The sequence below is a fragment of the Cupressus sempervirens genome, chromosome 6 (genome assembly GCF_028749045.1).
Source record: "Cupressus sempervirens isolate cs-2001-9-10 chromosome 6, ASM2874904v1, whole genome shotgun sequence".
NCBI lineage: Eukaryota > Viridiplantae > Streptophyta > Pinopsida > Cupressales > Cupressaceae > Cupressus > Cupressus sempervirens.
The window spans coordinates 155987075-156275432 of NC_143123.1; the positions used below are offsets into that span (position 1 = coordinate 155987075).

A 288358-nucleotide genomic window follows, 5' to 3' on the forward strand; every position below is an offset into this window, starting at 1 on the left:
TCAGAGAATCAAGTGAATGAAAATGTTGTGTGTTCCATCTGTTTGTGTGAGTTTGAAGAGGGAGAAGAGGTGAGCCAGTTGCGTTGCCACAAAGAGCACATGTTTCACAAGGAGTGTATTGTGAGGTGGCTGATGAAGAAAAATCAATGTCCCATGTGCTGACGGGCGGTATATTGGAGGGAAGTAACAGTAAAAAATGGAGGTGTGGGAATGAATAGACATGCTATTTTCCTTTGAAAATGGAGGGGTTGGAATGAATGAATGGACATGTTCTTTTTGTTTATTAGGTTTGTGAGGATAATGCGGCTAAGTTCTAGACAAAATGTATTGTTGACTCAAATTTTAAAAATTGAAATTTTCAACATTTGTTCTTCTTGTTCTACATATTCTATAAAAAAATGAAAACAAATTACTGCATTGTCATGGTGTGTCATTTAAGTTAAGTTGGAAAAGGTAAGTCAATTATGAATATTTAGTACATTTAGCCTAGTTAAGTCTTAGAATGTGATGTTTAAGAGTAGTGGAGAATTTCTCTAGAAATTTGTTAAATATTTTTTTTGGGTAGGTAGAACTTAGTTAAATATTTATTCCAATAACAACACATTGTTTTTAAATTTGAAATTTGAGTATTAGTTGTTTTTATCATTTTTATTTGAACAAGTGTTGATATTGTCTTGATTGATAAATTATTTGATTTGATAAAAATATATTTCTAATTGTGCTTCTTTGTGGTGATGATGGATCAGAGACTCTAAACTGAAATATTGATTTAAAAACTTGACACAATTGAAACCAGGAACACTAGAAATATATTTATTATTTAAATAAAATACATGTACAATGTTAAATTCCTTAATGTGGTGTTTTTTTTAATAGCTCAATGTGCCAACAAAACTCTTGTACAAATCCATTCAAAATGCTTGGGAGCTAACATTATTAAAGAAATGTAGTCTAAATTTACATAATATCTGGTTGTAAGGAAAAAATAATAATTTGTAGCGAATGCGAGAAAAAAAGAGAGCAATTGAATAATAAAATCTCCTATTTAGTTTAAAAGGAAGTTAAGGTGAACATGCAAATTAAAATTGATGTTCTACATTAAATAGACTTATGCATGAGTGATGATCATCTTTCATAGGCAAAGTAATTGAAGGATTACAATGCATAATATAAAACCATCTATAATTTAGGCATCAAGTTCAACAAAAAACATTAAGTTATAATATGCAAGAGGAGAGAACGAGAAATATCGCGAACACCCCCTTCAAGTGTAACTAAATAGATAGAACTACTCCACCCTCCCTGGGCCAAAAAAAAAAGTTAGATAAGAAGAATATCGTTCTATAATATATGTCCACAACGTGTAGTTGGTGCTCCATAGTCATTGAACAACATTCAATGTTATACCCTACTTTTCTTATAGTTGGTTATTTTTATGTTCTCAACTATGAAGATTCAATCACATGATAATATATTTCATACCCTCAAATTTCTTAAATTAATCAAATAGCTAAGCCTTTGGATGTTACCCATTAAGCCTAGAGCAACTATAAGATATGAACACATGGCTACATTGATAGGAACCTAGTCATCGCAAAATTCTTATATCGAATAAGTCAACACACTATGAGATCGTAACATGTCTAACACAAGTTCATGTTTCTAAGCTAAGATTTAATAAAGAATACACATATAGAAAAATATTTTACACTCAAATTTAGCTTATTTTCACATTTGAATTATTTGCAAAAGAAAAATATCTTGATAAGAATTTTTTATATTTAATAACCTTGATGGTGTGAAACCTCAATATGAAGCATTCTTGATCATAAACTTTGAAAGTAGTTTAACTTGGATTCTATGGACTTTGACATACATAAACTTGATTAAGACTTTATGTCTAACATCTCCTCGTAAGAAAGAAAGTGCTTGACGAGAATTTTAGATCCTCTAGGAAACACAAACCCAAAGCTTATTTAAACTTTATACAACCTAACATTCAATCCAAAAATGTAATCTAAGTATGTGTAACACATTGAAATATGATTATACTTAGATTAACTTTTGTGAACCTTAAGTAAAATTGAGCAAAAATTGACTACGAGTTGGCTTTTAAATTGTTATCAAAACACCTTAGAATTCACTTGGGAAGCTCCCCCTCATTCCAAACGTTAATAGAACTAGATTTAACATTTCACCCCCAAAATGATAGTGAAGTTTCTAAGTAAACTAGAAATCATGTGATGACACCATTTGACCCATAAAGACTTAGCCACATGACCAAACTTTACAACATGCATTTATGGTTGTATGAAGCATATCAACTCATTGATGCACATATGATTTCTTGGAGCAAAAGAATATTAGCCAAAAATTAAATTAATGTGAAAGTACAACTATATAAAGATTAATGGTTTAATCATTGTGGAAATGGAGTGTAAACCCTTAAGACTTGGTGTTAAATGTATAACTTTTACCTAATCACTTACAATCAAATACTTTCTTTATGGTTGCTATCTAGAGTTAAATTATTTTCCTAGTGTTGGTTGTTTATTTCAAATTCATTAATCCAAACCATCCCTAGAACAAAAATAATTGATGAGAAAAATGATTATGCCAATAGATTAAGTAGGAGACTATATCATGGGAATAAGTGTTGACATAAGAGGTGTCAAATGTAACACAACTTGTGATGAAATGAATTGATCCTAATTGAAATGAAGATTATCTTGGAATAAGGATTTCATAATCATTAAGTCAACAAAAGCTATACTATTCTCTAGGAAAACTTCAATATTTAATTATTGTAATTATGTATATGAGACTTTTTCTATCTCTTTGAGTTTAATCTATATAATTCATTTTCTAATGTTGATAATTGTAGTTTGAGTTTTCTCTTCTTGGCAATAGGATTTGAGCTTCAAAGTTATGACATCATTAATATATTTAGTAACATGTTTGAATTGTGATTTACACATTGTTATGGTGCTTGTTTGTGTTCCCTTTGGAGGCATCCTAGTATTTAAGTTGTGCAATCTACTATCATCTACATAGTTTTATGATGCATTTATAGAGTTTCTTGGAAGCCAATGATAAAAAAAGAGTCCCTATTTCTTTCTCCCTACTATTAATATATTTTATTCTTTTAAAACATTGATTGTTTAAGATTAGATTCATTTTGGAGTAGGTTTTCCTTTCAACAACATTTAACTTTATTTAATAGATTTTAGTTTCTTTAGTTAACAAACTTTAAGCTTATTGGAATAATTGTCATTTTGTATACTTTTTATATCCAATAAAGCCTACGCAGAATTATTAAACTCTCGTGGAATCTTATGGAGCATGCATGAAAATGAGTGTCGAACACACACACATCCCTCTAAGTGAAACTAGATTGCCTAATTAAATCCCTTTCAAATTAGAGTTTCAAACTACATAGGTTGGTGTGAATTAAACTGAATCAATACTTCCCATTTATATATTCATCTATGCATGCCCTTTGTATCCAACATATAAAACTTGCCTTTTTTCCCTCATATATTCTACTTTGAGGAGGATTGCATTCAAAGGTGCATTTAGACAAATATTACTTATGAAAACTCACAATTATTGTACATTTGCAAATCTTTTATCCCAAAAAATTTATATGCAATTAATTAATTTGTCACTCCTATGTACATCAAACCAATTAGAAGATATATGACAATTATTGTTCATAAAAAACATTGATATGTGTAAATACAATTAGTTTATAATATTGAACCTTGCATTGCACCTTGTTGATATAATGAACAATGCATTGTCAAGTACAAACAATATTCATATTAAATACTATGTTAGTGAGAGGCCATAAATATGACTTTTGGGAAAATCATATTAATCTTAGATCAAATAAATGGATTTAGTGAGCATTATATCACAATATCAAAAGGAAATTTAAATATTTGATATTATATATAATATAATATTCAGAACATTGCATTATTGCATAAATTTAACAATTTTATACATGATATAACATAATCCATGTTAAAATAGCTAGTAAGATACCCTTATTAATGAGCTCAAAGCAGAAGAAGTTGATTGAGACAAAATGTAATGGACAAAAACACCTAAGAACCTAAAAGGTTCATAAAGCTCTATGCTTTGATAAAATTTCTAAGGGTTATCCAAGGTGGTTTTGTTAAAAGGAGGGTCATGTTCTATTTGGGTGTTCACTCCAACGAGAAGTAGAGGTCTACGATTATAGAAAGTCTCAAACCTTAAATGTGAAATTCAGTATACAAAATTGATTGTAGAATTAGGAGACTCCTATATAGTTATTAAAGGTTTGATGAAGAAGAGATTGCTCATAAATTGGTGGTGAAAACGAAATGGTACTTCGTGATGTTATTCACAACTTACGATGATATCTGCATTCAATACAAGAACAGCTTGAAGCTTGAAAACATGCACCGGTTATTTGAGGAAGATAGAATTTACTACATAGCTAGCTTCCTAGTCAGAATTATTAATAGGAGATCAATATAGAAAAGAGGTTGAAGGCAAATTAAGGGTGTTTTCTCTGTCTCATAGACTATCATGAACATTAAAATCAACCATTCATTAATTCCCGGTTAGAAAAGTGAAAATTGTTGATGTGTGTTCTTGTTGATCATGATGATTTCAAGGAAACGTTCTCTGCTTGTTTTAATAAGGAAAAAGGTAGCAACTCTAATGTTAGATCTGGATTCTTCTTAGAGTCGTGATGTACGGCATTGAAGCATATAAACATTTTTCTCTTCAACAGATAGTTCATGGTGTTCTTTTATATGTTGAACAAACGGTGGTGACCCAAGCATTTAACTATCCTCAACTAGCTGATTTCGGTTTATGGTGGCTAAGGTAAACAAATATGTGGATGGCCTCAATTCTTCAAGCGGATTCTTCTCTAAGTGTTGTGCCGGTAGGAATGGAGAGGGCGTGTCATACCGTTGTATCATTTTTTGGTTGTTAAGTCGGTTTTGTATGATCTAGTCTTCAGGCACAGTTGTTTTTGCTTCAGCCCCTACTACTGTTTTTGGGTGTTGGGCTAAGCTCCCTTTTAGATATGTTCATATAGGTTTGAATATTTTGTGCAAAGTAAGGGCCCCAATAAACTCCATTAGTAAACTTAGAATTATCCACACAAACAATAAATATCAACGTATTGAATAGTATAAGATACGTCAGAAAACATCAAAATCTCCTCCATCAATCATGTTTATGTTCCCTCACAAGATAACCCTACACAAACCCCAAAATCGTATAATGAAATGACAAGAAGAAGCAATATTTCATGGGAAATATTTACGTAAGATACGCAGCTGGAACCAAAATTCAAGAATATTCGGAGAACCAAACATTTACAAACACACATCCTCATATATTCATAATCCTATTTCTTAAATTTAAATATAATTGCAATATTGAGCAAGTCGGAAAACCCTGAAAATCCTAATAGCAATGCTAGATCTAAGTAGGCAGTTTTTTTCTCTCCATGCTACATATTGCAAAGAATTAAATGGTAAATATAACCAGATTAACGATCAGTCTATCATAAACTATTATACTAGATAGATAAAAGGTACCCAAGTTGAGTAGTTCGCCCATAACATACACTAAATTTCAGTTGACACAGATTATATTGCAGATAAGATTTAGAATTTCACTTCAAACTGTTTTATAAAGATCGAGAGGAATAGATTTCTCAAAGTAAATAACCACAAAAAAATGTTACAGGATATGATTGACTCAAACTAGATCAACTCAATGTTTTAATAACTCTCCCCTTGATTGTGTAAACTCCTACGGGCACATTTGCCAAGGAGCTTCTTTCCAATAGTACAGTTTACCATTCTCGATACAACCCTTCAATACCTTTGTGCCTATTTTTTCAAGGACTTTCTTTGATCTTTGTCAGTCGAGTCTCCAGAGGGAATTCGACTCAGCAACCATATTAAAGCAACTCCAACCAAAGCACCAGAAAAGTGTGCAATATGATTGATACTCCCACCCAGCAATAAACGACCATTGCCGCTACTTAATTGTACTGAAGCTTGGGCTGCTTCCATTACCTGATGTCTCATAGTAATTGCAAAACAAATCAGCATATAATTTTTTAAATCTAAAAACACTCCAAGCAAGTGTGATAGTTGTGCAAAAATAAGATCGAAGTACTATTGCTACTTAAAAAAAACAAATATGGAATTAATGGATTTTTCCAATACAATTGGAGCTTGTGCATGTTAAATTTGTCGATAATCAAGATAATAATTTTTCTTTTATTCATATCACTGGAAAGCCTGACTTGATGGCAGCATGGTAGAATTCTGCAGCATTGATAACCATGTGAAATGAACCAGAAAAGTAAAATGCCAATGTTATAATTCACAGTTTCGGTATAGCTTACAAAGAAAACATGCATGTCCTTTTCTAGACGATAGAAATAATTCTGACACAATGAGATTCAAAAGATGAACATGCACTGATCTGTTTATCCGTTTAGTGAAGACAATCTACTTTTCACACAACTGTAGCATCAACCAAGGAAATATTATGTTCTGATGCCATAGCAAACAAGGCCAGATCCTAGATCTGGTAATAGACACTAGGGTGCAGGTCTCCAATTCAGCTTGTTTTCATTCTCATCGCTACTCTTCCCGATTAAAAAGTCTCCTTATGATACACTAAATCAAGTGGATTCCTGTCTTTGTTTTTCTTGTAATCTATTTCATGCTATCTCCAGTTTAGTTAAACAGATATAATGCCATATATTCCATTTCATCAAAGATTACACTGAAGGCACCTTTATTTAAGGCAGTCATTAATGCCTTAACTTTGTAATAAATGTAACAAAATATATATAGTATGTACTATGTACTGATGCAGGCATAATCCTACATTATGTTTATGAGGGCTTGAAACATGTCATCGCATGGCATGTCCCTATACGGCGCATAATCATAGAAATCCATATAGTTTGCATTTGGTTCTTGATGCTAAAACTAGATCTTGCTTTTGTACATGGTCCCTCTACATCTTGCCTAAAGAAAATCTACTCGTTTATTCAATCTTTCTTCTCAACCACACAACCAAGCTTGGGTCTGCGGAATGATTTCATTTTTACCCGTAGTGCATTTCACTCAAAATAAAAGATAAGCACATTTCCAATGACCTTTTTAAATTTTCATGTAGCTGCATTTCCCCTGACCAATAGACTGTGTTATCTAGAAGATTGATAGGTCATTAGATCAAACACTTTAGCTAAATACCTACCTTGTAATATTATAGCATATGAAATTACATTTGCATAAAATAGATAGAAAATTTGAAAACTATTACAAGATAGCTAAATTATATTCCAATCTTACAGAAAGCTAAACCTTTCACGAAGTATCCTATAACAATATTTAAGCATGCCATTCCAACCAGAACATTTCTCAAAAGTTAAAAGTGCTCTAACTTGGAAACTGATCCTTAGGCAAATCCTAAATAAAGACTGAAGAAGTAAAATAATAGAGGTTATCATCTGCAATGTAATTCATTATGTAATGTCACCTATTGGGACTTTACTTGATTTACCTTCAAATTCCTAACTAGGGTTTGAAATGCACTTGGAAATGGCAATTTACTAAGTCTCTACAATGTTCCCTACTAGGAGTTTGCCAATTCCCAGTGATTAACACACATTTAAATTAGATTAAATTAAGAAACAACTAATGATTTCTAATACATTTTATAGTTAACATATACATAAGCCCAAAGTCCTTACTTATCTCTTAATCATCAACCCTAAGGAGGATGGGGAATTGCTTGTAATGGGTGCTAGGAAACCAATCTGCAAGTAGGCTCCCTCAAGGTTTCCAGAACACATATTCGTTACCCATGTTAGGACTTCTCCCTGAAGGCTTTAGAAGTACATGTCCTTACCTGCCTTGGGATTCACCTACCTTGTGAAAAATTACTCCGCTCTCCCAAACAAAACCAACCTATCCTCTTAAGGGGCAATAGCAAGCGATAAAGGAATAGGCTAGGACTGGAATGACTACAAATGGATTACGAATAATTATAAATATAATACAACACAACTTCTCTCTCTCTCTCTCTCTCTCTCTCTCTCTCTCTCTCTCTCCCTCCCTCTGCGCATACATGAATGTATGCATGTATATTTGTGATTCGCTATTTTGGCTAACAATTGGCCCTTTCATAGATTTTAAATGAGACCAATACTATTAGTCAACAGTTGAGAGAACTGAAAAACAACTCCTCTTTGATTTTTTTATTACAGTACAACAACCTCTGTTAGATATCTTTTTGGATTTTCAGATTATGTCAATATAAGGGGGCATGCTTTTGACCAGAAACCAGTAAAGGAACTAACAATTATTCACCATCATAAAATTATAGGAAAAAAAAATCTTTCTGATTCATACACCAATTATCGGCTTCAGACAATAACTAAACACCACTGGACAATAGCCTTTAATTCAGAGATAAATTCAGGCTTAAACAAAACTGAAGGATTCCAATCACAAAGAACAGTAAATACCCATATAAACACTGGCACCACAAAGAATGCTAGTCCAATGCCTGAAAACAAAGTTCGAACACAAACACAAGAATAAACTAGATACACAAAGATATCTTCATAAACCTTCAATTCGTATCTTTCATTCAATTCAAAAAAAGACCAGCAATATCAAAAAAAAGTCTCACTAATATGTCAAAGCATAAGGGGGATTCTAAAATTATTGATCCCTTGTTCAGTTTACGTTCCCCTATTTAAAGCCCTTGAAACAACTGTCCAATCAATTACATAAAACCTAATTGTTTTTAAAGAATCAATATAAAGAATAAATAAGTTTTTTTAGCCAACTTAAATAACAAGTCTCCAATGAATAATGACAAAAGTAGAAAAGACAATTTCATGAAGTCTTTTCAGCTTCTCCTGGTGGTTGCCAAGTAGCCTAATGGTGCTTGTAGACCTATAAAGCCTCTATAACGGCCAACATCTTGTCATGATCAGGGACACCCACATTGCTGTTTCAAATGGGCCAAGATAATTTTCTGTCTCTTGATTTCCTCAACCTTGGCAATGAAATTACTGTGATGATTGACACACCACAACAGGATGGCATCTATGTGGGCCAGTTCTGTGTGCTTCTCTTTACAGAATACTAAGGGATGAGCTTTATTCTGATATTTTGTTTTAAGCATATTAGCAGAGACTATCCCTCAGTTATCCTTTCTTTTCAATTCACAATTTATATCTTTGAAAACCTGGACCATCTCACAGTGATCATATCTTTGGCCTCCTCAATTAGCTTGTTTAAATTAACTACTCTTTTATATACAATCACATTTAAATCCAAGGCTATAGATCCTTGTATCACAAGGAATGTCTTTTGATAGTAATATACCTTTAGTGACTATTACTATGACACTGATCCTCATCTCAATGACTTCTTGTAGTAGCCTTGTGCTGACTTTACGCACTACACCCTCCATCTTTACAACTCTGATTTTGGATACACAACATTTCTAGCTATTACCAACTCATTGTAAGACTTGCTCAAGTTGTCAATGAATGGAAAACCCTTGAGTATCTAATCTGCAATCCACTCCCGAGTAATTTTGCCAAATTGACTGTCTATCTGCAACTGTGCAATCAATTCTTTGTGTCGATCAGATTTTGGGTCTATAATAGTGGGAGGGGCAACGGTGGATGATATTCACATTGGGCCTAGCAAAGACCTGAGGCATTTGTATAATGTTTCTAGTTCCACCATAGCTTTTAGACTATCATTGTCAAGCTTGGTCTTTTTCAACCCTTTCCACTAATCTATTAGTTCAAACCTGCCAATAATGCAAATCTGCATCTATGCTGGGGGGCGTAAGTCAATCCGAGTGATGTTGAAGTTAGCAGGGGTGGTTTGGCTTCAATTTTTTTGTTGTGTGTTTGAGTGACCAATTTCTACGAAAAAACAATCTGACTCTTGACTCTCAACCAAGCCAGAAGTAATCTTAAGCCTCTTTCTCTTGGGATGAGGTGGAGATTGCAAAATCTGAGTAATGGCATCTTTAGGTGACTATTTATAAGTTTCCCTTTGTCTTCTGCTGACAGGGTTGATTGGAGCCATGAAGTAGATGATGACACTTGAGATGCACTTTGCATTGCATCAGGGGAAAGAAACAAAGTTCTTCTAACTAGGGGTGTTTTACTAATATTTGCACAGAAGAGGAAAATGAAGACAGTCTCACCCCTTGTGTCCTACCACTCTCTGTCTTGAGCGATTCTTTTTCCTTTGTCATAATCCTTTGATTTTGGTGCTTCCAGATCTCCTTCTTGACGTCTCTCTTCTTGGTCTCCATTAAAAGTTAATGCCCGAGAATCAGGCTGCTATCTACCCCCATAGGTAGGTTTGAGGTTTGTGTTCTTCTCGGGAGGTTGCTCATCCCTATCCCCACCAAGATTGTTTGAGGAGGCCTGTGTAACAGTGACAGTGGGAGACTAGCTCGAAATAGTTGAACTATCCTATTTCGAGAATTGTTTATCCCCTGCAGATGAATATTTCTTGTGACTTTTCTTCTTATCAACCCACATTTGGGTCCTCTTGATCACTGCAAGCATCCTTCTGTCCAAATTATCTTACTCAGGAAGACTCCAATCAACAGTCCCAGGGATGAGCCTGCACCTATGAAATATATAAGGTATCCACTACATTAGACTCATCATCCATGATACCAATGACATCCATTGGGAGGTGATAATCTTTTATTTGATTTGATGTTAGCCTCAACCAATCCCTCTTCCTTACTTCAAATTCATCAATGCAATCTATCCAAAAATCTTCCACATGTGAAATATGATGATATGTGGACCCGAGAAACAAATTTTTCTTAATAAGGTCTTTAGAATCAAATTGCCCTCTCAGAACATCACGTGTCCATTGCACACTTTGTTGCTGCCTTCACAATATTAAGGGCATTAGACAATGATTGACAGCTGTATACTCCTAAACTAATAGGAAAGGGGATGCTTGCTTTGTGCCTTTCACTACATCTTTTGTTTACCTTAAAAACCTGCCTACAAAGGTCAATTATGATAATCTTGTCATGTGCATACCTGGGCAGTTTTTAGGGAAAACCATGAAAGCCACCAATTCTGATGTAAGTGAAAATAGGAAATTGCAAGAAATAGCTATCTTACGTCTGTATTAAGGCTGCATCTTCAAAGGAGATGTTTTGTTCAAGGTGCCCATGCAATTCTATCACCAACTTCATGGTAAATACATTATTGACTCTCCTGAAATCTGCATAATTGTTCTATGGTTGCGATCTGGGGTAAAAATCATATATCTAGATGTCATAATAAAAATCCTTGAAATGATCCAGTCCGGGCCAGTGTTGAGTGCAGGCCAAGGCATATAGTGAATAAGAAGACATAAAGAAGAATTTCTCCAATGGAAACATAGTGATTAACAAATGTAGTCTATCACTAATCATTCCGGTCCAATCTATGTATCCTGATCCTGAGCAGATGACACGGATAAAGAAAAACATCCATTCATCTAAGTTGAGGGCACCCTTATCACCTCTAAACCTTTGCAACAAAACAACCATGTCTATGATCTCCCTTTAATAAAGGTGATATAAATCATACTAGACAACTTGAATTGTTCCTTCTTCGGGGGTGAGAACCATTTTTGGCAATTTTATTCTGATAAAATCCCTTTCTAAGATTAAACTCACATTGTGATGAAGTAAAATCCCAGTGAGCATATGCATCTGTATTTGGCAAGCGGAAGAAATTCTGGAGTGTTGCCCTATCAAGAATTACCAAAATTTGACCATTGCGTGTCTTAATGGCTCTAGAGCTACGATCATATCTATATAGATTCAAGCATCAAATTGACACAATGTATGACCACTAGAAATCTTGTGGCTTGAATAAGCCCCCCTTCAACTAATCTTTGAGTGATGGGATGCATATTGGGGTTCACTATTCTCTCCAGGAATCATTTAAATCAACATATCCAAGCTCTGTATCCCCTATCTCTGAAACTGAGCATTCTAGAGCATTTAGGTGATCATACCCTAGATTCTTGAACTTCATGGCTTTGGTCTATATATTCAAGTTCAATTAAGTGCAGACTTTAACTAAGCTTGAAGTTAGCTTAGAATAATTAGAGAACTTACTAGTTTGCTAACGTTGCATGCACAAAGAATTTTGATGCCCTAACTTCTTCTCTTTTGTCGACTATCTCAATGAATTGTATAAATGATAAATTCAAGTTATTAAAGGTTTTCCATTACTGGCACTTCACTTGATGACATCTGCCCATCTTTTTCAAAATAGTCAACTTCCTTTTGACTTGTCAGATTCCACCTCTTGAATTAGAACTGCCTCTTAAGATGATGCCTTTATTCTTTCATTCATGACTATGCAAAACTTTTCCTTCAAAACATGTTGAAGAGTACAATTAGTTTTGGAATAACTCGGCAGACCCGAAATACTTTTTAGAAAGTTCCAACTCTCATCAAGTTCTGCTGACATTTTTGGAATACCAGCCCCTTCTTTGTCTTGTATCTTCAATTTTAATGTGGTTTCATTCCAAGGATCGAGTTCTGACAAGGGTTTTAGAACTGATTGTCGGGCCCAAAACACTCAAAAGAAACATTCAAAAAAGCTTTTTCGGGCTTTGACCACGTACATTGAATCTATCTTTCTTCCACTTTTCTTTTCCTTCACTTATATCAAAGTTCCACTTTTAATGTAAAGTTCTGATTTGAGTTCGAGAACCAATGTTAGGAACTTGGACTTAAAACACTTTTGAAAATTGACAAAGGGCAGAGTACATGACTTGGACCTTCAAATACACCTACAACATATTCGTAGGGCCAAGACTAACGCAGTGCAAGGCAGGAGTATCCCCAAAGGAGATGTCCTAGCCCCCAACAATATAACCACACAACGGAAACACAATAACAAGAAGCAACAATGCAAGATCTGATACCAAATTACAATAATTTGTTCATAAAATATAACTGATTACATGCAATATGCCTGGCTATAAGGTCTTCTTGGTTAGGGTCAAATACAAACAGCAATTACAAAATCAGTTCTGCAAGATCCAACAAGATTCAACTTACAAAACCAATCTCAGCTAGTCCAAATACACAATTGGATAAGAACATTAAGAAGAATCCACACTTGTACCCTTAGGTCCACCAAGAAATCCTCTAGTTCCTAAGCCCCAGCTCTAGCTCTTCAAATTCGTATCTATCCTTCCATCCATCCCAACTCAATGAATAAAAGACTCCACAAGAACCCCTACTTATACTAACTAAGCCACAAGTCGGCCTCCAACAGCAATTAAATGTCCAAAAATCAATACTCGAGCAAAATCGCGATATCTCCTAGCTCCGATTGAATTAGAACTCGTGCTTCGAACTGAAGGTAGCCCTTTAGGTCCTCTACGACCCTTGAAATGCACAAAGACTGATTCATCAAGGATATCTGCGCATCCATCCTAAAAATCATGCATAGAAACCTGTCACATAAACTGCCCAAAATCGATACTCCAGGAGAATTGCCATACCTCCCAACTCATGAGGAATTACGACTTGCGCCTTTAACAAAAGGAAGTACTCTAGGCCCTCTTCAATCCCTAAAATGTGCATCCTCTCATTCATTGCGCAAAATTAGTTACACAGCCTGCAACGGGCACCTAGAAACCAGAAAATGCAGCTCCAGCAGCAAGGTAAAAACAGTTCAAACTTCAACTCAATCCATCCAATCTCTATGCAATAATGAGAAAAGGTTCCCCAATGTGTCTCCAACACATCCCTAACCATGAAAGCATAACTCCACCAAAATCCAAGCTTGATGCTCCTCAATACTTAACCAAAATCCCTCCAAATATGTAGGATTGTAGGCAAGCCTAGGATGCTCCTGCATCAGATACCCCAAGTTCGAAAAGATGTTCTAGTAACTAGAAGAACATCTTCTAGGATTCAGCATATAAATCCCAAACTGGTTCTTCACATACATGTCCTCTAAGTCTTCAACTTGCACACTCTTTCCCTTGTTTTTCTTCTTCTTCTTCACATCCACCACAGGTATTCCAAAGATCTACTTTCCATGCTGATCTCCAACCTTCTCAGAATTTGTCAACTCAACTCGACTGCTAGTACTCAGGTTCCTCCTACCGAGCTCTCCATTCTGCAAAGGAATCAAGGAAAACTTCCTACCACCTTTCTCAATAGTAAACACATTCCTAACACAATCATGCACAACCCTGCAATCATACTGCCAAGGTCTGCCAAGTAACACATGACAACTGTTCATATCCACAATATCACACAACACTTGATCCTTATACTGCCCAATCTAGAAATCAACAAGACATTGCTCCCTCACTTCCAAAGCATGCTCACCTTGCAACCAGCCAATCCTATAAGGATAAGGATGTCTCATTCTCTTCAAACCAAATTTCTAAACCATCTCCTCAGCAACAAGGTTATCCGTACTACCACCATCTACAATCACCTTGTAGACTTTACCACCAGACTTACAACAAGTCCTGAACAAACTAGTTCTCTGATAGGAATCCAGCGTCCTCTCACCAATCAGTGTTCGCGGAGCCAGCAAACTCTCTCCTTCCTTAGACTGACTGTCCTGGACTACAACCTCATTCACAACAATAGTTGTCCTCCCAATCAGACATTCAAAAGATCTATGCCCTTCTTGACCACACTTGAAACAATTACCTTTGAACCCACCTCCACCTGTCTTTTTCTGTTCAACAGATTCTGGTTAAGCTTCTGCTTTTGGTTTAGCTTGTGCCGAACTATCCTACTTCTCCTTCCCTCGAGAACTACCTTGATTCTTCCTCTTTAGCTTCTCCTCTACTCTCAAAGCATACTGATAAGCATCCTCAACTGAAGAAATATTCAGCATACCAACCTCATCCTAAATATTGAATCTCAAATCATTAATATATCAAGCTACCTTCTCTTTTGACAATTCTCTATGTCCAAACCAAATAGTCAACTTGTAGAACTCCTCGATATAATCCTTCACAGTCATATCTTTCTATTTTAGATTCTGCAACTTCAAACAACTCAAGTTCATAATCAACAAGAATGAACTTAGCTTTCAACTTAGTCACCATTAACCTCCATCTAGTGATCTTCATTTCACCTTCCTCTTCTCTAGCTCTTTGTAGTTCTTTCCACCAAAGAGTAGCATGTCCCTTCAGCTTAGTTTGTGCCAACACCTAAAGCACTTACAATTTCAGCAATCATGTCACTCTTCATCAATGCCATTTGAGATCTGAAACTGGCTTTAACCTCCTCCATCTCATATCTGAAATCTACTTTAACCTTCTCTGAGATCTGTTCTTCTACAACATCACTAAGATCAATTGCCATAGATCCAATTTTCTTGGAGGCATCTTCCAAAATTTTAACAAACCCTATGCAACAAATCCACCAATCTAGATGATCAATCAGCCACAAGATCAACCTTCTTTGCAAATCCTAGTGTTAACTGCCTCAGCTTCGGCGATCTGTCAACACACTCAAGAACAACCTCGGCTCTGATACCATCTAAAGCAGTGCAAGATAGGAGTATCCCCAAAGGAGATGTCCTAGCCCCTAGCAATATAACCACACAACGGAACATGCAATATGCCCGGCTATAAGGCCTTTCGAGTCAAAGCCAAATACAAAAAACAATTTCAAAATCAATTCTACAAGATCCAACTTACAAAACCAAACTCAGCTAGTCCAGATACACAACTAGATAAGAATATCAAGAAGAATCCACACTAGTACTTTCAGGTCCACCAAGAGATCCTCTATCTAGTTCCTAAGCTGCAGCTCTAACTCTTCAAATTTGTATCTATCCTTCCATCCATCCCAACTCAATGAATAAAATACTCCACTAGACCCCCTACTTATAACAACTAAGCCACAAGTCGGCCTAGCAATTACAAATTAAATAAAACTAACATTAAATTCTTGAAAAGCCACAAGTCGGCCTCCAACAACAATTAAATGTCCAAAAATCAATACTTGAGTAAAATCACGATATCTCCTAGCTCCGATTGAATTAGAACTCGTGCTTCGAACTAAAGGTAGCACTTTAGGTCCTCTACAACCCCTAAAATGCGCAAAGGCTGATTCATCAAGGATCTCTACACATCCATCCCGAAAGTCATGCATAGAACCTGTCGTGTAAACTGTCATAAATCAATACTCCAAGAGAATTGCCATATCTCCCAACTTATGAGGAATTAGGACTTGCGCCTTTAAAAAAAGGAAGTACTCTAGGCCGTCTTCAATCCTTGAAATGCACATCCTCTCATTCATTGCACAAAATTAGTTACATGGCCTGCAACAGGCACCCAGAAAGCAGAAAACACAGCTCCAGCAGCAAGGTAAAAACGTTTCAAACTTCAACTCAATCCATCCAATCTCTATGCAATCATGAGGAAAGGTTCCCCAATGTGTCTCCAACACATCCCTAACCATGAAAGCATAACTCCACCAAAATCCAAGCTCGATGCTCCTCAATACTTAACCAAAATCCCTCCAAACATGCATGCTCCTGCATCAAAGACTTAAATTGTTCAAGAAACGATGTCGGACTCAAATGGATGTTTTTGAACTAAGACTTGGGCACTTGGAGAAAGACTCAACTAATCTAAGTACTAAATGGGACATCAAGCTCCAACGAAGGAAATGGAACATAGATGACACTCAAAGAAACAAAGAGATGGGTAAGAGTGAAAAACTCACACTTGTTGCAAACAAGTTATTGGATCCCAATGATTGTTATGGAATTTCTCTCAAATTCTGGCAACTTAACCAAGGACTTAAAAGACTTAGAAACTTAGGCAACAACTATTATAACTGATATTAATGTTATAGTTTATGTATTAGACCATATAATGGTCTCTTATTGCATTCTGATATAATCTTTTGTAATTAGTATTGGTGCATAGATAAGTCACAGCATACCACTTATTGTTACACAATACTTGCAAGCAATTAAATATGATTCAATTCCTTTTCTGAGCACTGATGATATGTATTCCTTTTGCGATCCTTCTTGACAATGAGTAACAAATATACTTTATAATCTCTAATCCCTTGATGATTGTTAAGATGTGTTTTAACTTCATCTTATACCTTGTACATGGGAATGGTTGTAATATAAAGGCATCTTTATGTCTCTAGATCCCTTCAATGGGTATTGTACCATTTCATAATTAATTCACTTGTTATAGGATTTGTCTCTACTTAAGATGACATGAATATGTCTTTGACTATTCCTAGCAATGTTTATATGTCACTATTATTATTAGACTTTGTGTGTTATCACTGCCCAGTCTTAAATCCATTTGTCAATCATGATGAATGCTATTAACTACTGAACTCAGTGAGGTTGGCCTATTAGCTACAATAAATTGTTGCCACCTAATTAGACTTGGTGACTTGTCCTTGACAGAGTATAATTGATAATATTAATCAGTATTTGACATTGGACTATTCACTGCCTCTACATACTCCCCCAATGAGGAATAGGGACAATTGTCATCAACGGCTTGAACACAATTGATATATCACTAACCTTGATTTGTAATAATAATACTAACCATTCATTATAATTTCTTAATGTTTGTTATCTCATAGCCAATCCCCTTTGTTATTAAGGAGTCAACATAATTGTTGTTCTTCAATTGTTACTGAAGTCAATGTTTGCAAGGACTCACATTCTTACACGTGTCGCATGATGCTTGTCTTAACCTTATGTTAATTGAAATTATCATTAGCTAAATAATAATAGTAGTTTACTTCCTTCCAAATATTCAATTTGATTAAAAGATGTCATTGTGGATATAATCACCGTTCTTTGACTTCAATACATCTAGCAATATACAAGTCAACATCTCCCATTAATCAATGTTTAATGGATGTTCCTTCCACGGTAAATGCCTTAATCGGTATTCTTTATTTGACTATCACTTTTACAATCCAGTCTCTCATGTAATACTTCGCTTGGATTTGGCAATCGGAGCACCATCTTTGGCAAATATTAATCGAAGGTTATGCATATTCAATCTCCATTCTTGTGTAGCTTTATCTAATGAATTTGATCTCTAAGTTTATGATTGCATGGTTAAACATTCTTCCTCCATCCGTACACCATCCACCTTCCACATTACAAAGTGCCTATTCCATACTGCATCCCTACCATTTCGAACGGCCCTATGCTCTAGCATACCGTACGGCCCTGTGATCAATCACACCGTACGACCTTGTGCTCCATCATACATACGGTACCATCAACTGTATGGCCATATCTGTCATCCACCATCTGCACGACTTGCCTTTCCTATTACACAGACTCCTACCTTGTGGCCACTGTACAACACCACCTCCCTTGATTTCACTCGTCCGTATGATCATCTTCACTCCCTTGTACAACCATCTCCACTACTCCATATGATCATCTTCTTAATTCACCGTATAGCCCGTCCTCACTACCCATCGTACAACCTCCTGTTTTACCATCGTATGGTCCTCTCTAAGCCTCCAGTTTGATCCCTCTCGTCCGTACACACCTACTGACCACCTGACACTAAAGGAATTGGAATACAGAGCAACACCTTTAATTACTGGAATTGGAGCATTACAGTGGTATCAGAGCTTCGATCTTGCCAGCTTGTGGACAGTGGATGAGAGTTTATAGCCAGAAGAGAAGAAGAACCCATTCCATTGATAGAACCATAGCCACCGAACTCGTGGCACTACTGAGGGAGCTTGCAAAGAATCAGACACAGATCAATGATACTCAACGACTCATGGAAGAAACTCTTAAGAAGTTGACAGACAATAAAATATCTGGTGAACAAAATGAACACCGCGTGGACTCGGTATCAGGTAAAGAAAACCCCCTTCCAGCATGCTCTCGACCTTCCATGCCATCTTTTCCACCACATGGAGGGAAACAACCAACCTTTGAAGAAACGCAAGAACAACTGAGGGAAGATTGGAAGAATGCGAAGTTTGAGGAAGATATATCCTACAAAGATTATGCAGATCTGAGAATGAGATATTCAGGGGGCGGAAACAAAGGATATTTAAATGATGATCTTAGAAGGAAGTTGAGTAAAGCAAATTTGTCTCCATTTGACGGATCTGGATTCATATCTGCACAAGCGTGGACAATGAAGGCCGATACTTACTTCCAACTTAATCCGATGCCAAAAGAAGAAGCAATTAAATTTGCGCCATTGCACTTAGAGGGAGTTGTGCATGAATGGTGGCATCATGACACCATCACACTAGGGCATGATCAAATAAATAATTATGTGGAATTCAGTGAGAGATTGATAGATTGATTTGATGGTAAAGATCCGAAACTCAATTTCAAAGATTTGGCACAACTGAGACAAAATAGATCGGTCGACTAGTACATTGCGAAATTTCAGAAACTCTCTATTTTGGTCATAGACATTTCTGAAAGAAGACGGGCAGTGCTCTTCATGGACGGACTGACAGAACCACTGAAAGGTTGGGTAAAGGGGTTCAATCCTACCACCCTGTTAGAGGCCATTAAGAGGGCATGGAGTATGGCATCATCATCGGCATTGTTAGGTGGATATTTTGCAACCGACAGTTTTGGCTAAAAATTCAGTCGCAAAATAAGATGACCAGCCACAGCGTGTGAAACAGAGTCTCTCCTACCTTAAAGGGAAGGCTCCCCCTTCTCACCGTTCCTTGGATCAACTCAAAGTAAGCAAGAAATTGAGAGATTTATAACAGAGTGTTACTATTATCCTTTCTTTTTAACTTTCAAGAAAGGATCCACTTATTCGAGAGGCGAATAATGGGCAAGGTGAATCTCTAACTTCTATCACGAGCTAGAAACAGTGATACCGATAAATTTTAACTAACTCCAAGGCTAGCCAAAACGTACTAGTTTGGCTCTAAGTCCTGTTGTACTTCTATATGGTAAAATCTTTACAATTAGGGCACAAAGACTCCTAAAAGTAAAAATAATTAACTATTTTGCGAATTAAGACGAACATACAAGCTAAAGACAAAGCTTCCAGCTATGGATTTTCACAATTGTTCCTAGTCAAAGCTCGGGTTTCAATTGTTTCTTAACTCTTTTCTATCAATTCACAAGATACAATATCAATAACAAAAGATAGTATGAATCAAAGATAACTTGAATGAATTATAGATAAAGCTTACAATTCATACAAGTGACAATTTCACTTAATCAAAGTTAAGTCTCAAATGCTCCTTTGTATTCACTTTCTCTCAAAATAATGCTCACACAAACAAAGTTTTGCTGACACAATTTCTCTAGAGCTCTCTTGCATAAAGATAATGATAAATTTACAATGAGGGGGCACTCCTTTATATAGGCATAGGAGTTGAGAAAAAGATGGAGGAAAAAGTGGGAGCAACTCAACCAACTTTGACCAAGTCTAACTACAGAAACTAAAGGGTTACATGCAACTCGCATTACATCTTTTGTATACACGCAATTCGCATTACATGCTATTACACTTTTTCATGTAATGCACTCTAAACAACTATGAAATAGAAATTACACAATAATCTTAAAGATTGCTTCTTAATGCCTTGAATTTCATAATGACGTCACGCACTGTGGGAAGATCAGCAATCTCCATAGTCTTTGATATGGCTTCGATTCTCACTACATTTTCATATGCTGATTGCACAACTTTGGAATTTTCTATTGTATTATCTAACAAGTGTTTTGTCAAGGATTTGTACAAAACGAACCTGTTCATTGTGTGCGAACCAAAATCTTCAAAATCTACATCAGCATTGATCCTGATTGTATATTTTGAATTCACTCTCTCTGTTGCCAAAAGATTACCAAGATTATTAGTAACACGGCATCCCAATTGCCCCAAATCACAAGAAGGCTTGTTTCAATTGCTTGACAATCTTCAAGAGCCACTTGCAATTTTGTGATCAACTTTCTTAAGGTCTCTTCCTTGTAACCAATGAGTCTTTGAAATCTGAAAAACATTTCACATGACGGAATAACGTCACATGAGACCATAGCATTCAGATCAAACTTAATCATTTCATCCCAATCCTCAAGGATTTCCTTCAGGTTATCTGCCTCTTGAGTCAGAAAAGAAATTAAGCTTAGTTCCACTCTGTTCATTTCTTTAACATGCCTTAGAATTGCAAGTGTTTCTGTGATAGCTTGAACTCCTCCAACAATGATTTCCTGTATCCAAGACTTAGCAGCTTCAATCAACCTTCTCTCTTTAGATGTTTGTGATGTAACAAAAACATTTTGAGAAGATTGCTTCTGGATGACTTCATTCAAACGAGCTATTTCCCGTTTCAACTGATTCTTCTTTTCCCAAAGCTCATGACTGCTTTTTGATACATTTGCCAATGCATCATGAGCATCTTGTAAAGAACTCAAAGGAGATTGCTTTCCAACTTCAATCTTAGTAAATTTATAATCAAAGCTAGTAAGTTCTTCAACAGGTTTATCTACTAAAGGGTCAGCAACCTCAACATACTTGGATTTGTTAGAATCAACCAAAATTCTAGAAACAATCTTGTCTTTTAGAGATTTGGATTTAGTCTTCTTTACAAAACGATTGTCAGGAGGAACAACCACCTTCCTTCTCTCTGTTGTTATTCTACTCAACCATGCAGGTAGGTTGAAACTTTCATCTATAGAAGCAGGCACAGTGGAGACCATTGGCATTGATCCAAATTGTATATCTGTAGTGACTGAACAGGATTCAGTTTGCACTGCTGTAGGCATAGGAACATGTCGTAAAGATTTTGTCATGAAAAGTTCAAATCCTGTCAAAGATGTATCACGTTGGGAAACTTGACCACTAGTAAGAGTCAGAAAATCTTCAAACACATTTGCTAAGTGTTCAAATTGATCATGTGCAGGAACACGAGGAGCAGCAGATGAAATCAGAAGAGCCATGGTGTTAACTTCCGAGACTGAAATGGAGTGAATGAAAACAGTACAGAATGAATCTACATTATCATCAACCTCATGCAAAAAAGGCTCTTCATGTGGAGAAGACGTGGAAGCTTGTGCAGGCTTGGGAGGAGATGTGATTCTAATTTCTCCTTCTTCATCTAAATTTTCTTTCTTGGATTCTGTTTCCAATTCTTCTTCTAATTCTGTCACTGATTCTTGAATTGGTTTAGGAACTTGAGATGATTTAGTTCCTTTTCTGCCCTTTAATTTGAATTTGAGAGTATTCTTGACATTTGAAGATGAAGCACCATCTTTTCCTGTAATTTCCCGTTGTGACTTCCTGCCAGGAGGACCAAAGCTTCCACAATCCAGACCCATTTTATGATTTACTCTTTTTAGGCCTTTACTTTTCAACCACTTGTTAGTGTTTGCTAAGATGGATTGAAACCTGTCCATAATAGATGTACCTTCTTTTTGTTGCCATTGAATAGGAAAAGGGCACATTTCATCAAAATCGGCTTGATGGAATTCTAGATCAAGGATGTCGCCATCATCTTCAACTTGGAAATCTGGAGGAATTTCCAACATATTAAGATTGATTATTTGTTGCAAGGTTAACCTGCAATAATCCATCTTTATAATATCAAGCTTTGTTCTCATGTTAATCCAAATATCTTCAATGCAATGAACATGAGTATAGGGCCTCTTTATCTGAGACTTCATCTCTCGATAATCAAAATCAAATCTAGCTTTGAATTTATTCAATGTAATCAATTGCAACTCTGCTTCCATATTCTTCGCTTTAGGCACAGAAACAATTGAATAATTGCCAATAGATAAAGGCCTAGCTAAGATGATGCCAAATCCGGGCCTATGTGACGCATGCTGATCATTTTGCACGTCCATGAGTTGTCTGGCTAACTCCATTAGAATGATTCGATCTGTAGCATACTTAGGTAAGGTATACGGCTCTCCTTTGAAATATCCAACTCTCAAGTATGTGAAAGTGAGAAATTGAAGAAAAATGCAGTCGTACTGGTTTACCTTTTCCCATGCTGCATCAGATACTCTTTTGATACACAACTGTTTGTCAAACAGACACCTGTAATGTCCAAAGAAGGCATCTTGGACTCTTCTATAATGGTATTTACTGTTAGTCAAAGTGATTTGGTCATAGTATTCCTAAACAAGTACTTGAAGACGATCACCTTTGGTGGAAAGACCTAAAAAAGACCCCATGGCAGCAGCAATGTAAACTAGATATGAATTCATGTAAAAAGGTACTGATGTTCCTACATTGCATATTTGTTGATAGATCGCAGTACTAATAAGCTCTCCCCAAAAGATGTGTTCTTTGTTCTCTATAATTTGAAACATAAATTTGTACATCCATGGCTCAAAATCGGAAGAATCTTTAAGACCACAGATTCTGCTGAGAAGGATGATGAGATCCTTGTATTCTTGTTTAAAATTTGACCAATGAAGAGTCTTTGGCCATCTGGAAAAATTGCTTCTTTTGTTGTCTAACCAGTAAAGGTTGACATACTTCTGATAGTCGCTTTTTTGTTCATTCCAGCAAGCTAATGACGATTCTTCGGTCAAATCAACACATTCTGATTTTTGAGGAACTTTGAAGATTTGTTCAATCACTTCAGGATCAAGGCTAATGATAACCTTGCCGTCAATGTCTTTAATATTCCTTGTGTTTGGAGTGAAGCGCCGAGCACATCCGTAGACAAAATCAAGTTCTATGGCCGCCATGGGAAATGTAGAAAACAAATGGATGTTGCTTCTTTTAATATGTTTCATCTCATGTGTAGCCGGAGCTTCAATTCTTTGTAGAAAATCAGCTACATCTACGTGACCAATCTTGGTGTCTAGCACGTTATCAAGAAGAAACGTAACTGCATGTGCCAATTCTTTGTCATATTGGTATTTCATCTTGCCCTTGAATTTGGACGGCGAGGACATTTCTTGTGCTTGTACTGGAACACAAAAATCCCAAAACACAAATACATCATCAGAAGGAATCTTCATGCAAGTGAATACCGAAGCAGCAGTGAAGATTCAAAAAGGAGTGACTTTTGAAGAGAAAGCATATGCATATGCAATGGAATGAATGGAATGAGGAATGAAATGAAATGAAAGTGTGGATATGGAAAATGAAATGAAATGGAATGGAATAAAAATGTGCGAAGGTGAAACACATAGGAATGTGTGCAAAGTGAAAGTTGCTGATTTCAAAAGTGACTTAAAGTTTTCAAGGCTTTATTGAATGAAACATGCGTATATGTAAATGCAATAAGTAACGGAAAGTGGAAAGTGAAATGAGATGTAAGTGCGAATGAAAGGTACACTTTACGTGTATATGCAGATGTGAATGAAGGGTAACATGTAAAATACGAGGTGAAAACATGTACTTATTCATGTAAATGCGAATGCGTATATGAAGATGGAAATGAAACAATGAAGGTGAGATAATGAATTATATAGTCACTTTTGGAGGAAGGAATAAGTCAAAGTACATGGAAAGCGAAAATGACATCTTTTTGTCTTTTCAAAATATGACTTTTAATCAAAATCAGACTTTTTGGATGCAATTACACGTAAAGCATTTCGGGTAATTGTGTTGTGCGAATGGAAGTGAAAAATGAGATGGATGAAAATGGAAATGGAAAACGGGATTACATGCATGTGCGGATGGCGAATGAAGTGAAAAACATGTAATCGCATTTGCCGGATGGAATGTGAGATGTAATGACATGGAAACGGAATGTGAAAAATGATAATGCTTTCGCATGTAATGAAGGAGAAGTAAGTTTTTGGGAAAAAACTTGCAACTTCTCCAAAAGGAGAAAAACCGAAAAACAAGCACACAAAACCAAAACAAAAGAAAAAACATACCTTTGAAAAAAACTCAAAAAATGCCAAGATGCAATGCATTCCAAAGATGAAATTTGAATTTGAAACTTGGGGAAGAACCAAAGACATCAAAATGAAGAAGTTCATATTTAAAGGAAAAATGCACATTCTAAGGCAAAGATTTTTTAAAATGGCATACATTCAACGATTCCATACATAAAATTAGCAAGGATAAGCATGAATTAAAATGCAAGAAAGAAGAGGTCCACTTACATGAAAAATATGTGCCAAAAATGAAAGAAAAGATGCTCTTTGTTTGAAATCTTCTTCTAAAATGGTGAGAATTTTTCAAATCTTCAAAATTTGAATTATGAAGGGCAGTAAACAAGGAGATTAGTTAGCAAGATGCCAAAACGTGCCCTAGATTGGCTCCAACTTCCAACGTTTTGAAGATTGCATGTTATTGAGATGTTTTTGCCAAAACAAGCAAAAAATGTGATCTTCCAAGCAAGTCGATTTGAAGTTTTAACACCAAAATAATGATCTTCAAGCAATGTAATCAACTAATGAGGTAAAAACGACTTGATTTCATACAAAAACGTGATCAAACTTTGCAGATTTATGGAGTTTTATGCAAACTCGTGCCCTAGATTGGGAGTTTTAAACACGCTTTTGGGTGCAATAAACTGATTTTTGATGAGGGCAAAATGATCACCACTCCAAAACATTTTGAATGCAAGTGATTTCATCCAGATCCATGGAGAAAATCAAGAGTTATGATCCAAATCGGAGGTTTTTGGAGCAAGAACATGTTTTCTTCACACAATAGGACATTTTTATGTTCATTACATATTTTAAAACATGTTGGAAGGTAAAATAGGACCTTTTAGAGTCCATTGCATGTTTTAAAATGTCTTGAGACATAATCTCACTTTTTGAGACTCATTGTATATTTTAAAATGTATAAGACTCTAAAATCTCACTTTTTGAAGTCACTTACATATTTTAAAATGTCTCCCCTTTTTGATGCAAGCATAAAAACTCAACTTTTCATGTCATTGCATCAAAAAGGTCCACTTTTACAAGCTTTTGATGTAATGGCATGAAAAATGTCCTCAAAGTGAGTTTTTATATGCAATATCATGAAAAGTTTTCACTTTTCATAGTTTTTTACATGAATATGCACATAAAAAGTCCACTTTAAGGCTATTTTGTTATGTATTTCACTTATTTTAATAAAAATGTCAACAATTTGGGTCAAAAATTACATTTATGCATGATATTAATTAATATAATTCATAAACATTAAATTAAAGTGACATTTATATAAGTATTTGATTTAAAAATAAAAAAATTTAAAAGTAACTATATAGTTCTATAGTCACTTAAAATTATAACATAAAGTGCACTATAGTCACTTTAAGTTATAAATTTAAATGAAAAGTAACTTCAAAACATAACAAAAAGTGAAGAAATGTTATTTTTTGAAAAAGAGAATGTCAAAATGAAAATATAACATCATTTTTTTTAAATTTGTGCTGTTGCACCTAAAATGTCCACTTTTGAGGCACTAAAATGACCATATCTCTTGACTGACAACTCCGATTGACCCCTAGGTTAGACCGAATCAAAAAGGAAATCGAAGGGCATGACATGAACAAATCCAAAGCACCAAAAACAAGCAAACAAAAACTCAAAATCAAAGAACGGACTGTGAAGGCTTCAAAAATCAAGCAAAGGCTCGACAGAAAGCAAAACAAAAATGGCTTGACGAAGGCCTTCAGTAAAACAATTTGATATTCAAATTGAAATGGATTGAATCGATTAACATTAAGCAATTGAATATCAAATTCAAGCTTAGAGAAACGCGAAACTAGCTTGGAAAAGTTTCGTGCTGTTATCTGCATTTTGTGGTGACAAAATGCAGTACAACAAGCATCATCCTTGTGAAGTTACTCACATTTAAAACCATTGGTGTTTTCGATGGACAAAGATAATAAACCTCTGCCCAAGATGCCATCATTGGACGAAGCCACCAGACAGGAGTTCTAAAGGAAGAAACTATGTTTCAATTGCAAGCGACCTTGGGAACCTGGCCACAAATGCCTTGGAAAAGAGAAGACCCATTACATTGAGGTCGTGTTCGATGATGAGGATGAACAGGAAGAAATACCCACCAAAGACAACCAACATCACGATGACACCAACATGGTTAGTTTGAACCGCACGAAAAGAATTGCAGCATTGGTACGGCGCGGAGGAACTATCACTCTAGCCAATAGCCCGAGGTGCACAATTTTTCGTGTACGGGGAACCCTTCAAGGACAAAGGATTATGGTGATGCTCGATAGCAGAGCCACTCTAAACTTTATAAACTCATCTTTGGTGAAGCGAAGAGGGGTCTACTTATGGAGACGCATGCAGAATTTCAGGTCAAGGTTGCCGGAGGGGCTCTTCTGCCTTGCACACACGTCGTTCCTCAGCTAAGTATCACAATGGCGAATCACACGGTGACCAAGGATTTCTTCATAGTGGACCTTGATGACATGGAGGTTATTTTGGGCATACAGTGGATGGAGATACTTGATGAATACACTCAGAGCTTCAAACGGATGGATTTCACTTTTGTTGTTGATGGAAAGAAGGTTGTTCTCTGTGAAATGGCAAATGAGGGTCCGAAGGAAGTTTCTACGCATCGAATGGAGGCAATTTTTCAGCGTGATAACATTGCTTGGGTTGCACATTGTTTTGTTTCAGCAAAACCTATAAAAAGGCAACAGACACCTCCCCAAGATGATGATCTCCAGAATATTTTAAGTAAACATGATAAAGTTTTTATAGACATTCCTCCTGGCATACCGCCTCATTGAGGATTTGAACACACTATTGAGTTGGAAGCAAAAGCCAAGCCAATCATCACCACACCTTACCGCCATCTTAAGAAATTCAATGATGAGATCGAAAAGACGATTCAAGAACTGCTAGAGAAAGGATGGATCAGTCCCAATTCCAGCCCCTTCGCGTCATCAGTGGTTTTGGTCAAAAAGGATGGGACGATGTGCATGTGTGTGGACTACCGTGCATTGAACAAAAAAATATAAAAAAATAGATGCCCCATTTCAAGGATAGATGAGTTGTTGGATAAATTACATGGCACAGTCTATTTTTCGAAAATAGATCTCGGTTCCGGATACCATCAGATCCCCATGAGGGAGGAAGATGTGTCAAAAACGGCCTTTCATTGTCACTATGGGCATTATGAGTTTTTGGTCATACCATTCAGATTGACAAATGTACCTACTACATTCCAATCATGCATGAATCACATCTTCAACAAACAATTGCGTAAGTACTTATTGGTATTTTTTGACGATCTTCTTATTTATAGTAGGACATGGGAGGAGCACTTGAAGCATTTGGATGAAGTCCTAAGGATCATGGAGAAACAGTCTTTGTTCGCCAAGCAATCCAAGTGTGAATTCGGTATGACAGAAATACTGTACCTGGGGCATGTTGTTAGTAAATATGGAGTTCAAGTTCATCAGGAGAAGATTCAGGCTATTCTTGATTGGCCTCCCCCAAAATCACTCACGGATCTGTGAGGGTTTTTCAGACTATGCAGTTATTACCAGAGGTTTGTTAAAGGATTCTCTTAGCTCAACACACCTTTAACAGATCTGACAAGGAAGGGGTCTTTCCGGTGGAATGAAAAGGCACAACTCACTTTTGATAAGCTGAAAGAGGCAATGAGCACTTGTCCCGTACTTACATTACCTGATTTCACTTTACCATTCATTCTGGAATGCGATGCATTTGGAGAAGGCATTGGTGCAGTATTGATGCAAGATAAACACCCCATAGCTTATGAGAGCAAGAAGCTTACACAAACGGAATGCTTATATCCCATCTATGACAAAGAAATGTTGGCCATTGTACATGCACTAACCAAGTTTCGATAGTACCTGGTGGATGCCAAGTTTGTCGTCCGTACGGATCACAATAGTTTGAGATATTTTCTGGAGCAATGGGATTTGAACCAAAGGCAACAAAAATGGGTAAGCAAGGTTTAGGCTTTTGATTTTGACATTGAATATGTGAAATGAAAGAACAACATGGTTACAGATGCCTTGTCCAGGACACCTGCCATTTGCTCACTAAACCAGATTTCAGCTTATTGGAAGGCACATTTGTTGGTAGAATATTTCAAAAACACATTTGCCTGTGAGCTAATGGATGGCAACACCCAGGATGATCAGTACAAAGTGGTGGATGACATCATCTACTATAAGAATCGGATATTTTTAGTGCCGGAATCCAAATTGAAACAAAAAATCTTGAAAGAAGTACACGACTCACCCTTGGTAGGATACACGGGCTTCCTCAAAACTTACAGAAGTCTCTGGGGGAGGTTTTCATCGAAAGGACTTAAAGGAGACCTATTGCAGTATGTAAGAGAGTGTGCGATCTGCCAACAGAACAAAGCCGAGTATACTCTACCTGTCGGGTTACTGCAACCTTTGTCAATTCCAGAACATAAGTGGGAAAGTATCTTGATCGATTTCATAACGGGGCTTCCCAAGGTGAACGGAAAGGATTTTTTTTTCGTGGTGGTTGATAGATTGACAAAGTACGCACATTTCTTCACCATCCCCTCAGATTTTTAGGCCAGACAAGTTGTCGATCTGTTTTTTAGAGAAGTCTTTCGTCTGCACGGGTTACTCCGAAACATCGTCAATGATCGGGATTGGCGATTCATCAATATCTTCTAGACAAAACTATTTGGATTGGCAAAGACATAATTGTCGCCAAGTACTAGTTTTCATCCTCAGACAGATGGACAAACGGAGATTGTGAACAAGTGGCTCAAAGGTTTCCTTCAAAACTATGTTTTGGCACAACAACGGGTGTGAGTCAAGTGGATACACCTAGGATAATATTGTTACAACATCACGTATCACATGTCCATCGAGATGGCACCATTCAAAGCTCTATATGGGTACGAACTCTTCTCCTTCATCGACACAGTGTTGGGAGACAGTCGCGCACCAAGGGCGAGGTATTGGCTTCAGGAGGGACAAGACATCCTACGATACCTGAAGGAAAACTTACAACGGGCACATAATCAACAAAAGATGTACTTCGACAGACACCAAATGGAAAGGAGTTTCGAAGTAGGGGACTTGGTTTATCTTAGGCTCCAGCCATATTGACAATCCTCATTGAAGGAAAAGGGAAAAGAAAAATTGAAGACACGATTTTATGGCCACTATCGCGTAGTTCATCGCATTGGTAAAGTCGCTTACGAGCTAGAACTTCTGGAGGGAAGTTGTATTCATAACATCTTTCATGTTTCATGCCTGAAGAAGGCCGTGAGGCAGAACATCATGGTAGCCACAGACCTTCCACCACTCAATGAAGAAGGGAAACTCATATTGGAACCAATCGAGATCATCGAAGTATGTGAGAAGACCCTGTGGAACTGCACGGTGAAGGAATATTTGGTGCGTTTGAAACACTTGCCTTTGGACGACGCGACGTGGGATGGCGAGCACATTATCTAGCACCCGACATTGCGTTTGCTCAAGGACAAGCAAAATTTGGGACGGGAGGACTATAATGTTGTTAATGGGCCAATTGATTTAATATATCTCGGACCCATTTTTTGTTTTGTTTCCGTAGTTTGTGTCGCCATCGGCTATCATGGTACACTCGAAAAGTTTTCCCGACAGGTATTTAAGCATGGCTTGTAGGTAGTCTTTAGGCATGCTTTTTGGATTATTTTCTATGTACTGCGAATTCCTGTTGGAATTTTGGATTATTCGCCATTTTGGAAGTGAAAAATCTTCCCTATTTGGCTCGTGCGGTTTTGGTGGGATTCAACCCTCACCCTATTCCGTTGTTGCATGTAATACTTCACTTGAATCTAGCAAATCGGAGCACCATCTTTAGCAAATATTAATCAAAGTTTATGCATACTCAATCTCTATTCTTGTGTAGCTTTATCTGATGAATTTTATCTCTAAGTTTATGATTTCATGATTAAACATTCTTCCTTCGTCCGTACACCATCCACCTTCGACATTATGAAGTGCCTATTCCATATTGCATCCCTACCATTCTGAACGGGTCCTATGCTCTAGCATACCATACGGCCCTATGATCAATCACACCGTATAGCTTTGTGCTCCATCATACCATATGACACCATCAACCGTACACCCATATCTGCCATCCACCATCCGTACGGCTTGCTTTTCCTATTGTACGAACTCCTACCTTGTGGCCACTTTACGGCACCATCTCCCTTGGTTTCCCTCGTCTGTACGGTCATCTTCACTCCCTCGTATGGCCATCTCCACTACTCCATACAGCCATCTTCTTAATTCACCATGCGGCCCATCCTCACTACCCATCGTATGACAACCTCGTTTACCATTGTACGGTCCCCTCTAGGCCTCCAATTTGATCCCTCTCGTCCGTACACACTTGCCAACCACTTGACACTAAGGGCCCGTTTGGTGAGCGGAATAGGAATACGTATTCTGGAATACGTATTCCAAAAATTGTGAATTCCTTGTTTGGATGCACCAAAACGGGATTGGAATACGAAGCAAAAATGGAATATGTATTCCATTTTTGGACCAAAAATGGAGTTTTGCAATTCCACCAAAATAGGTGGTATTGGAATACGTATTCCTATTCCATTTTTTTTTATTTTAGAAAACATAAATTTTCGGGTCCGCGAATTCCCATCAAATATTCGCTGAACCAAACGGAGAACAGGAATACGTTCTATTCCAGAATACGTATTCCAGAATACCTATTCCTATTCCGCTCACCAAACGGGCCCTAAAGGAATTGGAATACAGAGGAGCAACACCTTTAATTACGAGAATTGGAGCATTACAAATGTCCTCTTCTCAAACCTAGTCGGTTGAGCCTTTTCATTTGCCTATTCTTGGTTCCTATAGGCTAACTAGTAGTGGCTAGGGAACCTTTTTTTTGGAAAGCTTGGTTTCAATTTATCGGCTTTTGACAATTTTGTGGGGGTTTAGTTGGTCGTTGCGCTTTTTAGGCCATTTTTTCCCTTCTCAATTTCTCCACATTTCTTGGAGATCACTATTATCTGTGGTAGGTTCTCATTTTAGCACTTGGCATTCTTCAATATCAATTATGTCTAAGCACTATTGTTTTCAGTTATCAATACCCTAGCAAGGCTCCACAAAATGGTTGAAATTATTAAAATAATTGCGTAAAAGTTATAAAGTTATATTTTCATATTCACTTTTGTTTTTTACCAATTATAATATTCACTTTTGTTTTTTACTAATTATAAAACAGTGCTATGTTTCCCAAATTAGACACCTAGGGAAAAAGGAGCTTGGAATTTTCTTGGTTTTAAATTCTTAATAGGGTCTTCTCAAGGGAAAAGATTTTTTTTTAAATTTGAAGTTCCCTTTTTCGCCTTCAAGTCTATGTAAAGGAATTTTGACACTCATTCTCACTATTTGGAGATGAGCAAATACTGAGATGTTGAAATGAATATTATTTTCTTCTGGGGCTAAGATGAATCTTTCCCCATTCGAACTAGTGAGAATTGTCAAGGTGGAGTGGGCTCATATTTACCCTGATAGAAAACAACTAGACAATTCTTTTAAACAATTGGATTTGTTTCTGTCATGTCCCCTCTTTCGTCTGCATAGTAGAGTTATGTGAGTTAGCCTATGATGGGCGTTTCGTAGGCTAAGAATTGTGGATAGAGACTCATATAGGATATTCAGTGACCGAGCTTGACTTTACAGCCAGTTGGGAGCTAGTTGGGTGCAGTTCCTTGATTTTAGGGGGTATCCCTACATTTTAGGAGGATGTGGCAGTTTCAAGATGCGAGGTTCCATGGGACCATCCCTAGGTTTCAATTTCAAGATGACACGGTGTGTTCCCTAGTTTTTAGGAGCATCACTAGATTATAGGGAAGGGACTGCCAATTGACCTGTCTTGTCCGTTATCAATCACAAACAGACGACATGGTCAGTTTCACGTTTATTTGGTTGGTTTGGGCTTTCAAAGGAAAATGGGGAATACTTTAGTATATTTAAATATTTCCTATGTTAGCATTTAAATAATTTATAATAAGGCTATTTATATAGCCATTTCAGAGTAATAAGGCTATTTATAATAAAGCTATTTTCACTATCCGTAGACTTTTTGGCACTTTGAGTTATGACATTTTAATAAAGTAATGTTTTCCTATAGCTTGGACGCCTTTATTTGGGAAAATGCTATTTTATTATAAAGTGCAAAGCGTAATTCTCATTTAGGGTTCAAGTTGCACTTGGGAGGAGTTATAAGGAGATGAAGACCTAATTGTTGATTTTTTTTTTACATTTGAAACTTGTGAGATTGGAAATTGCTCTAGTGGAGCGATTCAAAGGCTTGGAACGAAAACCCTAAGTCTGAAGTGTTGGGGCACAAACCTCAACAAGGATTTGATGTATGTAATTTTGCTTCTGGTTTTGATTGTGTGTGTGTTTTTTAGCATCAACGTTTCGGATCACATTCTTACATTCTCTCATTTCCGAGCAACGAAGTGTTCTTTCCCATCAAACCTATCCTCGGGTCTGATTGTGCTTGTCATTGAAGATAGAAGGATGTTGCTAGATATTCAAAGTCTAATTGTCAATTTGTAGAGCCTAGGTTCGACTACCAAAGGTCTGATACCATGTAAAGTTTCTACAAATTCTGATAACCAATACTGAAATAATGATTTAGGTCTTGCTAAAAATCAATCTCCTACAAGTCTTGTCTAAATGTTATTGTTCAGGAAATCTGAAATGAATTCTGGAAATTATAATTTTATCTCTGATATAAATCCTTTAGAGCAGATTGTTGTAAGAACAAACTTTGGTAATTATTGTGTGTCTTCTATCCACAAACATGTTCCTATCTATATATAACCCAAGGGTCTTGTCTTTCCAAAAGACATATCCCTTTTAGGTCAGCCCTCCATGAATTAATCTCTTCCTCATAACAAATCGGCAGCTTTAAACAGTTGACTACTAGTTAACAAAAATCAACTACAATAGTTTGTTAAGAGGCAAACAAGTATATCTCATAAGTCGCCGATCATGATGCTTGGAGAAGTATTAATCATAAGGTAAATACAAAGAATCATTTATGCATATCGGATCAAACTGATCAAGAATATCAGAACATTGCTATTATCGAGTTATAAGGATTTAACACTCCCTCTTAACTTGATAATATAAATGAGAGAAACATATCTAGCAACATAAATTAAGCATAAAATTGTACTCTATATCTATCTGATTCTTGCATGCATGTAGTATCATGATACACATGATAATTATATTACCAAACTTGTAATATGGATTATCACTAACACTAGTGATAATAGTATTGCAAAGCATACAATATACAGGATAAAATCCGAAGAATAATTAAATTCTTCATTTATCCAAGTTGTGACTCATAGGTACTGGCATTCCTATATCACAACATGATCATGAGTTAAGATCTACCAGAACACAAGATAAACTCTCGAGAATAATTAAATTCTTCATTTATCCAAATTGTGACTCATAGACATAGAAATGTCTACATCACAATATGATCTTAAACTCATCTAGATCTAACAGTAGTTCTCTATTGTTCAGCACATTATCTAAGAGATCGTCATCTCTCATAATGTCTTTTATACAAGTGTTCATTATCTCAGAGATCGTCACCTCTTAGATAATGAATACAAATGGTGAAGCCCATAACAGTCAATAGCCTGACAAAAATTATTTTATTGATAATTTAAAGAATACAAATGTTTTATTCAACCATACTAAGTCTTTTCTTGAAGTGATCTATCTTCACTCGAGAGAGAGGTTTGGTAAGAATATTTGTTGTCTAATCTGCGATGCAAATGTACTCTAATTTTACAGTATTCCTGTCTACCATATCTCTTACATGATGGTAAGGAATTTCAATATGCTTGGACCTGTCATGGAAAACTGGATTCATAGAAAGCTTAAAGGAACTCGGATTATCACAATAAATAATAGTAGGATTAATGGGTTGACCAAATAATCCCACAAGTAACTTTCTAAGCCAAACTACTTCTGAGAAGCCATTGTTGTTGCAATGTATTTAGCGTCTATGGAACTCTGTGCTACTGATGACTACTTTTTGCATATCCATGATATCATTGCTGATCCTAAACTGAAACAACATTTTGAAGTGTTTTTTCTATCATTAACACTTCCACCCCAATCTGAGTTTGTGAATCCACGAAAGTCTACGTCTACTTTCTCATATTTGAGCCTAAGGGTAGGAATGCCTTGTAAGTATCTCATAATGTGTTAAACTGCAACTAGGTGAATCTCCTTTGGCTCACACATAAACTGACTTAAGGCATTAACAACATAACAAATATCAAGTATTGTATTTTCCAAGTACATAAGAGACCCAATCATCTATCAGTAAAGAGTAGAATCTATGGAAGGTGATTCTGTTGCTGCTTCCCTAAGTTTATATAGATATTGGAGAAGACATAGGCCTGCAATTCCACATTCCAAATCTCTTCAAGATGTCTAATGTATACTTTCCTTAATTAAGTATGATGCTGTTAGAATTCTGCCATACTTCCAGTCCTAGAAAGTAAAGGAGTAGTTCTAAATCTTTCATCTCAAATTCTCTGATTAGATCTTTCTTGCATTGATCTATAAGATGGTCATCACCTATTATTAGTAAATCATCAACATACAGTATCAAAATTACCATATCATCTTTATCCCTTTTATAATATAGATTAGAATCAGCTTCATTCTTGGAGAATCCTAAGCTAGTGAAATACTTATCAATTCTTTCATACTAAGCCCTTGGAGCCTGTTTAAGCCCATAGAGAGCTTTCTTGAGTCTGCAAACAAAAACTTTAGTTATGAGTTTCAAATCCCTCAAGTTGCTCCAAATATACCTCTTTTGTAATCTTTCCATTCAGAAACGTTGTTTTTACATCCATCTGATGTACTTTCCATCCCTTTGATGCTACAATAGCTAGGACTGCTCTTACAGAGGTGTATCTGGCAATAGGAGAAAAGGTTTCTTCATAATCAATTCCCTCTTTTTGAGAGAATCCCCTGGCTACAAATCTAGCTGTATGTTTCCACCATGGGATCCTTCCAAGCTGTATGTTTAATAGCATCTAAAACATTGGTTAGTTCTGATTTAGATAAATCACTCATGTTTGCTGCATAACTAGAAAATCTTTTGGGTCTTTTGCTTTCTCTGAAGGTTCTAGATGGTGTAGCGAAGTCTTGTGCTTTCCCTACTGTCTTAATGGTCCAAAGTGGCCTTTTCTTTGGATTTTGAGTTTCCTCAAGATTGAGATTTTGAATTTCATCTTCAATTTCTTCAATGTTCTCCCTCTGAAAGTCGGATTCAGTATTTTCTTCAAAACTAGGTGAGGGAGAGGGATATTCAGAACTTAGGGCTCTTTTGAATGCTAAATCTTCTTCAAATATTACATCCCTACTAAGTTCAATATTTTTCTGAACAGGTATGAAAATCCTATATGCTGTAGATGTTTCACTATATCCAACAAAAATACCTTTCTTCTCGGAGGGTTCTAACTTAGTTCTCTTTTCCTTTGGAACATGTATATATACTGGGCATTCAAATATCCTAAGATGGCTTATATCAGGTTTAACCTTAGTAAAGACTTCTTCAGGAGCTTTATCTTTAAGGTAGGAATGAGGACTCCTATTTTGAATATAGACAACAGTACAAGAGGCTTCTGCCCAAGATAATATTCTAAATTTTGATCAAATATCATCTGTGTTCCATGGGGATGCGTCCCCTATGCTTTTGGGGTCATACCCATACTGAGGACGAAATGGGGACGGATTTTGTCCGTCCCCTTTTTGGCAAACTCGAAAACATCCCCAAAACGACCATTTTTTTGACAGAAAACTTGGGGAAGGCCAGCAGTACCGAGCACAGTTTTGCCGTCCTCGAAACTACAGGCCGTCCCTTTTTTCCAGCCAATCTGGTAAAGGCAAAACGCCACCAAAAAAATATTTCTTTCTAATTTTTGTTGTCTGTGCGGCCCCTAGTCTTCTTAAAGACATAACAAAAATATGCAACCCATATATGGTCTATTAAAACACTAACTCTTCTAATCATTTTTAGATTTGACATACTTGCTAGTTGGAAGAAAAAAAACATAAGAGCAAAAGTAGCAGTAAGGAAAGATTGTTTTTAGTGAGGAAAGATTGCATTTAGTATTTACTAAGAAAGATTGTTTTTAGTGAGGAAAGATTGCGTTTAGTATTCACTAACTATTTTAGTTGGACTTCTCTTTATTTCATTCTGATTTCAGCACGGTACTTGGAGCCTTTAGGCATTTTGATTTTTGCTATATATGTATGTGATATTGACATATTGTTATAATGGAAGTATTCAGTATTTGCCATTTGATTAAATTCCATGTATTGATCTTCTAAAATGTATATGGTGAATGGTTTGTCAATGTTATGATACACATATTCAAATTCTCTCTATATAAAAAAAAAATCCCCTATGTTTTTAATCACCGTCCCCTGAGGTCTCATCCCCTAAATTTTGGCTTCAACCCGCACCTATATCGGAAACACGTCCCCGTCCCCTAAAACGTCCCCGTCCTGAAAACTTTGTGGAGCATAGAATATCATAGCTCTTGCTGCTTCTATAATTGTTCTATTTTTCCATTCTGCTACCCTGTTTTGTTGTGGATTATAAGGAACAATATACTCCCTCTTAATTCCTGCCTTTTTACAAAACTCTTTAAACAAATCTGAAGTATATTCCCCTCCATTATCAATCCTAAAGAGTTTTAATTTTGTGTCCTAATAGGTTTTTAGTTAAGGTTTTGAATTCTTTAAATCTTTTAAGGATTTCTTCTAATTCTTTACCTTTTAAGAATTAAATCCAAGTTATCCTAGAGAAGTCCTCTATAAAAAGTATATAGTACCAAAATCCTCCAAGAGAAGAAACAGACATAGGTCCACATAAATCTGAGTGGACTAATTCCAAAACATTGTTAGTTTTTCTAGTGCTATTATGAAATGGACTTTTGGTGTTCTTACCCAAAGTGCATCCTCTACATATACTTGAATGATCTTTATTCAACTTAGGTAAACCAGCAACCATCTTCTCCATAGTCAATAAGGTTTTGAAATTTAGATGTCCTAACCTTCTGTGCCATATCTCGTTTATATCAGCAACTTCATGAATTAAGGCTTGAATAGGTTGACGAGGTTTTGTATTTAATTCATACAAGTATCCCTTTCTTTGACCAATCAATTTTGATTTCTTAAATGAGGAGTTCTTGGACTAGGTCATTACTTTACCGTCCATGAATGCAACATTATGTCCATCATCTTCAAGTGCTGTAACAGAGATTGGATTCTTTTTTATTCCTGGTACATAGAGTACTCCTTTGAGCTGTAGAGCACTGCCCGACTTCAGTTTCAGGGTGCAATTCTCAATTCCTTTGACAGAATGAGCCGAATTATCACCGATGGTAACTTCATCATCAACTTCTTCTGATATAGAGTCTAGTGCTTCTTTGTATCCTATAATGTGTCAAGATGATCCACTATCAATCACCCATGCTTTGTTAGATACTTCATTTGATAGTGCAGAATACAATACATGATTCTCAGGATCATAGTTATCTTCTTTCCTAGAAATGTTTGTATAGTTTACTTATTGCTTTGTATTCTCAGGGCAATTAGATTTGTAGTGTCCAAATTTTTCACATTTGAAGTATTTTATTTTGGATAGATCTTTCTTAGGTTTGTCATTCTTTTGATTACCCTTCTTCTTTTCGAAGCGCTTCTTCCTACCTTTATAGGAATTTGTATTGAGAACATGAAGTTCTTCATCTTCAGTTTTCAACTTTCCCCGTTTCTTAAGTTTTCTAGATTCTTCTTGAAGGAAATCTCCCTTTAGTCTATTGAAGTCAAGAAGATTGTCTCTAGCACTTACTCCTTGTGTGAATGTTTCCCATGAATCTGGTAACTCATCTATAGCCATAAGTGTTAGTTCCTTGTCTTCAATTATGGTACCTATACTTGGAAAATCATCTCTTAGACTAGCAATCTTTGAGAAGTACGAATTCATAGATTCTCCCTTCTTTATCTGTATATGATTTAGTTGCCTTTTTAGTGCAAGGGTTCTAGTTGCATTGTTAACCTCATATGCATTTATTAATGCATTCATCATATTAAATGATGTTTGATGTTTTATTAGCATAGGTACTATTTCATTTTTCACTCCATCTAATATGATCTGCATGGCTTTCCTATTTCCTTTACTCTAAATAGTTCTATTAGGTTCAACAGCAAGATGCTTGGATGCCGAGTCAATGAACTGTTTCACATCATTGTCTTCAAGAATCATCATGATTCTCAATTTCCAAGCAACGAAGTGTTCTTTCCCATCAAATCTGTCCTCGGGTCTGATTGTGCTTGTCATTGAAGATAGAAGGATGTTGCTAGATATTCAAAGTCTGATTGTCAATTTGTAGAGCCTAGGTTTGACTACCAAAGGTTTGGTACCATGTAAAGTTTCTACAAATTTTGATAACGAATACTGAAATAATGATTTAGGTCTTGCTAAAAATCGATCTCCTGCAAGTCTTGTCTAAATGTTATTGTTTAGGAAATCTGAAATGAATTTTGGAAATTATAATTTTATCTCTAATATAAATCCTTTAGAGTAGATTGTTAGAAGAAAAAACTTTGGTAATTATTGTGTCTTCTATCCACAAACATGTTCCTATTTATATATAACCCAAGGGTCTTGTCTTTCCAAAAGACATATCCCTTTTAGGTCGACCCTCCATGAATTAATCTCTTCCTCATAACAAATTGGCGGCTTTAAACAGTTGACTAATAGTTAACAAAAATCAACTACAATAGTTTGTTAAGAGGCAAACAAGTATACCTCATAAGTCGCCGATCATGATGCTTGGAGAAGCATTAATCATAAGGCAAATACCAAGAACCATTTATGCATATCGGATCAAACTGATCAAGAATATCAAAAGATTGCTATTATCGAGTTATAAGGATTTAACAGTTGCATCTTGGGTTGTAATTTCTAAGCTACGAGCAACATAGACGGGTACGATGAATTATGATTGTTGTATGCACTTTGATCATTATAAAGTACATTTTGAATGGCATTTGTACTTTGAGCCGCATTTGATTTATTTGGGGACACTTTGGTTGTACCTTGAGTGGTGTTTGACCTAGCTTGAGTATTGCTTCCTTGTGTTGTGTCATTCTTCAAGCTATTGAGGAAGACCTCCCTTATCTTAGTTACCTTCATCAATTCAAACAATGGGAAACTTCTCTTCTGCTTTAACTCATATGCCATGCATTTCTTCAATCCATCATCATGTGAAGCATTGTTAGTGCTTTGAGCATTATTGACATTTTGAGCACTATTTGTACCTTACATACACTTTGGAAAGTCCTTTGGATAACTACACACATTGCTTGCATTAGGATGTCACAATGCGTGGAAATTGTTTGGAGGAATTGATGAAGTTAGTGGCTCAATAAATTTATGGTTCCTCTGATAGACTATAGGTCTTAAATATCCTTGTAATTGTTGAAAACCTTGTACCTCCCTTGTGCCTTGTACCAACACATTGTTGTCCAAAGTAGGGAATGTACAGTTTTGTCCTTGTAGAAGCTCACTTGTTTGTCCAAGCAAGAACTCAAAGCATGGTGTCTCCATTGGATCATTAGCTAAAGCTAGTGGGAATCTCTCACTGTATTGATTGTGTGCCTCAAACTCAAGTAGGAATAAAAAGTCCTCATAATTTAAAACTTGACCATATATTGTAGTGGGAACAATTTTATATCCGAACACATGAGAATTTTCTTGATTACTTGTGTTCTCTATCTCCTTTAGGAAAATGTTTACCGCCCTTCAAAACTCATGGCATTGTAAATTTGAATGTTGATTCATTTTGTGTATCCTGTGTCATCCTAAAAAGGTTGTATCCTGTGTCAACAATTCACTTATCAAAGGTCGATGGGTTGGTGGGTTATCTAGTGGCCACACCACATTCCCATTGTTTGGATTTGTGCTCCACACTTTCTTCTATTATCCTTAATTATTGTTGTTGAATCCTTGATTACTTACTCAAGCATTGCCTTGGTATTTACCTCCTTGGTTATTCCTTTAATAGTTACCTTTGTAATTACCTTAGCGACTACCCTATTGTCCTTTAAAATTTATTTACATGCTTTACAGTTGGTCTTCATGGCTTCTCAAGCATGTAGCTTCAATAGGCAACTTCTTTACTCGTTCAATTAACTCCATTTCATCTTTCTCTTCTTATAGTCTTGTGGATGCAATTGCAACTTGAAGATATACTGGTAGGGTCAAAGGTAGAGAGTGCAACTCCTGGATGCAACACTTGTTCGTTTTGCGGAGCTTGACACAAAGACCACATAATCCGGTTCATGATTCGAGTGTAATGTACAAAGACCTGATTCATGCCAAGGATTTGATTGCTTACTGTCAATGGTCGCAAATGCATTAATGGACCTAGTATGAGGTTTAATGTTTTAGCTAATATGCATAGATTGTATTGAGCAGACTTAAAAGTATTGACGTCTCTGCAGGATGACTTGAAATTAAATTATTCTTGGAGCCTATCAGACCATCAACTAGTTGTGCGCGAAGTAAATAATACACGGGACTAACTCTCCTTTTGGAACATAAATTATTGGCAACAAACATAAACATCCATGAGGAGGAATAGAAATCTTTTATAAGTTTGATAGTTGAGGCAAACATTTTTTAATTGGAGTGGCTATTATGCTTAGGTGTGAGATTTAACCTATTTCTGGTGGAATATAATTCTAAGGCATTGGTGTGTTAGGGAATGCTATAGTTTGATAGCATAGAAGTTTCTGATCTGTTTATTAATTATATCAAGACATTCATTGATATGGACCACCAATGCTATTTGGTGTTTATTATACCATTTGTAAGTTTAAAAGATTTAATATTGCATTCTACATAAACTCAAAAAACAATACTTGTCTTCGGCCAATCATGGGCGATTATTTCTGTGATTACATTGTGAAAATCGACCCAATAAGGGAAATTGCAGTCTCCTCACCTTCATTGGCAACATAAGATTGCAAGAATAATGGCTCATAATTTTATTCCTTAGCGTCATGGTCAATTTATTGAGCAAAGGTGGATCATTGCAGACTTCTTGCCAACTTTTATTGCATTCATTGAGTGCTTGGTGAACATTATACCTGCTGTAGATAAATTAGTTAGTTATTGTAACTAACTTAAAAATGTTATTTAAGATGGATGCAGCAGCATTGATGCTATAACAGCAGATATTACATAAAATCGATTTATTAAGAATGGTTTACAAATTTTTCAAGCAAAAGAAATTTGCAGGTGGAAGCTGAACTTTGCAACCTTTGTTACCGTTCTCCCTACGTGTGCAAAAGTGGAAGCTTTAAACATACACGTGGAATCATATCATTTGGTCAAACTCATATATCAACACAACTTTGTGGCTGTAAACTACAAGCATATTTGTTGAGAGATCGACGCTCTATATTATAGAGTTGTCTTATGTGATTAGTCAGCTTCCTCATTTTCTCTGATCAAGGTAAATATTAGAAATCACGTGGAGCTCGATGACAATTCTTCATTGAAAGTTTGAAGCTTCTCCATGAGAAACATAAGGAGATTTCTTAGAGTGGAAAATCCAAACAGAAATGGTTTCACTTTTCAAGCATGAGGTCATTTGACCTTGGGGTTGTAGAAGCCTCAATATTGCTGATGAGAAAATGAGAACAAGTGAGTGGAAGATAGCAGAATATAAAAGTATGTGAAGTAGAGTCTTGATGAGGAGGAACTCTCTTACACTAAAATCAGTCCCAAATCCTAAGGGAATTCATCATTCTGGCATCACCCTTTAACTATAAGAGATGAGTATTTTCTAATTATTATATCTTGAGAACTACCTTTATTTATATTTTTCTAGTTAATCTCTTATTGGCATTTTTATGTGTACTATAAGAGCTATTTTCCTTGATTTTATTTTTCTCTCCGGAGATGCTCTTACAGGAAGAAGAAGATTGTTATCAAATTCAAAGGGAGTTTGACTTCATGTAAATTTTTTATGTCGTGTATGTGACTGCATGATTTAATGGGCCTGCCCCCTGTGTACATCATGAGGAAGTGACAACTTCAAAATGGTTATCACTTGTATTTGTATAAGTTATTGAAAGGTGACGATCTCACAATAACTTAATCTTCTATTATAATGGATATCTTATGATATCTAAGTAGATTATGATAGATTATATCTTCTACAGTCCTTAAACAGACCATGAATGTTCCTATGGTAAGTATCATTGAGGATACATGTGCACATACCTTATGAACATTTTTGAGTACTTGGTGAATCTCATACAACTTGATGTTTAGGAGGCCATTACTCAAGAGTACTTGGTGAATATCATACGACTTGATGTTCAGGAGGCCATTCCTCAGAGTACTTGATGAACATCTTGCAACTCGACGTTCAGGAAGCCATTATTCAGATATTTTGTAATATACCCAACTGGATATTTACTAAACTTTCCTTTTCAACAACATTCAAAAATAAAACATTGCAGAGGTATCTCGGCACAACAGATAACTAGTAGAAATCTCAATAGATATTTACCCAACTTCTTCTTACATATAATATTCAAACTCAACATAGACAGATATAATACAATGTAACAATAAAACCAGCAGATTCTCTGTAAGAAAATAACTGTCTTTCCAAGATACTATTCAGGATTTGAACATATGAAAGTACGTCACAAATCAGTAATATAAAACCAGCAATGTAAACCATAGGAAATAATCCAACTAATAGATATTTGGTTGTTTCCTCAAACTAATATTACGAAACACAATAGAAAATCAGAAGATTTACCATAAGATATTAACCTTTGTAATGTTCCCTTTTTGGGACACAAGAAATATTGAAGTCTTATTTTATCTAATGTTAAAATTGACTCTAAGACATAGACTCAAAATATTAAAAGGTCAATTTAATGTTACACAGAGGACAAAAGGTCAAGGAGGAATAAGACGAATTATCAGAGAGAAGTCGAAGAGTCTTAGTTTGTGTATTAAAATAGGAAAGAGGCTCATTGTTGGGCATGCTTGATTTATTATATCAAATTTCAGTTTCTCTCTTGCGAGATTGTTTGGAAAGCTTCAGCTTTTAGCTAGTACGAGGACGTAGCCCCTCGTATCGGTAGACAGTGGACGCAAACCCATTGTCTAGGGATACATCAATTCAGGTGTTTCACATGTGCTTACCAAGTTCTTTTCTTAAGTTCTTCCAATCTGACTGTTAAGCTATATTTAGGATTGGATGTTGGAAGTCGGTTATTGTATTGCTGTTGTATAATGCAATAACGTGTTCTAAAGAGTTGTATAAGAGTTTGCTGGTCTTTTATATTACTGGTTTGTAACTCATTTTATATGCTTGAATCTTGAATACTATTATGAGAAGAACGAGTTAATATCTTATGGTAAATCTTTTGATTTTCTATTGTGTTTCATAATACGTCTACCTGTATTCGAGTGCTAAATATCAGTTTGAGGAAACAACCAGATATCTATCACTTGGATTATTTCCTATGGTTTACATTGCTGGTTTTATATTACTGATTTATGATGTACTTTCATATGTTCAAATCCTGAATAGTATCTTGGAAAGACGGTTATTTTCTTGTGGAGAATCTGCTGGTTTTATTGTTACATCGTATTATATCTATCTATGTTGAGTTTGAATATTATATGTAAGAAGTTGGGTAAATATCTATTGAGATTTCTACTAGTTCTCTATTGTGCCGGGATACCTCTGCAATGTTTTATTTCTGAATATATTGTCAAACAGAAAAGTTTAGTAAATATCCGGTTTGGGATATTACATATTTGATGAATATCATGTAACTTGATATTCAAGGGCCATTGCTCAGACTACTTAGTGAATATCATGCAACTTGATATTCTGGGGCCACTACTGATATCGTGAGATGATATCTAATGGTGAGAATCTTTTGATCAAAGATATTCTTAAACATGTCATCCTTGATATTACGCTGAGGTAATATCAAATTTATGTGTTTATCCTCCCTAGCTAAGAGGGAGTATTATTGTTTTTGGTAGCTTTAGTCAGATAAACCTGAGTCTAAACTAGTGAATATCTTTTATATATATATACTATGATATATAATAAATAATATATATATATTGAGAGAAATTAATAAAATAATGATTCATGGAAATTACTTATATATATATATATATATATATATATATATAATTATAATTGTCATTATATTAATTATATAATAATGAATAGACATGTCCCATGAAAGGACATGTCTCTTCTTGGCTCATTCTCAATATAAATACAAGAGATCACTGCCTTTGGAAAACACACAATTTAACAGGCAATGATATTACATTTGCAATTATTCTCCTAAAATCAACACTTAACATCAACAAATTGTCTAAAAAGTTCAAATGGCATGATTGAGATCCCAAACATTCCAGTGAATGTTGCCTTCAATTCTTCCCATGTGCTTATGAGGAGACTAACAAATGAACAGACCACTAGAAAGATTCTTCTCCCAAAAAGTGAGGAAAGAGTTCACATACTACATCATCATTTTCGATCATCTTATTGCGCTTGATGCATCTTCAAAGATCTTAACACGTTCTTCAATTGTCTGATTAAAATCATTCATGTTGAACTTTGAACAAAAATATTCTGGATTCTTTAGCATTTCATGATAATTGTTGAGAATAAATAGCGAGGGATTATTAAGCCACCAAGTTACACCATTGGGAGCCCCTTGAGTCATTGTTGGTTGACCTGGTTGTACTATTGTCGATTGGACTTGAACTGCTTGAAATGAAACTTCTTGAACTACGGTTGGAGCTGATTGAGCTGGAGTTGATTGGCTGACTTCTTGTTGAAGATCCAATAATTGGCTTGAAGAACTTGGCTCACTTGGATCAGTATTTCAATAACTCCTTTGCCTGTAGAACTATAGATCTATCAAGTCTTTTTCCTACTTTGGAGATGGCCTCAAGACTCTTTAATTTTTCTCCAACTCTAGCTTCTCAAACTTCTCTAGTGAAAAGGAGTTTATTCTCTTATCCAGCTTAAGCCTAGTTTTGATTTTGACTTGCACGAACTTATGATCTTTGGGCTAACCTTTTAGCTTCTCTTTCATGCTTGATTCTCCTTTGAATTTCTCTTTCTCATCTAAGTCTTCTTTGAAATCTATTTGAGTTATTTTTTCTTCTTTGTCCAATATAGCTTGATCTTGTACATATCCTTGGTCACTTCTTTTTTCTCTCCAAGCTACAAGACCTAAATTTGAAATAATATCTTGAGTTTTTGCAAGATTTAGATTTGGTTGTACTACTAGAATGGTATTACAAGAAAGCAACTCCATTTCACATCATCTTGACTTGTTAATAACTTCTTGAGTGAATTCAAACAAGGCCCTCCTTCTAGCACCGATTGTGTTGATAGTGTTTTATGACCACACCAAAGTAGAATAAAGTACCAAAGGACACTCAACCCTCTCTTGAACAAAGACACCATGTATAATAAGATTGTAGAGAAAATAATAAAGGCAGCTCCAAGGTTCCAATCGCATTTTGTGACTTTACTGTGCATACGAGCTCATTTGGCTTGATGTATGTTGATTATTAAAGGGTATTGACACTATTTATTCTAAATCAAACAACTTTGCAAGTGATTTCAAAATGTAATGCTTGATCCTACTTCTAACAAACTTTGGAAAAAATTGCAAAGGGTAAGTGTTTAGAACCTATTCTAGTCCTAAGATGCAAGAGACTATGAATGTATTTGTGAACTCTACTAGGCTTTGCTTAGTCATCAACTTCCACCAAGCCAGTACAATCTTCTAAGGTAAATGATAGATGTTCAAATCATTACTAACACCAACAACATCAAAGGATGCATATCAATGTGTAAGCAAGAATATTGTCTCCATATATGTTGTATGCCTCTACAAATCATTGATGGAAATCATTAGAGGGAAGACTATCCAATTGAATTTTCTTGATGGATTCAATCCCTTGAAAGTAAACTGATTTTAAGTCTTCGTTCAATTCTTCCAAGTTTAGCACACTGCGAACATCAATATCCCAACCCAATAACTCCTTGATTGAAATGAGGATATCTGAATGTATGTCAAGGATAGGTCCTTCAGTCCCAAGATAATCATCTTACATATGATTTAATGTGTATTTCCTCATGAACAAGGAACGATACTAATGATTGAGGGCATATGCACTTCTTCAATTATTCTCTCTCAGAATAGTGTTGATGTCGAGATTTTCCTTAATGCCTTGAGGTGATGGATCATCTTGTCTTAGATTGGTTGAAACTCTTTCCATAACTCCTCTAAACTTTGGACCTTGTTCATGAGCGACATAGTCCTTTCAAGAGCTTGAACCTTCTTGGTAAGGAAATCCCTACCTATCTTAAAATATTTTAAATTTATTTCTTCACATCTTGATGTGTGTTCTTCATTGCTTTATAAGTGTCAAAGGATTCTAGAGGAATAGTGATAGGTGGAGAAAATGTAGTACTTTCTTGCCCTATAGGACTCATACGTCTTTGTATGTACTCTTTCAATCTTTTGTTTTTCAACTCTAACAACTTTTCTTCAATCCTATCCATCCCTTCTTCAATTGCAACAAGAATATCTTTTAGTTATTGAAATTATTGCCTCTTTGTTGATGGGCTAAGATCAAAAGTTGCAATCTGATAATCCATAGGAGTGATCTTTCCTCTAGTTTTATTAACCATTGGGATAGCCACATGTAGAGTATGAGCTCCTAAACCATCTCTAATAATTTAAGTGAACTTTTGAGCGAGCTTTGGTTTTTTTTCCTTACCAATTCAACCTAGGAATGCATCAATGTCCTCAATTGGTTGTACATCTTCTACCTTCATCTGCATGCTCTCCTTCAACCAATTAGTGACTACAAACAACTCCATTTCATCCTTAAGCCGATTTTCCTCATCGAGTCCCCTCAAAGCTGAAATAATCTCCCCATCAATCTCTTGTTCATTGGGACTAGGGTTTCTCATTCTTCCCTCAAACCACCCTCTAACTCTTTGGTAGGAGACTCTAATTGATGTTCTTCAATCTCTTGTTGTGAGATTGTGAGGATGACTCATCTTGATCCACTCAAGGTAGTATATCCATGTTACCATCTTGTCTTGATTCCTCTTACTTATCATGCATATCAATCTTCGTAACAGATTGTTGTGAGGTTTTCACACCATCGCCCCAAATCTTGGAGACCCTCCTTTTTTTTAATCGCCTTGGCAAATTTTTGGATTGTCCAACAATTTTGATTTTTTTGAGAGTTTTGAGTCTTGGACACCATCAAGCCAAATGGGGAGAGGGCTAGGTTTATTTTCACCTAGTTTCAACTTGATTTTCCAAAACAACCAATTTCATCCTTAGGTCGGACAAAATTTCAAGAGGCAACGCTTGGCAGGATAAAATTGTAAACTTGTACTTAATCGATTTCTTTTGAAAATTTGGATATAACTGTGTGAACTTAGATAATTTCCAAAAAATGAAATTTTGTTAGATTTGAGTTTTGGAAAATCTTAAATTTTTCTTTAGTGAAAAAAATTAATTTTGTGGAGATGAAGTCAAATTGCAAAATTGTTTTAGACCCTAGAAATGATTTTGTTTTTGTCAAAAAAAATTAAATGGCATAGCAAAATCGATTTGGATAAAAATTGCAAAAATTGGCTTTAATGGATTAAAATTGCCTTGAAAAAATTTAAGCCTTTAATGAAATTGGTAATTTAATATTGAAAAATGGCTTTTGGTTAGCCAAAATCGGGTTTTAATGACATATTAATTACTAAATCCTCATTAAATGGGAGTATTTAACACCTCCAAGGCATTATTTAATTTCTTTTTGCAATTTGGAACTAATTGGCAATTTTAAAAAGTAAATTTCATCTTGGCAAAGTTAATTTTGGGCTAAGCATTTAATTGGGGGCCATGCCTTGTGTTCTAATTAATTTATTTTTGCTCCTAGGGCCCCAGTTCGCCAGCTTGGAGGAGTGGAGGGAAAATGGTATAAGAGGGCTCCTCCCTCTCCCATTTTCTTCATTCCTCACAGCCTTCTCTTGCTTGGCGATTTTTTTTTTGGAGCATGCTTTCTTCTCTTGCTTGGCAAATTTTCTAAGGAAGCAGATTTTCAGACCTTGGGCGATTCTTTTTTCTTGCAAGGGCAGTTTTTCTTCCTCCTTGGGCAATTTTTGAGAGGGCAGATTGGCATTATTTTTGGCGATTTTTCCATGCTTGGGCAGAATTTCCATATTTGGCGAATTTTCTAAGGGGCAGATCTGTAACTTCTTCTATGTTTGGCAATTTTTTCAAGTTTCAAGAGTTTGAAATTCTGATTTGCAAAAGGGTAAATATGAAATTCTCAAGTCTGATCCTAAATTCCAAAAGAAAGATCCGGCTATTGGTGGAGGTGACTTCAAATCATTTAGAGTTGAAAGGGGTCCTTAAGCTGACTTTCTTCTTTCGTTCTTGTCTATGGATTGTCTTCCTTGGTTCTTCTTGCATTCATTGTCCACCACTTTACCCTCCCATAATAGGGCGACGAGTTGGTAGATGTTAGTGCAAGCAAGAACTCTAAGGGAACAAACACTAAGAAAGACAAAGAGGATATGATGCCCAAAAAACCTTTCTTCTCGAAAATGAGGCGAATAACCGATACCAATGTCAGTACAGTAGACATGATGCAACTAAAGGTAACTTCAAATCATTTAGAGTTGAAAGGGGTCCTTAAGCCGACTTCCTTCTTTCATTCTAGTCTAAGGATTGCCTCCTTTGGTTTTGCTAGTCTAATTGTCCACCACTTTACCATCCCCTAATAGGGTGACGAGATGGAGGATGTTAGTACAAGCAAGAATACTAAGGGAACAAATACTAAGAAAGAAAAAGAGGATATGATGCCCAAAACAACTTTCTTCTCGAAAATGAGGCTAATAACCGATACCAATGTCGATACAGTAAACACAATACAGGTAAAGGATAGACTAAAGGAAGGACAATCCCCCTTGACAAAGGAGATATACAGAAAGCGATTGCACATCACAGCCCAGGCGTCGACACTTCCATTACAACCATGATGAGCGACATCAGAGCAGCACTTGATTTTGAAGACATCAGAGAAGAGGATATCAATGAGGCAAGACTTGGATCGAGATTGGATGAGCTAGGAAAGGTTGCTATCAAGAAGAAACAATTGAACACTCTTTCCTCCCTAAGCGCTTTCATTGGATTTGCAAAAGAGTATGAGGACCATGAGAAGACATTATAGGTAGCAAGCAGCATGATGAAATCGGCTGAGCTCAAGATAAAACATACACCTTGTCCTCCTATAGAGGAAGTCAATGAAAGGCTAGCTAAGTTCATTGCCTTAGATAAAAGAATGAAAGAAAAAGGGAGATTTGTATTAGAAAATCATTTAATGGAAGCCCAAGTGGCAATTTCTCTTTCTTCTAGGGTAGGACAAGTGTCATTTTCTGATTGGCCGCCATTTTGGTGCCTTCTCATTGGTTGCCCATTTTACACTTTTTTCATTGGTCCATTAACGAGGTGGCATCTTCTCATTGGCCGATGGGGTGGCAACCCTAATTAGGGTTTCTAGGATTTAATTTGGATTATCAATTTTGCTTTTGATCTCTACCATCGGTTGTAATTTTGGCCTCTATAAAAGGCCATTTGCTCTCATTTGTAAGGGTCGGAGAAAATTATTGCATAAGATAATACCAAAATTCACTATTTCTTTCTCATTGTTGTGACTTGCATAGTGATTAAGGGCCTTTGGTATTATTGCATGGTTTCTACTTCCAAAAGTTAGAGTAGATTTCTTTTCAAGTTGTTGAAGAAAATTTCATTTCAAGTTGCTAAGTAGGAGTAAAGTAGATGGATAGCTATATGGTAGCAGTAGTAGGTGTTTGATTGTTGGGAAGCCTTGTGTGGCAAACTAGTTTACTTTTCCTTTGAATCATTGCACTTGTGGAAGTGAGGCCGTTGGTTAACTTTCATTAGGTTCGATCCCAATCCATTTGCTAGTCTTCCATCCATAGGAGTAGAAGTAGGATAGTAAGTAATTTAGGACTTAGAATTTAGGAGAAGAAAGTTAGAAAACACCAGTCGTAAGAACCATTCACCCTCCACCATCACTTTCCATCAACATCATCTAGCATTCACACCGAACCACCATCTCCATCATACCACCAAAGTCCAAGTCATCCTCAACAATTTGCGTAAGGCCACCTACGTGATTACCAGCAAATCACATCGATAAAACTAAGCAAGTATCCACAAGAGTAAGGAACATTGGAGTTATTCTCATGTCTCATGAGCATTAACTTTTCAAGAGGGGAATTGTATGTTTGATACTCCGTATTGGATATTCAATTACTAATATGTTATGTAAGTGATACAAAACTCGCATCAACACAAATGAGGAACTTGTGGTGGATTAAACTATAGTAGGCTTGTGTTTCTATGCCTAGACTTAACTAGTAACTTTCTTATCCTTTATTGGTGAGATTTCATCTATCCCTTCCCTTTTCTTCAGTTTTGTCCTTCCTCATTGTTATTCAATCTTGAATTGCAAATCATCCTGGACGAGGACTCTTTTTTTGTGTTCTTGCATATTTCAAGGTAACTCCTTGTTTCCCCAATTTGTTGATTTGCTTTTAAATCCAATTCCTTGATCTATCCATCACGTCCATCATCAAAGTGTTCGAATTTGTTAGCTCCTTCACTTCTGACCAATCATGTGATTTGATTGAATTATCCTTCTCTTTCTCATGTTGAGGGTGCATATGATTGCCAATGTCTTTGACTTAATCAAGAATAGGCAAGGTGTTGCATTTTCTCATGAAATCCATAGACATCTTGGACCACATTTTTCTCTTGACTTCATACTCATATGTGAGATTCGACCAATAGTCTTCTATATCAATCTTGTGCTTGTACTTTTTTCCTTTAGATATAAGGATCTTCTAAAATAGATCAAAGTGCTCCCTTGCCTTTAAGTTCCAAGTTGGTAAAAATGGAACTCAATAGGAAAGGTCATACCTTCCCTATGCTTCTCCACTAAATATGGTCAAACTATAACTCTCACCACCTCAAGTAATAACAACTTGTTTGTAGGATACTTTGGAATCTTACAAGGCTAGGAGGTGAACCTTGGATCATTATGTAGGTGAATGTTGGGAATCGAATAAACTAGGATCTATATATCTCCACCAATGTCTTTGCCTCCTTGGACAATGTAATGTGCCCATTTTTGGCAAGTCTCTACAGTTGGCCAAGTCAGTTCATCATCGCGACCTTCATGAGTTGATAGTGAGATTTGAGTGTCTCAGTTGTGGACTTGCTATTTTTAGTAAGTCTATTTTGGACAGTTGCCATATTTGGCAGTGCAATTGGTGGCATTGGCAATTGGTCATCATCTGCATTGGATGGGTAGGAGGTATTTAATGGATGGGTCCATATTTATTAATTAATTATTGAGGATTCATTATTATTAATGCACTTTATTATTATTTAGTATTATAAAATGGAGTTGTGTAGATGAAACTTCTTAAGTGAAATGTGTGATGAAGAAGCTAAGGGCTAAATTGTGTTATAAAAATGAGCCCATTTGGTGAGAAAAGCATCCAATTGTCTATTTGATTTCATTTGTCTTTGTGAGGTTTTCCGAGTTGGTGATTTTAATTCCCTTGCCGAGGTAAAAGGGTTAGATCTGAAAGTCTGAAATTGGTGCTTCCTCTTTCTGCAACAACTGTGGCTGAGGAGCAATTATTGATTGGAGAATTTGGTGTTGATGTTCTAAAAATTAAGTTACTTCCCTATCGTTTGCTGTGGTTGGGAAGGCAAATTGGCATGGATTTTCATTCAGCACATTTGGGTTCATCCTGTGGCATTGAGGCGGTTTTACTGGAGGGAACTGGAAATCAAATATCTCTGTTGTTTCCCTTAATTGCAAGACAGGTGCCATTGGATGTTTGTATCTGTTATTTGGGTGTTTATATCCTAAGTTATTTCAAACGCGATTCTCTGCTGTGGCATTGTTATTAATGCTATTGAGTGTCTTCATAAAGCTACAACTACACAGCTAGTAATGCTTATTGGACACTCCAAATTCTAACTGTTTGGGCACCTGAATATTCCTGTCTTGGGCATGCAAACTCCTGCAATTTGAAGACTGTATGATGGCATGTGGCTTGGGAAGGAATTTTGGTGGTTGTTACTTCTGCTATAGATCGTCTGAGAACTCTGTTAGCTGGCGCGCTTCCTATTGGTCTAAAGACGTTCATACTCTAAGGGAAATACTGGTAAGTGAGATCACTGTTGTTGCTGCAAAATAAATCTGTACAAGGTCGTTAATTTACATGTACCCTAGACTCGCAAGGAATCTTGTTTGCCATCACATTGGCTACACTTTGGGCGTCATCTATTATCTCTGAGATTGGGCATTGAATGTTTGAATTGCTGGAGTGGTTTAGAGTGAGTAAAATTTTTCATTCAAGTGTATTTCTTCCCTGCTGCTGGGTATTGTTTATCTTCAGCATCATTGGGCAAATGAAGTCATTGCATATAAGCGTTTCCCATTGTGCTTGACATTCCGGGTTTCACACACACATTCATGATTTAATACGTATGATTGCAGCATTGTCCTGATTAAATGGTAAATTGCAATTGCTCTATATCTTCAGTACTTGGGAATCTCTAATTTAATTGTTTATTGTTATTTTGATATCATCTTCAATTGAGTTGTGAATGCAGAGTTTATAATTGTTATCAGTTGGAAAATTATCCGTATGCTGGCATTGCATTTACTTGTACATATTTATCCATTTAGAGACCACATACTCAGAAGATCCTTAAGATTTCAAGCTTAGTTCCTGAGCAAGATAGCAACATCCAGCACTGCAGTAGAATGAGCTGGTAGGGCTCGTCACAAATAACCTCTTCTGCAATATTTATCGTAGCACGAGTGATATACATAGCAGATGTATCATTTACCCTCATGCAATGTCTCTTTTCATGAAGTTGAAGTTGAGGATGATAATCTTATATCTTGATCTATCCCTTCCTGTTCCATACCTTGCCCTTGCATATCAAACCTATGTATTTGATATTTCTTGATAACAAATAGATCATATCTCTAAATTCCTCAACTGGATGTCCAAGTTGTCACTTATCACTTTTACCTAATTGATCATCACTATCTTAGCTGAGACCTGCTCTATGAAGTAGATTGAAAAGGATTCCCACAAATCTGTTAAGAATGAAGATTATGTCACTGTATTCATCCATGAAGTCCATATTTATGAATTTCTTTGACAACTTATAGTGATGCCTCCTAGGTTCATTGATCCATCCTTTGTTTATAATATACATACACACATCTGGTCTCTTTTCAAACATGGACTGAGCTTCCTCCTTTGTTCTCATTTGTATCGTTGGATGACAAGGAATTCCAAGTGTTTCCCTTTTGCTTCCTCTCTGGGAAATGCAAGCAATGCTTCTTTAGAAGTGTTGAATATCCTTGATTATGGATCATCATGCCTTGCACACTCCACCATGAGTTTACTGCATTGGATAGCTGGCGGGAGGTACATTGCATGGTATATTACACTTTACATGATGTTAATAGCCATTGGTGAAGGCATCTAATCTTGGGTTCCAAATATCCTTCGCTTTAACCATTTGGAAGAAATTTGAAACTCTGGATTATAGACTTCCATGATTGTATTCATTTGTGTCTTCCTGGCAACAACTCCTTTAGCCTCAACCATTATCATGTACGAAGCTCAAAGTTAGTATCCCTACAAGGAAATCAACTTGAGAAAACGATTTTCAGACATACTAATCCCTGCCTTTGTTAATGATTTCAAACCTTTGTGACTACAAAAATCAGAGCAATTAAGATGATAAACAATGAAGTCCCAAAAAAAGAAGGCTGAAAATATAAACATGAAGCTATAATTCTGAAGACACATCGATTGAGAAACAAAATCTGGTTTCCCCCTCAGAAAATAAGATTACAAACTTACAAAGGCATGGCACAGGGAGAATATTTGAAAAATCTGAAGATTAAAATCAGACTTTTCAATATAGTACAAGGGTCTAATTTCTGTGGACAATTGTCAAATCCTTATTTGGTTGTCCTCTTAAAGATTTCAGATATTCTTTGCAAGTAAACTGCCCTTGTCTTCTGGCCCTAGATCGAATTTGGATGAGGGCAGACCTTGGATTGTTTCTGTTTTTTGCTTTAAAATAGCCATCCTTTGGAGGAGGTTCTCAGACTTAAGTCTGAAGCTTATAGTTATAAGTTTCACAGCCTGTTTCCCATAACCATTGTTTACAGATTTGGACTCGGACTCAGAGAGTACTCGATAAGTCCAAATTTCCAATTTCGCAACTTAGAAAGAACTAAAAATTAAAATTTCTTAAAGAAACATATTTCTTTTATAAATTCAATTACAAAATATATTAAATTAAAAATTGACATTTTTACCAACCATGGAAAGATGAGGAAGTCCATCCTTAACTTCTATAGTGATATCTCCACCATCTGAAATAATAATACTGACAAATTCAAATGGAAATGAAAATATGTATTCTTTTTGATCTGTAACTTTAACCCATACAAAAAAGGTCCTGCATACAATCCTTGAGTGTTCACAGCTCTAAATAGTAGAGATTTCAAAGCAACAGCAATCAGAGATGATTTGTAGCAGCACAGAGGTTTGCAGAATAAGCTCAACAAGTACCTTGTTTTGAAAACTTTTGAGATCTTTGAGGAATATTAATAGAAGATTTGGAGTTTGGAGTTACCAATCATGAAGGAAATATATCCAAGTCTCGCGACTTTCAACTAATACCAACACATCACTCCAGAATGAAGAGCCATTGAAATTGAATAATGATGTGTTCACCCATTTCAAATATCAAGGAGGATGCTAAGTTGTCTTTATCTCCAGTGCAAAGTTTTTTCCACGAGATACAACAATACGCCCGATTTATGCGGGCATGAGTACAACCACTTGCATTTAGGTGAAAGTTTCTAACCCTTCTCACTGATCCATTCGGTGCATACATTTGCAGACATTACACCATGCTTTCATGGGCCTTTTTCAGTGGTTCTTGTGCTTGTTTGAGGACTCCATATTTTCAAACATATGTTACCAAAGTAGTTTGAACTACATAATCTGAAACAAAAATCTCCCTAAGTACTTCTTTGGGTATTTAAATCAATAACAAACTTTTACACTGAATCGCCAGGGAGAATACTGGCAAAGGCAAGGCAACAAGGGCGCTGAATTTGGTTAAACGCTTGCTAAGACATGTGCATTCATCTTTGGAATTTCTAAAACCTTTCCAGCATATCTGTTTGGTGCATTCCTGCAGTCAAGCCATACTCTGAGTTTGCTTTCAAATGATGGGACTTGATTGTTGTCTAATTCGACACTCACAAGCATGTAGAACAGATGCCAATGTGGTCTGTGATTACTAAATTCTTTCACGACACAAATGTCTAAATAGATGAAAGCCCCGGCCCAATTACATTAATAGTATTCAATAGCATCCACTGAAGTTTAGTTGTATATTACATTACATGGCCAATAAAAATATCTGCAACTGCCCAATAATGCCTCTTATATCTCAATTGATTTTCTCAAAAAAATCCACCTTTGTCAACAACAATCATGCCTTTATTCCTTCAAAAAAAAAATTCTTCATAGATACCATGCAACAACTGCAGATCATGGCTTTGCACCAGCCAATTGCATTTGCTTGGAAGCTTTCAAAATGGTTTCAGCAAATCTATTTCAAAAGCATCATACTATGGGAGAGGGCTTCTTTGTGGGGTAAGCTCATTCCCAACTTGAAAAAAAAGTATTCACATTGTATCCTCCAAGCAGAGTGATACGCAGAGAATTCATGTTTGATTCCTGTAGCTTATATTTTCCTAAATGTTTCCAATATTCTCGTATTGAAATCCAGGGGACCTTACATTACATTATCCCATATACTTCGCAGCTAGATTGTTCTGAATTTCCCTTCTCTGCTCACAAGCACATGTTCGATAATTTAATTAAACCTGCCCATATTTGATTGATGTCTTCAAAACCTTTTAGCGATGTATATTTTGTGCATATCCTGCAATGATTTTAAATCAGTCAGCTTTGTATAAAATTGTTCTTTTGCATGGTATATTCTCCCATGTTTGGATGTTTGTTTTATTCAGTATCACTAGTAATTTCCAGCAAAGAAACACTGTCTATTTCACTTAATAACAATAAGTTGACATTATTATTTATTCTGCTATTAGCGCATGTCGATCTGCAGCATCTTTATGGAATAGGCTTTGTCTACATTGATGTCCATAATGCAGGTTTGATGGTACACTGGTAGCCAAATACAATGATTATTATATCTGTGGCATTCCACCAGACTGATGACTGTATTATCATGGCCCATGGGTCTGCGGCTTACAGACATCAAATGCACACGCTAAATTATGCATTAGCATTAAATCAAACACGTATTAATCAACTGGTCTGTGAATTGGAGAAAAAGTCCACTGCATTACAACCATCAAGCTTCTAGATCATCATTCACTGCTACAATTGACATTTTTAAAGATACACTACATCATAGATTCTACGCACATTGGGTGTCAATATTTGTTATATACCACTCGGAATTTCTATTTAATATAGTGCATAGTGCTGCTCGATCTGCCAGTAATATTGATCTTTTTGACATATACATTACTCGTTCTATTTTGGGCATATATATACCATCAAACCATAATCCTTTCACTGAGAAACTATGGCCAACATATGGTATCATAAATGGTGTAACTTATTTTTATACTACCCTCACATAGACTTTCAGCCATCCATAGCTGTTTCAGAAATGGCATTTGGCCGAGCCGTGAAAGAAAACTTTCAGCCATCCATGGCTTATGCAATTTTATCAAAAATCAAACTATTGAAATTCCCAGAAGATTGAATCTGCTCTGATACCATGTTAAAAATTTAATGTGTAATTATTTTCTTCATCCTTAGAGGAAGACTCAATCTTCTATGTATATGATAGTGGTATCCCATAATCAAGGGACACCACCTTTCATTAGGTTATAAATTATAACCATATAACATAATATATTAATTTATATTATATTATTAATAAGAATTATTATTTTTTATTGATAAACGGCCGAGGCCTAGATTAATTATTATTATGTGTTGAAATTAATTATTATTAAGTGTTAAGCTCAAGTAGTCTCGAACCCAAGACCTCCAACATGAGAGGCTCACAAGTTACTATTGTGTTGTAGGCTCTTGCCTATTAATGATTATATTATCAGTTTAACATAATAGAGTAATTATTATATTATTATATAATATAATTGTTATTTATATAATAATTATATTTTCAATCTCATATTAAATATATGATATAATTATTGTTAATCTAATAATTATATTATCATGACCTTTATATTATCTATGTCGGCTTAAGGCATCTGACCATAGCTACAATAACATCAACATGAGTCTTTCGAACCAAGTCGACAGTCCTATCCATATACTCAATTTTTCCCATCCCTGATTCTGTCCCTACAAATCACCACCTCTGCTGGGCAGGATTTCCAGACTGTCGTTTGAAACTTATAAAGTTTGCAGCCCTGTGCCTCTGATTTTTTGTACTTCAAACTTTCTCTTTCAAGTTCACGGCATTACTTGATGGAAATTCAACCAGATTTGAGCCTCAAACACAATTCACATCTATAAAGAGTTTTTCAATTTTCCTTTTTCCGATATTCATTGTATTCAGAAATTCAATGCCTTCTTCTGAATTTGTCCTCGCCATATTCTCTTTTAATGGCATCCTTGGTCATCAAGCTTATGTTGCTTTCTTGCATGGTTCTTCACCTTTGCTGTTTGATGGCCTTTTTAAGTGCTTCTGCCTTTGTGAACACCTGCAAATGTGGAAAAAAAATTGCCTCTTGAAGGATGGGTCGTGCAACTTGATTTCTTTAAATTTCTTTTAAGTTTTTTTTGTTCCATGTTGTGGTGGAGGATTAACCTACATAAGGACTTGCTTCATTCTTCCTTTTCCTTTTTAAAATTTCATTAAGTCCCCTGAAGTAGGAAATTGCATTTCATGAGGACAAGATAGTTCTTTTTCCTTAAGTTTCCTTTACTACTGCTTTAGTGGAAAATCGTTACTGCCATGTCCCCAATTTTAGATTTAATTTTATAAATAATTAAATAAGATAATATTATTAAATAAGTAATGATAATAAAATCATATATTACAACTACTATTAATATATAAAGAATAAGAAATGGTAATAAAATATTATTGTAATATATTAAAATAAATAATAATATAATCTATTACTAATAAAATAAGATCTAAAAATAAAATAAATTAAACAATAATAAAATTAAAATGGATGAATAAATAAATAAAATTGACTACAAGAGATAATATTGTAGAAAGTAAATAATTAATATAATATAAAATAATACAAATCAACTAAATCTAATGAAAAGTCAAGAGATATGTAATAAATAGACACAGATCCTTCAAAATAAGATATAAAAGAGAGGAAAGTTCATCTCAAAAAGAAAAAAAAGGAGGAAAAGATAGGATTAAAAGAAGGAATAATGATAGAGGAAAGTAATGTGAAGAAAATAAGGAAGTGCCTTTCTCAAAAGGTATCAATGATATTGAAAGGACTCTTCAAAAGGGTTACAATTATGAATGATTGTGACTCTTCAAAAATATTGTAATTATAAATTATTGTGACTTTTTTAAAGGATTATGATTATGAAAGATTGTGACTTCTCGAAAGGATTGAAACTATGAAGGGTTTGACTTTTCACGTGAATTGTAATTATGAAGGGGTGTGACTTCTAAAATGGATTATGATTATAAAGAAAAATATAATTACAATAAGATTTCTTCAAAAGGAGGAGGAAATAAATAATCTTATATGATTCTATGATATATTATATCTAGATGATATACATATTTATATATATGCATATTGATCACATATCGATAAGTATAACTATTGTAGTATTAATATCATGCACAATAATGAGATTGTAATATCAACTATAATAGTAGAATCAGAAATACATATCTACATTTCAATCCTACTACTATATGAGTCATGGAGAAGGATGTATAGTGTTACCAAGGAAAGGCTTGTATAAGTCCAATCTAATGGATTTTATCTCAATAGAGGGTAGAGGTCAGCATTTTGTAAATCTTCATGAAATGGACTTGGACCTGTAAACTTTGAGGGAGTTCATAGATGGTGTCTAGGAAACTTGGATAACATCTATATCCTTCATCCAAAATTCACAAAATAATAATATCATTTGATTATTGAAATGACTATTGTGACCATTATGATAGATTAAGTAACAATGCTAGCTGATCCGAAAAGGGAACATTACAATTACTAATAGGGATGCTTTGAATTTCATCATGTTTGTTTTAAGACTTGGCTTTGAAACGTTCCTCAATCCTTTCAAGTGGAAATTCAATAGCAGTGTGAACAAATTATTATAATGTCTTTGTCTTTCTCATACCACACCCAGCCTTAGTGAAAACTGAATTGTATAGGAACTCCTTCTTGGCTTTGTGGTCTTTTGTTAGACATTAATAAATTTATATTATCTTATCTTATCTCACTTGCATTTGGACTTGTCTTGAATATTCATCAAGTCCCCAAAGGGGAAATTCTATGTCTATAGGAACAAATCCACACAATTTCCATTCGCCATTGCTCATGGAAATTTGACCGCTATAGAGACAAACTAGTCCCCATGTGATCCTCATTTTGCTTGATCATCTTGGGGGAAGTGGAAAATCAACCCTTACAGGGACACTCTCTTTGCTTGTACATTTACTCATTAGAGATAAATTCAACCCTAATAAGGACAAGTGGAAATTCTATGTGTCTGGGGACAATGGAAATTCTATGTGTCTGGGGACAATGGAAATTCCTTATTCATAGGGGAAAATTTGGTCCTTAACTCATCAAGTGAAAAGTTTGGCTCGACAAGGACAAAGTGGAGTTCTACAGTCATAGGGTATCTTCAATCATCAACGTGTATAATTTGTGTCTTCATGCATCAATGTGTATAATTCATGCATGCTTTGTATCTTCATGCATTAGCTTGTATACCTTGCGTATACTTTGTGTCTTCACATATTCATGCCTATGTTTTCGTGTATATTTTATTTGGTTGATCTAGAACAATAAGAATAACTATAGAGAGACAAAATTGAGGCATGTTATTATACAAACATGATTTTTGTAAAATCATTTGGCACTACTATAAGATAGTCTATAAGATCATTTCTCTAAAAGATGAAAGAAAACTTGTTGCCAAATTCGAGTATCAAATAACAAGAACAAAATGACAAGCAAATTTGGGAGGGGTGGACTATCATGACCGGGTCAAATTGGAATGTGATCACTTGTTGGGTGGTATGAGAATGTGTTCGAGACAGAACACTGCAGGCTACAATGGAGGTTGGATCATATGGCTCTGCTAGAAGGTATGATACCCATGTTGAATGTTGATCTTGTGAGCTCGTGTGCAATGCGGGAAAATTCACATTGGAATTCCAACTCCCACAATATCTGCAAGGGCGTTTGTAGTGACTGCAATGGTGGAAATCTTGTCTTGAGATCGACCCAAATAAGGGGCAAGCCCGATCAGTGATGTTTATGCCAGATTGAATGTGAGCTCGGATCATCATTGTCCGGCTCATGTCTGCAGACTGCGACTCCCGTGGTGTATATAGGGGTTGGTTTGGATGAGATGTCGAGCTAGAGGGGAAGTCCCGTGCGATTTGGATGCAAATCACAATGAACATCATGGATCAAGCTCGAGGGTATGCTCCAAGTCAATGAGAAAAAAATACCAAGGCTGAGTTGAATCCCGCGTAACGCTCGATGCTCGGATGAGAGAAGTGGATGGGAGTGAACACAACCCCTCTATGGTGCAGAAAAAATATGAACATATCTGAGTACTTCTCAAAATGCTGAGATCGCTTACCAAAACCACTGAATTTGCATTGTGCCTTAATAGGGGTGAGCTCTACTTACAGGCCCCCCACTCGGATGTCGTTGTCTCTCTATAGTGGAGCCCAACTTCTTAATGTGCTTTGTCAAGCTCAGGTACTGAGATATGGAGGTCAGCCATAACGGATGGGCAGTGTGAGGGCACAATGAAGAGAATAGCTTGGGGCTTTTGTACAAACAAGCTCAAGTTCCCTTGAAGAGCTTGTTGCACAATGAGCTTGTCATGTCCCCTTTCTAGAGTGGACATCAGAGACGATAGAGTTAGCCTATCAGGGAGTCTCATAGGCTAGCAGTGGTGTTTAGAGCATCAGTCAAGGTATATAGTGTTCGGATCTGGAGTTTCAAACAGTAGGAGGGCAGTTGAGAGCAATTCCTTAATTGTAGGAGTTTCCTACATTTTAGGAGGTGGAGATGGGTTATAGTCTTGAGTCTCTACAAGATCATTCTATGGTTTCAGTTTCAGGAGATTCAGAGACGTTCCTATTTTTTAGGAGTATCCCTAATTTTGAGGGATGAGACTGTCAGTTATTTCAAATTATCCAGCATCAGTCACAGGAGGTGACGAGTTCAGTTTCACCTTGTAGAGGTGTTTTGGCTATCAGTTTGCTATTTGGGAAATATTTTAATATATTTAAATATTCTCCTAAGTTAGCATTTTAATAATTTTAATAAGGCTAAGTTATAGCCATTTTGGAGTAATAAGGAGTTTTTTGGCCTCATCTGGGTGAATATGCCTTGGTGTAATAGCTTGTTGGAAAGGTCTTGAACTTTTCTAAATATTTCTCTTTTGACTCAGAGCATTTCGGTGAACAGATTTCTTTCTATTGGGAAAAAGGTCATTTTTTGGATACTTGACCACTTTAAAAATGAGAAATATATTATTTTATAACCCAACGCCACATGGGGACACTTTTAGGGTTCGAGCTAAGTTTGGTGGGTTATAAAGAGGTAAAGACAAAGTTCGAAGGCATTATTGACATATTACATCTTGGATTTGTGTTTTGGGCTTTGATTGAGCTTTCAACATTTGGGACGCCAAACCGACTTGCTTTGCCTGATTGGGACGTAGCGCCCAAAACATTGGTCTGGATTCTTGTAGTCAGAAGCATCTTGGAGATTGCGAATTGCTTCTTCTAGGGAATGCAATACTGAGTCAGAGTTTTAGCTGGGGTTCGGGTATTTTACCCACGTGTGGGCACTGTGCAGTTGTACGGCCGTGCCTAGCAGCCATCTACTTCTCCACGTACAACATTTGAGAGCTGGATTTTGGCCGTAGCTTCCTTCTAGGATCATATTTCACCTTCACACCTTCAGGTTGGCTTTATTCTTGGTTGTAATCATCTGGATATTATTGTAAATCTTCATCTGGTTATATCTTAGGCGTATATTCAAAAAAACTCTGCTTGAAGCGGCTTTGCTTTAAATGTATTTGGAATACATTCTCAAAACTAGTTCATGTTATTGTACTTCTGTTATTACTTATTAAAAAATCATCAAAAATATAAAACTATCAAACCCTTCTGCAACTTCTGTCTAGCTTTGCAAGAAAATTTTAATAAACAGGGAAAACAAATTTAAAAATATAAAATTACAGCAGATCAGCGGAAGAGATCCATCAGGGATCTTTCAGAGCTTACCTCCGCAATCTTGATGCACTTCGAACAATCAAATGTCGAATGTGTAGAATATGCCACCAAAGTCTCACACAATGGAAATCCCTAGGATCTGTGATTTGTAACCGATCGAGTACTATGCATTGGAGGTGGAGGTAGGTGGGCTAAAATCCCACATTGACCACACAAAGGATATTAGGCACTTTAAATACAATGTATTACGAATGGGGAATGAAAAGTGGGGGATTTGGCTCAATGTTGAGCCCTTGGCTAAGATTTGTAATTTTGTATACACTGCGTCAGAAGATTGACCTGATAAGATGGTGGGTGTGGCTACCCGGCCCTCTTAGAATACTTTGTTAAGAGGCTCTATTGCCTGCAATTGACAGACAACTCTAGAGGCCGAATTTGACCAAAAACACAATATTTTGCCCCAATTACCAATAAAAAAATGACGGAAAATATTGCAGCAGATCTGACAAAAATAATTGCAAATAATTTTTTTTAATAAAAATTCAGATCGTACTATCAAATTGCAGATTGGCCTATCCAAGCCTAATTTGCAAAAAAAATTGCCTCAAATTTGACTTTTGCCTAAGGTAGGCAAATTTATAGTCAATGTTCACCGAAACGGCCACCCGCATGCAATTGTGAGGTCCGATCTTGCTCTAAACACTCCCACAAAAATGCTGATCCCGGATCTAAATCGTAGCCCTCCAAAAGGTGAAGCAAAATGCTCCACAATGAAGACTCTTTTAGCTCTTATACCATGTATGAATTTGCCTCAAGCTCCAATACCATCTAAGAATTTGCCTAAGGCAAAAAATGAAAATGCCAAGATCTAGAAGCTCAATTGATAGCACAATAAGAGAGACAAATGATATGATCCTCAATTGACTTGATTCATGAGATGAATAATCAAAATAATAACGGGATAATGGGATGCCTAATATTCAAATGTGTACAATATAGATGTGCCTAGATATTAAGGCAATGCATGCTAGCTAGGAGTTATAACCTTTCAACTAGAAAAGGTGTGATCACATGTCCACTAAAGGTGGATCATCCTACATTGTGCAATAAAGTATGTGCAACATGCACAACAATGAGAGGATGATAATCTGATAAGAACACAAAGGTGGAGCTCACAAACAACAAAGTGGAAGGCAACAACTAAGTGCACATGGATTTCTCCTACACCATGTGCTAAAATAGAATGAAAACTCCTAGGTGTCTCAAATGACAATTAATAAGAAAATGCATTATCCTAAGTAAACTTAAATAGTGTAATTGGTAAATACTTAATTACACCAACAATATTATTTAAGTAAATACTAAATCTATCATTATTATATTATCAATAATGTTAATTATTGAGTATTACAATATTACTTATAATAACTATACCGTATCTATAGATTAATAAACATCCTTAGTATTTACAAACTAATATTGATTAAAGAAGTTGATTACTAATAATGTCCTATTTCTAAACAAACCATCCAAACTATCCAATAGTCACAACAATAAGCTAAAAGGTTGTATTAGTAGGGTGGACAAATACTCTATCACCACAGGAAAGGGAAGGAGAACATAGCTAAAAAATAACAAAGGATTGAAAGATGTAATACAATAGGCAGTTCGCTCAATCTTGCAAGGAGTAAGATAGCAAGCGAACACAAGCAGGGAAGATCATGGGTAGCAAAGAGGCATGGGAAGGGCAGACTAAATAAAAATGTTGGATAGATATCACTAGGAATGACTGTAACTGGCTGTGAAGTATTGTAGTGAGGGACAATAGAGATTAGTACAGCTCTGTCACTTGAGTAGCAATAAGATCTATGCCAGTAATTATGATATTAACAAAGAAAGTATAACTGGCTGCTCATTAAGAGGGCACCTGGTCATTAAGAGAGACAATGATTAATACAAGTTAATCAGTGCTCACCATTGGTTATGAGATGAAATGATTAGGGAGAATGTCATAGGAAAGAAACATAAGAAGAAATAAAGAATGACAAGTGGCTATATGCGATATACTTGGTTCAATGAGCAGGTTCCAGGGCCATTCATAGGATCCTAATACACTTCGTACAAATCAAAAGACAACCCAAGATGTAACATATATATATTTACTACTACGTGTATGTAAGTCTTAAATCTCTGACATGGATTAGACATAAGTAACACTGAACCATAATGGAGAGAAGAAATATAATGTATTCGAACAAATGAGTTTGGAATGTATAAAGGATTAAAACTTGGTTTAAGATGGATATACTATATATTATACACGCTCATTACTATGATACAATCTGAAATATATATAAATTATAATATATATATATATATATTAATGACTTTGAAATATGCATAGACATTATATGTATAAATGTGTGTGTAGATATATATACAGATATATATGTGTATACATATACACATCTATATATGTGTTTGTACACACACACACACACAAACACACACACATATATATATCCAAGTCCTATTACTATTTGACTTATAGAAGGGAAGTTGTAATGTCACCAAGGAGGGGCTTGTATAAGTGCAAGCAATGGATATCTGTCCCAAGGGGTCACCATTCCAAAAGAGCCTTGAGGGGAAAACCCAAGATGGGATTCGGACTTGGACCTATAAACTTTGAGGGAATCTATAGCAGTTGGTTTCTAGGCAACTTGGTTAGCACCTCCTTCCATCAATAATATAAATAGTAATGAGATTGGATATTAAGGTGTTGATGTTACATATAGATAAATTGACATGATAAAATGAGCTAATTATTATAATTTAATATGTATCCTAGCTTGAATTATTGTATTTAGGACATGCAATGTAGAGTTTTAATTAGATATGTAAAATCTATGTCTAACCTATTAGGAGACATTACAATCCAAACCCTAATTGAGAAATTTAGGATAAATTAAGGTCCCAATAGGAGAAATTACATAGGTATTCATGCAAAATCCATGTCCATAGGGACTTATAGCATTTTGACCCTGAGATACTTGTACTAGGGTGGAAAATCGACCTCTATAGGGACTTATGGCCTTTTTTACTTGATTTTTACTTGTTCTTGCTTCCCAGTAGTGGAAAACTGACCTCCATAGGGAATAATCATCAAGACTTGTGGAAAATCGATTTCCATAAGTACTTTTGGTCAACTTGATGGAAATTCAATCCTTTTAAGGTTTTATCATTTTACTCTAGATTCACAAGTAAAATATGGCATTAATACATTCTGAAGGCCAGTTAACTAACCAAAACACCCCAACACTGGATTCTCCTTTAGGGCTTGACGATTTTTTTGCATTTTTTCCCTAATACCTTTGATCTCTTAAAACCTGTCCATGCTTGTAGCCTTGGTGGCTTGAACATTTGACCACTTTGCAACCTTTTAAGCTCCAACTGACACTTCTACTGCCACAACCCTAAGACTAGGAAACAAACAAAAAAGAGTCCCCATTTGCAATGGCACGATGGTGTGAAAAGATCACCGCAATACCAACTTTTAAGCTACAACCTGACACTTCTACTGCCACAACCCTAAGACTAGCAAACAAACAAAAAAGAGTCCACATTTGCAATGGCGTGATGGTGTGAAAAGATCACCACAATACCAACTTTTAAGCTACAACCTGACACTTCTACTGCTACAACCTTAAGACTAACAAGCAAAAAGAGGGAGCTCCCATTTGCAATTGGGCAACGGTGTGAATAAATTTGCAGTAGTACCCACCATCTTAACTGTCAAAAATAAATCGTTGCAATTGCCATTACCTTTTCAATAACAAACTGTCCAAGGACAAGTACTTCTAGAATCTTTCGCCAATCCCAACTAATCTGCAGAGGAATAAAAATTTATCAAGCTCCATGACAGAAAACTAATCATTTTCACATTGAGAACTCAACTCCACAATATTAGCAAAGTGGAGACTTTTGGTTACAACATTTATCTGAAACAGCATACCTTCACAAGCACACTAATAGCAAATAGTCCAAAGACAGCACCAGATGCTCCAACAGAAACTACTGTTTTGGGAAGGATTAGCCATGAAACAATGTTTGCTCCAGCTCCTGTGACCAAGTAAGAAAGCCAAAGTGCAAAACCTCCTTCCTCCTCTTCAACAAGTTTGCCTGCAAAAATGGCTTAAAATTTACAGCTTAAACTTATAATAGCATATTATAACTGCTGACTTGGGAAAAATATGCGAAACTACAATCTCTCAGAATAGTGCAAATGACTCATTTTATCGCACAGCTAAGGTGAGAAAAAGAAAGGATTACCAAAAATATACAAGAAAAACAAGTTGCTTGAAAGATGGTTCCTGCAAAAAAGTTTGAAACACATCTCAGCATATATTATTGAAAGTAATATAACCCAAACAAGATTAAAAAGGTCCTAATAATCATGGCATTTTCGATGCTGGTAAGCAACTCAAAAAAAATCCCGAATATTGGCTGCATTTGAAAATTTCAAAGAAAGACCTAGAAGAATAGAAGCCAAAAGGCAACTCTAGTGGGTACAAAGTAATTCAAATCCTTACCAATTCATGTGACAAAATGTTGATGTAATGAACTGGTACCAGCGTGGCCAGTCATGATAAAGATAAAGCAATTTGATTGGCTCAAACTGTTCCAAAAAATAACCACTTGGCATTCAAGATCATGTGCTAAAAGAAGACCAATACTAAAAATCATAGCAAGTTTGAAAGACAAACTGACAAAACTTATTCCCAGCCCACAACCATTAGTTGATCTTACCTTAAGCCAATGATCTGCCACATATAGACCAATGTTCAGAAGCAGAATCCAAAATACTCCACTAACCGGTCTCCGACTGTTAAGAGAGACACTTGATTTTTCAAGTTCCAACTGTGACATCATGTCTGACAATGTTGTATTAGCTGGGCAAAACACAATACTGAACTCAAATATAAAAATAAACTACCTAGATGATGGCAAGAAAAATAACTTAATATGAATTTGAATGATTATGAAATCATAGATTTGATTCTTAGACATGTATTTTTTATGAATGCTTTGCACTGTATTCCCATTCGATGAAACCTTCTTTAAATTACGAAATTTGTGCCAAAGAAAAACTCTAATGTCTTATGAATCCAGTGTAACTCTGCTTCAGGCTTTTTAAATAAGCAACAATGTATATTTGCAAGAATTAGAAATAATTGATTTCTAGTATTATCTAGATATCAATGAATTTATGAAATTAATATAATAATTCCAATTGATTTGTAATAGACCATTACTTTAAGAGTTATTAGTATGTAACTGTAAAAGGGCTTATACAGATAACATAAAGGATATGCAGAGAGTGGAAACTAAGAGAGCCTGGAAATGTTGGTGCCCCTTGGGGGTCGTTATTATTCACAATAATGAACTTGAATATAAAAATAAGCTACCTAGATGATGACACGAAAACTGACATCATATGAATTTGAATGATTATGAAAATCATATATTTGGTTCTTACTCTTAGACATGTATTTGTTATAAATGCTTTGCATTGTATTCCCATTTGATGAAATAGTTTTTTACAAAATTTATGCCTAAGAAAACCTCTAATGTCTTATGAATCCAGTGTAACTATGCTTCAGGCTTTTAAAATAAGCAACAATGTAAATTTGCAAGAATTAGAAATAATTGATTTCTAGTATTATCTAAATATCAATGAGTTTATCAAAACAGTACAATTATTCCAATTGATTCTAATAGACCATTACTTTAAGAGTTAATAGTATGTAACTGTACATAGGTGTATATGGTTCAAATAAAGGAGATGCAGAGAATGGAAACCAAGGAAGCCTGGAAACATTGGTGCCCCTTGGGGGTTATTTTTTTCAAGGTTAAGTGCTATCAGTATGGCGATAGTGCCATTTATTGCATAATATAAAATGCTCGATAGCTACATAGGTTTAGTAAATACTCAAGATCTATCAACTTCCAAAATCATACTACTGCACATGTAATTATCTTGGATTCTCTACTTCAGAAAACAAAATGAAGAGAAGATGTCTAAACTAGCAATAGAAAATGAACTCTGAAATCCTGCTAAGATAAACAGATGAGAAACACCCAGCATCATTTGTATAGCAGGTAGTGAAGGACTTGGGAGTTAAGGTCTCCCATATTGAAGAGGATTTTCATAGATCATTCCGGAAGCCACTAATCATCCAAATGCTGCAAGTCCAGGGAATCGGAAAGATCACTCTCCAATAAACCTTTGAAAATTGCCTAGGATTTACGGATGAATTTGCGCTTTTGTTTCAGCTCTGCTTTTCTCTCCTCCGACCCGTTTTTGCCCTCTTCTTTGATTTCCCATGTAGTTGGTAGTTCCTTGAGCCCCAAATGAGGAGAAACATTGATCCCTGCCAGAATCAGCTTCTATGTCTTCATCATCATTAGTGCTATATTCTGATTCCCCCTCATCCAGTGGAGAAAAGCATGTGGGGTCAAAATACCATCTAAGCAAGTTGTTCTTCTGCTCTGAAGGCAATTTGAAGACCGCCCTAGCTATGACATTTTCATTGACTGTTTTGACAAAACCATTCATTAATTCCACACATCTCTCTCTCGATTCCAAGACGTCCACTATCAAAGGAAGAACTGCCTCATATGCCTGGCCATCACACCAATGCTCATCAAGGTTGAGCGAGATGTCAATCAGCCCCATTGTAGCCTCCTCATCTTCTGTAAAGAACATATCTATAATCTGCCGCTCTAAAGGCTCCTCACAGTGCATGCAGCTTAGACCTACAAACAGCACCATTTCTTCTGAGAACAAAACTTATATACAGAGCAGATTTTGGGGAGATGAATATATAGAAGAGCAAGAAGTTCTCAAAGCGTCAAAGCCAAGTAGTTCTAATCATTGCAAATGTTCATCAAATCTCCAATTTCAAAAGAGTATGATTTGAGTTGCTATTTTCCCCTGACCCAAGCTATTTGATTTAATGTGCATATGCCAACACATCCCAATCTATCACTTTGCAATCTTATCCTGACATGCATAGGATACCAGTGGCAGTGAAAAGACTGTCCTATTAACCAATGCCTTCATGAGGCTTGTGATAGGCATCAAATCAGATGATGTTTGTTATATCCTCTGAATTACGATTGTCTTGCCCAATGTGAAATGTGCCCTCTCCAGAATTGACCCCGAGGTTTGCTAAACCATCTGCCGCTCTATTGCCCTCTCTGTAAATATGATGCAGATTGTATGTATGCAATTGATTAAGTTGGAACTTGATTCTAGGAATCCATTTGTTTAATTTCCAATTTTGAAATCAGGAGAGAATGATTCCATTGATAATGATTTGTGAATCCCCTTCGATCGCTACTTTGTGTAGCTTTCTTTCAATGAAGAGAGTGATCCCTTCTTCCAATGCTCTTATTTCTACTTCATTATTTGTCGAATCCCCAAGCCCTCCATATGTGCAGAGATGAAACCTTCATTTTTATCTCTCACAATAGCTCCAAAGCCTGTTTTACCTGGATTGCCTTTGGTGGCCCCATCAAAGTTGGGTTTGACCCAGTCTTTAGGAGGAGCCATGCAATGGACATTTTTTCTTTCCTCTTTTTTGTTATGTGGCACTATGCTTCCCAAATTTTTAAAGGACCATTGTGTTTCCATGTTCTTATCCCAATCATTGTAGTATTTGATTAGTTTTTAAGTTTTTCCATTTGTCACTTCCTCATGGCTGTCTTGATTTTGGATATAAATGTGTCTGTAGTGAGGCTGGTTTCTTTGAAGATTCTTTTGTTTCTCTCTTTCCAAAGATGCCAAACAATCATTGATGGACCCACTTGCCATAAGTGTCCCCATTTACTGTATGTCTTTTTTGGCCAGGTTAAAATGAAGTTAGAGATTTTCATTCCTTGTTGTGATGAAGTTAACCATTTCACTGACCAGCTATTGAACAAGGGAGAAGCAAATGGTTTGTTGTCTCCTCATCCTGCCTACACATAACACACCAGTTAGGAACTGTGATACCTATAGTTTCCAATCTGTTACCTGTCAGAATTCCTTCGTGAAGAGCAGTCCAGCTTTCGGATGGATCATGTTATTCCAACATAAATTACAAGGCCATTTTGAGTTAAGAGTTTTGTGCCTTTGTACTTCATTTCCAAGTTTAGCATTGTATACCCTTGTTTTAGATGCACAGCAAAAGATACTATCAACCTTCTCTGAGCTAATCATTATTCTGCTTCTCAAAATATCCTCTAATTTATTACAATTTAACTCATCTCCTATCAACATTTTCTTCCATATTCTTTTTTTCTATTTCAAAGTTTCCCTCAAAGTGGTGTGCAACTTCATCTCCTATTGTAAATTCAATTGAATTTACCCATTCTTGGTCTTCAAAAGATTCTCTTATAGGTTTCTCTCCTTCCCAAGAATCGTCCCAAAACTTGGCTTTTAGTCCATTACCTATGTAACAGGACAGACATTCTGTTAGAAGGCTTCTACTTTCCCACAAGAAGTTCCAAGGGGCTGAACCCTTTGCTGCATTTGCAATGGTGAGAATTATGTCTAGATCTTCTGAGTCCAGATATTTGGCTCTAAAAATTTTGCATCAAAGTCTATCCAGCTGCATATATATCTTCCCTGCTAGTTTGACTCCAAGGGCAAGATTTTGTAGGTCCATCTTCCTAAGGCCAGCACCTCCTTTCTTTAACAAACATATTGCATCCCAGTTAATCAATGGGATTTTTCTGATGTTTTTAGTGCCTTCCCAAATAAAAAATTTAGGTCATCAAATTTTTATCCCCCTGAGTATGATTTTTGTAATGTCTCCAATTTTGTCAGCATCAGAGTTTCAGGGATCAGCCTATTATTGTGATCCTTGTAGGCTAATTAGTGTGGATAGAGGGTCTTCTGTGGCAGAGACTTGGCTTGGGAGGGTCTTTATCTTCACATTTCAATAAGCTATAGGATGGCCTTCGTTTAGCTCAGATCGGACTTCGTTTGGGCTTAGTTTTGTGTACTTACTATTTATGGTAAGTTGGTGTTGATCGAGATAGACCCTTTCTATTTTTGGAAAGTGCATTTGGTCACATGGAGAAATAATAGGTATGACTCCTATTTCAGACGGCATATTTAAATGATGAGTATTTTGGGAGTTATTATATTTTTAGTGGCCAAATTATTATTTATTATTTAATGGCTTATTATAAAGTTATAATTTAACTTTATAATTTCACTTAAGTTGGGAGTTGAGTTATCATTGGAAAGTGCCATTTATTAATTAGTTAAGCTAGGTCAAGTGAGAGAATTTAGATGAAGCTTCTAATTAATGTTGTATGGTGACGCTTCTTGAGTGAAGTTATATTTTGGCAACAAAAGGGAATTTGGAGGTTATAAATATAAGCCCATTTGTTGAGAAAAACATGCTTGGATAATTTATTTACTTTTGTTGCCTTTTGTGGTTTTTTCTGAATTCTAATTTTGGTGCCCTTGCTATAAAGTATAAGGGTCTGAATTCTGAGTTGTTCCATTGGATCTAGAGCTGAAGTACTGCAGATTCGAATCTGAATTTTGGTTTAAGGTTGGCTTGCAATTTGCTGCTGTTGTATAGCATTTTGCATATCTCCTACTGTTTTACTGTGGCTAAGGAGAGCTTTGTTGTTGAAGAATTGTGAATTGTGTGATTTGGATTATATTTCTCTCCTACTGTACTTGTTGTGTCTAAGGAGATTGTGTTTGCTGGAGGTAACCTGTGGATCTATGGAAGAGGGATTTTGTGCACTGATGTAGAAATTGATAGAGTTCAAAATTGGATCTGTGAGACTAGCATTGGAATTATTGCTGCAAGTTGACTACAGCTGGGAATTTCAGGTTTCATATTACTTGTTAAGACTCTTGTGTAAGGTTATTAAAATCGTATGAATAAGATTGCACTTGAAATTCATTTCAGAACTGGTTGCTATTTACTCTATATGCAGAATTGACATAATATAGTTGGCAAAAATTGATGATCATTTATGTATTGAGCACATTGGATCTAATTGCTAACATATTTTCAACGCTATCATTTCTTTCTTATATTTATGTATGCAAAATTCCAAAGTATAAACAAGCAAAAAGATGTATGAAATCTGAAATCTATCAACATATCCAATGGTAATAAGTTTGCTTGCCAAGTGTTTGACATAATGTCAAATGAGTAAATAACGAAGAAAATTAGAATTATTCTGGTCATAACTGGCTGGGGTTATTACAATGGTATCAGAGCGGTTTCTTGCTAGCCTACAGCAATTTGGCTCAGTTTGATTGGTACATTGTTTTGGAGATTCGATTTTCAGCATTATGGATGGTGATAGGAGGTTTGGTATCCATTATACCCGCAAAGGGCGTACTTCTCCACCTAGGGATGGAGAATCTGAGCTACGAGGTTAAACAGTTGGATGAGCTAGTGAATGAGCTGAATCAAAATCATAAAAGGATGACCCAACTGATTTTGAATCCGAGATTTGAGCAGAGCATCATATCGCTTTTTCGAAGGGCAAAATGTAATGATAGAATTGCAGCTACAAAGGACATTTCTAATGGGACACCGCATGAGTTGGGAACAATAGAGGAGGAATGTGATGAGAATTCATGTCAGGTTGAGTTAGATGATGCAGTTGTTGGCATGAGTTCCTAGGATCATGTATTTGATGGTGATGCAACGGTAGTGGGAGTACGAGCATGCAGGGATACTGTCATATCAAAAACCACTTCTATGTTAGTTGAGTCATCTAGCCAGGAGTTTAGTGGTATGCATGCAGTTGTAGATGTGTGCTCTGATGACAGTACACGTTATTGATGATGAGGTGAGTGATGTAGAGACAAAGTTTGGTTATACTACTTATCAACATAGTGTTGATACTCAGTTCGTGGACAATCCTATGTTCGACATGGATTCAGCATTGTCTTATGACAATCCCCTTTTTGAGATTGATGTTGATCATTCACTTAAGTGGAGTTGGACTCAGTTTTCACCATCCGTAAACACGATTCAATTTCCTATAGCCACAATTAGTGATATTTTTGTAGCCACAGATTTTGATGAGGATGTAGTTACCGGTACAATTGCCATGAGTGCATATGGTTCTCTTGTAGCTATGTCATTTTCTAGGATTATTGGTGATGATCACGATTCTAGTCCAATATATTATATGAATGGTTACGGGGAAGAAGAGTATGCTAAGATCTCCTATAGAGTTATCTTTTGGTGATGCCCCGACTTTCACATCATCAACACAGGTGTTGGGTGCTATATTGCAGGCGATGTTGATGGACTTGATGATATTGGCTTGCAGTTGGTTCTATGTTGAAAGGTATACGACATACTTCTTCATTTGGGATCCAAGTGGAGGTTGGAGTTCACTGTGTTGCCGGATTGCTTGAGGACAAGCAATCTTCGGGAGGGAGGACTATAATGTCCCCATTTTTGTCAGCATTAGAGTTTCAGGGATTAGCCTATTATTGTGATCCTTGTAGGCTAATTAGTGTGGACAGAAGGTCTTTTGTGCCAAAGACTTGGCTTAGGAGAGTCTTATCTTCTCCACATTTCAGTAAGCTCCAGGTTGGCCCTCGTTTGGCTCAAATCGAACTTCATTTGGGCTTAGTTTTGTGTACTTATTATTTGTGGTAAGTTGGTGTTGATCGAGATGAACCCTTTCTATTTTTGGAAAGTGCATTTGGTCACATGGAGAACTAATAGGTATGACTCCTATTTCAGACGGCATATTTAAATGATGAGTATTTTGGGAGTTATTATATTTTGTGGCCAAATTATTTTTAATTATTAAATGGCTTATTATAAAGTTTTAATTTAACTTTATAATTTCACTTAAGTTGGGAATTGAGTTATTATTGGAAAGTGTCATTTATTAATTAGTTAAACCAAGTCAAGTGAGAGAATTTAGACGAAGCCTCTAATTAATGTTGTATGGTGAAGCTTCTTGAGTGAAGTTATATTTTGGCAACAAAAGGGAATTTGGAGGTTATAAATACAAGCCCATTTGTTGAGAAAAGCATGCTTGGATAATTTATTTGTTTTTGTTGCCTTTGTGGTTTTTTCTGAGTTCTAATTTTGGTGCCCTTGCTGAAGTATAAGGGTCTGAATTCTAAGTTGTTCCATTGGATCTACAGCTGAAGTATTGTAGATTCGAATCTGAGAATTAGTTGAAGGTTGGCTTGCAATTTGTTGCTGTTGTATAGCATTTTGCATATCTCCTACTGTTTTACTGTAGCTAAGGAGAGCTTTGTTGTTGAAGAATTGTGAATTGTGTGATTTGGATTACATTTCTCTCCTACTGTACTTGTTGTGTCTAGGGAGATTGTGTTTGCTGGAGGTAACCTGTGGATCTATGGAAGAGGGATTTTGTGAACTGCTGTAGAAATTGATAGAGTTTGAAATTGGATTTGTGAGACTGGCATTGGAATTATTGCTGCAATTGACTAAAGTTGGGAATTTCAGGTTTCGTATTACTCGTTAAGACTCTTGTGTAAGGTTATTAAAATCATATGAATAAGATTGCACTTGAAATTCATTTCAGAACCTGCTGCTATTTACTCTATGTGCAGAATTGTCATAATATAGTTGGCAAAAATTGATGATCATTTATATATTGAACACATTGGATCTGATTGTTAACATATTTCCAGCACTATCATTTCTTTCTTATATTTATGTATGCGAAAATCCAAAGTATAAACAAGCAAAAAGATGTATGAAATCTGAAATCTATCAGCATTTCCAGTGGTAATAAGTTTGCTTGCCAAGTGTTTGACATAATGTCAAATGACTAAATAGCGAAGAAAATTAGAATTATTCCGATCGTAACCGGTCGGGGTTATTACAATTTTCTAGAACAAGACATACTTTAGATTGGGATAGGTGAGAGGATGTCTTTGATCATCATAATTCTGCCTGCCTAGGAAAGCAATTTGTTTTTCCATTGTTCTGCTTTGGAGTGGCATTTGTTTATATTATATAATATCATCCCAAATCTAGATTTTTTTGAAGTCTGTGTTGATTTGAACCCCGAGAAATTTGAGTAGGAGAGAACCAATGTTGAAGCCCAGCGGATTGGCAATTTTGATCTGTGTAGCTCTGTTGGTGCTGAAAAAGTAGATTTGAGACTTGTCCTTGTTCATGATTTGTCATGAGGCTAGGGAGTAATCTTCCAAAATCTTTTTTGTAATAGAAGCTTCTCTCAGAGTGGCCTCCCAAAAAACAAAAGTGTCATCAAAAAATTGAGATAGTGAGGCAAGTTTGACACTCAGGTGGATTGCAATTCCTTTCCAGAGACCAATCCTACATTATTGATTAATTGACTTGACCAGTACCTTTGCCATCTAGAAAAAAATAGAGGAAGAGAGAGGGTCTCCTTGTCACAGACCATTACATGCATCAGAAAAGCCACAAACAGAGCCATAGACAAGGATGGAAAAACTTACAAAGGAAAAACAATAAGACATACCTTCTATCCAATTGTTACTAAAGCCATATCTTTTGAGTACCTGAACAAGAAAACTCCAAATTACTCTATCAAATACTTTAGAGACATTGAGTTTGATTGTCGTACCTTTTATGTGTTCCTTTTTCATTGTGTGTATTATCTCTAAGATGAAAATAATACTATTTAAAAATTATCTTCCTAGAGTGAAGCCGTTTTGATGCTCAAAGATGAGTTTGGGAGAATCTTATTTAATCTGTTGGACAAGGCTTTGGAGATGATCTTGTAAATGGTGTTGCAGAGGCCAATGGGCTGAAAGTCATTCATAGATTCACATGCTTGTTTCTTAGCAATTAGAACAATCAAAGTATGGTTGATCTCTTCAACAAATTTCTTGTGTTTTCTGAAATCTTCCATGAGTTCCCAGATATCTGTATCCATGAAGTCCCATCAATTTTGGAATAATTCTACTGTCATCCCATCAAGACCAGGGGATTTGTGTGGTTGCAAAGAAAAAGAGGGGTCCATAGAGTAAGGCTCCATAAGCATCATTTTGTCTTCTAGGTAGACATGAGCATCTAGAAATTCCAATAGATTATCATTTGGAGAATGATGAGATTTGCATCCCAAGAGTTGGGTGAAATGCTATTGTCCTCGATTTTGACATCACAAAATTGAGGCAACCCTACGGAATTTTCTCATGGATTCGTAGGTGCATCCTCTTTGTTTTAACAAATTGACGAGCCATCATGAAAACAATTCATTATCTTTGAATTGTTCTTTGTGTAGTCTTATTTATGTGTTCTTTTGAAAGTTTTCAATTGAGATTATCCCCAATTGTTTGTAGGTAAGAGTTTTCCTTGCATTACAAATGCTCAATTTTTGGTAAAATTTAACATCTTTCCTTTGTTTTTCTTTGTATTGTAAATAGTCTTTGGTCTTGTTTTTGCCTTAGGATAATAGGCCCTGGAATTCCACTCGTTTTGAGCTAACTTAGGTCAAAATCGGAGCTGTCTAGCTCAAGTTATAAGGGAAAAAGTGGGGTTTTTCAGGTCAACAGCATATTTTTATTAAAATCCTCATCAAAGTGAATTTTTTATTGACAATAACATGATATAAAGTTATATTTGATATTTAAAGTGGATTTTGTGGTCCATTTTAAAATTTCAGCTCATTCTGAGTTGATTTGACCATAGTTTTTTATGTTTTATGAAAATAGCCTTTTTCAAGACTACTTTTCATGTTACTTTATTAAAAACTATAGTTAAATATTAAATATAATTACATGAGACAACTTAACTATATAATGTAATGTTCCCGTCATAAAATAAATAATTAATCAAACTTTTGTTAATGGGTCGATGGATTTAGTATATCTCGGACCCATTTTTATTTAATTATTTCCCTAGATAGGTCTAGTTGTCAGCTATCTTTGTACACCATCGGAAAGGTTTCCCTAACAAGTATTTAAGCACAACATGTAGGTAGTAGTTACTATACGATTTGAATTATTTCTTTGTACTGCAGATTCTTGTTGGAGTTCAGTATTATTTGTCATTTCAGAAGTGAAAGATCTTCCCTAATTGGCTTTCTCTAGTTTCGATGGGCTTCAACCCTCACCCTATTCTGTCTGTGTTTCTTTGATTGGATCTAGCAAATCTAATCAATATTCTTATTAGCAAATATTCATACTCTCCATTTGAAGTACAATTGCTTATGTTGGATTTTGTATTTAACTCCCATTAGCATTTGTTCTGTCACTCTTCCTCCCCGTAGCTATCACCCCCTTCGGATCTCTCAACTCCACACACCTTTTCCATCCTCGTCGTACGGCCTTCCTCCATCATCTACTCGGTGCCTTGATACCATACAATACTCTGTAAGCACCATACAGTTCCCTCCCCAAACACCATATGGCCCCCTCCTCCAATCCGTACGGCCTTGCTGCACTACTTTATAGCTTTGTTCTACTATCGTACTGCCCTGCTCCATACACTACCATACGGCCTCTCTTATGTGTTTAGCCTACTTCCACACTACCGTACGGCATTCCCATAGGGTATAGAGTACCCAAGTTTGCTAAGGACCCTTCATATGACGATGTTTATACACTATGGAACTTTCATGTGACAATTGTGCAGGCACACCATTTTACAATGTCAAGAGAAGTTACACCAGAAAAAAGGAAAGAGACTAGTGCTGGATTGAATGACATTCTCAAGTCAATCATCAACTCGAGTTGCTAAACGGAATCTTGGTGCTTGTAACAACATGACAGAGATTGATTTGGATGTCTTGTGTGAGTACAATTCATCACCTCTATTGAAATGTACCATGATAACGCACATGTGATGACAAACAAAGAGAAAGTTCTACAAGGACTTGTAAAAGATGCAAAGGCAGCAATAGCCAGGATAATTAACCAAGAAAGCATGATCAACGAGGCATTCAAAAGGCTATCATGCAAAATGATCATTGAATATAACAAACTCGAATCAAGAAGATGCTCTCATAGAGTTTGCAAAGGCCGTCCACTTACAGCTTGAAGTGGATGACTTCAACATCAACGTGCTGGATATATTTGCAAGCTGGAAGTATTCATTGAAGAATCTACAAAATCAAATGGAGATTTGTAACAAAGACATATTAGGAGCAGCAAACATACTCAGGTAGGTTACAATGATCTCGCAACACACCAGTGAACCAGATGGTGCAATTGTATGTTGCAATTGTATGTGAGTCCCCTGTGGAAGTTTGAAGAGCTAGTTGATACCAGTGAATACTTCAAATCAGATTTTCACATGCTTTAAGTAAATAGCAGTAGAAAGTTTACACGTAAAGAGCAATTATGTTGTAAGTACAGGATAACGTGTCCTTGTACAATCAACTCATGTAGTCAAGTTGCAACTGCATTAGGTGTGCAATTTTGAATAAAGGAAAAATAGTTAGTTAGAGATAAGCCAAGGTGGTTGAAGATTTCCTCTTTTTCCTCCACTTTTCTCTCTCCTATTTTCTTATATAAAGGAAGGAGCTCATTGTAAATAATCATCATTTGGCTGTTAAGTTTTAGAGATCATTGCAAATGTATTAACAATCCCGTTATATTCGGTATATGTTTTCCAAAGCCATCTTTTCTCAAATAAATAAGAATAAGACATGAGTAGACATGTCCCTTTAAGGGACATGTCTATTTGTTAATTAATAATTAATATTATAATAAATATAACCATTGTTATTTATTAGTATAATATTAATTTATAATTAATATATAACCATAGTTATATATATTATTATTATATTAATTTATTTCATATAATAATAAACACATATATAACTATAACTCATAGGTTTATCCAATCGAAGCTACCATACATTAACACTCCCTCTTAGCTAGGGAGGATAAACACAGGATCATATATCACCACAATATAAAAATATCTTTGATCAGAAGATATTCAATATTTAGATATCACGAGTCTTGATCTCCCAGAATATTGACATTCAATATCCACCAAGTACTAAAAAGTTTGATATCACAGATGATATCAAGAGTATTGGCCTCTCAAAATATCAACGATATTCACCAAATACTCAATAAGGTTCGATATCACATTTGATAGCAAGAGTATTGGCCTTCCAAAATATCAAAGATATTCACCAAATACTCAATAAGGTTTGATATCACATTTGATATCAAGAGTATTGGCCTCCCAAAATATCAAAGATATTCACCAAGTACTCTTAGAGTAACGGCCTCCCGGAATCTTGAGATGCAAGACATTCAACATATACTCAATTTGTTTGATCTCATAATACAAGCTATTGTAAGATCATCACCTTACAATAACTTCTGCAAATACAAGTGACATCATTTGGAAGTTGTCACCTGCTCGTGATGTACACAAGGGTTAGGCCTATTAAAAATCACAAGGTCATGAGGAATATTCATGAATCACATCCCTCTTGACTGTTACAATTTATTGATCATTGGAGAATCCATCTCAACATGGTTTACTCCATCTGAATCAATAAGATAGATATCACTAAAGGTTAACTAAACTATATCCTCTTTCTGCTCCCTCTCTTTCAAGGTTGCCTATAATAAAATTTCAGACTCCCTCTCAATCTCAATCTCCCTCTTCCTGTAATAACATACTCAAAGGAAAAGATCAAAGCACGTAACTCTTATATTATGTATTGAAATACAAAAAATAATTTCACATAATGATATAATCATTCCAATAAAATATAGATAATATCCAATTCAAATATATGCTATGGACATATATGCATATATTCAATCCTGAATATATATTAATCTATACTTAAGCATATTATCTAATATGTAATATTATTAATGTTATCATTAACCTAACTTCAACATCTATATATACTTACTATGTTCAAGTAATGTATCTCATACACAATAATGTGAAAAGTAAATTTAAATTAGTATAACTCTTATAGCTACGCATATCTCAAATGGCAAGCGTACTTACCTTTTCCTTAGGATGATGTGGGCCCCATCAATTCTCTTCTTAAGACTTAATAGTTATGTGCCCACATCACCCAAGATGCCAAGGTTACCTTTTATAGTTAGAAAGACGATGGGTCCTTCACAATGACTAATATCCCCACTTATATTTAGCAATCCACATCGCCTTTGCATGCACTTAGGAGAAAGGGGTCTGATGGATGTGGTGGGTTGTCATTTGCTTTGTTTTGAATTTGTCATTATTGCTCACTATCATAATAGTTAATTCAATGAAGAGCCCGCCTCCCTCCTTATTCATGTTTCATCTCTTTGCAATTCGTTCCCCATTTCTCTTTATTTTGTATGCATGTCGAACAACCAGAAAATCAAAAGTTTTTCTACTATTATCATCACAAGGATAATGTCGTCAGAGGTGATCACCTATACATTCATTTGTTGATTCTTTCAGACATATATTGTGACTAACCTGCGACTGTGTATATAGAGAGAGAGAGACCTCTAATCATAAATAGTCAACAATTCTTAGTACATCTACATTTTTCATAGTGTATGAATGTCCCTCCTTGCTTTTGATGTCGAATCCAATATGCCACAATGGTAAGTTGTTCAATCCTTCTTGCTCATGTTTCCCGATTTGAGTTCAATGTTGTATCTCTCTTGTTTTGTGTTATGCTTGTATACTCACTGACATAATAATATATAGGGGGTCTTTGATAGTCACATCCCCATCCAATATTTGTGCTCGGTTTGGTGAGTAAATAACTCAAGCTGATCTCATTATTCGTTGGTTTTCACTCACGATGATCTCTAGCCAAGGAAATAACTCACGACATCCCTCAATATGATTGTACATTTCAATGTGAGCCTCCTGTCACTCCTTCCAAATCCTGAATGTTGGTTAAGTCATGAATGCTCAGGACAAAACCCTGGTGTTGGATCTTTTATTTTTCCTATCAAATACTTTCCTGGAGTTCAATTTTCCATACAATCAAAGACTTCTAGAAGCATTAGAATTGATTCACTTGAGACTATAATCATATGTTGAGTAAGGAATTCTTTGTAGGTTATCTTCCCTTATTCGCTAACTGGCACAGATCAACCTAGTCGCTATTATACATTGATTGTTCTCCTATCTCTCGTAACGTCCACCTTCCTGTCATGATGAAGATCACGTCTCCACTCTAAATGTGAATCAGTCACATTTCAATGTTTAACATGATTACTATCTTTCAAACATGGTGAGAGACCAGATTCAACATGGTCGATATTCTATACACAGAATCAACATCACAGTATTCTGCAACTCAACACACAGATGTCATAAAGATCCCTAAGACTGAACGTGCTCTGATACCATGTTAAGTTTTAGAGATCATTGCAAATTTATTAACACTTCCGTTATATTCGGTATGTGTTTTCCAAAGGCATCTTTTCTCAAATAAATAAGATTAAGAAATGAATAGACATGTCCCTTAAAGGGACATGTCTATTTGTTAATTAATAATTAATATTATAATAAATATAACCATTGTTATTTATTATTATTATATTAATTTATAATTAATATATAACCATAGTTATATATATTATTATATTAACTTATCTCATATAATAATAAACACATATATAACTATAACTCGTAGGTTTATCCAATTGAAGCTACCATACATTAACATTGGCAAGGCAAGAAAATTCTATCAATTTGTATATCCACTCTAAGACTTTGTGCTTGGATGTAAATCTAAATTGCTATCAATAAACGAGGCAACTTGTTTTCAAACTTTGTGCTGATTCAAGGTGTTATGTGACGACATTTTCTGAATATTGATTGTGAGCTTTGGAGCTTTGATCAAGAGGGATTTTAACAATAGTAGATTTCCACAATCCATTTGTAAAATAGTGTTTTCTGGATTCGATTGTGTGTTTTTTTATCATCAACGTTTCGGATCACACTGCAATATCCATCAAGAGGGATTTGAATTTAATCGTGTAGACTTTGAGCTGCCTATTGCATTCAGAGTAAATTTGAACTTTTGAAGACTTTGTGTTGCAGGAGGACAAATTGTAATAAATAGTAGTGGTTGATTACATAGAGTTGAAGACTTTGGGCTTCAGTTACAAGTGTTTTTATTAAATTTGAGAGTATCCAGTAAGAAACTTTGTACCTTACTGTTTATTCTACTTGAATCCTTTATTTGAGACAAATGCAAGAGACTTTGGATTCCTGTTTTTGTTTCACAAAATATAAAAAATTAAACTATTGCCCTTGGTGTTACTCTTACATCATTTCCAAGGTCACCAGTATTATCATATCAATAAGGCACTTTTTTTTTAGTTGGAAAGTTAGAGTTGTATGCAAATCATTCCTCAAAAAAGAGGAATTGATCAAGAGAAGCATCCTTTTTGTAATTTTAGTTAAGTTCTTATATGTTGGTGTAAATAAGTATTCACTATTTACACTTTACTTAAGTTTACTTAGGTCAATGCATTATTTTATTATTTATTAGGTTAACACTTAGGAGTTTGTGTACTTTTATGAGTTGTCATATTGACAACACATAAGTAAGCAACTCTAATTAAACACACGGTGTTTACAACACTGGAGTTTGCATAATTAACTGAGTTGTCATGTAGACAACACAGTTATTTGCACTCTTAATTAAGCACATGGTGTCTACAACATTATTTTTCGTGCTACACCTTTGTAAGCTTATTCTCTCATCATCGCACTTACTCCTGTGCTTAATGGAGGATAACCCACTTCTGGTGAACATGTGCTTGGTTGTAAGACTTATCAGTATGCTGACTCATAGACATTCTAGAAGCATTCCAGAGGCCTTTATATACAGGCACTCCCAATGTACTTGTACATTGAATTGAATATGATATTGTTATTCTAATCATACACTAGTCTATTCTGTACTTGTGCTTGAGTTCCTTGATCTTGGGTGAATTTTTCCCTAAGGCAAATTCTTACATGGTATCAGAGCTGAGGGAGATTCTCTTCACATAGCCATTGGAGACCGTTTTGTTTCATCTCTTGAAGGGACCCAATTCAAATTTGAAGCATCTACAGTCATTGGAAGTGTCTAAAGTCAAAGTGGATCTTGCCATTGCATCTGGAGCATTGATTTGGTGAAATTTGACTATAAATTCGCTTGCCCTAGGCTATAGTCGAATTTGAGGCAAATTTCTTTTGCGAACTGGCACCCGAAGGCCTAATTTGCAAAATTGGTATGATCATTTTAGATCTCTGAATTTAATTTTCAGATCTACATATTTAATTTTCAGTCTCTGCAATTTCTCTGCATTATTTTTTGGATCTGTATTTTTTTCCAAAAAAATTTGGCCATCAGGCCAGTAGGAGAGACTTTTTGTAGGACAAGATTGGTGTTTGCTAGTGCAAATCAGATATTGTCATCATATTCAAAAGGTCAAAAAACCCCCATATCGATTTTTGTTTCACCAAAATCAGACATCTGAGGTGAAATCTAGAGTAATCTGATTTTTGGAGGCACAACGGCAGCAATTCAGGAAAAATAATTACAGATATGATTTTCAAACAGCGATATCTCTATAATGCCCCGCCAAGGGATCCAAAAGAATTAACCTAAAGTTTTACTAAGTTTGCCAAACATTTTTTTTTTAATAAGAAAGAATAACATACACATCAAACATAAAGTAGCGGAAGCAATAACATACAATCATCCATAAGCATACATAACAGGTTACATTCCTTAAGGATCCCATGACATTGAGTCACATTTATATTTAATTAATACTAAGTCTAACAAATACCACATCCACATGAAAGAATAATTAAAAGTCCAAAGTTCATTTAAATAATACAATGGGTTACCCTAGCAGCCACTTAGGACCCCAACCTCCATTGCAAGCCACTTCCCCACATTACATATAGATTACCTACCCTAAGCTTATAAAAGAACAAATCAATAATCATATAAAAATCACCTCAGTTCTATACAAGTCACTGGAAAGCATCAAAAGATAATTAACAATAATCACATCAGTTCTCTACGAGCAACTGGAAAGCATCCCAAAAATACTGATCGAAGACTCAAAATGGTTAAGTCAAATATCTCATAACAATCATCTCAGCTTCACACAAGAACACTGGGAAGCAATAACAAACAGTAAATACAAACATATCATAAAGCATACCATCACATTACCATGGTTGGGTTTTAAAAAAGATTGAGATCAAAACATCAGCATGACATCACAACCACATAACCCCTGAGCCTCTGGTAACAACCTAAGATTGGTCCACACTCTAGTCAACCCAAACCCAAAACATAGACAACATACAGATAACAAAGTGTAGGTTTCATAGTTTGATTTGATTTGAAAACACATTGTTGAGTTAATAGTAAGGTTTCAATTTTCATTTTCTCAAAGTATTATAATTACTAAGATTTTCGAATAATAAAATTTCCTTAGTATTACAAACCATTTTCATATATCTGAACCATATAAACACATCCAAGTTTATAAAAGAAAACATTAATTCTCCCAAATAAATTTCTTTGATTTTTAATTTACTTTAGAATTATATTTAAATAATAAAGTAATAAATAAAATTTTCAAATAATTAAATTTCAAATTTTAATAATACTTATTAAAATTATTAATAATAATAATTATCAATTATTACCATAATAATTTTAAATTGATTAAACTTTGGAAAAACTTTGGAAAAAAGGAAACCTACTAAAAATAGAAACTTCCAAAAATAGAAGCCCACTAAAAATAGAAACTTTCCAAAATTGAAACTTACTAAAAACATAAAATTTCCAAAAAAGAAACCTGCTAAAAAAGAGACTTTGTAAAAATAGAAACCTGTTAAAAATAGAGACTTTTTAAAAATAGAAACCTACTAAAAAATAGACTTTCTAAAAATAAAAACCTGCTAAAAATAGAAACTTTCTAAAAGATAGAAACCTGGTAAAAATAGAAACTTTCTAAAACTAGAAACTTGCGAAAAATAGAGACTTTCTAAAAATAGAAACCTACTAAAAATAGTGACTATCTAAAAATAAAAACCTACTAAAAATAGAAAGTTTCTATAAAAAAAAAATGTTTGGCAAACTTAGTAAAACTTTAGGTTAATTCTTTTGGATCCCTTGACGGGGTGTTACAATCTCCCTCATACAGACTCCTTTTTATGAGCAATTTTTTTTGTTTTGGGGTAGAATTTTGTGATCCCACATTGATGCAAGATGTTTGAGCTCTTTGTTCCTGAATTTTTCTACAAATCGCAAATCCCGATTTTTGCAACTTCAAATGCTTAGTACAAGCTCATCTGGACTCTAAATCAAGTTCCGTTTTTTTGTAAAGTGCATTTTTTTTGTCTACTTTTCAGATCTGCAATCAAATTATAGGCTTGTGTGGATAGAAATACCACTTTCAAAAATAGGTCCTTTGCATTGTATTGCTTCAAAATTGTTGTACATTGTAAAGGTCCAGATTTGTACTCTAAGAGGAGGTTGTAAACAGCAAAATCAAAAGCCCACTTTGTCCATTTTGACAAGTGGGCTATTGTAAACGCACTATATATAAAGTGCCAAAATCTTTCATTTGGGGGTTTTTTTTTTTTATTGAGTGAAAAGGGGGGGGGGGGGGGTGTATTGTGTTCTTGTGTCTCCTTGATATTGTGCTCTTGCATTATGGGTTCTTTTTCAAAGTTAACTCCACATAATTATGCTACTTGGAAAGAAAACATAAAGCAACTATTGGTTGAAAAAGGTTTGTTGCGCTATGTAACTGGTGCAGCAAAGAAACCTCTGGCTGATGCTGATGAAGCTCGAAAAGAAGATTGGGAATCCAAACAAGAAATGGCCCTAAAAACCTTGCTCAAGAATATCTCAAACCCTGTCAAATATCATGTTAGGAAACTTACCAATTCAATATAACTCTGGGCTAAACTTGAAGCATTGTATGGGACTGTAGATGAAGATATGGCCTAGACCATTGAGGACAAACTTCTCAAGTTGGATCCTCGGAATTTTGACACCATCAAAGATTATCTTACCCAAGTAGACATGTATAGGGCACAACTTAAGGATTGTGGTGAACCCATCAAGGATGGAAAGATGATCAAACATATAATGACTCATCTATAATGTTCCTGTTATAAAATAAATAATAAATTAAACTTTTGTAATAGGCCGATTGATTTAATATATCTCGAACCCATTTTTATTTTTGTTTCTGTAGTTTGTGTTGCCGTCGGCTATCTTTGTACACCCTTGGAAAGTTTTCCGACAGGTATTTAAGCACGGCTTGTAGGTTGTAGTTGGTATGTTTTTTGGATTAATTTTCATGTACTACGAATTCTTGTTGGAGTTCTCTGTTATTTTCCATTTCGGAAGTGAAATATCTTCCCTATTTGGCTCGTGCGGTTTCGATGGGATTCAACCCTCACCCTATTCCGTTGTTGCATATATTACTTCGCTCGAATTTGGCAAATCGGAGCATTATCTTCAGGCAATTATTATTCACATTCAAGTCTCTATTATTGTGTGGATTTCATCAACATTTTCTGTATTTGTGTATGAACAAGATTGTGTTTCGTATCGGTCTCAGATACCTAATTGTGTATTCTCCCATGCTGCTCATTCCTCAACCGTACAGCCATCATCAATCCAACTGTACGGCATCCTTAACCTTCCTTTGTTGCACATTTTAGCTGACCGTACAGCCAACTTGTGGCATGGTCTCTTGACCGTACGGCCTTCTAAGCGTAGACCCACATCCACCATACACTCCTCACACACTTCCCAGTTGGTGTCACATACCCGTACAACCATTCCGTACAGCCCTCCAATGGTTAGCCTGCCACACTGTACGGCCTAATCTGTCCTCACCATACAACTTAGTACATTTCCCCCACGGGCCATCTTCCCTCACCCATAGGGACTGTTTCTACCACTGTATGGCCATCCCAAGTATGGCCCCCCCTCTCTTGCTCACCGTACTATCACTCTTTCAACACCATACAGCCATAGCTTAGGGTTGGACATTGGTTTAAGGGTGCATCACAGGTACGGAATCTTACAATTGTATCAGAGTGCTTCAATCCTGCCAGCCTATGGACAATGAATGAGAGTATATAGCCGGAAAAGGACACATTCCATTGATCGAATGGTTGCCGAACCGGAACCAATAGCTGTCGAACTCATGGCACTACTAAGGGAACTTGCCAGAAATTAGGTACAGATCACTGATACGCAGCTGCTCATGGAAGAAACTCTCAAGAAGTTGGCAGACAACAAAATATCCGGAGAACAAAATAGTCACAGCGTGGACTCGGTGTCAGGTAAATCAAACCCTCAGCCAACAGGCTCTCGACCTTCCATGCCGACTTTTCCACCATGGACGGAGACACAACACGGAGGGAGACAACCAACCTTCGAAGAGATGCAAGAACAACTAAGAGAAGACTAGAAGAATGCAAACCTTGAAGAAGATATATCCTACAAAGATTATGTGGATCTGAGAATGAGATATTCGGGAGCCCGAAGATAACCAACCCCACAATGACACCGACATCAATTTAAACCGTACGAAAAGAATTACCGCTTTGGTACAACGCGGAGGAACCATTGCCTTGGCCGGTAGCCCAAGGTGCACAGTTTTTCGTGTACGAGGTACCCTTCAAGGACAAAGGGTTAAGGTGATGTTGGATAGCGGAGCTACTCTAAATTTCATAAACTCATCCTTGGTCAAACGAAGAAGTCTACCTATGGAGGCGCACGTAGGCTTTCAGGTCAAGGTCGCCGGAGGGACTTTCCTGCCCTGCACACACCTTGTTCCTTAGCTAAGTATCACAATGGCGAATCACACAGTGAATAAGGACTTCTTCATAGTAGACCTAGCTAACATGGAAGTTATTCTTGGCATCCAGTGGATGGAGACCCTTGTGAATACACTCAGAGTTTCAAACAGATGGACTTCACTTTTGTTGTTGACAGAAAGAAGGTTGTCCTCCAAGGAATGGCAAATGAAGGCCGAAGGAAGTGTCTACACATCGGATGAACGCAATTTTTCGGCACGATGACGTTGCGTGGGTTGCGCATTGTTTTATCTCGACAGAACCTATAAAGGGGCGTCAAACACCTCCACAGGATGATGAACTTCAGGATATTTTAAGTAGACATGATAAAGTTTTCATGGATATTCCTCCTGGCATACCACCTCATCGGGGGTTTGAACACACTATTGAGTTAGAATCAGGAGCAAAGCTAGTCATAACCACACCGTACTACCACCCCAAGAAATTCAAAGATGAGATCGAAAGGACGATTCAGGAATTGCTAGATAAAGGATGGATCCGTCTCAGTTCTAGCCCATTCGCATCATCTGTGGTATTGGTCAAAAAGAAGGACGGGATGATGTGCATGTGAGTGGACTACCACGTGTTGAACAAAAAAACAATAAAGAATAGATATCCCATTCCAAGGATAGATGAGCTGCTGGATGAATTGCATGGCGCAGTCTATTTTTCAAAAATAGATCTCCGTTCCAGATACCATCAGATCCACATGAGGGAAGAAGATGTGGAGAAGATAACTTTCCATTGTCACTACCGACATTATGAGTTTCTGGTCATGTCGTTCGGATTGACCAATGCACCTACTACATTTCAATCATGCATGAACCACATCTTCAACAAACAATTGCGTAAGTGTTTACTGGTGTTCTTTGATGATCTTCTTATTTATAGCAAGACATGGGAGGAGCACCTGAAGCATCTGAATGAAGTTCTAAGTATCATGGAGGAATAGTCCCTATTCGCCAAGCAGTCCAAATGTGAATTTGGTATGACAAAATATTGTACTTGGGGCATGTCAGTAAATAGGGAGTTCAAGTCCATCAGGAGAAGATTCAAGCTATCCTTGACTGGCCTCCTCCAAAATCACTCATGGATTTGCAAGGATTTTTCGGACTATGTAGTTACTACAGGAGGTTCGTTAAAGGACTCTCTCAACTCAGCGCACCCTTAACGGATCTCATAAAGAAGGGGTCTTTCCAGTGGAATGAAAAGGCACAACTCACCTTTGATAAGCTGAAGGAGGCCATGAGCACTTGTCCCGTACTTGCACTACCTGATTTCACTTGACTATTCATTTTGGAGTGTGATGCATCCGAGGAAGGCATTGGAGCGGTACTGATGCAAGATAGACACACCATCGCTTATGAGAGTAGGAAGCTTACGCCAACAAAACGCCTATATTCCATCTACGACAAAGAAATGTTGGCCATCGTTCATGCATTAACCAAGTTTCGAGAATATCTAGTGGGTGCCAAGTTTGTCGTCTGTACGGATCACAACAGTCTGAGATATTTTCTGGAGCAACAGGACTTAAACGAACGGCAACAAAAATGGGTAAGCAAGGTTCAAGCTTTTGATTTTGACATTGAATATGTGAAAGGGAAAAACAACATGGTTGCAGATGCCTTGTCCCGGAAACCACCATCTGCTCACTAGACCAGATTTCAGCAGACTAGAAGGCACATCTGTTAGTGGAATATTCCAAAAATACATTTTCCTGTGAAATAATGGATGGCCACACCCACGATGATCGGTACAGAGTGGTGCATGACATCATCTACTATAAACACCGGATATATTTGGTGCCATAATCCAAACTAAAAAAGAAAATCTTGAAGGAAGTACATGACTCACCCCTAGTTGGACACTCGGGTTTCCTCAAAACTTACAAAAGTCTTCGGGAGAGGTTTTCATGGAAAGGACTTAAAGGGGACGTGTCACGGTATGTAAGAGAGTATACAGTCTGCCAGCAGAACAAGTCCGAACATACTCTACCTGTCGGGCTGCTACAACCTTTGCCAATTCCTGAACGTAAGTGGGAAAGTATATCAATGGATTTCATAACAGGGCTTACCAAGGTGAACAGAAAGGATTGTATTTTTGTGGTGGTTGACAGATTGACAAAGTACGCACATTTCTTCACCATCCCCTCCGACCTTCAGGCCGCACAAGTTGCCGATCTATTCTTTAGAGAAGTCTTTTGTCTGCACGGGTTACCCCGAAACATCGTCAGTGATCGGGAGGGACGATTCATCAGTATCTTCTAGATAGAACTGTTTCGGATGGCAAGGATAGAACTATCACCAAGTACAAGTTACCACCCGCAAACAGACAGACAGATAGAGATTGTGAACAAATGGCTCGAAGGCTACCTTCAGAACTATGTTTCGACACAACAGCAAGCATGGGTAAAATGGATCCCTCTGGGAGAATATTGCTATAATGCCACGTACCACATGTCCATCGAAATGGCACCCTTCAAAGCTTTGTATAGATACGAACCCTTTTCCTTCATCGACACAGTGTTGGGTGACAGTCGCGCGCCAAGGGCAAGGGACTGGCTTCAAGAGGGACAAGACATTCTGAGATGCTTGAAGGAAAATCTACAGAGGGCACAAAATCAACAGAAGATATACACCGACAGACATAAAATAGAGATAAGTTTCAAAGTGGGAGATTTGGTCCATCTCCGGCTCCAGCCATATCGACAATCCTCATTGAAGGAAAAGGGAAACGAGAAACTGAAACCTCAATTCTATGGCCCCTATCGTGTAACTTGCTGCATTGGTGAAGTTGCCTATGAGCTAGAACTTCCAGAGGGTAGCCGTATTCATAATGTCTTCCATGTCTCTTGTCTGAAGAAAGTCGTAGGGCAAAACACCACAGTTGCTACCGACCTTCCGCCACTCAATGAAGAAGGAAAGCTCATTTTGGAACCTGATGAGATCCTCGAAGTACGTGAGAAGGCACTATGGAACCACACTATGTAGGAATACTTGGTACGCTGGCAACACTTGCCGTTGGACGACGCGATGTGGGAGGGCGAACACATTCTCCAACACCCGGCATTGCATTTGCTACGGACAAGAAAAATTTGGGACAGGAGGACTGTAATGTTCCCGTTATAAAATAAATAATAAATCAAACTTTTGTAATGGGCCAATTGATTTAATATATCTCGCACCCATTTTTATTTTTGTTTCCGTAGTTTGTGTCGCTGTTGGCTATCTCTGTACTCTCAAAAAGTCTCCTGACAAGTATCTAAGCACGGCTTGTAGGTTGTAGTCGGTATGTTTTTTGGATTATTTTTCATGTAATGCGAATTCCTATTGGAGTTCTCTGTTATTCGCCATTTCGGAAGTGAAAGATCTTCCCTATTTGGCTCGTGCAATTTCGGTGGGATTCAACCTTCACCCTATTCCGTTGTTGCATATATTAATTTGCTCGGATTTGGCAAATCGGAGCATTATCTTCTGGCAATTATTATTCGGATTCAAGTTTCTATTATTGTGTGGATTTTATCAACATTTTTTGTGTTTGTGTATGAACAAGATTGTGTTTCGTATCGGTCTCAGATACCTAACTGTGTGTTCTCCCGTGCTACTCATTCCTCAACCGTACGGACCTCATCAATCTAACTGTATGGCATCCTTAACCTTCATCTGTTGCACATTTTAGCTAACTGTATGGCCAACCTATGGCATGGTCTCTTGACCGTACGGCCTTCTAGGCGTAGACCCATACCCACCATACACTCCTCACACCCTTCCCAGTTGGTGTCACATACCCGTACAGCCATTCTATACAGCCCTCCAATGGTTACCCTACCACACCGTATGGCCTAATCTGTCCTCACCGTACGACTTAGTACATTTCCCTCATAGGCCATCTTCCCCCACCCGTACGGACTGCTTCAGCCACCGTATGGCCATCCCAAGTACGCCCCCCTCTCTTGCTCACCATACTATCACTCTTTCAGCACTGTACAGCCACAGCTTAGGGTTGTACATTGGTTTAAGAATGCATCACAGGTACAAAATCTTACATCATCTTCCACCTGAATATGCTACTTTTGTTTCCAGTTATAATACTCACAAATTAACAATAGGTACTACCTACACTAAACCTTCATTCGAGAAATTTTCAGAAATGTTGGTCTTAGAACATGACAATTTAGTGAGTATGGGAATTCTCTAGTCTTCCAAAACCAAAGCCTTGGTAGCTAATGAAGGTAATTCAAGTGGCAAAAACTCCAACAAGAAGTAGAAGCAGTGGAAGGCTAAGCCACAAGATGACACACAACAATCCTCCTCTAAACAACAATGTTCCTCCCATCAATCTTCTTCCACTCAACAATCTTCTTCACAACAAGGTAAGTTTTCTTCCAAAAATAATGAGAAAGGGAACAACTCCAACAAAAGGGAAAAGAAAATTTGTGCCTATTGTAAGAAGAATGGTCATGATGAACATGAGTGCAAGGATAAGCAGATTGATGAATTGGTAAACCTAATGAGGAAACACAAAATTGATGTACCAAATGCCTATAAGGATAAGGGATCTTCAACCACTTCAAAGGGTAAGGGACAAGCTTTGGTAGCAAGTACAAACAATGCTAAGGAATGGGTTCTTGATTCAAGAGCTACACATCATATGGGTGCTTCAAGGGAGCATTTTTCCTCTTTGAAACCATCAAATGTACCTTACATCTATGTGGGCAATGACACTCAAGTGGAAGTTGAAGGGAAAGGGAAAGTTGAGTTGGACAATGGCGTCTTCAAGGATGTTCTACATGTTCCTAACCTTAGCACCAACCTTCTTTCCATCTACCAAATAAATCATTATGGATGTGGCAACAAAGTGGAGTTCCTTCCTGATACAGTTGTGGTGAAAAATCTCAAGGATGATTCTATGGTGGCAGTTGGAAAGGCTAATCATGAGACAAGAATTTACTCTTTTTCTCATTTTTTGCCTAAGTCCACTTCCCTTGGCTTGTTGACTCATCCAAATTCACAAGGTAAACTATGGCATGAGAGATTTGGACATCTCAACTATCGCTACCTTCAACAACTTAGCAGCCAAGATATGGTCATTAGTCTAGCTCAAGTCAAGTATTCAGAGGGTGTATGTCCAGGTTGTGAAGTAGGCAAGCATCCCGAAGAGAAATATGACAAGGGGGAAGTCTTGGAAGGCTACTGTTGTTCTTGAATTGGTTCATAGTGATGTAGCTGGCCCATTTCCAATACCATCTTTTGGTGAGGCTCGCTATGTTCTCACCTTTATTGATGACTTTTCACGCTACACTTGGGTCTTTTTTCTTGCTCATAAGAGTGAAGTATTTGATAAGTTTATCACCTTCAAAGCTCAAATTGAGAAGCAATCAGGGAAAGCCATCAAGATTCTATGAACAAATAATGGTAGGGAATATGTCAACTCTAGGCTTATAGACTTTTGCACTCATGAGGGTATTGATCTTCAACATTTAGTTGCCTACACCCCACAGTAGAACGGTGTTGCTGAAAGGAAGAATAGAACCCTTAAGGAGATGACCACTTGTATGCTTCAACATAAGTCTCTAGATCAAGTGTTTTGGGCAGAAGCCATGTGTTGTGCCAATTACATCCAAAACAGAAGTCCCCATAAGGCCTTAGATGGAATTACACCACTTGAGGCTTGGTGTGGCAGAAAACCAAGTGTAAAGCACTTTAAAGTTTTTGGTTGTCTAGCATGGGCAAGGATACCTCCACAAAAGCGAAAGGCATTAGAACCTCAAAGCAAACCTTGTATATTTGTTGGATATCCTGACCATCTTAAGGCATACAAACTCATGGATCCAGAGATGCATGAAATCTTTTTTGAGAGGAGTGTTCACTTTGAAGAAACTTGTCCAAGTTTGGCTTCTTCAACTCCTCCTTCTTCCTCCTTCATGGAAAGTGATCATAGTGATGATAGTGACTCGGAAGATGAGATTCCTTCAACTTTGACTCGCAGGACAACACCTTCATAGGGTCCACAAACAATTGAGGATATTCCTTCTTCTTCCACTAAACCTCGTTGGGCACAGCAAACCCTTGATTCAGCAGGTTCATTGGCGGGGAATCCTCCAGACACTCAGAGGACAAGGTCACAACACAAATCATTTCTACATGCTTATATTGCCATTGCTTCAGATCTACAATCATTTAAGGAAGCATCAGGGATCCATAATGGGACAAGGCTATAGAGGAAGAATATAACTCTTTGATTAAAAACAACACTTGCGAATTAGTTCCCCTTCCTAAGGGAAGAAAGTTGGTTCGATGTAAGTGGATCTATCGAACCAAATTTGTAGCGGATGGAAGTGTGGATAAGCATAAGGCCAAACTAGTTGCCAAAGGTTTCTCATAGGTTCTAGGTATTGACTATACAGAAACTTTTGCAATAGTCGCCAAGATGAACTCCATTCGCTTAACACTAGCTATTGCTGTAGCTCATGGTTGGGTTGTACATCAGATGGATGTAAAGGGTGCCTTTTTGAATGGTGATCTTCACGAGGAGATTTATGTGAAGCAGCCACAGGGGTTCATACAGGATTCTACTATGGTTTGCAGATTGAAGAAGTCTATCTATGGTCTTAAGCAAGCTCCTCAAGCGTGGTATGCCAAGATGGATTCCTTCCTACTCTCAACAGGATTCACTAGGTGTCATTCTGATAGGAATGTCTACATTCTTCAGAAGAATGACTCACACTTGATACTCGTGCTTTATGTAGATGACTTGATCATTACAGGAAGTACTTCATCCATCATTGCCAGTGTCAAGACCTCTTTGCAAGACAGATTTGCTATGACAAACTTGGGTTTACTGCATTATTTCCTTGGTATTGAGATCACACAGTCTTCAGCAGGGATCACACTTTCTCAACCCAAGTATGCTCTTAACTTGCTTTGTCAATTTCACATGAGTGACTGCAAGCCTACTCCTACTCCCTTTCTTTCAAGTGTCAAGTTAGAGGCCAAGTGTATCACTCCACTTGTTAATGCTACATTATACACACAGTTGGTTGGGAGTCTCATCTACTTGACACATACACACCCTGATATAGCTTTTGCAGTTGGCATGGTTTCTCGCTTCATGCAAGAGTGACATGAGCTTCATTGGAAGGCCGCCAAGCGCATCTTGCACTACATACAGGGTACACATACACATGGGATACACTATGCAGCAAGTAGAGGACTTCAGCTGGTTGGATATACAGACTTCGACTATGCAGGGGACCTTGATTCTCGCAAGTCTACTTCAGGTTACATGTTTCACCTTGGTTCTGGCCCTATTTGTTGGCAGAGTAAGAAGCAAAATAACGTTGCTCTTTCTTCAACTAAGGCTGAGTATCGAGGAGTTGTCAATGCAGCTACAGAGGCTCTTTGGTTACAGCACATCTTGGAGGAGTTTGGATTTGATCTACCTAAACCTACAGTCATACATTGTGACAATCAAAGTGCTATTGAGATCTCTAAACATCCAGTTCAGCATTAGCGGACCAAACACATTGAGGTTCATATGTGCTACATCAGAGAGCTGATACATGAGTAGATCATTGCATTACAGTATTGTCCTACAACAGAGCAGGTCACAGATATCTTCACCAAACCCTTCACTAAGGTCAAGTATATTCATTTGCGAGATTTCTGCAAGATGTTGCAGAAAGGGGAGTCCCTCGACTTCTCTCTTCTTTCTTCTGGGAGGAATCTTTTCCACATCTGAGGTCTTCTTCTCTCTCATCTTCTTTATTGTACTTCTTTATCTTTTTGGAGGAGGGTTTTTCCCATGAGGTTTTCCCTCTTTCTCCGCTTTATGAGAGATTGCATTGCATCACATTGTATGTAGAGCATTGCTTTTGTACATGGGTAGCTAAAATGGCCTCATAGCCGAGACCCATCATGCATTTGTGAGCTTAAGTGCATTCCCCTAAGTTGCACTTAAGGGGGGGGTGTTGGTGTAAATAATTATTCACTATTTACACTTTACTTAAGTTTACTTAGGTCAATGCATTATTTTATTATTTATTAGGTTGACACTTAGGAGTTTGCATACTTTTATGAGTTGTCATGTTGACAACACAAAAGTAAGCAACTCTAATTCAGCACATAGTGTCTACAACACTAAAGTTTGCGTAATTAACTGAGATATCATGTAGACAACACAGTTATTTGCACTCTTAATTAAGTACATGGTGTCTATAACATTATTTTTCTTTATTCAATACTTCTCCTTTTTCAATGCCTTTTAAAATAGCATGTGTGTTTCTTTTATATATCTTCTCATTATGTTTTACCATGGAGTCCCCGTTTTCTATTTATACATGGCAAGGGGAAAGCAAAGGTCATGTCCCATCGGTCAAATAGCTGAATGACCGATATTATTAATTTAATAATTATAATTGATAATTGATTTATTAATTTATAATACTTGAGGGATTAGTTATTATCAGTTTGTAATTGATATTATTCAATTAGTGATTATAATTAATTTCTATGTTTAATTGGATGTTAATTAATTTAAAGTTGATGTTAAATATGTGATTGAATGAGTATTATGATAATGTTAGTAATTATTAATTCATGGATTGACTTATATATTATTTAATTATTCATAAGTAAGCCTAATTAAATAATTAGTCAATGTAACTATATAGAAGAATGAGATGATATATTTGTACATACATTAGTGAATAATATATTATTTTTATTATAGTAATATATAACATTAGACTAAGAATATATCATATTAGTTTTTACCCTATAGGTACTATCCATTATTTATCATTATTAGGGTTCATGACAAGTCTGCACTTCCCCATATTACTTTCCCTCAAGCAATTTTATATTTCTTACATGACATCTTCGAGTATATAAAATTTAGACATGAATGCGGAGAGGAAAACAACATACTCAAATATTTACTATTTATCTCTTTGATATGATCAATTATCTACATGGGCATGTTCCTATAGTGAGTGGCCGGATTACTGTGCTTGGGCATGGAAACAGTCTACTTGAAGCTCCCTCATGAACAAAGCCTATTTTGGGAATCTCTACCTCAACATAACCGAATTACTCCCCTCTCCCTTCACAAAATCCTTATTCACTATTAAGTCTTCAAGGTAGGCAGATACTTATGTTAATAGGACTTAGAAACAATAATGTATTTTCTATTCACCTACATTGTCCTGTTCCTATAGTGAATGGTAGAATTATTGTGCTCGGGCATGGAAACAATCTATGTGAGGTATCGTCATGAACAAAGACGGTTTTGGGATTTTTTCCTCAAATGACCAAATTACTTCCCTCTCCCTTCACAAACTCCCTATTCACTATAAATCTTAGAGTTAGGAAGATCTCCACACATGGTGGTTGAATGTTTAACCTTGGTCAACTTATATATGTTCAATCTTGGCTAACTATCAATTCCTCATAGTTTTTATTTCCTTTCTTTTATATGCACCTCCCATATAGGATGGTGAAATTATACTCTTATACCACTTGTAATGATCCCTTTTAGGACCTTTCTTGATTTGTTCTAGAATTCCCATTTTAGGGTTTCAATCATACTTGGTGATCATTATTCGTAATGTTTCAATAGATCTTGGTTATATATATTTCATGAAATTCCATCGCTTTCCCCATAGGCTAAGGTTATTCCAAAGATGGTAGAATTATTGTGTGAAGGTTGCGTGAAACAAACTACAAGAGGCGTCCCTCAAGGCCTAACCCTAGTGTTGGGATAATCCATCATGTGCCCGAAATAACTCCGCCTCTCCCTTCCACAAACTCTCTACCCTAGGAAGCTTTAGTGAGTGATAAGAGATAGATTCTTATGATCAACAATCAAGATATCTTATTTATATATTATTTATTTATTTATTTAATATATAACATTATTCCTCATATTCTTATATTAGTGTTTGATTATCTCTCAATACATTTATATTATTCCAATTTCATTTATTTATTAACATATAATATAAGAGTCGCTTATTTCTTATACATACATATTTGTTTTGTATACATCTGGTATAAACATATATAATTATTATTCTTATTATTATATATATTAGATATACATATATTTATTTCATAAAATAAGTTAGTAATCATCTCAATAATATACTCTTTATTAGATACTTACCTCAAATTTATTATATCTTTCTTATATATATATAATTTATTTCATAAACAATATATATTTTTTCAAACTAAATAATATTTATGCAAAATACATTCTATATGACAAAGGCTACTTAGATAATTGTTGCATGTTTCTTCTTTTATTATCAAATTTGATAAGTTGTTTCATATCCCAATTTAATATATTGTCCTTACTAATTCAAAAAGGAAAATGACTTTTAATAGAATTGATTCCTTACTCTTATTAATTTTTCCACGTATTATGCTTTTTTTTCCCTTATTACTTTTTGTCAACTATTTTTTATTGTACTTCCTTCCCTGTCATATTCATGAGTAATGTCCTTTTTCTTTATTCAATACTTTTTTTTCATTGCCTTTTAAGATATCGTGTTTTTTTTTGTTATCTTTTCTCATTATGTTTTACCGTGGACTCCCTATTTTTTATTTATACGTGGCAAGAGGAAAAGAAAGGTCATGTCTCATCGGTCAATTAGCTGAATGACTAATATTATTATTTAATAATTATAATTGATTATTGATTTATAATTTATAATGCTTTAGGGATTAGTGATTATCAATTGTAATTGATATTAAATTAGTGATTATAATTAATTAAATATCAGTAGTTTCTTTATTTAATTGAATATTAATTAATTTAAAGTTGATGTTAAATATGTGATTAAATGAGTATTATAATAATGTTAGTAATTAATATTTCATGGATTGACTTATATATTATTTAATTAATGATTATTAAATATTCATAAATAAGCCTAATTAAATAATTAGTCAATGCAACTATACATATGAGAATAAGATGATATATTTGTATATGCATTAGTAAATAATATATTATTGTTACATTAGCAATATATTATATCATTAGACTAGGAATATATCATATTAGTTTATATCCTAAAGTTATTATCTATTATTTAGCATTACGGTTCATGCCAATTTATTATTCACTACATGAAAGAATAAACTTTTTAACCAATGAAACATCTCAGTTTTGTCATGATGGGGACACAACCCAAGGACACAACAGGAAAGGAGAAAATTTAATTAACTATGTAAATATGCTAATACATTCAATACAAAGAAAATAGACTTCAAAACATGCCCTATGGGCTTACAATAGCATAAATCTGGAGATGATTTCTCCTTTCAGTACCTCCTCTCAAACTCCACTCCGAACTGCCTTTTACAATGCTAGAAATGTTCTTAAATAGACCTCGGAGGGTTAAGGATTAGGAATACATTCTAGAAAGTGCTAGTTGGCATCCACCGACCAAATAGAAGGCTCCAGAAGTCGGCACAAATTTAGAAGAATCCAGAAATGGTAACCGAACTTTCGGGAGGCATAACTTTTGAACTGTAGCTCCGATTGACGAACCGTTTACATTTCTGGAAAGCTCTCGAAGCACTCTATAGCCCTATGGATCAGCTTCACTCGTCCCCCATTTTTTGGCCCTGGTCGAGGTCACTAAATGCCCCTAACCTGACTTTGAAGCATTCTTAGGATGTCTCCAGAAACCAAAAAACTGCAATAACTTTCAAACCATGGGGCCTTTTGACCTGATTCTTTTTCTGGAATGCTTTAAATTACAATGACAATCATCGGACCAATTTACACCTTCTAGTTCACCAAAATGATGGCTCAATTACATACTTCTATTTTTCCGACATTTACACGTATCCCAAGGTGTTCAAATACTCTATCCTAGAACACTGATAGTGGAATTGTGAGAGTTGGAACCTTTATTTGGCCCAAATGGGTATCTAGAAATGAAAACACATGAAACAAAAACCAGGTCTAAGTACATTTTTTGGATGACACAGGATTGCCCTTATACCTCTGGATGCTCCTGCATCATGTCAATTAAGATCTTAGTTCCTGTTTTATGGATAATATTAATAATGTGGAGAAAGCTCTCCTTTCAGCATCTGGTCAAAAGAAAACAGAGAAATATATATGATGCAAGAGAGATTGGAAGCCCTAACCCCATTTTTTAATTCTACAAAATCGGACATTTGTGGAGACAAGAATGGCTCTTGTTCTTCCAATTGGCCAAGATAACATGATTAGACAGTGTGGGCAGCTACAGTTCTCATTTTTAATCTTGTAACACTCCTAGAGTTCCACCTTTTTAAGAAGATACTATGTGGTGGAGAGAATTGCATCATAAGGCCAACTTGGCATTTGCCAAATTTTGGCACGACAACAGCGTTTTGCTAAATATTGCTTCAATGGCCTTATTAGGAGCGATTGGTTGGGGATGAAGGCCCCAAGCACTCATAATTTGATGGGCCCATTATTGTAGGATGAGGTCCAAAACATATATAAGCTAGTAAAAGAACAAGCACAACTCATTAACTTTTTAGTAGCTTTAAGAGGATGTCTTTTTGAAATAGTAGTTGTCTTTGGTGAAAGAAAAAATGTCAAGACCTTGTCTAACTTGTTGGATGAGGTGGTGATGGAGATAAGAGTGGAAAATTGTTACATCCCAAATTTGTTATCTTTAAAAACAGTATTATAGCCATTGTAATGGACGGTTAGGTACTCTAGGATCTTGTATATCATTATCTTGTGAAATGGAAGTTATGATTAACCAAATTGATTCATGTGTAAATGACTTGTCAGTATTACGAAGTAATTGGTAAAATACTTTCTTGTTATTAACAGAGACCGAAAGGTCTATATATACAAAAGAATAAAATGATGTTTCCTTAGGAAACGATCGTAAAGAATAGAAACATTTTATTCTAACAAAGAAAGCTAAAAAAGCAAAAGCTAACTAAATCTAACTAGATATTTACAACAAATTTCCATTACCTAATAATAGACAATTATCTATTATCATAATACCCTCCCTTAATGGTTAATATATCTAGAACACCAAACTGTCCTCTAAATTTGACAAACTTATCAGGACCAAGAGGCTTGGTGAGAATTTCTGCAGTCTGATCTGTGGTAGGAACATACTGCAAATCTATAGTCTCATCTTCAACCAGCTGTCGTATGTAATGATAGTGAACATCCACATGCTTGGTTCATTCATGGAAGACTGGATTCCATGCTAACTTGATAATGCCTTCTTTATCAACAAACAGAGTAGTCAGTCCTACTGGTGAAATCTACATATCCCCAAGCACCCGACGAAGCCAAATAGCTTCACATCTTGCCTTAACACTCCCTTTGTAGAGGAGAGAGAAACTACCTACTACTTCTTACTGGTCCATGTAACTGCACCAAATCCCAAACTGAACACATATCTAGAAGTTGACTTTTTATAATCAACAAAGCCTGCCCAATCTAAATCTATGAACCCACTGAGTTTAGGATTAGAACTTTGAGATTACAGAAGTCCATAATCAGAAGTGCCCTTCACATAACGAAGCACACGCTTTGTTGCCATCCAATGATCAGCCTTAGGAGCTATCATAAAGCATGAGATATAGCTGACTGCAAAGCTGATGTCAGGCCTAATAGCAGAGAGGTAGATAAAGTTGCCTACTAGTTGCCTGTATGTAGTATCATCAACGGAAAGAGAATCAAACTTTGTGGATAACTTGAGACCTTTCTCCATACGTGTAGATGCAGGTTTGCAATCCTGCATCATTATAGTGTGGCGATATGTTTGATTCATTACGTAAGGGCTTGCGTTCTCCATAAGAGTAGTGTTGACTGTGCGTATGGTGAATTGTTATTAAGGACAAGCATTAAAGGTGCCAACTCACAAGCAATGGTATCCAATGCTTATTTTATAAGATATGCACTAGAATAAGCGCATAGAATATTCCAACACCTTATTTTCTAATCAAGTATCAAAATTTATTCTATATTGTTCTAATCATCCTAACGAATATTATAGACTATAGAAAAACACTTCCAATCCTTTTTCTCCTATATAAAATTGAATTGCTTGACATTATAGTGTGGCGATATGTTTGATTCATTACGTAAGGGGCTTGCGTTCTCCATATGAGTAGTGTTGACTGTGCGTATGTTGAATTGTTATTAAGGACCAGCATTAAAGGTGCCAACTCACAAGCAGTGGCATGCAATGCTTATTTTATAAGATATGCACTAGAATAAGCGCATAGAATATTCCAACACCTTATTTTCTTCGAAATTTGTCTAACAAGGCCCTAGCATATTTGGACTGAGAGATGAATATAACAGAAGACAGTTGCCAAACTTCAACACCTAGGCAATAATGTAGGAGCCCAAGGTCAGTCATATCAAAAGACTGGTATAAATTTTGTTTGATTCCTTGAATCAAAGATGTCGAACTACCAGTGATGATCAAATCATCAACATAAATAACCAAAAGGATGTTGTCACTGTCAGTAGTCTTGATGTACAGATTTGAGTCTAAAGAACTCTTGAAGCCTTGATCACTGAGGTATTTATCAATTTTTATGTACCATGCCCGAGGGGCCTACTTCAAGCCATAGAGAGCTTATACCAATCTGATAACTTGATGGTCTTTACCAGCAGCCTTGAAACCAGGACGCTGCGTCATGTAGACCCCTTCATGGAGATCGCCATTCAGGAAAGCACTCTTGACATCCACCTAGTGGACCTTCCAACCAAACTATGCTGCCATGGCTAGGACTAATCTGATGGTGCTCATCTTTGCAGTAGGAGCAAAGGTCTCATAATCAATGCCCTGACGTTGAGAAAAGCCCTTCGCCACTAAACGAGCTTCGTACTTATCCAAAGTACCATTTGATTTGTATTTGATTTTGTAAACCCATTTGCAGCCAATGGATTTCTTCCCTAGTGGAAGATCAGAAAGGACCCAGGTGTTGTTCTTCAGCAGGCTCTGGTGTTCAGATGTCATTGCCTATTCCCACTCTGGAATTCCTTTAGCCTCGGAATATGTTTGAGGTTCAAACACACTGTGAATGTTGGCCATGAGAGAAAAGTTAACAGACTCTATATGTTTGCTCTTTTTCCCAACAGTTCTCCCATCAATGAGCTCATCATCACGAAAATCAGCAAGTGTCTTAGCCCACCACTTAGACCGGAGAGGAGAATGACCAACAGTATCAGGAGATGCTTGGTGATGAGGTACCTCATCAAAAGAATCTAGATCAAACTCAGGCGAAGCATCTACAAGTCGAGGTGATCCTGCAGGAGAAGCCAGAGGTGTCTGTACAGGGATCACTGGTATGATTGGAGCTGCAGGAACTACTGGAGCCCTTCCATCAGGTGGACCTAATGGAAGCCGAACTCCCAAATCATGAGCCTTCATAGGCTGGTCTGCTGGATCAGGAATAGGAGAAACAGGCATGAATGGACTATATCATGACTGTAGATGAGACAAAATGTCTCAACAACGATCAGGCAATAGGCTTTATGAAGACTACTGCATCCAACAAGCATAAGTTTTTGACTCTTGGCATCCAACTTGGTGTGTGACGCATCAGCGATCCAAACAATAGCAAGGGAGCCAAAAACCTTCAAGTGACTGATTCTAGGCTTGCGACCTGACCAAGCCTCTTCTGGAGTTTTACCTTTGACTGCCACTGTATGTGACCGGTTCAACAAATAAACTACAATGTTGACTGCTTCTGCCCAAAACTTCTTCAAAACATGTCTATGTTCGAGCGTGGATCGAGCCATCTCGGTAATTGTCTGGTTCCGACATTCAACTATACTGTTCTATTGTGGCGTGTGGGGTGTGGTTAACTGGCATTTGATGTCATGTGTATCCAAGAAGATAGAGAAAACATTAGAACAAAATTCCCCCCATTGTCTGATCTAAGAGTATTAATAGATTTCCTAGACCCTTTTTCAACTAAAGGTTTAAACTTTTGAAATATAGGAAATGCATCTGGTTTCTTTTTAAGGAAACACACCTACATTTTTCTACTGAAATCATCAACAAACAACAGAAAATTCTTGGACCCAAGAACATAAGGAGTGGCCATAGGGCTGCAGATATTGACATGAACAAGCTAAAGTACCTGAGAAGCTCACCATGAATCGCCACTGGTGAAAGGTGTAAGATGTTGCTTCCTAGCCTAACATGCATCACAGACTCCAAGTTGTTGAGTCCAAATCTCTGGCAATCCAAGAACAAGCTCATCTCGAGCAAGCTATAAGAGATGATGCATATTTAAGTGTCCATATCGTTGATGCCAAAGTGTGCTGACAAAAGACCACCAAGCAGCCATAGTTAAGTTCCAATAATCACCAGAATCAGTAAGTCTGGAAAGACCATGATCCTCAAGACCCACTGCAACAGTAGACTGAGTCACCTAATCAGTGATGGTGCACTAATGTGAACTGAAGGTGACATCCAAGTGTGGGGAATGTCGTAGCAACTAACTGACTGAGAGTAGATTTAGTTCCATCCCTGGAATGTAGTACACATCAAGGAATATGAGATTCCTCCCAGCAAACTGAATCAGAATGTTGTCTTTGCCAACAACTGTGTACTCTTCTCTGCCACCAAAAATAACAGAGTATGAATAAGGTTGGTAGTCAATAAACCAATCTCTACGGTGAGTGAAATGACGAGAGGCACCTGAATCAATGTACCAGGCAGACGACTTCACATGATTAGCAGGTCGTTTAGCCATGAAGGCGTAAAAGGCAGACTCCATTTGCTCAGTGTGCTCTGTACTGTTCGCTTTGGGCTGCGAACCTAATTGCTTAGATTGTGCAGCTAAGCGTTTCTAACATTCAACCTTCATGTGTCCAAACTTGTGGCAATAGTTGCATTGAATTTTTTTTTTTTTGGGAACCATCTGATGCTGAGCAAAAGACTTCTACTGAGATGGTTGCTGAAACTTGCCTTTATCCTTCTGAAAGGATTTCAAAACAAAGGCTTGCTCTGTAGAGGTGGAACTGAAGCTTCTACCGAACTATTGTTTCCATCGATCTTGCTGAAGTAGTAGTGTTCAGAGATCAATGAACTTCAAATCAACACGAGAAGATGTGATGTTGAGGTTCTTGATTATATGCTCATAGGACTTTGGTAAACTCCGAAGACTGATAACCACAATATCCTCTTCCTCCATCTTGCATCCGATGGCAAATAACTGATCATGGATTTCCTGAATCCAATTCAGGTGTGCCTAGAGCAAAGTGCGCTCATCTATGACAATAGAAAAGAGAGTGTTCTTTAGAAAGAAAGCTTTGCTTTTGTCAAAAGTCTCATGAAGACCTTTGAGATGCGTCCAGATCTCAGCAATTGTCTTACTGGATGGAATATGAGAAAGCTGATCATCAGCCATGGATGATTTGAGAAGTATCATTGCCTCCCAATTATTCAGACCCCATGTATCATAATCAGGGCCAGAAGCAGTCGAACGCTTCATAACACGCAGTACAAGTTGATCGGTGTTGAGATATTCAAAAATTGCGATGACCCGCTGCTTCCAAGTGCCATAATTTCGACCATTGAATTTGGAGTTGTGTTCGAGTAGAATGTTTGTCAAAGATGTCATGGCACGTTTTTCAATGAAAAACTATGAAAATCTTTGAAGGCATGTTCTTTGAGGCAAAAAAACGGAAGACCCAGAAAAATCAAAGAGTGACCCAAAAGAGAGCTTGAAAAACCTAGAAGGAATATGGTGTCGTTTTCTGGATCTACTAGCTCGAAAATTGAGGCACAAAAATTGAGGCACCCTAAAAAATCTAACAACAACCTAGTTGAGCTATTGAAAGACCCACCAAGATTGAAAATGCAAATTTAGAAGCAAGAAAATGACAAACCCATTTTTTTGTTTTTAAAAAACATCACAAAAAATCGCAATTTCTGGGATCTGAGCATGAGCAGACTCAACGTGTTCATGGAGATTGAGATCAGATCGCGTGCAAACCAAGATCACATGCAAAATGGGCTCAATTTTATGCCTTTGATGCTGTAATTTTGCATTCACTGAGCCAAAAAACCTAGATGCAACCAACGTTTTAACAGAAGTATTTTTCTCAACTACGAAAACCCTATACAATTTTTTTTCGAGAAAAAAACATTGAAACTATTTCTTAATGCATAATACTTTTATGTTGTATAAGGTCTGCTACATCTTTTGCTTGAAGCATCTTCTGATTTCTCTAGTACTTGATAGATACCAGTTGTGGTTAAATTTAGAATGGTACTCACAAACAAATCTAATTGATAAGAATCTCATGATTACCAGCAGTCTCCTAAGATGCACCCAAGGCCAGTAGAGCCAAGTGTAAATGGCTGAAGAGGAGAGGTATTCCCACAAGAAAGGAAAACTATTATTCAATGTCTTAATTATATGAACATTTAAAGAAGAAAATTGCTTTAGTCCAAGTCAGCTCATGGTTGTCCAAGATATAATCGGTTGTCAAGTCGAGCGATGGCGATCGAGTTGTTCAATGTCCACCTGAATCCTTGGCAAAGGTAGATTAGAGGCACACTTGCCAGAAATGATCACTAGAGGTTGGGAGTGCTAGCTAACAAAGGGAAGGTTGACAAAGGAATTTCTCAGCCTTGTCTATTGCTTAGCTAATACTCTGACACTGGTAAGCTCAGGATGGCAGGACTATAGTGTCCCAAGCCTAACTCGGTGTAGGAAGGGTCTTTCTTGTAAGAGATTGTGTGGGGATATATTAAGGTCCTCGGTTGGAAGGTTAAGCCTATGTCAATACTTCTCCTCTTCACCAGATGTCGAGACTTGCACAACACATCAACAGTTATTTCAGTTCATGTATGAATTTTAAATCTTTTACTTGTACGTACTTTTGTTTCATTTTAAAATGTATAGATGTAAATATGGTTAAATTTATTTGTTCCTTTCAAAAGTAACCATTGAAGTCGGTTATGAAAGTTAAATTGGTTGTCTTACATATGAAATGGATATAGTCGTTATTTAAATTTGATTTTATAGCTTGTATAATCAATTCAGGATTAGTTCCATTTCTATATGACGTATTGTTTCTAAACTACTTCATATCATTTTGTTATGATACTCGGTTATAATTTTAGAATATGTTCTTTACTTTCAGCGTAGTAAAAATGGTATGTTACAAAAATATTATCTAGATATTGAGAAACAAAACATCTCGTCATGCTCCAATCAAGATAGACAGCAGTCTTTATGACCATCTAATAATGGCCTTTACCATAATCAGATTGCAGCATAGGCAAGGCCCGAGGGTATTAAAGCAATGATTGAATCTGAGAAGTTGCAACTCTGCAAGAGAATCATTATGAAGAGCCATGACTCCCTCACCTTGGAAGATTAAAAAGGGAAAACATTTCATTTGAGAATGAAAAGTTCATTCTCAATCTTCCATTTTATATTTACAATTATAGTAAACTTTGTCACAAAAATTTATCAAAACTATAAAAGGAGATATTAAATCACAAGGGGGGGATCATAATATCCAAAACCCTATAATATTGATGTATTACTCGAATCTAGTGGTCCAATGGACTAAACTTTAATATCCCCTACAAGGAGGTTGTCGATTCCCAGTGATTAGCATACATCACTATGCATTTAAATTGGATCAACTTAAGAAACAATGAATTATTCATAATATATTTGGTAGGTAACATACTTAATCCCCATTTCCTTACTTTTCTCTTGAAATCAACCCTAAGGAGGATGGGGATTTACTTGTTGAAGGGTGCTTGAGACCAATCTACAAGTAGGTTCCCTCGAGGCTTGAAGAGCATGTCCATATCTTGTCTTGGCATTCACCTACATTGTGAGGATTTATTCCCCACTCCCTACACAACACCAACATATCCTCTTAAGAAACTATAGTGAGTGACTAAGGATAGGCTGAGTATACTAATAGCTCATAAGTTACAAATAAAATATTAGTAATATGGTTATGTGTTCACTATTACTAAAAGATATAAATGCTACAACATATATATTAGACTACTTCCCTAACCCTAACATAGGATGATGGAAAATCTTTGCTAGGAATTTTGGAAACCAATCTACAAGTAGGCTTCCTCAAGGCTTCAAGAGCCTATCCATATCCCATATTGGGATTCACCTACATTGTGAGGATTTACTCTGCCTCTCCCTGCAGAAACCACCTATCTTATGAAGGCATTATCAAAAGACTAAGGACTACGTCATTAATTATATTGGTCTTTCATGTATTACAAATGTATATCCATATAAGTTGAATTAAGCGTGACTGTCATATAACTCTGGATTCCAGTATTATGAGCATATTCAAAGATCATAATGTGGGTATTTGAATGAAATGTATATTTCATTTCTTATTTAATCCCCTCTTTCCTCTTTTTCAAATGAACCTTCCTCCCTCCATATCTCTCAATATGAGGGAAAGGTCACACATTTTCCTCATAAATGCACTTTGGCAAGAGATACAACCCTTCACCATTAGCACCCTTGTAGCAGTGCAACTCTTTATTATTCCTGCACCTTTCACAATCAAATTTGTACTTCTTATTTAAATCAGATCTGGACTTTTGATTCCTCCTTTTCTGATTATAGAACAAACACTTATTCCCTTTTCATTTCTGTAGCATCCACTTTTTCCGGATCTTAACTAACAGTTAGCACATCTTATAAATACAGTTACTAATTTATATTTATGAGAAGGCAGTTATAACAGTTATGTTCATGTGAAAAAGATCAACGGTCCAATTTAAATGCATATCATAACTAACTATAGAAGACATCATCAGTGAATTTAACAAAGAATTTAAAATCTACATACCGTAGAATTTAAAACCACAATTCGTCTAGGGATGCTTCTGCAAAACCCAGGTAAGTCCATATATACTACTTAGGGAACAAATAGCTATACCACTTTATCAAAATTAAAAATACCATCAAATACCACTATATCATCTAGGGCATCAAATATCACTGTATCATTTAGGGCATCAAATACCATTGTATCATCCCTTTTCTTTCTATTGCTAACTATGGCAATAACATGCAGTTGGAAGATACACTCATATTCATTATTCACATAAATGAAAGACTGAAATAACAATCCATCAGATAAACCTATCTCTTGCATATAGATATATTTCGTGTTCAGTTGGAAGATCAACCGATCTAACTGGTTACCAATTACATTGACGAGAAAAGTTTCTTTCATTAAAGGAAATAACCGAATCAATGATATAAATCAATCCATCATATCTTCTACTTGTAAAAACATCATAAAAGTAAAATACCTGTTACCAACAAATGTTTGAATGCATAACTTATCTTTGTCTAGTGCATGTCCTGGCATCTTGTGGAGAGGGAAAACATTGTCAAGACCTTAACTTCCCAACCATGGACCCTTAAAATATCCCTACATATTCTCATCTAGGAAAGGCCCTCCCTACCTGGAATAGACATGGAACACCTTATCCAACCACTGAGCATCCTGGTACTTACTTCCACCTCTCAACTTGACAACTGAGTATACTTGGGACAATCATGAGCTGACTTGGATTTTAACAATTTCTTTTTTAGATGCTAATGCAGTTGAGAATCTGATCATAGTTTGTTTTTCCCTTGCAGAATCCTCTCCTCCTCGCCCATTCACATGATTAACTAGCCTTGGGTGCATCCCAGGAGATTGTTGTTAATAATGAGATCTTTAACATATGGTTTCCTTGAATACCTTACTAATTCTTACTACAACTGGTATATAACAAATTCCAGTGATTAAGTTAGAATTTCATAGAAATGGAATCAGTTTTTATACATAGAATACTTCATACGTAATACATCAATGAGCATGTTTAAGAGGACTATGTTTCGTCCCTTTGGTTATGAAATCAGTATGAAGAGAGCGGATAACTGGATATAATCAAAGCAACAAAGCCTAGTACTTATCAGAGTCATTACTATGCTGAACCATGGTTGCGATTTATTTTGTGTTGTAGACTACAACATGACTATCCTCTACCCGATAGCAATAGATACTTATTTGCATAGAAAAAAAACATGGTGTGGAAAAAGAAATGAACATGAATGATCCATGACCTATAGACAATATCAATCTGCTTGTGGAAATAGTTCCTTGAGGTACATCTTCACCTGTGTAGCTTTATGCTCAGTCCAAGACGCTGATAAAGAGAAAGATAGAAAGGAAATTACTAAACTCTTGTTTCAAAGATATCGCTCCTTATCAAGGTGATTGTGCTATCGCATATCTTCAAGGTGAGTGGTGTTTGCATTCTTCCTACAACCACGGGGGAATATATGGCCTCCCGTGCTCAATTACAAAGGAAGACATTGGTTACAAGAATAGCTTCATAAATTCAAAAATTAAAAGATGGATGCCAATATGGAGGTAGCCACCGTTCATCGATATGAAGTTCTAATTAAACATAAAGATTATATTTTTCCTAGGTTCAAAACAAATATATATATATATATATATATATTATGCCATCATGCTATTTAATTCTACCTATATTCATATATCTATACGCATGTGTAATTTTGAGAGTACGTATAATTTATTTCTATCATTATATTCTCTCTAGCTATGCACGCATATATATATATATATACACACATATAAGTACAATTCATAGATATCATCAAAGTATCATGGTGGCATCATATATTTATTTATTTATTTATTTATTTATTTATATATATGTGTGTGTGTGTGTGTGTGTGTGTGTGTGTGTGTGTGTGTGTGTGTGTGTGTGTGAAGTTTATAATGTTGATCACTTCCATGGTCTCGAAAAAAGAGAGGTAATAGTTCTTCCTATGATATTTAATGTTTAATATTTCTCTTGTTATAAAAATTGTTGAAGTAGCTCATGGTATTGTCCAACATACACTCTTGCTTGCCTAGTCGTTTACCCTTAGCCATGGTGGTTCAAAACTCGTACCTATTTGCCCAATAATGGTGGTGCCCCTATGCTCAATTCTTTTCTGAAAATGCTTCCACCCCTTGACACACTCCTGCAAGGAATTTTTCCACAATTATATCATATTCCTCAATATAATAACAATTACCAAGTTATTAATCATAAACTATCATAACGGCTAACCGCCTTTTCAATTCCCATGAATTCATGATGAATAACCAACTTTCCAAAATAGCATTAGAATAGCATCATAACGGTTAACTAGCATGCCAACTTTATATGAAATTATAACGATTAACCATCTTACCATTTCACGTGATTGTAACTAATTTTACCTGTCAATTGACTTCACATGAAACCTCAACGGCTATATAAACATTTCAATGGCTCCAAAATTGCGATGTAACATACCCTCCCCCTTGTAGTTCATCATCCTTGATGAATTTTTGAAGTTTTAACGAACACTATAAAGGAGCGTTTAACATTGGGATGTAACAATTTCCTTTATCCTTTTTGAATCCCAAATTCAAATGAATACTTCTCCATTGTATATATTCCCAAAAGAGGAAAGTTCACACCACTTAATCATGTTTGCCTTTTGGCAAGAGTTGTGACCCTTCATAATTACAACCCTTTGAAAGAGTTACAACACTTCACCATTATTGCCTTTTGCAAGAGTCACTTCCTTATTTCCTTCACAGTCCTTTCTTCTTCCATTAGTCCTTCTTTAACTTATATGCTCTCCTCTTCTCTCTTCCTTCCTCTCCTTTTCAAATACACTCTCCTCCCTCTTTTATCTTATTTTGAGGGAATCACAATGCGCCATTACATATCTCTTGACCTTTCATTTAATTTAGTTAGTTTATGAATTTAATATATTTATTTATTTTTATTTTATTATTATTATTTATTATTAAATCCCATTTCAAAAAGGGGACATTGCATGTACAAAATCAGATATTTTGAGAACTCAATTTATATATGATCTGATTGCAAAGTCGTAGTCTCTAGGTCAAAATGGTTTATGTACTATTGTGAGGTTTTCACACCCTCGCCCCATTGCAAATGGGGACCCTCTCTTTTTGCTCTGGCAGTAGTGGTGGTGGTCATAGGTAGTATTAGTGATAATTTCCCCATCTCCAAACCTTATGAAAAGTTTAATCAAGACAAGGGGGAAATCAATCATGTTATTGCGATTGAGTTTAAGCATGGATAAGTAATGTTAGTGCTCAGCTAGACCAAGTGCTCCGAATAAATGAGACACCCCTTGTAATTTCACCTTGAGGAGGATTGCAGTGTTAAATATAGTGGATCTCTGATAGATAAACAATTACAAAAGAATGCTTGCAGATAAGTTCTATTTTGAATTATGCAGAATATAAGTACTTATCTCTAACTGTGACTTGCAGCAAAATATTTGATTGTCTTCCTCCTTCAGCAATAGTCAAAGCATTAGATCGTTGTATAACAAAAGAGATGGTGATGATAACAGTAATATTTCACAATACTGATGTTTCTCTACAGGTACTCGAATGCCTTATATTGATGCTTTTCCCTACGGCAGTTTGCAAGTATATATAGGCAGTGTAAAGACATGACTCCGAAGAGTCATGTCTCTACGTGGCCCAAGAGCCATGTAGGGACATGCCTCTTCGGAGGCATGTTAATTAAGATAACTACCAAACTAAATCATAAGCCACCGCCCGATAATAAATCAAGGGCCCAATAATGATCAACACTTGATAGAAGCAAAGCACGAGGGTATGAAACCCGATACAAGCAAGATATTAAAGTCGCTGATAATATGAAGCCCGACCATTATAAAGTTGGTCAATAATATGCTCTCTTTACTGTCAATAATTCTGATGCATGACAGAGGTGTAAGTATACATATATGTATGCATATATCAATATGTATATATGTACGTATGCTTATATCTCTGTGGTGCATAAGAAACAGTGCTAACATAAGTGATTCATGTTTTGCTTCTTCTGACGCTAAACATTAACGCTCCCTCTTTAGCTAGGGAGAAGTAAAACATTAATTAAATCAGAATCATCATATAAGCAACACAATATGAACAGTAAACGATCTCTACTTGCACTTAAGCAATGTCTAGAGATAGTATATAAAATCTCTACTTGCACTTAAGCAATGTCTAGAGATAGCTCATATAATCTCTACTTGCACTTAAGCAATGTCTAGAGAAGCCCAAAAATAATCTCTACTTGCACTTAAGCAATGTCTAGAGAAGCCCAGAAATAATCTCTACTTGCACTTAAGCAATGTCTAAAGAAGCTCAAAAATAGATTTATTATTTACAAGATCGTCACCTTGTAAATAATTTTCTACAAATGAATATGTTCATGAAAGATCGTCACCTTTCATTATATATCTAATACTATTAAGTAATCAATGAAGACATAATCTGAAATGAAATAAACCTTTTATTTCAAAAAATTGTTATTACAATTAATCATACCAAGTTTTTCTCTGAAGTATTTCAGTTTCACTTTAGCAAGAGGCTTGGTAAGGATATTAGCCGTTTGATCATTTGTACATATATATTCCAATTGAATGACTCCTCGATTAACCATATCTCTGATGTAATGAAATGGAATTTCAATATGTTTGGAGGAATTGTGAAACACAAGATTAGAAGAAAGCTTACTACAACTTTGATTATCACAATAAATCATTGTGGGCTTCAAAAGTCTTTTGAAGAGATCTGAAAGCAACTTTCATAGCCATACTGCTTCTCTGGCACCCAAGGAAGACGCAATGTACTCGGCTTCAGTAGAACTTAATGCTACTGAAGTTTGTTTTCGACTAGACCAGGAAATCATACCAGATCCAAGACTGAAACAATATCCTGAAGTGCTCTTTCGCTCAATGGAACTTCCAGCACAATCAGAATCTGAATATCCAATTAGTTTAAGGTTGACTTTGTCATATTTGATTCTCATTCCAATAGAACCTTTTAGATACCTCAATATGTATTTAGCTGCATGCAAATGTATCTTCTTAGGAGCACACATAAACTGACTCAAGGTGTGAGTTGCATAGCATATGTCTGGATGAGTATTAACCAAATACATCAAGGATCCAATAATTTGTCTGTAGTAAGTAGGATCTGCAGCCTCAGATTCATTCATATCAACTTTTAGTTTGTGTAGATTTATTTCCATAGGGGTAGCAGTCGGTTTACATTCCATCATTCCAAACTTGGTTAATATATCAATTGTATATTTTCCCTGTTTTAGTATAATACAGTTGTCTTACTGCCAGATTTCTAATCCTAAAAAGTAGTGAAGTAACCCTAGGTCCTTCATTTCAAATTCTACAATGAGATCTTGCTTACATTTCCTTATGAGATGTTTATCACCTGTAATTAGCAAATCATCAACATATAATACAAGGATAACCATATCGTCACCTTCAGTTTTGAAGTATAGATTTGGGTCAACTTCATTTTTGGCATATCCCAATTTCAATAGGTGATTATCTATTCTTTCATACCAGACTCTAGGAGCCTGTTTAAGACCATAAAGTGCTTTCTTTAATTTACAAACATGAGTCTTGCAGTCATAGGTATTGAACCCTTCTGGTTGTTCACTATAAACTTCTTCTTCAATATTACCATTGAGAAACGTTGTTTTGACATCCATCTGATGTACTTTCCATCCTTTGGATGATTGTTCTAACTAAAGTATACCTAGCAACAGGGGCAAAGGTTTCTTCATAATCAATACCTTCGTTCTGAGAGAAACCTCAGGCTACAAATCTTGCCTTGTATTTTTCGATACTACCGTCGGCAACATGTTTAATCTTGAACAACCATTTGGAAGAAACAACTAATTTGTTCTTAAGTCTTGGTACAATGTCTCATACATCATTTTTTAATATAGAGTTATATTCCTCAATCATAGCTTCCTTCCAAGATTGATGTGAAAGTGCTTCTTCAACATTAGTAGGTTCAGATTTTATAAGTTCAAAGAGTAATGCAACATAACAATATTAATTTCTGGTCCTTTTTCTTTCTTGAATTACTTCATCTGGTTCAACATGATTTTCTGCTAACATTTTCTAGCCCGAAAAGGTCTCTTCTTATTGATATGATTGATGTTTTCAGGTTCTGTATGATTAGACATGGAAGAGATGTCAGAATTATCCTCCCTCTCAATTTCTGTAGGTTGATCTTCTTCTGAAATGGATTCATCACTATTACTAAAAATTTTAAAGGTTGTATCTTCTACAAATATTACATCTCTGCTAATTTCAATTGTCCTTTTCCCATGAATGTAGATCTTGTACCCTTTTGTAGTTTCACTATATCCAATGAATATTCCCTTTTTCCCGAAAGGCTCCAATTTGGTTCTTTTTTCTTTTGGTATGTGAATATAGACTGGACATCCGAATATTCTCAGGTGGCTTAAATCTAGTTTAATGCCTGTAAATACTTCTTCTAGAGTGGTATTTTCTAATATGGAGTGAGGGCAACGATTTTGAATGTAGATAGCAGTATTGGATGCTTCAACCCAAAAAGAGTAATGAAGATTTTGATCATGTGACATGGCTCTGGCTGATTCAACAATAGATCTATTTTTCCTTTCAGCTATTCCATTATGTTGAGGATTATAAGGTACAGAAAACTCCCTCTTAATCCCAACAGAAATATAGAAGTTTTTAAAGATATCAGATGTGAACTCACCCCCATTGTCAGACCTTAGGGTTTTGATCTTTTGACCTGATTGATTTTCAACTAAGGCTTTAAACTCTTTAAACTTGGATAAGACCTCAGATGACTCCTTTTGTTTCAAAAAATAAATCCAGATTCTCCTAGAGTAATCATCAATGAAAATTATATAGAAAAGACATCCATTAAGAGAGGGGACTGACATAGGACCACAAAGATCTGTATGAATCAATTCAAGAATGAATTTAGATTTATGATCACTTTTGGAAAAGGAATGTTTAGTATTTTTACCTAAAGCACACCCTTTACAAATACTTGAATGATCTGTTTTTAGATTTGGTAGGCCTTTTACAATTTTACCTATAGATGATAAGGCTCGAAAGTTAAGATGACCTAGTTTTCTATGCCAGATTTCAATGGAATTTGACTTATCATTGCTAAAGGTTAAATTTAACTTTGGATTTTGATTATTACAAAGCTTATAAAGACTTCCATCCTTGACTCCAATGGAGATGGCTTTCTTAATAGATAAGTTCTTAGTCCAAGATAGAATTCTATCTTCTTGAAATGCAATTTTGTACCCTTGATCAACAAGTCCAAAGATGGAGACAAGATTTCTTTTGATCTCTGGTACATATAGGACATTCTTGAGTTGAAGTGTGATTCCAAAATTCAATTGAATAGAACAAGTACCAATTCCTTTAATAGGGTGAGAGGAATTATCTCCAATAGTTACTTCTTCTGATTCATGTTTTGAAAAGGTTTCAAACTTATCCTTAAATCCAATGATATAACGAGAAGCTCCACTATCTATGATCCAGGGGTTGTGATTAGTACTTAATTCGCTTGAGAGAGCTACTAGAAATGCATAATTTTCTTTATCTATTTTCTCATTATTTTCTTCTTAACTTCTGCTAAAGCTGCTTGGATTTTCTGCTTTTCTAGACATACATAATAGGAGTGACCAAGTTTATCACATTTAAAGCATCTTACTTTGGACCAGTCACGTTGTTTGTGAGATTTGTGATTTTTGTTGAAATCCTTCTTGTTATTCTTAAACTTTCTTTTCTTATTTGATTTGGTATTTAATGCGTGGATGTCACCTTCTTGATTTGAACTTAGACCTTCGGAAGCTAGTCTAGACTCCTCTTGAGTGCATTCATTTTTTAGTTGATCAAATTTTGGAAGTTTAGGGCAAGAACTTAAACCTCGTATGAAAGTTTTCCATGATAGAGGAAGACCTCTAAGAGCAATCATGCTTAATTCCTTATCATCCACTTGGCTTTGCATAGTTGCAAGTTGATCTTTTAATTCAGTGATTCTTAGGAAGTAAGAGGTTATGGATTCTCCATTTTTCATTTTTATGTAAAGTAGATCTTGTTTTAGAGTTAATAATCTACTTGTATTGTTAATTTCAAATGTATTTTGAATGGAGGAGAACATTTCAAATGCAGTTTTAAGATTAGCTATAGATGGAAGTATATGATCCTTTACTGAATCTATGATGATTTTCATCGCTTTATTATTATGCATTTTCCATGTTACTTTCTCGAATTCATTTTCAGGCATGGGTAAATTTGATTCAATGTAATTTTCTAATTCCATCTCTCTTAGTACTATTAATAATCTGGCTTTCCAAGATGAGAAGTTTAATGCTCCATCTAGCTTGTCTTCTATTCTTACATGATTCACCATTTTAATACTTTGTTTTAAAACTTTCCTTCCTTTAACTTTTGAATCAGTTTAGAATGAGTATTTTGTAAGATTTTTCTTATCAGTACAGCTCTGATACCATGTTAAATATAGTGGATCTCTAATAGATAAACAATTACAAAAGAATGCTTGCAGATAAGTTCTAATTTGAATTATGCAGAATATAAGTACTTATCTCTAACTGTGACTTGCAGCAAAATATTTGATTGTCTTCCTCCTTCAGCAATAGTCAAAGCACTAGATCGATGTATAACAAAAGAGATGGTGATGATAACAATAATATTTCACAATACTGATGTTTCTCTGTAGGTACTCGGATGCCTTATATTGATGCTTTTCCTTGCGGCAGTTTGCAAGTATATATAGGCAGTGTAAAGACATGACTTTGAAGAGTCATGTCTCTACGTGGCCCAAGAGACACGTAGGGACATGCCTCTTCGGAGGCATGTTAGTTAAGATAACTACCAAACTAAATCATAAACCACCGCCCGATAATAAATCAAGGGCCCAATAATGAACAACACTTGATAGAAGCAAAGCACAAGGGTATGAAACCCGATACAAGCAAGATATTAAAGTCGCTGATAATATGAAGCCCAACCATTATAAAGTTGGTCAATAATATGCTCTCTTCACTATCAATAATTCTGATGCATGACAGAGGTGTAAGTATACGTATATGTATACATATATCAATATGCATAAATGTACGTATGCTTATATCTCTGTGGTGCATAGCAAACAGTGGTAACAAAGGTGATTCATGTTTTGCTTCTTCTGACGCTAAATATTAACATGGAGAAGCCAAAATTGACCAAGTATGGGAACACAAAAACGCAAAATGCAAAAACAAGTCCAAGAGAATTCCCCACATTTGAAGAGACATTGGAAGGGCAAAACGGTTAAGTATGGACAGAAAACTAGACAAAAGGGAATCCTCTAGACATGGCAGAATTGGCCTGCCCTTGAGGATTCCAAAATCCTTTGTCCCCCAAAATTCCGCTCTCTCTATGGCTTGTCATCTTGTACTACCCTCAAATTCCACCCAAGAGCTAGCTCTTGAGGTGATTAAATGAGTAAATTGGCATACTTTAGAAGTCAGAGATCAAGGGGAAACGAGAAAATCAGAGCACAAAATCAGACTTAATTAAGCCCAAATCAGATTGGATTGAATACAAACACACATTAGAAACAAAATTGAGGCTTGATTGCATTAGAGGAGAAATGGATTGGTTTCAAATTTGACATGGGGTGAAATTTCAAGGAAAAGAAATAATCCTTAGGATGTGGTAGAATCCACCACTCTCCCAGGATTTTAAGCCTCGAAAGAGTAAGATTTATGCACATGAGCATGAGCAAGATGAGAAAACACTTGATGTAATAACAAAAAGCTAATTAATTCCCTCTTTCATTTTGGCAAGGTGAGCAAGTTTGAAACATGAGGCAAACATAGGGACTCATTCAAAATTGATGAAGAAGTGAAGTAAATCCTATAAGGGGTGAGATTTCTGCCCCCAAATCATAAACAATCCGAGCCATAATTCAATGTGGTGAGCAAAAGATGAGGTAAGCCATTAATCCTAGCCCAAAAAAGATCAAACAAAGGCAAAGTGATAGGAATTTAAAGGCTGAATAGTTTGAGTGTGAAAAATGGAAAACAAGGAAAATCCTTGAAGGGTGGCCAATTCATGAACAATCTGAGACATAACTCGATGTGGTGAGCAAAAGACGAAGTATGCCATCAATCCTAGCCAAAATAAGATCAAATGAAGGTGAAGCGATAAAATTTTAAAGGCTGAAAAGTTTGAGTGTGAAAAATGGAAATCAAGGAAAATCCTTGAAGGGTCCAAGGAATCACTATCCTCAAAGCCCTCTCAATTCCACCTTGTAATCATGAGAGATGAAACATGTATTAAGCCCCTTCAAATTGTCGGAGAAGTGAAGTGGAGAAATTTGAAGTTGCAAGATGAAATAAAGAAGAGGATGAATGCAAAAGAGAGAATCCTCTAGGCATGGTGGAATCTGCTCATCTTTGAGGATTCCATAATCCTCTCTTCCCCTCAAATTCCGAACTGACATAAGAATGGCGAGGACATGGTGAAAGCTTCTAGACTTACACAAAATGCAGATCAAAGGCATGGAGATACAATTGAGCCTTCAAAGAGGCGAATGGGGATATATAGAGGGTAAAAATCAGTATTTGATCAAATGAAAAAAGGATGGAAGCTAAGTTTGAAATGAAAAACTAAAGAAAATCCTTGCGGAGTGGCGGATTCCTCCATCCCCGAAGGATTCAGATTCCTCTAGACTCCCCCAATTCCACCTTGCATGGATGTTGATTGGAACATGTATCAAGTCCTCCAAATTTGCATAACAAACAACAAAAGTGGAAGGATTAAGAGATATAGGATTGAAGCCAAGTTGGAAATGAAGTGGAGGATTAAAAAACCATCTGCCTACCTTGATTTCTGCACTGTTTTCATGTGGACGGAAGCACGAATTAAGCTCTCTAGATTGCACAATGGAGAGAGAACAAAGAATGGGAATATCGAAGCAACAATGGAAATCAGTTTTGGGCCGAAATCGATTTGAAATACAGTAGATTTGAATTAACAGAAATCAAGGAAATCCCTTGACATATGGTGGATTCCTCCATCCCCAAAAGATACATTATCCTCCAACATGCCTCAATTCTACTTAGAAAATGAGAAAAGACCAATGGAGGGATGGGAGGTGCAATTTGATTAAGGATTAATAAAGGAAAAAATGCCTTTGATCCCCCTAGATCAAGTTGGCTGGGATAAGAGAAAAGTATTACTGATTAAAATGGTTTAATCAACTAAAATGACTAAGTCGGCCTCTATTAGAGCGCACCCCTTCAAGACACTAAATTGCATATTTGAGGAGGGGAAAAGAAATCATTTCAACATCAAGAAGCAAATTTTCCTCTACTATTGATAACGACCTCCTTTAAATAGGACAGTGAACTATCTCCTGCAAAACAGCGAATATCTAGAAAAGGGGATATATAGTCTTGCGAGGGCAGGAAGCTCATTTTTGGTGGTTCAAGAGACTAATTTTAGACATCAAAGGTATATTTCCTTTTAAAATGTTGATGTTCATATAGCCGTTGAGGTTTCATGTGAACTCAGTTGATAGGTAAAATTAGTTATGATCATGTGAAATGGTAAGATGTTTAATCGTTATAATTCCATATGAAGATGATATGTTGGTTAATCGTTTTGATGCTATTATATTGTTATCTTGAAATCTTGGAACGTGGGTTATTCATCATGGGAAATGAAATGGTGGTTAGCCATTATGATGGTTTATGAACAATAACTTATTATGGTAATTATGACTATATTGAGGATATGATATAATGGTGGAGGATCTTTTTTTGTAGGAGCAGGTTGAAGGGGGGAAGCATTGCCAAAAAGGAATTCGGCACGGGCGAGCACCACCTTCACTGGGAAAATAGGTACAAGTTGTGAACCACTATGGCTAAGGGAAAATGGCTAGACAAGCAAGAGTGTGCATTGGACAACCATGAGCTAAATTATATATCATTTAATAATAAAAATCACTAAGCATAAATTGAGCCGAACAAGTTGTTACCTTTATCATTTGTATTATTTGGTTGGAGCCTCTTGGTGTTTAAACTTTAAAGCATGTCCTAACATATCGACACCATGATACCTAAATATCTATACATGAACATACATGTATATAGGTATCTGCGCAAACCAATTAAGATATATAAGAATGTATACACATACTTGATATTTGACGTATATTTAAGAAATATAAGTTTGGGGTTTACGCATGTACATGTATATTTGTACATACATATATAGGTATTCATAGATACCATGATGTTATATATTAAGACTATACCTTTTATTTCTTTCATCCTTGGCCAAGGATTATTTATTTTTCATGAGCGGCCATTTTGTTAATTATCTCATCAGGCCTTATGTTGCCACGGTGGCCAAATTTTAGCATTATATGTTTACCACTTAAGCCGATGCCTCTTTGTTTTCCTCTGTAACTCTCTCCACCACCCCTTTTCTTGTTCTTTCCTTAACCAAGCACGGGGAGGAAGCAAGCATATATGTAGTGAGTCCATCACATAGGACCCCCCCGATAACATATTTCCTTGTCAAATATTGAAGCACATAATACAAAGCTACTATTTTATTCGAAGCTGAAACCTGTTCTTTTTCATTAGCAATAATTAGAGTGATTATTTTTATACTTCCAATGTCCAATACCAGGACGGGGGCCATTCTTCTTGCACGGGATTGCTGGTAGCATATTCGGCTTGACTAATCCAGATTTGTGCTTGACCAAGTTTTACCACTTTCAGGTCATGTATTATATTAGATATATATATATATATATATATATATATATATATATATATATATATATATATATATATATATATATATATATACACTTTCTCATGCTTCTTCGAATTCGAGCATAGTGTTTCAGTTACATTCGATCGAATGAAGGAAATGATTTTGCAGTCTTGCTCATATCTTTCTTATTTCTTGCAAGTATGCATGAGTAATTTTAATCTTCTCAAAATTGCCGACATGTACAGAGTCAGACGTATTGCCAATATACCTCTGAGACAAGTACGACAACCACATGATAATAAATCTTTTGGAAAGAACAACATTTCACATCAAATATGGCATAGGCCAAAACTAGGCATAATTGAGATAGAAGCATTTTATAATCAATAATCAAATTCCACTTATGAAACCACCCAGGTATTCATCCATGAGGACCAACAAGGCCAAGATGAAGGGTGAGAATGGGAATACTCCTGCAAAATGAAGTAAACATAAATTAGTATCAAATTATCATGTCTAATAACTAAATCAGCTCATGGTGGTCCAATGTTTAGATCTTGTTGTCTAGCTGAGGGATGGATTGATACTCTAAATACCAGGATGCTCAGTGGCTGGACAGGAGGTCGCAGTCTATTTTCCGGATAGGGAGGGCATTTCTCGATTGAGATTATGTGGGGATACTCAAGGATCCGCGGTTGGGAGGTTAAGCCTTTGGCAATGCTTCTCCTCTCCATCAGATGCCAAGAAATGCACAAGACTGGGATAAGATGTGCATTCAAAAATTTACTAGTAACAGGTATTTTATTTTCTTGAATTTAAAATTACAAGTTGAGGATATGTTAAATCGATTAGTTTCGTTTAATCAGTTATTCCCTTCAATGCTTAGAAAATCAGTTCTTCTTTAATGTATTCAAAAAACAGTTAAAGATTTTCCAATTGAGTATGAAATGTATCTGGCTTTAACTATATGTTATTGCCATAGTTAGCAGTAGGAAAGAAAAGGGATGATATAGTGGTATTTGATGCCCTAAATGGTATTTGTCATAATGATATAGTGGTATTTGATGCCCTAAATGGTATTGGTCATTACAATACAGTGGTATAACTATTTGTGCCCTAAGTGGTATATGTGGACTAACATGGTTTTTGCATATGCTGCCCTAGGCAGATTCTAGGTTCAGAATTCAAGTTATGGAAAACTTAAATCCTCTATCTAGATTTATTGATGATGCCTTTGTTAGCCATGATATTTCAGTTAAACTGATTGTAACCGTTAATCTCTCTCGTATCAATACAACTGCCTTCTCATGATTATGTAGTATCTGCATTTTGATGTTATATTAGTTGTTAGCTAAGACCCGGAAAAAGGGGTTGTTACAAAAAATCAGAGATAAAGGTGGTAAAGGAAATTAAATCTAAGCATGCTATAAATCGCAAAAACAAACTTATTTTCCAGATTTTACGTGAACCCACTTCAAGTTGCAAGAGTAAGATCATTTTATCAATAAAATCAAAACTAGGGATTTTCAAGAAGAACTTTGGTCTTAAACTAGAGAGAATCCATGATAAAATTCAAACTCGCTTCCTGATTTGGAAAGAAGTGGATTCAAAGCAAATCATGATGCAATTTTATTTCATGAAAGCTTTCAGATCTACTTCATTTCAGTATTTCATGAACTTAATGTGTTTTTCTCCTTTATTTTGCAAGGTAAATGTGGAGCAAGGAGAGGCTTGGACAGCAAAAGACAAAGATGATGGCAAGATCAAGCTCAAGGACTTCAAATGAGAAGATCCAAAATCAGATTATCAAAGTGCAGATTCAAGGCAAGATCAAGATGGAGTTCAAGAAAGCAAAGAACAAAGAGAAGGGAAAATCAGAATTTTAAAGTGGAACAAATTATCATCAACTTGAATTTCCTTTACAAATCCAAGTTCATTTTGAAGGACCCAAGTGCATGAAGACTTCATCACTTCAATAAGTTCTAGGTTAAGAAATCAAAAGAGATATCAACTTCAAATCATGGCAATGAGAAAATTTCCAAGAACAAAGATGGATAAAATTTGAGAAGATGAAGCAATTTGGGAATATGCCATCACAATTGAACGCTTGATAATGTTGAGTACCAAGAGATATTTTCTCATCACCAAGAGATTGATAGTCTATAGGATAAGAATGTTTTGGTGGCACACACTTGTCTTCTACCAACCAGAAATCTCAGCCACACGTGTTCAAGCACACTCAATCATATTATGCCAAATGTAGAAATTTATCATCGGCTCTCAAAAGCAATGTAACTTTCTTATTGGCCTAAAAGGTGGTGTCTTAATGTAATTGGACAATAGTGTAGCAGCCCTAATTAGGGGTTGTAATAGGTTAATCTTGGCCCTTGATCTTGAATTAATCTTGGCCCTTCATTGTAATTGAGCAACTATAAAAGGTCGAGGGCTCGTCATTTGTAAAAAGTTGAAATTTTAGACTCATTAGAGAGGAATTAGATTAGTTTGACTTGTTAAAATTGTTGTCAAAATGCTGTCAAAGTAATTGTTGATTCATTGCTGGTCTTCATGGTGGATTACTTGTGTTGCTTTGGAGTATTCTTCAATTCCACATTTAGAATTTTATTTCATGTTAAGTAGAAGTAGAAGTAGATGAATGGAAGATATTTCGAATGGTGATTTATGGTAGACCTAGTGTCCATACTTTTTGGTACTTGTTGATTGTAAGTAACAATGCAAGGTTGATCTAGGCCTAAAATTGCAAGTGTGTAATTTCTATTTGAGATGTTCATTTAGATTGTGGCTTCATAGGGTATTTGGATTAATATTAAAATGGTGAAGATCATTCTTGCATCCTTAGAAGCTAGCACCCTCCAATGCCTAGTTGATGCAGCAAAGCAAGGACTAGTTTGAAGCTCACTGGCTCATCAACATTGTCTTCCATTCTTAGAGTTAGATAGATTTAATTTCCCTTTGAATGTTATTTGGTCGGAAGTGATTGAAGAAGTTAAAGTAGTTGATATCCACTGAATAAATAGTCTAAGTCCCTTTATGATATCCACATATCACATCATTAAACTAAGTGAAAGTCCATGAACAAGAAGGAACCTTGAGGTTGTCTCATTTGATTGCACTATCCAAATATATTGTTTAGCAAATGAGCATTCTTATTCAAGAGAGGGTAGGAGGTTTGGTGCTTCATCCTAGAATACTCAATATTCAATTATGTATGTTGTAGTGGAACCAAATTCGCTATGTACTTTCTCCTTCACTAAAGACAACCAGCTTTTCTATGTCATTAGACAACAGCAAAGTAGGATTCCCAGTGTCACTATGATAGGAAATCTTTACTTTAGCATTGTAACCTTTGTTCTGGCACAAGCTAAGTTTCCAGTCTCAAATGAACAGCTTTTCTAGAAGTTACAGCTACCCTTCAATCTCCTCACAATTTTGTTTTGAATTATGCGTCTTGTTGTGAATAGCATCCTTGATTCTCATTGTTTTTTCCTTGGAATCACTGCAAAAGTACTAAACACTGCCATTGTATTTGGTATGTGTGTTCCAAATGCAACATCCTTATATTTATATATAAAGAGAGAGAGAGAGAGAGAGTAGGCCATGAATATACATGCCCCTTCACGGGACATGTCTATTCATTAATCACATAATTATTATTATTAATAAATTTGATCTTATATACATATAACAATGACCATATATCTCAATATGAAGAACACATATACATAAGCATTTCGTACACTTTTACATGCAGCAACTCATCATTATTAAGTCCTTCCCATGAAAATGTTCCCTCACTTGTATCTCTTGTAGAAGCCCAGATGACTAACAAGTGGCTTCTCATGACATGCCCTCAAAATCCACTCCATCTTAGGTATGAAACACACACCGTCTTTAAATAGAATAAACTCATCCATTACTAATGAAGGGTACACCCCTTATTAACACAAACACATACGGCTGAATAGAGAAATATAAACAAATTGCAAGAACGGAAAATTGGCTTCTCCTTATCTCCACAAAAATGGAATTACAATATTAAGCTATATAATATGCAAAGCCACATGAGCATTTTCCTTACAATATTTTGTAAACCAGAGCCACTATATACATCCCCCAGAACTATCCCAGGCAACCCTACAAACCTTTATTATATAGACAATTTTCCACCGCCCAAAAAGGTTCTCAAAATTTTAACCCTAAACTTTGAGGCCGACCAACTGTAAGATATTATTATTTATGTTTTATTGCATTAGAGTAGGCCTCAATAACTTTTGGAACTCAAAAGAAATTTTGAAGGGATTTCATTTTCTTCAATTCCAAGTAGCACAACTTATGGAGACCACAACTCATTGTCAGTTGTTTTGATTGGCTATTATAACCCCATTTCATAAATATCATGAACTGCTCTACAATTCTTAACAAGTGCAAGCCATAATCAATTCAGGTATGACCCCTTTTCGGAGCCTCTAAAGCCTTCAAAACTAACTTCAAAGTTTTTATACCCTACTGCCCATACCGAATTTTTTTAATATCATCAAATATAAACTCAATCTTGCAATGAAGCTTTACTAGCAGGCTAATATAGACAAAGTGAACCTCCATGAAAGAAATTAGATCATTTTGAGCTCTAACAACCAACTTACTAAAAATAGCAAGCTTTCACAAATAGAACCTCTACATTGAGATAGCCCCTCTTGAAAAGACAAACCAAAAATATTTTTGGGTGATGCAAGATTGCCCTTGCACCCACGATGCTCCTACATCAATTACCTTGAAAGTGTCAACTTGCAATTTCCCTTCCAAAATATCATTAGAAAATGAGTCCTTGAGCATAGTCAACAATTATTTAAGGACTTCCAATCAGGAGATATATTAGCTATAAAATGAAGATAAGGCTTCCAAGAGAGTGCATCAGTCACCACATTATTATTCCCTTTTACATGCTCAATATTAAAGTCATAGGCTTAAATTTTACTTACCCATTTTTGTTGCCCACCATTCAAATCCCTTTGGTTGAGGCAAAATTTCAGACAACTATAATCAATTTTGACTACAATTCCACACAAACGAAGCATTATTGAAATTTATCTAGGACGTGCATTATAGCCAACACCCCTTTGTCATAAGCAAAGAAATATCATTTACAATCCTTGACTTTTTTGCTCTAATATTTAACTTTGCATGAAGACAACCCCTAGCCTTCTCCTGGAGCATCACATTCTAGGGCAAAAGGAAGTGAGAAATTTTGAATTATCAAAACGGGATGTGAACTCATTACCCCTTTAAGTTTGTCAAAAGCTTATTCAGCTGTCAAAATTTAAAAGAATGCTCCTTCCTACGTCAATTTTGTTCAAGGGGCTGCAAGTTGTGGGAAACCTTTCACAAAACTTCTATGATAGTTGCAAAGGCCCACAAGTCCTCTTAGATGTATCAAACTCTTTGGCTTAGGCCACTCATGAATTCCCTTAATCTTCTCCTCTGTAATGTCCCTATTTTTAGCAGGTTCCTGCAGTTGGCTTGGTCATTTCACCATCGCAACCGTAGTGAGTTGACGGTGGAATTTGAGGGTCTCAGTTGTGGGGTTATAGGCTTTCCAGCAGCCTGTAGTGTGTTTTGGCTATGTTTGAGAGACTTTCCATTTATAGTAAGTCGCCAATTAGTTCTAATGAGCTCAATTGAGTTAAGAACAGTTGAGTGATGCTCTCAGTTTTTATTTTGGGCTTCTAGTTTGGGCTCCAAGAATCTTGGAGGGAGCGTCTATTTATAGTAAGTCAACCCATCCAATTTATTCATGGTCTTTCTTCATCAAAAGTACACTGGTGTTGTTATATGGAATAATACTTCTTCAATCATTTTCTCAAGATGGGTGAATTATTATCATTATTCATCTAAATATGTTGAGGTTGCTATGTTTGTTGGTATTGTTTATTGGCCACCTAAGTGTCATAGCTCATTGGAACCGGGTTTAAAAGTTTTAAATCTAGAGCACACGAAACAATGGCCTCGTGTGTAAGAATTTCATGACATGGTTGAAAGGGCCGTTTTTGGAAGCCAAAAGATATTAAAAAATTATATTATATGGGCTGTTATAAAATGATGTGTTGAGCAAGCTTCTTAAGTGAAGTTTCATTTGCGAAACTTGTGTCATTAGGAGATCATAAATATGAGCCCATTTGATGAGAAAAGCATCTAATTATCTGATTGTCTATTTGGTTTTGTTGATTGTGAAGAGTTTTCAAAGGTTTATTTTTATGCCCTTGCTGAAGTATAAGGGTTTGAAGCTGATTGTGCTTTCCACAGGTGAGGTATTCTGGTTAAGAATGAGAATTATTCTAGATAAATTATCTTCCATGTCTGTATTTCCTATTGCTTTGAAAGAAGACTTCAGTGCTGCGGGTTTGTGAGTAAGCTGGGAATTCTGAAAGTATCTCTGATTGGTGTTTAGATTGGTTGCTGAAGTATAACCAATTGAAGGTTATTTCCCTACTGTGTTTTCCTGTATCTGGGAAAAGAGGATTTCTGCATATGGTGAATTGTTCAAGAATTATATCAAACGTTAGCATACACCTGGGATTTGAAGAGTGGTTTTGAATTGTGCTGAGGGCTGTGATTTATTGGTTAGCAAATTGGAAAGCATTACTGAGGTTGCCGTTCCTTATAGGGCAGCGTTTGGAGTTTCTACAGGCCTGTGATAAACTTTCAGTGGCCTGCAAATGACTTTGGAGGGCCTGTGTCTAACTACAAAGGCCTGCGATTCATTTCATGAGGCCTGTGTTTACTTGTTTAGGGCCTGTGTCTGAGATTTAGAGGCCTGCATTTTCTTCCTAAGGCCTGTCACAACATCTTGGAGCCTGCGATTTCATTCTGGTGTCTGCAGTTGGTCTTTGCACAAGAGTTTAGCGTTTTCATTTGAAGGGAACCACAGCAGCCTATATTTCAATGGTGGAGATGAAGTTGCATTTCCAGGTTTCTTGTTATTTAATAAATTAGTAAACTGTATACTGTTTGAAGCAAAGTGGCTAATGAATAAACTTAGTAGTTTGGTGTGAATCATTTGTCATTCCAAAGTTAATTATTGTGCAATATTCATAAAGGAGTATTGGATATCAATATTTTGCATTCATCTATCCACAATCCTAGAACCAAATTGATTTGAATGTTGTAGGCACTTAATTGTATTCTCTAGTTTGGCAAAATTTAGAATATCATATTTGCAGTGGTAATAGTGAAGCCTGTTAAATGCTAAGAAATATGGTGTTTGTCTAAGCTATAACCAGGCAGGGTTATTACATCCTCATCCACATTAACCCCTTGTACACCAATCTTGAATCCCAAATGTAGAATTCTAGTCAACCCAAACTCAAATTTGTAGGCTTCGGTATAGAAGGAATGGTGCCCATGTATGCCAAGCACCTCATCTAAATGCTTCAAATGATCCTCCCATGTCTTACCATAAATCAAAATGGCATCAAAGAAAACCAAAGCAAATTTTCAACTATAGAATAAATACTTGATTGATGCATAATTGAAAATTTGCAGGTGCACTAGTAAGGCCAAATGGCATAACCAAGAACTCATAATGCCACAATGGCACCAAAACGTTGTTTTATGCACATATTCATCCCTCACCATTATTTGGTGATATCCTAAACACAATCTTGAAGAAATACTTAGCTCAATGAAGCTCATCAATAAACTCATCAATCCTAGTAATGTCGTAGGATTCTCGATACACATCCTCAATGTCCCATCCTTCTTCTTGACCAAAACTATAGGTGATCTGAATGGGCTAGAGCTAGGCATTATAACCCCTATATCCAATAGGTCCTTAGTTGTCTTCTCAGTTTCCTTCTTGTACACTCTAGGATGACAATATGAAGTAGTCATTGTTCAAAATATACGTTTGTTTGTCTGTTGTCATTGATATCAGACATTGTGCCCAAAAGGTGTTTGTGTTCGCCCAAACAATATGATCTAGAGGTCTGCTATATTTGGAGAAGATTGTGTGTTGGGCCTGTTTGTATTAGTGAAGATCAGTAGAAAAGCATGTATGCAGTATTACAGAACAGTGGAAGACAAGTATGTATTCACTAGAAGACAGGTATGTATTCAATGCTACTGAACAGTGGAAGATGAGGATGTATTGTGGAGATTGTACTCAGTATTTCAGAGTGATCTTCCTAGGTCTGAAAGTCTCTAGTTCTGTGTGGATGTTAGCTGTTCAATAAACAGAGTGGTTGACAGAGCTGCAATTGTGCTTTCCGGAGTGATTTTGTTTTGGAAATCAAGGATGAAGATATGCAGACTATTGAAGTTTAGCATCGGTCAAAGTAATACTGAGTATCTGAATCTAATATGCTGTATATAAACTGATATATATATATATATATATACAAGTTACATGTTCATGATTCAGATCGGGCCTCTCTTACTACTGTCACTAATTCATATCGGGTTGATTGAATATTGATATTATAACATCTGTGTTACCACCAGTCAGGGCTCGGGCTCCAAACTGTATTGCTTTCGATATACATTAAGTGTTGTTCAAATTAATGTCGAACATGTCTTATTGAGCATGATTGGTTTGGGATATAATCACCAGTTGGTTATGTTTACCAACGGGCATGACCACGTAGGGTCATGACCCTAGGTGGCCTTTGGCCACGTAGAGTCATGCCCCTACAGGGACATGACCCTTCACTTTGTATAAATGATAAACTCTCATCTGTAGACAAGGCAATATCAATACATAACATACTTGCAGTCCCAGTCTCAGCAGAGTTACATATTGCAGATTATTAATACTTTCATCAGCACTTGGTATTCAAGACGAAGGATATTGAAGCATTGAAGACCAACTGAAGATACATACCTGCTGTGCAGAAACAAGAAGAAGTAAAGTCTGATATAATCTAATATTCTTTCTATCAGAGATCCTATAAACTAACATGGTATCAAAGCCATTTTGATAAGAAATTTTATTCATAACTCGTATATAAAACTTCAGACTTTACCATTCTTTGAATTTCATTTTTCATAATTAAAATAGTCAACCACGTAAGGTTAGAGGATAGATTGGAGGGGGCATCAAACTTTTCTTCATGTAAAATTTTTGTCATGATAGTTCTAAAAGAAATGGAAGTAGAAGATTATGTAGAATCAAATTAAACTATTCCAAAAAATGATCCAGAGAAAACAATGTGGAAAAGGCACAACAATAAAGTCATGAAAATAATTATAGACTCCATTAAGGATCATATTCTCCCTTCTATTTCTAGCCTTTCTACAGCATTTGAAATGTTCTCCACTATCAAGAACACCTTTGAAATTAATAATACTAGCAGGTTGCTAACCTTAAAGCAGGATTTACTATACATAAAAATGAACAATGGGGAATCTATCACTTCCTATTTCTAAGAATCTCTGAACTAAAAGATCACCTTGCTACTAGTGGAAGTCCAATTGATGAAAAAGAACTTACCATGATTGCACTAAGGGGATTCCCACTATCTTGGGAAACTTTTATTCGAGGACTAAGCTCTTGACCTGAGCTTCCTAAATTTGAATTACTCAAGAATGAATGCACTCAAGAGGAATCAAAATTAGTCTCAAAAGGGATAAGCTTAAATCAAGAGGGAGACATTCAGGTACTTCAAGTAAGCTCCAACAAGAAAGGAAAATTCAATCAAAATAAGAGACAATCTAACAAGCCATAAGATAAGATAAGATAAGATAATAATATTAATGTCCATGAGAAACCAACAAGGTTTATGGGACTGAGCAAACAAACAGAAGAGCCGGCCAAAGCAAAAGCACCAAACGGTGATTGAGAAGAAACAAAAGCAAGAAACAAAACAGGAGAGAAGACAAGGTAAAGACTAAGGGTCCTTCCTTGTCACAAAATAAATCAATAATAGAGGGGTAAACCCATGAATGATCCATAGTCTTAGAATGCCATGTAGAACCGCTATAGGACTGTCGCTGCTTGGAGAGACTGGTGCAATGTCTAACCGATCTAGAATGAGAAGTATTGGAAGGCCTTTCCAAACCCTGTGGAGAAGACAAGGGAGAGCAAAAGGCAATAATGAGCTGGTCTGAAGTACGCCCCTGAGGTATAAAAGATGCAGGGTAATCTTTCGAAGGTGGGTGGCCTCTTGAAGATAAAGTGCAAGATATGGCTGATCAATATAGTTAAAGAACATTGAAAGAGAACAGTCTCTGAAAAGGCAGTAAAATCTCTCTCTGATCTCATAGTAGAGAGGACATCATAAAATGAAGTGGATCTCAGTCTCAACCTCTACCAAAGTACACAACTAACATATCCGACCAGCCCGATCCATATGGTGATCGATTCAAGCCCTGAGGCAATGAGAACCAACTCTAAAAGAGCCTAAAGAAAACCGTAAGGCATGATTCCAGCACCAATAGAGATAAGCAGGGCAAACAATAATACCATCCTGAATCTCAAGAAAATGCTCAACATAGAAGGCCATCTTAGGTTGTAGACCTCCTCGGGGATTACTCCAGGTGGTGGTAATGTATTGTCTATAAATATCTAGTTTGACATGCTCATTCAACTCCTGATGTGAAGGGAGAAGATGAGCAGGAGCATCAAGTGAAAACTAGTAAGGAGGAAGACGATCTATCTCAATACCAATCAAACCCAACAAAGCGGTGGCCTGGGCATACCGACAACAAGACCTAGTAGAAGTGTCGAATCTCATAATCTCAACAGAAGAACAGTATGCCAGATGAGAGTATCTGTATCAGTCAACACCCAACTCCATAAAACCATGAAGCCGATGAAGAAACCAAATCAAGTCAAAAATGGTGGCAAGTTTGAGACGACGAGCTCCAAACTCAGCTAAGACAATGTTGTGAGAGGTGAGCCTGTGACATCTTATGATATGCCGTAACATCAATGTCTGAACTTGCTCAATAGACGCTCAATCAGAAGCAATAAGAGAAGGCCCCCAAACAACCGAGCCATAGAGAATTGTCGGACGAACCAAGGAGTCCAAAAGGGACAACTTGGACGAAATATCCTGGAAATGATGCCTGAAGCATTGTCTTTCCAGCAAAGCCAGGGAACCCATGCCCTTACTAACTCTAGACTGAATAGCTTGTCTCAAACTGAAGCGCGGCCCCGAGAACTTCCCACCAAGATACATATAAGAGGGGGTAATCTCAACTTCCTGACCCTAAAAGAAGAAATGAAGATGAGAGGTTTTTAAACAGTTAAAGACCATAACCTGAGTCTTAGAAAAATTGACCACAAGCTACCGCTAATCACAAAAAGAAGCCAGACCATCAAGGAGTTTCTGCAAGCTGTCGGGAGAAGAAGCCAAATGCCATGTCCCCTTCTTCACACTAGTGTTACGGCACCGGGTTAATCTATCTCCACATCCGGATCGATTAACGACATCATCAATCAGGATGCTTACCAATCACACAGGAGATTTATTTTAAGTGCATCATTTATTAAAGTAAAAGTTCTTTGATAAAGTTACTTTATGTTTATAAAGTCATTTACTTTATAAAGTGACTTAAGTGACTACAGGACGAAATTTTTGTTTTATCCCACATCTCTTATTCCAATGTTTTTCCCTCACTTTGAGGTTATAAATAAGGGACTTCGCCTTGGGATTTGAACACACAAGAATTTATGAAATCAATACATTGACATGTTCTGGTTGCTTTAATGTGACTGGTCAGAAACTCTCGGCATGAAATCCCTCAAGTTTAGTATTCCGAGGAGGTTGGATGTTCCCCCAATCTTTTCCTCTTGAAATTAATGCACAATACAAGCAGAAATCGGCAAGGTTGAATATGATCATAGCTGGATCAGTTGGAGGTGTGTACAATGAAACACCTAGCTGTGTATGTTTTGAATACATTTTTTGATTCACATTTGGAAGAATTGTTATTCTGGCCGCAAGGGAGAGTGTTTGGTGAAGGGAGTAAATGAGACTTTTTCCTCTTATTTCGTGAGCACTATCATAACATTTGGAGGACATTTTACAAATAGGAAGAGACATGGCACTCCAATCATCCACTGAGCCATTAGCGTTGCTCCCACCAACATGTTGTTGCATTATTGGCGATGTTGAAATGCCAGTATGAAGGTTATCACGCTGGATCAGTGTCTAGCCTTATTCTGGAAACCACGGGTTGCTACAGAGGTCACGGAAAGCACATTTCACCAGTAGAAAGGCGTCTGGACTCCCATTCGACAAGGAGATCACGGCAGGTTAGACTCCATCCAATAACAAGGTCTCACGGCATTTGCAGTTTGGTTACGTTTTGACATTTCTCTCCTCCACGGGTTAGCTGACTCCCTTTCCTCAGTCAAGACGACAATCATGAGTAGAGCAGAAGGTAGTCAGTGGAAATCTTCGACATTGGTGACAGTTATACATTAATGCAGTCAAACGCCTCCCTAATCAACACGCCAATATTACGGGTCTTTCATTCTTATTGCCTCCCTGGACATTGTTATAACTTCCCAGGCTATGACACTGTTATTTATATTCTAAATACAGTTGGAGGTTTATTGATTTACTATTATTGAGTTGTTATGAATATTGAATGTTAAGTTCAAACTAATTTTTCTTGATGGAATTTTGAAATATTATTGGTTAATCTTATCAATTCCTAGTGTATGAATCAATAAACAGTGGTATAGATTGTTCTGAAAGCATATCTATTGAAGGAAATAGAGATTGTTTGATAACTGTTTGACAAATTACCCTAGTTACATATCAAGACTCTGTGATTAGAACTAGCAAAGCTTATTACAGTGGTATTAGAGCCACAAGACCTACCATCTTGTGGGAAAATAGAATATTTGCAAACTAAATTTTATCCAAAAATGTCAGCCAGGAATGAGTAAAAGACAATATAAATTCAGTCATCTACAGTTGGAACAAGCTGATTCTTCAAAACATATTGAGATTGAAGATAATTATACAGTGGATGAGGAATTAATTTTTGGAACAGGTGAACAAGTTGAACAGTTTACTCAGATTACACAGGAAAACAACGTTCAAATGGCACATAATGAGACGGAACAAGAACGTGAAGTAAGGGAAACATTGCGGGCTATTACAGATGGACAGAACAATATTGCTAATGCTCTTTAGCAACTAGCAGGTACTATGCAACAGTTGGCCCTGGCCCATAGAAGATCTCCGAGCCATCACAGTGGAGGTGGTAGTGTAGCTGGATCCCCCCGAGCTGTTAGAGATCTCACACGTAACACTGACAGGCCTTTAATGCCAATGTTTAATACAAAAGAAGCAATACCACCACCACCACCAAATTTACTATTGGACAATGTTATGGCAATGTTTGATGAATGGGATTTGTTTCCCGACCCTATTAAACAAAATCTGACCTTTGTCTAGTACCTAAATCAGAAAAGGGAGGCTGATAGACAACAACAGGATAGGAGACCGAGAGCACCAAATAGGGACCTAAAACATGCTATGAACAAGTTAACTCTCCCTACCTTTGATGGCAGCAGTCAGACACCCCTTAGAGCTTATATCCACAAGCTTGATACCTATTTGACACTTAAACCCATGGCAGAAGCGAAAGCCATCAGATTTTCCACAATGCACCTCGAGGGAGCAGCATATCATTGGTGGCATCACGGTTTAGTCACCCAGGATCATGGCCTCATAACTTCATACAAGATTTTCAGCTCCAAGCTGATTACTCATTTTGACAGGAAAGATTGAAGTCTATTACAGGGATTTCGCTCAGTTACGACAGAGTGGGTCTTTGGATAACTTCATTGATGAGTTTCAACGTATATCAATGATGGTGCCACATATGACAGAGCAACGCAAGGTGATGTTGTTCACAAAGGGGTTATAGAACAAATTTAGGGGTTTGGTTAAGGTCCTTAAACCAAACACCTTCGATGATGCAATTAAGATCGCCCATGACTTCGATTCACCTTCTTCGCTATTGCAGCCTCCGAAGAAACCCTATAGAGGGTCTACATCGTCCCAAGGGAACAAAAACCAGCAAAAACCAAATCCCCCTAGATTGGATTTTGAGACACGTAATGAACTCAGGAGGAAGAAATTGTGCTTCACTTGCAGGGAACCTTGGACCCCCGATCATAGATGCCTTGGTAAAGGCAAGATTCACTATGTTGAGGTTCTTTCCAAGGATAAAGGGGAGCAACAGGAAGGTAATGAGGTTGAGGACAGTGAGGAGGAAGAAGTTGAAGAGCAGCCCCTTAAAGATAAAAAGATAAGATAATAATATTAATGTCCACGAAAAACCAAAATGGTTTATGGGACTGAGTATACAATAGAAGAGCTGGCCAAAGCAGAAGCACCAAATGGTGACTAAGAAGAAACAAAAGCAAGAGACAAACAATAAAGAAGACAAGGTAAGGACTAAGGGTTCTTCCTGGCCACAAAGAAATCAGTAATAGAGAGGTACACCCGTGAACTATCCATAGCCTTAGAATGCCGTGAAGAACCGCTATAGGACTGTCATTGCCTGGAGAGACTAGTACAATGTCTGACTAATCTGGAATGAGAAGTAGTGCAAGGCCTTTTCAAACCCCGTGAAGGAGACAAGGGAGAGAAAAAGGCAGTAATGAGTTGATCTGAAGTATGCCCCTGAGGAATAAAAGACTGCAGGGTAATCTCTCGAAGATCACTACGGAACAGCCTCCTGTTATAGCCACTCTTTCTAGTGATCCAGCATGTCATCCATTTAGACTGAAGGGTGTTGTTAGGGGACAGCGCATTGTTTGTCTTTTGGACATAGGAGCATCCCATAATTTCATTAGCACACGGATGGTATCTAAGAGAGGATTGCAGACAGTCAGCGTACCCAAATTCGAAGTGAGGGTAGCAGGTGGTGAGGTTTTGAGTTGCATTGAGAAAGTATCCAGTCTTCAGATACAATTTGATGATTATCTTTAGAGATTGATTTCTATGTTGTTGATTTAGATGGGTTGGATGCCCTTCTGGGTAAACAGTGGCTAAGGACTATCCGCAGGTACAAATTTGATCACGAGACCATGCAATTGGAATTCTCACAGGGTGATTGGTTGGTAGTCCTAAAAGCCATACCAAATAGTGGATCCAGGTTGATAACAGCTCACAAGATGGAAGCCATTTTGAGGCACGATGATATCAAATGGGCGACAGAGTGTTTCATCTCTTCTAAGGAGACACAAGATATAGGACAGCAGTACCATTGTGACATCCAGACGGTGCTAGGCAAGCACAGGAGGGTATTTGAGGATTTACCCCCAGGTATTCCACCGGATAGAGGGTTTAAGCATACCATTGAGCTAGAGGAGGGTGCCAAACCCGTCATTACCACTCCTTATCGTCACTCCAGGCATTACAAGGAAGAAATAGAGAAGACGATTAAGGAACTTCTAGATATGGGACATATCAAGCCCAGTTCCAACCCTTTTGCCTCTTTAGTGGTGTTGGTTAAGAGAAGGATGGCACCCTTCGGATGTGTATTGATTACTGCGCCCTTAATAAGAGAACCATTAAAAATAGGTATCCAATTCCCCGCATTGATGAGTTACTAGATGAGCTTCATGGAGTTGTTTATTTCTCAAAGATAGATCTTCGATCGGGCTACCATCAGATACAAGTCCAAGAGGAGGATGTGCATAAGACAGCTTTTAGATGCCACTATGGACACTACGAGTTTTTGGTGATACCATTTGAGCTCACTAATGCACCAGCCACTTTTCAGTCATGCATGAACCATATCTTCAAAAAGCAACTAAGAAAGAGTGTGTTGGTTTTCTTTGATGACATATTAATCTTTAGCAAGACTTGGGAAGAACATTTGCAGCACCTAGATGAGATCCTTAGCCTCATGGAAGAAAACTTTTTATTCGCGAAAGAGTCTAAGTGCGAATTTGGGTTAACTAAGATCCTCTATCTGGGTCACGTGATTGGTGCAGAGGGAGTTAAGGTACATTAGGAGAAGATATAGGCAATCCTGGATTGGCCACCACCGAAAGATGTATCTGAGTTGCAGGGCTTCCTTGGCCTTTGTTCTTATTATAGGCGATTCGCCAAAGGTTTTTCCCCAGTAGCGGCACCCCTTACTAATCTAACACGGAAAGGGGCATTTAGATGGACACAGGATTCAAAGGCAGTCTTTGATAGATTGAAACAGGTGATGAGCACATGTCCAGTACTAGCACGTCTTGATTTTTCTAGACCCTTTGTTTTGGTGTGTGATGCTTTGGGAAGTGGAATCGGGGCAGTTTTGATGTAGGATCGTCATTCCATAGCTTTTGAAAGCAGGAAACTTAGGGGCAGCGAGTTACTATATTCTACATATGATAAAAAGATGCTGGCCATAATGCATGCCTTAGCCAAGTTTAGACAATATTTGGTGGGAAGTAAATTTACAGTAAAGACTGATCATAACAGTTTATGTTACTTTCTGGAACAAAAAGAGCTAAACGAAAGACAGCAAAAATGGATCAGCAAGGTCCAAGCATACGATTTCGCATTGAATATGTCAAAGGGAGAAATAATATAGTTGCTGATGCACTTTCCCGAAGACCCCCAGTGATAGAGTGTTGTGCCATTTCCAAAATTTCAGCAGATTGCAGATCCCAACTGTTAGTGGAGTATTCTAAAAATACTCACGTATGTTAGATTATGGATGGTATACTTCAGGGTGATTGGTACAAAGTAATGAGACTTTTATTCTGGCCACAAGGGAGAGTGTTTGGTGAAGGGAGTAAATGAGACTCTTTCCTCGTATTTCGTAAGCACCATCATAGCATTTGGAGGAAGTTTTACAAATAGGAAGAGACAACACTCCAATCAACCACTGAGCCATTAGCGTTGCTCCCACCAGCATATTGTTGCATTATCGACAGTGTTGAAACGCCAGTATGAAGGTTATCATGTCGGGTCAGTGACTAGCCTTATTCTGGAAACCATGGGTTCCTATAGAGGTCACTGGAAGCACATCTCACTAGTAGAAAAGCATTTGGACTCCCATCCGGCAAGGAGATCACGGCAGGTTAGACTCCATCCAATAACAAGGTCTCATGGCATTTGCAGTTTGGCTACGTTTTGACATTTCTCTCCTCCACAGGTTAGCTCACTCCCTTTCCTCAATCAAGGCGGCAATCGTGAGTAGAGCAGAAGGTAGCCAGTGGAAATCTTCGACATTGGTGGCAGTTATACATTAATGCAAACAAATGCCTCCCTAATCGACACACCAATATTACGGGTCTGTCATTCTTATTGCCTCCCTGCACATTGTTAAAACTTCCTAGGCTATAACATTGTTATTTATATTCTGAATACAGTTAGAGGTTTATTGATTTACTGTTATTGAGTTGTTATGAATATTGAATGTTAAGTTCAGACTGATTTTTCTTGATGGAATTTTGAAATATTATTGGTTAATCTCATCAGTTCCTAGTATATGAATCAATAAAAAGTGGTATAGATTGTTCTGAAAGTATATCTATTGAAGGAAATAGAGATTGTTTGATAACTGTTTGACAAATTACCCCAGTTATAGATCAGAACTCTGTGATTAGAATTAGCAAAGCTTATTACACCAAGAGAACCACATCATCAGCAAAAAAGAGAATGGAGATCAAAACCTGATGCAAATAGCACCCATCACCCGGTTGAGAGGAATTCACAAGGACATCCTCCAACTCATCAATATATAAACCAAATAGAGTAGGAGAAAGAGGACAGCCCTGTTTCACCCCAATGGTGCTTTGAATCGGAACAGAAAAGCCTTCCAGAGTCCTGAGCCTACCAGTAACCCTCTCATAAAACCTCATAATAACAGTCCGCAACATATCTGAGATCCCAATCTCACGAAGTCTCTGAAATAAGTCCAACCTAGGAACAGAATCAAAAGCCTTACGGAAGTCCACAAAACAATAATAGACCTTCTGAGAGTGGTGCTTAGCCTCCTCAATGATAGCCCGCATCATGAATACATGATCCATAGTCTAATAGTTTGCCTGAAAACCAGCCTACCCTTTAACTCTACAGCCTCTTCTATCAAGCTCACTAAATAACATGGTGTTCAAAGGAGTGGCATAAAATTTGGCAAAAGTATGTCCGATCATAATAGTCCTGTAGTTACCCGAATCGGAAGCAAGCCCAGACTTATGAATAGGGTAAACCATATGTCTAGACCAAGACTCAAGAAACCCAGAGCAAACCACTCTATTAAAGAGTGTAGGAAGGTAAGATCCGAAAACCAAAGCACTAAGCTTGAAAAGTTCTGCCTAGAAACCATCTTCATCCATTGCTCTACTGCATCTCAAAGATCTGATGGCCTCAATAATACTGGAGTAGGTGAACAAATGGCAATATGGAGGTCGAGTGGAGTGAAGAGGTGGCTGCCCTAGAATGTCGTAAAGTGTAATGATATGGGAGGTCAGAGAGTGATAGTCTAGAGTGGAGGACGGGGGGGAGCACCAAGGGAAAAGGGTACACCAAAAGATCTAAGGATTCTGAATAAGCGTGGAGGAAAGGGTTCTACACTGAAAAGAGGCAAAAGAATGTTTCTTGTGGCGAAGAAAACGGAGGTACAAAAGGTGCAAATGGGTAAAAGCAGGAGATTGAGTCTCAAAGGAGGCGCGAATAGAGCGATGGAAAGCTTTGCAATCAGTATCAAACCATTTATTCATAGGACAAGTATTCTGATGCTTTGCTCTGAGAGAGGGAGGGGAACGGTGAGGAATAGAAAGAAGAGCAGAATCCAAGATGGTAGAGAGAAGTGAATCAAACATGTCAGAGGCCGCAAGCGACTCACTAAAACTAGCAGGTGTCAGAAGTCTCCTAAGGTGGAAAGTAAAGAGCTCACCATCACTCTCGAGGTAATGAAAGCGAGTAGGAAAGGAGACGGTATGAACCGGGCAATAAGAAGACCGGAAAGAGTGTGACGGTTGGCATGAAACGCAAGTAGAAATGCTAAGAAGAGCATGATCAGCCAAGGGGAGACGTGAAATGGCGAAACTGTGAATGAAAGAAATGAAAGAGAGGAAATGACATAGTCAACAACACTCGCACCACCACAGTGTGGCCAACAGGTAAAGAGGTCCGATCCAAGAAGGATAAATCATTCAAAATCAACAACCTAGAAGACTCACAGAGCTGGAGGAGGTAACGTCCATAACCTGAGAGTGGTCCAAGAACATCCTCCAAGGTGCGTTGAAGTCCCATACTAGTCGGGTCTAACTAAGAAGTGCAATTCGAATTAGAACCACGATCATGCAAAGGAGTCTGAAGATCCCTGGTTCGAGTGTTGAAGTCTCCAAGAATAATAATATCACCCAAAGCCGCAAACTATGAAATGCTCTCCTAAAGATCACAGAAAGGATCTCCATTCTCCGGGTCATGAATGGCATATGGAGAGGTCGGTGGAAAATAACAAACAACGATAAAAATATCTCTCTGTTGGTATTTCCGCCGACCAATCCGAATCCACATAAATCTGGCAAAGGCGTCAAAGTGAACAACTGAAGTGAAACCGAAAATAGCATCATGTATCAAGCAAGCCACACCCCTAGACCCACGGACCCCACCAGAAGTCCAGACCTCATCTTTGCAAACTGATAGCCACTGATAACCAGGATATCCTGGAAGAAGGCGCATGAGGCTCTTGTGAGTCTCAGTAACGGCCAAAATATTTGAGGACCCCACAGCATCATGAAAAAGATCGGGTAATGACCATAAAGAGCCATTACCATTCCAGCAATTGACAAGAAGAGAAGGGGGCTTCCTTTTGCCAAACTGCTATCGGAACCATCATGTCAGTTTGGAGGTTTTCCTCTCTACCCAACCAGTAGGAGAAGAATCACGAACCACAGCTCTAAGATTCCAAATAACAACCCATTTCCTAGCATGCCTAGCATCTACCACAATTCCCCGAGCATGTTTGAGTTTTATAACTTGTGCCTTAGTAAGATCTTCATCTAGATAAATTTTAGAGGGGAGAGAAAACAACTTTCTCTTCGCTCTAAGGGCACGAAGCCTATCTGAAAAAGAAGAATCTGATGAAAAGGGTGTCTCCCATAACAAACCAACATCTATCCAAGGTAATATCGAAGATACCTAGTTGATCAGAGAGAAAGGAATGTCCAGCAACAGCAGCAGAAGGGTCGGAAGTGGATATAAGAAAAGAGATTGTTCAAAAGTGAGATGTTTTAAATGCGACAAAATTGGTCACTCTCATAATGTCTATCCTGAACGGAAAAGAATTCAAGCTGCACTAGCAGAAATAAAAGAAGAAAAGGAGGAAGTAGAAGAAAATCATGCATCTATCTAGCACTCTCCAGTGAGTTAAACTCAAACAAAAACACTTGGATCATAGACAGTGGAGCATCTCGACATATAACAGGTTGTAGAGACAAATTCGAAAGCTTCTTAGAACACACCTCAAAAGAAGTAGCCATTGGGGAAAACTCCATTCATCCAATTAATGGTATTGGGTCTTGCTCCATTCATCTAAATTCAGGTATTACTCTTCAACTTAACAATGTTTTATATGTACCTGGAATTAAAAGGAATCTAGTCCCTATATCTGCCCTTTCTGATCAAGGATGCAAAATCGCTTTTCAAGAAGACAGTTTTGTCTTGACCTAAAAATGGTAACATCAAGAAAGCTATCTCTATTGGAGTTAGAGATGGAAGTTTCTATAAACTTTGTAATCAACAAACTTTTGCACTAAGTCATGAAATTTCAAAGTCTACAAAAATCTAGCATGGGAGATTAGGTCACCTACATTTTTGAGCATTGTCATCTATAGGAAAAATTGTAAAAGGATTACCTAATCTAAAATTAGATCACTTAGGTGTTTGTAAAGGATGTGCCCTAGGTAAAAATATCAAGCAATCCTTCCCCAAGAGCATTCATAAATCAAAAGCAATACTTGAACTCATTCATTCATGATTCAAATCGGGCCTCCCTTACTACTATCACCGATTCATATCGAGTTAATTGAATATTGATATTATAACATCTATGTTATCACCAATCAAGGATCAGGCTCCAAATTGTATTTCCTTCGATATACATTAAGTGTTGTTCAAATTAATGTCGAACATGTCTTATCGAGCATGATTGGCTTGGGATATAATCATTGGTTGGTTATGTTTACCGACGGACATAACCACATAGGGTATTGACCCTATGTGGCCTTTAGTCATGCCCCTACGAGGACATGACCCTTCACTTTGTATAAATAATAAACTCTCATCAGTGGACAAGGCAATATCAATACATAACATACTTGCAGTCCTAGTCTAGGCATAGTTACATATTGCAGATTATTAATACTTTCTCATCAGCGCTTGGTATTCAAGATGAAGGATATTGAAGCACTGAAGACCAACTGAAGATACACACCTGCTGTGCACAAACAAGAAGAAGTAAGTAAAGTCTGATATAATCTGATATTCTTTCTATCAAAGATCCTATAAACTAACACAGATGAGTTCCATATCATTTTCAGATTTTGGTCTTGGTTATGGTGTTTCCTAGTGTTCCGGCTTTTGATTCTAGAGTTCTGAAAAATAGTGTTTTCAAGTGTTGCAGTCATAATCAGTTAGTGGGCTGATTAGGAAATGTGTTGTAATGGCTTCTGACTTGGATTGTTGGCAGTGGTATTGTTCGTAACATGGGGTGAGGATCTCACCATGGCGCATGGTGGTCCAGATATATTGGCAAGTTAAGTGGTTATTTGGTTAGTGTCTACATGTTTGAGATGGCTATGGAAGTTGTTCTTGTAATTGTTAATTGTTGATCGCGTCATACATTTAATGATTATCTCTTATCCTAATGAGTTCATGCTATGTGTAACCTATGCGTTTAGTGCTTATCTCTTATCCAATTGGTCCATTCTTTGTTTTGATCCAGATGATTTTGGCATGGGACCTTATCACTTTTTGCTATAGCCATGGTCGACTTATAACTTAAATTGTAGTATTCTTTGGCATGGCCAAACTTATAGTAAACTCCAGTGACCTATCCTGCATATAAGTACAATTTGTTCGTTGGCAAAAAGGAAGTCTGAAGCAATTGTGGGCAAGCCATTGAAGATCTACAAGCAAAATATTGGAAGAGCAAATGTTAGAAAAGGAAAAGATAGTGTGATAGAGTTATGCAAATCAACTGCATTATAAAAAAATTCTCTCTTTATCTATTGTAAAGAGTTGTATGTACCTTGTCCCTAGGATAGTAAGTCTTGAGTGTACAAGTTCTTTGCGGTATCTTTCTAATTTGGCAATGAGCCTCAATTGCAAGTCTGGAGCAGTGAGCTCTTATTTGCATTCATTGTTGTATTGGCATTGAGCTCATACAATCTTTTCTAATCAGAATATATACACCAGTGAATTATCTTTGTAGGCAAGTGCTCATCGTAGTTTTTCTCAGTTTGGGTTTTGTTTATTGGTTTTGTTCATTACTTGCTCACTGTTCATGAGGTAAATATTGAAGTTAGTTGTTTACTCTTGTATGATTTTAATTTATGTTGATTCACCTACCCTCCGACATCTACAGTATGTTCAACATTCATGGCTGGTTTTGCCCCTTCCTCCAAAGCAATTATATGCTAAAACCTCTATCTAGTGGTTGTCCAACGGGCATGTCTTCGAAAACCTTTCCATGCTTGTCCAAAGTAGATTAAAATTGCACATTGTAGGATTTACCTTCCTTTCAAGGACATATGTCTATAATTAAACATTTAGCTTCCCATGCCCTTTGCTCTTTGCAAAAAGCTCACTCCATTCTCTTGGCTAAAACAGCCATAGGTCCACTATCAGATAAACCATGTAGAACTATCTTTTTTCCATTCTATTGTTCAATAACTCTATTCATATTTATCAAATGAGTAGAACCATTGAACTCCTAGAACCACTTTTGTATCCCCCATTAGGAATCTTCTTAATACAAGGAAGAATTAACCCAATGGCAACTTTTAAATTCAAACCCTTTAAAATCCTTCATCTTTAATCCCAACCTATTCACTGATTCTTCATCAATGTAATTATGAGTATCCCCTCTATCAATAAGATTTGTTATCTTTTGTCCTTTCAAGGCTCCTCTAGCATGGAAAGAATTATATCGTGGGATGCAAGTGTACGTCCTAAATGCTCTCCTCCTAGGTGCTTATACTCCATCTCCTCTACCTCCTTTAGCCTCATGAATTTCAATGTCTTCATCAAAGGCTACCTCTATGTAATGTATTTTCCCTTTACCCAAACACCTATGCCCTGGTTACTGAGGCTCTCAACATGTAAAATGTAGGTTTTTCCTTTGTTGCCCATTCTTGGACAACTCTTCTTGACTTGGCTTGGAAGTGAAGCCAAGAAGTGGTATATTTTTCTAAAAAAGTTCTTGGGCAGAATAGGAGACTCTTTCTTGGAATGAAATGTGACCTTGGATACTAAATCCTCCAAATCAAGGGCTCTCGTGATGGCTAGTTGCAGCATATGTGGGTCAAATGCCCTTACTAAACATATGAGAGGTTGAGCTAAGCCTTCTTCAAATAGAATGAGTCTTCTTTTATTTATGTCTGAGCCATTGCTGCAAGTCTTTGAAATTCTGCTACAAAGTGTTCCACCTTCCTTGCTTCAGCTGTTCCCTGAAATTAATTTTTTACTCACTTCTGTCAAATCTCTCTATCAGTTTTTCGTCGAAAACTTCCAGAGAGGTTATTGAGTCATGCCCTTGAGTTATCATGCCATGTTACAATCATTCGTGAGCCATCCTCTCAAGATGCAAGGTGACAAATTTGATGGCCTCTTCTTGAAGCATTCAATTCAAAGAGAAATAAGTGTCTAATATTTGCAACCAGCCTTGCTAATGAGCTACTAGATCCATCAAAAGTTGGGATAGTGATTTTTCCCAAACAGTGATAAATGTCCTTTCTCTCTTTATACCTTCACTTCCAATGCCCCATTGTTTTCCTTATCTTCAAAACTCTTTGAAAGACAGCTCTACAAATGGCAGGGCTTAAGGCACAGTATGCATCATGCGATATTGTCATTCCCTCCTTCAAGTCGGGTTGTTCTTACCCAGTACTTACGATTACTTACTTTCCAAAAAAAAATCCCTGAAGGTCTTTGTAGTTGCTAGGGCTTACTCACCACCTGAGTTGCTCCCTTCTGCTCCATTATGTGTAGGCCTACTTGAACTCAGATGCTGGTTCAATCCCATTTATAGTTGGACCATTTCCCCCGTAGTACCTTTTAAGTCAGTCACCATTTCTTTAGTCTCTATAAATTCCTGGGGACATTCTTCTTCTCTGTCCCTCACGGCAGCTCCCGTCATCTTCTCATGTAGCTGATAGTGCTGTTACTTGTCACTCATAAAGTAGCCACTAGCTGGCAGGTTGAAAGGATCTCATACCACTGAAATATTCTTTCTCAATCTTCCAGTTTATATTCCTAGTTATAGGAAACTTTACAGCAGAAATTTATCAAAACTATAGAAACAGAGGTTAAAACTTAAAACACAAGTGGGAGATCATAATATCCAAAACCCAATAATGATGATGCATTAATCAAGTCTGGCAATACAATGGACTTCACAGAATATTATAAGAACTAAAATTTATATATAACCTGATTATGGCTAGCTACAGTCCATGAGTCAGAATGGTTTACATAAACGCTAGAGTCCGTTATGTACTTTCTCCTTCCTTAAAGACAACGTGCTTTGTGTGTCATCGGATAAAAACAAGGTAGGATTCCTGATTCCCATTGCTGATGTAAATAGGAGTCACTATTTTAGTGTTCTAATCTTTTTTCCGACACAAGATAAGTTTCCAGTCTTGACTGTAAACTTTCTCCAACAACTACAGCTACCCTTCGATCTCCTCACGATTGTATTTTGAACACTTTGCATCCTCTTGTAAATGGCATCCTTGATTCCTATGCACCAAGTACCAGTCTAGAAGTTTTGCCAATATGCTTGTGTTTAGAAGCACAAGCAATGGCCTTAGTCTGAACTCCTTATCTTCTTTGGAAATGGTTATTCTAATCTTCGCTGGCATCTATTGTTAGCATGCGTTCGCACCTAAATTTTAAACTTCAAATTTTCCCCATAGGAAAAATTTCCAGTGATTTTTATGCTAATGATGCTGTTGTAAATCTCGATCTGTAAAGAAGGTGGTGTTTTGAATTTATATTGAACTTGAACTTTGAACCTCGAACTTCAGAGGTTCAAGTTCGAAGTTCAGAATTTGCCAGTTCAGAGGTTCAATGCAGAAGTAATGGTTCAAGAAGGTCCTATAGTTCAAGTTCAGATGTTCAAAGTTTGAAGATCTGACATCTACAATTCAAGAAGATGGATTCAAAGGTTAAGTTGGAGAACCTAGAGGCACACAATTACAAGCTCAATATTTGGGGTACAAAGTGTAAGATTCAGATTCGTTGTTTCGAGAGTCGTTCCAAACTTCAAGCTTCAAATTTGAGATTTTGACATGCAGATTCGTCATGCCAATTATCAGTTCAAGCTCGGGGTTCAAAACTGAATTCAGGTTTCAGATTCAAGTTAAGTGTCATAGCTCGAAAGGTGCTAGTGATGTGAGGACTACATATTCTGGAAAGTGCAGACTTCAAATAGCCGAACCATTATAGGAGGAACTCTATAAATCAAAATGGAGTTTTGAAAGATTAATAGAGGTCAGTAATTAGCAATGTGGTAATGAGGAGACAGAGGCATGATCATTGAGTTTTAGTAATCATACAAAAGAGCGGGCTCTCATATGCCTCGGCGCATATTAATCTCTATCAAAAGACATTAACATGCAAATGTTGACTAAATGATGGAACCCAACCCGATTTGAAAGTCTCGCACACAATATCACATCAAGTAAGATGGTATAGTCGGAGAAAGTTTTGGATTGGAAGCGTTATGGAGATAATGAATAGAAGTTCAAAATGAATATGCTTTCACAATAGAAAGGATGACATCAACACCAGATTGGATGAAGGGCAACTAATGCGTAGAAAGAATCGCAAGCACATCGAAAGGAGTTACAATTGATAATAAAGATGCAACGGGCTTCATGGAGGACAACAGTTGTAGTCGGTAAATAATTGTAAATGAGCCGACGCAGTTGGACACGAATTGTAGAATAAAGGTGAGCGAAATACAAAATCACTCTCACGAAGACCTCACCCCTCCTCCAACTCCTCCTCCTCCTCCTACTCCTACTGTTGCTTCATTGGAAGTGACTGTTGCAGAAAATATAGTTAATACCCAACAAGACTCCACTCAAGACCTTCCTCCTCCATCCTCTCCTCCTCCTCCTCCTCCTCCTCCTCCTCCTCTTGCATCCCCTCCCCTTTCTCCTTCTACCCTTGCCCCTGCTCCTGCTCCTACAATTGTTCCATTGCACTATCAAGCCCAACAAACTGTTACCTTCAAATTAACCGAAACATGCCTACTGCTTCTGCATAGAGGAGACATCACCAAGCGGTTTGTCGATGGTCAATTTGATGCTATTGTGAATGCAGCTAATGAGAGGTTGTGCTTGGAGGCACTAGGGTGGATGGAGCTATACACAATGCTGCTGGAGCTTACCTTTTCAAAGCATGCAAAAAGATTCCAGTGATTCAACTTGGTATTCGATGTCCTGTGGGAAGTGCAAAGATTAAAAGAGGTTTCCGATTCCCTGTATCACATATTATTCATACAGTTGGACCCATATATGATCGTGGAGGAAGATCAGAAAGTAAGCTTTCTGAGGCATATCGGAGCTCTCTTGATTTGGCTAGAGAAAATCAAATAAAGTACATTGCTTTTCCTGCTATATCATGTGGCATATATGGATATCCTTACAAAGAGGTTGCGGAAGTAGCGTTGACTACAGTGAGAGACTCATCAAAAGATTTAAATGAGGTTCATTTTGTTCTCTTTGAAGCACCTGCTTGGGAGGCATGGATGGAAGAAGCAAATGAGTTGCTTGAACAAGCTTAAATTTACAGTCAATAAAGGAAGCACAATATTGCTAGAGTAGTGTCACCTTGCTGATCACAAGGAAACCCAAGATATTTTCATGGTTTGGTTGTTAGGTTTAGGACTGAGGTCTAATGTTTTGACATCAACATGGCAGTTGGATCATATGCTACATAAGTGTTACTTTTCTAATCCCCGGCAACGGCGCCAAATGTTTACCATACTAGTAAAGAAAACCAACATTCAGGAAGGACCATGGCAATGCCTGATGGACTTGGTCAAGAGCAAGCTTACGGGATCATCTAGGGCATCCGATATCTCATTTCCGCAGGTGTCTATGATGAATGGAATAATGAATGGAAAGGTGTACGATTGGGCGTCTGTGTTGGCTGAGCGTATGCATAAGTTCATGACTCTCCAGCATAAGACCTATATGCCACTCTACACCATTGGTCTTTTTCTCGATGCGGCAGCACGGATGATCCCAGAGGGCAAGTTAAAGGTAAAACCTAGACCACTTGCTCCCAGGGAACTTCCTATCATGCGGTGGAAGCACTTGGATACAGCCACTGGGCAGAAGGGTTCTGCAGGTCAGAAGAGATCTCGGGTGGACACGGGAGGTGATACGGACAGCGGTTGTTAGGAGACATCTTCTGAGGAAAACAGTGTGGGGGACGAACAAGGGGAAGAAGATGATGAAGAGGTTCAGATTGTCACAGCTACCCACTTGTTGTTTCCACGCACTTCACTAACCGCTACTCCTTGTTTGGTGCCAGCGGGTCTACACATGGCTCACATTCCAGGGTTTGGACAGACAAGGCGGCTAGTACTGATGACCGGTGCACCCCAGCAGGCAGTTACAATAGCAGCACCATGGCAACACGGGGTAAGGCCTTCTCCTATCCAGCCGAGAGTTGGGTTTGCATGGGCAATAGCACCCGTCAGCCGAGAGACTTTGCCAACTCTTGCTGAAGCACTTCCGGTAGCAACACCTATGGCACCTGTCTGTCATGTCCCCAAATTTTTGGTGACAGTTCGATTTAATTAATTTAATTAATGGTTGTCCAAGGACGACTAATTAGTTATTTTAATTAAATAAATAAATATTAAAAGATGACCTTGTATTTAATAAAGTGACTTTAGTATTTAATAAAGTTACTTGGAGTATTTAATAAAGTCACTTGAGGGATAAGATCAAAAAGATTCTAGAAGTCTCTGGAGAGGATGGAGAAAAAGAATAAATAGGCACCCCGGGGCTCCATTCGAATCAGGCAGTTGATTATCTCTCTTTGTTTTCAGATTGTGATTCAATCACGGGTGCATTGTGAAACCTAGGGTTTCTACAATTGTCACAGTTGGCCATTGAGAACGATAACTCTCAATTGGTACGCGATTTTGAGGGTGTGAGATATCATCCGAATTATCGCAGATTGGAGGTGACACTGTAGTCATTTCATCAGGGTGAATATTTGTGGCTTAAAGCCAAAGTTGCGGTTCTTGCAAGGATCAGTGAGGGTGGATTCAATTAACGTAAAGCAAGGATTTGATCATCAGGGCAGAGGGTTCGAATTTTGAAAGGGATTACAAGCCGTGATACATCTCCAGCAAGCAAGTTTCGGGCCGTCTGGTTTAGACGACCCTTCTATTCCGTCATTGTTTGGTAGCCGAGAGAATTAACAGAGTACTGGACGAAAATCCGTCTTTGGCGCACGACAACTTCCTCGATATCAGCTTCTCAAACGACGGAAGAAATGGCAGCCTTGTGATCGGAAACAAAAGGTTTCCTGCCTCGCTACTGGATCTACCGGCAATTGTGGAGTCATACAAATCGTACAACGACAGCACGCTGTTAAGACCGCGGACATAGGGCAGATCATCCATGTGCGAGAGGAAGGACAAGCTTCAGCTGCAGTGGTAGGTCAAAAGTTCAGAGATGGCCTCGCTCCTCCCATGCGGGATGCTCGCCGCCGACGCTTCCGCCGTCGACCTGATTAAACTCGAAGAAAAGCTTCTGTTACTCTGATATATATATTTTGTTTAAGTTCAGAATAGATTGTCCTACTTGCGTTGCCTGTACCAACATAACGCTGTTATCACCGTTGATAGACTTCGTAATAGCAAGCAAGATGAACCTGCGCCATAGTTTGGCACATGCGCCGGCTAAGAGTGGGCGATATTTGATAATGCAGTAACGACTTATCTGGAGTGGTGTGGTGGCAACAAGCAGGTCAGTGTATAGAAGAAATCTGCAGAAGAAGGATTGGTGTAATAGCTTTGGTAGGTCGGATTCCTCCATCAGTCGGTTCCGTCCGAATCGATCTCTTGTTGGGCTTTGCACAGAATATCGGGGTGTTGTATTAGAGCTGACAGGGCCCACTCGATAGTGGAGGAAGATGAATCAGAACCTCTCCTGTCTGGCAGAGTCATATTTCTCTATTTCCTGCAAGACACTACATTGAATAAAGAATAAGTAACTTGCCACTTTACAAGTGCTACGGGTCGGGCATTTCAGGCACCCGTTGGATCATTGCTCTCGGTCACGGAGATTCAGGTTGTATTACCATTACATCTGGCAAAACGATTGAGTCATTATTTCCTTAATCATTTAATCATTGTAGTTTGGTAAATTTGTAGAGCATTGTCTTATAGTTTCCAAATAAGTGTTTTTACGGATTTTAGTGGCATTAGAGCTCGATTGTTAATTGTTTGACGAAATGTCTGCCAAACCCTTGAAGTTTTAAGTATTTTGGTGTTTAAGAGGCAAATATCCTGTCGGGGATATTTCACTGTCGTAGCATAGCCAGCAGGAGGAATTGTCATAGCATAGCCAGCAAGAGGAGTTGCTGAAGCACAGCCAGCAATGGAAGTGGAAGTTGTCATGGCTCAGCCAGCAGGAGTTGAGGCACCTACAGTAGAGAGCATGCCAGACAGAGGAGAGGAGACGACCTTGGAGGTACCTGACCTCCAGTACCGGAGACAGCAGAGAGACAGAGTACGTCGAGCGTACACTTGGATGTCGTAGGATCTGATGCAGTGGTGACAGTGGATGTAGCACTGTTGGCATCACCTAAGCGGGATAGGGAGGGCGGGATAGGGAGAGTCGACTTCAGGAGGTCAATACTTTCTTTAGCACACGATTCCACCGTGCTCCGGCTCCCTAGATAGCCTATTTGCAGACTCCTACGCGAGATGATAATTCCAAGGTAGACACAGCCTCAGGTAGCAGGGCCAGTTCCAGACCGCCGCACAGTACTGTTGAGCGTATGGCAGATGCCGTGGAGATGGCTATGGGTATGCAAGAACATCCATTAGAGCGTGGAACAGGAATAAAGGAGGCATTTCTTGCCGACTTCACCGCTCTAGCACCCCGGGCTCATCAAGTGTTGGATTCGACGAAGGCTCAGGCATTGGATTCGATTGTGAAGGAGCTAGAGGGAGTCATCTCGTTTATGCGACTAAGATGCCCAGCTGCCTTCATGGTTTGTTTCAAGGAGCAAAGATGGCCAAGTGTAGAGACTGATGAGATGCGTCGGGACTGGGCCACCACAGCAAATTTTGGTGTGGACAGTCGGGTTGAGGTTCTGCTCCAGGAGATAATCAAGTTGTACAAGGAGGTATACTACACTTTTCGGAGGGGTCAGGCGAATCAGGTAGTAGCTGAGAGAGCTCGGGAGGAGTCAGTTACCAGGTTGGCTTCAGAGAGGGTAGCCTGGGAATCTGAGAGGGCGGCTTGGCAATCCGAGAGGGAAGCCCTGTTAGTCAGACAAAGGCAGTTGGCAGCAAAGAAGGAGCAATTGGCAACAGAGAAGGAGCAGTTGGTAGCAGAGAAGGTGCAGGCAGCAGCAGAAAAGGAGAAAGAGATGGGAGAAGCTGGAGCAATGATGCAGCCAACACTTGAGCTTCAGATGGAAGCAAAGGCAGAGTTGAAGGTTCAGAAGGAACAGGTCTACAAGCTTCAGGTTGAGCTGAGCGATCTGAGAGCACGGACCCGTCCCCCTGCATAGTATCTTGGTCATTAGTTGCACAATTTTGTTGTATTGTCATTCGAAGACAACTATTCTTTTTGGGGGAGATGATGTAGTCGGTAAATAATTGCAAATGAGCTGACGGGTAGGATAGTATTGTAGCCGACTTGTGCCCGACAGGTTCCTTCGAGAACCTTCTGAAAGGCCCTTCGGTGAGTATATATACCCCCTTCGGGAAGCATTGTAATCATCATCAAGCATAATGTAATGTTCTGGCATATGCGAATAAAGGAAGAAGTTCTACTGTTCTCATCTATTATCTATATGCATTAATTTCTTTACCCAGTACGGTAAACAATAGTGTTTAGACTGTTTGACAGAATGTCACACATAATTTATATGCCCTGGGAAGGTGGGAAAAATTAATTAACCAAAAAACCATTGAATTCCCTAATTGTGTGCTAGAGGTTTATGATTTCCCATTATTGTCAACTTCAAACTTGCAGGTGTAAGCACAAATTAGTTGTTTGAATCTCCATTCCCCTCCATATCGCTAAAGGATCCAATTTTGAAGCACAGGCAGCGGACATGAACAGTTTGACAGAATGCCCGATTCATAGGGAAAAATCATTGTCTTGACAAGTTTCAGGCCCTATTTCATGAGAGTTATGAGAAAACAATGGCATTGAATTATTCAAACTGACAGATGTATACATGCGAAAGTGCACATAAAATGTGGATTATGATCAAAGGTTGATGAGAGACCCCGTGCCCTTTCGTCAGGAACTCGCAACCAGAGTTGTCGGAAACTCCTTTGTCCCTCCTTGGGAACACGTATCCCTGTATCCAATTTGGAAATGTATCAAATACTCCCTGGATACACGTTGAATATTGCACCCATGTCAGCCTAAAAAAAAGTTGATTTCCAACCGCGCCAAATACTAAATAATTTGATGTTTTTTAAGATTAGGCGTAAATCCTCCCAAATTTAATGTAAAAATAATAATAATACAATTGTTTTAAAAAATGGTATAAACAAAACCCACACCAAATGAGAAAGACAACTAAAATGTTGTTCTATTCAGCAACCCGATTTGTTGGGTTATCTTCTAATGCAACTCTACTATTTCTGCATATTGTAAAGTGTAAAAATAACTTATAAATATTTATGTAGCATTTCTATGTCCATATTGTTTCTAAGCTAATGAAAAACTCGTCTAATAACTTAGAAAATTGTGTTAAATGTGTATGCGATATTTATTGATGTCGTATCCAACCGTATCCATATTAAGGATCTTAAAAAATGGTCATATCCGTACCAATCAACTTTGCTCGCAACAGAGCAAGTGCGGGAGGAAGTCACTCGAGTAGTTGAAGATAGATTACGGACAAGATGCGGGCAATGTGGATGAATTCACACCCGTTTCTTCAATATAATAGCCTAAATGTGAACTTTCTTCGAAGGAGATATACTCAAAGTTGAATCCCAAACTAAACTTCCTATAGCAACCATCAAAATGATTATATGAAGTCAGACACCATGTTGAGGAATATTGGTCTGCATAAAGCCATCGCTCTGAGATTTCACTAAGCGACCATAGAAGGTAGGTTCATTTGAAGGATTTCATGGTAGAGTGTTGGATCAAATGCCTAAGCTCAAAGTATAAGGAAAGAAGATTAATACTTTAAGGAATGCCAGGGTGTGAACACAGACAATGCACATGAAATATTTGACAGAATGTCAATGTCTTCCACGTGTAATAAATGCCCACTTTTAGCTTGTCTATGGAATTTTAAAAGGCCAAATATGAAGGTATTGAGGCCATATGTATTGGTCAGTTCTGAAAAAATTCCATATAATCTTGGTAACAACATATGAAGGGCACATGCCTAGTATGCAGACCTGACACAGCATGAGGAGTTATACTGATTGCCATAAGATAAACACCAAATTTGGCTTTCATTAGCAGGTACTGGGTTCTCCAATATATGCATATATTGTAAAAATAATATGAAGGGCCAGGGGGAACATTTTGTCAATGGATTTCAATTTTTAATGTGAAAAAGGTATTTAGGCTCATCAAGAATATAATCATCGAAAAGAAGAGAAAATGAGGAGATTGCCAAGAATCGGTTTTAATAACTGAAGAGGAAGACTTATTGGGCAGAGAGAAAAGATAAATAAGGAAGAGAAAGAGATGTCAGGGGCTCTCCTTTATCTGCATGTCGGGTGGTTGCTAGGAGGGGGGTTATATGTTCTGTTTGTAATAGAGAAATAAAGAGAGAATAGTTTGTTTTTCTGCAAGTTGATTGTATTCAAAGGGACAGAGAAATTGTGTGTTTTCTTTTGTTTTGTGTCTAAAATGAAGAGGAAGTTATGTTGAGCAGATTGTTATGTCTGAATATATCTTTCTTGGATTGATGCTGATCGTGTGGTCACATCTTTCATGTTTTAAAAGCAATCCTGTGGTTATTTGTAAATTGTAGAATAAACAATGTTTTCTTTTGTTTCTTCTGCAATGTAAAGAAGGATTGGATGAATGGTTGTGTGGCTATTTGCTGATCTTTCTCTCTTTATTCTAATCTAAATCTAGCAATCGCATTCATTCATGTTTATGAATGAATGTCAGAAACCCTTGGTATCTTCAGGTTAAAGATATATCTTACTATTCAATTCATTGTAAATCTTTCAACGAGGGAGCTGTACCTGTCAATTCAGTGGAGGGTTACCAGCCTATGATAACTCATCCAGCTGTTAGTTCTGTTTGTTCTTCTCTCTGGGCATTTAAGAGTCAGTTTATTTTGTTATTTCTTTGAAGGACAATCTGTTTACTAACATCTACGATGTCTTGAATTGCCTCTGAGTTCACAATCAATAACAAACTCAAGCCCACCTAGAATGTCTTGCAGATCTCCTTATGAACTGAAAAATTCTGAACTCTCTCTTGTAGCCTATTCTAGATGCCTTGAACCTGTTACAGTGGTGATGACGGGCCACACCACCCGTACCAACTCACAACCCAAAATGCAACAATATGGAGCTAGAGAGAGATGACAAAATGCTTCATAAAAATTCCATTAATACTTGAAATTCATTATAATATCCTCCAAATGAAAAAAACCCCACATTCTTACAATATAAGAGAGATTACTCACTAAGAGCTTCTACAAAAAATTACATCCGAAGAGCTTCTACTTGAAGAGCTTCTATTTCTCGAACTTCCTTTAGAAGAGCTTCCATTTCTTGAACTTGATTACAAATGATTATAAGCCTTGCTTAAATAGGTACTTCTAACCCAAGACATTACAAACACAAGCAATGTGGGATAAAAGGTAAATACAACTACCTTTAAATAAATATTAAATTCCCACCCAAATACAACTAAGCACCCAACAAATATTAAATGCATGATTTAAGGAACTTTCCACAAACTTCTAAGATGCCACCTACACACCTCGATTAATGGAATGACAACTATTTTTATTATTTTCTATTTATGCCACCCATGCACCTTGAAAATAGAAATTCCTCTTTTCTCCTTTTTTTTTTCTATTTTTTATTATTTTCCTTCCATTTTCGTCACTTTCTCTCTCCTCCATAATATTTTTTTTTTTTTTTTTTTTTTTTAATTTTAATTTTTTTCTCTTCCTCTTTTTTTTTTTTTTTTTTTTCTAATAATTTAATTTTCCCATGCAAGATGCTCCTGCATCAGACTCCCTTGGTAGATAGAAAAGTGTGTCCCACACTTTGATGCCAAAAGAAAGATATACATCCATCTTCATCTTCACTAAAGGCTTCCACATTTCTTCTTTTTTTTTTTTTTTTTCCTGATGCATGATGCTCCTGCATCCGACTCCCATGGTAGGAAAAATTTTGTGAGTATGGAGTCACAAAATGAAGTAGCCATTGTTGACATAATTTTTTTCCTTTTCCTCCAACACATAGCTGGAACAAGTATCCGATGCTGAAATTTCTCCTTTGCAATGAACTCTATCCAAGTATAACTCTCATCCTCATCCAATCTAGTTGAATTAATCACACCTGTAAGCAACCCAAGAACACCATACCAATCTTTCTTTGCATACCATACATGACTAACAAAATTCTCATGCAAACCAATATCTTTCAAAATCATCTTAAATTCAGCATCATATAATTCATAAGAATTTACCTCTTTGACATAGTCATCTTTGCTTGCCTCTTTCATGTTGTCAACAATGCATGTAACTCCGCTTGCTTGATCTCCAACGAAGGCACTATACTTTTCCTCCATTGCTGCAATCTTCAAATCATTTATTTCAGGTTCATAAATCTTTCCATCTTTATGCTCTTCCTCTTCTCGTTCATCTTCTTCAACTTTTGGTTCGCAAATGATTTCCTCTTCATTCGCTTGCTCTTCCACTTGATCATCTTTCTTTTCTACATCCAAATAATTATCAACGTCTCTTTTCTGGTAATGTGCTCTTCTCTTCTGCAACTCAACTTCTAATTCATTCACTTGCTTCTTCAAATCCAAAAATATTTCTTCTTGCATTCTCCTTCTAAATCTCTCAAGTCTAGGAATCCTCAGAATCCATCCAATAACAAAAGTCATCTTCTTCTTTCTCTTCTCCATAATCAAGTCTTTAGAAGACAAATCTCATGCAACACAAGAACCTTGTGCAAACTGCCTCACAGTCGGCGATCTATCTACACAATCAAGAACTTCTTGACAAACTTCAACCAACTCAAGGTCCTGGTGCAAACTGCCTCACGTTCGGCGATCTGTCCGCACTCTCAGGAACTCCTGCTCTGATACCACTGATGACGGGCCACACCACCTGTACCAGCTAACAACCCAAAATGCAACAATATGGAGCTAGAGAGAGATGACAAAATGCTTCATAAAAATTCCATTAATACTTGAAATTCATTATAATATCCTCCAAATGAAAAAAACCCCACATTCTTACAATATAAGAGAGATTACTCACTAAGAGCTTCTACAAAAAATTACATCCGAAGAGCTTCTACTTGAAAAGCTTCTATTTCTCGAACTTCCTTTAGAAGAGCTTCCATTTCTTGAACTTGATTACAAATGATTATAAGCCTTGCTTAAATAGGTACTTCTAACCCAAGACATTACAAACACAAGCAATGTGGGATAAAAGGTAAATACAACTACCTTTAAATAAATATTAAATTCCCACCCAAATACAACTAAGCACCCAACAAATATTAAATGCATGATTTAAGGAACTCTCCACAAACTTCTAAGATGCCACCTACACACCTCGATTAATGGAATGACAACTATTTTTATTATTTTCTATTTATGCCACCCATGCACCTTGAAAATAGAAATTCCTCTTTTCTCCTTTTTTTTTCTATTTTTTATTATTTTCCTTCCATTTTCGTCACTTTCTCTCTCCTCCATAATTTTTTTTTTTTTTTTTTTTTTTTTTCTCTTCCTCTTTTTTTTTTTTTTTTTTTTCTAATAATTTAATTTTCCCATGCAAGATGCTCCTGCATCAGACTCCCTTAAGTGGTGTGGTCAAGAAGAGTGGTAGCTGTGATATCTCACTAATTGAGCAATGATAATAATAATAAAGTCAAAACTGAATAGTAAGGCTGGTAGGGGTACCATCCTACCACCCAGATTAGTGCCTGAGCAGGCAAGCTGAACTCATAACAGTACCTGTTTCGCACAGGTCGGCCAGGAAGAGTAAACCGACTCACAAACAGTCTGTACTCAGTCAGTCCAAGCTTTATTTAAATTTATTTAATTATTAACATCTATTCCAAACTTAAGTTTAATATTTAATTAACTATTTATTGCTTATTTTAAAGAAAAACTTGGCAAAACAAATAGTGGGTGTTGTAAAACACCACTTCAAACAAGCTAGTCGGGCAGCTAGGTTTTGCTCATCACAGAGGACATGGAATAAATCACTGCGTCAAAGAGATTGATTGGGAAATAATTTATTATTCTTAAAAGGTAGCAGTGAAGGGTGGTGACTCAATTCTTGTGAAAGGTGGTAAATCTTTCACCAATAAAATATAAAGGAGAAATCATTTGTGATATCTCCAATATGAAATAAGACTTAATAATAATAAATAATCATAAACTATAAATAACAAAATTTTGAAAAGTCTCTAAGAGCATTATTGATATGAATAAAAATATTAGTCAATGTGTTATTAATATCATTGACCAATATACGTATAATACTATTGATGAGTATCTTTTATAATAAAAATAAATGATATAATATAATTGCAATTTTAATGAGCCATAGATGGAACAATAATGAATAAGCAGTGACTTTGTAAATATTAATATTCGTATATTTCACAAGACAGCAGATACAAGATCAGCAAGCAGAGATAATGTTTGATAGGTCAGCAGATTGATTGTTTATAAGGAATGACAGTAAGCCATTTATATCATCACCGTGGTTGAGGAAAGGAACAATAATGTTGCTCCATCATGAAGGTAAGATTAAGCAACAGCCAACCACGGAAACAGTGATATGACAGATATAACTACAATCATAGATACGATATTAGTGGAAAGCAAGAAGATTAATAATAATCACAGTGACTACTGGCCATGTTGATAACAGCTACTTAAAGGCATAGCAGATGTTAGTCCTCCATTAAACAATTACTAAAGAACAATTATATATCAAAGGTGCATCCTCAAGATCGCAATTTGCCTTGTGATAAGGAAGATAAATAACAGCAATCAATTAAGGAAACTAATTAGTAGAGGAGAGTAACCAGTCTTCATAATGATTGGGTGCTAAAAACCAATCTGGATATCAAGATGAAAGCATGCAATTTATTGATAAATACCAAGGAAATGATAAGTTTAGTAAGTGTTAGACAGGCACGTCTTATAATAACCAAGGCAGCAGTTAACATATGTTAAAACAGCAATTACTACTTATCATTAAAAGATATTTTTTAAGCAAAGATTAGAAGTGCATTTTGGAAGTGACAATCTTATGGGTATTCAAAAGAGACAACTGTTGTGTTTGTAAGATATATAATGAATTTTTAAACCATTGTGAGCAAGTGGGGAATACAGATCATAAAAAATATATACTGATTATTGTTCATAAAAATTAGGATGGAATTGAGGAATATAAAATATATTTGTACTCTTCACAAAGAAGAGATAAAAAAGGAAATGCATCCTTTGCACTGCTCACTAGTTTTGTGTGACAAAAAATAAGGCTGTAAGGTATCTAAGTAGATACTGATTTAGGGAATGTTATGTACATAAGTTATTCAAGACAAAGAGCCATCATATGATCTTAATATATATATCTGTAAGGTATCTGAGTAGATACTGATTTAGGGAATGTCATGTATACAAGTTGTTCAAGATAAAGAGTCTACATATATCTGTAAGGTATCTGAGTAGATACTGATTTAGGGAATGTTATGTATACAAGTTGTTCAAGATAAAGAGCCATCATATGATCAAAGATCATATGATGGCTCTTTATCTTGAACAACTTGTATACATAACATTCCCTAAATCAGTATCTACTCAGATACCTTACAGCCTTATATATATATATATATATATATATATATATATAAAGATCATATGATGGCTCTTTATCTTGAACAACTTGTATACATAACATTCCCTAAATCAGTATCTACTCAGATACCTTACAGATTATATATATATATATATATATATATATATATATATATATATATATATATATAATGTAATTAATAAATAACTAATAATAGATAAACATACAAACTACTAATATTTTGTAAATAAAATATACATTAAACATTAAAGTTTCTCTTATAAAAATATATACATAAAAATGTTTTACTATTAATAAAGAAATAATTTTTACATACATTATAATTTATAATTAAGTTTATCGAACTGTTATATAAATTACATACATTACACTTTATAATAAAGTTATAGCTATTTAAAACCTAAAAAGAGAACGAAAATGTTTGGAATGTTCGTCAAGACGAGGTAATTGCCGTTGCCGTTGGGAGATCATTGTTTCCTCTGACGCAAAAGATTGGTCATTGTACATGCGGAAGATTGATCGTTGTCGTTGTAGCATCGTTGTGGCATGCAAAACTTCTCATTACCGAGTGGAAAGTGTCCCAAATAGACGATGGGTTACAACACCAGAAAATGAAAACCCTAAATATGGCGTACTGAAATATGTTTCCTAGAAAATGACAACAACAGAAACTGGTGGACGAATTTCATCTTGAATTTAAGTGAATGCTTTTCTTTTTTTATGGGTTTGCTGAATTTCAAACCTGAAGCCGAAAATTCGGCGAACCCTGTGACTTTGTGTGTGTGTGTGTGTGTATTAAGGTCATAAATGTGTAAACATCTATACTAATAGTTTATATAATTATTAATAATAATAAAATGAAAATATCTATAGACTTATTACTATTTAGCGCTTGGAGAATAAGGGAAAGAGATATGTCCAAGGGGAGCTTGTATAAATCCAAGCAATGGCTATCTATCCCAAGATAGGGTAGGATCAGTGAACATGAGCAGCTAGCAGGCATAGTCCTAAGATAGGCTAAGGGCTTGGATCTGTAAACTTTGAGGGAACCCATTGCAATTGGTGTCTAAGTACCTTGGATAACGTCTACTCCTTCCATCTTTGAGCTGGAATAGTCATAAGGTTGGGTATGAGTGTTAAGGAATATACAAATAACTTACTGTGATTGAATAAATGAATAGTTCTTTTAACTTCAAATGCCTTATATCCCTTAGCTTGAGACATAAATACCAAATCTGTGTTTAGGTAACATCTAAGACTAAACCCAAATAGAGGACATAACAAAATTTCAAGGATTCAATCATCATTTATCAATCATTCATCACTCACCAATACATCAAATCAACATTCATTCAATCATCATTCATAATTCCATTAAAGCAAATAATTCAATCATCGATCAATTATCAATTGGGATGAAAAGAATCAAGCAAATAAACCAGCAATCAATCAATTTATACAAACATCCATCATTCAAACATCAACTTACAATCAATTCACAACTTCTAATTTAAACTAGTCATTTAACAATAGCCTAGCAATTACATCAAGTGATCAATTTCAATTCTAGGTAGTCCTTACAAATTGGATTGGATCAGGGCTTACGAGATAAGCTAAGGTTTGGGGTGACGAAATCTTTTTGCTACTTTTGACATGTTAAGAATGGGGCCATTGGTATTGTCACTGTTGAGTTAGTGATGGGGTCCTTAAATTAAATAAATTAGCAAAGTATTTCCAAAGAATTTAAGTTTGATCAACTTTGGGTATTGTATTACGATGTATTGGCCTAATATATATACATATATAACAATCATTGATAAAACTTTTGTCATATTTGAATGAATATATATTATCATTGTAAAGAATATCCCAAAGAGGACATTAACATATAAATATGTAGTAAATGGTATACCTCTAGAGGCAAGACACCCTACATTATTTTGGAGCCCTTGTACAACCTATTGCTTTGATCTTCTGCCTAAAGACATAGGGAAACTAAGTCAGATGAAGAATGTGATGGAAGATGCAAGAAGATCCCCCAATGTATCTACAACCACACATGAGATTCAATCTCATGAAAACCATTTTTTATGATACATTTACCATGAGCATCGAGGAGCTCATCAATGTAAGTATTTTATCAACACTTCTTCCATTTCTTTAAATTTTTATAATGTTAAGAAAAATTGTAAAATTATAGTATTTTAATTTATTGTTTTTTTTCTAACATCTTAGTTTTATTTATTTTTATTTTCATTTCCATTCACTCCCATGTTTTAGATATCCAAACCATTGGTTAGGGGTCTATACATATTGGATGGCAATAAAAACCACATGGGTTATCTATTTGAGGCCATGGATGGAACCAAAAACGAAATTAAACATTAGTATTAGTCAAGTAGAACCAAATATAAACCCAATTGTTGTATGTTGATCAGACATGGAACTAGGAACTTCACCAACATATTAAAGTTGCTATCTACTATTAGACACTTGTGTTTTTCTCTCCTATTCATTTTGATCAGATGATGAAATTATTCTTGGCCTTGAAACATATAATGAGAGGTTGGCTCCTAATAAGAACCCTAAAGATGTCATATAGAATGAATTATAGATCTATTAAGGGTTGAGGAGATCATTTTCATCTACATGCATTCATAAAAAAGTTGCTTTGCAGTCAAGTAAGAAAACATATTTGATTGATTTTAGTTTAATATTTTTTGAAATTTGTTGAAATCCTTACGAAGTTATAAATGTTGTCCTTGCAAATTGTGAATAGTGATGGCATATTAGCCAATTGTGGCTTGAGAGTGGAATTGTGAATATGTGAAAAGTAAGAATTGAAAATTGGAAATGTGTTTCATTTTGCTTCTTTATTCGTTGTGAATGGGATGAGCCTAGGATTAGGTACTAGAGTCTGTCTAGGGAGTGGCTTCCACTCGTGTCCCTGACCTGTAATACATTCTCAATCACATTTGGAGATTCTCACTATCATGTGGAAACTGGGGTGGATTAAAATATTAATAAGATAATTTGGTACCCTAAACATGCCTTGACTACTAGTATAAGGCCAAGGATGTTTGGGAAGGTATGCCTACAAGTAGGGCATTGGATCTTACATAGGAGAGGTATACTTGCACAAAGAACACAATTACATGCATGATCGTCGTCCTTTTCCATATAAGGGAATGTTCAGTTTCGTGTGGTGCATCCTCACAAGCACACATGACAACACTTCTACCCTTAGCGCTTTAGAATCTATGTTTTGGTAGCTGAAAAGCAACCGAGAGGTTTATTGTTGCTTGATCTTTGCAATTATTTTGTTGCGATATTATGCCGTATGGAAAATTTGGTGTTGCTCCACGATGGTGCCTACTTCTCATTTAGTGTTGCTAATTATGGATGTTCCTAATTTCATTTGATATTGGCTTATTGTTGATCTGGCACCTTTATACCTTAATATTTCTTTATGACCAAGTATGGTGATGTAACTCCCCAATCTTGCTTCCAAAACCCCAAGCTCTCTTAGGGCTACCTTAGGTCATTCACTAGCCCCACTAGGGCTTCTTCACACCCTATTCTTACTAGGACCTTGCTCAAGAGATCCTAATCCTTCAGTTGGGGGCACACCAACAAAGTAACATCAAATTTCTTACTAGTTGACTCCAATCCACTACTAACCCTCAAGTCCATCTATAGCTCCAAGGGTGCTAATTCTTCATCCAGGGTTTGTTTAGACTCCTTCTAACATCCATGACCCTAAACAATGCTGATTTCATAGGTGCATTCAATCTACTAGGGAAAATACACCAAATCGCTCCAAAAAGGCTACTAGGAATTAGCCCTCCTAAATAGCTAGCAACAAGATTTCTTGGAAAACTTCTTAACAACCGTGCAAACAAATTGCATTTATGGATACCCTTTTTGAAGTACTTCAAGATTTTGTGATTGTTCAACCCCCAAACTATCCGTACAACCAAAGTACAATTTTAGGCCAAAAATGAGGGTTTCAAGTGCTTTATCGCTGTTGTGATGGAACACCACCTTAGAAAACATTCCGAGACCTCTCCTTTGGACTGAAGCAAGGTTAGACCTTCTCCTTACTCCCTGTGGAGCCAGATTGAGGTATTTGCACGCTCAATCTCTTCAATAGCTCATTTTTCCAACTATGATTCCTAGCCAAGTTGCATTTGGCTTGCCTAGGGCATCACTTTAAAAATGCTTGCTGATGCTTCCAAGGGCCCTCCTTCCTAGTACATAATGTACATGGACCTTAGTTCCAAATCCCAAAATACCAGAAGTTTTCAATGATGGGAAGTGGCCCTAAGATCCCATTTTCTAAGTGCAGCCCTGTTCAGACCAGCAACCTGGTAAGAACAAAAAGATTTTCTAAACTAATGCAAACGAATTGAAATGATCAAACCAACACTACAACAAGATTAAAAACAATATTTCAGAACTTTTCCAACACAAAAATCAGACCATACAATCCTCCTTTATTAAAAATGCCTTCAAATGCATAAAACCGGCAACAAAACACTTGCACAATCCGTACTAATGCAAAACCAACTTAACCAACCCATGAAAATGGTTGTCCTCACGTTTTTAAAGGCTCCTCCATCAGTTCTATAACTGTTCTAAACAGTTAGGATGTTGCAAACTCAAAAAATGCAAAAAGTTGCTTTTTTGCAAGAAAATGTTGTCATGACAACATTTTAGCAACTTTTGTTCTACATGGAGTTAGACCTCCAAATTTGGCACAAAGACCAAGTAGACATATAATATGAATAAAATGACTTCAAATAAACTATTCAAAGCCATTGGAACCTTTCTAGACCATTTTAGCCTTTATAGGACCTAAGTCACCTAGTTGACAATATTCGGCAACTTCTAGCAACTTGGTCACTTTGGGTCTTGCCAAGTCTCCTAAACACACCTGAGGACCACATAGGACCTATTATTAGACTAGTGATGTGGCTAGCATCACTAAAAGCCAAAAATAAGGAAATACCTAGGTTTCACACTTAGCCTACCTAGGTGCTCCTGCACCATATGGCAAGTGTTATTCATGTTGATATATGTTATTCATGCTTTTAATTATATGCTTTGTGTTTGGCAATTTGTGTAAGCATTAACCCTATATGCCTTCATTATTTGAGTGTTTGGGCCATGTGACTATCTCTACAACACAATGGAGTGGACCTACAAGTTTCACATGGTCAGGTGGCATTACAACCTTGCATAGGGGACTAGTGGACTTGGATTGAAGATAGCCATCAAGAGTATACATCTATTCTTCTTCTCAAGTACTTTTTTTTTCATATCTTGTAAAGATGCAAGTAGTGTATGTGATTCAAAAGCTATGTAATGTTGTAAGTGTAATACTGAACACTCCGTGTGGAGATTGATGTAATTTAATTATACTGAAATGGATTGATATTGATTTACATGTATCAGTGTTCATATCAGGCATGAATGTTGCATAATCTTTCTCTATAAGCAAATGAACTATCTTGGTTTTGTGTAATGTCCCCAATTTTTTATAAAACATTTAATTAGGTTAATTAAATAGATGGTCCTAAAAATCAAATAATATCACAAGGACTTATTTAATTAATTGATTTAATTAATAAAGGGGTGCACTCTTTATTTTATTTTTGTTGTAACTTGATGGCCTGTCGGCATTTTTGTAATCCTTTGGGAAGCTTCCCGGAAGCCCTTTATAAGGCCATCTTGCAGGTTGCTTTAGGCACGCAATTTGGATTCTTTTATTATATGAATTCCTATTGGAGTTTTGTGTTATTTTCCATTTCAAAAGTGAGAGATCTTCCTTATTTGGCTTTTACAGTTTCAGTGGGATTCAACCCCACCCTACTCTGTCCTCTATACTACTTGTTTGGATCTGGCAAGTCCGAGTGCCATCTTTGTCTACAATATAATATTGAGAATTGTTTACAATTTATTACATCTATGTATGTGGCTTACTTTTGGTATCTGGTGAATATCTGGTATTAAGTGATTCATAGTTGTCTTAAATTAGTTGAATCTCACATTAATATCTTCTTTCCCCGTGGTCTACACCTCCCTTTTTGTAGCCTTTGAATTCCTCTCACACGGCATCAAGTTTCCTCCAGCGCGGCATCAAGCCCCCTCTGGCACAGCATCAAGCACAGCACCAGGCTCCCTCCGATGTGGCCTCGGCTCCCTCCGACGCGGCCTCGGGCTCCCTTCAGTGCGACCTCGACTACCTCCAGCGTGGCTCCCTCAGGTTGTTTTCCCTCAGATACTTTCCCTCGTGCAGTTTCCCTCGAGTGGTTTCCCTCAGGCACTTTTCCCTCGAGTAGTTTCCATCAAGTACTTACTCTCAAGTATGTCGTCAGGAACATTACATTTTGTTCATAGGAACACTTCATTTGGTGCATAAAATGAACCTAGATGGTGTCAAGTGGTGTCTCAAGGGTGTCTTATTCCACACTCAGCCTTGTTATGTGAATTCAAAGGAATTTCAATAGGAATTGAGTGTGCTTAAATCAATCCAGATCCATTTTGGAAAATCTAGGAAACCTTGCATAGTGTCCCAATGTAGTATAATGGTAATTGGGACTTGTTTGAGTGTGCTGAAATCGAATTCAAGAAGTTTAAAGTGGATTGATGTGTTTTGAGTTGACATGAACTTGTCATCCTTGTAGGTGCCACCCAATGATCGAAGAATAATTTTGTACACTTGGTCTCCAAAACCTTTTGGATAATTTCTTCCAATTCAGGTGTCATCAATTTGTTTGGTCCTCACCAATATGCCAATATTTCTAGAGGTCTAATAGTGAAGTGGATAAGCTCACTACCTTGGATGCTTGCACATCTAGAGGATGATTGCGCAAACACTAGTTATTAGAGGACGCTAAATAGATTTTGGATACTAGCAAGTCCAAGGGACTCAAACACACCACGCCATAGTCCTCTTGGCATGCCTATGTCTTTTTGAGGTGTTTGTGTCCATTGTAGGTGCCTATGTCTTTTGGTTAAGTCCAAAAAGGTTTTCAAGGTTCCAAGAAATCAATTTGAACCCAATGAAAATGTCAATCGGAGCTCGAGGTGTCAAAGGATACTCTGGGTTTTAAGTTTGTCTAGAGTGTTTACAAGTGGTGTTGATGGTGTTTGTGTGCGAGTTGGTGCTTGCCCAAAGCCCATCCATGACACCTATTACCTAGGAAAAGGTCCAATTTTCTGAGTTGGGTTTTGAAACTTTAAAGAAAGTTGCATGCGACTCTAATCACCTTAGGAACCCTGTCTAATGCATTTGGAGACATTTACCCTTGCTCAATTAGTGGTTCATGGTTTTAAGTCTTTCGCTTGTGTAGTGTCGCATATCAACAAGTTGACCTAATCTTGAGTTTGAGCTTTAAAACTTCGCATGTTGCGTGTAATTGACTTGAATATTTCAAAAAAAATGCTATTTTATGTATGTTAGCTCTTATCCTCAAAGGTTCCTTGATGGGGCATACAAATTGTTTGAGCTAAGAGAATGCCAACTATAGTTGAAGAACCAACAGATATTGATAGTGGTGATGACTTCATTAATAAATGAGGCACTTGTCCTATTTTAAAGAGGCCAACATGTTAAAGATAGGGATTGATGGAATAGAAGCTAGATAGATGCCTAATAGTCTGATGTGCTTGTGAGCAAAGAAATTATACCTCATTGGGGTTATGAAACATACATGTGAGGATTGGTGTCCAATAGTTTAGCGGGAGATCTGAAATTTAGAAGTTCATGTCAAACTTGCACGAGGGTGATGAGACACTTCACGTGCAAATGATGTTGGGAACTTGGATGATAACATGAAGATTATACCTACAGTTGGGGAGCAGCTTGAAGAAGTCTTACTGATCCAAGCAATGTTTTCAAAAGAACAGCTTCTCCATAATGTACTGTTTTATGTTGCTAGTCAATTTAATGTTGTAGCATTAAGAAGGGATGTTGGAATATAAGCTCCAACATAGCTGTTGCATATTAGAACAAGTTTCAATAAGGATAAGTAGATCTGTGATTGAGTCCTAGTCCATTGTCTTTAGTTTGCTGTCAAAATGTTTTAGCTATTTTACAAGGAAATTATTAATTCTTCTACACGTATAAAATTGTAACTTATGAATTAATTAATTGAATAGTTTGCAACTCTTTTATGCTCTATTTTATTCTGTTCTTGTTTTCCAATTTTCAACTATTGGATTTCAGCCATCATTTTCATTGCAGTTTTCTATTCAACACTAATCTTCAGATGCTAGGGTAGCTCAAAGCCACATAGAGGAATTTCAAGAACAAATATATATTAGATTAAAAATACTATAGAGCTTTTTGTAATCTTTAAAATTTTGGGAAATTCAGAGAATAAACATATATATATTCTATTGAATATTCAAAGAATAAATAGGGGAGAGGATCCATCAATTGACCACCCTAACTTCATGATTCTCAAAATCCTACATGGAAATTTCAAATCACTCTCAATTTTTTTATAGGAGCTTGCTTGACAAATCCCCCTTAGAACTCAGGTTTTAAGGCCACCTCATCAAATATAATGTCCATCAGTATGTTTTTTGCCAAGGTGTCCAAAGCAGCCTAAAAAATAACGTGACCAATTGTCCTGCTAAAGTGATACCCATACTTGAGCATCTGATGTGACATCACATTGTTGGTTGTTTTTTACAACTAAGGGTACATTTCATTCAATTATGGGTGATCATCATAGCAAATAACAACTTCAAAGAAATGTTACATAGGGACAAGTTTCCTCTCCCTAGGATACTTGTTTCTATCCCGAAAACATTTCAATGACAGTAGGACAAAAAGGGGGCGTCCCCCAACTATCCCCAGTTTTAAAAAACCACAAGAAATGACAACAAACATCCTTGACATTTGGGGATGGCTAGTCGTCACCGAAATGCCTAGGGAATGTCCAAAATGTCCCTGATCCATCCTTAAAACTACACATTTGTATGATTTTGGCACTAAAAAATGGAAAAAAATACACTCTTTAAAATTTGTTTTGCCAAAGCGGCAATGTGGGGGAGCCCACAAAGTTAAAACTCGTGTCCGTGGATAATAAAATTCAAATAGAAGAGGTGCAATCTGTTGTCGGGTTATAAAACATTTGCCGCAAAAAATACATTCTGTGAGAAAACAATCAAACCACAAGAAACAGACATTGCACAGCTGTAGGAGAAAACGAAGAGGCTGAAAGGGGGAGAAAAACAGAGAGAGGCGAACAAAAATATGACATCCTGTGAAAGTAGCAGAGAGAGATTGTTAGCCGTCCGCAATGGAGCAACCAGCCAATGTAGAGAAAGGAAAACCCGAGGGAAGTCGAAGCCACTGCACCCCAACACAAAGTGCCAAAAAGGCTTGCCGCAGATCAAAGGAGTGGACTTATACAAAGGTGGAGCGAATACAACAAACAATCACGAAAAGGAATTTAAAGCAGATAGGCACAGAAAGAGGCACCAAGTGAAAGCAAATTCAATCTATTCTCCGTTCTCCAAGGCAAAAGAAACCAAACACAAAGCGAAGAGATTGTGGGCACCACATCCCAACGATAGGAAGATGGGAGGACAAGAAAAGGGTGAGGGTTGCGATGAGCTCGTCTGTGGTAGTTCAGACAAGGTGTGAGGGTCGCGGTGAGCATCGTCCACGGAAAGCATCTGTAAGGCAACCCTAACCATTTTTGTTGCAACACGACAAAACATGAAATAGTTATCAGTAAAGTATGCAATCAGCAGGTAACAGGCAACAATGGAAGGACTAGTTGAAAGAAGACAGTTCCAACATGGACAAGAATGCAAGAGTTTTGGCTTCAGGTGTTTGCCATTGAGCCACCTCCAGCAGGAAAAAATAGCGAGTTTGTTCCAAGGTACAACAAGCATCTAAGAAGGAAGACATTTCCCATTGTACAGTTCAATTTGAAGGTTTGAATGGTAGTGAATGTAGGCACTGGTGGCAAGAGACACTAGATACCGACCTTGTCGAGCAAATACTAGTGCACGCGCAAGTGCATTGGGCTATCCAAATGCCAATATTTTCCATCCGACTGTTTGAGCAAGTATTGAGAATCATGATTGAATTGTATGACAGACATAGCAAGACAAGTTCATTCGAATACAAAAAACATCCTATGACTATTTCGTTCAAAGCCCATGATTTTACCAGAGTTCTCGGTATTCCAAGATAGGGAGGCCGCAAAGTGGTAACCAAAAATCACAAACCTCCACAGGACCAGAAGGAATATTGGATCAAGCTGGTAAGTCAAGAACTTACAGCTGACAAATTTGATTCTGTCATAAAGGGCACCAGGAGTAGAGTGCTGAGATGTGACTTTGTTAGGGAAGGACCTTGGTGGTGTTATCATGGATGTCATGAAGAGCCGACTAATAGGGGCAGGTAGGGCTTCCGATATTGCCTTACCACAAATTGTTTTCATGAATGGAATTATGAACGGGATGGTGTATGATTGAGCATTTGTACTAGCCAATACAATGGGGGAGTTTATGACTTTGTAGCACCGCACATTTTACATGCCCCACCACACCATCGGGTTATTTTTAGAGGCTGCACTTCATCAAATTCCAGCTGATGTATTTGAGGTACCGTCGAAAGGCAAGATGGCACAGGGAGAACCCCCTGTATTTTATTGGCGACACTTAGACATAGGTGGCACAATGGCTGGCCAGAAGAGAGTGATGCAGGAATTAAGCTTGGTGACACTGATAGTGGCAGGCCAAAAGAGAGTGATGCAGGAATTGAGCATGGGTGACACTGATAGTGGCTGAGAAGACACTTCAGAGAGTGATGAGACTGCTTTGAAAAGCGACAGTTCTCAGGCAGAAGACGAGGCAAACATGACCCAGGCAGCATCTCCACCTAGGTCACTCTTCGCACTGCCTCTATTACCCACCTTGGCACACTTGGTACCTACCACTTCTACTACTTCAATCCCACCATTTAGCCAAAGCAGACCACCAATTGTTATGACAGCACCCCCGACGTTGGCCAAGACCACAGTAGTGGTAAATGAGCAGGAGAGAAGGGAAAGGGAAGTAGTCTTTCTAGAGATGACCGCCAAGAGTTAGATAGCCGAAGTTGCCCCGAATTAGACTAGCTCAGATGTAGTGGATGTAGTTTTAGCAAAAGGGACGATGGAAATACACCACGCAGAGGCAGACGAGAGTAGTTCTCCTGAGCCCAAGTCAAATTAGAGGTCATTAGCATGAAGGCAGTCGTGACCATTGCTTCTGCCTTGTTGGCCGAACCATTAAGCTTGACGCAGTCGGCCCAACCATAGATAGCGAATGTCCAAGCAATGGACCAGGCCAGTATGTTCTTGAGACAACAGTTCTAACTCACTCCTACAGACGTCAGACCCTCCAATCAGTCCCCACAACGAGAAGGGGGTTTGAGTAGAGCACTGGCAATAGCACCACCCCAGGAGAAAGAGAGTCCATTGTCCGAGGATGTGCCAGATGAGGAGGTTGCACCGGAAGTGGAATTCGTTCCCACGGGAGGTATGGAGGTTGATTCAAATCAGCATATTGGGCAAGAGGATGAGGATAAATTTTCCTAGGGGTCGAATGAGGAGAGATCCAGGGCATAAATCAGAGCTCTGTAGAATGTGCTCGAAAGAGATAGGGTGATTGGACATCATGCCTTGACCAGAACATAGGAACTGCAACTGGTCTAGGCTTACATAAGGCGAACATGCCCTGAGTGGTTCCACTCTTGCTTTGAGGTAAGAGGATGACCAACAGTAGAGATGCTAGAGATGCTGGCAGACTGGGCTACAGAACCTAAATTGGGACCAATCACTAGCACCAAGGAGAGGCTTGCACATGAGATAGTAGTGGCATATAAAGATGCCTACTATGCTCAGCAGCATCCGGAGCCAGATAGAGTGGTGACTAAGAGGTCCAGAGAGGTCAAGTTGAAGGCTCAAGAGGAGCTAGCTACTCACTTGGCTAGCCAGCAGGTAGCTTGGGCGGCAGAGCGAGTAGCACTCTTATGAGATAAGGAACAGGCGAAAAAGGAGCTGGAAGAGGCTAAAGCAGCCTATGCACAAAAGGAAGCACAAGCCATGGAGGCAGCACTCTTACTGAAGAAGGTTGTGGAGGTCAACACAAGGACACAGAAGGACTTTCACATCCGCACGGATCAAGTCTATGAGTTGCGTTAGTTGTTGAACACTCCAAGGACACAACCTCCCCCTTAGTCTCTATTTTTCTTGATGTATTTAGATAGTTGTCTCCCATTTTGTCAATTGTGAGTCGCCAGGAGACGACTTTTCTTTTGGGGGGGGATGATGTTGTTGAGTTATTGGGTAGTTAGGCGGTTGGCCCATCTGAGGGAGTTACACGGTCACAACAGTTCACCTCGTGACCCCTCGGACACTATATGTATGCATTATTTCCTTATTTGAGACATGTTGGTATGGAGTACATTTGTGTACCGTATTCAATGTTTCAAGACTCTACGAGTTTAAATAGGACTCTGCGAGTCCGAGGCAGAGGCAGCCTTTCCAAGGCAAATGGCCTCTGGACTCTGACTTGGCGGGGTCTTGGCAGAGTCCATGTGGACTCACCGAGTCCAAAGACTCGCCAGACCTGCCAAGTCCCAAGACCAGGACTCTCGCCAGCGGCTAAGGCCATAAAGTGCAATTTTTTTGGATTGATCATTAAATTCAGCCCCTATGTTGTCATCCTCGTGGTTTAGCTCGTATTTACAATTTTGAACAGCCCCTTGGTTAGAAGAAATTCCATTATCTATTGCATTATTTTCAAATTTATTAGAGTATTTTCCTCCTCTAAATGTGTGGCCTCGCATACTATTATGTCACCATTTTCAAATGGTTCATCCCAATGGAAAAAGTCATTTTCTACCTTAGAATTATCTTGTAAATAAACATCCTCATAAAAAGGCATAGATAGATATATGATTATCTTGATAGAGTTAAATTGATGATGCTTTCACCTCGACTTTGATATTTTGTTGTGATAAGTTTACAAACCAATTTAACATAAATAAATAAACTATCAACCATAACAATAGACATCGTATGCTATCTAAATTTATTAAATTCATGCTACTAGTCCCCAAATTGGGTTTTCTACTCTTTGAAAGTTATTCCTGTCATTTTGTGGTGGAAGATACCTCTGTATGGACATATAAGATTGAAATAACTACGTTTATTTTGCTAATTCTGTTGAACTGTCTTTATTCTGTTGTTAGTAGTTACCTCCTGTAAAGGTAATTGGAACCAAATAACAGAGATTTTACATGTATTGATGGCACTTTTGCTCATAATCTGTTCTGACCCATCCTAATTCTGCCCTCAACAACCAGGTCAGCTCTCCAAAAAATCAGTTTTTTGTCCATTTGAAAATACAGTAACATAACATGTTGATATATATTGTACCTGGTTTTTGACCTATAATATGTACTGAACTTTAAATTTGATCTCTATATGAAGGAAGTTGGTACCCCTAATTCAGTAATATACATGTTTTTAAGAATATTTTTGCAGATTTATGTTGAAACATATGAATATACATGTGCACAGACAGGAACATAAGCAGGAATTGTATTCAGTTTTTTTCCTTCAGAAATTCGCTTTTATACTTATGTGATCTATGCAAAATTGTGTGTGTGTATTAAGTAGCTTCTATTTATCTCAATTATTGTGTATTTGATGTTAATTGATTAAAAGATGCATGAAAAAATCTTAAAATCCTTAAAAATCTTTGAATTTCATGGGTCTTTCAATTTTCCGAGTCCTTGCCGAGTCCGAGTTGGATTTTGACTTTCTGAGTCAAAGACGAGTCCAAGTCCCATAACTACGACCGTAATCAATGAATGAATATAATACTAGTATAGATATCTTAAATAGATCTATCTAAAGAAATGCCGATAGATATCCACTACAAAAAAATTATAATTTAATTTAATACATCTAAAAATATTTATATTTCCTTTATCTCTATTTATTTAGTTTTTTACTAACTAAGTTTTTATTTTAATTTCTTAAAAAATGTATGATTTATAGTCCAAATATTATAATTTAAACGGATATTTTATGTGGTATTTATTAAATTATTTTTAAAAGTATATTGTATTTATAATAAGATTTAAATTTTTGACATATAGATGGTTGTCAAATTTAACCTACAAGGGTAAAAGTTAACATTAACACGATCACACCATCCCACTCCCCCATTCTGCCATTGTAGAATGCCTATCGGCATTAATTATTACTTCCCTTTGCATTCGATGTTGAACACTTAACCTTCTGTACGCAATTAGTTTATGTTACCCCACAAGAGTAAACACAATCTATACTGGCCGAACTATCATTAGATGATCCACTTTCGCCAGAGGAAGATAGTGTCTCAGATGCTTCTAATCCTCTAGATATTGGTAGCTAGAATGAAGCTTAGTTTCATATGTTGTTCCTATAGCCTGTTATACCATGATATTTGAGATTTTCAGATACATGTTTGAGACATTTTGATTTGGATATTTATTTTTACTTATATTTGTACCATAGTTTTGATTTTTTTAGGCTATTGTTACAATGCTATCAAATTAATTTTAATTTATACTGCTGCTATTATCATTTATGTTGTTATACTACTGTTATAACTTGTAAATCAGTGATTTATTTGCATATTATCTTGTTGCTATCAATTATCGATGTATACCTCTTTTACCCTCTCTCTATCTATAATATCTTAACATATTTTTAAAAATTCCCGCACACATATATTTTGAAAACTTGTGTATTGTCATCCCCTGCCCCCTATTTTTGCCTCTTCGGGAAACATCCCTGAAATGTATCCCCTGCTGTCCCATCCCCATACCCAAAACATCATGGAACATAGCTTTGAAGTCCCAACTATTGGTGCAATATTAACCAAAAACTTAAGACAGTAAATCTACAAGTGTAGGTATTTAATCAACAAGTGTTGATATTAAATCAACAATACAGTCATTAGAACGCGCTGAGGTATTGGATGATTTCCCTTATATATATTGTATTAAACTTGCTTAACTTTTTCAATCTTTCAGAGTTTTAGAAAACATTCAAAGAATAAATATATATTATATTAAACAAGTATTCAAAGAATAAGTATATATTATATTAAACAAGCATTCAAAGAATAAATATATATTATATTAAACATACTTCTGAGCTTTTGCGGTCTTCCAGAATTTTGGGTAATTCGAGGAATAAACATATATTCTATTAAATATTCTTTAAATTTTTTGCGGTCTTTCGAAAATTTCACTTAGACATTAGGTACAGCCTTTAAAAATAATTCAAAATATATTGCAGGAAATATAAACATAATGAAGCTTTTGGATCAAGTAGCCAGGTGACACCACAAGGTTGTGGAATTAGACAAAATGTCGCATTCAAAATGGCCGAAACCTTAAGAACGTAACAGAACAAGTTTAATGGTCTTACCTGAGTTTTTACGCTGAGGAACGTTCTCCGCCTGGTTTCGGATCCCAGGCATTCTCTTCAACAGCAACTTGCCAGGGAATGCAGAGCGCCTGATAGCCGGTAGTAATAGTTTTGGAGGAACATAGGCCCTGGTCGTATGGCGTCCATGTGCCCACCCGCTCCATTTGTGCAGATAAATCGGGCGAATGAAGGCCGAAGCCGTGCTGGTGGGAGCATCAAGAATTTGAATCGACAATTGCATTATTGTTTCTTATTTTTACAAACAATGCGAATTTTGGCATCCATATGTGTCATCTTCTACAATCGCCTCAAGATTAAGATGATTGCTGTGTTCATTTTTAAAATCATCTCTATGGTCAACAAAAAGGAAGATTCCACATAGGCTAAAATAATGTACTATCTAGTTCAATTTTGAAACTAAAATAATGTACTATCTAGTTCAATTTTGAAATTATTAATTCTTAAGCTAATGCAGTCTATTATTACTAGAATACTCAATATAAAAGTGTTATTAGTATTGATGTGAGAAATCAAAGTTCATGTGGGAAAACCCAACTTCTATAGAATGTTTGTATGGTTGATTAAGATGTGATGTGTCACTCCCATCAATTTTAGGTCTAATCAAGAAATGTTTTTTTTTAGGAGAATAGGTTTAAATTCTTATATAAATCTGTTTAAGTTGTTAAGTTCATAAGATTCAAATGAGGATACGGTTCCTTTCATTCGCTTTATAGGAAAGGATTTTATTAATGATTGTTGATAAAACTAAGGAGTGCTAACATTTAGGCAAGTTTTTTTGGGATGGCCTAACACTGAACTTGTTTATAGATGGACAATTTTTAAATGAAATGTGAAAGAAAATTTAGACATGAGTAGAACTATTTCTATTTTCTTTTTCATTTATAATGGATTTTACGCAAACTCTAGTCAGTAATACTTGATTCGTTAAAAATGTATAGTCTTTCACTTTGGAAATGGAATTGAAGTTTTGATCCAAAAGAAGGATTTCTTTCAATTGCTTCAACCTAGATGTACTCCCATGGCCTCCGTTCAAAGAATTAGCAAGAAGATTTTTTTTGCAAACATAGAAGTCTAATTTAGGCATTTATTGACTATTGATGATTTTTGAAAGAATAGAATTAGATTGGTCTTTGCCAAATGTTGGGGTGAGCAACATCCTCCCAAAGTCCATTTTTTGGATTTAAACTTGAACTATGGGTTCAACCCATGTAATATAAAATTTATGCATTATTCTATAAAAAAATGTTTGGATTTAAACTTGAACTATGGGTTCAACACATGTAATATAAAATTTATGCATTATTCTATAAAAAATGTTTGGATGTGAGACATCTAATTAATGTCTATCTTAGGGTAATAAAGAAAATGATGGAATTGAAAAGGGTAAGCAACATATAAAGACAAAATGTGTAAGTCAAATGTTGTTGAAGGGACAACCAATTCAATTTAATGGGTTGCGATCAACGATAATATGATAGAAAATCTAGAGGAGTGTAGAATAGAGCCATAAAATATAGAAAAATCACAATATAATGTTTTACCTTAGACAAAGGAGAAATAAAGCATCAATATTTAAAAATAATAGAGCAACAAGATCAATGTCCAAAAAGTTTTCCCTCGGTTGTATAAGGAACTATTATTTTAAGAGAGTGAAATGGCAAGTAGTGTAGATTGCAAAAAAGTGAGAAACACGACCATTGCGAAAAAAAAAATACTCAACAAAGTAATCGAAGGTGGCAACCAAATAATATAGGGTTATCAGTGAAACGCATAACACCACCAGTTCGAACAAGCAAAAACCCTAGCGATAGACAGGATAAGGCAAGGAAAGCCTTTTATCTCTACCCATCCACCAATAAAAACCCTACAAAACTCAATTTTCTTGTTAAAAAATCAAATCCATTCGCCATCTTAGATAAATCATATGGGCTAGAAATATAAGATAAGTAGCGAAACATTCTCAAATTGGAGTCTACCTTAGTAATGAACCTAACAAATAATGATGAAAGAACAGGGGATCAAATTTTGGAAATATCAAATGGTAATTTTGGCAGCGGAATCAAATGGTGTCCTTATCAGGTTTCTTTAGCTCCTCTTCCCCATACTAATATTAATTCAAGTAAACATATGGCTATATCCCATATTGTGGATAGGGATCCCCACCCGCTCATCCTCTCTACATTTAGTATTGACAGAAAAATTCATTTTTTCAATCTAACCAAATATGCAAATTATAACAAAAATACCCTGTATGCTCAACAGATAGGTTTCTTAATGGATTCCCCTATGGATCCCATTTCCCTACACAAATGTCATCCTTGGAAGATTGAGAACTCAAGTATCAATCCTTCCCCTTCCACTCCTAAAACTTACATCCCACCACACTGAAGGAATTTGGACTCCAACCTCCTTTCTCATCATGTTATTTCGCCCCTTTTGCTTATCACCCCTAACCCTTTCAAATCTAAAGAAAAGGTCCTTATTATTAGCAATTAGGACAATGAAAATTGATGGCAGGAGTGTATAAATGTTGGTAAATTTGCACTCTGGAACGGTCCCCTGGATCACAAATGTTCAATCTTATTACTTGGCTTGAAGATTTTTGCAAAAACCAGGTAAGTATCTCTCACCATTCTGATAAACTATTTTACATTCACTATAGTGATGAGTATGTTAAAAAAAAATTCCTCTATGTTTCTGATTGTTTCTTTAAAGGATACACGGTTAAATTCTTTGAGCGGTTTCCAGATTGTAAGGAAGAGAGTTTAGATTTCTTTATACCCACCTAGATCACCCTTCATTCCATTTCACCAGAATTAATGCAAATAGAAATAATCAAGAAAATAGGTCTTTCAATTGGAGACTTGATTGGTTTGGATGTCTCTTTTAAATTTTGCAATAACATTAAACTTTTGATTAAATGTAAGGTAAACAACTCAGAATTCAATCTCATTAAATTAATAACCAAAAAATCTCTCTATAAACTTAACTTCCAGAGATATGAAGTTAAAATCTCATAAATTATTAGACTAAATGATGAGAGGAAAATAACCTTCAAAAAGATGCAACCTACTATAGATCTTCCCGCTATCTTCCCCATGATGAATATTAGAAGTCAAAGATTAGATCAAAAGAAATTTGAAAAAGGCAAGGTGAAGATTCCTTAGGACATGTAACAGAGCAAGTAGGCTCAGAAATAGAGATTGGAGTAGTAGAAAAAGGCAAGCTAGCTAAGTCCAACCCTTCTACTAAGAAAAATAGTAAACCTCGACACACTGCCAAGAAAGATTAAAAAAACACTTAAGCTACCACAAGAGGGCAAAAAAGGAGAATATCAAAACATAGAATCAGAAAATCTTCCAATATCAGTTAAGAATAAAGGATCCATTGATATGTTCGATTTGAAGGAATCAAAAGGTATCAGTCCTAATATGGAAATCTAGCCTAAGATAGATGACATAAATTGCAAAGATCTCAGCAAAGGAATAAATGGAACTAATCAAGATATGGTCAATATAAGAAGTTAGAAGATAGTATTCAGCAATAAAAAGTTTAAAACAAGATCAAAGAATATGAAGAAGGGTGAGAATTTAAAAGGTCTCAATGGAGAAAGGAAATTATTAGAGATTGAGCCAAGGAGCCTAGAGAAAAAGTCCCTCGGCAGCATGATCAATAGCATAGAAGAGATTGAAAATAGCCTATTATTTTCTACTAAAACTCAGAATTATGAAAAGACCAAACATATGGAATGAATTTTGGAGACCTCGCAAAAATAGCCAGAAGAAAATATGAAGGAAACTATAATCTCTGACAACAAGGTAATAAACATGTTCACCAAATTTTGGCAGACTCCTTCTACAAGGAAAGAATCTCTAAAGCATAACCTAAGTGAGCACAAGGCAAAGGAAAATGAACAAAGTAAGGCAAAAGGAACAATAACTCAAGAACTTCAAAACTTTTTAAACAAGGATATGGGATGGATTGAAGACCAATAAATGGTTATGCTAAATGAGACTAAGAAGGAAAACTTGGAACTCTTATCTCAAGAATTGATCGAAGTATTTGATTATGAGAATTTAGATAAGAGCAATGAATCATAGAAAGAGGATCTTATGCAGTGAGTATTAAAACTAGGTGGAGACAACTATACTTTTGAAGATCTAAAAAAAGACTTGCTATTAATTGAGGATGAAGAAAAGAACAGTAGATTCATCCAACGACAAGGACATAAATTACTTATAGCACAAGGTGATGGTCCTGATGAAGATAGCCATAGAAAGGATTATTTGATAGATGACAGGTTTTTAAATGATCAGACAATCACAGTAGAACAGATAATGCAAGAGCTGGTTAATGAAGACAAAGATGATACAGAAAATAAATAATCTAAAACTCCTTTAAATGCATGTGAAAATATGGATCAATTGGGTATCCTGATGAACCAAGAAGGAATAAACTCTCCCAATTATGGTAAAGTTAAAGCTAAAAGAGGAAGGAAATCTCTTAAGGAGCTCAGAGAAGCTAATGGGCAGGCAAAAGAACAGCAAAAGATCAATCAGTTACTTTATCTGGGGAAGGGGAAGATCCTTCCCAAGGTAGCATGAAGATCACTACTTGGAATGCTATTGGCCTAAATGCCCCTAGCAAGAAACACCTATTTAAAAATAATCTAAAACAATTTGAATATGAAATTATCATATTACAAGAAACAAAATTGAATAAAGACAAAGGAAATAGGCTAGAAAAGAAATTGGGTAGTTGGAACTGTTACCTACATGAATCTAGAGGATCCTTTGGCGATTTAGGTATGATTTGGAACACTAGGAAAGTTTCTTTAAATATTTTAAGTTCAAATATCTCATGGGTGAGCAATAGAGTCAACAGTATTAAAACTAACCTACAATTCATCTTAATAAACATTTATGGTCCAACTTCTAATATAGATAAAAAAAATATTATGGGATGAAATCAATATATTTATGAATAATCACAACAATGAACTCATTCTTATCAGAGGTGACTTTAATACTATTTTAAATATAGATGAGAAATTTGGTGGCATTCAACAAATTTCTCAAGCCACTAAGGAATTCCAGAACTAGTCAAATCTTAACAACTTGATAGATATCTCGTTTATCAATGGAAAGTATACATGGAAAAATAAAAGGAAAGATTTTTCTTATATAGCTAAAAGGTTAGATAGATTTTTTCTCAAGGGAGAAATGAGCAAATTTAAATTCGATATCCACTCTTCAATTCTTCCAATAGCAGGATCAAACCACTATCCTGTTTGTATCAAATTCTCTAAACCTTATAAACCAGTAAGAAATCCTTTCAAGTGTGAAAAGATGTAGTTTTTAGATTAAAACTTTTTGGAACTTATTAAAGAATGGTGGTCCCAAGGTGATTTTAACGGCTCTAAAATGCATATTTTTGTCTCAAAAATGAAAATGATTAAAGAAAAGATACTTAAATGGAACAACGAACATTTTAATAATACATTTAAAGAAAAAATAGATATTGAAGAAAGACTAAAAGAATTGAACTTAGAAGTAATTTAAAATGGGATGAATAATGACAGCTATAATCTAGAGAAAGAATTACTTGTAAAGCAAGAATTCATCCTGGCCAAGGAAGAAGTCTTTTGGAGACAAAAATCAAGGGAAAAAATGGCTAGAATATGGAGATCGAAACACACAAAAATTTCATAATAGCACCCTCCATAACAGAGCCAATAACAAAATAATTAAAATCAAAGAAATTATTTTATAAATAATCATGATTGCTTGAACATGGCAGCACAAACAAAAATGCTTAAAGCCATATCTAGAGTAATCTCACTAGAAGACAATAAAGCATTAAATAGCCCTATTTCCCTGGAAGAAGTTAGACTTGTAGTATTCATTATGAACCCAAAAAAATCTCCAAGTCCAGATCGATTCCAAGCATTCTTCTACCAAAAGTGTTGGCATATTATTGGTTCTAACTTGTGGAAAGCCATCAAAGCATCCAGGAATGGTGATTCAATCTTATTTGAAATCAATAACACCTTTCTCACCCTAATCCCCACAAAAGAAGCTCTTCCAACCCTAGGAGACTTTAGACCTATAGCCCTTTGTAACACCATTTATAAAATCATGTCTAAAATTCTAGTGAACCGTCTTAAACCAGTTCTCCCCAAAATTATATCAGAAGAACAAACTAACTTTGTTCCAGGTAGATCAATCCTAGATGGTATACTCGTAATACAAGAAATGCTACGCTCAACCAATAAGAATAAATTGGAAAGCATGTTCATGAAATTGGACATTCAAAAAGCCTATGACATGGTTGACTAGATATTTTTATGCAAAGTCTTAGAAGCCTTTGGATTCTCTCTCCAATAGATTAACTTCATCTACCAATGTATATCCACTACCAAGGTCTCAATCCTTATTAATGAAACCCCTGAAGGTTTCTTTGATACTTCAAGAGGAATAAGGCAAGGAGATCCATTATCTCCATTCTTATATATCATTATGGCAGAAGCTTTTGGAAGAGTATTGACCAAAGCCCATATAGAAGGAAAAATATACAGTATCATAGTAACTAAAAAGGTTCCTAACATCACCCATCAACACTATGCAGATGACACCATCTTGCCAAGTGTTAGCTCAACAAATGAGGTCCAAAATATCAAACCTATCATCCAGTAGTATATGGTAGCTTCTAATAAAAAAGTGAATGCTGCAAAATCTGAAAAAAGTTTCATCAACACCAAGCCTGAAAAGGAAACACAGATTTGTAATATCATGAGCTACAAAAAAGACACATTTCCATGCAAATACTTGGGAATAGAATTAGAAAAAGGTAGTAAATCTAATAAGGCATGGTTCAATACTCTTGAGAAATTAGATGTGTGGATAGGAGGCTAGAAAGACAAATGGCTAACTAAAGTAGGTAAAGTTACTAAGATTAAAGCAATGTTGTCTACCCTCCCAACTTATCCTCTCTCCTGCCTCTCATTAGCTAAACATACAAATAAGAAATTTGAGGCTAAATTAGAAATTTTCTTTGGAATGAGTCGAATGACTCTACAAAGTTGGCCCTAATAAAATGGGATAATATTTGTAGATCTAAGGAACTATGAGGCTTAGGTATTAAAAACTTAAGTTGGCAAAATGAGGCACTTGGAGCTAAACTTACCTGGCATCTTTTTGTAGAAAGAGAACATAAATGGGCCAAAATATTGTATAAAAAATATTTGAATGAAGCTAACCCCTATTCCATTCTTAGAATGAGGTCCCTCCCTAAAGGATCTGAAAGCTGGAACTTTATGGTTAAAAGCGAAGCCCTCATTAGTAAATGCCTAACATGGGATATTGGATCAGGAGATGAAGCTTTATTTTGGGAAGATTCATGGGATGGGTTCCCCCCAGTAGATAGTATGGGGATCACAGATAAGGTTAAAGAGCAATTAGTCAAAATCTGGGGGTGCGAGGTAGGTGATTATAAAAACAAAATATGTATTGATGGTATCACAAGATGGGAATGGAAATTGGTCGAAAATATAGACATAGACCCAACTGATAAAAAGGTATTCGAAAATCTAATTAGAAATAGGAAAATTAAGCAACTAGACAAAAAAGACAAACTCATCTAGGCTGGATCATGAGATGGTAGGTATAGTGTCAAAAATGGTTATAAAGCTATCACGCATTCTCAAGAATGGGAAGAAGTAGACATTCCTCTTAATCTATACTAGGACTTGGCTTGTCTGCCAAAGGCAAGATTATTTTTATGGCTAGCTTCTCATAATAGGATCCTAACAACAGACAGACTATGTAAGCTAGGTGTTGAGGACCCATCGAGATGTGTACTTTGTAAGCAAGATAGTGAAGATGCTAATCACATCCTATGTAAATGCTCATATGCACAAATCTATTGGGAATGGCTCAGACGAATGTTGGGTTGGATTGCTCCCTCACTAGTATCCCTTAGTGAATTCTTGAAGGGATGGCCCACAGAGAGGAGTAAAGGGATATATAGTAAACTATGGAATATCTATCCAGCCATCCTTATGTGGGAGACTGGGAAAGAAAGGAATAGGAGAATCTTCGATAATCAAGATATGTATTCAAATGAGATTCTTAAAAAAATCAAAGCATGTATAGTTGAGATATTAAACTCTCATCTAAGGAAAACCCAAAAAGAAGAAGGATCTTTCTTGGGTTGGGATGGATTAATGAAAAATAATTGGAAAAACCTAATCAACCTACCACTTATATATAAAAAGAAGAATAAAGAAGCTAGGAAGAATTGTAGATGGTCCCCCCCTCCATTTAGGTGGAACAAGCTAAATTTTGATGGGGCCTCAAGACACAATCTCGACATTGTTGTAATTAGTTGTATCATTAATAATGCATTAGGAAAATGGATAGCTAGAAGGGCTAAACCCTTAGAGCCTACAACTAACAACCTAGCAGAACTAGAAGCCCTTCAAGAAGGCCTCCAAATTTGCTCATATTTAGGATTATCAAAGATTATTATTGAAGGTGACTCTCAGATTGTCCTCAATGCCATTAGGAAAAGATCTATGCCAAAATAGGTCCTAAATTCAAGACTAGAAGAAGTTCTTAATATTCTAGATAGTTTCCCAAACACTCAAATCTACCATATTTTTCAGGAAGGCGACCAAAAGGCAGATCAATTGACCAATATGGGTGCTAAGGGCAAAAATTTTTTAATCTTTAATAATTAATAGATCATATGTACACAAGGTATATTAAGCTAAATCTTAATACTTAATCTTAATTAATATAACCGAAGACTGATAATTCCTTATATAGCTGGTCTCCTCTACCAATTAAGCCTAGTAGCACAAGTCTGGTCTTTAGGTCTCATATATATTCCTTCTATTTTGATAGTTTTATCCCCTTCGCCTAGTCTTATCAAAGCTTTTAATCATTTCATTTTTAGTCTTCTCTTTGTATTAGCATGCAATCTCCATCAACATAGTAACATAGGGGGGATCCGTGTATTAGCTGTTAGGTTCTCAATTCAAATAGAATTCAAAACATAGTCTAATATTAGAATTTTGTAGGAATTCTTAATAAATGCTATATGTCTTTCTAGACAATAGGTTTTATGTTCTATTATAAGCAATATTAGGCAAAGTCTAGCCAAGTATTTTGTTGGCACCAATCATTTCTAGGCATGACGATATCCTACCACCCTTTTAGTTCTCCTTTAAATCGTCCCCCCTTTTTTTTCCATCATATTAGGTCACCAGTTCTAGGAAACTTGATTAAGACACGACATCATGTGATGGCTTTTGTTAGTGACGTTAGACATCTAGGTTTCTCTAGAATCTTTTCTTGGAGTCTTTTTTTCTATTTTTTAGTCTTTTCCCCATCTCTATCAATCCAAGCCAATGTAAACCCTAAGATGGATTCCAACATTAGCCTTTTCCATGCTTTGGAGGTGCGAACCATGGCATTTTGAGGAAATGTAAAACCTGAAAGGTGGAACTGTTTGCTAAAACCAGTGGATAATATGACAAGGATTGCGGTGAGCCATGCCATTAGAGAAGGTACTTTCAACTATGATTTTTCCTGGAAACTAGCAATGATATAAGAGGGACATTCATTGGATGTTTGGCCAGAGCTAAGATAGACAAGTGGGCAATGATAAGACTCTACATCAATATTTTCAACCCAGTTTGGTGTGTGGGCTTGGAAGAAGTCATTAAAATCATTGATGAGAAGCTCAAGATTCCTCTTCCTGAGATGTATATGGTGCACCCACCTGGCAATTTCGATTTGGCCATTGTTAATAGATATCAGTTAGATTATATAACAAAATATGTGTCTCACAAGATTCTTTGGTACATTCTTATTATTTTACATCTTGAATGATTGTTCAGGTGCACTAGTTTGACACAATTTATAGATTATCATGCATGCAATAGAAGTCAAGATAACATTATGCAAATGTCTATGGATGGTTTTGTATTTAAAGAGATAAAAAAATATGGCTACACTTTAAAGAACTTCAAAATCTTGAATTTTAATTGGTAGCAGATGGTGTTAATCCATTTGGAGATATGAGATTTGTTTACTTAGTGTGACCTAATTTTGTTATTAACAAAACATTCTTTCTTGGATGTCCATAAAGATGGAGCATATAATATTGTCAATAATTGTACTAAGTATTTTTTTATTTAATAGTTATCTAAATTAATTTATAAATAATACATTAAAATTGTCATAATAATTATGTAATATTTCTATTCATTCAATTACTAAGTAAGTACTAAGTTAAAGATATGAATGTATCAATTGAGTTCCTTATTGACGAGTTGTTGAAGTTATAAAACGATGTCACTTTGTATCACATCTCTAGACTAATAGGATAAAGATAATTTCAATTCCATGCAATGTTTGTATGGACAATACATGATGCCCTTAAACTAACTCATTTTTGTAGTATGTTATATTGTTAAGGTCAAATATTTTTGGTTTGTTATAGTGTTTACATATTATTATTATATGCTTAAGTTATACATGATAATTGTACATGATCTTTTAGGTCTTTAGAGAAAGAAAAAATTTGCATGTCTAGTTTGTGGTCCGAAGATGAAATCTCGTCATTCAAAAAGTTTAAGAAGACACTTTCTCCACAATAATCATAAGTATCAAATTACTAAAAAAAAATTTTTTAATAGAAAAAAGAGACAACATCAAGGTCATGAAGAATGACACCTCATTTATAAAATTTAGAATACAATCAACGAAATTGTTGAAGTAATATTTAGTTTGTAGTACAAAGTTTGAAATTTATATTTTGATATTGCCTTTTATTTAGTAATGATGTAATTAATCATTGTGAAGGTGATCAAGACATCAATGACTAACTTCTTAAAGAAATAAAAAATTATCATACTCAATTTATTAGGTTATCGTACTACAATGATATTTCAATCATGCATTTCTTTAATGCTATGCATATTGGAAAAAATATAATATATACATTATAAACAATATTATATGGAAGGTATGGTAGAGAAAAATATCAAAATTTGTAATGACATTCATGAATACAATCATGCACTAAAAGATTTTATTGAATCAAATAGTAATGAAAATCGCATAAATACGAGTGGCCTTCGTTGGTTATTAACGGAGCAACAAAGTGATGCATTAAAAAATTCATAAAATACTTATACAAAAATTTCATAAGATTTGCTGCAAATATAAATAATTTTGTATCAAAGAAAGATAATTTTGAACAGGGTTGAAAACACATGATTGCCATACTTTCTTTAAGTAAGTCATGTTCTTTATTTATAATATATTTGTAAAATTGTATGTACTAATTGTATAATTTCATAATATATTGAAAAGATTATTTTTTAATGATTGTAGTATGTCCTATCTCTATCTCTCTCATGCTAGTTTAACAATAGTAGTAAACAAGTTATATATGATTTTGAAAAATACATGAGGTTATAAGTGTTATTTCTTAAATTTGTTGTACATATATTATATTTATGATTTTATTTACTTTTTATGTAATTTATTATTTATTTTTGTCTAAAATTTTGTTTATATGTTATTGCACATTGAATCTCTTTTAAGCGGTTATCATTTAAATTTTTTTATAAAAAATATAAAAAATATTGGAAGAGAATTTTTTTACAACTTTTGTATGAAATGTAAAAGTGTTTACCTTCAATTTTTTTCAATGTTTAAGAACACCATCTCATACATCAAATTGAAAAGATTCAATTGTGTGGACTTGTATGAACTAGGTCAATATGGATAGTTGAGAGATACTTAAAATTTATAAACGACACAGTTTGATAAAGAACATGTCCTGAGGGTTCTATGGTAGAGCCTGGATATATGGTATACTAGACTATGGTGTACATTAGTGAAAATTTTCTGAAGTTTACAATAAATATTCATATATATCGCATTTAAAATCTTAACTTTATTAACAAATTTGAAAGAGAGTGAGAGGTAATTATAACATGTTATTGTAGTTAATTAATTCTTATCTATCATCAATATAAGTTATTTCTAATTCATCTAGTTTTTTTTATAGTTGGTCATGAGTAGGATGCACTACATTTGTATATTGCAAACAATCTTGATTAGATAACAATATGGATTCAAAACAATTTCAAAAAAATAGTCATTTATTAATATGAGACTGTTACATCGTTGGTTAAAGAAGCTCATTGTAATGAAGATCTCAATGTTACACCAAAGATGCTTGATCTAGCATATAACTTAAGAGATAAAAATGTACATAGAAGATTATTAATCATGACTCATAAGTTTAATATCAACTTACAGATCAATGCAAATAATCTTGACATATTTGAATAATTGTAGATCAAACACCACAAAGCTATGAACTACTATGATCATAAATTTTGCATAAAAAAAAAAGATGAAACAAAGATAATCTATGCTTTTGAGATAAGTGTAGTTTTCAAGGTCACCAATATTTTGTCTAGAAATAGCATACATCCTCAATAATCTAAAAATCAATTTTATAAAATTTTGAATGATAGAGTGCAACTTTAATTAATTTAAATTAGTACTATTTATCATCAAATGGTACAGACTATAGCTGAATCAAAATAATCTTGATAAGACTGCTATTGAAGATAATAGTAGATTTACAATGATTAATACAAAGTCATTTGAGTCAGTTGGAGATGAGTCTTATGTTCTTCCAAGCCAATGTAAGTAAGTGTTTTACTTTGGCATTCAACATAAATTAGGTTAGTTATTTGCACGACAAATTTGCCAAAAAAAAAGATAAAAAATATTATGAGAACTAGCATTACCATTTGAGAATTCATAGCTAATTTTCGTAATGCTTTCACTCTTTTTTTCTAGCACATGTATCATACAAATGACCAACTCAGTTTATGTGGAACACTAAAGTAAAATATTTACTTAGATTAGCTAAGAAGAATATAGAGCTCATCTCCAACTAACTCAAATGACTTTGTATTAATCATTATGAATCCACTATCACGTTCAATAATAGTCATATCATAATCATTTTGATTTAGTCATAGCTTGTAGTACCATTTGATGACAAATACAATTAATTTCAATGAATTAAAGTTGCACTCAAGTATATCATCCAAAATGTCATAGTATTAATTTTTAAATTATTAAAGATGTATATCATTTCTAGATGAAATATTGGTGACCTCAAATACCTCACTTATCCCAAAATCATAAATTTTTTTCATTTTATCTAATTTTTTAATGCAAAATTTATAGTCATGGTAGTACATAGATTTGTGATGTTTGATCTGCAATTATTCAAACATGTCAAGATTACTCGTATCAATTTTTGAGTTTATATTAAACTTATGGGTCATGATTAGTAATCTTTTATATATATTTTTATCTCTTAAGTTAAATACTAGATCAAGTACTATTGGCATAATACTAAGATCTCTATTATGATGAGCTTTTTTAACCAATGATATAATACCATCCCATGTTAATAAATGACCATTTAATTGAGACTATTGAATCCATACCGTTATCCAATCAAAGATTATTTACAATATACAAATGTAGTGCATCTTACTCATGACCAACTATAAAAAAATTTAGACTAGTTAGAAACAATTTATATTAATGATGGATAAAAATTAATTAACTACATTAACATCTTATAATCACCTCTCACTTTCCTCAGTCTACCTTTCTCCATCAAATACTCCCATTCGAGTTTGTTAATAGAGTTGGGATCTCAAATGCGATTTACATAGATATTTATTGTAAACTTCAGAAGATATTCACTAATGTACAAGATAATCTGGTATACCATATATTCCTCTACCATAGAACCTTCAAGACGTGCTCTTTGTCAAACTAAACTCTTCATAAATTTCAAGTGTCTCTCAACTATCCACATTGATCTAATTTGTATAAATTCACATAATTCAATCTCATCAACTTAATATATGATGTAGTATTCTTGAGCATTGAAAAAAGTTGAAGGTAGACACATAAGTTGTAGAATTTTTTTTCTTAATATTTTATATCTTTTTAAAATTAATTAATTAAGATAATAACCACCTAAAAAAGATTCAATATGTAAGAATATATAAATAAAATTTCAGATAAAAATATATAATAGATTATATAAAAAGTAAAGCAAATCATAAATAGAATATATGTATAAAAAATTTAAAAAATAACACTTGTAACCTTGTGTATTTTCTAAAATCATATATAACTTCTTTAATACTGTTGTCAAATTGATGTGGGAGGGATAGAGGTAAGACATATTACAATTATTAAAAAATGATCTTTTCAATATATTATAAAATAATACAATAGGTACTACATAAAATTTTATAAATATATTATAAATAGAGAACATGACTTACATTGATGAAAGTATGTCAATTATATGTTTTTAACCCTAGCTCAAAATTATCTTTCTTTGATATAAGACTACTTATATTTGTAGCAAATCTAATAAATTTTTTTATTTTTTAATATTTTTTTTAATGTATCAATTCGTTGCTTCGTTAATAACCAAATGACACTCATATTTATGTGGTCTCCATTGCTATTTAATTCAATAAAATCTTTTAGTGCATCATTAGATTCATGAATATCATTATTAATTTTGACAATTTTCTCTCTCATGCCTTCTAGTCAATATTTTTTACAGTGTTTTTGTTATATTCTTTCCAATATGCGTAGCATCAAATAAATGCATGATTGAAAGATCCTTGTAGTATAGTAATCTACTAAATTGAGTAGGATAACCTTTTATTCCGCTAAGAAGTTGGTTATTGATGCCTTAATGACTTTCATTAGTGTCAATTACATCATTACTAAATAAAAGATAATATCAAATATAAATTTTAAACTTTGGACCACAAATTGGACATTAGTTAGGCAATTTTGTTGATTGTATTTCAATTTTTATAGATGATGTGTCACTCTTCACGACCTTGATGTTGTCTCTTCTTTCTTATTAAAAAGATATTTTTTAGTAATTTGATACTTATGATTATTGTGGAGAAAGTGCCTAAACTCATAAAACACCTATTTTCCTACACTTTTTGAATGATGAGATTTTATCTTTAGATCGCAAACTAAACATTTAATTTTTTTTTCTAAAGACCTAAAAAATTATGTATAATTAGATCATGTACAATTATCATGCACAACTTAACTGTACAATAATAATGTGTAAACACTAGAATAAACTAAAAATATGTGACCTTAACAATATAACATACTACAAAAACGAGTTAGCCTAGGGGCATCATGTATTATCCATACAAATATTGCATAGAATTGAAACTGCCTATCCTATTAGTCTAAAAATTTCATACATAGTGACCCCATTCCATAACTTCAACAACTCATCGATAATTGACTCAATATACAAATTCATATCTTTAACTTAGTATTTACCTAGTAATTGAATGAACGAAAATTTTACATAATCATCATGATTATTTTCATGCATTATTTATAAATTAATTTAGATAACTATTAAATGAAAGAAACCTAGTACAATCATTAATAATATTATGTGCTATCTCTTTTTGAACATCTGAGAAAGAATGTTATTTTAATAACAAAAATAGGCCACACTGAGTAAATAGATCTTATATTTTGAAATAGATTGACACCGTTTGCTGCTAATGAAAGCTCGAGATTGTGAGGTTCTTTTTAAAAGCGTGGTCATATTTTTTTCTATCTCTTTAAATACATGACCATTCATAATTATTTGTATAATGTCATTTTGACTTCTATTTCATGCATAGTAATTTATAAATTGTGCCAAACTAGTGCACTTGAATAATCATTCAAGACATGCAATAATGAGAATGTATCAAAGAACTTTGTCAGACACTTTTTTTATTATTTGATCTGACTGATATTTGCTAAAATGACAATTAGGACATTCTGTTGCAAATTCATTTTGTTTATGATATAACATGTAATCATTGGGGCATGCATGTGTTGTCTGATACTTCATTCTAGTTTGATTCATAATGGTAGATAATTCTCAATACAAATGAGGTAGAATATTTAATGGTGGTAACAAAAACTCATCTATCAACTTACAACAACAAATATGTATTGTTAATATAATTAATAATAATGGTATGCTAACATTGAAGATGATTAAAAAAGTATACCTTAGTATATGTGACATTGTGACATTGGATAAAGTATTCATAAACACAATTAGAGTAGTGATAGAATTCTATTTAGCAATCAAAGTAGTGATAGAATCTATCCCATACTTAGGAGATTGTTGATCACATAAGGATAATAGTCCTTATTTTAAGATAGTTAGAATCCACACTTCTGATTTTTTTATTTATAATCTATTCTTGTAGGCCAAGTTGATGATAATTGATGCTCCTATTTTCTTATTGGCTGGTGTTGTTATTGCTTTATATTGGTATTTTTGTTTTGATGTGTTTGGTTGTAAGATTGGGGTTTAGGGTCTAGGGTTTATATTGGTAATACTTTTGTGGTTCTCTAACCTTGATTACATCTAGTGGTGCAAGATCATAGTTGAGATTCTTGGTTTGCAGATTCACTTTCCTTAGCTTTGAAATTGTTATTTCTTGTGGGGTGACATAGTTGAGGATCTGGGCTACATCAACTAGTGGCCCGTGGAAGGAAGTTAGAAATAATATTCATTAATAATTGGTATAACTAAGAGTGTGACAGCAATAAGGATATTGAGATCATGTTTTGGAGATTGTAAACCTTAGAAATATTGGTTGTGGGGTGTCAGAAGATAGATTTAACCTACAAATAGAGGGTTCCATAAGGGAAAATTGGTGAATTAGTTGAGTGAAAATAGATGCTTCTAGGACTACGAAAAATGATTGCTTGAGGTAAATTATTGGTATTGACCAATTGCTAGATTAGGTAGAGGAATAAACACTTGTGATTAGACCACTAAACTTGCATAAATTAAAGATTGACATTGTAAACATGTCACCTAGAAGGATAGGGAAAATGATTGAAGAATTTAAAAATGAGATAAGGACTATGATTCAAAATATATTAATTAGGGTTAGGAGAAACCTTGAGACCAAAGATAAATTTGAGGAAGTTGCTAATGTTCTTGAAACAACTAAAATTCAGATTCTTGTAGAAGATTGATGAGAGGTATGCCATAAATGGGTAGTTAGGAGTGTATACTATTAGATTTAGTGTGCAAAGAGCATCAACATAAACTTAACATTCACAAACATAAATCAATAACAACATATGAAACAATAAATGGAACAAAAAAGAAAAATGCAAACCAAGTATGGTGGGCTCCCCAACTTTGACTTGGATACTTAGATATGTCAAAATAATGTCATGTGTGTTCAATTGTACTCAAGCTTCAAATTATGGATTGTGATCAAGCATGGAGATGGATGAATAATTCAAAAATAGAGGTGTAAATGGATTTTGACATGTAAGCATGCAATGGTTACATTTGGTAGTTAATGGAACATTGTAAGTTTGTATGAAAAGTGGATTATTTGTGAGAGGGAAAGGGTCCAATTTATAGGCTAAGGGATAATGAGATGGAGGAATGAAGGGTGAGGGAAGGGTAGGATTGAAGGAGAGGGAAGACATGTATTGTGTTTCTCAAATACGTAGTCTTGTGTCAAGTGGATTGGATGAGAGAGGAGCGTCAAAATGGCTAGTCAATGGGAGTTATGAGGGAGGAGTGTGAGAGAGGGATGCATGAGGCCTTAAAGAGCCATTAATGCATGTAAGAGCCTTAAAGTCTTTTGGATAGGACTGCAAGAGGGATAGGATAGATGTTTGACTTTGGTTTGGTTTAGAATTTTTTAACCCTTGACTAAAGTTGTGCACATGCTTAAGGAAGGGAGTAGGCTTAGCTTAGGAGGGAATTAAGATGCAAGTGGCATGTTAGAGGGATGCAAGTGGGTTAACATTTATGAGGTGGGTTAATTACTTGGCTAAGTGGGGTTAGCATGGGTGAATGGGTTAGATTTAGCTAATGATAGGGATTTAGGAATAGGTAGAAGTTGGGGTTTTGATTTAAATTGATTTATTAAATCAAAGGGGATTTTTAGGATTAAATTAAATATATATTATGTATTTATTTAATTTAATAGGAGAATAGGGATTTAATCAATAGTTAGACTTTGAGTTGGTCATTTGATTTAATCAATTGGGCTATAGTTAATTAAATGGATTAATTAACTAGGAGATGATTAATATTTAATTAATATGAGTGAGTTTGATCTTATCTTAGGATAGGAGTTCCTAAGGATGACATCAATAGAAGTGGTGCCGTGCTTGAGTTGTATCTTAGTGCTTGATCCAACATGGCTATGCTTGTGAAGAACATTTACCTATAATGAAGAACAGGGTTTTTGAACAACTCCTAAGTGCGATAAGTGCAAAACAGAGGAGCAAGGTTGATTGGGATGAGCTATACTTAGCCACATTTCTTGGAGGCTAGGACAAAGAGGAGTGACTTGGAATTTCCAATGAATCAGCGGTCCAAGATGTTCTACTAGAGTATGCCGAGCTCATGCTTGAAAAGTTTCCATCCATGTTACCACCACAAAGACATGTGGATAATAGGATTGAACTAGAGGAAGGAGTTAGGCCATCCACAAAAGCTCCATACCACCTCTCTAGACCCAAGATGATCAAGTTAAAGATGCAGTTGACAAAACTTGTTGAGGCTAGCTATCTTCAACCATCTAGATCATCCTATGCCACACCAGTTTTGTTTTAGTGCAAGAAGGAAGAGACACTCAGGGTTTGTGTGGAACTATAAAGCATTGAACACATTGACAATTAAGAACAAATATCCACTCCCCCTTATTGCAGATAGTTTCAACTGTTTAGTGGATGCAAGGGTGTTCAGCAAGTTGGATTTTTGACAGGGTTATTACCAAATGAGGATTACACCAGGTGATGAGGAGAAGATTGCTATAACTACTCAGTATGAAAGCTATGAATTTATGGTGATGCCCTTTAGTTTAACAAACACCCCTGTTACATTCAGTACTTTGATGAATGATGTGTTTTGATCACTTATGGATCGATGTGTGGTTGTCTATTTGGATGATATCCTAGTGTATAATAAGAACATAATGAAACACAAAGAACATCTAAGGGAGGTGTTCAAGTTATTGAAGTTGCATGACTTATATCTCAAGAAGGAAAAGTGCTTGTTTGCATAGGAGTAGGTGCCATTTCTAGGACACATTGTTGGACATGGAAAAATTAGACTAGATCTAGAGAAGTTATAGGCTATTCATGGTTGAGAACCACTCCACAATGTCCATGAAGTAAGGCAATTCATTGGTCTAGAAAATTATTACTAGAAATTTGCTGAGGGCTATTTAAAAATTGCTACTTCGTTAACTAACCTGTTGAAGAAAGATAGAAATTAGAAATGGGGTGACAAGTAGCAAGCTTCATTTGACTTGTTAAAAGTGAAGTTAACTAAGGAACTAGTTCGAGCTTTACCACAATATGGATGACCACTTGAATTTTAGATCGATGAATTAGCTTTTTCTCTGTGTGGCACTCTAATCTAGGATGGGCATCCTGTTGCTTTTGAATCTGGGAACTTTAATGATTGGGAACAAAATTACCTAGCACATGAAAAAGAAATGACTATAGTTGTACATTATCTAAGAACTTTGAGGTATTATTTGCTGGGGGTACCATTTATGGTCAAAATGGATAATATTAGCTCAACATACTTCAATACCCAGTCTAAACTTACCCCGAAGATGATAAGATGGCATGAATTCTTAGCAGAGTTTAATTTTGAAATTGTGTACAACCCAAGCCATCATAATATGGTTGTAGAGGCTCTTAGCAGAAAAGCCTAGCTTGGTGCTTTAGAGGTGATGGGATAGAGTTAGGTAACTTTATCCAATGAATTGATTGAGAAGATCAAAGAAGGGCTGGAGAATGACTCCCAGGCATGGCAGATTGTGTTACAAGTTTGGGCAGGACAAACCAAAAAAATTATAATTTGTGAAAAATTCTTTATTACTCCTCTACTTGAGTCTATATTCCCAAGTGGGGAGAATTTCACAAGGAAGTGCTCAAGGAGTGCCATGACTTAGTATGGGCAGGACACCCTGAAAAAAAAGTGAACAATGGTGTTGCTTGAGAGAGGATTTTACTAGCCTTGCATGCGAGATGATGTTGAGAAGTATGTTAAAACTTGTCTTATTTGTCAGCAAGACAAAGCTATTAAGAGAGAAATAGAAGGACTACTTCAACCACTACTAGTACCTATCTATCCTTGGGAAAGTGTAGGTATGGACTTCATTACATAGTTACCCAATGATTCTTCAAGTATCATGGTCATAGTGGATAGATTCAACAAGTATGCTACTTTCATAACCTGTAAGACCCCTTATTCAGTCGAGGATGTGGTTGAGCTATTTTTCAAACATGTGGTTAAATATTGGGGCATACCATTAAACATAGTGAGTGACAAACATCTACAATTCACTTCAACATTCTAGTAGGAATTGTTTAAAATCATGGGTATCCAATTGTTGATGAGCTCAAGCTTTCATCCCCAAACAAATGGACAAATAGAGAGGATAAATGGTATCCCTAAATATTACTTAAGGCACTTCGTGGCATTGGATCAAAGAAACTAGCTAAGACTGTTGGATGTAGCACAATTCTCTTACAATCTATAAAAAAGTGAATCTTCCTAATATAGTCCATTCGAGCTAGCAACAAGGCAACATTGTCTTACCAAGATATGAGGGTCTAAATAAGGAAGTGACATAACTCCTTTCAAGTTGGAATGAAAGAATTGATCTGGTGCATTATAATTTAACACAAGCTTCCAATAGAATGAAGAAATTTGCTAATAGACATAGGCAGAAAGTTGAATTCAAAGTTGGGAACAAAGTTATGTTATAGATAGACCAAAATCAATTCAAAGCATCAAAAGGATTGAGCATGTCAATGGTGAGATGTTGGGATAGCCCCTTTGAGGTGGTTCAAAAACTTAGTCATGAAGTATACAAGATCAGCTTACCCCTACACATGAAGGTACATCTAGTCTTTCATGCTTCTCAGCTAAAACCTCACTACCCAGATGAGGAAGACTTAGTGAAAAATATTTTAAGTAGGGGACCTACCAATGTGTTGGACAACTAAAACTTGTGAGTGACACAAGTACTTACTATGAAAGTCTGAGGCGAAGGAAAATGTGGAATCACAAAATTCTTGGTCATATTCGATAGACATGGTTGAGAAACTACAACGTGGGAATGCAGTGAGACTTTGTGGTGAGACAAAGAGATCATTATGGAGTTCCTTTAGGAGAGGAACCCCAACTAGCAAAACTAATTCACAAAAAATTGAACCTCCTAGTGCGAGTAGGAAACACAAGCGTTGGGATGCCACCACTAGTTGAGTGGGGAAGGATTTAATAGACTTACAATCTAGGTTGACTTGGCCCCTTGTTTGTCTTGTGTAGAACTAGATAACTAGACATTTCATTGTTCTTCTTTATCTCAGTGACTTGATCACTTTGCTAAGGCAACTTAGTGCAAGTCGTTGCACCTTGGAGAATGCATTGGGTTGGGTGTTTTAAGTCTCATTGGGAAATGTTGTAACCACTTGATCCATGTAGGCTATTATCAAAATGCATTGGTCTCATAGTTGGGCCCTATTTCATAATGGGTTTAGTATAGGATGGACACCTTAGCCATTAATCATGCTTGCTTACATTGGTGTTTGCAATAGGATAAAATAGGACCTATCTTACCAATGGTCAGATCTTGGAACTTTATCCAAGGTGCTCTACTATTTAAGGAGCCCTTATGCATTGCTCATTCATCATGGATGGACAAGGATTTCAAAGATCACTTGAGGAGCAAACTTTGGAGTCTTAAAAGTAAGGAGCAACACCAAGCAAAGGAGTGCAAGATCTTGTCTTGGCACTTAGTTGTTATGGACTTTTTATTCTTGGAGGTATTTGGTATCGAGGTTGGAGCACACTTTGTAGCAATAGTTCTTGTCAAGCTCTTATTGGCATAGCTATACTTGGGGGTGGTCTATGTTTTTAAACATAACATCTTATCTAGTATTGCCTTATAATCTGGTTTACATTGATCTTATTAGATATTTGGGGAGCTCACCCCACCATAGATATTTGGTTCATGTTATCTTGCGTAAGGCATCATTGCACATACCATGGTTGTTTGATCCATTTTCTTACTTTATCTTTGGGAGACCTAGATCTGTAACATTGTAAGCATTCTACACTTGTGCATAAGGGGAGATGTAGTCTGGTATTCTATTTGAGCTCTTTTGCTCAACCATTCCACATAGAATAGCCAATGCCAGACAGGCACTTCTCAAAGGTTTGTAAAATCCTCTCTAAAGAAATGCCATTATTCACTTTTGTCTGGGATGCCATATTGAGTCGTGGCACTCCTTGAGCACTTTCTTACGAACTTCTTCCCACTTGGGAATATAGACTCGAGTAGAGGAGTAATAAAGAATTCTGTCACAAATTGTAAATTTTCTAATTCATCCTACCTAAACTTGTAACACAATCTACCATGCTTGGGAGTCATTCTCTAGTCCTTCTTTGATCTTCTTAATCAATTTTTTAGATAAAGTTACCTGACTTTGTCCCATCACCTCTAAAGCACTAAGTTGGGCTTTTTTGCTAAGAGCATTTGCAACCACATTGTGACAGCTTGAGTTGTACACCATTTCAAAATTGAACTCCGCTAAGAATTCCTACCATCTTGCCATCTTTAGGGTAAGTTTAGACTGGGTCTTAAAGTATGTTGAGCTGATATTGTTTGTTTTGACCATAAACGGTACCCCCAACAAATAATGCCTCCAAGTTCTTAGATAGTTTACAAACATGGTCATTTCTTTTTCATGCGCTGGGTAATTTCATTCCTGATCTTTGAGCTTCCTAGATTAAAAAGCAATAGGATGCCCATCCTACATTGGAACACTACCTAGAGCAAAATTTAACACATCAGTCTAAACTTCAAATGACTGTCCATATCATGGTAAAGCTAGAGTCTATTCCTTAGTTAACTTTTCTTTTAAAATGTCAAATGAAGCTTGCTGCTTGTCACCCCATTTCCAATTTTTGTCTAATCTTAGAGAGATTGGATCATGGAAGGCAGATATAGTCAACCAAAAACATGGGAGATTGTGATAGTTAAGCTGAATTAGAATAGGTTCAGGCCTAAGATAACTAAAGTAGGAGTCTTAAGAATAGGGACTGGCTTCAACTTCATGACTGAAGATTTGGATGCATTGGAGGCATTCGACCTTGAGGACATGATGGATGAAAGATTAAACATGGAGTTGTCTACTCTTGTTTGAACACATTGCCACTTTGAAAGAGAACATCTGTTCATTGCAAGAAAGTCAGAAGATCTACCATTCACTTATTGAGGGTGGTAGACAAGCATCTAAGGCTTCCTAGATTGGAGAGTATGATGGAGATCATGATGACACTATACTAGATAACTTCTTTTGGGATGTGGAAGAATATCTAACGGGAATGCCTCACTTGAGCCTCAGGGCTCAAGTGAAGGAGGTTGCTACTCATTTGACTCAGAGTGCTAAGTTATGGTGGTGTACACATTAGATTGACAAGCATGCTGGAAAACTTGTGAAGGAGATTAAGGCATGGGCTCATCTAAAATAGGCTTTGCATGATCAATTCCATCAAGGCAACTTGGATTGGATCATCCAAACTTGCACGGAGAATTTGAAACATTTTGATACAATCTGAGACTATGCCAAAGAATTTTAGATTTTGGACTTGGAGTGCACTAAGTTGAACAATTTTGAGTGATTGTTCCTATTCACTAGGGGTTTGGAACCTTGGGCACAAGAGGAAATTTGATGCCAAAATGTTCAAACACTTGCCAAAGTGATCATGGTGGATGATGGATTACTCAACTATAAGGAAGACACGACCAAAGGTTTTGGAGGATCATGTGAGAACAATGGGAAGAAGTCTCATTGACATGATAAGAAGAAGGAATCTGCTCCAAACCATGACAACGATCACAAAGACAAGAAGAAAGCTAATGAGGCAAATGGGAAGGACAACACCAAGAAAAAGAACCAAAACTTGGGTTGCTTCATTTGCAACAAGACTAATCATTGGAGGAAGGAATGTCCAAATAGGAGCAAGATCAGTGCTATCTTAAGTGAGGAAGTGAAGATGCCCGGAATGAGCACCTTGCAACTCCTTAGCTTGATGCATGATCTATCTAGTGCATCTTGTACCGAATAACATGAGTTATGCTACTTAGAGGTCTTATTTGGAGGGAAGAAGGTAATGGCCATGGTAGACTCAGGGTCTATGCACAATTACATATCGGTGAGGTAGGCAAAGAAGTTGAGCCTTAAGATAGAAGAAACAACAAATCACTACAAGACAACCACAACACCAACAAGGAAGGTAGATGGTAAAATCTAAAAGGAGATCATTTGAGTGGGACCTTGGCAAGGGACAGTTGACATGGTTGCCATTGATATGAGTGAGTTCAATCTTATCCTAAGATAGGAATTACTAAGGATGACATTAGTAGTAGTGGTGCCCCACTTGAGTTGTATCTTAATGCTTGATCCAACATGACCATGTTTGATACCTATAGTGAAAAACAAGGTTTGTGAACAAGTCCTAAGTGTGCTATGTGCAAAAAAAATAAGAAAGGTTGATTAGGATGAGCTATACTTAGCCACATTGCTTGGAGGTTGGGATGAAGAGGAGTCAATTGGGACTTCCAATGAATCAGCGGTCCAAGATGTTCTACTAGAGTATGCTGAGCTCATGCCAAACAAATTGCCATCTGTGTTACCACCACAAAGACATGTGGATTCATAGGATTGAACTAGAAGAAGGAGCTAGGGCACCCGCAAAAGATTTGTACCACCTCTCTAGACCCGAAATGATTGAGTTAAAGAAGTAGTTGATAGAACTTGTTGGGGCTAGCTATCTTCAACTGTCTAGATCACCCTATGTTGCACCGGTTTTGTTTCAGTGCAAGAAGGAAGGGACACTTAGGCTTTGTATGGACTATAGAGCATTTGTGTGAACAAATTGATAATCAAGAACAAATATCCACTCCCCCTCATCACGAATAGTTTCGACCGCTTAGTGAATGCAAGTGTGTTTAGCATGTTGGATTTGCAACAAGGTTATTACCAAATCAAGATTGCACCGGGCGATGAGGAGAAGATGGGTATAACTACTTGGTATGGAAGCTATGAGTTTATGGTGATGCTCTTTGGTTTAAAAAATGCCCTTGCAATATTTAACACTTTGATGAATGATGTGTTTCAATCACTTTTGGATTGATGTGTGGTTGTGTATTTGGATGATATCCTAGTGTACAATAGGAACATAGTGGAACACAAAGAACATCTAAGGGAGGTGTTCAGGTTATTGAAGTTGCATGACTTATATGTCAAGAAGGAAACATGCTTGTTTGCATAGGAGGAGGTGCCATTTCTAGGACACATTATTCTACATGGATAGATTAGACCAGATCCAGTGAAGTTATTGGCTATTCATAGCTGGGAACCACTCCACAATGTCCATGAAGTAAGGAAAATCCTTGGTCTGGCAAATTATTACAAGAAATTTGTTGAGGGCTATTCAAAAATTTCTACTCCATTACCTACCTATTGAAGAAAGACAAAAATTAGAAATGGGGTGACAAGTGGCAAGCTTCATTTGACTTGTTGAAAATGAAGTTAATCGAGGAACTAGTTCTAGCTTTACCACAATATGGATATCCATTTGAAGTTTAGATTGATGCATCAAATTTCTCTCTTGGTAGTGTTCTAATATAGGATGGACATCTTGTAGCCTTTGGAACTAAGAAGGTAGAAGATTGCAGTCTTACAACAATGTCAAAATTAGGAAGAGTTGGCAAAATGATCTCACTAGTTTAGGACTCTGCTTCAACAATGACATTGCTTGATAAATAATTCAAAGAACCCAATTTTGTAATGGATCCAACTAATGGAAAATAAAAAATCTATACAACTAGTTACATCTTTAGGCAGAAAAGAGGGGGATCAACTCATCTATGCATAGGTTTTAGGATCGTCCAACTGACATCCGAGCTTGCCAACATCTACCAAACTAACTACATATCAAATCAATGGAAGGAAACAAATTCCATCTCATTAAGAGATCTGATGATCCTATGTAGTGAAGAGAATGTGCAAATTGGGGAATGCACCAATGTGGTTGAATTGCTAAATGACTGTAAAGAAATTCTTTTTCAGTGGAATTGGGATGAACAAGAGAATCTCAACCCTTTGAATGATCAACTCGTGTATCTAGAAGTGTTATCATGTGGGTTCTTGTCTAAGTCTAGTTGGGTATGGCCAGAACTTTCAATGGGAGAACATGATAATGCAATCTTAGAGGACATAATAATTATCTTTGGTAAAATACTTATAGAAGTACAACCAGTAGAATGAGACACTTGCAAACTAGGTGCCTTACATATCACTAAATAGGAATATGATCCAAATGGAGCACAAGAGGATCCAGTAGTGGAAGAAGCACCTCATGGCACAGAGAAGCCATGCTTCATTTAGTTGAAATATGGTGTCGATCACCTTTTTATGACTCCCTAATGACACAGTAAGTCTTACACTTGGTAGTGTCAATTACACCGCAGAACATCCAGAACAAGATCAACAAGAAAGAATCCCAAGAACTTAGGATCAAGAGGCCATGATTCACTTTGGAGATTTTTTTTACATTGGAGATGAGGAAGATGATGTGAACAATGTTAGTAGGAAAATGATCCAAATGGAGCACAAGAGGACCCAATAGCAAAAAAAAGCACCTCATGGCATAGAGACAAGCTGTGCTCCATTCAATCTGAATATGGTGTCGATTACCTTTTTATGACTCCCTGATAACACAGTAAATCTTACACTTGGTAGTGTTAGTTACACCACAGAACATCCAGAACAAGATTGACAAGCAAGAATCCTAAGAACTTTGGAATAGGTGGTAATGATTCACTTTGGAGATTTGTTTTACCTTGGAGATTAGGAAGATGATGTGAACAATGTTATTTTCCCAATCATCTTAGATATACTTGATCAGTGCTCGAGAGGATTAAGTGGCTCTATTTGGTTTGATCAAGAGTTGACACCATATTTACCTATGAGGGACAAATTGGTATTTAAATATCACAACAATACTGGGTCATCGAGTGCTACAAACCAAGGGAGAGTGACTTCCATTTCCAACAATAATCCCTCCATGTCTAGAAATGAACTTATGGGGTATGAGATAGACTCGGTATCCTAGTATTTAGATTTTACTAGATTTAATGATAGACACGAGTAGGTTGCATCTGAAGATGTTTATGAAGGGGTTGAATTCCATCATGGATAAATCTTAGAAAGCTCGACGGTTGGAAGTTCTATCAAGATGGTCATCTCTACACAAGTAAACAAGAGTAATCTCAAAAAGTAAGGGGTTAGGAATGACACAACAACAAATGAGGTTAGTGACACTTTTAGGGATGGAGACAGACTTCCTCAAGAGAGGAACCCCAACTGGCATAACTGATTCACAAAAAATTGAACCTCATAGTGCAAGCAAGTAGTACAGGCATCAAGACACTGCCACTAATTATGTGGGGGGGGGGGAGATGTAACAAACCTGTAGTCTAGGCCAATTTGGCCCCTTATTTGTCATTGTTTTTCTTTATCTTAGCAACTTGATCACTTTGCTAAGATAGTTTAGTGCAAGCTATTGCACCTTGGAGAATGCTTTAGGTTGTAGTGTTTTAAGTTTCATCAGGCAATGCTGTAATCACTTGAGCCATGCAGACTATTGCTAAAATGCATTGGTCTCATAGTTGGGCCCTATTTCATAATGGGATTAGTATAGGATGGACCTCTTAGCTATTAATCATGCTTGCTTACATTGGAGTTTGCAATAGGATAGGGTAGGACCTATCTTACCAATGGTCAAATCTTGGAACTTCACCCGAGGTGCTCTACTATTTAAAGAGGCCTTACACATTTCTCATTCATCATGGATGGACAAGGATTTTAGAGATCACTTGAGGAGAAAACTTTGGAGTCTTCAAAGTGAGGACCGGTGCCAAGCAAAGGAGTACAAGATCTTGTCTTGATACTTAGTTGTTGGACTTCTTGTTCTTGGAGGCATTTGGTATCAAGTTGGGAGGTCACTTTGTAATAATGGTTCTTGTCAAGCTCTTCTTGGCATAGCCATACTTGGGGGTGATCTATGCTTTTAAACATAGTGTCCTTTTGAGTATTGCCTTGTAATTTGGTTTACATTGATCTTATTGGATATTTGGGGAGTTCACCTCACCATACATATTTGTCTGTGTTATCTTGCATAAGGCATCATTGCATATGCCATGACTATTTGATCCGTTTGCATACTTTATCTTTGGGAGACCCAGATCTATAACATTGCAAGCATTCCACACTTGTGCATAAGGGGAGACATAGTCTGATATTCTATTTGAGCTCTTTTGCTCAACCATTCTACACTTCCCAAAGGTCCATGATAGTTGGTATCAGAACAAGTATGATCTTGGAGAGATTAGATCATAAAAGGTAGATCTGGTCAAGCAGAAGCATGGAAGATGTTGACAGTCAGGCCAAATTGCAATAGGTACAGGCCTAGGATAACCAAAGTAGAAGCCTTAAGCATAAGGACTACCTTTAACTTCATGATGGGAGATTGGATGCATTAGAGGCATTTGACCTTGAGGAAAGGATGGAAAAAAGGCTTAATGTAGAGTTGTCTACTTTTGTTGAGCAGATTGACACTTTGAAAGAGAATGTCCATTCATTGTAGGAAAGTTAGACGATCTACCATTCACTTATTCAGGGTGGCAGACAAGTGTCTAAGGCTTCCTAGATTGGAGAGTTTAATGGAGATTGTGATGACACTACACTAGATAACTTCTTTTGGGATGTGGAAGAATATCTAGCGGGAACACCTAACTTAAGCCTTGAGGCTCAATTCAAGGAGGTTGCAGCTCATTTGATTGGGAGTGCTAAGTTATGGTGGCATACACATAAGGTCAATGAGCATGCTAGAAAACCTGTGAAGGAGATTAAGGCATGGGCTAATCTAAAGTAGGCTTCAGATGATCAATTCTCTCCAGGCAACTCATATTAGATCATTCAAACTTGTATGGAGAATTTGAAGCATTCTGGCACAATCCAAGACTATGTCAAAACATTTTTGATTTTGTACAAGGAATGCACCGAGTTGAAAAATTTTGAGCAATTGTTCCTATTCACTAGGGGTTTGCAACCTTGGGCACAAGAGGAAATTTGGCATAAAAAGGTTCAATCACTTTCCAAAGTGATCATAGTGGTTGATGGACTACTCGACTATAAGGGAGATGTGGCCAAAGGCTTTGGAGGAGCCTGTGAGAATAATGGGAAGAAGTTCCACTAACATGATAAGAAGAAGGAATCTAGTACAAACCATGATGATGATCACAAAGGAAAGAAGAAAGCTAATAAGACAAATGAGAAGGACAACACCAAGAAAAAGGAGATTGCCCCAGAAAAGAAAAAGAACCAAAACTTGGGTTGCTTCATTTGTAACAAAATTGATCACTATGCAAAGGAATGTCTAGATAGGAGCAAGATTTGTGCTATCTTAAGTAAGGAAGTGAAGATGCCCAGAATGAGCACCTTGCAACTCCTTAGCTCAATACATGACCTATCTAGTGCATCTTGTACTGATAAACATGAGTTATGCTACTTGGACATCTTCTTTTGAGGGAAGAATGGAATGGCCATGGTAGACTTGGGGGGCAACACACAATTACATATCGGTGAGGTAGGCAAATAAATTAGGCCTCAAGATGGAAGAAATGATGACTCACTACAAGGCAGTTACAATACCAACAAGGAATATAGATGGTGAAATCTGGAAGGAGATCATTTGAGTGGGACCTTGGCAGGGGACAGTTGACATGGTTGCCATCGATATGAGTAAGTCAATCTTATCCTAGGATAGGAGTTCCTAGGGACGGTGTTAGCAACAGTGGTGCCACACTTGAGTTGTATATTAGGGCTTGATCTGCAATGACCAAGTTTGATACCTATGATGAAAAATAGGTTTGTGAACAAGTGCTAAGTGCGCTAAGCTCAAAAAAGATAAGCAAGTTTGATCAAGATGAGCTATACTTAGCCATATTGCTTAGAGGCTAGGATGAAGAGGAGTCACTTGGGACTTCCAATGAATCAATAGTCTAATATTTCTACTAGAGTATGCCAAGCTCTTTCCTGAAAAATTACCATCTGTGTTACCACCACAAAGACATGTGGATCATAGGATTGAACTAGAAGAAGGAGCTAGGCCACCTACAAAAGTTTTGTACTGTATCTCTGGACCTAAGATGATCGTGTTAAAGAAATAGTTGATATAACTTGTTGAGGCTAGCTATCTTCAACCATCTAGATCACCCTATGCCATACTAGTCTTGTTTCAACGCAAGAAGGAAGGGACACTCAGGCTTTGTGTGGACTATAGAACATTGAACAAGTTGACGATAAAAAACAAATATCAACTCCCCCTGATCACAGATAGTTTTGATCACTTAGTGGATGCAAGGGTGTTTAGTAAGTTGGATTTGTGATAGGGTTATTACAGATTATGATTGCGTCGAGCGACAAGGAGAAGATGGCTCTAACTACTTGGTATGGAAGCTACGAGTTTATGGTGATGCCCTTTGGTTTAACAAACACCCCTGCAATGTTCAACACTTTGATGAATGATGTGTTTCGACCACTTTTGGATTGATGCATGGTTGTCTATTTGGATGATATCCTAGTGTATAAAAAGGAACATAGTGAAACACAAGGAACATCTAAGGGAGGTGTTCAGGCTATTGAAGTTGTGCACAACTTATATGTCAAGAAGGAACAATGCTTGTTTGCATAGGAAGAATTACTACTCTCAAGATAGATTGTTGGACATAAAGAGATAAGGTTAAAGATGAGAAAGTTGAAGGTTAATAAAGCTCAAAAATCATTCAACAAGACATTAACTAAGAAAGAGGTTGAGTCTACACCAAGGATCATAGGATCATGGGATATACACTTTGAAAGAATGAGTATTATTGATGAGGAGTCACCTGGGTAGAGATTGGAACACTTTGACTATAATTATACACTTAAATAGTTCAATGACCCAAGGAAATAGTACATAGCTACTCTAAATGACTCTTTGTAGATAAGAGTCATATTTGACGAGTCAAAAGCAAAAATAGTGTTAGAGTTGAGAGAAATTGGCAAAATGGAGACAATAGGTCCAATGTTACACAGGTTAAAATAGAATTAGATAGGCCATAAGTCTTTGGGGAGAACAACTCAATAGTTGCATTGGCAGATATACAAGTGTCACCTTGACTTAAAAAGGAAGTATTGATACCCAAATTCATCACTCTATAGCCAACTTAGTTAACACTCAATAGAGAAGAGCCATATTTAAAGAATGTGAGGAGATAAGATAGATCTCATCATTGAAGTGAGTGAAATCTTATGGTATGGATTCATGAGATTGGGAATGTATTCAAGTAGTACTACGACAAAGCCATTTAACAATTTCTTGGAAGGAATGAGAGAGAATGGACTCAATGAGCAACAAGCTCTCTAACATGGCAGTTCTACCTTATCATAGAACCATAGCTAGTCAACTTTGGGTAGAGCTACCGAGCATCATAAGACTCACTTGGATAATAAATAAATAATTCTAGATGAAATACTTGTGGAACCAAGTTTATCTCCAATTAGGCCAAAGTTGGAACATAATTTTATAAGGCTATTAAGGGATGAAAATGAAGATTATGAAGAAGGAATAAAGGAGTATGATGAGATAGTGGTAAGCAATTCATTTTGTGGCACATCTCAAAGCATCATCCTTGTGGACCCTTATCTTATCCCTATCATGTTCTGACATCATGGAGATGATATAACAGAGCTTAAGTTTGAGATCATTAAGGTCCATAATTTTGTGAACTAGGAGAACCCTTCAATATGGACAAAATTATGGACAATTGGGAATTTAGAGGAGAAATATTTTACTATGATCTATTCTATCTTGGTGACAAAATTGATGTAGTGTACCCTAGAGAAGGGATAGATGTTTCAATTATTTTCAAACAGTGTTCTTTGGCACTCAACGGATGGACTTGGGAGGACTTGGAGGAAGCACTGAATGATTACCTACATAAGAGATTCATGTATCTAATATTGGTAATTTTTGGAGCAGCACAATGGTTAGACAAAACAAGATTTGAGACATAGGTTTCACTAGGATCTAGTCCTAGTAGAGATCGGCAGGAGGATTCATCCCTAACTTGGACAACCGAGCAAGCTGATACAATAGCACTTGATGATATTGTTTGACATTCTCCACCTTTAAGATCTATAGTACCTAGACACCTCCTAACTAATTATGATTTAGTTCACCAAGAAGGAGAATATTATCCCAACTATATCAATTTTGGTGAAGGTTGGCATCAAAATCAAATTGTGGACACTTGGGGTGAACACACTTCTATGCAACCTCAACTCTTAGAAAATGATACTATGTTAGACAATCTCTATGTTTGGATGCATGACACATTAGAAAGGTGTCAATAGGTAGTATAACTTTGGGATGAATTGGAACCTTTAGCATTGATGAGGCCAAGAGAATATGAGACAACATTTGGTAATGCTTTCAGGGATGGAGATAGGCTTCTTTAGGAGAGGAACCCCAACTGGCATAACTAATTCACAAAAAACACTGAACCTCCTCGTGTGAGCAGGCAACATAGACATCGAGATACTGCCACTAGTTGAGTAGGCTGATTAAACCCAGACTTGTAGTCTAGGCTGACTTGGCCCCTTATTTGTCTTATTTAGAATTGGCTAACTGGACATTTCATTGTTCTTCTTTATCTGAGGGACTTGATCACTTTGTTAAGGAAATTTAGTGCAAGTCATTGTACCTTGGGAAATGCATTGGGTTGGGTGTTTTAAGTTTCATTAGGAAATGTTGTAACCACTTGAGCCATGCAGGCTATTACTGAAAATCATTGTTCTCATAGTTGGGCCCTATTTCATAATGTGTTTAGTATAGGACATACCCCTTAGCCATTACTCATGCTTGCTTACATTGGAGTTTGCAATAGGATAGGGAAGGACCTATCTTACCAATGGTCAGATCTTGGAACTTCACTTGAGGTGCTCTACTATTTATGGAGGCCTTATGCATTGCTCATTCATCATGAATGTACAAGGATTTTAGAGATCACTTGAGGAACAAAATTTGGAGTCTTTGGAGTGAGGAACAGTGCCAAGCAAAGGAGTGCATGATCTTATCTTGGCACTTAGTTGTTTTGGACTTCTTGTTCTTAGAGGCATTTAATATCGAGTTGGGAGCTCACTTTATAATAATGGTTCTTTTTAAGCTCTTCTTGGCATATCCATACTTGGGGGCAATCTATGTTTTTATTCATAGCATCCTATCCAGTATTGCCTTGTAATCTAGTTTACATTGATCTTATTGGATATTTGGGGAGTTCACCCCACCATACATATTTGGTCCATGTTATCTTGCATAAGACATCATTGCATATGCCATGTTTGTTTGATCTCTTTGCATACTTTATCTTTTGGGAGACCTAGATCTATAACATTGCAAGCATTCTACACTTGTGCATAAGGGGAGGCATAGTCTAGTTTTCTATTTGAGCTCTTTTGTTCAACCATTCCACATAGAATAACTAGTGCCACATGGGCACTTCCCAAAGGTCCTTGATAGTTGGTACTAGAGTGAGTCTGATCTTGGAGAGATTGGATAGTAGAAGGTAGATTTGTTCAAGCAAAAGCATGGAAGATGCTGATAGTTAGGCTAAATTAGAATAGGTTTAGACCCAAGATAACTAAAGTAGGAGCCTTAAGCATAAGGACTGGCTTCAACTTCATGATCGAAGATTGGATGCATTAGAGGAATTTGACCTTGAGGAAAGGATGGACAAAAGACTCAACACGGAGATGTCTACTCTTGTTGAGTAGATTGACTCTTTGAAAGAGAATGTCTATTTATTGTAGGAAAGTTAGAAGATCTACCATTCACTTATTTAGGATGGGAGACAAGCATCTAAGGCTTCCCAAATTGGAGTGTATGATGGAGATCATGATGAAACTATATTGGATAACTTCTTTTGGGATGTGGAAGAATATCTAGTAGGAACACCTAACTTAAGCCCTAAGGCTCAAGTCAAGGAGGTTGCAGCTCATTTGACTGGGTGTGCTAAGTTATGGTAGTGTACACATTAGGCCGATGAGCATGCTGGAAAACCTATGAAGTAGATTAAGGCATGGGCTGATCTAAAATAGGCTTTGCATTCTCAATTCCATCCAGACAACTCAGATTGGATCATCTGAACTCACATGGAGAATTTGAAGCATTCTTGCACAATCTGAGACTATGTCAAAGTATTTAAGATTTTAGACTTGGAGTGCACTAAATGATTTTGAGCTATTGTTCCTATTCACTAGGGGTTTGTGACCTTGGGCACAAGAGGAAATTTGGCATCAAAAGGTTCAAACACTTGCTAAAGTGATCATGGTGGCTAACAAATTACTTGACTATAAGGGAGACATGACCAAAGGCTTTGGAGGAGCATGTGAGAACAATGGGAAGAAGTTCTGATGACATGATAAGAAGAAGGAATCTACTCCAAACCATGATGGCGATCACAAAGGCAAGAAGAAAGCTAATAAACCAAATGGGAAGGTCAACACCAAGAAAAAGGAGACAACCCCAAAAAAGAAACAGAACCAAAAACTTGGGTTGCTTCATTTGTAACAAGATTGATCATTGGACAAAGGAATGTCTAGATAGAAGTAGGATCAGTGCTATCTTAAGTGAGGAAGTGAAGATGCCCAAAACGAGCACCTTGTAACTCCTTAGCTTGATGCACAACCCATCTAGTACATCCCATACCAATAAACATGAGTTATGCTACTTAGAGGTCTTCTTTGGAGGGAAGAAGGTATTGGCCATGGTAGACTTTGGGGCAACACATAACTACATATCTATAAAGCAAGAAAAGAAGTTAGGCCTCAAGATGGAAGAAATGATGACTCACTATAAGGAAATCATAACACTAGCAGGGAAGGTAGATGGTGAAATCTGAAAGGAGATCATTCAAGTGAGTCCTTGGCAAGGGATAGTTGACATGGTTGCTATTGATATGACTGAGTTCGATCTTATCCTAGGAAAAGAGTTCCTAAGGATGGCATTAGTAGCAGTGGTGCTGCACTTGAGTTGTATCTTAGTGCTTGATCTAACATGACAGTGTTTGATACCTATGGTCAGGGTTTGTGAACAAGTCCTAAGTGTGGTAAATGCAAAACAAATAGGCAAGGTTGATCAGGATGAGCTATACTTAACTACATTGCTTGGAGGTTGGGACAAAGAGGAGTCACCTAGGACTTCCAATGAATCAGTGGTCCAAGATGTTTTACTAAAGTATGTAGAGCTCATGCCTGACAAATTTCCATTCATGTTACCACCACAAAGACATGTGGATCATAGCATTGAACTAGAGGAAGGAGCTAGGCCAACTCCAAAAGTTTCATATCACCTCTCTAGACCTGAGATGATCGGGTTAAAGAAGCAATTGATATAACTTGTTGGGGTTGGCTATCTTTGACCATCTAGATCACCCTATGCTACACCAATCTTGTTTCAGTGCAAGAAGGAAGGGACACTTAGGCTTTGTGTGGACTATAGAGCATTAAAAAAGTTGACAATCAAGATAAAATATCTAATCTCCCTCATTGCAGATAGTTTTTACCACTTAGCAGATGCAAGGGTGTTTAGCAAGTTGGATTTGTGACAGGGTTATTACCAAATCAATATTGTGTGGGGCAACGAGGAGAAGATGGCTATAACTACTTGGTATGGAAGCTACAAGTTTATGGTGATTCCCTTTGGTTTAACAAACACCCCTGCGATGTTCAACAGTTTGATGAATGATGTGTTCCAATCACTTTTGGATCGATGTGTGGTTGTCTATTTGGATGATATCTTAGTGTACAAAAGGAACATAGAAAAATACAAAGAACATCTAAGGGAAGTGTTAAGGTTGTTGAAGTTGCACAATTTATATATGAAGAAGGAAAAGTGCTTGTTTGCATAGGAGGAGGTTCCATTTCTAGGACACATTGTTGAACATGGACATATTAGACCAGATCTAGAGAAGTTATCAACTATTCATGGTTGGAAATCACTCCACAATATCCACAAAGTAAGGAAATTTCTTGGTCTAGCAAATTATTATAGGAAATTTGTTGAGGGCTATTCAAAAATTGATGCTCCATTATCCAACCTATTAAAGAAAGACACAAATTGGATATGTGTGAAAATTAACAAGCTTTATTTGACTTGTTAAATGCAAAGTTAACTGAGGAGCTAGTTCTAGCTTTACCACGATATGGACATCCATTTGAAGTTTAGACCGATGCATTGGATTTTGCTCTGGGTGGTGTTCTAATGCAGGATGGGCATCCTATTGCTTTTGAATCTAAGAAGCTCAATGATTGGGAACAAAATTACCCAACACATGAAAAATAAATGACCACGATTGTATACTATTTAAGAACTTGGAGGCATTATTTGTTAGGGGTATCATTTGTGGTCAAAATACACAATATCAACTTAACACACTTCAAGGCCTAGTCTAAACTTACCCCAAAGATGGCAAGGTGGTAGGAATTCTTAGTAGAGTTTGATTTCAAAATGGTGTACAACTTGGGCTATCACAATGTGGTTGCAGATGCTCTTAGCAAAAAAGCCTAGCTTAGCACTTTAGAGGTGATGGGATAGAGTTAGGTAACTTTATTCGATGAATTGATTGAGAAGATCAAAGAAGGATTGGAGAATGACTCCCAGGCATGGCAGATTGTGTTACAAGTTTAGGCAGGATGAACCTAAAAATTTACAAATTGTGATGGAATTCTTTATTACTCCTCTACTAAAGTCTATATTACCAAGTTGGGAGAAGTTCATAAGGAAGTGCTCAAGGAGTGCCATGACTCAGTATGGGTAGGACACCCTGGACAAAAGTGAACAATGGTGTTGCTTGAGAGAGTGAGATGATGTTGAGAAGTATGCTCAGACATGTCTTATTTGTCAGCAAGATAAAGCTATTAGGAGAGAACTAGAAGGACTACTTAGATCACTACTAGTACCTATCTGTCCTTGGGAAAGTATAAGTATGGACTTCATTACATAGTTACCCAATGTTGACTATTATTCAAGTATCATGGTTGTAGTGGATAGATTTAGTAAATATGCTACTTTCATAGCATGCAAGACCCCTTGTTCAAATAAGGATGTGACAAAGCTATTTTTCAAACATGTGATTAAATATTGGGGCATACCATTAAACATAGTGAGTGACAAAGATCCATGGTTCACTTCAACATTCTGGTAGAAATTATTTGAAATCATTGGTACCTAGTTATTGATGAGCTCAAGCTTTCATCCCCAAACTAATGGACAAAAGAGAGGATAAATGGTATCCTTGAAGATTACTTAAGGCACTTCATGGCATTGGATCAAAGAAATTGGCCCAGACTACTAGATGTAGCACAGTTCTCTTACAATCTACAAAAAAGTGAATCTTCCCAATACAGTCCATTCGAGTTACCATTAGGGCAACAACCAATTATGCCCCACACTATCTTACTAGGATATCAAGGTCTACATAAGGAAGCAACATAACTCCTTTCAAGTTGGAATGAAAGAGTTGATCTGGTGCATTATCATTAAACACAAGCTTCCAATAGAATGAAGAAAATTGTTGACAAACATAGGCAAAAAGTTGAATTCAAAGTTGGGGACAAAGTTATGTTATAGATAGATCATAATCAATTCAAAGCTCTAAAAGGATTGAGTGCATCAATGGTGAGACATTGGGATAGCCCCTTTGAGGTGGTTCAAAAACTCAGTCATGTAGCGTACAATATCAACTTACCCCTACACATGAAGGTACATCTAGTCTTTCATGTTTCTTATCTAAAACCTCACTACCTAGAGGAAGAAGACTTAGTGAGAAACATTTTGAGCAAGGGACCTACCAATGTGTTGGACAATCCAAATCAATGACTGACATAAGTACTTGCTATGAAAGTCTGAGGTGGAGGAAAATGTGGAATCATAGAATTCTTGGTCGTATTCGATGGATAGGGTCAAGAAATTGTAGCGTAGGAACATAGTGAGACTTTGTGGTGAGATAAAGAGATATTTATAGAGTTCCTTTAGGAGAGGAACCCCAATCAACATAACTAATTCACTAAAAATTGAACCTCCTAGTGCGATTAGGCAATGCAGGCATAGGGACACCACCACTAGTTGAGTGGGGGAGGATGTAATAGAACTGTAGTCTAGGAAACCTTGGCCCCTTATTTGTCTTGTTTAAAATTGGCTAATTGGACATTTCATTGTCCTTCTTAATCTCAGTGACTTGATCTTTTGATCATTTTGCTAAGGTAGCTTAGTGTAGGTCATTGCATCTTGGAGAATGCATTAGGTTGGGTGTTTAAAGTTTCATTGGGCAATGTTGTAACTACTTGAGCCATGCAGGCTATTACCAAAATGCATTGGTCTCATACTTGGGCCCTATTTCATAATGAGTTTAGTATAGGAAGGACCCCTTAGCCATTAATTATGCTTGCTTACATTGGAGTTTGCAACAAGATAGGGCATGACCTATCTTACCAACAGTTAGATCTTGGAACTTCACCCGAGGCACTCTACTATTTAAGAAGGCCTTATGTATTTCTCATTTATGGATAAGGATTTTGGAAACACTTGAGGAGCGAACTTTGGAGTCTTCGGAGTGAGGAGCGACACCAAGCAATGGAGTGCAAGATCTTGTCTTGGCAGTTGGTGTTTTTGGACTTCTTGTTCTTGGAGGCATTTGGTATTGAGCTAGGAGTCTTGTCAAACTCTTCTTTGCATAGCTATACTTGGGGGCAATTTGTGTTTTTAAACATAACATCCTATCTAGTATTGCCTTGTAATCTAGTTTACATTGATCTTATTGGATATTTGGGTGGCTCACCCCACCATACATATTTGGTCCATATTATCTCTCATAAGGCATCTTTGTAGATGCCATGACTCTTTCATCTATTTGCATACTTTATCTTTGGGAGACCCAGATTTGAAACATTGCAAGCATTCTACACTTGTGCATAGGGGGAGGCATAGTCTGGTATTTTATTTGAGCTCTTTTTCTCAACCTTTCTACATAGAATAGCCAGTGCCATATAGGAACTTCCCAAAGGTCTATGATAGCTAGTATCAAAGTGAGTATGCTCTTGGAGAGATTAGATCATAGAAGGTAGATCTGGTCTTACAGAAGCATGGAAGATGCTAACAACTAGGTTAAATAAGAATAGGTTTAGGCCCAGGATAACTGAAGTAGGATCCTTAAGCATAAGGACTAGCTTTAACTTCATGATCAGAGATTGGATGCATTGGAGGCATTCAACATTGAGGAAAGGATGGAAAAAAGACTAAATGTAGAGTTGTCTACTCTTGTTGAGTAGATCAAAACTTTGAAAGAGAATGTCCATTCATTGCAGAAAATTCAGAAGATCTACCACTCACTTGTTCAGGGTGGTGGACAAGCATCTAAGGCTTCCTCGATTGGAGAGTACAATGGAGATCATGATGACACTATCCTGGATAACTTCTTTTGGGATGTGGAAGAATATCTAGCAAGAACACCTAACTTAAGCCCTGGGGCTCAAGTCAAAGAGGTTGTGGCTCATTTGACTAGGAGTGCTAAGTTATGGTGGCATACACATTAGTCCAACAAGTGTGCTAGAAAACTTATGAAGGAGATTAAGGCATGGACTGATCTAAAATAGGCTTTGCATGATAACTTTTGTCCAAGCAACTTGGATTGGATCATCTAAACTCATATGGAGAATTTGAAGCATTTTGGCACAATCTAAGACTATGTCAAATCATTTTAGATTTTGGACTTAGAATGCACTAAATTGAACAATTTTTAGCAATTGTTCCTATTCACTAGGGGTTTGCAACCTTGGGCACAAGAGGAAATTCGATGTCAAAAGGTTTAAACACTTGCTGAAGTGATCATGGTGGATGATGGATTACTTGACTATAAGGGAGATGTGGCCAAAGGCTTTGGAGGAGCACAAGAGAACAATGGGAAGAAGTTCTATTGACATGATAAGGATAAGGAATCTACTCCAAACCATTATGATGATCACAAAGGCAAGAAGAAAGCTAATAAGGGAAATGGGAATGGCAACACCAAGAAAAAGGAGACAACCTTGGAAAAGAAAAAAATAAAAAATTTGGTTGCTTCATTTGCAACAAGACTGACCACTGGGTGAAGGAATGTTTGAACATGAGTAGGATCAACACTATCTTAAGTGAGGAAGTGAAGATGCCTAGAATGAGCACCTTCCAACTCCTCAGCTCAATGCATGACCCATCTAGTGCATCCCATATCGATAAATATGAGTTATGCTACTTAGAGGTCTTCTTTGGAGGGAAGAAGGTAATAGCCATGGTAGACTTAGGGGCAACACACAATTACATATTGGTGAGGTAGGCAAAGAGTTGGGCCTCAAGATGGAAGAAACCACTACTCACTAAAAGGCAATCATAGCATCAACAAGGAAGATAGATGGTGAAATATAGAAGGAGATCATTCAAGTGGGACCTTGGTAGGGGATGGTTGACATCATTACCATTGATATGAGTGAGTCGATCTTATCTTAGGATAGAAGTTGCTAAGGATGACATCAGTAGCAGTGGTGCTGCATTTGAGTTTTATCTTAGTACTTGATCTGACACAATCATGTTTGATACCTATGGTGGAAAATAGTGTTTGTGAACAAGTCCTAAGTGTGCTAAGTGCAAAAAAGATAAGCAAGGTTGATCAAGATGAGCTATACTTAGGCACATTGCTTAGAGGCTGGGACAAAGATGAGCCATTTGGGACTTCCAATGAATCAGCAGTCTAAGATGTTCTACCAGAGTATGCTGAGCTCATGTTGGACAAATTACCATCTATGTTACAAGCAAAAAGACATGTGGATCATAGGATTGAACTAAAGGAAGGAGCTAGGCCACTTGCAAAAGCTCTATATCACCTCTCTAGACCTGAGATGATTGAGTTCAAGAAGTAGTTGACAGAACTTGTTGTGGCTTGCTATCTTCTACTATCTAGATCACCCTATGCTACATCGATCTTTTTTTAGCGCAAGAAGGAAATGACACTCAAGCTTTGCATGGACTATAGAGGGTCGAACAAGTTGACAATCAAGATCAAATATCCACTCCCTCTCATCACAAATAGTTTCAACGACTTAGTGGATCCAAGGGAGTTTAGCAAGTTAGATTTGTGATAGGGTTATTACCAAATTAGGATTGCATTGCGCAACAAGGAGAAGATGGCTATAACTACTTGGTATGGAAGCTATGAGTTTATGGTGATGCCCTTTAGTTTAACAAATAGCCCATTGATGTTCAACACTTTGATGAATGATGTGTTTCAATTAGTTTTGGATCAATGCGTGGTTGTCTACTTGGATGATATCTTAGTGTACAACAGGAACATAGTGTAACACACAGAACATCTAAGGGAGGTGTTTAGGTTATTGAAGTTGTACGACTTATATGTCAAGAAGGAAAAGTGTTTGTTTGCATGGGAGGAGGAATTGCCACTCTCAAGATAGATTGTTTTACATAAAGAGATTGGGTCAAAATTGAGAAAGTTGAAGGTTAATAAAGCTTGGAAACCATTCGAAAAGACATTAGCTAAGAAATAGGTTGAGTCTATGCCAAGGATCAAAAAATCATGGGATATACACTCTAAAAGAATGAGTATTATTGATGAGGAATCACTTGGGTAGAGGTTGGAACACTTTGACTATAGTTACACACTTAAACAATTTGACGACCCAAGGAAATGGTACATAGCTGATCTAAATGACTCTTTGTAGATAAGAGTCATATTTGAGGAGCCAGAAGCAAAAACAATGTTAGAGTTGAGAGAAATCAACAAAATGGAGACAATAGGTCGAATGTTACATAGGTTTAATAGAATTGGATAGACCACAAGTCTTTGGGGAGAACATCTTGACAATTGCATTGGCAGATATACAAGTGTTGGCTTGACTCAAAAAGGAGGTATTGACATCTGAATTCATCACTCTATAGCCAACCTAGTTAACATTGCATGGAAAAAAGCCATATTTAAAGAATGGGAGGAGATTAGACAGATCTCATCATTGGAGTGAGTGAAATCTTATGGGGCAGATTTGCAAGATTGAGACAATATTTAGGTAGTAGTACTATGGCACAACCATTTAATGATTTCTTGGAAGGGATAAGAGAGAATAGACTTAATGTACAATAGACTCTTTAACATGGTAGCTCTACCTTATCACAAAACTATAGCTAGTTAAATTTGGGTAGATTCGACCGAGCATCATGAGACTCACCTAGATAGTGAAGAAATGATTTCGAATAAAATACCTGTGGAAACAAGTTTATCTCCAATTAGGCCAAGGATGGAACTAAATTTTATAAGGCTATTGAGGGATGAAAATGAGGATTATGAAGAAGGAACAAAGGAGTACAATGAGATAGTGGTAAGGGATTCACTCCATGGCACATCTCAAGGCATCATCCCTGTGGACCCTTACCTTATCCTTATCATGTTTTAACTTCATGGAGGCAATATAAAAAAGCTTAAGTTTGACATCATCGAGGTCTTAGAATTTTGTGATCTAGGAGAACCCTTTCATATGGACAAAATTTTGGACAATTGGGAATTTAGACAAGAAATCTCTTACAATGATCTATTCTATCTTGGTGACAACATTGATGTAGTGTACCCTAGAGAAGGGACAAATGTTTCAAGTATTTTTAGATAGTGTTCTTTGGCACTCGATGAATGGACTTGAGAGGACTTGGAGAAAGCATCAAACAATTGCCTATGTAATAGATTGGCATATCTAGCATTGGTAATTCATAGAGTGGCACAATAGTTAGATGAAATAGGATCTGAGATAGAAGTTTCACTCGAATCTATTCCTAGTAGAGATCAGTGAGAGGATTCATCCCTAACTTGGACAATCAAGAAAGTCAATTGGTAGGAAAACTTTTGAAAGAATTGGAACCTTCAACATTGATGAGGCCAAGAGAAGATGGGACAATTTTTTGTCATGCTTTTAGAAATGGAGATAGGCTTCCTTAGGAGAGGAACCCCAACTGACAAAACTGATTCACAACAAACTGAACCTCCTAGTGCAAGCAAGCGACATAGGCTTTGGGATGTCACCACTAGTTGAGTGGGGGAGGATATAATAGACCTACAATCTAGGCTGACTTGGCCCCTTATTTGTCTTTTTTAGAACTAGCTAACTAGACATTTCATTATTCTTCTTTATATCGACAACTTGATCACTTTGCTAAGGTAGCTTAGTGCAAGTTGTTGCACCTTGGAGAATGCATTGGGTTGGGTGTTTTAAGTTTTATCGGGCAATGTTGTAACCACTTGAGCCATGCGAGCTATTGCCAAAATACATTAGTCTCATAGTTGGCCTCTATTTCATAATGGGTTTGGTATAGGATGTACCCCTTAGCCGTTAATCATGCTTGCTTACATTGGAGTTTGCAACAAGATAGGATAGGACCTATCTTACCAATGCTCAAATCTTGAAACTTCACCCAAGGTGCTCTACTATTTAAGGAGGCCTTATGCATTGCTCATTCATCATGGATGGGCAAAGATTTTGGAGGTCACTTGAGGAGTGAACTTTGGAGTCTTCAGAGCGAGGAGCAGTGCCAAGAAAAGGAGTTCAAGACCTTGTCTTTGCACTTAGTTGTTTTGGACTTCTTGTTCTTGGAGGGATTTGGTATCAAGCTGGGAGCTCACTTTGTAATAACAATTCTTGTTAAGCTCTTCTTGAAAAAGGTACAACAAGCTAGGGTGAGAAGAAAAAGGTGGATAGGAGAAAAAATGGTTAAAATTATGAGTAAAATTGCAGAACTTAATAGGGCTAGGGTAAAAGGGATTACTGGAGGTGGAGGATGGGGAAGTAGGGTGCCATGCAGGGACTATAAGAGGGTCTAGGAGGGCAAAAATGAGTAACAACTCATATTCATAGTGACATATTACAATTTGTGAGCTTTGGGTGAGCAGACATGATGGCTGCACAAGGATGACCAACACATTAGGCAGACATGATATAATGTGTATAAGCATGATGAACACCAAACTAATCAATAGGCTAAAATATTTTCTCCTTTCATATTTAATTTTTGGTTTTTAGCATGCCCAATAGATCTAAAACTACATTTTGGAAGCTAGATGCATTTTAGTTCCAAATTTGAGGTGTGAAGCATAGCATTAGTTTATTGGCCTTTTAACATTCAAGATTTGATGAGATTTATTTTAGACCCAAAATATAAGTGTGATTTAGTGAGACAATGATTATAACATGAAAGTTTAATTCCTAAAGCATAACTTAATTATGAGAAACCTGCAGATAACACCTACAAAATAGTCTCAAAATAGATAAGTCTAAGAGACAATGATACTAATTAGTCACTAGGTGATCTCGCAATGGGAGAATATAGTCAAATTGGTAGGAATGTTGTCTAAAAATTGACAAGAAAAATAATAAAAATGAGCCACAAATGAACTATTTATAGAAAAAACCCACCAACTAGCAGCCCTACAAATATAATAAACATTTCTACCGAAGAGTTTAATCATGAGTTTGAGGAGAGGAAATAGGTTACAATTATTGTCTCTAGGTTTTTAATACAAAGCAATCTTGCAAGTAGTATATGCAAACCTACAAGCACATACAAGCAATCTTTTGAATAGAGTGAGGATGAGAACAAAACAAGAGGACACAAACAAGAGAAATGGCCATGTGATAGAGAGAATAAGATATAAAAAGTGATCTTACCTTCATGAATTTGCACTCTTGAAATTAGTTTCCCTTAAACTCACAACTACAGGATTGAGAAAAAATAACTTTTTGAGGTTTTTCTATGTAAAAAATGGCGAGGTGGTTGGGAATGTGTTGTCTGGATTGACATTTGTAAACCTACAAACAAAGTTAAAACCCATAATGTTCCTACAACCACTCCCTAATAGCATACACTAAATCTAATAGCATACATTTTTAGTATTCTATTTAATTTAATCCTAAAAATTCCTTTGATTTAATAAATCATTTGAATCAAATTCCCAACCTCTAACTATTCCTAAATCCCTATCATTAGCTAAATCCAACCCATTCAACCATGCTAACCTTTCTTAGCCAACTAATTAACCCACCTCATAAGTGCTAGCCTACTTGCATCCCTCTAACATGCCACTTGTATCCTAATTCCCTCCTAAGCTAAGTATAATCCCTTCCCTAAGCATGTGCACAACTTTAACCAAGGGTTAAGAAATCCTAAACCAAAATAAAGTCAAACTTCTATCCTATCCCTCTTACATTCCCATCCAAAAGACTTTAACACTCTTACATGCATTAATGACTCTTTAAGGTCTCTTACATCCCTCTTCTACAATCCTTCTCCCTCATAACTCCCTTTGACCACCCATTTTGACCTTCTTCTCTTATCCAAATGGAATTGAGAAAGCACAATCCATGTGCTTGTTAGGATTAAGCCATGAACATAAAATAACAATTACATGTAAATATAACCAATAACAAAAAATAATATATCACATAGAAAAGAACACAAGACACCAAGATTTAATGTGGTTCACCCAATCCTTGGGCTATGTAACAGCAAGTCCGATATTATTACAATCCAGTGATTACAATCTAATTACAATCCATAATTCTTTACAGCTCAATACCACCACAAGAACTAATTTTGCATCACAACTATAAAACAACCCTAACCCTAAGCCCTTTTATACAAGTATTAAACCACTTTCCTGATCAGTCACCACAAGAAATATATGAAATATGTATAGTACTTTCCTGATCAGTCACCATAAACTAACAATCTCCCACTTGGGGATTGATCAGGCTCCACACACTAAACAACAATCTTCCACTTGGAGACTGATCTTGTAGCGATGTCGCTACTCCATGAGGCTCCCACTGGATCAAACGACCCTAGAATCTACTGTTCTTTTATTCATGTTCAGTCTAGAAGACCAACCAAAGCTGAAGAGGAGTTTAGCTTCTCCCTTGTTACTACCTTTGTCAACATATCTATTAGATTATCATTTGTATGTATCTTCTCTAGCTTTAATTGTTCATCCTCCAAAACTGACTAAATCAAATGGTACCACAACTATATGTGTTTGGTCTTTGAATGTAGAGCTAAATTCTTTGCAAGATGAATGGCACTCTGACTATTTGTGAACAAATAATTATGCTTCTGAGGATGTCCCAATTCTTCCAAGAAGAACTAAAGCCATATCATCTCCTTGGCTGCCTCTGTAGTAGCTACATACTTTACCTCTGTAGTAGATAAAGCATTAACCTTCTATAACCTAGAAACCTAGCTCACAGCTATCCCACCAATAGTAAAGAGATAACCTGTAATACTCTACCTGGTATCAATATCCCTTGCCAAATCTAAGTCAACATAGCCCTGCAAATCAGTAGTAGAGCCCCTAAAGTGTAAACACTTATTGGTTGTTCCTCTCAAATATTTGAGAATCCATTTCACAGCATTCCAATGCTCAATTCTTGGATGACACATATGCCTGCTAATGACTCTCACTGCATGTGCAATAACTAGCCTAGTACATACCATAGCATACATCAAACTTCCTATAGCTAAAGAATAGGGTACCTTGGACATCTGATCCTCCTCTTCTTGTGTCTTAAGACACATATCCTTAGTCTACTTCAAATGACTAGGTAAAGGTGTGCTAATAGCTTTAGCATTCTCCATAGAGAAATATTGCAACACCTTCTCAACATAATTAGCTTGAGAGAGCGTCAATGTTTTGTTCTTCCTATCTCAACAAATCTTCACACTAAGGATTTATTTTGCTACCCCCAAATCCTTCATAGAAAATGCATGTGCCAATTGGCATTTTATCCCCTTAATGTGATCCATGTTTGACCCAGCCACAAGCATATCATCAACATATAAACATAAAATAATGTAGCTATCATCATCCAACCTCTTAAAGTAGACAATGGTTTTATTATTGTAACCCTAGATTGAATCCATGAGAATGCATGAGAGGATAAAAGAAAGGGCAAGATATATGAGTTTTTATTGTAGATTTGAAGGTTTTGGGTTTGCTATTATGATGGGATGTTAAAAGATTTGGGCATGTGAAATTGTTGGACAAAAGAGTTTTTTGAATGTTTCATTTAAATGAGGGTTTTAGGGGTAGCTTGTAGAAATAACCTCCTGGGTAAAAACAAACTTCACCATTGGATTCGGGTCGACATTTTCATAAATTTTGATATATAATATGCCCTAGTTTGGCCTTGTTCAGAAGAAATGAAAGAGTTTTTTAGTTTCAGCCCATGATGGCTATCAAATTTAATCTGTCAAAATTTTCATCACAAAAAAATAAAAAAAATTGCAATGAAAATGGTAAAAAGACTATCATAGTAAAACAACCATAACTTTCTCTCAGGATATCACATTTTAGACTTCTTACAAGCATTGGAAACCTAATTTAGAGTACTACAACGTGGTGTAGTTTTGGTTCTATGATTTTGACATTTTTTTCTAGTTTTAAGAGCCCTAAAATCAAATGTTATTTATTTTGAACACAAATTAGAGCATAACTTAGACATATGGAGTTAGATTTTGGACTTCGAGTAGTCAATAAAAACTCTTGGAGAGCTCTACACATTGGTTTAGATTTAGTGTAGGTTTGGCATGGTTTATTTGGTGATATATTGATCTGAACAATTTATAGATATATTTTGACTATGGTAACATTGTGAGTTTATGGCATTAGAGATTTAATATTTGATGTCATTGTATACTTAGTTCAATATTTAGATTGGTCTCATAATGATATGGTTATTAGTATTTGGTTTAGATATGTATGATGACTTGTTGAATCTACAAGCTGTTTAGTGTTGTAAGCAGTCTATAATTATAGGTTGCATTTATAACTTGGTTATGGATTGTCTTTGCCCATTGATATTTCATTATTGATGCATATTTAGATTGGTGGCTTGGATTTGGGTTGTCTATGCCCTAAGTCACATGATTTGCTGATTTTTTCTTCATGTAGAAGGGATGAGATGTTGTTGGATTGTCATGGTGGAGGATTGTGGTTGACTATTTTATGCTAAGTTGGACACATTTTGAGAGTTAGACAAGTATTAAACCACTTTAGGGTTACTACATGTCGGCCATAAATTGGCAAATATTAGCCATTACTTTAGGTGAATCTATGAATAGTACCAATTTTTTAAAAAAGAATTTATGAAGTATGTATAGTACTTTCCTGATCAGTCACCACAAATTGACAGTGCTTCCCTCTCTTTCAATCCTAGCCTTCCCTAACCCTTCATCCATCCTTGCATGTTGGCTCTCCATCTCGCTACCCTTTTATCCTTGGTGTGTTTCTAGAGTTACTTGACATATGTTTCCATGGTAGAGGCATAAGGCTACTTAGATTTCATCCCCAAGAGTCACTGTCCTTGCAAAAGGGGGCTTCTATTTGTCATACCTTGAATGATCATTATAGTGGAAGTTTGTTGATCAACTCTTGTATCAATTTACCTCTTTGATTAGAGGGGAATATCATATTAGATCCATAAAACATCATGATGAGCACCTCTTGATAGGTCTAATGAGTAACACATTGAAACCAAATTGACCATAGGGATAAAGTGTGCTTGGATTGTTTTATTTGTAAAATGACCTTGTGAAATTTTTTTTAAACATACACATTGGTTACTATCAAATTCTTTTGCTAAAGAGATCACTTGTCTATCTCTCTCAAAGTTGCTTTTTCCTTTGAGAGATTGTTTTCTCACAAAACACCATATCTATTATCAAAAGAGTCTTGTTCTTGTTGTCTCAAAATAGTTATTAGAAAGTCTATTCACAACTACCTTGACCTAAAGTTGAGATAAACTTAGTAAAAACTTCATGTTGGATCAACCAAAACCCAAGTGTAAAATGGTCAAACTTAAGCAACTAGGAGTATATAGAGAGATAGAAGAATGCAAGAAACACACACCTAATCCAAGACTTGCCAAACTACACCAAATTGAGAGAAGGTATTGAAGTTTCTCTATAAACTAAGCAAGACCGTAAGATTCAAAACATAATCTTACAACGTGCAGTCAATCAAAGCCTCATCAACTACAATAGCTATACCCACTTTGATTAGGTTCCTCTTCTTCCACACACACTTTTGCACTTATCACATCATAGATTTGTCCCTTAGGGTTATAATATAGGTTATCATCCCCCCTAGGATTTTTTAGATCTATCATTCTTAGAGCATGCGTTAGAAATCCATCCTCATCCAAAATCATAGATCAAAATCTTCCATCATCCCCATCATCCTTGAACATTTCATGTCACTTTTTTAGAGTTGTCTATCCTACAACCTACACCCATTATCCTATCATGATTATCCCTTATGATTATGCATTGTCTAGGGTAGTCTCTCTTTGTCATTTTTGTCCCTCATTACCTTGACCTAAAGGTTGGGCTCCACACTTGATCATCATTTTCTTCCGAAAGGTCACAAGTCCATCCTAGCATTAGCATTATTATCATATCTTTAGTTTTTTACATAGGACCACATCCCCTTTTCTTTGACATCAAATCACTAATCCTATGTGCCTCCTAGTTATCATATCATTTTAAGTAAGATTCCCCATCATCTCCCCTTGCATCTATCATACATATCTACATCCTAGAAAATCCTTACATTATAGTTGTCATATCTTTAGAAAGTTTAGCAAAACATCACACCACATATACTTTCATCCATTATCATACCATTTTATATCTCATCATTAGGAATATTGTCATTTCGTTCCACCTACCACACATTTTGGCAAAAATAGAAACATGGATTCTAGTACTGGTAGTGGCTTGACTAGCACACAACTAGACCTAATGCTGTTTATAACCACACATGACCTACCATGACAAAATCTAGATGATTTAGGACCCTTACTAGACTAGATGCTTTTATGAATCAACCAAAACATGCAACCATTGCCAATGCTATCATAGATAGAAATAAAGAAACCATCATGGAAAACTTCTTGAGAGACAATGTCGATGCCTTTCACTTTGGAAGACCACCACCTTTGGATATATCAAATCTCGCCCACCCCTTATTTGGAAGGCTACCACCACCCATTGTTTTATCTGATCCTAATGATCCCTTTTTCATACTAGAAAGAGTACATCAACTAGTACCACCAGAAGTCATGGATCTGACTATACCATCAACTCAACTTAGTGCTCCCATCCCACAAAGTAATGAACCCACCATGTCACAATTATTAGTCAACACAACATCCCAACATACTACTACTACATCATCCACATCTACAAACACCTCCATCATCACCACTCCAATTTTACAATCTACTTCTCTCCCATTTAGTAGTACTATGTCTTTCCTTCCTGAAGTTACCACTTCTACCTCATATGCATCTACTAGCACTACATCCAATGCTTTCTAGTAGAAAATCTAATTACAACTTTAGTACACCATAGGGATGCCTCCACTAGGATCTAGGAATCCACCTTTTATCCCTTCCAATATTGCCATCACATTTCCATTGGGTCCTTGGATTTTTCTGTAGCCATAAGGACCAACTACAAATCATTTCACCAATAATCCATTTGTGACCACTCCTCAACCACCACTATTCTTAGTCAACCCTGCACCTACCATCATGAATTATTTTGCCATGCTACCCCTAGGAAGTAACCAAACAATACCACAACCATCATTTCTAGTAATAGGAGCATTTCCTTACACCAACTATTTGTTTCCATTAAACTCCTAATTCACACCTTAACCAAGTGTATAATCCCAACATGTAACCTCGCTATATCCATAAATTCCTAGCCACCACCCTAATGAGTCAAAAATTTCATCGCAATAGTAGTACATCCACAATTCACCCATTGCATTATACGAGCCAAATCCATCCATATTCACCTAGTCCATCTGATACATACCCTTCATCAAGACATGAGGATTAGGGACACCAGTAACGATACCTATTAACCCAAAGTGGGAAGAAATAAATAGAGCCCTAAAAGCACTCATAAATAAAACTAAATCGAAAACCTTCAAGTTCAAAAGTGAATATCCATATCCCTTTGCTAAACACTTTGAAATCCCCAAATTTGATAAATTTAGGGGGAAAGGAGATTTGATTACTCATGTCAAAGGGTGGCCTACAATGACATATTCCTCATGTGTCACTTTCCTAAAAGTTGGGGAGGCCACACTCTCAAATGGTTCTATCAAATACCCTAGGGCACGGTTAACACCCTTGCTGATATTTCAGAAGCTTTTGTGGCCTAGTATACTCACCTAGTCGAATCTAAGTTATCTCTAATAGATCTAGCCCACACTAGACAAAAAGGAGGGGAAAGCCTCATTGATTACTTATAACAATGGAACAATCTCATAACTCAGATCTCATGCACTATACTTGAATGCCACCTGGTCGAGATGTTCATTAACAACACACATCCCAACCTTGCACACCACATGGTTATGAATTGCTTACACACATAAGAAGACATCAAAGAAAAGGGTATGCACCTTGAGAAAGGACTCATTAAAGATGGCACCATCAAAATTTATAAGGAAAACACCCAAGAGTGAGGGCAATACAATGACAAACCAAGACACTAGAACAAAATAAGAATACCATCACAAATGGGGCTATAGATAGCCAACATATCTAGGAGGTCAGTACAACATCTAACAAATCAAACCCTTCTTACCCACCAACATAGAAATAACAATAGTTGTCATACCTATAGAGCATCTACTATCAAAAAATCTACTAACAACTTCCACCACAACAATATCAACCCACCACTCAAATACCTTGTCACCAAGTACTAGTAAATTGAACTAATGCTATCACTATTGTAGTTGGACGAAAACTATAGTTCTAAAGACAACCTTGAGGATACACCCCTTTGGAAGAACTGATCAATTTTATTTTTGAAAAATTGGCTAAAGACAATCTTATTTGCCACCCACAAACACAACCCTCAAATGCATGGAGCTCAAGGATTATGTCCCTTTGGAAGAACTGATCAATTTTATTTTTGAAAAATTGGCTAAAGACAATCTTATTTGCCACCCACAAACACAACCCTCAAATGCATGGAGCTCAAGGATTATGTACAAGATATAATTGACCAAAAACAGATTATAGTAGGAGCACATGCATCTACCAATGTAGAATTATTGATTTATCAAAATGTATTTCTACCACATAATAGTAAAAATATAGATAAAGCACCTATATAAAGCAATAATACTGACACCACCAATCGAACTAACAATACCCAAACCAAGCATGGTGACAAAACTAGTAGATCACATGATTACACTTTCACATACCTAGACTAGAAAAAATTGATTGGCTATATATCCTAGGTGGAAACTCATGTTAATGTAATTAATATCAAAGGCCTTGATAATCAATGTGTAGTCACTACATGAAAAACTAGACTCAACATCACCAGGCCATCTGTGCCTACCTCATCATGACCATAATACAATATCCTAGAACACCTTGGGAACATGCCAACCCAAATCTCTATCCTAGATCTCCTATGCACTAGTCCACTTTATAGAGAAATCCTTGATAGAAAACTTCATGAATCTCACATCCCTACTGATATTAATGCTACCAAATTTTGAAACTTGGTAGGCCATCTAGGAGAATCATGCACATTATGCTTCAAACCTTTTGATATTCCAGTCATTGAGCCATATCACATCCTTCCACTCTACATAACCATCATGGTTTCTAACTTCATCATCAAGAGGGTCATGATAGATAATGGATCAACCTTAAACCTATGTAAATTGAATTTCATCAAAAAAGTAGAATATAATGAGGCAAACATCATAAATAAAGTCATCACTATTAAGGCCTATGACAACTTGGATCAACCACCGAAGGAACCATCTTGCTGCCTACCAAAGTTGGCCTGACTACTCAAGAAATAGTTTTCCATGTAGTTGATCTTAACCTACCCTTAAATATCCTCCTCGGTCGACCATGGATTCATGCTATGAAGGTCGTCCCTTCCACTTATCGCCATCCATGCTAATCCTAAACCCTTTATATATTGCAATGCTATAGAGGCATCTTATGATAACCATTGCACCAGAATAGAGATTAGCACCACTATGACTAGCTCTTCTAACACATGCCATGATCTTGACACCATCTTTGCCTCTACACTCTCCACCAATAAGATCAACTACAACGACTCTGGTGAATATAGTCTCTTAGATGCCTTTATTGTTGGTGCTTTAACTCTTGATCCATATACCCAAGGGTGTTCGACCTATTAGGGGCCAAAGTAAGACACAAATCCTAAGCTCAAACAACTTGGGCCCACCACATTTATTGCCAATGGAGAAGAAACAATCCCTGACAATAGTACATGGGTATGTAAAGACCCACCTCTAAAAGGTAAACAACTCTTTGACTACTTTAAATAGAAATATCTACAAATATCTACACTCACACCAACTTGCTACTAAACAATGGGATTATCAAGGAGGTGGCCTAGGATGTGAAGAGACAAGTGTTAGATAATTAGTAGAAGCATACAAATATGAGAAGAAGAAAGGTCTAGGCTATGGACTCCTTGTAATTCGAGACACTACTAAAGATAATCATACCTTTTTAAACATCTAGAACAACATCGTAGAAGTTGACAAGTTTTCTATAGAGCTGAAATACCACACAAAAAGCCACTGTTGTGATCAAATTATGTCTACAAATTGGACCCAAATGGTTACTTTGGGGAGGATGAGATCAGTAGTTGCAAAAATGATCACAATAAACAAAAAAAAAAAGAAAAAAAGAAAAAAAAAAAGGTATTAGATCATTCAGAAAAAAAAGGAGGTATCTTATAGTGAAAACCTCTCTAAGGCACTTGAAGATGGAGATTTCATCCTTCCCCCACAAGATCATAGGCCTGCAGTACCATCAATCCTAACTAAGGACACTAGGCCAATCAACATTAGTCTAACATAAACACCAAGGATTACATATATTGTAACATCCTTACTATTAGATCACAAAAAAACTTCTCATTGAAGTACTCTAGGAAAACATTTGTTGATTTCATGGTCTTACCAAGATATACCAGGACTAGATCCTAAATTAGTGGTACACTATTTGGTAGTAGATCCAAAGGTCAAACTAGTTATGAAGAAACTCTGAAAGATATATCCCAAGGTTGCTCTACTAGTCAAAGAAGAGTTAGAAAAGATGCTAGACATAAAGATCATCCACCCAATTGATTATTCAGACTGGATCTCCAACAAGGTACTTGTCACCAAGCCCTTTGGTGATATCAAAATTTGTATAGATTTCAGGGACCTCAATAAGGCTTGTCCCAAAGATGACTTCCCTTTACTAAATATCAACATGATTATGGATCTCATAGCAAGCCATGAGCTATTATCCCTCATGCATGAATTCTTAGGATATAATTAGATACAAATAGCAAAAGAGGATCAACATAAAACAACATTCAACACCCCTTGAGGGACCTTTTTCTACAACATGATGCTATTTGGGTTAAAGAATGTAGGGGAAATCTACTAGCATGATATGATGGTCATCTTCCATGACCTCATCCATATAACCCATGAAGATTATGTAGATGATATCTTGGTCAAATATATTAATGCCCTCAATCACCTATCTCACCTTGAAGAAGTGTTTGATCAATTAGCAAAGTACCACCTCATGCTTAACCCTAGGAAATGTATTTTTGGCATCACATTTGGCAAGATCCTAGGTTTAATTGTATTAAGTTGTGACATTGAGATTGACCCCAAAAAGGTCAAAGCCATCACGAATATGCATCCTCCCAAAACATTGTGACAATGTTGTTCTCTCCAAGGCAAGTTATAATCAACAAGATGAGTCATCTTACATCTAGTAGATAAATACCAAACATTTACACATTTTCTCAAGAAGGATCATAGTTTCAAATGGGGTCTATATGTTAGTTCAACTTCAAGCAGATCAAGTAATACTTGGCCAACCCATCCATCTTGATTCTACCAATTACTAGGAGACCATTGATATTGTACATAACAACTACCCCAACAAGATTATGTGCACTTCTAGTACAACTTGATAATAAAGGGAAAGAAAGAGCCATCTAATACATGAATCATAGTCTAGTTGGTATGAGTTTAATTACACTCCTATGGAAAAACCTTGTTTGGTGTGGTTTTTTCCACTTAGAATCTCTACCATTACATGTTGAGTCATCTTGTGCAACTCATCTTCAAGATTGATCCTTTTAAATACATGTTATTACACACAACACTCACAAGCCATACAAAAGAATGGGTCATACTTCTTAGTGAATTTTAGATCCAATATATTGATAGAATGGTAATCAAGGGACAAGCTATAATAGATCATTTGGCTAATGCACCCTTTGTTGGGTGATGCGACGCGCTCCCCTGCCCACAGGTGGTTAATTATGTGGTGTTCCATGTTCACTAACAGTCATGGCTTTTGGTGCAACGGCAAGTGGGCCCAACAATTGGTATCAGAGCCTAGTTTTGGCTTGGTCATGGGTTCAAATCTCCCCGGTGCCTTCCCGACCCGCGTAAGCACCTGGTATGCGCGTCGAGGGGGAGATTGTTGGGTGATGCGACGCGCTCCCCTGCCCACAGGTGGTTAATTATGTGGTGTTCTATGTTCACTAACAGTCATGGCTTTTGGTGCAACGGCAAGTGGGCCCAACACCCTTAGTCAATGATTACCCTTTGGTTATGGAGTTTCCAGATGAACATCTTTGCATGATCAAAGAATAACCATCATGGAAGATATATGTTGATGGATCTTATACCTCCCATCATTTCAAAGTAGGAATATTCTTGGTTACCCCTCACAATGACTATATTCCCAAATCTTTCAAACCACAATTCCAATGAACAAACAACATATCAAAGTATGGGGCTCTCATTCTATGCCTCAAACTCATAGTTGAATGGAACATAATAGAGCTACAAGTCTTTGGAGACTTATAGCTAATTGTGAAGCAAGTCCTTGATGAATACTAAAAAAAGGATGACAAACTCCAACCTTACAAAGAATTGGTTGATTAGTTAAAGAAATATTTCACTCGGATCCAATTCATGCAAGTGCCAAGGTTGCAAAAAATGATCTAGATGCCATGTCCATTATTAGTTCACTCTTGGAAATACCTCAAGAAGCTACATAGTATGAATTATTAGTTGAGAAGCTACATGAGCCCACATATGAGAACAATGAGTCAACATGGGTATGCATCTTGGTTGGTCCCCAATCCCTGTGGTACCAATAAATTCATGCTTATCTAAAAAATGATATCATATCTCATCTCACATGTGTATGCACCCAAAAATGGTCGCCTAGACTATGGGCCCCCATTATTCAATTTATCAATTTATCAAATTTTCTGAATCAATGGTTTGTAATATTTTATTAAATCAATTCAAATCAATTTCCTTGATCAAATTCGATTTATTTCATTTCTAAGATTGATCATTTTATTCCAAGTCTTATTTAATTAAAAGAAAATCTTCTCTTTTAATTAAATAAAATAAAATCCCCATTTAATTAAAAGAAAACCTCTCTTTTAATTAAACAGTTCATCCACATTTAATTAATTAAGAGAAAAAACTCTCTTTTAATTTAATTAAATATCTTCTATTTAATTAAAAAGGACTTGCTCCCTTTTAATTAAATAAAAATCCCACTTAAATATCTCTTTTGATGAAAAAAGGAAATAAAATAAATTCTTTTTATTTAATTTCTCTACACTTAAAAATGTGATCTAAGTGGGATTTATCTTTCCACTTTCTCCTCAACCACTCCTCTTTTCTAATTGGTGGAATCTTGTCTCACATGGATCACCACTTTCTTCTCAACCACTCCTCTTTTCTCATTGGTGGAATTTTGTCTCACATGGATCAAGCTCTATTATCCCATATTGGTTGTGAGAAGCCTCTCACCTCCATAATTTCCTTTATAAGGGAGAGCCCTCTCCTCATGCTAGACACCCATGATTATGCTATCGTTATGCTGCAGGTTTGAAGACCAATTTTTGAAAGAGTTTGAATACAAAAGCTTTTTGTGGAGAACTTCTATTTTCTTTTCTTTTTCTCTCTTGCACCCATCATGGGCTTTTAGCTTAGATCTTGCATTTATAGATTAGATTTTGCTTTCATAGATTAGATCTTATTTTCATGCATATTTGAAGATCATGGAGACTAGCATTCTTGCTTTTCCTCTTTGAATCTCTCATCTCATGGTGTACTTGCATGGGCACAAAAATAGGTCAAATTGAGGGCTTCCATTTCAAACCCTTGCACTCTATGAGTAGAGAGCTATGGATCAATTTGTGAGGGCTCATTCTTGAGTTTTCTTACATGTAATGATTCATAGAAGTGTGACAATATTTTAGCACACAACATGAACCCAATGCCAAAACCTCATTTGTATCCCCCTACACTATCAGAGCCAACACCCTATATTGTCAAGGTTATCATGATACTCTATCTAGGTGTTTAGACCAAAATGAGGCCACAATGACACTCAAAGAGGTACACACTAAACTTTGTGGTGCTCACATGAGCAGTATAGTCTTAGTTAGGAAAATACTTAGAACTAGATACTATTGGCCTACTATTAAACATGATGCTTTTGAATTTTTCAGAAAGTGTCTATCCTACAAGAAACATGCAAATTTGATCAGAGCTCTAGCTCAAGATGTCCAATCTATTACGCCACCATGGCCATTTTCATGCTAGGGATTTGACCTTGTTGTATTTATTGCATCCCTATCATCAAAATTCCACAAATGGATCATCACTACTACAAATTATTTCACCAAGTGGGTGGAGGCAGTTCCTCTTATCACTACCATAGAAGTTCAAGTGTCTAAATTTTTCCTATCACATTATATGCCACTTTGGTATTCTTGCTACTATTTTCATAGAACATGGAGGTAACTTTGAAAACCTCAATATGGAAGAGTTGTGCACCTCCCTCCACATTCATAACCTTTTCTTCAGCCCATACTTTCCACAAGGTAACAATTAGGCTGAGGCAGCTAAAAATACCCTACTCAAAATCCTCAAGAAAGTTGTCAATGATTCTGGCCATGATTGACATCTGCAAATCAACCCAGCCTTATGGGCTTGCCCCACTTCCTTTTGTACATCCACATGCACAACTCCATACCCCCTAGTCTATGGTGTTGAGGTATTCTTTCCTATTGAGGTTGAACGTATCTCTATATCGCCAAATATTACATGAGTACTATAGAGTTTCCAAACTCACATAGCTAGACCTACTAGGTGAAAGATGACAATAGGTCTATGACCACCTCACAGTTTATCTAAATTTCCTTAAGTGAAACTTCAACAAAAAGGTCCACCCACAATAATTTCAAGTAGGTTGAATGGTCCTCAAGGAAAACATGAAAGTCTAGGTGGAGTGAGAAAAGAAGGTCAAGTTTGAGCCCACATGTCTTGGTCCATATGTTGTCACCACATCTTTTCGCTTAGGAGCATATCAACTATTAAGTCTTGAAGGTAAAATACTGAATGATCCCACAACATCAATCACCGCAAGAAAATCTATGCATAAACCCCTTAGTGTGTCCTACTAAAACTTGAAAAAAGCACAAAAATAGTAAGGAAAAAATAAGCGTCCAATGGTGAAAACTTGGCAATTCAAGCACCTTGGATAGTTACCTTGGTGAAAACCTAGCAATAAGCATCATGTGTACTTGGCCTTCTCATTATCTATTAAAAAAACACCCCCATCTCCCTTCATGTGTCTCACCACAACTAGACATCCATCTCTCCATCTTCCCACGGTGTTCCCAAAATCACATCACCACACTATCACTATCACTATTCCAATCCCCAAACTTGGCAATCTAAATTGATATGTTGTAGTATACCATTACCATCTCCCATGAAAACATATCCCTTGTATTATATCCTTGTATCCTAATGAAACATGTATTATATTCTTGTATCATATCTATGTATCATACCCCCCTCCTATCCTATCATCCAATGTATTATACCTTCTTCCACTATCTCCTCATCCTAAGATTTTTCCATTATAAATACAACCACCAACCTCTTGTGCTATATGACTCATCACACTAAACTTTTGTAGAGTGATCCTTTTAAATACCTTGTTTGTTTTGTTTAAAATCCTTTCTTTTGCTTTATCCCCTTGTACATATCCCAATTTTTCTTTTGAGTCAATTTCTATCTGGTCACACACCATAGTTTTTTTTAGAAGGTACCATTTTTAGCCCTTTGACAAGATTACTTGTCATCAAAGAGTTATCCTAAAAAGGTTATGTTTTCCAAGCTTGTCATAGTCCCATATATTATCATTAAGTCCTTGTAGGATGCATCCTTCCTCATGTTTGATTTGGGTCTATCAGTATCCACTCTTACCACCCTCTTTAGAAAAAAGTTACGCTTTTGTTTATATGGATTTACTCTTTCTTTTGATATCTTTTTATTTTTTGAATTTCAAAGAGTTATTTCTTACAAGTATCTTTTCCAAGAAATTTGGTTGTTCCATCCTCAAAGTCACCATGGTCTTTTATATCATGGTGTGTTGTGAATCGGGCAATTTAAGAACAAGGTCTTGAATAGCTTTCATCTTTTCTCTTTTTTGCTTGTGAGTTAGTAAGATGTGACTCTTGCATAGTCCAAACATGTTATCACTTGTGGTTCCATGATGCACTTGGGAAATATCATTTTCTTGTGGGTTATCTAGTCTCATTTCCACTCTTATTCCTCTAGGATTCATGTGTGATGTTGGGGAAATCCTTGAATGCTTTTTTTGAGTTAGTCTAGTTTAATATTGGACAAAGGTCTTGATGTTCTTCATAACCTTGGCATGTCTCCAATATTCATATATCAAAATAACTGCTCAGCTACATGGTGGTGCTCCTATTTGGAACACCCCAACACTCAAGCTTCAATGGATTCCTTCACCCCTCACTTCCACAACATCAAAGCCATTTTCCAAGCATCCAACCCAATTAGTCTTACACTCATGACCATAATTTTAGAGATTTGATCATGACAAGAGATTTGATAAGATTCCCATGTGTAATCCATGGAAGAAGAATTTGGTTAAGCTCATTTTCCTGGAGGTATTTGTAGATGTTGTTCTTGTAAAGGCCCTAATTAGATCTCACAACCCAACCACTAATTTTTTCATAGGCATGATGAGACTATTCTATGCACACTAGATCATGCTTCTTTCATTGAAGCTTTTGGGTTAGATGGTGCAATGGGTGAACCACTGGACTTAAATGAACTTTGAGAGAAATACAAAAGCCTACACTAGAAAATCTATGATGCAAAAAATCCCAATGGACCTCAAGAAGGTTGGGGATTATCCAAAGAAGGTAGATAAGATGACACCCTTGGACAAATTCAAGAATTACTTTGTCAAGATTGTGTATGGTGTCTACAAAGTAGTAGGCAAAGATGGTTCTGATATGGTATATGGATCAATATACATTGTGGCTAGAGATGTCTAGGATGCATACCATAATGTGAAATATGATTATGTAGATTTTATCTTGAAGAAAATTAAAGGTAATATTGAGCTGGAATGGAAATGAAAAATGAGGAAATTTTAGATTCAACTATTACTCATTACTTATTCATTTGATTCTATATAAGAATGTGGGGTATATCAACCTAGATTTCATCAATCAAACATAAGATGCCAATGGAGAGCTACTAGTACAATTATGGACATGGTATGTGATAGATTCTATTACTACTTTGATTGTGTTTCTTTTTTCAATAATTTTAGTTCTATGATTATGAGAATGCTAGACCCTAGTTTCTTTAGGGTTCCTAGGATCTTGAAAAGCTTATTGAGACCAACCCTTCTACCTGAAAGTAAAAGGGGTTTAAAGCACAAACCCGTGTTACCCTTTTGTAAAGGAAAAGGCTAACAAAAGTATAACTGTTCACATTCAATGACATAAAAGTGGTATTATTATTTTGAATTTGAAAATGAAGTAAACTAATTAAATGTGTAGAAATGGATAAAGTTTAGGATAATAATTTTTAATAATTATTTGGAATAAGAATTGATATATTTTCCTAATTTTTATAGATAATTTTTTATTTGCTGAAAAATGCTAAAAATTAGGGGTCTAGTTCCCACCACAAAACTAGATGTAAATAAACTTATTTCTCTTTGATCTCAGACTATGTTATAGATAACATATATAGCTAGAACAATCAAAAATAAAATTCAACTTTAGACCTATATTTTCTCTTTTATAATGATTCAATTTTTAACTCACTTGAAATTGATAGTTTTCATCTCCCACCACATTTTTCAAAACAAATCTATTCTAACTAGGAGAAAAATTATATATTCTAAAAGAGGATACTCTCCTGTAGAACACTGTATAATTTTTAAATTTTTTTGATATGATTTAATATTTTTTTCTTTCTCAAAATTGACATCCTTTTGAGTGTTAAAATATGTGCTTGTAGTAATTTTAATTATATTATACTATATCTAATTAAAACACTATAAACTCTATATGAGAATATTCTTGACTTTGAGCTCTATAAAATCTTGTTTATATGTTATTAAAAAAATATAATAAAAAATGGTAAGAGTTATTGAAATTCCACTTTTCTTAAAATAATTGTATTTCTTTAGTAATTGGATACAAACTAGTATAAAAAATGCATTTAATAGAAATTTTCAATTGGAAAAGTGTGAGACCATAGAATTTATCTAGATCATATGTTTGGAAAAAATTGATTTTTAGATAGAAATACTCAAATTCATTCATTTTGATAAGTCAGCTTGAAAGGTGACACAACTTTATACTTTTACCCAAGGCTAGATCATAATCAGGAAGACATTTTCTTGTTTCCAAGTTTTTCACTCATGAGAGTATATGGTTGTCCTTAGCCACTCCACATATTGCACAAATATATCCCTCCTAGATTGGCCATCATTAAATTCATGTGGCTATTATTTTTGGTAAATAAGGAATACTTAGGTCCTAAGGTGCATAAAGGAGCATTTCTTTGTAGGTGTTTTAAACTAGGAGACTTTTCAATTCGAAAAGAATCCTTGGACCAAATTCATTCTTTCCTTCACCACCATTGGGTAATAAAAGGTAGAAAGTATTCCATATACTAAAAAGGTAAAACAAAGGACACTTTAGATCATTCCTAGAAGAAATCAGTATTTTGTTGATCTAAGGCAGAGTTACATATAAGATAGAGTGAATGCAACAAAGAATTCTCTGAATTATCTAGAGCTGGCAACAACAAGATTGGATGATAGGATCATTCAAGCTTGGCAATTTATAGAGGATAATGAGTTCATAAAATCTACTAAGCTAAAAAAATTTCTCTACAAAGGAAGCAAAGTGAACTGGTCTTGAAACTTAAACTAGGAGAATCTAAACAAGAATTGGTTGAAAAGCTTAATGTGAATGACCCAAAGAGTGAGGTGATGACTCCTACAGAGGCTAGAGACCTAGTACAAAGAAGTGGTATGCTTCTAGTGCCTGGCTTTCATGCTTGAATAGATAAGAAGTCAAGAAAATGCTTTATCTTATGAAGCATATGGAGTTGATAGACTTCAGAGGGGATCATGATTCAATATTGATTCCAAGTCTTTAGTAGTATGGAGCATGGCTCCTACACCAAATAAGCCCAAGTTAATGGATGTACAAAGTACTGACCAAGGAAACATGATAGTTTGGACTATGCAAGGTACCTCAGGTATAGAAATTTCCAAGGCAATGAAACACTTCTCATTCATGAATGAGTCTAAAGTGGAAGGAATAGAGTCAAGATTGGCTAGAGCATTCCATGATTATATAGATGTTAAGAAAATCTAACAAGAAGAGTTCAGGAAGATCCATGTCTACAAATAAAAGATAGAGGAACTAGAGGCCAAAGTTCAAGGGCTAAAAGTAGAAGTTCCATCTTTCAGAGAGCAACTAGCTAATGCAAAGAAAAATAGAGTATAGGGCATCTAGGAACAACCACCCATGGTCACAATGGAAATGTCCACTCAAATTGTAGAGATAGAGAAAGAAGAAGCAAAGCCTAGAAGGATGAATATTGATGCTCCATCTCCAAAACAAGCTAATGAGGTAAGGACAACTATCCTGAAAAGCATGATAGGCCACAAAGTAGAAACTCTGAAAAAATTTCTCAATAGGCTCATGCTCTTTATATTTTTTTACAAGATGTCAAGCATGTTTTCAATGGACTTGCATGTCTATCACCCAATTTTAGTAAATAGGGGCCATATACACAATTCTTAGAGAGGTGAATCATGTTGATGGTAAAGAAGCCAGATTTACCAAATAAGATCATCACAATAAAGAAAGGCCTAGAGATAGTGAATGAATTAATAGGCTTCTTTACTAGTAATTTTCAAATAATAAAAGGAAAAATGAGAATCATGTCATAAGGGATTGAGCCTTCTAACATAATTCTATCCCATACCCATGTCCAAAATTCTATCACCATCCTTTAGTGAAGACTCCTAAATAGAATGGTATTGTTGAAAGAAGAAACATATCAGTAGCTATGTTAGCTGAGAATGAAGTATCCAAGATGTTTTGGAGAGAAGTTGTAAACACAATAGTCTACACTTTGAATAGAGTATAGGTTAGGAAAGACAAAAACAAGACTCCTTATGAACTATGGTTTAGTCACTCACCTATAGTTAAATATTTTAGAATTTTTAGCAATAAGTGTTATATCAAAAGAGATGATGATATTGGTAAGTTTGATGCTAGAAGTGATGAAGGTATGTTTCTTGGTTATTCATTCAAAAGTAAGGCTTATAGATGTTATAATCAAAGAAGTAAGACTATTATGGAAAGTGAAAATGTGAGAGTTGATGAGAAATTCAGGATATAAGAAAGAGTAGTTGATTACATTCAAATGATGATGTTGTTACTAAACCAAAGAATGATGAAGTATTTCTTGAGACTAATAATGATTTGAAGGATGAAGCAGAGCTAAGCCAAGAACAAAGCTTGAAACCTTTAGTAGATCCAAGATTTGAGATAACAACTCCTACTTCAGGTAATAATATGACAAAGAATCATCCACCCGAGTAGATCATCAGAAGTAGAGATAAAGTTGTGATGACAAGAAGTAGAGTCACTGAAGAACTATGTTTGATATCTTAGGTTGAACTTAAGAATGTAGATGAAGGATGTAAATATGACTATTGGAAGCAAGTTATGAAAGAGGAATTGAATCAAATGTAAAGAATGCGATATTGGAATTTTTTCCCAAACCAACAAATAAGAATGTGATAGGAACTAAATGGGTATTCAGAAATAAGATCAATGAACAAGGAAAAGTTGTAACAAAAAAAGCAAGATTGGTATGTAAAGGTTACTCATAGCAAGAAGGAATAGACTATGATGAGACCTATGCTCTTGTGGCTAGAATTGAAGCAGTAAGATTATTCTTAGCATACACAACATATAAGAAATTCAAGGTATATCAGATGGATCTCAAGTCAACATTTCTGAATGGAGAACTTGAAGAAGAGGTATACATTGAAGAGCTTGAAGGTTGTCCTTTTTCAGATGATAAGGACATAGTATGCAAATTGAAGAAAGCATTGTATGGCTTGAAGCAAGCACCTAGAACCTGGTATGCAAGGTTAGACAAGCATTTGACAAACCTTGGATATAACAAAGGTATGACAGATAACAATCTGTATTGGAAAGAAATTGATGATGGATTAATGATTTTGGTAATTTTTTTGATGATATCATATTTGGAGGAAATGATGAAGAAAGTGACAAGTTTGCAAAAGAAATGAAGAAGGAATTTGTAATGAGTATGATAGGAGAGATGAAAGATTTTCTAAGATTGCAGATTGTATAAGATAAAGAAGGAATCTTAATTTCTCAAACTAAGTACTTGAAAGATTTATTGAAAAGGTTTGGTTTGAAAATATGTAAACCTATTGGAACACCTATGGCAACTAGACACACGTTATCTACAAAGGATGAGACACCTACTGTTGAACAAAAGAAGAATAAATCTATGATCAAAGGTTTGCAATATCTAACTCACACAAGGCCGGATATAACAAATACAGTTGGAATTGTTGCAATATTCCAAGCTAATCCTAGAGAAGCACATTATGTAGTAGTTAAAAGGATATTTAGATATCTAAAAAGAACATCAAAGTTTAGATTATGGTATGATAGATCGAATGATTTTACTCTAAGTGCTTATATTGATGCTGATTGGGGTAGGTAGTATGGATGACAGAAAGAGCACCAGTGGTGGAGCCTTCTTTCTTGGAGGAAGATTGCTTTCTTGGCTAAGCAAGAAGTAGGATTATACCTCACAAAGTACAACAAAATTAGAATATGTTGCAGTAGTAAACAATTGTAGCCAAGTTGTTTGGATAAAGTAGATGCTAAAGGATATAAGGATAGAATTCAATGAATCTATTGTCATAAATTGTGACAACACAAGCACAATAAATATGTCTAAGAATCCAGTGTTACATTTGAAGACCAAGCACATTTCTATCAAGTATCAAACATTGAGAGAGAAAGTTTCAAAAAAAAAAATAGGTTGGAGTATGTGAGCACTAAAGAGAAGATTATAGATATATTCACTAAGCCTCTTCCCAAAGAGACTTTTGAGTATTTACGAGGTATGATAGGGGTTATTCCCCTTCCTACATCAGAGTAGAAGATATAAGGATGCATTAGTCTAGTGTAATAGAGCACCATTGTTTGTCTAGACTAAATGCTGATGCTTCCTATATTGGGGAATATCTATGATGGACAGACTCATTTACGACTCTTGTTGGATGTTGTTTTTTAACAATGTCTTTGGACACTTGAGTTAGTAAGAATCAATTGGTGCAAAGTTTGATGGTTGCTGAAACCTTTGACATTGATGCCAATGGGGGAGAAGTACTGCATGAGAAACATCATGAGAAAAAATATCATTGGGGAGAAGTACAAATAAGCAAGAACAAGTACAACACTTTTGGGAGAAGAAAACAATTGGGGACAATGATTGATGAAGAGGATTTGAAAAGAAAGGTTAACAGTATTTTGCAGTTGGTATTCTTGGAACTAAATGTTTTTCATCTATGTTGCCATCAATGCCAAAGGGGGAGATTGATGGAAAAATGAATGTTAATGATATTCCTATGGGGAAGTATTACAGATGATGATATGTTACATTCATGACTATGTTTGTGATTGATGTCAACATAGTAGTTTTTTGTGGTATCTAACAGAAGAACAATGAAAGATCAAGTTGGTATGAATGACTAGTTGATTATTCTCACTATCCAAGGTTATGGGAGATACTTCTAAGTATCTAGTATATGTAGTTAATGTTGGGTGAAGAAATGTTAAGTCTAGAAGAAGTTATGTAAGTTTTGGTGATGTCTTTTGTGAGATAGAGTTTATAGAGGCATGTTCTAGTAAACTTGTTACATCTCTTAGGAAAATTGTTATTCCAAGAATCAAGGTTGATCATATGAAGAAGACATGTTGATGATGATGTAGTTAAGCTCACTAGTCATAATATTGTGTATACAGAAAGTTATTCAAGTTGCAATGTGGAAGATTAATGTTATCACTAAGTGTAATGTGTTCTTAATGTGGTCCTATAATAATTAATTAAGAAGGTCTAACAACTAACTCAGGGAATTGTTTTATGGATTTGGTATAAAGGAGAGACATTTTCCTTTATCATGGATGACATGGAGAAGTGATTGTAAGTAGCATGAGAGAGTAGAATGTGAAGTTGAGAAAAGTAGAGTAAAAGTGAAGGAAACTTCATTGCCAAGGTTTTATTGTGGAATTTGAGGTTTGATATTTGGATCCAAGGTCTATGACCTAGTCTACAAGGTTTGAGAGTGAATGGTTTGATTGAAAAAATAGAGGAAAGATGAACTTAATATTAAATTACTTGTTTGGGCAATGAGCTCTTCTTGTAATTGAAATTGCATGTTTAGGTAGAGGGCTCATCTTGCATACATTATACTACAACTCTTAATAGGGTTGGAATCTCTTAACATGGATTCAAAGACTCCTAACAAGGACTCTATGTATTAAATGTTTTTGATCAATGAAAAAAGGGCCTTAAAACCCATACAATACATAGATTTGATAGAAAAAGAATGCTGAAAGTATCAAAAGAAGCTAAAAGAAACCAGCTGAAACAACTCCCCACATTAAAGGATAAAACCAATCAAAAGCCAAGGAGTCAAGACAAAAAACTAGGACAAGCCAAGAAAAGTGAGGGTGCTTAGGAGATATCTCTCAATATTTTTGCTGCACCGATTTCTATCTTTGACAATCTACCGACCACCTCCTTCATGTCTGAGAGTTCGTAGTTAGGTTCTAGGGTGTCTTTCTTCCTCATGCTAGATCTAGTACACTTCCTCGAGCTATCATCTAGGGTCCTGTCCTTTATGCTATGGGGGTTAGGGTCCTCCTTCTTATTGATTCTTTGCTCCTCTATTTTTTTAATGAGCCACTTAATATTCCTATTGGCCTCTTTGAGAATATTATAGCTATGTTCCACTATAATCTGCATTGAGCTCTCCATCATTTGGACCCAATTCTTGACCTCCTCCACTCTGTTGTCCATGCTCTTTTCTTCCTCCATTATCCCATTCTTCAAGATCTAGTTATCCCTTTCCAAGATACTCACTGTATATTTGAACTCTTGGATTTCATGAAAAATTCACTTGGTGGTGTGGAAGCTGTCCACCACACTCTTCCATTTGGATTTTACCCTATTTATTCTCTTTTACCAGAGTTATAATCAACTCTTGATTGATCCCAATTTTAACAAAAATTGTGTCGAAATTCCACCACACCACATTCCTAACCTTTCCCATAATCGAGTATCTATATATGCTAGTTTCGAATTCCCCATAACCCTGCTCCTGCTCCTCCCTTTCAGTCCTCTATGTACTAAATATTGTAATGGACTCCTAACAAGGTCCATGCTCTACCAAGGAATATTTATATTAGTACATCATCTTGTGGGCATCATTCCCATTGAGGTTGCTCCTTTGATCAATGGTTTTCCTAGTTAACATATCTAGTGTAATTGTCTATGTGCATCTTGTTATAGTTTCTATTTACTTTGGTTGAATGGATAAGATTGTTTAAGGTTAAGAAATATTTTAATTATTGGATAATTGATTCACCCCTTCCCCTACCCTCTTAGTTATCTTGGTGGACTGTTGTTTCTAACAATCTAAACAATTCATCAATTAGAGTTCTAGATCAAAAGTTATGCCTCCTAAAAGTTGGACTACAATTTTTAGAATCTTCTAATTTTGCACTAACTTCTAACATGCTTTCTAGGACTTTCTATTTTGGCAGTGGCTATCAAATGGCATAATATAAGATGTATTCCTAGTCCTAAACCTAAATTGGGTTACTTAAGGTATATTCATGTGATATAAATGCAATTTTGGCAGAGTTTGGAAGAAGGTATTGTGAGAAGGATTTTTCTCTAGAATTTGATTATGTTGTAAGTGCATAGGGCATATTTTTGAGTATATTTTTGTTGTAATTAATGTAATAGCATATCATTTTTTATAATAAAAGTCTCCATTCCTATTGTATTTAGTATTTCTTGGGTTGTGCCCTCACCTATTTATTGTATAATTTGGAGCTTCTACAATTTATTTGGTCGCCCTATATTTTTGAGTTTGAAGAGAAAATTGAGCAAATTCAAGCTATTTGAGTGTACTTGATATCTTTTTTAAAACCATGACTTGCATCAATGACATCAAGTTCTATAAGGACAAAGATAAATAACACAATATACATTGTTAGATTAATATGAAACAAGAATTGTGAAGAAAGAAAATTCAAACTACATCATTAAATGGCTATGAAAATTGATAAAAAGACATCCATTTATTTTATCATTGCAAAATTAGTGAAATTAGAGACTATGAATTGCATAAGTTATATGCTAAATTATGCATTGATGAGAAACTTTTCTATATTTCCCTAAAGCATTTAAGATGGAATGGATTCAAATTGTGTTGAGAAAAGTCAATAATATGAAAATGTGGTTAGATGAGCCAATTAAGATCACTCAAGATCTGATTCATATGGTCAGAATTTATTCTATTATCAATAATGTAAAAATCATCCAAAGGACATCAAAGAAAAAAATTGAAAATAATACTAAATCCATATGGGATGGAGGAGGCTTAAGGGTTTCTACTATAACTAATTTGGAGACAAAATCATGATTATATGTTATTGCATATAAGATCTTTCAATCTAGGAGGCCCAATAGTGTGTTGTGTGTAGCAGTTGATTTGGCATATAAAATTGTGAAGAAGGGATACAAATATGGCTTAGTTGAGTTACAACTAAAGCAACTAGATGAGAACATGAAAACTATCTAGGTTACAAGGTAAAACACCTGCTAATTTGGTTCACTATTGCTATGGATCTTCTTTTATGTGCAAAACTATTTCCCTTTGATTGGTCATGTGAATTGGGAAATAAAAGCACATTCCATTTACTAGATTAATGAGTATATCCAAAGGTTAGGTGATAAATTTGGAAGTGTTATGACTACATACTTTGATGATTTTAAGGAAATAATAAGTCAAAGGTATAGAATTCTACCATAGTTAGTAGAAAAATAACATGATGACATATATTTTCTTATTGATATTGACACCACACATGCACAAGCTCAGAATTGAAGGGTTGTATGGCTTGAACTCATGGAATATGAGATTAATATTGTTTAGACTACCAAGGAAATAAAAAAATCACTTAATGAACTCATAAACAAGTTTCTCAAACCATTTGACACTTAAAAACACACCAAGGAGAGGTTCATAAAGGATATTGTTGCACCTAAAATTGAGAGGAAATCCAAAAAAATGATTGATACATTTGAAAGTGCACTCAAAGAAAAAGAGGAAAATCAATCTCTGATGATAATCAAAGGTAAAGGAGAAGATGTTGCTAAAAAAGAAGATAAGGGAAAAGTGATGTCTGTGAAAGAACCTGAGAAGAAGAAATGTAAGAAGAAGCCATTGACTATGCCTACTAGTCACAAGAACACAAGGTCTAGAGACCAAGTTTTTCAAGAATCAACACCACCATTGAAGAAATGTACTGTAAGAATAACTAAACTTGCACAGTCACAAGTGAAAACATATTAGAAGATAAAATAAGTTCCTGCATCTAGAAAACTAACAGAAAGAAGAAGAAGAAAATTAATTCTTAAAGATGACGAGGATATTAAGGACAATGAAAGAACAAGATGAAGCAAGTCATTTAAGAATTGTAGTACATAAAAATCCCAAAATAGTTGATGAGATAACAAAAACTCTTAAAGACCATGCATGTTTATCTTCTTTCAAATTATTTAAGTATGATACTATGAATGTTGTTGACAAATTAAGGATTAAAGATGTACTAATTACTATGATGAGAAATTTCAAACTTACACCCATAGAGACAAGGTATATAATTCCTAATTAATTGGATGATAAAATTGATACTAGATAGAAATATTCTTTGAATACCAAGGAGAAAATGGGAGAAAGATCACTTACCACCATAATGCCCGAGTTTGATGTAAATAAAACTAGTGAAGCCATCAAGAAGCACAATCAAAGATTTGATCAAAAGAAAAGAGATTTATATGTTCTATCTAGAAAATTATAATATGTAGATGAAGATGCACAAATGATCTAGAAATAAATTTATAATATCAAAAGTGTAGAGGAGGAAACTAAAGAAGAGAACACTAAGCACATAGAACTTGATAATGGAGATGATGAATTTGATACTATTAGACCACATGATTTTTCTACAAATTACAAAAAAGGGTTAATGATATATTTGGAATTGCAAACAGAGTAACTATCAAAGATCTACCTGATGAAGATCCTACATAAGGCATAAAGAAAGATGAAAATGTCATGACTGACATTGAGCATAGAGAAGAATGACCAATATCTACTGAGTCAATGTCATATACTCATCTACTAGGTTACACACCACTCATTGAACAAATAAAAGAATATACTAAACATGGCGAGTCACAAAATATTCCTATTGGTTCATTATATTCTTTAGAAGATAGTATTCCCATGGACATTAATATAGATAAAAATGCATAGATACCAAGCAAGAAGCTCAGGATATACAAGAGAGAGATAAAGGAGATAACACTGACACCAAATAGAAGATAGATGATTATGTTAATGATGAGATCATACAAACAAAAAAGGAAACAACTAAACACAAAGCATATGATTCTAGTATAGGAAGAAGGGCACCAGTCCACGAACGTCCAAGTGAGGAAAATATTGGGCAAGAACAACAAAAGTATAAAAATGAAAAGAAGAAAGAGGATTTATCATAGTTAGGGGTTACACAACCAAAGCATATTCCATATGAATCAATGGTTACATCTATCACTAGTCAAGGAGGGAAGTCAAAAGAAGAGAAACAGAAAGATAGTGAACAAATAGATTCTACACTGAATCAATTAGAGGATACACCTCCAGTGTGATGCAGAAGCATCCAGAGGTATAAGGGAAATCCTGTGTCACCCAAAAAAGTATACTTAGACTTAGTTTTTGTTTCATGTGTTTTCATTTTTGGATACCCATTTGGGTCAAATAAAGGTTCCAACTCTCACAGTTCTACTATTAGTGTTCGTGTAAATCCCAAAAAAATAGGAGTATGTAATTGAGCCATCATTTTGGTGAACTAGGAGGTGTAAATTGGCTAGATGAATGTAATTGTAATTTAGAGCATTCCAGAAAAAGAATCAAGTCAAAAGGCCCCACGATTTGAAAGTTATTGCAGTTTTTTGAGTTGTGGAGACCTCCTAAGAATGCTTCAAAGTTAGGTTAGGAGCATTAAATGACCTCAAAAAGGGCCAAAAAATGGGGGATGAGTGAAGCTGGTCCATAGGGCTATAGAGCACTTTGAGATCTTTTTGAAAATGTAAACGATTCATCAATCGGAGCTACGGTTCAAAAGTTATGCCTCCTGAAAGTTCGGTTACCATTTTTGGATTCTTCTAGATTTGCGTTGACTTGTAACGTAGCTTCTGGAACCTTCTAGTTGGTTGGTGGATGCCTACTAGCACTTTCTAGAATGTACTCCTAGTCCTTAACCCTTTGAGGTCTATTTAAGGAGATTTTTGGCATTGTAAAAGGCAGTTCGGAGTGGAGTTTGAGAGGAGGTACTAAAAGGAGAAATCATCTCTACATTTATGCTATTGTAAGCCCTTAGGGCATGTTTTGAAGTTTATTTTCTCTGTACTATTTGTACTAGCTTATTTTGTCAGTTAATATAATTTCCCCTTTTCTGTTGTGTCCATTCTATGCTTGGGTTGTGTCCCCATCAAGTGGTATCAGAGCTAGTTTTCCTGAGTGTGTAGACAGAGCACCGACTTTGAGGCAGTTTGTACCAGGACTGTGTGGTTGTGGGTTCGAGTTAGAAGATGCCTCGACGAAGAGAGCATGACAAAAGGGCTAGAGCTATTAATCCTGATGAGGTTAGAGCCCTCCAAAGGCAGGTACAAGCATTGCAAGAGGAGCTCCGTAGAGGAGCAAATGTTGCTGCAGGCGATGATAGTGAGGATGACAATGAAGAAGAAGAAATGGGACTAGAAGGGGAATTTGACAGGGAAGTTCTAAATCATGCAGAGGAAAGGCTTTTTAGGGCCATTACTAAGTTTGGAAAAAGACCTACAATTGAAGTGGGTGTATTTTCAAGAAATTTGAAACCAGATGAGTTGATCGATTGGATCAATGAACTGGAAGAATACTTTGAGTATGAGGATATTAGGGACCCAGATAGGGTTAAGTTTGCAAAGGCCAAACTAAAGGGCCATGCCAAAATCTATGGCAAGAGGTCCAATTGGAAAGAAATAGAAGAGGAAAGGAGAAGATCACAAGGTGGGATTGCATGGTGGACAAATTGATTTGTTTAAGAAGATGTATAGGTTAAAGCAAGCAAGAAGATCAGTCCAAGAATATACAGAGGAATTTTACCGACTCTTGATTAGAGCAAGGCATGCAGAAGAAAATAAGGAGAAGGTTTCTCATTATATCAGTGGGTTGCAACCTAGCATCCAGGAGGAATTAAGTCTGGTAAGAATGACCAGCGTTGAAGAGGCATACCAGTTTGCCCTATGAGTTGAAGAGAAGCTGAATAAAAGGTTTGAAGGAAGACAAAGAGGGTGTGGTCAAGGAGGAAGGGGAAGTGATAGATCATCTAGAGGCCGCAATGAAGCCCAAAAGAAAAATGAAGATATGGGTACTAGCAGGAACCAGAGGAATGAGGGTTTCAACCGCTCCCATGATCAAGACTTTGGAAATTAGAGAGGAAGAGGTAGAGGATGTGGAAAAGGAAGAGGAGGCTTCCATGGTACCTATTTCCATTGCAATGAAGAAGGTCATCGTGCCTTTGAATGCCCTCAATGACAAGGAAGGACAGATAGGAGAGCTGAGGGCCAAGCTAGGGTTGCTCATGTGGATGAGGATGCACAATCATCACATTTAGAGGATGCAGATAGAGGAGAGACCTTGGTAAATGAAAGAGTCCTACTAAGTGGTGAGATTGAACCAAGACAATGGAGGAGTTTGTTTTGTACCACATGCAAGTGTGAGGATAAATGTTGTGACGTGATCATTGATGGTGGTAGCACTGATAACCTAATATCATAAGAGATGGTCTCTAAGCTAAAGCTCAAGAGGGAGAAACATCCCCAGCCCTATCAGATTGCCTGGGTAAAAGATGATCATAAGGTCCTGGTAAGTGAACAATGTTTAGTGAAATTCAAAATTGGGAGTTACCATGATGAAGTTCTCTGTGATGTTATTCTGATGGATGTTTGCCATCTATTATTGGGTAGACGATGGAAGTTTGATAGACATGCAGTACATGATGGGCATGCAAACACATACTCTCTGACAAAGGATGGAGTTCACCACAAATTGAAGCCCATGAAAAAGGAAGGTGAAAAGGTATGTAGCAGTGCTAGGATTTGTCTTGTTGATAGAAGCATGTTTTTAGATGGCATGAAACATCAGTATATGTGCTATGCTTTGATTCCTAGGAAAGATAAAGAAGGTAGTAGTGAAATACCACTTAACATTTCAAATTTACTAGGGGAATTTAGAGATATTATCTCTGATAATGTTCCAGATGGATTGCCACCAAAAAGGAAAATTAGTCATCAGATAGATCTGATTCCAGGAGCTAGTTTGCCTAACAAGGCTGCTCACAGGATGAGTCCTACTGAAACAGAGGAGCTAAACAGACAAGTTCAGGAGCTGTTGAGGAAGGGCTTGATTTGGGAGAGCCTAAGTCCATGTGTAGTACCTGCAGTACTCACACCAAAGAAGGATGGAGAGTGGAGGATGTGTATAGATTCTCGAGCTATAAATAGGCTAACCATCAAGTACTGGTTTCCTTTGCCAAGGATGGATGATCTTATGGACTGCTTGAGTGGAGCTTAGTACTTCACAAAGATAGATCTGAAGAGTGGTTATCACCACATACAGATTCAAGAAGGAGATGAGTGGAAAACAACCTTCAAGACCAAGGAGGGTCTTTATGAGTGGTTAGTCATGCCCTTTGGATTGACGAACGCCCCAAGCACCTTTATGCGGCTCATGAATGAGGTACTTAAGAAGTTCTTGGGAAAATTTGTTATTGTTTATCTGGATGATATTTTAATTTTCAGCAAGACTTTGGAAGAACATTTATTGCATATTTGTAGTGTCCTTGAAAGGCTAAGGGAAGAGAAACTGTTAATTAATCTAAAGAAGTGTATCTTTGCAAAAAGGGAGTTAGTCTATTTGGGGTTTGTTATATCGCCTAAAGGTCTCAAAATGGATCCAGAGAAGGTAAAAGCCATCTTGGAATGGCCTACTCCAAGGCCTGCTACTGAGGTAAGATCATTTCATGGTTTGGTTAGTTTTTACAAGAAGTTTATTAAGAATTTCAGTGGCATATGTGCACCCCTAACTGATACAATAAGAGGGGATAGAAAAGAGTTCAAATGGACTGCAGAAGCTACAAGAAGTTTTGAATTACTAAAGAAGAAGGTGACAGAATAGCCTATGTTGGCACTTCCAAATTTTAGAAAAGTGTTCCAGGTGGATTGTGATGCTAGTGGTAGCACTATTGGGGCTATATTAAGCTAAGAAGGTAAGCCTATTGTATATTTTAGTGAAAAATTGAATGATGCAAAGAAGAAGTATTCTGTTTATGATCAAGAGTTCTATGCAATAGTTCAGGCCTTAAAGAAATGGAGGCATTATTTATTGCCAAAGGAATTTTTTTTGTATACTGATCATCAGGTATTACAGTACCTAAATAGCCAAGGTAAATTGAATCAGAGGCATATGAAGTGGGTAGAGTTCTTGCAGAGCTATACATTTGTGTTGAAGCATAGAAGTGGAAAATCTAACAGGGTTGTAGATACACTAAGTAGGAGATAGTTGTTACTTACAATAATGTAGGTTGAAGTAGTTGGGTTTGATGAACTCAAGAATTTGTACCCTAAGGATCTTGATTTTTCTAAAGCATGGAAAGCTTGTAAAGAGCCTGTTGCTGTAGATAGAACCAAGTGGTTAGACTATCTGATTCAGGATGGCATGTTGTTCAAGGGTAGTCAATTGTGCATTCCAAGGAGTTCCATGAGGGAAAATCTGATTAAGGAGAAACACAGTGGAGGGATGGCAGGACATTTTGGTCGAGATAAGACCATTGCCATTCTTAGGGAACATTATTTTTGGCCTCAAATTTCACAGGATGTGAAGAAGTTTGTACAGAGGTTCTAGGTTTGTCAAGTTACCAAGGGGTTTAGTCACAATACTAGCCTATATCAGCCATTGCCTGTTCCATCAAGGCCATGGGAGGACATAAGTATAGATTTTGTTCTTGGATTGCCAAGGACACAAAGGGGTAATGACTTAGTATTCGTGGTGGTTGATAGGTTCTCCAAAATGGCACATTTCATTCCATGCCACAAAACTCATGATGCTATCCATATTGTAGACTTGTTTTTCAAAGAGGTGGTAAGACTACATGGTCTTCCAAGGAGTATAGTTTTTGACAGAGATACTAAATTTGTGGGGTATTTCTGGAGGACATTGTGGAAAAAGTTGAGAACAAACTTGAAATTCAGTTCCATGCATCACCCACAAATTGACGGCCAAACAAAAGTGGTAAATAGAAGTTTGGGCAATTTGCTGAGATGTTTAGTTGGGGATAAGCCCAAAGGATGGGATTTGATTCTACCACAAGCAAAGTTTTCTTACAATAACTCTATAAATAGGAGTACTAGAAAATCACCATTCCAAATTGTATATGGGAATAGCCCAAGGACTACACTAGAATTGAGGAAGATAGAGCAAGGGGAGAGGACAAGTGCTAAAGCAGAAGAATTTGCTGAACATATCAAGCATCTACATGAGGAGGTTTAGGCACACATTACCAAGATGAATCAAGAGTATAAAGCTAGGGCTGATCAAAGGAGAAGACATAAGGAATTCCAAGTAGGAGATTTAGTCATGGTGCACTTACGAAAAGAAAGATTTCCAGCCGGTACTTACAATAAGCTGAAAATGAAGAAATTTGGCCCTTGCAAAATTTTGAGGAAACATGACTCAGGAAATGCATATGAGGTGGAGCTACTAGATGGTGTTCACATTTCTCCTATTTTCAACATTGCAGACTTAACAAAGTATCATGATGATGGTGCAGATGAGGAGCTGGTGTTAGAGAAATGTCCAATTCCTACTTCTAAGAAGGAGGAGATAGAAGACATTCTAGATCATCGTGTGGGTAGGAGTACCAGAAACAGGCAATACGAAGAGTATTTGGTCAAATGGAAAGGATGACCAATCGAGGACTCAACTTGGATTTTAGCAGCTAAGGTTTCCCATTTGAGATTTCCTCTACTATTCATAAAGTGACAGGGTCACTTTTCAATCTACCCTGGGTGTTTTATGCTGGAGCATCCAGAGGTATAAGGGCAATCCTGTGTCACCCAAAAAAAATACTTAGACTTAGTTTCTGTTTCATGTGTTTTTATTTTTGGATACCCATTTGGGTCAAATAAAGGTTCCAACTCTCACAATTCCACTATCAGTGTTCGTGTAAATCCCAAAAAAATAGGAGTATGTAATTGAGCCATCATTTTGGTGAACTAAGAGGTGTAAATTGGCTAGATGAATTTAATTGTAATTTAGAGCATTCCAGAAAAAGAATCAAGTCAAAAGGCCCCACGGTTTGAAAGTTATTGCAGTTTTTTAGATTGTGGAGACCTCCTAAGAATGCTTCAAAGTTAGGTAAGGGGCATTAAATGACCTCAAAAGGGCCAAAAAATGGGAGATGAGTGGAGCTTGTCCATAGGTCTATAGAGCACTTTGAGAGCTTTCCAAAAATGTAAACAGTTCATCAATCGGAGCTACGGTTCAAAAGTTATTCCTCCCGAAAGTTTGGTTACCATTTTTGGATTCTTCTAGATTTGCGTCGACTTCTAACATAGCTTTTGGAACCTTCTAGTTGGTCGGTGGATGCCTACTAGCACTTTCTAGAATGTACTCCTAGTCCTTAACCCTCCGGGGTCTATTTAAGGAGATTTTTGGCATTGTAAAAGGCAGTTCGGAGTGGAGTTTGAGAGGAGGTACTGAAAAGAGAAATCATCTCCACATTTATGCTATTGTAAGCCCTTAGGGTATGTTTTGAAGTTTATTTTCTCTGTACTATTTGTAATAGCTTATTTTCTCAGTTAATATAATTTCCCCTTTTTTGTTGTGTCCATTCTATGCTTGGGTTGTGTCCCCACCACAATGCTACCATTGCAAATCATGTTAGTTATAGGTATTGATAAAAGTTGAAAGAAAGATAAGACAAAGAATAATCATGAAACTAAATAGACAAATTAGGAGACTAAAGCTTGAGTGCCACCCCAAGTATCCCCTAGTACTAGTAGATTTGATTCAAAAGGAAGGAACTTGAAGAGAAAGAAGGAAAATATAATTAACATTAGGTCCAATCTAATAATATTAGATGAACTAATAATTATACCTAATTGGAACCTAAATAGTTTAGGTGCCAATGGCATGGTGTTACATATTGAATTGAATGCTAGAAAAGTCAAGCAAGAAAGATTGAAGAAAGAGCACAAGAAAAAGAAAGTGCTTCATGATGTGAAAGATATTCTATTGGAAGTCATTAAAGATATTCTTTTGAATGAGAAGACTCAAATCTTGGAGCAACTAGTGCAAATTATGGAGAAGCTCAGACCTAATATTGATACACAGTCCAAATTTATTGAGAGAGCTAAAAACAAGTATGTGAATAAAGTGCTAGAAAAGATTACCAGTAAGATTACAATTCTACAAGTGGGTTAACAATGATGAGACTAAAGCTTGGATGCCACCCCAAGTATCGTCAAGTACTAGTATAGTTGATTCAAAAGGAAGGAAGTTGAAGAGAATGAAGAAGGATACTACACTAGATATCATTTCCAATCTAGTAATATTAGATGAAATAATAATTATACTTGATTGGAACCCAAATAATTTGGATGCAGATGCCATGTCTATATATAGTGAATTGTATGCCAAAAAATCCAAGCAAGAAAGATTGAAGAAAGAACACAAGAAAATGAAAGTCCTTCATTATGTGAAAGATATTCTATTGGAAGTTGTGCAAGATATTTATTCAAATGAGAAGACTCCAATCTTGGAGCAACTGGTGCAAATTGTTGAGAAGCTCAATAAACCTAATATTGATAGATAGTCTAAATTGATTGAGAGAGCTAAAAATAAGTAAGTGAGAAAAGTGGTAGAAAAGATTTCCAGTGAGATTACAATTCAACAATTGGGTTTGTCCATTACTATTACAAAGTTAGAGACAATTGTACAATTTTTTAAAATATTCTTGAATAAATTATGTGATATTCCATTCCTCACAAGTAAAGTAAAAAAAAAACTGTAGAAAGTAAGTGCAGGCATGAAAGAAAGTGCAAATGCTCTTAAGGCTGATCCTAGTACATTGTCATTGCATTAATCTCAAGTAAGATTCTTAATTAGATTTAAAAATGAATTGTTAAAATAAGAGAGTAGATTGAGAGAGGAGATAAATGAAGTTCATGCATTTTTGCTACCTCATCTTGAGGTCATGTAGAAACATTTATAGATTTCCAAGTAATAGTTGACCCGAGTCTATCAATTGTAGGTCATATGATTGATATGGAAGCCAAGTTGTAAATAAAGAAGAAAACAATTGAGTTGATTAAGACAAATTGGAACAAGACCATGGCCATTATGTTTAAGAATCATAAATCTTTTCTTGATCACTTTGGATTACATCCAAAGTAAGTATTTCTATTCTTGTTATTATTTGATATAAGTGTCAAAAAAGGGGGATATATGATTATTGAGATAGGTGATATATGAGTATAGGTGTGTATGTGTATTTATATATGTTTATATGTGTATATAAATATAAGGACTTATAAGGTTAAGGAGTTATAAGGAGGAGATATGAAGGATGGAACAAAAAAAAGAGTTTAAAAAAAAACATGTTATATTGAGGAAGTATATATGTAGGAGAGCTGTAAAAATTTTAAGTTATTTATGAGCATAATATTTTTGCCACTAATTTCAAGGCAAAGAATATTACTCCTAAGACATATTCATACTACCATTAGTGTCAAACAATTAATGGTGAAGGAAGAAAACATTATTCAATGAGTACTATCACTGAGTTACACTACATTGGCTAAGTACAAGGAAAGAGAAAAGTATAAAGTGGCTAGTTATTATTGAGCATGGTATACACCAAGTACATCAATATAAACCAAGTACATAACTCATCAAGAAATTGCAAGCACAACAAATTTATAGGACACTTAGTGACAACATATTTACCTAGCAGAGATAGAGTGCATAATGAGTTATACAAAGGGAACATACAAGTTTGAATTGGCACATAATCTAATGTAGAATTATCACACTAAGTGGGAAATATAGTTTATACATATCAAGAAAAAGATATGGAAATATTTAGTCATAAGTGTAAATTTACTATTTATGATTCCAAGGCAAAGAAGGCTAATATAATGATAGAGAGGTAAAGTATGTGACAAGGACTATTCTAGATAGTTGGTTATGATCAATAATACATTCTAGAAGTTTCCTAAAGCCTAATTAGGCTAGAGATTGCAAAAGAAAAATATAAAATTATTCAAGGACCTACAAGAGAAAATTTAAAATTGTTGAGATGAGATTTTCTACTATTGTTAGTGTTATGTTGAGAAGGAATTAAAGTAAAAGAAAGAGCATAGATTGAAGCAGCATAAGGCAAGATTTAGTACATTAATCACTTGAGGTGATATATTAGTGAGTAGAAGAGGGATTTGATTGGAAAAGTGAGTTTCATTGTACAGATCAAATAACTTCTTTTCTGTTACTAGTGTAGTAGAGTAAATCCTTTTACAAGGTAGACTTAACAATCTTGATATAAATCTCTTAACTGAGTACACACTAGTATAGTGTTGTAAAATTGTTGAAAATGATAGATCCTAATAGATCTTTTTGTAGTACTCCTAGAAGAGTAAGTCACTAGATATGATACCTCATTATAGCCTTAAAAAGGCATCCTCTTACTGCAATGGTGATGGGTTTGTGGGTATCATCCCCACCATAGTTTTCACTCTAACCAAGGGATTTTGCATGACCAAATACTTGTGTTATGTATGATGATTTTATGATTTATTTTTTCATAATTCATACAAGCTAGAAAAGACAGGTTGTTATGATTTACAAGTATTATGGATAATTTTAAATGTTTACCGAGTTGTAAAAAGGACAAGGCCATCACAAATTTTGTTTAAGGGATACATTTTTTGAGGATATTGATTCAACTTTGACACCCTATATTTCCTAAATAATCCAACAATATCTAGGAGAAGATGAATGAGCTACTAAGTAAAGAGAATGAATAAGAGAAGATGAGTAAGAAAAGAGAGAATCAAAAAGTGAAGTGATGAAGTACCAAAGGGGGAACCAATATAATGTTAAGGAGGAGAATGAAGTTCTTTCTAAATAAAAAGAGATGAATATCCAAAGGGGGAGAATTGTCAAAGATGAAGCCATTGAAGATATAAAATGAGTACACCTGATTCAAAATCTATTATAGAGAACCTAAATAAAGTTATATTGTTGTCAATGCATACATTTGATTAACTTATATGTAATGTTTTATAATGTAGAATCTTGTGTTTACATGTTTTCATCAATGCCAATGGGGGAGATTGTAAGCCCTAATCGATAATGTTGATAATGTATGTGAAAGAGTCACATCAGTTGTTATATATTATTTTGTCAAGTATTAGTTGGTTAAACACTATGCTAATTCAATAGAGTACCATATCATTTGATTGATGGAAAAGATTTGAAGAAAGTGTGATGTTGAGCTATAGTATTGATAAGTATGGCATTCAATGGGCACTTGAATGAGTTGGACTATGATAGTGTAATGTTAATTTGATTATTTTACAATCTTGTAATGTATTAATAAAGTTCATGTATTCATCAATCTATCATGGTTGCATCAAGTAAAACAACAAGATAAAAGAAGTAATATAATATTGACTAACTATAGTTGTCCCTGAGAAAATGACAAAGAGAAGTTGAAGTTCAATATTAATTGATTATTTCTTGTGTTAACCAAGTGATGTATTGCCTAAGTAACGATGTAATATTCACCAAATATAAGCTGGAAGAACAATTTAAGAAATATTGAATCTAAGGCTAGCTTTGATGCAGGAGCATCCTTGGTTGCCTTGTTATCCTACTCATTTTTTTGTTCATTGTGCAAGTTGGTTCTGAGTTACTATAGAAATTCCTTCATGTGCCTAAAAAATCCTTCATCTACCAAGTTACTATAGCAATTCCTTCATGTGCTTAGCAATTGCTTCATGTGCCTAGTTACTATAGAAATTCCTTCATGTGCCTAGTTATTGTAGCAATTCCTTCATGTGCCGAGTTACTATAGTAATTCCTTCATGTGTCCAGTTATTGTAGAAATTCCTTCATGTGTTGAGTTACCCAGTGTATGCCAAGTGACTCTTCATGTGCCGAGTTACCTAGTGTATGCCAAGTCACCATTCATGTGCTAAGTTTTCCTACTTATGCTGAGTGTTAGCATTTGGACGTGATTTATGTGAGCTGACTTGCAAGATTTATTTCATTCATGACATTTATGTTAAGATCTTTTCTTGGGATGTGTCTTGACCATTGTTGGGTCAGCTTTCCTCTCATTTATTGTTCTAGAATGATCTGTAAGCCATTTTGGAAAGTATATATAGAGTGCTTAGGCTTAGAGTTAGGAAAGTTTGGAAGGGGATTGGAGAGCAGAACTAGAAAGTATGGATTTGCTGTTGGATCTTTGAATGTAAATGTAAATGTAAATGTATTTTTCCATAACCTAGAAGGCCTTCTAGAATGCCTTATAGCTAGGCATGTATGAAGATATTTTGATGAATCAATAAAACTATTTCACTTTTGGTTGTTGTTCTTTGTGTTTGCTTCCATTGTGTTAACTCTTGCAGGGTGGTTTGGATAGCTGGGTGAGCCTTTGGCCCTAATTATTCATCCTTTTCCTATGTCAGTTGGTACTAGAGCTTGAGGTTCATCCTTGTAGAGATTGGATCTATCATGCCCAAAAGTAAGGATAAAAACACACACAAAATTTTTTTCTTGCATTAAAACTTAAAACTATTATAAGATTGATATGCTTGTGCTCATAATATAAGCAAAGGTTCTGTACACTTCATCTAAGTTTTATAATCTTCACGCGTGGAATTTAACATTAATTTAACTTTCATCAAAGATGATCTTGAGCTAACTTACAATTTCAACAATCCTCAATCATAAAATGAATTAGTACAACTACCTGAGAGATAATTTTAAGTTAAATTTGAATGAAGAAATCTAAACTAAGCGTAATATGACAATTAATATTTAACGTATCCATTAACTTTCCTTACCAATGAGCACTAGAGTTAGGCTAATTAAGTAAACCTTTACTAACCACTTAACACTAATCCTAAGTTTATTAGAAAGTTAGCTCCTACATACTCATAACAATCCAACTTACATTAATCTATCATTACAATTAAGATTGAAGACTAGGGTTAATTCAATTAGGTCTAAGAGTCAAACTAAACGTTATTTAAAACTACTAAAATTTTAGGTTCAACTTTTAAGTGCCAGTGTAGGGTTCCATCTAACTCTTCTTGCAATCTATAAAACTAATTATTAAACATTTAAATTATTCTAATTAAGATATTCAAATTCCCAAGTTAAAACCTTTAAAATAATTACTTTAATATTAACATCATTTCTTAACACAACACATTACTTCCTAATGCCATCAAATTTCAAATCTAGTTTATCGATTAATGCCATCCTTGATTTAGAATATAACAGTCTATGACTTAACTAAACATCTAATGCACTAAGATGGAATACTACTGATCCAAATAATAATAACAACTAACCCACATTTATATTAACATACACCTCCAACTAACAAAACATAAAATATTAACTAGAACAAACCTTGATTTCTAAGATTAAATTAACTTAAATTAAATTTTAAGCTATCCTAATTAAATATTAAGCTACAGATATATAAACTAAATTAAAATTCAATTTTTAAATAATACTATCCTAACTAAACTTAAGATTGAAACAAACTTAATCTAATCTCAAATAATATCTATAACTAGTAAACAAAAATAAACAAAACCAAATACTAATAATATATTAATGACCTAACATCTAAGCAAAATTAACATACTAACTAAACAACCAACAATCTAATATCAATGAAATAATCCCTATCCTATCCTAGACTCAACCTATCATCACTCTAACTAACCCACATCAACAAGTCAACAATTACCCCTAGCCATAGGCTTACCCTCCCTCCCATGACCCACTTCAAGTGGGCTTGCCCCATAGTACGATGCGCTGCCCAATGGACCTACTCGCTGACATAGGACTGTCAGCATAGGTCTGCCCTCGTCCCACACAATGCATGGAGGTTGGGGAGTCAGCGCTAGGGGAAAAAGGTGGAGGTATTAAGGGGATTATGCCCCACTTAAAAATGCTAATTTCCCCCTTGTTTAAACTTTCCTTGCATGACATGGAACGGATTTCCATTGCCTCTTTGACATGAGTGGAGGATGTCCGTACGCCCGTTATGCATGAGGATAGAATAGACCGATGCCAACGCAGGGTAAGGGAATGTGGGTGGGTGGATTAATATTTAGGCAGGGATTGGTGTTAATTTTTTTCCTCCCTACACTCCATACTAACATGACCACTGTACTGCACGCAAGTGGCAAGGAGGGGGTGTGATTGTGTTAGTTAATGCATAAAGTTTTATAGTTGAGGGATGTAATTTTAAAAGCATTAAAAAATATATATATATATATATAAATGCTTTATATTCCATCCAATTAAAGTTGTATCGTTAAATGAATTAACAATGATTTTAAATTGCAATGTAAAGAGGAATGTTTCAAGGAATATTCTTTGTAACATGGAGAATTTTAAGACTTCTTCATACATTTTCTAGAGAGCCTTTTTGGCCTAGAGGTGCACATTTTTTCTAAGAGGCCAATTTTGGCTAAGTGTTGACATGTTTCCTTGTTAAAATTCTTTGATAAACAAGATGAGTTAAAATTCCTAGAGGCAATATGGAGTCATAAACTTCTAAATCAAATTGACACACAAGCATGCAAGGGAATATAATCCTCTTAATCAAATTGATTTTTCTTCTTTATGAAGCTTAGCAAGGAATTATGATCTTATATTCAGAATTCAAAAAGGTGATGAATTAATACTTATCAATTTTAATTGCATAACTATTGTAACTTAACAATGAAAGTGCTAGCTTGGTGATCACAATATAGGATTGATATTATAACATGTTAATGTTCAAAACATTGAATTGAAACTTCAATACATCCATTTGCCTTTCATTATCATAATTGAAACTCAGAATTTCCCAATTCAAGACATTTACTATCATTCTAATTTCTCACATACGTATGCCAAAGTTTGGAAATACATGAGTGCATTGCAAGAAGGAATTCATAATCTTTTTCTTTCCTTTATTATTCATCCTGGTTCAAGGCTCCATCGGGAAATAACCAGTAAGAAAACCCGATGTCTTTGCCACTACATCAAAATCAAGTACAACTTACAAAATATTACAATTCAATGAGATTTCTTCAAGGATTCCACAAGAGAACTTTTATCAAATGTCTACATTGAATCAAGGGTAAACATGGAAGAGACAAGAACCAACATGGAGATAACAACACAAGGAGATAAGCAAATTGAACATGCATTCCCACCCGGTTGCACAATAAGTCCAACAATGGACCAATATAGGGGAAAGGTGGATTTTCTCAATAGGAGAAGTCAATCACCATACCTTCACTTAGCCCTTTCAGGGATAAAACTTCAAGAACTTCCATTCTTTCACAAGGCCCTTTCGAGGCTATATCCACAAGGATTTTCATTCTATTCCACATTCAAGAATTCTCAATAACAAGAAGGTATGGGATGACAAGTAGGGGCCCATACACCCTACCATTTCTCCCTCCTCTCACCATGAGAGGAGACTCTACACCATTGAGGTCCAACTAAGGCCCTTTCCCCAACATGGCCACTTCTTCCCTATCCAAGGGTGAGTGTTTCCAAAAACATCCCAATGAAAACTTCTCAAAAACAAACAAACATCAAGAAGGCCTAAGAATAACATCCATCGAAAACAAGATAAAATCCCTCCCAAATCCACCCCCAACACACAAGCAAGAAATGCATACTACACAATGTCTCCAACATGATTCAAGCAAGATTCAAAACATGAACACACATAAAGAACCATTCATGGAGTGAAGAACTCCTACCTTCATAAAAGAGTTATGGCAATGGTGGTTTGAGAAGAGCTTCCCTTTCTTCCTTCAATCTTCAAGACTTTCTCCAAAACTAGAGGATTGGGTGACAAAACTAAACTCCCCCAAAAATGCCTCTAAGTATGGTCCTTAACTCCACTAAGCATCAAGTAACTCAAGATGGGGATTTGGTTTCACTAACCCAAGTAAAGAGCAACCCATTTTCGAAATCAACCTATAATAGGGTTTTTAAGAGACCCTAAGAGTCAACCTAGGAGGTTAAAGGGTTGGAAAGTACCCCTACCCATACCCTTACCCATAGGGGTACTTAAATTTAATGTTTCTAAGCCTTTAAAGGCTTATTTGGAACAATTAAAGGTTAGGAGAATAGTAAGATCAAATTACAACCTTTAAAGAATTACAATATAAAGTTAGCACAAAATTAACAAGTAGTTTAGCTCCGCTTTTCCGTTGAGTTGTCTCGGCTAATTTTCTTGCACACTCATTGTAGACATCAGTAGGTCCAAAACCACATGCATAATGTGAATTACATATTAGATGAATTATATGAATAAAACATCCATTTCTTAATAAATAGTTGTTTATCTAATTCTACTCATATTTCTAAGCTTTCGACTTGCATAACCAAATGTGTTAGTGTTGCATACATTTTCTTCATCGTTATGCATATACATAAGCATTAAATGACAAAATCAAATAACTAAATTAAACATCACACATCATAAAAATAGCTTAACAATGTTCAATGTATCCAATAATGTTCTGACATGACGAGCATGAGTATCAAAATAACAATGTATCATCGGTGCTAGGATGGGCCGGGGCGAGGCCTCACAGGATCAGGTAGAACCATGATTCAGATTTGGTTGTAGAGTTGCAAATCTGCAAATTTGACCTATAACTTGTAGAGGGTTATGATCTTGTAGGAACCTAATTCGTAAAGATGGTTCGTGGTAGAGGAAATAATGTTGATAATACTATATTGGATCAATTGAGACAAATTATAGCTAGATTAGATGTTGTGGAGACAACCCAGAGGAGAGAAGCACATCTTGATGATGTAAGTGATGATGAAGTAGTAACACCAAACCATAATCTAGAACTTGAAGAAGATCAAGATGAGGAAATATTGTTGCGAGTGTTCTCTAGGGAAAATTCAAAGCCTGCTGTAGAAGTTGTTCTGTATGATGGAAAAATGGATACCAATGCTATGTTGGATTGGACCTCTAATATGGAGAAGTTCTTTGAGTATGAAAACACTCCTGATAATAGAAAGGTGATGATTGCAGTCACTAGGTTGAAAGCTCACGCATCACTATGGTGGGAGCACTTGCAAACTGATAGATAAAGGCAATGAAAGGAGAAGATTAGAACTTAGCCAAAGATGGTGAACAAGGTAAAGAACAAATTTTTTCTTGCTGATTACCAAGCTAACTTGTTGAGAAAGATGCAAAATTTGAAACAAAAGGACAAAAGAGTATACGAAGGAATTCTATAGATTGGACATTAGATCTAGACATGTGGATGATGATGTTGAGAAAATTGCAAGGTACATAAATGGATTGAGATCCAAAATTCAAGATGAAATAAATTTTGTGAAGTTGGAAAGTGTTGAAGAAGCATATCAATATGCCTTGAAAGCTGAGGAGATCTTGACAAAGAAGCATGAACAAAGATAAAGAGGTAGAGGTGGTAGATTTCAGAGAGGCAAAGGTAGATCTTATGGTGAAGGTGGCAGCTCTAAAAGTTTTGTGTAGGATAAAGGAAAATCTAAATGGAAGAATGATGACAAAGGCAACATAGAATAGAAAAGTGGTAATTCTTACCGAGGAGGTACTAATTCTTACTGAGGAAGAGGTAATTCTTATTCTAGAGGTGGATTTCATGGTAATTGTTTCAGATGTGGTAAAGATGGACATAGATCTTTTGAATGTAAATCCTCTAAAAGTGGACAAGGTAATAAAAATGCTACGATTCAAGGAGACGATGAGGGTTCACCAAGTGGACCTGAGGCTAGAGAAAATTTGATGGTGAGAAGAACCTTATGTAATAAGTGAAGTAATGAGGAACCTGTTTTAAGGAGAAGTCTTTTCAAGACAAGATGTAAAATGGCTGGAAAATGCTGTAAAGTGATCATTGATAGTGAAAGTTTTACAAATTTGGCATTAGAAGAGCTGGTTACAAAGTTGCAATTGGAAAGGCTGAAGCATCCTAAACCCTATCATGTTTCATGGATCAAAGATGAGCATAAGACATTGGTAAGTGAGAAATGCCTTGTGAAGTTCAAGATTGGACATTAATTTGATGAAGTTTTGTGTGATATTATGCCTATGGATTGTTGTCATATTCTATTCAGTAGACCTTGGCAATATGATAGATATGTTGTACATGATGGAAGATTGAATCAAAATACTCTTTGGGTGAATGGGAAGAAACAAATATTGTTGCCTTTGATTGAAAGTCCAAATGAGGTCACTTGTATTGTAATAAAAGTTTTCATGGTTAATGAAAAGCAATTTGAAAAGGAAGTAAAGAAGAATCAAGTTTGTTTTGCAATAGTTCATAGAGAACCGAGTGTTGGTAGTAATGACTGAGTAGTAGAAGCTGGTAATGACTGAGTGACAATAGATAGTGATAGTTGAGTACTAGTAGAAATTATAGAATTGCTAAATGAGTATAAGGATATTGTTGCTGAGGATATTCCTAATGGTTTACCACTAATGAGAAGTATAAGTCATTGTATAGATCTAATTCTTGGAGCTAGTTTTTTGAACAAAGCACAAAGCACCATATAGATTGACACCTACAGAGAATGAATAACTTAATAGACAAGTGCATGAGTTGTTGTAAAAAGGTTTGATAAGAGAAATCTTGAGTCCATGTATTGTACCTACTATATTAGCACCTAAAAAGAATGGAGAATGGAGAATGTGTACTAATTTTAGAGCTATTAACAAAATCATGGTGAAATATAGGTTTCCTATGTCGAGGACAGATGACATCATGGATTGTTTGAGTGGAGGAAAGTATTTTACCAAGATTGATTTGAAGAGTGGCTATCATCAGATCAGAATTAGAGAAGGTGATGAATGGAAGACTGGTTTCAAGACAAAAAATGGTTTGTATGAATAGTTGGTTATGCCCTTTGGTTTGAATAATGCACCTAGTACTTTAATAAGGTTGATAAATGAAGTTCTAAAAAGATTTTTGGGTAATTTTGTGATTGTTTATTTGGATGATATTTTAATATTTAGTAAGACTAAGGATGAACATCTTGAGCATATTAGATAAGTATTGCATAGGTTGAAAGAGGAAAAGTTGTCGATTAATTTGAAAAAAGTGTTCTTTTATGCAAGAGGAGATTGTGTATTTGGGATTTGTGATTTCAGCTAATGGATTGAAGATGGATCCTGAGAAGGTTAAAGCAATTTTGGAGTGGCCTACACTTGAGAATATGAGTGAGGTATGATCATTTCATGGTTTGGCTAGTTTTTACAAGAAGTTTATAAGGAATTTTAGTTCTATTTGCAATGCCATGACTAAGACAATGAGGGGAGATAAAAAGGAATTCAAGTGGATACATGGAGCTGATAAGAGTTTTGAGACTTTGAAACAAAAGGTTGCTGAATTACCTATATTGGCTTTGTCTGATTTCAAAAAAGTATTTCAAGTTGAATGTGATGCAAGTGGTAATGCAATAGGAGCTATATTAAGTTAAGAAGGTAAACATGTTCCTTTCTTTAGTGAAAATTTGAATGATGCTAAAAGGAAGTATTCTACGTATGATCAAGAGTTTTATGCTATTGTTCAAGCATTGAAGAAGTGGAGACATTATTTGATTCCTAAGGAGCTCATATTGTATACTGATCATAAAGCTTTACAATACTTGGGAAGTCAACATAAATTAAAATAGAGACATATGAAGTGGGTTGAGTACTTTTAGAGTTTCACATTTTTTATTACACATAAGAGTGGAGTCACTAATAGTGTTGTTGATACATTGAGTAGAAGATGTTCTTTGTTGACTGAAATGAAGGTTGAAGTTCTTGGTTTTGATGAAATGAAAGAGTTGCATGATGTTGATCCTGATTTTTTTGAGGTGTGGAGAGAGTGTAGAGCACCAAATCTAATAGATCACATAAGTAAGTATGATGAGTATTTCATTCAAGAAAGTATGTTTTTCAAAGGCATTCAATTGTGTATTCCTAAAATTTCTATGAGGTTGAATTTGATTAAGGAAAAGCATAGTGGTGGATTGGTTGGACATTTTGGAATTGATAAGACATAGAGTTTGTTGAAAGAGAAGTATTATTGGCCTCAAATGTATAAGGATGTTCAAAAATTTGTAAAGAGTTGTGGAGTTTGTCAAATTGTGAAAGGAGTAAGTCAAAATACTAATTTGTATACACCTATTACTGTTCCTAAGAAACCTTGGACTGACATTAGTATAGATTTTGTTCTTGGATTACGTAAGACAATGAAGGGGTATGATTCCATATTTGTTGTAGTGGACAAATTTTCTAAGATTGCCCATTTCATACCATGTAAGAAGACATCAGATGCTTATCATGTTGCTAAAATTTTCTTTAAAGAGATTGTGAGATTGCATGGATTACCAAGAAGCATTATTTCTGACAAAGATAATAAGTTTGTTGGTTATTTTTGGAAGACTTTGTGGAATAAGATGGTTACTAAATTAAAGTTTAGTTCTACGTTCCATCTACAAATAGATTGACAAATAGAGGTTGTGAATAGAAGCTTAGGTAATTTGTTGAGATGTTTAGTTGTGAATAAGCCAAGTAATTGGGAGATGGTATTGGGACAAGCTAAATTTATATATAATAATTCTGTGAATAGGAGTATAGGGAAGATACCTCTTGAGATTGTTACTGGAATGAAGTATAGAGGAGTATCATATTTGAGAGATGTTGCTGGTGAAGAAAAGGGAAGCACTACAGGAGAAGAATTTGTTGATTTTATGGAGTCTTTGCATAAGGAAGTGAATTTGAGGTTGTAACAAAGTAATCAGAAGTATAAGGAGCATGCTGATAAGTCTATAAGACATCATGATTTTGAAGTTCATGATGAGGTGATGGTTCATTTAAAGAAAGGAAGATTTCCTATTGGAACATATAGTAAGTTGAAGATGAAGAAATTTGGACCTTGTAAGATCTTGAAGAAGTTTGACAGTGGTAATGCTTATGAAGTTGAGTTACTTGATGACATGGATATATCTCCTATATTCAATATTTTTGATTTTTATAAGTATCATGAGTTAGATAATGAAGTTTTTGTATTAGATGATTATCCTAAGAAATATATTGAAGAAGTTGAATAGATATTAGATCAAAGAGTTGGCAAGAGCACACGAGGAAAATATTACTATGAATATTTGGTGAAGTGGAAGAATAGACCTATTGAAGATGCTTCATGGATTTCTCAATTTGAGTTGGATTTAGCTCAAGTTGTGACATCTTAATGGTTTAGGAGAATCATTTCTTTCAACCCTAGTTGTCTAATATAGGAGCATCCTGGGTTGCCTTGTTATCCTGCTCATTTTTTTGTTCATTCTGCAAGTTGGTGCCAAGTTACTATAGCAATTCCGTCATGTGCCTAGTTACTATAGCAATTCCTTTATGTGCCTAGTTATTGTAGAAATTCCTTCATATGCCGAGTTACTATAGCAATTCCTTCATGTGCCGAGTTACTGTAGCAATTCCTTCATGTGTCGAGTTACCCAATGTATGCCAAGTGACTCTTCATGTGTCAAGTTACCCAGTGTATGTTGAGTGACCCTTCATGTGCCGAGTTTTCTTGCTTATGTTGAGTGTTAGCATTTGGACATGATTTCTGTGAGCTGACTTGTGGGATTTATTTCAATCATGAAATTTATGTTTAGATATTTTTTTGTGATGTGTCCAGACCATTGTTGGGTCAGCCTTCCTCTTATGTATTTTTCTAGAATGATCTATAAGCTATTTTGACAAGTATATATAGAGTGTTTAGGCTTAGAGTTAGGAAAGTTTGGAAGGGGATTGGAGAGCAGAACTGGAAAGTGCAAGTTTGTTGTTGGATCTTTGAATGTGAATGTATTTGTATTTGGCCATAACCCAAAAGGCCTTATAGTTGGGCATGTATGAAGATATTTTGATGAATCAATAAAAGTATTTCACTTTTGGTTGCTATTCTTTGTGTTTGCTTATGTTGTGTTAACACTTGCAAGGTGGTTTGGATAGCTAGGTGACCCTTTGGTCCTAGTTATTCATCCTTTTCTTGCATCAAACTTATGATGGAAATAAGGAATGTTGAAGAAGTTAAAAGTATAATGTTAATTTTTTTTGTAGGATCTACAATTGAAAAAATAAAATGAAGACTGATGAAGGAGATTCAAGGAAGATGAAGATGAGAACAAATTTTTAGGAAGTTCTATTTTTTGAGTATCTAAGTTCACTAAATCTAAGATCTACGATCATGATTAAGCAACAAAATTTGGAAGAATATGGAAGGTGGAAGATTACTATTTAAGGGGATGAATAAGAAAGTTCTTATTGCTAATAGATGAAAATTATTAAAGGTGAAGAATAAGAAAAAGAAGCAAGGTGAACCAAGCATAACATAGGAGAGAATATCAAGAAAAGGAAAGCACAAAGTGAAAGTGTGAGTGTGTGAATTAGCTAGAAGGAGATTAGAAGGAAGAGATAGAGAAACAAATCGATTTGATTGAGAAAGTTATTGCTAAATCTAATAGATCATTTGACTATTTCATTATCACCATTGTAGCAAAAAAAATCTTAACTAAGCGGACCTAACAAGTCTTTGAAATCCTATATGGTAACATTGCTTAGTAATGTTTGTAATTCCTTTAGAGTAGGCCACTTCTTAGATAACATAATGGAGTGATAAGGTCTAGAAGATCTTTGGTTAAAATCCTCTAACTAGGTCACACTAAAAATTTGCATGTAGCCTTTAACTATGTTGGCTTCTAGTAGAGCTCTCTTCGTAAGAGTATAATTATTTGGATTTTTGACTCCCAGGTGGTCTTTCTTTTTATAAGGTTTACATGTTGAAATCTTTGTGTCAAATGTGTGATTCTTGTGTTTCAAGTTTATTTTCATGCTAAATGCTTCTTACTATAACTTCATAGAAGCTAAGTGAAATCTTCAATACTTGATAAAGTAATGAACAATAAGATAACAATTTGTTGCAATTTGATTACACCTATCAATTAAGAAGTTGAATGTGATCACTGAGTTATTGTTTAGAAAGTTTATGAAGATTGAATTGGTACTAAAGTGTTTGAAAGGCTGGTAGGATAATTGGACATAATTGATTCACCCCTCCCTGCCCCATCTTAGTTATCTAACAATTGGTATTAGAGGTACTTGTTTGGAGGAAGAAGTTTGAAGGAACTTGAGATAAATATTCAAAGATGTACAAGAGAGAGGTACTAAAGATGAATAAAGAGAATTTCTCCTTATGGAAAAATATGATAAGAATACAACTATATGGAGTTGGAGATAATGCTACACACTAGTTAGACCATGCACACACACTACTCTTTCCCTTCCTATGACTATTGAACAAATAGATGAGAAAGAAGAACATAATAGTTTGATGATTGAGATTGCATCCACCCTTAAGGATGCAAAGTTTGGTTATGTCATGAACTATAATAATACTAAGGAAATATGGTAAAAAATGACACTTGTACATCATGGAGATCAAAATGCATTAAGAGCTAAATCAGATGGTCCTAGAGAAAATTATGATGACATGAGAATAAAGGAAGGTGAGAATTCTATGTAGTATGTAAACAAATCAAGGAAGTTGCAAGTGCAATCAAATCTACTAGAGGTATTATAAGTGATATTGAAGTTATAAGTAAAGTTCTTAGAACACTCTTACCTATTTATGCTATAAAAGTTTCTACAATTTAAGAAGTTATAGCTATGCATGGTAATGATCTGACACTTGATGGTTTAGTTGGTCAATTGACTATATTCGAGTCGAGTAATTTTGATAATAAAGTGGTTACACTTGGAAATGATTGTAGTCTTCACTAACTATTGGTAGTTCAAAGAAAGAAAAGAGAAATAAAGATGGAAGTGAATTTGAGTATGAAGATGATATGGATGACATTGAAGCATTGTTTGAAAGGAGGTTATTGAGAGGCAAAGGTAAATTACTTGAATTCTTCACTAACTATTGGAAGTTCAAAGAAAGAAAATAGCAATAAAGATGGAAGTGAATTTGAATATATGAAGATGATATGGATGACATTGAAGCATTGTTTGAAAGGAGGTTATCAAGATGCAAAGGTAAATTACCCTTTATATGTTTTAAATGCAATCAAGTAAGGCATTTATGTAGCTAAATTTCCTAACAAGTGTAAGAGTGAAAAAAATGATAAGAAGGATCATAAGTATAGAAAGAATAAGGACTACAAGGATAATGAAAGGAAAACATGCTACATTGATAAAGAAATGGTGTATGTTATAGTAAAGGAAGACCTTAATGATGAAAGGTATGAGAATAAAAAATACCTTATTTCACATGTTAGTGAGAATGATACATGGATCAGGGATAGTAAATGTTCACATCACATGACTAGTGACATAAGTAAGTTTGAAAAACTTGAAAAAATTGATGATGTTGGAACTATTACATTAGGAAATAATATTCCATGTGTAGTGAAAGGTAGAGGATCATTGATATTGAATGATCAAGTCAAATGTGATGATGCAAAATGGGTACAAGAACTAAAATATAATCTATTGAGTGTTGCTTAGTTGAAAAATATAGGTCATAGGCTAGAGCTTCAGAACATAAAAATTAAGATCTATTATGATCAAGGAAATTAGATTGGAATTGGAGTGCAAACAAAAGGTAATCTATTTTATCTTGACCCTATTGTTGATACATGTTTATTTGTGAAGGTTCAAGATCTATGGTTGCAGCATAAGATGTCATGTCATGTAAGTTTTGATATATGGTGAAGGTTAGTAGAAATAAAAGAGATAGATGGTTATCAAAATTGCATAAACCTAAGAATGCTATGTGCAAAGAATATCAGTTTGGTAAGATGAAAAAGTCAAGTTTTTCAAGTAAAATAAACACTTATAGTGATATTTTGAAATTAGCAAGCTCTCTTATTTGAATCTTTTTTGAGACATGCAATCGTTGAGAATTTATAGAAATGATACCATGTTGTTGATTTTGCAAGAATTTTTAAGTTTTATGAATGCATGCTTGTGAATAATTTTGTCTTCCCTTTATCTCCATATTTTTATGTATTTGGTTATGAGTTGAAATGGTGGGTGTCTCCCTTCACTAGTCTCCCTCAAGACCAATTAACAAAATACATTAAGAAATCTTTCATATCTTTTTGACAAGATTTTGAGTCTTTCAATGTGCATAATTTTTCACAATCCAATGGCATTATCTACTTGGAAGAGGATGCATCATAAACTCAAGCCCAAAATCTCATTTTCATGGGTTACGTATCTATAATGAGAGAAAATGTACATCACACTTATTTCCTCATGAAAATTCATAAAAATAGATCCAAATTAAAACTAATTTCTATTTCAACACATTAAAGTTATTTAAGTGGTGCAGGAGCACCTAACGATTGCTTAGTCAATTAAAGTTTTGCTTTTTGATTGTGTGTGTTCCTTTAGGGTATTTTGGGAGTAGTTTTTTTAAGGTCATGTGGACCATTCTATGCAATAGAGTTTTTGTTTGAAGGGTCTTAGGACACTTGTAGGTGCAATTAGGGATGAACGAGTTGTAAAGCCTCCTGATTTGAACAAAGTAGATGATGATGTCAACATGAAGTCACTAGGGTCTAGGATGAGTTATCATGTCTCAATGATGGCTAAGGTATTTGGTAAGGTTTTATAGAGCACTAGAACTAATTTAGTTAGTTTTACAAGAAATTGTCAAAAAGATGTAAAAGTTGCATTTTTGTAACTTTACAATTTTGTAATGTTGCTTGGACAACATTGTCTAGATGTGGCAACTTGCTAAAAAAGAGCCCTCAAGGGTAAGTAACTACCTAACCACCCTAAATAAGACATGCCCTGACCTAAGTATAAGGTTGGACATCCATTGTATATAGAGAAGTTTTCAATATTAAAAATTTCAAGTGATTGTGGGTGCAATTTCTATGTATTTCCATAATAGTAGGTAGTTAGAGGATTGAAGCTAGCACTATCAAAATTTTTTGAAGTAGTTTAGATGTTTTATTGATTTTGTGTGGTATTACTTAAGAATTTTGTGTATATTTTCTTTCCTTTTGCAAATAATTTTTTTTTGGCACTATCACTGGTTCTATATAGGCAGTTTGAAAAGATGGGGTTTTAACTCAGTTTCCCATAGTCCATTCTAAATGGCCTCTTGTGAATAGTGAGTATACTCTATGTACATATATTATGAAAAAGCTTGGGAAATCAAATGTAGAGGAGCTATTTTTAGTATCTTTCCCTAGGCAAGCATGTAGTGAGCCCGTCGAGGAAAGACTATGTTGTAGACAACATAACTTGCAAAGGTGAATAGACAAAGCCAAAATTCCTTTAGGAATTTGAAGATACGAGTCTTTCCAAGCTTTAGTAAAGAGGGAGTGCTCACACCAATCTATTTACTAGTCTAAAACTTTCCAACTTGTAGAGGAGCTAGTGAGAGCCCAAACAACCCTTAATTTCACTCAATTTGAGTTAGGGTACTTGTACGAAAGGTGGTGACCCAAATAGCTTAAAATTTTTTTAGGGTTTGGAAGATGATTCAAGAATCCAAAGAAAAGTTCTAGGGTTTCTTTGGAAGGATTAGGGGAAAATCCCTATTTTCTTAGAGTAGGATACCTAATTGGGGCTAGTAGCCTTTTAGGCCTATTTCTAAAGAATTGGTGAAATTGGATGAAGATTTGAACTAGGTGGGACTCCTACGACCCATAGTTGGTTGCATTGAAGTCTTTCAAGTGATGCAAGAGAATCCTAGGTGTGAGAGCAATCTTGCATCATCCAAAAATATTGTTATTTTTATTTTCTATTTTAAATAGGACTAGTAGATAGGGGGGTTACTATTTCTAGGAACTTACTTTTTTTTAGTAAGTTTGTCATACGAGCTTGGAATGTCCCAATTTCAGAGGTGGATATTCATCTTGGATATATTAGCCTACCTATTGAAGTTCAATGTGTAATCATGCGTATTCATGGATTTATTATGGATTTTTGGTTTGCAATTTTGGTATATAAACTTCAAGCTCATCGTTGGATGCCTTAAAGTACCTGGGTGAGGTTTGAAAACTTGATAGATGGGTGCTTATGTTAATTCGATCTTATTGATTAGAAGCTAGGGTTTCCAAAAAGTAGTTATAATAGTCAGTTGGAGAACTGGTTCGAGAGTTATGGTCTTCTAAAGCTGGACTGACCAAAACATCCAAATAAATATCAAAAATGTATTTTTGCAACTTTATATGTATTGTTGGACTATCCTCTATTGCTTCCCAATCTTGATCAGAGGATTTCCCCAATATGGTAGCATTCTTTTTGCCTCTTGATGAAGGCCTTATCATGATGGAAACCAATATTTTTGAAATAAATTACACAAAATGAAATCTAAATTCTCTGATTTTTTAATTTATTTTTTTATTGTAACTTACTAGGGCCAAGATACCTTTACTCAGAAAAAATCTCAAAAAAATTAGCAAATTTGTTGCCTTGAGAGAGAATTTTCCTAATTTTGCAATATCTTGCTTTTTTTTTTTTTCCTGATATTTCTGCAAGCTTTAAAATTTAGGCTCCTCTATTATGTATTCAAAAATCCAATACAAGTTATACTCCAATTTGGAAGGATGTGAGAGATATGAAGATCTCAATAAATTATGTAGAAATAGCAATTCTGCAATAATTTTTTCAAATTTTCTTCAATTCCTCTAAATTTTAGAGTATAACTTCTTTAATATGATCTTCAAAAACCCTTTAAAAATATTTGAAAAATTCACTAAAATATGAAAGTTATGCTCTTCCCAAAATTGCCCCAATGTTGAGAAAAAAATCTTGCCTCTATGGTGCAAAGGTCATGCTCTAATACCACTTGTAATGAAATAAATTGCAAAATAGAAGAAATAATATGAAATATTATATAAATACTTGATAATAACTTGGAGTAATATGCCACTTCAAGCAGGCAACCTCCAAATATCTCCAATGAGAACACACTTCACAATATGATGTTGAAATAAGACTCACAACCTCCTGTATATACCTAATTGTGCTTAGGTTGAATAGACACAACCCTACATAACACCTAGGTTGACTTACCTACCTAAATAATAATATAATAATGATAACATGACTTAATTAAGGATTAAGTTACCCACAAGTTGACTATTCAAAACCCTATATACACCAATATTAAGGGCATAGCATCTAAACAAGTATCTCTTTGTATCTCTTTTTGAACATGTATATTTAGAGATCTTTGTTAAGGTGCTTATTACATCTTAGCTACACAACAAAAAAATTGATCTAGCTACATACATATTCTAGAATCCAAATAATAATAAAAAAAAACTCACTCAACCTGTGCTAAGTGACTTATCTTAAGATCCTCCACAACAATCATGCAAACTAGGAAAAATGGGCAGAGTTCACAAGAAATTTTACAAAAACATATCATAGCAGATATTTTTAGAAAGAAACTAGCCATAACTAGTTAAATGGATCTAGTTGTTGATTAGTTGGGCTGATTACAAATTCCTATAGAACTATCATTAGATTAGGTACAATAAAATGAACAATCAGTTGTTCCCAGCTAGTAGGATCAAATACAATTTTCTAAGGTGATAAAATTGCATATGCGAGGAATTGAAGAATAACTTCATATTTTAGTGTAAGGAGTTGAAGAAGCAAGTTCTACTTCTATGTAAATGCCATAATCATGAGGCTCATTCTCTTGTGTATGCCTCTACCATATTGACATTATCTCTAAACCATGCAAAGGATGTTGAAGTGGTTCCCAACCTTGAAACACTCTTATAAGCATTTGATACTTGGGATCATTGCAGTGAGACTATGCCAATACTTGAAACACTCTAATAAGAATTAGATATTTGGACTATAAATTCTCAATGATAAATGTAATTAATTCGAACGTCATAGTACCTACCACAACACTTTCCTAGATTCCATCTAGTGGCTCCCATAATGTCCTCTATGTTGTCTATGTTGGACTAACCACCAACCTTCCCCTTTGGGATTCATGACATGGCTTAACTGCCTCCTATGTTCTATAAGTCTAGTGGTTGTATCAGACATTAATAGGTCAATCTTTTGGTGCAACAAAAACTCTAGCTTGCAACAAAAGGTATTAGAGCTTGGTCATAGGTTCAAATCCCCTAAGGTAATGCTGGGGGGGAATTATTGGACTAACCACCAACCTTCCCCTTAGGTATTTGTGACATGGATTAACTACCTCCTATGTTCTATAAGTCTAGTGGTTGTGTCAGACATTAATAGGTTGATCCTTTGGTGCAATGACAACTCTAGCTTGTAACAGTCTAGCTATTGTTTCTATAGTGCAATCTCTTTCTAAAGCGTATCCTTCTCATTCTCTTTCTAAAGTCACTCCTTCTTCTTCACTCTCATGCCTTAAATTTTGATTATCAAACTTCTAAATATCTACTTCTACCTTATCTAAAATCAACTTCATGGTGTGTTGTAACTCTGGCATAGGTGTTTGATCATCAATAGCTTTCATTTTAGCATTCAAGTTTTCAAGATTGATCAACACCCTCACTTGTGGATCTCTCATGTCAAGCACTTATGTAATGCTTCAACACCATGTTCTTTCTTTTGAGCTAATAGTTCTTTAGATACATTTTCTTGTAAAACATTAATTTTCTTGAACAATTGTAAACTCTTAGAAAGTGCATTGTTATTTTCATGTATGTATGTATGTATATGTATGTATGTATGTATGTATGTATGTATGTATGTATATGTATGTATGTATATATGTATGTATATGTATGTACATACAGATGTATGTGTGTATTTATGTAGAGAGATCTTGTGGATTGTGGATTATGGATTATAAACAAAAAAAGAAAAGAAAACATGACATTAATCATTCCCTATTTGTTTTGATTGATTGTGGAGAGTTGTGCGTGAAAGAGGATGGAAAGCTCTAAATGAGGGTGGAGAGCTCTAAATGTTGGTGGAGATCAATGGAGATCTAGGATTTTTTTTCGTTTCCTTGCGATCTCTATGTCCTTTCTCTAGGATTTTATTCAAGGGGAGAAGAGCTACCTATGTAAATGTTCTTTTCTTTTACTTCTAAACATGTATCTCTTGTTCATATATAATAGCTCTAGTCAGATTCAAGGATAACTGATTATGATGATTGTATGCATATGTGCATGTATGTATGTAAATCAATTCACTATGTGAACTGCTTTACTTGAATACATACACACTTGCATAGTACTTATGCTAAATTAAATTAATGATTCATGTCTTAAATTCATACAAGCAATTATCCTTGCATTCAATTGAATTTATTCATACCAAACTAAGTATATATAAATTTGTACTTGCAGATTATATTATCTCTTGGTGATTGAGTAAAGATCTTGTGCATAATATTGTCCAAGAAATTATTATATGCATTCATGTTAAGTCAATAAAGGATTGAGAAAATGATCCATTTATGTTACTTCATACTTGTTTTATTGAACATTTTGTTTAACATAATCAGTAATAGTTGCATACATACACACTTGCATAGTACTTGTGCTAAATTAAATTAATCATTCATGTCTTGAATTCATAAACGCAATTTTCCTTGCATTCAATCAAATTTATTCATACCAAACTAAGTATGTAGAAATTTGTACTTAGACATTATATTATCTCTTGGTGATTGAGTAAAGATCTCATGCATAATATCATCTAAGTAATGATTCGATGCATTCACATTAAGTCATAATAGGATTGAGAAAATGATCCATTTATGTTACTTCATACTTGTTTTATTGAACATTTTGTTTAACATAATCAGTAATACTAGAATTATACAGCTACAACTAGTACTCTTGTTTATTTTATTTTATCATATACATTTAAGACTATTACTTTTGTTAAAATTAGACTGTATATTTGTTATCATTAAAACACAAACATAGATCTCTGATAGTTATCTTTTTTAATTTCAAGATCTTCATATTTAACGTGAAGATTTTCCACTACTAGATAGTGGAATAGGCACAATGTGGAGCCACATAGCTCATGACTTTTTTCACCAAATTATATTTTTTTCCTTCAAAAATATTATAGGTGAATGTTCTTCTAATTTTCCATTTATTTAATAATTTATCACTTGTCTTTTGAGGTAATTTTCTATTATGAGATAGAGATATCTATCATAAGGATAGACATGCCAATTTTGATCATCCCACTTTCAAAGCCCATTCCCTTATTAAATTAATGAAACTACTTGCAACTGACACCCTGGTTTTTTGCAACTTGCTTAATTAGCCATTAACACAACCATCTTCCTCCTATCTCACCATAGCATGCAACCCTTGTTTAAAGTTTATATCCTAGTCCCACCATTTCAGAAGACCAAGTCTAGTGATTTGTATCTACAAATTGATGATATAGAAACTCAATATGGAGGAGGATATATTGGCATCACAAACAAATCATCCCATTTCTATAAACAACATCTAATCTTTTGTAAGCCTCTCTCCTCTAAAGACCCTATACATGGAGCCATTATCATCATGAGTAGACTCACTCTCCTTAGAAAAATTCAATCAAAACTATTCATACCAAACTATGTATGCATAAATTTGTACTTTCAAATTATATTATCTTTTGGTGATTGAGTAAAGATCAAATATAGTTTTCCAGGGTGATAAAATTGCAAATGCAGATGTATGTGTGTATGTATGTATGTATGTATGTATTTATGTATAGATATATATGTATGCATATATGTATCTCTACATCTCGTTGTCATGCCCTTGTGATCTCTGTATATGTATGTTTGTATGTATGTATATACATATATACATATAGATCAATGTATAGATACATACATACATAGACACACACATGTGTGTGTATGTATGTATCTATACACATATACATAAAGAGAAGCTTCTCTAATCACCTGCTGAGGGAAATATAAAGAGATACATGTTTAGAAGGAAAAGAAAAGAACATGATCAGACTTTTAGGTTTTTATTTTTCAAATTAGATTTTTGTAAATTTCCCTTACCCAAGATAATTTAGTAATTGATTTATATTTGGGTTTAAAATCATGTTTACATATTTAAAACAAAAGGATTATAAATGTGTTATTAATATAATCTCCTTTATATAGAAGATTGGATCATAAACAAGTTAATGTAATAATTGTTAGAAATAAGAAATACTAGGGGGGGGGGGGGGTATAATCAAGATCTTACAAACTTTTCCCCAACTATGGATATCATTCACAATCTTATAACTCACATAAATAAATAAATTGGTTAAGTTAAATCGTAAACACAACAATAAAGTAGTATAACACATAACACTATATTAACTATATTTCGTTAATGAGGGAAACCTTGACTAAGGGAAAAGCCTGGTGGGGATAGTACCCACAAAATGATCCACCAATCAAAAGTATCTTGTGAAATATTTTGACCCTATTAGGAGTCCATTACATTTGTATAATGTCTCAGTCCTTGTTAGAGGACTAGGACTTGTTAGATGTGTCAACCTTGTTTGGAGTTGTTATTACAATTATATAATGTATGCAATATTAGGCCACTACCCAAACATGGAATATACAATGATATTCAGTATACAAAATTACAAATACAAAAAACCTATTTACAACTATTGATATCTTCAATATCTGATATGTTATATGAATCTTGTTGTACCAACTTTGCATATGTTACCTCTTATTTCTTTGATCATAAAGTTTTCATGAAAAAATGATAGCATAGATATTGCAGTAACCACACACGACATTACACAACTTCACATTTCAAAAATTGTCCTTTATACCTTAATATTTAATAATATTTTGCATTGTTAGCCTTTACGCTTCAATACTTGTACTTTTCCCACTTAGAGTTAGCATCTAGAATGTTTTGCATAATTAGTTAAGTTATTATTTTGGTTAAAAAAATAATTTCTTAACATAAAATATAGTATTCCTTAATTTTGTCTTGTTCAGTTGACTCATAATTGTAACTAGTAAACCTATTATAAATCTATTTGTACTATCTATAATACCTCACACTGTTAAATGTAGAATCCTTGTAGTCTATTCTATCTATTCTCAAGTGTGCACATTCCAATAATGTTTCTATGAATCTTACCAATCAAAATTGTGCATGTGCTCATAGATAATATTCATGATACTTAGACAATTTTATAAGTCTTACTACTAAAACTTTATCTTTGTAATTTTCTCACTTCATACTGAGTATATATTTCTATAAATGAAAACTCTATACTATCTACCCTATCCAAATTTCCAACAATCTCCCCCTCTGGCATTGATGGCAACATATGGGAAAATTGGCCATTCTAAAAATGCAAAATCTCAAAACTTGGGAAACTCTTCACATGGGAATTACAAAATTCAAATGTGGATTATTCCCTATTTAAATCAACTTACATCCTTATATCTCCTAATTAAATATTACGTACTACACTCCCCCTTACATATACATACAATTTCCCTTCCTTCAGTCCACATTTGACATCAATGACAAAGGTGAGCCAAAAACTATATATAAAGAAAAAATTTACTACTACCTTTTATTTACACTGATGGATTATGTAGCAATTCAATATAATCAAAATTTTTTATCTTCAAGCTTCTTAATCCATTCCATGATTCCTTCACTAAGTCTCAAATTATTAAAAGTGCACATGACCCATAAGATACTCACTTAGTTCACTAAAAATCTATGTAGCTAAAGTGTTCACAGGATGTCTTTTCTTTTTGACAATTCTCAAGTTTCCTTTGTATTGTATTAATCTTCAGAGATAAATGTTCTCTCAACAATGAAAATCTCTACATTGTTTCCTCTCTACTGCTCTCTAGTATTCTTCTTTCAACATAGAGCTTGTTGATTCTCTATTCCAATTGGACCACTTGAACATCTATACTTTTTAGCTCATTGGTTACACACATTAGCTCATCTTCATTTTCCTTTATTTGTATTTTGAAGGTGCTTATATATTCATTTTATAGTGCACATTTCCCATAAATTTCCTTGCCTTCATGAATGCAGCCTCATAATTATTTGATGCATGTCTCACAATTTGCTAAATCATTTTTGACATTTTGACATACCTTAGCAAAAATGTCTTCACATTGTTCCACTTTTTCTTTTTGTATTCTACCTTCGTCAATATCCTGAAAGTGCTATTAAATTATTCTAGAACTTTAGTAGCCTTTCTCTATAGGCTGTCCTCATTGATCTAAATATTTATTAGGCTCTCCGTTTTCTTTATCATTCTCTTAAAAAATTCTTGAGTCTCTTTATTCCCTCTTCTCTTCTCAATTATTTTTCTAGTTTCTAATGTTGGTAGCTTACCAAGAATCTCTATTTTAGGGTCTTCTACATGAGTTTTTTGTGTGGAGCTCATCATATGTGCAATCAAAGTCTCAAGGGGTGACTATGAAGAACTTGTTGCATCCCTACTTGCATCTCTAACTCAGGTGACTAATAAACTATCATCTTGATGATAATAAACAACTTTGTCAACCTTATTTTTAGAATTTCTCAACTATGGTACATATAAAGATGTTTCTTGTATAATCACTTTGCACATAACTTGCAAATTATGATCAATCCTCCTTAGCTCACTTGTAAGGGTATCTAAATCTTCATCTCCTTTCTCTTCCTTATATTTTCCTTTTTTCGTTATTCTCTTCTTTTTTACTCACCCTAGTAACTTCATCTTCATCAGAGATGGCATGCCCTACCAAATTTTCAATATTAGGTCCATAATCCTTGAAAGTATCTTCATTTGTATCTATAGTTATGCTTGTGTTATCTACATTTATAATGTCTGTACCAATTAAAACTTGAGGGGTTATTCATGAAGGTTCTTTTGCTACTCTTTTGTCCTTTGCTTCCTTCATTTATATATCAACTATGACTTCTATTGTTTGGGCTTCTATGGTAGGAATACAGACTGCTCCCCCATACTTTCCTCTATGCTAGGAATAGGAGCATTCTAAAATTATTTCATGAATTTTACTATTTCCTCCTCTATTTCTTTATTTGCCTCTTCATAGTAGCCCCCCATGATAAAAATGGTTCATCTTGTTCCTTAAAAGAGGCTCAAGACTCTTCAATTTCTTCTAAAAATGTTCTTTACTTTCTATTACACAAAGTTTTCTAACTGTTAGAATCTGAAAAGATTAATAACCCAGAAAACTAGTGCAAAGAGTAAATATCTAAACTATGAATGCAAATGATACAAAATCAAAATAGCATCATAGAGTTAGTCTCCAAGAGAGTAATGCAAATGCTGGAAGCAAAATAGCATTAAGAGGACACAAAAACAAGAGATGCAAATACAAGCCAGGTAGCATGCTTATATAGGCTAGGAAGAGGGAGGAGGTGGCAAAACCAACCAATGAGGAGCAACCATCTATCAGACTAAAGATAGAAAAGTATCTTCCCAAGATAGCTAATGGATGCTCACATGTAGGAAGGTGAAACCTCACAACCATTCACCTAATAAGACATGCTTTATTAACCTAAGCGAGATTATTAAAAGTGTAGGAAAAACCTAGCAAAATAGGAAAAATAAAAAACTACACTAACACCCCCCCATAAGCGAAGCTTAGGTGGATGTAGAAATGGGTCCCGGTAAGTCAAGCCTGATGAGGTACCCATGTACATAAAATTCCCCCAAAAGAGAGAGAAAAGAGACTACCCAAAGAAAATTAGGACTCCAAGTGAGAGGAAGAGGCCCCCCCAAAAGATGTAGCATCCCGCACCTCCAGCAAAGCTTGCAAATTTTGTCCGGTAGATCCACTTGCATCGAACAAGTTTTCTTCCCTTAGGAAAAAGGACAAGATCCCAAGTGTGGTTCCTCATCAAGGAACTATACTCTTCCTGCATAGCTGTATCCCACTCAAAAATACCAGAAGCCTCATGAAAGGACTATGGATTTGAGGCAGTAGCAATGAAGATATGTAGAGCATCCTGGAATTGTGAACGAGTCTGCTTGGTGTCTGATGGATCCCCAACCCAATCACCTGCAAACTGCAAGGTCTGTCTAGCCCAAAGTGGACCAGAAGATGGAGAATCTAGAGGAGAATCATCAACCTGTGAATGATGAATAGGAGAGGAAGGAGGTGAGTCCTCTGAATCACTTTCTGCATCAAAAGTGGAGGTAGAAGACTGCTCAAGTGAATCTGACCCATCAGAAGATCTATCATGTATTCCAAGTGACTCCAATGTCAAAGTAGAAGGCAACCCTGTGACCATGCTCTGCTGGTTAAGCTGATGCAAGTAGTGGAAGTTAAGATGGCCAAACTGCTCATGCCATAATCTGCTCACATCATTAGAGTGAGTGAGAAAAATAGTCAAAGGAGGATCAGGAACAAGGTAAGAAAACATATAGAGTCTTGACTGATGATCTGCTCTCCCAACTGCAATTGTAGAATCATTGTGCAACTCACGTATCTCCACTAAATCAGGAGTGAACTCAACCTGCTTGCCTAAACCTGTGTGAGTGATCTGGTGTACCGATAGGAGATTAGTTGACAATGAGGGTACATAAGGAACATCATGGAATGTGCCATCCCCCACATCAACAGACCCTCTCCCACACACCTCAATAGGAGTGTTGTCACCCATCAACATAGAAGGCATAGTACATTGCTCCAAGGATGCAATTTCTTCCTTAGATGAAGCCATGTGGTGTGAAGCACCTGAATCAAGAACCCAAGTGGATGGTGAGGAAGCAACTACAAAAAGGGCCTTGCCCTTTCCTTTCCCCTTGCTATTTTCTTTTTCTTTGTTAGACCCTTCATTAGAACTTTGTTTGATAGACTCAGGAACACTGATATTATTCTTCTCAAGAATGTATGTCAAGTGATCAAGTTGTTTCTGCAAACATTTATGTTCATCATGACCAGGTCTTTTACAATAGTCACATTTGACCTTTTCTTTCTTAGGCTTATCACCCTTGGAAGATGGTGTATCAATAGTTGCTTTTGAAGAAATCGGCATCTGATCCTTCTTCTCCTCGCTATTCTTTTGTTTCTTGTCCTTACTATTGTTGTTACTACTTTGTCCTTGTTGTTCTTTTGTGCCTTGGTTAGCAGCCAAGGCATGTGACTTAAAGGACTTAAGAATGCCCATCTAAATATCTAAACTAGTGCAAAGAGGAGTAAATATCTAAACTATGAATGCAAATGATACAAAATCAAAATAGCATCATAGAGTTAGTCTCCAAGAGAGTAATGCAAATGCTGGAAGCAAAATAGCATTAAGAGGACGCAAAAACAAGAGATGCAAATACAAGCCAGGTAGCATGCTTATATAGGCTAGGAAGAGGGAGGAGGTGGCAAAACCAACCAATGAGGAGCAACCATCTATCAGACTAAAGATAGAAAAGTATCTTCCCAAGATAGCTAATGGATGCTCACATGTAGGAAGGTGACACCTCACAACCATTCACCTAATAAGACATGCTTTATTAACCTAAGCGAGATTATTAAAAGTGTAGGAAAAACCTAGCAAAATAGGAAAAATAAAAAACTACACTAACACTAACTAGTCTTTCTCTTATGTCCTTACCCTCTATCACTCACTTCTTAATGTTTGCAAGTATTTCATACAAGTCGTTGTATATTTGTAAACTTCTTAGTATTCAAAATCATGTGTCTAATCAATGCATTCTCTAACTAAAACTTATCAGAGTTTCTATATAGACCATACAACTTGTTGAATTGTGCAAAATTTCCATCATCAATAATTACACAACTTTTCTTCTCAACCTTGGTCTTTCATCATTTTATTTATTTTCTTATTGCCTCAATTTTCTTCTTTTCTTTCTCTTTTTTTTTCCCCTTTTCTACCTCTATTTCCTCTCCATCTATTTTCTCTAATTTTGATTCTAATTCAACTACTTGAGTCTTCATTCTCTACTTACCCATTATTTTCCTTTCTCTTTTTCTAGGTTTAGTGGAAAATTACTTCAATCTCTTGTACTTTGTGGCCTCAACTAGTTCTTTGTTAACATCTACCAATCTCCCAGACTTCCTAGTGCCTTTAGATGATTTGAATTCAATAATTCTTACATCTTCCTGTTCCTCTCTATTATGTTGAATTGGTGAAGATGAGATAATGTGTGGTTGCACTTGTGTAACTACTGCATATGGGGCCTTTTCTAGAGGTTCAACAACTGTAACTCATTTGGTTGAATGATGGTGTTGATGGTAAAGGTCTTGGTGCTTCCAATGGTGGAAAATACATGATACTTTCTTATCCAATCTATTTCATTCTTGAAATAGTTTGCTTGAATGCAATAAATTCCCATGGTGTCATTTGCGCTACTTCCATAACTTTCTCCATTGTGTTATCTATCTTTATTTTTACAAACTTCTAAATATTTTTTTGATAAGTCAACTGCATTTTTCCCTTATATGTCTCAAATCTGTCAAATTCTTCATCTTTCTCTAACTTAGGAATAACCTACACATATCCTTCAACTTTGATGCGGGAGCATCCTGGCTATAAGAGAAATCTTGCATCACCCAAAAAATATTTTATTTTCAATCTTTTCTACTTTAATAAGGACTAGTAGACATGGTGGTTATTATTTATGGGAACTTGCTATTTTTAGTAAGTTTTCATATGAGCTCAAAATGTTCTCATTTTCTATAGGAAGGTTCATTTTAGAGTTGTAAGCATACCATAAAAATCTCATTGCTCAATCATAAGTATCCAAGAAGTTATTATAGATTTTGAGTGAATAAATTTGCAGAAAAAATATTCAGGTTCACTATTGGAGGCCTTAGAGTGCCCAAATGAGGTTTGAAAAATTGATGGAAGGGCGCTTATGTAATTCTAACTATGTAGATCAGGAGCTAGCATTTAATAAAAGTTGTTATAATAGCCAATTAGAGCAATGATTCAAGATTTATGGCCTTCCAAAGTTGGGCTTACAAAATTTCTAAAATAATTTGTCAAAGATGTATTTAGCTGACTCTATATGTATTGCTAGGGTTTGTTGGCCCTAGGTATTAAGTTTGAGCTAATCGATTGGATCAGTGAACTAGAGGAGTACTTTGAGTATGAAGATATTGATGATCCTAATAGGGTCATGTTTGCAAAGGCAAAATAGAAGGGACATCTGAAGATTCGATGGCAAGAGTTTCACTTGGAGTGAAATAGAAATGGGAAGAACTAAATCACCAGGTGGCATCAGATGATAGCTAAACTAAAGTGATAATTCATTCCCAAGGTTTATGAGCTTTATCTATTAAAGAAGATGCAAGGGTTGAAGCAAGTGGGAAAATCTATTCAAGAGTATACTGAAGAGTTATACCAAGTTCTCATTAGAACTAACTATGTAGAAGTTGATAACGAGAAAGTTACCCATTATCTTAATGGGTTAAGGCCAAATATTCAGATTGAGTTGAGCTTGGTTTGAATGAATACTATAGAGGAGGCATACTAGTTTGACAAAAATAATAGTGGAAGAGCTTATAGCAAAAGATCTGGCAGTGGTTATAATGATGACTAGGAGAACAAGGATGAGGCTAGAAGTAGTAGTCAAAACTAGAGGGGAAACAATTCCAATCATTTCCATAATTATATCAATAGAGATCAAGGAGGAAAAGGAAGAGGACAAGGATCTAGAAGATGAGGCTTCCATGGGAAATGTTTTCACTATGGAGAAGAAGGGTATAGAGCATTTGAATGTACCCAGTGCCAAGGAATGATAGATCAAAGAACAAAATGCCAGGCTAGAGTTGCACATGTTGATGAAGATGCTAGATCCTCACATTCTAAAGATGCTAAAGGAGGAGAAGTCCTAGTTAGTAGAAGAGTCCTACTAAGTGGTGAGAATGAACTTGATCAAAGAAGGAGCTTGTTTTGCACAAGATGCAAATGTGAAGATAAGTGTTGTGATATGATCATTGATGGTGGAAGTACTAACAATCTAGTGTAAAAAATGATGGTCATCAAGTTGAAGTTGAAGAGACAAAAAAACCTGTCTCCATACCATATTGCTTGGGTGCAAGATGACCACAAGCTTATGGTCAATATGTAGTGCTTAGTGAAGTTCAAGATTGGAAGCTACCAAGATGAGGTACTATGTGATATCAT

The 288358-nt window shown here is 36.0% G+C and overlaps 1 protein-coding gene and 1 pseudogene across 1 annotated transcript; one reads left to right on the forward strand and one right to left on the reverse strand.

The window, feature by feature from the left end:
• Window positions 1-5635: 5635 nt before the first annotated feature.
• LOC149551723 (Rhomboid-related intramembrane serine protease family protein) lies at window positions 5636-177853 on the reverse strand. Its single transcript, XM_089787236.1, has 7 exons — window positions 177489-177853; window positions 68659-68783; window positions 68442-68527; window positions 68182-68222; window positions 67865-68031; window positions 67675-67737; window positions 5636-6095 (listed from the first exon to the last, which is right to left on the reverse strand). The coding sequence occupies exons 1-7, from the start codon at window positions 177727-177729 to the stop codon at window positions 5907-5909; spliced, it is 912 nt and encodes a 303-aa protein (XP_089643362.1). The 5' UTR covers window positions 177730-177853; the 3' UTR covers window positions 5636-5906.
• LOC149551724 (uncharacterized) lies at window positions 148150-150660 on the forward strand (annotated as a pseudogene).
• Window positions 177854-288358: the final 110505 nt, after the last annotated feature.

Excerpts from the sequence above, each read along its gene's own strand:
- LOC149551723 (XM_089787236.1), bottom strand. The coding sequence starts at position 177,729 with ATGCAATTGTCGATTCAAATTCTTGATGCTCCCACCAGCACGGCTTCG. Across the intron at positions 68,223-68,441 it reads ACATTTTGTCACATGAATTG|GAACCATCTTTCAAGCAACT; the intron begins GTAAGGATTTGA and ends ACTTTTTTGCAG. Across the intron at positions 6,096-67,674 it reads GACAGTTTGTTATTGAAAAG|GTAATGGAAGCAGCCCAAGC; the intron begins GTAATGGCAATT and ends ATGAGACATCAG.